Source organism: Neovison vison, chromosome 8 (genome assembly GCF_020171115.1).
Source record: "Neovison vison isolate M4711 chromosome 8, ASM_NN_V1, whole genome shotgun sequence".
In the NCBI taxonomy this organism is placed as follows: Eukaryota; Metazoa; Chordata; class Mammalia; order Carnivora; family Mustelidae; genus Neogale; species Neogale vison.
Window position 1 is genome coordinate 123,083,657 of NC_058098.1, and position 210,455 is coordinate 123,294,111.

A 210,455-nucleotide genomic window follows, 5' to 3' on the forward strand; every position below is an offset into this window, starting at 1 on the left:
GTCTGTCAAATAAATAAAATCTTTAAAAAAAAAAAAAAGTGACAGCACGGATGCTGCTGATGCTAATGGTATCTCAGATCAACAACCTCAACTACCTCTGAGCTAAAGGTTGCCCATCTCAAACCCAGAATTGTGCAACAGCATCCAGCTGTCCCACGAAATTGCCCTGCCTGGCTAGCACTCCCCAAGCACCCAGTTCAGATGTCTGAAACCGTAGATGACATGGAGGACACAGAGAACTTTTAATAATTATTCCACCCTAAGAAGCAAGAAATGGTCTTCCGCCCACCCCAAAGTCTGTGGGAGGGTTTCTGTGATTCTTTGGTGAGAAGCTGAGAAAGATCCATGAGACATTACGAGGCCAGGAGATGTTCTAACAAAATAGTTTTGTTTATATGGGTAGGAGGTTGGGTCTATGAACCACAGCCACCTCACACCCACTGACTGAGATTCAAGATACTTACAGCTGAATCACTGAAGGTGCTTCCAACAGCATAAACAGAGCGCCCAACTAAAAGGCTCCAACAGGGAGGATATTCATTATTTCACATAACAAAAAGGGTGGTGAAGAGAATTCCAGAGCTGCCTCATTCAAAAGTTCAACAATGGCAGAGTTCTGGCTCAGTCTCTCTTGACTTCCTGATGACTTTTCTTTCATGGTGGGAAAATGACTGTTGCTGTTCCCACCACACATCTTCATGAGAGATAAGGACTTCCACACTGCTTGCTCTTGTGCTTTCTCTCACTTGCTCGAGTTTTTAAACAGAGAGGAAAATCTTGCCCAGAAACTTCCAGAAGATTTCTCCACCTCTCCCAGTTGGTTGGAAGTATGTGATAGGCCCACCTTTGAACCAGTCTTTAGCAAGGGGTAATGAGATGGCCACGCTTGTCTTGAGCAATCACAGTTCATCCCTGGAGGAGGGTTGGGGTGGGGATGGGGAGGAACTTGTTTGTCTGAAATTCAGTTTTCACTGGGTGTCCTACATTTTTATTTGAGACTGTGGCAACGCTGCTGGGTGACACCCTTGTCTTTCCTGAGTCTGTTGCCATACTGTACTTAACAAAATCAGTGTTGCATTGGCAAGAATAAGATAGTAGTGCCTAAAAGTAGCAATCAACCGTCTGCCTCTTTGCTTTAGAAGATTTCCTTCAACTTCTGTTCAAGAAAATCCTGGCTCCCTTTGACTCTCTGTCCCCTCCCTATTTGACAACAGCTGTATCCCCGAGACATGATGGCGAAGGCCCAAAGAAATGGCTTTGGCTATGTTGGGTGCCTGCCTGGTCACCAAGGCTACTTTTAATTAACTCTGGCAAAGTGAATACTGTCTCCATCAATAACACCTTCACTGACCTCAATATACAGTCTACATGGCCCAGTATGAGTCCACCCATGACAAGTTCAAGGGCACAGTCCAGGTAGAGAACGGGAATTTTGTCATTAATGGAAAGCCCATCTCCAACTTCCTGGAGGGAGATCTCACTAACATCAACTGGGGTGTGGTTGGTGCTGAATTTATTGTGAAATCCACTGGTATCTTCACTATCCTGAAGAAGGTTGGTGCTTGCTTGAAGGATAGAGCCAAAAGGGTCATCATCTTTGCCTCTTCTGCTTGTGTTGGGTATGAACCATGAAAAAGAAGGATGACAACTTTCTCAAGATTGTCAGCAATGCCTTTTGGACCACCAACTGCTTGGCCCCCTGGCCAAGGTTGTCCATAACAATTTTGGCATCATAGAGGGACTCATGACCACAATCCACATTCCATCACTGCCTCCCAGAGAACTGTAGAAGGGCCTTCTGAGAAGGTAAGTGGTGATGGCTGGGGATCTGTCCAGAACATTGTCCCTGCTTCTACTAGTATGGTCAAGGTTGTGGGCAAGTCATCCCTGAACTCAAATGGGAAGCTCACTGGCATGGCCTTCCATGTCCTCACCCACAACGTGTTGGTCATGGACTTGACCTGCCATTTAGAGAAAGCTGCCCAAAGGACAACATCAAGAAGGTGGTGAAGTGGGCATCACAGGGCCCCTCAGGGGCATCCTGGGCTATGCTGGGGACCAGGTTGTCTCCTGAAGCTTTAACAGAGATACATACTCTCCCTCCTTTGATGCTAGGGCTGACTCTGGCTTCCATGACCACTTTGTCAAGCTCGTTTCCTGTGATGAAAATAAATTGGTCAGGGGCCCCTGGGTTGTTAGTTGTTAAGCATCTGCCTTCCTCATAGGTCATGATCTCAGGGTCCTGGGATCGAGCCCTGCATCCAGCTCCCTGCTCATCAGGGAGCCTGCTTCTCCCTCTCCCACTCCCCCTGCTTGTGTTCCTCTTCGCTGTCTTTCTGTCAAATAAATAAATAAAATCTTAAAAAAAAAAAAGTAAGTTGTGTATAGAGCATGTTATAACCTGCAATTTATATTTGTGTGAGCCAACATTTTTAAAGCCATTACCTAGTGCTCTTTAGTTTTGCTGTGCGGCCTCTGAACAAGAGGGAAACAACCGCCCAGCTGCTTCCTGAGACCTCGGATTTTTCCTGATGTGGAAGATTTTGAGTAATCCTGCCTGTTCAAAGATCACTTGGGATTGAAGATCACAGTGCCATAGAAATGATGAGAGAGAACAGGAATGTTTCCTATGGGAGTCAGTGCTATTTCAACACTATTTTTATGCATTTATGTAAGGAGATAATTATGATGTAAGTGATGAGGAGACATTTCTGGGTCCTGATTATAAGTGGGACGGCTGGGGCATTACTCATAGACGTACACAAACCTGTCAATCCTTTGCTGAGTCACCCGCTTACCACTGTTAGGGGCCACCCCAGTTCCCAGCCCAAGGAAAACCATCAGTTTGTCAGACTCTCATGAACTCTGGCCCATTGCCTAGGCAGCTGCTGGAAATTCTCCCTCTCAGACTAGGCAACTCTTTTAAGTGTGTCCCCTCTGGGAGACAAAAATCAGAAGGCTTGTGGGGATATACTTACTGGGATCATGTCGGACAAACACCTATATTTTCCAAGTCTGGCCAGCGATAAACTTTCTATATATTCATGAGAAAATAGTATCCATTTCCTAAACTATATTAATGTTGTAGACTTGATTAAAGAAGAGCTGTGTCAGTTTATGTGAAAGATTGAACAGATATTTATCTCTTCCCGCCCAAATCCCCACTATAATAACAGTAAATAAATAAATAAATAAGATGATAAACCCATAGGGTTAAAGAGAAGAGAGAAGATGACAGGAGCTAAATGTCAACACAGGGCGCCTGGGTGGCTCAGTTGGTTAAGTGTCTGCTTCTGCTCAGGTCATGATCCCGGGGTTGACTCAGCTTCTCCCTCTCTTTCTCTGGCTGCCACTCCTCCTGCTTGTGATCTCTCTCTCTCTCCCTCTGTCAAATAATAAACAAAATCTTTAAAAAAAAAAAAAGGTCAACACAATTCTGGAAAATGACAGCAATGGGAGGAGTAATAAAACTGAATCAGCAGAACGGAGAAGCTTAAGCCTAAAGGCACTTGTGGTAGGGGTGCGGCAGATAGAGGTGGGGAGTGGAGGGCATGCCAATAAAGAAAAAGTTGATCGGCCCAGCAGAAACACAGCAAAGGGTCAGAAGCAGGAGGCACAGTGTAGCTCTGGCAACCACTGATTGGTTCTTTGTCCCCGCACTTTTGCCTTTCTGGGATGTTACATAAATGCAATCGTGGGTCTGTAAGTCTTTACATTCTGGCTTCTTTCATTGGCGTAATGCGTTTGAGTCGTCCGTGCTACTACTTTGTAGTAGTAATACTTCTTTTTCCCCTTTAAATGGCCAACTAGCCATCGGTTTTATAGATGTGCAACAGTTTTTTGGATTGTTTCCAGGTTTTGGTGATTACAAACAACGCTAATGTAAACATTTGTGTAGTGGTGTCTCGGTTATTCTGTAAACAGGTTTTTGTTGCACTTGGGCAAATGACATGGGGTGAGGTTCCAGTATGTGTATGTTTAAGTTTGTCCAAACTGTTTTCCAGAGTGGCTGCTCTGTTTTGCACCCTCAACTGCAACACACGAGACTTCTGGTTACTCTACATTCTTGGCAGAATTCCATAGGGCATTTGTGTGTGTAATTTTTTTTTTTTAGCCATTCTAACAGATATGTGGTGGTGTCTTGCTGTATGTGTGTGTGTATGTTTTAGGTATACAATTCAGTCGTTTTTTTTTTTTAAATACTGTTCATTTGACGGAGAGAAAGAGAGACCACAAGTAGCAGAGTGGCAGGCTCCCTACTGAGCTGGGAGCCCACCTTGGGCCTCGATCCCAGGAACCTGGGATCATGACCTGAGCTGAAGGTAGACGCTTAACTGACTAAGCCACCCAGGTGCCCCTAATTCAGTGGTTTTCTGTATATTCACAAAGTTATACAACCACGACCACTATCTCATTCCAGAACATTTCCATCAGTCTCCACTTGCACTGAATTGCCCCCCCAAATTCATGTTGAAGTCCTACCCCCCAATTTGAAGGTGTTTGGAGATGGGGTCTTTGGGAGGCAATTTGAGATAGATGACGTGATGAGAGTGGGGGATTAGTGATGGGTTTTGTGCACTTATTAGAAGAGGAGGAGGGGTGCCTGGGTGGCTCAGTGGGTTCAAGCCTCTGCCTTCAGCTTAGGTCATGATCTCAGGATCCTGGGATCCAGCCCCGCATCAGACTCTCTGCTCAGCGGGGAGCCTGCTTCCCCTCCTCTCTCTGCCTACTTGTGATCTCTGTGAAATAAATACATAAAATCTTAAAAACAACAAAAAAAAAAAGAAGAGGAGGAGAGCTCTCTCTCTGCACACACACGTGCACACACACACCAAGAAAAGGTCATGTGAGCACATGCCACGAGAAAAGCCTCAAAATAAAACCTACTTTGCCAGCACCTTGACCTCAGACTCCTCGGCCTCCAGAAGTGTGAAAAATACATTTCTGTAGTTTATTTTATTTTTTTAAAGATTTTATTGATTTATTTGTCAGCGAGAGAGATCATAAGCAGGAGGAAGAACAGGCCGAAGGAGAAGCAGACTCCCCGCTGAGCAGGAAGCCCGACATGGGACTCAGTCCCAGGACCCCAGGATCCTGACCTGAGCTGAAGGCAGATGCTTAACGGACTGGGCCACCCAGGCGTCCCTGTACCACATCTTCTTAATCCATTCATCTACGGAGGGACACTTGGGCTGCTTCCATAATATGGCTGTTATAAATAATGCAGTAAACATAGGGGTGCATGTATTCTTTCAAATTAATGTTTTTGGGGGCGCCTGGGTGGCTCAGTGGGTTAAAGCCTCTGCCTTCGGCTCAGGTCATGATCCCAGGGTCCTGGGATCGAGCCCCACATCAGGCTTTCTGCTCCACAGGGAGCCTGCATCCTCCTCTCTCTCTCTGCCTGCCTCTCTGCCTACTTGTGATCTCTGTCAGATAAATAAATAAAATCTTTTAAAAAAAATTAATGTTTTTGTATTCTACAGGTAAATACTCAGTCATAGAATTACTGGATCATATATAATTCTATTTTTAATTTTTTGAGGAACCTCCATACTGTTTTCGGCAGTGGCCGCACCAATTCTCATTACCACCAGCAGTGCACAAGGGTTCCTTTTTCTCCACATCTTCACCAACGCCTGTTTCCTGTGGTTTTTATGTTAGTCATTCTGATCAGTGTGAGGTGATATCATTGCGGTTTTGATTTGCATTTCCCTGATGATAAGCGATGTTGAGCATCTTTTTATATGTCTATTGGCAATCTGTATGTCTTTTTTTTTTTTGAGATTTTATTTATTTATTTGATAGAGGGAGGGAGACAGCGAGAGAGGGAGCACAAGGAGAGGGCGTGGGAGAGGAAGAAGCAGGCTTCCCAGCAGAGCAGGGACCCCGATACACAACTCAATCCCAGGACCCCGGGATCATGACCTGAGCTGAAGGCAGAAGCTTAACAACTGAGCCACACAGGCACCCCCATTAGTATGTCTTCTTTGGAGAAATGTCTATCTATGACTTCTGCCTTTTTTTTTTTTGTTTTTAAAGTAGGCTCCAGACTCATTGTGGAGTCCAATGAAGGGCTTGAACTCACAACCCTGAGATCAAGTCCTGAGCAGAGATCAAGAGTCAGATGTTTGACTGCTGAGTCACCCAGGTTCTGCCCATTTTTAATTGGATTATTTGGGTTTTGGGTTTGGTTTTTTTTTTTCATGTTGAGTTGTGTAAGTTCTTTCTGTATTTTGGATACTAACCCTTTATTGGATATGTCATTTGCAAATGTATTTTCCTATTCGTAGGTTGTCTTTTAGTTTTGTTGATGGTTTCCTTTGCTCTGCAGAAGCTTTTTATCTTGATGTAGTCCCAGTTGTTTATTTTTGCTTTTGTTTTCCTTGTCTCGGGAGACGTATCTAGAAAAATGTGGTTACAGCCAATGTCAGAGAATTTACTGACCATGCTCTCTTCTAGCATTTTTAGATGCACAAATCTTTGGGCATTTAAAAAAAATTGGTTTCCTTTCATTTCATTCTAAGAGTTCTTCGTGTATCTTGAACACAAGTCCTTTGTCTGATACGTGATTTGTAAATTTTTCTTCCCATCTATGAATATCTTTTGATTCTCTTAAGAGTATTCTTCATGGGGCGCCTGGGTGGCTCAGTGGTTTAAGCCGCTGCCTTCGGTTCAGGTCATGATCTCAGGGTGCTGGGATCGAGTCCTACATCGGGCTCTCTGCTCTGCAGGGAGCCTGCTTCCCTCTCACTCTCTCTGCCTGCCTCTCTGCCTACCTGTGATCTCTGTCAAATAAATAAATAAAATCTTAAAAAAAAAAAAAGAGTATTCTTCAGGGGAGCCTGGGTGGCTCAGTGGGTTAAGTCTCTGCCTTTGGCTCCAGTCATGATCCCAGGGTCCTGGGATCGAGTCTTACATCGGGCTCTCTGCTCCGTGGGGAACCTGCTTCCTCCTCTCTCTCTGCCTTGCCTCTCTGCCTACTTGTGATCTCTGTCAGATAAATAAATAAAATCTTTAAAAAAAAAGAAAAAGTATTCTTCAGAGTCAGTTTTAAGTCTTGATGAAATCCCATTTGTCAAGATTTTATTTCTCTTTTTAAGAATTATTTATTTATTTATTTGACAGAGAGATGGCAAGAGAAGGAGCATAAGCAGAGGGAGTAAGAGAGGGAGAAGCAGGCTTCCTGCAGAGCAGGGAACCCAGTTCGGGGCTCGATTCCAGGACCCTGGGATCATGATCTGAGCTGAAGGCAGACACTTAACAACTGAGCCACCCAGGCACCCCAAGTTTTTCTTTTATGGGTCGTACTTTTGGTGTCATTTCTTAGAATCTCTGCCTTACTCCAGGTTACAAAGATTCTGTCCTGTGCTTTCTTCTTAAAGTTTTTATACTTTTAGACTTTATATTTAAATTCACGATCCATTTTAAGTTAAATTTGTATACAATGTGAAGTATTGGGTTGTGGCTCATTTTGCTTTGCAGAGGGATTTCAAGTTATCCACCACCATTTGTTCAAAAGACAATCACTTTTCCATTGAATTGCCATTGCACTTTTGTGAAAAATCAATTGTGTAGGGGTGCCTGGGTGGTTTGGTCCATTAAGCATATGACTCGATGTCAGCTCAGGTCTTGATCTCAGGGTTCTTGAGTTCAAGCCCCTTGTTAAGCTCCACACTGGGCATGAAGCCTACTTAAAAAAAAAAAAATCAATTGTGTGGGTCTATTTTTGGACTCTGTGTTCTGTTCCATCTGTGCCTATCTTTTAACCTAATGTCACACTGGTTCTAGTTTCGATATTAAGATAACTGCACTTAGTTTTTGTTCATTGCACTTGGAGTTTGTTTCCCTCCAAATTCATATGTTGAAATATTAACCCCCAATGTGGTGGTATTAGGAAGTAGTTTCTTTTGGAGGTAACTAATCATGAAGGTGATTGATATTAGGGCCCTTATGAAAGGGATCCCAAAGAGCTCTCTTGCACTGTGTCTACCATATGAGGGTACAATGAGAAGACAGCAGCCTGTAACCCAGAAGAGGGCCTTCACCAGAATTCTAACCATGCTGGTACCCTAATCTTGGACTTCCAGCCTCAGTAACTGTGAGAAATAAATTTCTCTTGTTTATAAGCCACACAGTTTATTGCTGCTTCATGATAGCAGCCTGACCTAAGATAGAAATGTTGGTCTCATAAATGACTTGGGATGTGTTTCCTTCTCTTTTATTTTCTGGAGGAGATTAGGTCAAATTGGTATTATTTCTTACTTCACTATTTAGTAGAATGTGCTGTTTAAACCTTCTGAGCCTGGAGTTTTCTTTGTTGAAAGGCTTTTCACAATGAATTCAATTTCTTTGATAGGTATGGGACTGTTCAGCTTATCTATTTCTTCTTGAATGGGTTTTGGTAATTTGTATTTTTTTTTTAAAGATCTTATTTATTTATTTGACAGAGATCACAAATAGGCAGAGAGGCAGGCAGAGAGAGAGGAGGAAGCAGACTCCCTGCTGAGCAGAGAGCCCAATGCAGGTCTGCATCCCAGGACCCTGAGATCATGACCTGAACTGAAGGCAGAGGCTTAACCCACTGAGCCACCCAGGTGCGCTTTTTTTTTTTTTTTTTTAAAGATTTTATTCATTTATTTGTCAGAGAGATAGAGAGCACAAGCAGTGCCAGGCAGCGGCAGAGGGGGAAGCAGGCTCCCAGGGAGCCTGACAGGGCACTTGATGCCAGGATTCTGGGATTGTGACCAGAGTGGAAGGCAGATACTTAACCTACTGAGCCACCCAGGTGTCCCTCTGTTACTGTTTTTAATCTAATTCTTTTGCAGTTATAGAATATACCTTATGTGATTTTAATTCTTTTTTTCTTTTTAAGATTATTTATTTATTTATTTGACAGAAAGATCGCAAGAGAGGAAACACAAGCAGGGGGAGTGGCAGAGGGAAAAATCAGGCTCCCTGTGGAGGAGGGAGCCAGATGTGGCGCTGGATCCCAGGGCTCTGGGATCATGCCTTGAATTGAAGACAGACACTTAATGACTGAGCCATCCAGGCACCCCAATGTGGTTTTAATTCTTAATAAATTGTTAAGGTTTATTTTATGGCCCAGAATATGGCCCATACCATCCACCTTGTTGGATGTGAATTGTGCACTTGAAAAGAAAGACTTCCTGCTGTTACTGTCCCATAAATGTTAATTCCATCAAACCGGTTGATGGCATTGTTCAGAGCTTCTTTGAGCTGATTTTCTGTCTCCTTGTTCTATCAGCTGCTCAGAGAGAAGTGTGGACATCTCCAGCTGGAACTGTGGATTTGTCAGTTTCTCCTTTTGTATCTCAGTTTTTAAATCATGTGTTTTAAAACTTCTTATTATGGGGCACCTGGGTGGCTCAGTGGGTTAAAGCCTCTGCCTTCGGCGCAGGTCATGGTCCCAGGCTCCTGGGTTCGAGCCCCACATCGGGCTCTCTGCTCAGCAGGAAGCCTCCTTCCCTTCCTCTCTCTGCCTGCCTCTCTGCCTACTTGTAATCTCTGTCTGTCAAATAAATAAATAAAATCTTTAAAAAAATAAAAAAATAAAACTTCTTATTAGGTGAATACACATTTAAGATTATTATTTCTTCCTTGTCAGTTGGCCCTTTTATCATTATAAAATGTTCCTCTTTATCTCCAGTAGTTTTACTGTTGTGAAGTCTACTTTGTCTGATATTAATAAAGCCACACTAGCATTCTTTGTTTCTAATTTTTTTTTATTGTGGTAAAATGCATGTAACTTAAAATTTACCATCTTAACCGTTTTTTAAAAAGAGATGATTTATTTATTTGACAGACAGAGATCACAAGTAGGCAGAGAGGGAAGCGGGGGGTGGGGGGGAGCGGAAGCAGGCTCCCCGCCAAGCAGTGAGCCCGATGCGGGCTCGATGTGGGATTTGATCCCAGGATCCCGGAATCACAACCCGAGTAGAAGGCAGATGCTTAACCAACTGAGCCACCCAGGCACCCCCATCTTAACCATTTTTCAGTGTAGGTTTAGTAGTATTAAATACCTTCATATGTTGTGCAACCATCACCCCCCCACACCAGAATGCTATTCATCTTGTAAAACTGAAACTCTATACCCTTAGTCAATAACTCCCCAGCCCTCCTCCATTTAACCGCTGGAAATCACCATTCTATTTTCTGTCTCTATGGTTTTGACTGCTCTAATTATCTCATGTAAGTGGAATCATACAGTATTTGTCTTTTTTTTTTTTTTTAAGATTTTGTTTATTTATTTGACAGACAGTTCACAAGTAGGCAGAGGCAGGCAGAGAGAGAGGAATGGAAGCAGGCTCCCCGCTGAGCAGAGAGCCTGATGTAGGGCTCGATCGCAGGACCCTGGGACTGTGACCTGAGCCAAAGGCAGAGGCTTTAACCCACTGAGCCACCCAGGTACCCCCTTATTTTTAAGATTTTACTTATATATTTGACAGAGATAGAGGAGAGATCACAAGTAGGCAGAGAGGCAAACAGAGAGTCGGGGGTGGGGGGAAGCAGGGTCCCCGCTGAGCAGAGAGCCCGATATGGGGCTTGATCCCAGGACCCTGCGATCATGACCCGAGCCGAAGGCAGAGGCTTGACCCACTGGGTCACCCAGGCGCCCCAGTATTGCTCTTTTTAAATCTGCTGATTGTGTGGCTTCTCTCACCCAATCAGAACATATTTTGAAAGATGGAAAGGATGCCAGATTCTAATGCTGTAAATGTTCAGTGACAGTATTTCACTTGACTGCCCATTTCCTGCTCTGCCTCTCACATTATGCATAACTCCCATATTGACACATTTCATATGAAATAATATCATTGTCATTCTGTGTTGCCAGGAGGATTCCTATTAACAGAATGTTTGGGAAATGTGTTGTAACATCCTGTTCCAGAGCTGCCAAGAAGCCATTGCACCACATTATTTTTTCTGGCATTTTAGATACCCTTTAATCACCTTTTTGATGTAAAAAAATTTTAAAAAGTTCTCTGTCAATTAGTTTTCTCTGAAATAAGCAGACATGCCATGATCCAGACACACACAGAAAATATTTTTGCAATTGTACATATAGGAGTCATAGCTATAAGCGTACATTTCAGGACTTTTTTTTTTTTTATACTTTTTTTTTTAAACAGTATTCTGTTTTTTATCACATATGATGATTTGCCTTTTAGGAAATTCTTTGGACTATCATTCTTTGTTTCTATTGTTAAAAGGTGTATACTTAAGGGGTGCCTGGGTGACTCAATAGTTAGGCATCTGCCTTCAGCTCAGGTCATGATCCCAGAGTCCTGGGATCAAGCCCTGCATTGGGCTCCCTGCTCAGCAGGAGGCCTGCTTCTCTCTCTCCCACTCCCCCTTCTTGTGTTTCCTCTCTTGCTGTCTCTCACTCTGTCAAATAAATAAATAAAATCTTAAAAAAAAAAAAAGGTGCACACTTAAAAGACTCAGTTTCACATTTCCCTCCATCCACTACTGTTCCCACTACAATTAACCGCTTTTCACTGTTCTGTGTATGTGTGTCCTTATGCAAATAAAACTGGAAATCATATATGTTTTGGGAACATAATGTACAGGCTTTTTTGTCCTTTTCCTTTTATCCATTTAAACATCTGTCTCAGAGATCTTTTCATTTTAATTTCACAGCAATATATGAGACCTGTTTTCCCATAGACCATGCTGTCAAACTTTTGGATTTTTGTCAGTATGATAATTGAAAATTATATTTTGATATGACTTTCATCCTTATTTCTCTTTATTAATAATGAGTTTGTCTATATCTTTGTATTTTTACTTTTTTTTAAGATTTTATTTATTTATTTGACAGAGGGAGAGAAATCACAAGTAGGCAGTAAGGCAGGCAGAAGGGGAGGGGGAGGCAGGCTCCCTGCTGAGCAGAGACCCGAGGCAGGCTCCATCGGCGCTCCCAGGACCCTGGGATCATGACCTGAGCCCAAGGCAGAGGCTTTAACCCACTGAGCCACCTAGGCGCCCCTATATCTATGTATTTTAAAGGGTATTTGTATCCCTTTCCTGAGATCTATCTGAAATATATATTCTTTCTCCATTTTTTCTGTTGGGAGATTTGTCTCTTTTCTATTGATTCCTACGATAAAGAGAATTCTATTGATGTATTAGGGATATTATCACTATGTCCATGACCTGAACTATAAATACTGTTATGAGATAATAGAAAAAATACATACGTTGGCCTCTGCCCCCAGTTCCTGGCACAGAGCTCCTAAAACCCTTGTAATTTTCTAAATGGTAAGAGCACCAGGAGCATCTCTGACACTGGGCTCTTAAAACCCTCATAAGCTTCTTTTTTCGTTTCTTTTAAAGATTTTATTTATTTATTTGACACAGAGAGAGAGAGATCACAAGTAGGCAGAGTTGGGGGAAGCTAGCGGAAAAAACTAGTTTTTTTCCATTACAGTTGTCCATTTTGTCATCTGCCTTTTTTTTTTTTTTTTTTTTTTGTCATCTGCCTTTTGACTTTGTTTATAGTGATTTTTATCTTGCTAATTTTCTCCATGGTATTTTGACATTTAGAAATAGAACAGAGAAGGAGGGGCCGGGAAGAAGGAATAGTGGGTTAGGGAACCTAAAGAAGAAAAGTGTTTCAAAAAGGGACAGAGTGGGGCGCCTGGATGGCTCAGTGGGTTAAGGGTCCTGCTCTTGATTTTGGCCCAGGGCATGATCTCAGGGTCCTGGGATCCAGCCCCATGTTAGGCTCTGTGCTCAGTGGGGAGTCTGCTTTAGGATTCCTCCTCCTCTCCCTCTGCTACTCCCCTAACTTGTGCATATGTACTCTTTTGCTTTCTAATAAATCAGTCTTTTTTTTTAAGATTTTTTTTTTTTTTTGATAGAGAGAGATCACAAGTAGGCAGAGAGGCAGGCAGAGAGAGAGGGGGAAGCAGGCTCCCCACTGAGCAGAGAGCCCGATGTGGGGCTCAATCCCAGGACCCTCAGATCATGACCTGAGCCGAAGGCAGAGGCTTGAACCACTGAGCCACTAGGCACCCCTAAGTCAGTCTTTAAAAAAAGATTATTTATTTGACATAGAGAGAGATCACAAGTAGGCAGAGAGGCAGGCAGAGAGAGAGGGGGAAGCAGGCTCCCTGCCAAGTAGAGAACCCGATTCGGGGCTCGATCCCAGGACCCTGAGAACAGGACCTGAGTGGAAGGCAGAGGCTTAACCCACTGAGCCACCCAGGCGCCCCTAAATAAATCAGTCTTAGAAGAATAAGGAGGGGGGTGGAGAAGAAGGGACAGAATTGGGTACCTGCCTGGCTCAGCCAGTAGAACGAGCAACTCCTGATCTTGGGGTCATGAGTTCAGACCCCACATTGTATGTAGCCCGCTTAAAAAGAAAATAAAAAGGAAGGGGTGCCTGGGTGACTCAATTGGTTGGTTAAGGGTCTGCCTTTGACTCAGATCATTGTCCCAGGGTCCTGGGATTGAGCCCTATGTCAGGCTCCCTGCTCGGTGGGGACTCTGCTTCTCTCTCTCCCTCTCCCTCTGCCCTTCTCCCTCCACTTGTGTTCTCGCTCTGTCTCAAATAAATAAATAAATAAAATCCTTTTTAAGAAGTAGGGGAAAAAAAAGACAGGATTTTCAGAAGGGTCAAATGATGCTCAAAACAAAACACTAAGACGAGGCCCTTGAAATAAACACTGGATTTAGCAAAAGGGCGGCCGTCAGTGAATGACGTTACCAGCACAGTTTAAGAGGTAAGATGGAGACAGACAGACGCCTGGTTGGAGTGAGTGAATGAGGAAAGACAACAGAGAGTATTTTTTTTTTTTTAAGTTTTGCTATGCAGGGGTGCCTGGGTAGCCCAGTCAGTTAAGCATCCGACTCTTGATTTTGTCTCAAGTCATGATCGCAAGGTTGAGGGATCAAGCCACGTATTGGGCTCTGCGCTGAGCATGGAGTCTGCTTGGGTTTCTCTCTCCCTCCTCGTCTGCTCCTCCCCCGTCCTCTCTTTCTCTCTCTTAAATAAATAAATGACTCTTTAAAAAAGTTTTGCTATGCAGTGGGACAGAGAAGTGTGGTGAGGGGCACCTGGTGGCTCAGTCGTTAAGCGTCTGCCTTCAGCTCAGGTCACGATCCCAAGATCCTGGGATGGAGCCCGGCACTGGGTTCCCTGCTCTGTGGGAAGCCTGCTTCTCCCTCTGCCACTCCCCCTGCTTGTGTTCCCTCTCTTTGCTGTGTCTCTCTCCATCAAATAAATAAACTCTTTAAAAAAAAAAGAACAACTAGAACAGTAGAACAAATAAAAATATAGAACAAATAGAAAAACAATAGAAACAATAGAACAAATGGAAAAAAATAGAACAAATAGAACAGAGTTCTATTTAAAAAAAAAAGAAGTATGGTGGTATTGAGATGGGACTATGGGATCAAGGAAGTTTTTATTTATTTATTTTTTTAAGATTTTATTTATTTATTCAACAGAGAGAGATCACAAGTAGGCAGAGAAGCAGGCGGCGGGATGGGGGCGCGGGAAGCAGGCTCCCTGCTGAGCAGAGAGCCCAAAGCGGGGCTCGATCCCAGGACCCTAAGATCGTGATCTGAGCCAAAGGTAGAGGCTTCACCTACTGAGCCGCACCGACGACGCCCCTCCAGGAAGTTTTTAAAATGGGAGATATTGTACTAGGGAGTGTCTATATGCTGATATAAATGACCCAAGGGTGGAAAAAACTAAGGATACAGAAGGAGGCAGAGGGCATATTTCTAGAAGGGAGGCCCTTCTAAAGGGAAAGAGAAGGGGGGATCTTGCTTCACAGAGAAGGCAGGCTTTGTCCATTTTGAGCGTGGGCGCACAGCTGGGAAACTGGTAGGTGTGGCTGTTGGTATGATGACGGAGGGGTTCCTGCCTGATGGCTCTTGTTTTCTCCATGAAGCATGTGGTGAAGCAAATTGGGAGGTCTGAGTGGAGAAAAGGAATGGGAAATAAATGTGTTAGAATGTAGTAGGGAAATGCACCAGGGAAAGTTGCTAGAGTTCTGAGTGCCCATTTGAGATTCGCGGTGAGTCACTGAGCAAGTCGTGTGTTCATCTCCAGCCGAGTTCAGGCAAGGCCTGCAGTGGAAAATACTACAGGGTCGGGATGTTGCCAAGCAGAAACAGTGGTGAGGAGGCAAGGGATAGGGGTATTTGCAAGGCAGCAATTGTAATAATGAACGTGGAATCTGACATGAATGAAGAGGAAATGAGGCCATGAGGCAAGATGGTTAGTGTGAGTCACAGGTTTCAGTTTGAGTGAAGAAATACTGGAAGGCATGCATAGCCTACGGGAGATGGAGGACAGGAGATAAGGAACAAGTCCGACTTCTTGAAATAGAGATTTTGGAGGCAGTGCAGTTATTGGTGATAATAAGGTAAAGGTCGTGACCATAAGAGTGGGTTGCTGAAGTGAAGCAATAGGAAATTGCATTTGAGGGGGAGAGGAGGTGAGATTCTAAGGGTTATGGCTCTGGACAGAACCAACACATTGCACAACCTAGAATTTATACCTTAGGAAAATCTTTTTTTTTTTAAACGATTTTTAAAAAGATTTTATTTATTTATTTGATAGACAGAGATCACAAGTAGGCAGAGAGGCAGGCAGAGAGAGAGGAAGAAGCAGGCTTCCTGCTGAGCAGAGAGCCCGATGCGGGACTCGATCCCAGGACTCTGAGATTATGACCTGAGCTGAAGGCAGAGGCTTAACCCACTGAGCCACCCAGGTGCCCCACCTTAGGAAAATCTTATGAGAATATTCTGGCTTAACATGTCAATAAAAAATTAAAAAAAAATAATGGCTTGTATTCTGCCTTATTTAGACACACATTTAAATGGTGGGAACTATGGAGGGATGTACCTGAGTTAGGAAAATTATATACCATGAGGGATTTGGGGGAGTAGGGAGGGTGGTCTGGGTTTATAATGATTCCTAGCGGTCGGTACAGCCTCCTGAGGGAAGAACACTGAAAAATCATGGCCCATCAAGGTCTTAGCTCACGTTGTTTTGCTTACAAATTGCATAACCTTCTTGTTCTTTTTCTGGGCAACCTCTGCACACATGTTTACAATCTGGTTAAAGAATCAGCCCTTACAATGACGTCATTAAACACATACGTACACAATGGTGGTCATAGCAACAGCAGAGGTAGATGTTAGACTTTCTCAAATTCAGTTTCCTCAACAACCTGTTGAGGAGGGACACGCAGACTTTGGGGAAGATGCCATTTTCCCGTGCACATTCACAGAAGGAAAAGAAGGTCCTGCCAGGGAGTGTTCATAAGGATCGGTGTGAGCCTGTGTGTCCTCCTGGCCAGCAGTCACCGCAGTAGACACCCAGGATGCTCTGCTGTCTTGGGCTCTGGTTGGTTTCTGTAACCAGGTCAAGATGCCATCATCCACAATCAACCCAGGGAGGCCTTGAGGGTCTGTGAAACTTGTCACAGCCCTCAGGTTCCCTATTTAAAAGGGGAGTGTTTGATGTTCTGTGCATTCCTGGTCGGGAGGCAGGCCAGATGCCAAAAGACTCAAACCTTGCCTGTCCTGTCACGCAGGGACCAGTCAGGTACACAGACCAGTTAATTTAACAGAGGAAATTTATTATAAAGACACCAAAAGCCAAAGGGAAATGCCAAGGAAACACAGAGGTGGCAACAGAAGGAAGCCCCTGGAGAGGCAGCCGTTACCAAAGGGAAAAGGTCCAAGTTTACTGGAACCCAGAAGCTTCAAGTTGGTGCTGGTACCTTTAAAGGGGACCATTAAGGCTGGTTCCAAGAAGAGGGAAAGGTGGAAACTCGAACGTAGTGCAGCCCCTGAGGCAGCGGGAGGGGCGGGGCGGGGTGGGTGGTTAAGGGTGAGGGCGGAGGTTGGCTGCGGGGAGCTCTTGGCACCGCTGCTCTCCGATGCGGGAGGCAAGTCCCCTCCTTCTCCTCCCACTTTGCAGCCTTCCTCTAGCACCCCCTATTGGCGGAGTGTAGCAAGGGGCCAAGCAGGCCAAGAGAACGGTAGTTTGAAGAAGGCCAGCCCCAGCCGCCCAATGAATACGAGGTTTCCGGCTGTTACAGAGAACGCTACTCTGAGCATTCTTGTACACATCTTGCTATGCACTTGTGCACTCATATTTTGGGCGTAGACACCTAGGAGTGTACTTGCTAGATTTAATAGATGCAGACGATAACCGTTCTGGTGAATGTGAATTGTGATTTTAATAGGCATATTTCTAATCACTGTTGAAGTTGGCCATCTTGACCACTGGGATATCCTCCTTGAAAAAGTTTCCTCATACAGACGCCTGGCTGGCTCAGGTGGTGGAACATGGAACTCTTGATCTTGGGGTTGTGAGTTCAGGTCCCACATTTTGTGTAGAGATTACTTAAAAAAAAAAAAAAAGGTGCCTCCTTAAGTCTCTAGCCCATTTACAGTTGAATGGTGAGCCTTTTTCTTATCGCTCTGTAGGGATTTTTTTTTAAAGGATTTATTTGACAGAGAGAGAGAGAGATCACAAGTAGGCAGAGAGGCAGGCGGGGGTGGGGGGGCAGGCTCCCTGCTGAGCAGAGAGCCTGAGGCAGGGCTCCAGTCCAGGACCCTGAGATCATGACTTGAGCCAAAGGCAGTGGCTTAACCAACTGAGCCACACAGACACCCCATGCTGTATCTTCCTTAAGCAGTATTTCCTTATTCTGGATTCATGAACATATTCTCCTGTATTCTTCTTTTCCTATTTTTCCCTCTCTTTTCCTTGTCCACAGGTATTGAATTCTGAGTCATTTCTTCAGATCTGTTTTCCAATTTACTCGTTCTGTTTTTAGCAGTTTCTAATCTTCCTCTGGGTTCCTAATTAAAATATTACATATATATATATTTAAAGATTTTATTTATTTATTTATTTGGCAGACAGAGATCACAAGCAGGCAGAGAGGCAGGCAGAGAGAGAGAGAGAGAGAGAGAGAGAGCAGGAAGCAGGCTCCCTGCTGAGTAGAGAGCCTGATGCGGGGCTCCATCTAGGGCCCTGGGATCATGACCTGAGCCCAAGGCAGACACTTAACCCACTGAGCCACCAAAGCACCCCCAAATATTATATTTTCAGTTTCTATAAGTTATTGTTTTTTCCCTCAATTTTGCCTGGTCATTTTTAGCCTCTTGGTCCTGCATTATCTTTTCAAAATCCTCGTTATTTCTTTAAACATATGAAACATGTTTAATGCATATCATGTATGTAAACATTACTCTATCTGTAGTCAGTGCCAATGGGATTCTACAGTTCAGTGTTTCTGCTATCGTTTGCTTATGGTGGCTTACATTTCCTTGAGATTTTTATCAGTTTGCTCTGAGCTCAAGTTTGTTAGAATTTTATCTTTCAAAGCCTAGGTTTAAAGTATATTGTCCCAGAGAGGAATTGTACTTGCTTGTGCTTAGAAACACTACTAAATTGAGACTGGTCGAAATTTTTAGCTTTTTTGGCCTCCAAAGGTTTGAGGACTTAGAAATCTCTGGGAAACTCCCCCCACATCCTTCTAGCCAAGGTCTGTTTGGGCAAGGGTTGCCAACTCTCTTTCACACACTGAGGGTATCGCTTTTTGGTGACCCCAGCTTTAGGATATGGTCGCTGACTCAATTTCCCTTTTTTGGATGGGTCCCAGGCTTTGTCTCTTGTACCCAAATTTGGTCTGTTAAAACCCTGGCCTGGGGCACGAGCAATCCATAGATATTGCCAAGGTAGTACTGGCTTATCATTTTGGTTTTATGGTTTCTTATCTCTTCTCTTATTCCTTTCCCCTGCTTTTCTACCGGCCCAACAATGCATCTGAAAATATGTTTTTTGGGGGGTGCCCAGGTGGCTCATTCGGCTAAGCATCTGCCTGTGGCTCGGGTCATGATCCCAGGATCCTGGGATCCAACCCCCATCGGGCTCCTTGCTCAGCAGGGAGCCTGCTTCTCCCTCTCTCTCTGCCTGCCACTCCCCCTGCTTGTTCTCTCTCTGTCAAATAAATAAATAAAATATTTTTAAAAAATGTGTTTAGGGACGCCTGGGTGGCTCAGTCTGTTAAGCGTCTGCCTTCAGTTCAGTTCGTGATCCCAGGGTCCTGGGACCGACTCTCACACGGGGCTCCTAGCTTGGCAGGGAACCTGCTTCTCCCTCTGACTGCTGCTCTCCACTACTTGTACTCTCGCTCTCTGACAAATAAATAAATAAAATCTAAAAAAAATAAAAAAAAAAGTTTAAAGATTTTTTAAAAAAGATTTTATTTATTTATTTGATAGAGAACACAAGTAGGCAAAGAGGCAGGGAGAGAGTGAGAGGGAAGCAGGCTCCCTGCTGAGCAGAGAGCCTGACGTAGGACTTGATCCCAGGGCCCTGGAATCATGACCTGAACTGAAGGCATCGACTTAACCCGCTGAGCCACCCAGGCACCCTGTTTAAAGATTTTTAAAGATTTTATTAATTTATAGCGGGGGACAAGAGCAGAGGGGAAGGGAAAAAAATCTCAAGGAGACTCCTGCCGAGCACAGAGCTTGATACCACCACCCCAAGATTACAACCTGAGCCAAAACCTAGAGTCAAATGCTTAACCTATGGAGCCACCCAGGTGCCCCTAAAAATATGTTTTTAACATTTATCCATCATTTTGAGTGTTTTGTACCAAGAGGATTTCTCTGAACATCTAGTCCACCATACTGTCAGAATTAGAAATCCAGTGGTTTTTCTTAGAAAACATGCCACTCACTCAGGAGTCCTACAAGCAGGTAATTTCTACTTCAGAGTCAAGTATGTCTTACAAATCCAAGATTTCTCTTTCCTCTGTTTCTTCATGTTTGTTTACAGTGTCTCTGGAGAAACAGAGTTGCACCGTTGCCATAACCGAGCACCAACTGAATGAAAGCCCTGTGAGAGCAGCTATTACTGTACTAGCTAATGAGATGATCATCCAGGATCACATCAAGTTGGGGCAAAATAAAGATTATGGGAGAACGGATCAGTTTCTTTAGATACCCTGCTGTCAAGATCAGAGTCACTTTCCTCCACAATTTTGCAATTCGGGAGGAGGTATTTCAAAATAACTGTTTGTCCCTGGCTTGGGATGTAAATTTAAGAGAAGGTTCTGGCAAAGCCAGAGGACATAATTTCAACCTAGATGCTTTGTCACTTTAGGGCTTTGTGGGAGGCAACTTGACAGACGTCTTCTAACCTTGTACAAAGTCATCCTTGTAATATGGTAATGGAAAAAAAAAAAAAAAAAAAACAACCCTCCAGTATAGGGAGCGAGGCATAAAGTCCCACCAACCTCTGCATCATCTTGAGCCAGAAGAACACTTTTCTTCTTAAAAAGGCTTTAGGAGGACGGACATGGAACAATTGGCTTAGGATTTGTACGTTTTGGGGAGGCTGCTGGCTTCTTTTAAGACGCATGAGACCAGCCCCTTCCCGTTCTAGGTCTTAAATAAGCCCGGCATTAATAACACACCCACCACTTCAATGACATTGCTAACAACTGGTTTCTTGGAGCAATTTGCAACATCACGAAGTGACACTGCCTTTCAAGAAGGGCTATCCAGTTCTCCTTCCTCCACTGCCTCCATAGCTTGCACAGAACAAGAACCCCAGGAAAATCTATTAACCCTGCACGCTGTCCTCAGCCTGGGATTTCAAAAACAGCCTAGGATTTCATAATTTATTTATTTAATTTTATTTATTTATTTATTTTTAAATGGTCATCTCTTTCTTTCTTTTTTTTTTTTTTTAAGATTTTTAATTTATTTATTTGACAGATAGGGATCACATGTAGGCAGAGGGAGAGGAAGGGAAGCAGGCTCCCTGCTGAGCAGAGAGAGCCCAATTCGGGGCTTGATCCCAGGACCCTGGGATCATGACCTGAGCCGAAGGTGGGGGTTTTAACCCACTGAGCCACCCAGGCGCCCCTCATAATTGTTTTAGTAACACCATTTTTCCCTATGTAGAGTTCCATCTTTCTTTTCTAAAAGATTTTATTTATTTATGTATGTTTGTATGTATTTATTTCAGAAAGAGAGAGAGAGAGAAGCGCAAGCTTGAGCAGGGGTGAGGGGCAGAGGGAGAAGCAGACTCCCCACTGAGCAGGAAGCCGGATGCAGATGCCTGGGCTCAATTCAGGGGCTCCCGGATCATGACCTAAGCTGGAGGCAGATAGTTAACTAGCTGAGCCACCCAGGCGTCCTCAGTGGCATATGTTTATTACAAGGCTTCCAAAAGAAAAAAAAAAAAAAGGAAAAAAGTCTGTCCTGGTCTGGTCTGCCTTCATGTCCAGGGGAATAACGGTGATGGCACGTTTGCTACTGTGGTTGGTGAGACTGGTGTGGAAAGGACTCTCGTGTCCTTGGCCAGTTGGTGGAGTAGTCTAACTGTGTTAGTGAGGCTCATTCAACCAGCCTGGCCTGTGAGGGAGGAGTTTTGCTGATGGGCATCCCGTATCGGGCCATCCTCCCGGCACCAGGGCCCATGGCTTCTTTCGATGATGCGCTGGAGCCCTGCCCAGCAGGCTTGGCACTGGCCCCCACTTCCGTGGTTATAGCCGAGCTTTGCTTCAACTTCTGGTTTATGCTACTGCACTTCTCAGAGCAATCAGACCTTGAAAGTTTTCTGTTCACTGGACAGTGATGGCTGGCTTCCTCCCCATGCCCTATTTAAAATTTGCATCTTGGGGGAACCTGCGTGGCTCAGTCATTAAGCATCTGCTTTTGGCTCAGGTCATGATCTCAGGGTCCTGGGATCAAGCCCCGCATCTGGCTCCCGGCTCAACGGGAAGCCTCCTCCTCCCTCTCCCCTGCTTGTATTCCCCCTCTTACTCTCTCTCTCTGTCAAATAAATAAATAAAATCTTAAAAAAATTTTTTTTGCACCTTTATGGAGATTGTACCTGTGTTTGCACCAGGAGATCCAAGGGCTCTGCTGCCCAGCGTGTGGTTAGCTGGGGTTTCTGAGATGTGGGACAGGGAATCTGCTTTCATCCAACTTGGCCCCGTCCAGCCGTTCCAGCCTACTGGAGCAGGAGGTAACTGATGGGATTTCGGCCTGATTTACTGAGCATGTTTTTCTCCTTCCAGCACCCTTACTGCGGAGGGCTATTCTTATGATCTCTGGATCATAACTTTTTGTAAGTTTTTTCAGGTTTAAAAAAAAACCGTTTTCGCCTGGTCATTACTTCTTGGTTTATTTAGTGCACAATCGGCTTCTTCAGCTACCTTCTGTAGGTGATACACAGGAGGCAGCTCCCTCCCTAGGCAGCTGAGGTGGTCCCTTGTTCTTTGTGTTGCTCCTCAACAGCTGACACCTTACTGTCATTTAAAAATTACATAAATAGGGGCACCTGGGTGACTCAGTGGGTTAAGCCTCTGCTTTTGGCTGGGGTCCTGGTCTCAGGGTCCTGGGATCGAGTCCCGCATCAGGCTCCTTGCTCGGCAGGGAGCCTGCTTCTCTCTCCATCTCTGCCTGCTTGTGTGCTCTCTTTCTCTCTTCTTCTCTCTGACAAATAAATAAAATCTTAAAAAATAAAATTACATAAATAGGGCCACCTGGGTGGCTCAGTCTTCTGGACTTCGCGGTCGGAGGGAGTCTGCTTTTCTCCCTCTTCCTTCCTCTGTCCCCCCTCCATGTATATGCATGCTCCCTCTCCCTCAAATAAATAAAGAAAAGGCTTTTAAGAAATTACATTCGTTGGGGCGCCTGGGTGGTTCGGTTGTTAGGTGTCTGCCTTCGGCTCGGGTTGTGATCTCAGGGTCTTGGGATTGAGCCCCGAATTGGGCTCCCTCCTTGGCGGAAAGTCCGCTCCTCCCTCTCTCACTCCCCATCCCACACTGACTTGTGTTCCTGCTCTTGCTGTCTCTTTCTCCGTCAAATACATAAATAAAATCTTTTAAAAATCACATGAGTTAGCCCACTGTATGTGAATATATAACATTTTTATGAAAAATAATTATTTTCCATATTGGAAAATGTTTGGTGAGAAGAATGGCCTTGCTTTATATTTTTTGCAGATATCTTTAAAGATTTTATTTATTTACTTATTTGACAGAGAGAGAGATATTTCACAAGTAGGTGGAGAGGCAGGCAGAGAGAGAGAGAAAGAAGGAAGCAGGCTCCCCACTAAGCAGAGAGCCTGATGCGGGGCTCGATCCCAGCACCCTGGGATCACAACCGGAGCCGAAGTCAGAGGCTTTAACCCACTGAGCCACCCAGGCACCCTTTGCAGATATCTTTAATGTCTGTCACAGTAGACAGCTGGAGTCTCCTGTCTGCTGTTGCATCCCATCTATTGCGATATCACATGTTGTATGGCTTCTGGAAAATTCCACGATGCATGAGAGACGTGTTAAGAAAAGGCAAATAGCATCTTGTATTATGAAAATGGTTTGGGCCACTTAGAAAGGGCCTCAGGGACACTCCCCACCCAACAGAGTCCCCAGACCACATTCTGAATGCCAGTGATCTAGATGAGAGTCAGGATACTTTTTCTTAAAGGCCATATTGTAAATATTTTAGGCTTAATCTGTTGCAGCTATTCAGCTCTGCTTTGGTATCAGGAAAGCAGCTATAGGTAACATTGTAAACAAATGGGTGTGGCCATATCTCCCCCCACCCCCAACCAATGCAAAAACTTACTTATCAAAACCTGCCGGGGTGGGAGGAGGTGGGCTGGATTTGGTACACTGTGGCCAATGAGCCAGCTCCTGGTCTGCAACAGGGTGCCTGCAGGGGCCCGGAGTTTAGGGCTTGTGCCACAAAAGTGGGACAGTGCCATCGGATTCATTCTAGTCAGGCCTTTTCCAGAGGAGGAGAAAAGGAATTTCTCAGAGAAGACTAGATCTTGTATTTTAATTACCCTTTCCTGTTGGTAAAATCCACAGTCTCCACCTTCTACTTAGACATCCCTCGGCCGGCTCTGCTTCTCCCATGGCCTTTGTCCTGCAGCTCTGTGGCTCATCGGGAAGCAGACACACATCCCACTCTGGGGAACTGTGCTGGCCATCACTGCCGCTCCCGCCACCTCGGGTCACGGGCACCTGGGCAGGCAGTGCAAGCTGGCCAAGTGGGCCCCCCATCCCCCTGACTCTTGAGTTAGGCCACCTTAGTGACATTTGTCAGCTAGGCTTCTGTTTCCTTTTGGAGCTTCTTGCCCACAGTCCCCTGTTCCCAAGGGGACCAAAGCTGTCTTTGGACTTGAGTCTTAACCTGCCTCTGACCACTGTTGCCTGCCCCTTGCCCCTAGACCCAGTGGGAATAAAAGTCTTCAGCGAGCAGGTGTTTTTCTTCCTCTGCTGCAGAGGCAAAGAACTCCTGCTTCCCATTCCTTGGTGGATGTAAGTGTCTGACCTGACCTTTTCTCTGGTTGTTCCCATCTGTCCCCTGGTCCTTCCTTTGACTCCACCTGCCTCTCGCAGCCCTTTGGCAGCCTGGCCTGTGCTGGGTGCTCTCTGGCTGGAGGACACAGCCTCTGGACCCCAGACTGGCCTGAGCCCGCAGGAAAACAGCTTTGCCTGGACAGAGCCTGGGGCAGCCTAAGCAACTTGTATTGAATGCACTTGCCCTTCCCCAGCCTTCCACCAGCTTCATCTTCCTCTGCTGTCCTTGTCTTCTCTACTAGGGTAATGCCGTCCCCCCAGGGGGGTCCAATACCGCTGGGCAAAGGCGGGAGTCTGTGCAGGGTAGGGTGGGGCCGGCTCCAAACTAGTCTCCTTAGCTATCAGAAGGGGACCCCCACTGGATGCCCCAAACCAGCTTGCCCACTTTCATTCCCCAGAAAAAGGTGATGTGCTGTGCCGCCAGCCTGGGAGGCAGTCATCTGTTCCTCTGCCCACCACTTCCAAACTCAACCAGGAACTTCCTGCTCTTTGGCTTTAAAAATAGAACATTCAGGCTGGACTTTTATGGTCTTGGGAAGAACACTGTGCTCGGGCCCACCCACACCTGGTCTCTGCCCCTGCCTGGCCTCGTCCAGCTGCTCAGGAGCCGTCCCCACTGGGCCCCTCAGGGGAGACTTGGTAGATTTACGAGGGCAGCCTTGGCCGAGACCTTCTTCCCATGGCTCCCAGCCACCGTTCAGCCGCTCTCCCACATCCCATGCAGCCCGCGGCTGGGACGTTCTGTGTCTTTTTCTGCCTCCACCCCAGCTTGCTGAGTCAGCCCTTGTCCAGCCCTGTGCAGGAGCAGGGACTCCTCATGCCAGAGCCGCCTTTGGTCTCGCAGTGGCGGTGGTGGCTCTAGGGCTGCCCGTGCTGGGACTCGAGTCAGCCTGGTCCATCCCCTCATGCTGAGTTACAGAAGTTTAACAAAAAGCTGGTTCCTTCTCAGTCTGGACTTCAGGTGGGGTTTCATGCTATTCCTGATTTGGATGGTTACTTTTAGCATGTATAGACAAACGATTTCTTCAGAGCCAGAAATGCCACTAAGTACTTGGAGGTCTCTGGCACCCCGTGGCAAGCCTTAAGGAGTGGCTGGGTGGGCAGTGCCTGTGGGCAGGAGCTGCCCCTGGAGAGATCATCTGTAGATGGATTGTAGAAATAACTCCAGAGCTAGTGAGGCCTTAGGCCAAAATCATACAAAGAACCCAGTGAGCGCAGACCTATCTTGTTTTTCCTGAAGGTTCGGTTTCTAACAGAATGGAAAGAGAAGACTAATGATCGTCCCCTGGAAAAGATAAGGGCTCTCCTTCTAAGGTCCTTCACGGATGTAATCAGGACCATTGGTATCCTTCTGATGCAAGGCCTTCAGGTACTGTCTGTTTCAGTTCCGGTGGGCCTGCCTCTGGGATAAGACATGTCAAACTAGGCAGCTGGGATCATCAAAAGGTTTCTCCGGAAACTGGAGGGCAAGCAATGCAAGCTCTCTGGCTTAATCCGTAAATATAAGTCATATCGAGAAAAGAGTCGAAGGGTGTAGGGCCCGGAGAGGGAGGACGTGTAGCGATGAGAAGCGGCTGGAGAGACCACAAGGCAGACAAGGCTCCTGAATCCTCCCCTGCCTCTTGGACACCGGGTAAGGTCTTACGAAGCCATAACAAACTTCAGTTTCCATCTGGCTACGCGACCCTGGCCCACTGCTGTTCCCACTTGCAGCTGCCCAGAGCCTGTCTGGCCCTCGGCTTTCCCATCAGCACCCGTAGCTGCTGTTGTCCTAGGCCTCTTCCTCTGTACCTGCACATCTGGAGGGTTTGTGGGAAGCTTAGGGGAGAAAGCAGAGGGCGGTGCCCTAACTCAGCTTCCCACCCAGCCAAACCCCTTCCTCTCCCACTTCCCTGCAGCTGTCACAGCACCCACCTCCCCTGCGGCTCCCGTGTACCCTCCCGGTGCTGAAGGGCCCATTGCTTCGCCTGGTCTGTGTGCTAGATGGAACCAGGGAACCGAACCTGAGTCCATCCAGTCCGAGGGCTGAGAGTCAGAGGGAAGACGGGCAGGGCCGGTAGAGAATCCAGGTCCCTAAGCTTGAGTGGTAGCCTGGGAGAAAAAGGCAAGTGTGATGCTCATTTGTCACCGAGAGCTGGTGAGCATGGCCTTGTGGGAAAGAGAGCATCTGCCTCTTCAGAAACTTGGGGCCTGGCCTCTGTTTCCTTTGTTCTTCGGCTGCAGGTGGTGGCCGTGGCAGAGTCAAGGCTAGAGCTCCCCAGGCCGCCAGCATAGAGACGAGATCGCATGGGCCACTTCTGCAAGACATGGGGATAGGAACTGAGTAATAATATTGCAGCCCCTGTCGTCCTTGGCACCCCAGACTTGGCCTTCCCTAGGCCCCCTCGCTGAGGCCCTCCCCCGCCATGACTGCTCTGATAATAGTCATCTAGGGCTCACCATCACTTACGTCCCCGTGCCTTCTCCCCACCTCCTGAGCCTGGCCCAGAGGCTCATGAGAAGCTGTGTGAAGAAAGCAAGGACCCTGAAAGGAGCCCCCCCAGCCCCCAAGAGTGGGGAGGGAGATGGATGGCAGAGCTGGCAGCGGCCAGGAACTGGACGGCATGGAGGACAGCAGGGCTGGAGCAAGGAAGGGCCCCTCTTGATACTGAACAGTCCTGACCTCTTCTCTCGCCCAGCCCCCAACTCAAGTACCCCCCGCCCCTGCCACCCCGCGTCTCAGCGCTGCCCTGTCCATCTAAGCTGGGGAACTCCTTGCACATCCTTCCAGCAGGAGCGTGGACAGCCCCAGAAACACCAGTTGACTGCTCTGAGGGCTGCCTTCCTCTTGGCAGCCCCTTTGTAGGATGGGGGGTGCCTAAGGTGCACTGCCCCCCGCTGACTGACCTGCCCCACCACGCTGCCCGAGTTCCAGACAGAGCCGGCTCTCATCTCTTCACTCCCCGTACTTGCCCATCACCGCCTACATGCAAGGGCCTGACTTGGGTCGTCACTTCCCAGCTAAGGAAACGACTCTGCTGCTGTCAGCATTTCAGAGTTGCCCCCATTTAGTCTCACATTCTTGCAGTTTAGCTATATTTGCATGAAAGAAGAGAAATCGCAAGTTTCAAGACATTTCAGAACTGTGAAGTTTAGGGGAGGGCTCCTCCATAGAAACAAGGCTGACCTAGCATTCCAGTGCTGTCTAGCCTCAGAGGGCAGAGAGGACCCGTCCTTCATGACAGGAAGCTCTGCCACCAGCAGCTTACAGCACCTTTGGCCTGCGCGGTGGCTCGAGCCTGGGCCTTGAGGTCAGACACCCTCGGGTTCAAACTGCTCTGAGCCACTTAATCTCCCCGAGATTCGATTTCCTCATCCGTAAAGTAATCCTCGGTGGGTTCCCGTGTGGACGAGAAGATGGAAGGGACGGGAGTGCTAAGCCCAGCTCCCCGCACAACTTCAGCACCCCAATATTATCGCTGTTACTGCAACGGTGAATATTGTTAATTACACTTTTCATTCCTGATCCCGGTTCCTACCCTTGAGGGGAAGTAAGGCTCGTGTTATCTTCCCCTTCACATAGGACAAAGCGGAGGCTCAGGAAAAGTAGGTGCCGGTCTAGGGGGTAGCACATGCAGGAAGCAAGCCCCAACACACATTCACCACCACCCCCACCCCCCGCCACTGCCGGTCTCTCCCCCACCCCAGCTTGATGGCTTCTCCAGTGAGGCTTTCTAAGACCTTGTTCTCCCAGAGGGACATCTCTCCTGTGGCAGAAGTTCAGAGGACACTGAGGCATTATACGATGATGGGGTGATGTACCCTGGAATCTGGGACTCTCCCCGGGCGGTTTCCTTTCCCACGCCCCAGCCGTGGAAACTGCTCCTTTTTCTCCTCTGCCATGAGGCACCCCAGAGTCTTGGGGCCTCTGTGAAGTTCCCTCCTCTTGGAGGAACTGCATTTTCATGACGTCATTTCCAATCACCACCCCCACTGCACCCAGGGTCAGGCGATTCCCAAGAGCCAGCCTTGGCTCCTCTCCCTCTGAGAGAGCAGGAAGCAGCTGGTCCCCAGTCCCCATGTCAGCTCTGCTTGGGGCAGGGGGCCTAAGTCCAGTCCATTCCAAACCCCAATCCTCAAGGCCCGGGGCTCGTGGCCTACCTTGAGAGGGTGTAGATAGCGGAGTCCACGCAGGAAGGGTGGCCAGGCGGGGCCAGGCAACTCGTGGCCCAGCATGCGGGTGAGGTGGGCTATGTAGCTGGTGGCCAGCACCAGCACATCCAACTTGGAGAGTTTGGTGTCGGGTGGTACAGCGGGCAGAGCAGCCTGCAGGGCCAGGAAGGCCTGGCGCAGTGTCCTCACCCGGCTCCGCTCCCGTGCAGCATTCTTGGGACTGGCCTCACTCTGCGCAGAGGACCCCAGATGAGTGGGTCTGACTGGACCCCCCCACCTGCCCCTGTTTCTAAGAGCATTCTAACGTGACGTCTCCCTCCAGAACAGTAGAGTGGAGGGCCTCATGCCCTCTTTGTCTGCTCTCGGTCTTCCCCCACCTTACGGCTGAGGGAATGGAAAGAAGGTGTCCCCTCGGGTCAGAGGGCAGCAGGGTGGCAAGGCTAGGCTCAGAAGTCTAGCGTCCTTTGCTATTTTTTTTTTTTAAGATTTTATTTAGTCCTTTCCTCTCTCTAATACTACTCTATCTCTGCTCCACCCACACCCTCGTTGGAATCCTGCTTATGAGGGTGCCCGGGCACTGCAGGAAGCACAGAGTCGCCCCCGCCCTGTAGGGCTGACCCTTGCCCAGCCAGATCTTGAGATGAAGACGCAGCTGCAGTGAGGAAGAAAGGACCCCCAGCCGGGGGCCACAGTGACCCACAGCTCCATTCTGGCCCCACCACTCGCTCCTTTTCTGGAGCTGTGGGGAATTCACCCCACTCCTCTAGGCCTCAGTTTCTCCCAGAGCCGTGAGTGGGGCCAGCTCTCTGAGCCGCGCTCTGGTTGAGACCAGCGTGGGGCCTTGGAGTCAAAATGCTGGTGTCCCCCTCTTGGGCAGGGGTGGTGACGCCCAGTGAGGCTTTGTGGTCAGAGGTGACACCTCAGCCCCTCCTCCCTGGCCTCCCCCCTTTGCCCCCCACAGGTCCAGCGTTTCCTTACCTGGCCAAGAGCCAGGCTCCGGGCCCTGACCCCTCGTGGGCGTGGGCTGGGGGCAGCTCTGCTCCACCTTTGGTCACTCCAGCCCCGCTCGTCCCACGGGTCCTGCCTGGTCCTGCTCAGGCGGCTCCTCTTCCTGCCCGAGCCTGCTGCCAGCGACAACCTGGCTTTAGCGGGCTTCTGCCCCACTCTCGGTGCGGTGGGTGCCCTTCTGGCCTCCTTCTGGGACATGCCACACGCCTGGGGGGACAGCTGCAGCCCCTAGACGGGAGCACGGCGCCTGTGGGAGCTCGTGGGCTCAGGCTTGTGGGGCAGGCTGGTCGCCCGGCCTGGAGTGTATCTGAGGGAGCTGGCGCCCAGTCAGGCCTGCTTGGCTCCTTGTTCTGGGAAAACCGCCCACCCAGCACAGCCCCCGCAAGCAGCCTCCTGCCCGCCTCCCAACTGGCTCAGGGGTGGGGGTACTGATGCCGGGAGTGGCCGAGCCCAGGGGTGGAGGGGGGAGGCCCCTGCTGGAGCAGGCACGGGGCGGTGGGAAGGGAGCTCCCCTCCCGGAGCCTTGCCTGCCTCTGACAGCAGTCTTGGGAGCTCATGACCCTCTAGCTTTGAGGCTCAAGTCCCCCAAAAGGGCCCCGAGCCCCCTCCCCTGCCAGAAGCCCACCTGCGTACATCCCTGAAAGGACCTTTCCTCCCCTTGTCAATGAACTCGACCTTCCAGCCACAGGGCACTATTCCCCATTCCCCCCAGCAGGCCGCCTATCTCCAACCTAGTGCTTCTCCATCCCCCGGAATATCTTCCTCTGGGTGGAAAGGCTGCCTTCATCTGTTGGGTTATGCCCTTCGTTTGTGAGGACTTCCTCCTCACAGAGCCTAGAGCCCAGGTCTCCCTGTTGGACGGGCACCCTAATTTACGCACGACCACAGCCTGGCGAGTTCCCTCACAGTTCAGTGCTCCTACATCACTATGTGCCAGGCATGGTGAGAAGCACTTGTATGTATTCTCTTACTTATTTCTCCGAACAACTTTAAAAAAAATTTTTTTTAAATCTTTTTTATTAACATATAATGTATTATTAGCCCCAGAGGTACAGGTCTTTGAATCGCCAGGTTTACGCCCTTCACAACACTGACCATAGCACATACCTTCCCCAATGTCCATAACGCAGCCACCTTCTCCCTCCCCCCTCCTCCCTCTCAGAACAACCTTATAAGAAAAGAAACTCCTGTATCTTCGTGTTTCAGATGGGAAAACAGGGGAGGTGACGCAGCTGGTAAGTGATGGGGGTGCCATGAGAGCCCAGGCGGTCAGTTGGACTCGGAAGGTTGGCCCTCAGCCTACACTGTTCTGTCTTGGTGGGTCCATTCACATGTCTGTCCCTAAGCTAGATGCGAGGTCTTCGAAGGTAAGGACCAGTCACGCCATCTGCCCTATATAGCGCATTGGGAGGAGTCAGTCTGAAGGGATAGCAAATCTGCCACAGTAGTCCCTGCCTGTCCCTGAGTCCCAATCTCTGCTTGCAGCACAGTCCATCTGAGATGTCCCTTGTCTGCCCATCTTGAACTCCAGGGGAGACAAAATATGTAAAGAAAAAGGAGAGAAAGAACAGAGGAGTAAAGGCAGATGCACATAGAGAGAGAACCACAGCCAACCAGAGGGAAAGGAAACAGGAAGACAAGGAAAATCCCCCGGAATATTTGTCAGTAAGGAAGTGATCATGTACATTTTGGTGTTTCCATACTATGGAACGATGCGCAGTAATAAAAACAAGACAGACCTCTGTGGAGTGACGTGAACATAACTCTTCAAGAAATCATGGTTAAGGGCGAAAATCCTAGCTGTAGATCAGTTGCACGATAAAATCCCAGCCGGGATCAAAAACACCAAAAACCAGACGCTGTAAGCATGAAGGGTTATGTGTTTATATGAATGTATAGAAACTAGGCCGAAAAGATGCACACCACAGGGTGCCTGGGTGGCTCAGTGGGTTAAGCCGCTGCCTTCGGCTCAGGTCATGATCTCAGGGTCCTGGGATCGAGTCCCGCATCGGGCTCTCTGCTCGGCAGGGGGCCTGCTTCCCTTCCTCTCTCTCTGCCTGCCTCTCTGCCTACTTGTGATCTCTCTCTGTCAAATAAATAAATAAAATCTTTAAAAAAAAAAGATGCACACCACATTTTTGTTTGTTGCTTTGGTTTGGTTTTGCTCTAGATGCAGAGGATTCAACATACTCTGGATCTGTGGCACACCATGGCCTTCCGCACCCCAGGGCCTCCTGCTGGCCTCCCTCCCTCCCATCTATCCCCTTTCATCCCGTTCCCATTCTTCTTTCCTGTCACCATTTCAAAGTATTTAATGTATACTCTTCTGCTAGTCTGTGTGGTGGTTTTATTTTTTTTTTAAGATTTTTTTTATTTATTAGAAAGAGATCACAAGTAGGCAGAGAGGCAGGCAGAGAGAGAAGGGAAGCAGGCTCCCCCCCCCGGACCCTGGGATCATGACCTGAGCTGAAAGCAGAGGCTTAACTCACTGAGCCACCCAGGTGCCCCTATCTACATGCTTCTTATAAGTACAGAGACTTAGTTTTTTTTCCAGCAGGGAGCCTCATTCGGGGCTTGATCTCAGGACTCTGGGACTATGATCTGAGCAGAAGGCAGAGGCTTTAACCCACTAAGCCACCCGGGCGCCCCTGTGTGGTGGTTTTAAAATATGTGCACAAGGGGCGCCTGGGTGGCTCAGTGGGTTAAAGTCTCTGCCTTCGGCTCAGGTCATGGTCCCAGGGTCCTGGGATTGGGCCCGTGTTGGGCTCTCTGCTCAGCGGGGAGCCTGCTTCCTCGCCTCTCTGCCTGCCTCTCTGCCTGCTTGTGATCTCTGTCAAATAAATAAATAAAATCTTCAAAAAAAAAAAAATATGTACACAAATTCTTTGATCCTTCTCTCTTCAAAAGGTGGAGCCTAATTGCCCCTCCCCGTGACCGTGGGCCAGACTTAGCAACCTGCTCCTCGCAAACAAAACATGGCAGGGGTGCCAGGGTGGCTTGGTCAGTTAAATGTCTGCCTTCCGCTCAGGTCCTGATCCCGGGGTCTCTGGTTGGGCTCTGCGCTCAGCGGGGAGCCTGCTTCTTCTCCCTCTGCCACTCATGCTCTCCCACTTTCTCCCTCTCAAATAAATAAAATCTTTGAAAATTCAAAACAAATAAAATGTGGCAGCAGCGTCAGCATGAAGCTTCTGGAGCTAGGTTTTAAAGACACGGTAGCTTCCTCCTGGGATCACTCGGTCCCCCGGCTCTAGGGGAAGCCAGCTGCTGTGTGGTGAAGGTACTCCTGTCGCCCTGAGGAGAGGCCCAGGTGGTGAGGAGGGGAACCTGCGGCCGTGTGAGTGCACCAGCTCCGAAAGGACCCCACTTCCTGCCCCGCCCCGTTCAGCCTTCAGATGAGTGCCACCCGGGTCAACACTTTGAGTGGGACCCCTGAGTGTCCTTGATCCAGAGTCACCCAGCTAAGCTGCTCTTACCCACGGACTTTCAGACCCACAGAAGCCATGGCAGGTGATAAATGTTTACTGTTGTTTAAGTTTCGGGGTAATTGGGTTAGCAGCAGTAGAGAACTCACGCAACATGTGTTATTCAACCCTGTGCATCGTTGTATGAATAGATGTTAAATTCATTAAAAGGATAACGTGTTTTACATTATGCGTGTATAGTACCGTGTCAGCGACGCGGTAGGTATGACGTGATAAGCTTCACTGTTACTGCTGCTGTTCCATCCTGTGGGGTTTTTTTGTTTGTTTGTTTCATAATATTCTGAAGAGTTTATGATAAAGTAGTTTCACAGGCCACAAGAAAGTAGAAAGACTCTGAACATCATTTTAGGAAACAGGCAGGGATCTGATAAGGGCCCACATGGGTCTAGGGCCTTCATGGGCACATTCCCCGGTGGTGGGGGGGGGCTTCACTTCAGGGATGAGGGGAGGTGCCTGCATCTCTGGAGGGGGCAATCCCATTGGAGTTGCTCCTCTAAGGGGATCCCCAATGGGAGACCCATGGGAGGCACTGGGACAGGGGGCGAGCCTACCATGCCTGGAGGGGGTGTCCTTTGGCCCATAGGTAGGGGAGGACTCCCGTGGTCAGGGGGGTATTGGGTTGGGCCCCCTGCAGTCTTGGCTGTGGCAGCCGCTGCAGAGGCTGCAATGATGCCTCTTCCTTGTGGGGTCATCACCTGTTGGGATGGCCCACCCTTCACCCTCTTGGCCTGGGCAGCAAGTCCTGAAGGAGCCTGGGGCCAGTGGAAGCCCAGCAGGGACTCCTGGGCCCACAGCTCTGGCAATCCCTGGGCCTCCCACAGCTCCACAAGTGGCACTCGGACCCTGCCAGTCAGTATCTTTGGGAGGAGGTCCCTGTACTCTTATTGAGACCAGGATTCCCCCTGAGTTAATCGACTGAGTATTGCCAGAGAGCCATCCGTCCAAGAGCCTGCATGGGGCGCTGAAGCCCCACATGCCCGACATCACCGGGTATTAACCAGATTCCCAGTTTTACGGTTTTATGGTTGGATAGCTATAAAGAGTTGTTCGAATTTGCCTTTATCTGATAACTGACAAGCTCAGGCATCCTTTGTGTGTGGTGCTTGGTGGGAGAATGCATTTCATTTTTCTCCATATAGGGAGACTGTTTTCCCATCTTCATCTGCTGAACAGTCCATTCTCTCTCCCTGCTCAGTTGCAGCCTCCACGTTATCATATAATAAGTTCCCATCTTTACACGTAGATCAATGTCTGAGTTCTCTATTCTGTCCTGCTAATCTTTTCTTTTCTTTCTTACTTTTTTTTTTTTTTTTTTAGGTTTTATTTGACAGAGAGAGAGAGACTACGAAAAAGGGAACACAAGTAGGGGGAGTGGGAAGAAACAGGCTTCCCACTGAGCAGGGAGCCCAATGCAGGGCTTGATCCAAGGACCCTGGGATGAGAATCTGAGCCAAAGGCAGACACTTAACGACTAAGCCACCCAGGCAGCCCATGACCTTTTTGTCTGTGTTTGAGTGAGTAACACACTGCTTTTATGGCTATGACTTTGTAACATGTTTTTTAATTTGGTAAGATAAAACTCCCCCTCTTTACTCTTATTTTTCAAGGTTCACTTAGTTATTTCTGGACACTTACTTTTTCATTTAGATTTTAGAGAAAATTCGCTAGGTTCTTAAAAAATTCAATTGGAATTTTGATTAGGGTTTTATTGAATGCATGGATTGATTTGGGGGAGAGTTGTCATCTTTATAGTTTTGAGTCAAACATTTCAAGAACATGAAATGTCTCATTTTATTTTAAACATCTTTTATTTCCTTTATTAATTGTATAGTTTATCCCACGAATGTCTGTGTATTCTTGCATCTGTGAAATGATTCACAGTTTTGTTGAACTAAATAATTCATAGTTTTTATAATGCTCTTACTCATTCTGTGTTCTAATTGATGATGGCTGCTATACAGAAATGCTAGCAAATTTTTAATTTGTCTTGAATCCAGTAAACTTGCTGAACTTTCTTTCTTTCTTTTTTAAAAGATTTTATTTATTTATTTGGCAGACAGGGATCACAAGTAGGCAGAGAAGCAGGCAGAGAGAGAGGAATGGAAGCAGGCTCCCCGCTAAGCAGAGAGCCAGATGCGGGCTCCATCCCAGGACCCTGGGATCATGACCCGATCTGAAGGCAGAGGCTTTAACCCACTGAGCCACCCAGGCGCCCCAAACTTTCTTATTAGTCTTAAAACTGTTGCTGCCATTGATTTTTCTAAGTAGATAAAAGAAATCACCATTTTATTTCTTCCTTTTCAATCTTTATATTTGTTTCTTTTTCTTTCCTTAGGGTGTTGATTTGTGTTTTTGTTACTCTGTTAATCAGAAGTAGTGATAATAGGCACCTTTTTTCCTCTAACCCTATGTAGAATGTATCTAGAATTTCACCATTAAGCATAATATTTATTGTAGGTTTTTGATATATAAGCTTTACCGAGTTAAGGATGTATCCATCTAGTCCTTGTTTGCTAAGAGGTTTTTGGTATTTTTTCAAATTGTAAGTGGGTGTAGAACTTTATCAAATGCTTTTTCTGCATCAACTGAAATACAATCATGATTTTTCTCCCTCAGTCTATTAGTATGTTAAATTATTTTGTTGTATTTTCTGATGATAAGTGTCATTGCTTGTGATTAACATTTAAAATATACACTCTCTGATTCATATAGTTAATATGTTGTTTAGGATTTTATAACCATCTCAAAAGTGAAATGAGATTCTAATTTTCTTTTCTTTTTAAAAAATTTTATTTGTTTATTTGACACAGAGAAAGAGATCACAAGTAGGCAGAGGGGCAGGCAGAGAGAGCAGGCTGCCTGCTGAGCAGAGAGGACCCTGAAATCATGACCTGAGCCAAAGGCGGGGGCTTAACCCACTGAGCCACCCAGGCGCCCTCTAATTTTCTTCCCTCTAACTGTCATTATTTGGTTTTGGGATCAAGGTTACACTAGCCTCATAAAAAGAGCTCTCACTCTTCTACTTTCGGAAAGAACTTTTTACATAAGATAGAAATCAACCCTTTTTTGAAATCTGGTGAGACTTAATTATAAAGCCCCCAGGTCTAGTTTTCCTTTGGTGAAGAGGGGAAGACATGTTAAAGAAAGGGAATAAATTTCACCTCAATTTCTTTGGCTTCTTATTGATGTATTGGAATGCCTTCTTTCTTCTTATCAATACTTAGTATTTTATATTTTCCATGAATTAAGCAATTTCATTCAGGAATTCCAATACTTTAGTGTACAAAATGCTCTTAGAAGTATGTTTCTGGGGCAACTGGGTGGCTCAGTGGGTTAAGGCCTCTGCCTTCAGCTCAGGTTGTGATCCCAGGGTTCTTGGATTGAGCCCCATGTCGGGCTCTCTGCTCAGCGGGAGCCTGCTTTTCCCTCTCTCTCTCTGCCTGCCTCTCTGCCTACTTGTGATCTCTGCCTGTCAAAATAAATAAAAATCTTTAAAAAAAATTTAAAAAATAAACATTTATTGTCATTTGAAAAAAAAAATAAGATATATGTTTCCAGGGATGCCTGGGTGGCTCAGTCGGTTAAGCTGCTGCCTTAGGCTCAGAACATGATCCCAGGGTCCTAGGATTGAGTCCCACATCAGGCTCCTTGCTCAGTGGGAAACCTGCTTCTCTCTCTGCCTCTGCCTGCCACTCTGCCTGCTTGTGCTCACGCTCTCTCTCTCTGACAAATAAATAAATATGATCTTTAAAATAAAAAAAAGTCTTAAAAAAAAAAAAAAGAAATAAGTTTCCAGGGATGCCTGGGTGGCTCAGTGGGTTAAGCCTCTGCCTTCGGCTCAGGTCACGATTTCAGGGTCCTGGGATCGAGCCCTGCATGGGCTCTCTGCTCAGTGGGGAGCCTGCTTCTTCCTCTCTCTCTGCCTGCCTCTCTACCCAGCTGTGATCTCTGTCTGTCAAATAAATAAAATCTTTTTTAAAAAAAGTAGTACGTCTCCAAAGAAATGAGAAAAAGCAAAAGTCCTATTTGGCAGAAATTTTCTTTCAAAAACCTAGGCTTTTCTCAGCCTTGAGAAAAACAGTGTAGAACTCAGAATGGCCAGGTGGTTTGCCCAGGAACAACACTTGGCCCACAAAAGGGGTACGGCCTTGGATCTCTGGTAAAAGCCCAAAGTTCCAGTAATTCTAATAGGCCAGCAGTTCTGTGGCTGGACTGGCAAGATGAAGACTGATTTGGGGGCACCTGAGTGGCTCAGTTAACTTCTGACGTTTTTTTTTTTTAAAGATTTTATTTATTTATTTGACAGACAGAGATCACAAGTAGGCAGAGAGGCAGACAGAGAAAGAGAGGGGGAAGCAGGCTCCCCGCTGAGCAGAAAGCCCCATGCCTGCTAGATCCCAGGACCCCAGGATCATGACCTAAACCGAAGGCAGAGGCTTTAACCCACTGAGCCACCCAGGCGCCCCTAGTGTCCAACTCTTGATTTTGGCTCAGTTCATGATTTCAGAGTCATGAGATCAAACCCCAAGCTGGGCTTCCTGACGAGCATGGAACCAGTTAAGATTCTCCTTCTCTCTCTCTCTCTGCCCAATCCCCGCCCCTGCTCATGTGCGCGCTCTCTCTCTCTCAAAAGAAGAAGAAGGAGAAGGAGGAGAAACATGGTTATGGGAAACACAGCCTGTTTGGGGGCAGACATCATTCTAATCTTGAGAGAACTTCCCATCAGGACCTTAGGACAGAAGAATGGCATTTTGAAGGGTAGAGCAAAAATGTGTTTTTCAGACATAACAGGACTGTCTTTTGTCCTCCCATATAAGAGTATATAGCTACCCTGATAGTATTAGATGCCAACCTTTCAGTGATGAGCTAAAAGTCAGCTGGGGCTCCCATCCCAAGATCCTCAGACTAGGTTCTAAGGGTCACCCACAGAAAACTCTAGGGAGCTCATGGGTCAGTCCAGAGTTTCTTGCATTCTGACCATCTGTGAGATGAAGGGTGGCCCGTGGAATAAATGGTGGGTATTCTCAGGCTTTCAGTTCAATATTCTTTCTCAGAATACATTAGGTTGTTGCTAAGGCAGACCTCTCCCAGAAGCTTCCATCTGAAACTTCATCAAGTCAGAGCCAAAGTCGGACTTCAAGGGGGAATCCAAGGAAACCCTTGCCAGATGATAAATGGGCATTCTCACTTTCCTTCCAGAGTCACTTACCTATCAGAGAAAGAGGGAGATCTGACTCCAGCTTTTCTGAGCCTTGGCAGGACACAGAGTAGGAAGGAAGAAAGTATTAAATCCACACTCACAGCCCTGTGGAAAGGGATCTCTTTTACCAAGTGCCTTTTCAGAGTTAGGTGACTGGGCCACACTCAGGGAGCTCCTCCACCTGAAGGCTCAGTCCTCAGACAAACTGCAAGGTCATGGTCAGATGAATCGGGGACTCTCAGGCTATCACCTTGGTGTTGCGTCCGCAGCAGGGATGTGGTCTACAAAGGAAAACTTACACAGTGAAAAACAGTGTCCACAAAGCCCCAAGAGGTGAACCAAGTGAGACTGATGTACAAGGTCGGGGGACGCTTCCCAGGCCAGAAGGCGCAGAGGCCATTTCTAGCATTCTGTCATCTTCAAGCTGAACTTCAGGGCAGTGGGGTTCTGCACGGCGAAGCTCGTCTCCATGGCTCAGGTCCATGCCGTGCCTGGCTATCTCTGTGTCATGGTACTACCTAGACGCAGGTGTGTGGGCGGCTCTGTGACTTTCTAGAACTTTCTAGAACTTTGTCGATGCTGTATGCTTCATCTCCAGCGGCCAGGCTGGATATAGGCATGGATACAGCAGGGTGGGTCCCAGCACACTCGTCTGAGTGGGCTTCATGGAGCACGCGGGCAGCACATGGGTGAAGGTCCAGTTTCTCTATCGTGTATTGGTTTTTGAAGTTGGTCTGGGACCTCTAGTTCTCGGGCTGAACACAGGCACAGTCCCGGGAACTAGCCTAACTCATAGAAGCTGGGCCTCATGAGTTCTCCCTTGGCCTCTAGTGCTGATGACGGGTTCTCCTCTTCCTGGGATTTGTTTCAGCACAGTGGCATCAGCCCCCTCTATCGCAGGTTGTGCGGAAGCTCAGACACAGTCTCGTTTGGGTGGGATTGGCTCTCAGGAAGGTATAGAGAGGAAGTGGCTGTAGAGGAGGATCACCTTCCCCTCAGAACTTGAGCCCCATCTCACTACTATTTACACTAGGAACAACGACCTTTTGGATACCAAATAGAGTCCCTTTGAAAAAGATCCTTCTGCTCAAGATCCTTCTGCCAGGCAGTGAGGCGAGTGGGAGGGAGCAAAAGCAGCCTTCTTCCTATCCTTCTAGAAGAGTCACTCACACCTCTCCTAGTCCCTCGAGTATTACAGAAGCGCCCTAGAAGTTTCACTACTGCTATGGGATCCCTCTTTTCTTATTTTTAATTCTCCATTATGTCTTTAAATACTTTCTCTTTTTTATTTTTGTTCTGCATTTTATTTGCACCCAATTATTTGTTCTTTTTTTTTTTAAAGATTTTATTTGTTTATTTGACAGACAAAGATCACAAGTAGGCAGAGAGGCAGGCAGAGAGAGAGAGAGGAGGAAGCAGGCTCCCTGCTGAGCAGAGAGCCCAATGTGGGGCTCGATCCCAGGACCCTGAGATCATGACTTGAGCCGAAGGCAGAGGTTTTAACCCACTGAGCCACCCAGGCACCCCCAGTCTTGGTTTTAGTACTAAAAGTCTCATGTCCCATGAAACCCCTCAGTCCCTATGGCTGGATCTCAACTTACCTATTTCCTCCTCCCTAAAGCTGATGTGCCAGAGATTTTGCTTGGTTTTCCTTTCCTACCCCCTACATTTTCATAAGTATCCTTCTCTCACTTTATACAAGCCATGACTCTTACTCATTCCTAAATTTATTACGACTTGCCCTTGAGTGAAAAAACCTCCAGGGCACCTGAAGAAAAAAAAAGATAATAAGAAATATATATTTTTAAGAATTCATTTATTTGAGAGAGAGAGCACAAGGAGGTAATGGGAGGAGAGGCAGAGGGACAAGCAGACTCCCATTGAGTAGAGAGCCCAATGTGGGGCTCAATCCCTGGACCCTGAGGTCACGACCTGAGCCAAAGGCAGACACTTAACTGACTGAGCCACCGAGGTGCCCTGACAGTTAGAAATATCGATAATGGGCACCGTCTCCTTTAATATAGGAATCCTAGCTCCTCGGAAGGGCATCTCATCTTTCAGTCACATATTGTGATGGTTAATTTTAAGTGTTAACTTGACGGGCCTCGGGGGGCCGTATATTGAGTTAAACATTATTTTGGGTGTGTCTGTGAGGGTGTTTCTGGATGAGGTTAATATCTGACTTGGTAAACTGAGTGAAGCAACTTGCCTCCCTAACGTGGGCAAGCCTCATCTAGTCACGGAAGGCCTGCATAGAACCAAAAAGGCAGAGTAAGGGAGACTTCACTCTCGTTGCCTAATTATCTTCAAGCTGGGGCATTGGTTTTCTCTTGCCTTTGGACTCAGATTTGCACTGGAACGGACACCATTGGCTCTCTTCATTCTCAGGCCTTTGGACTTGGGCTGGAATGATGCCGTTAGCTCTCCAGGTATCTAGTGTGCTAACTGCAGACCTTCGGACTGGTCACCCTCCATACACGCAGGATCCAATTCCTTTGTTTTTTATTTAATTTTTAAAAATTTTTGTTTAAGGATTTTATTTATTTATTTGACACACAGAGAGAGAGATCACAAGTAGGCAGAGAGCAGGCAGAGGGGGAGGGAGAAGCCCAGCTGAGCAGAGAGCCTGATGCGGGGCTCAATCCCAGGACCCTGAGATCATAACCCGAGGCAAAGGCAGAGGCTTAACCCACTGAACCACCCAGGCGCCCCAGGATCCAATTTCTTGTAATCAATCTCTGTCTATTTATCGATCACTATACATAAGTATGTCACTAAGAATAGACAACTTAAATGAAACGGATACTTTTTCGGAAAGGAAGGTACCAAAAGGTACCTTTATACCAATAAGATATAGCTCTATCATTTCTCTCTCTAGATATAGATGCCATCATAAAGAAGAGCATGCTTCGATATAAATAATAGTTGCCCTTAACTTGTGAGTAAACTGGAAAACAGTGAATTGACACTTTAAATGGGTGGATGGTATGTGAATTATACTCCCTAAAGCTGTTGAGAAAATAGTTATTAAAACCTAGAAGTGTAGCCCAAGTGTGGAAATGGTATAGAACGTGAGCCACTGCTCAGAGAGCAAAAGGAAACAGGACCTTGAAGACAAAGGCCAGCTGAGAGAGGCCTTGTGGTTGGCCGGAACCCCGGATGTAGGAGGCGATAGGAACTGTGAACTATACGGGCCGGGAGGAGGGGAAGGTCAGGTCCTGACGGGGAGGCTGAGTGCCCCAAGGAATTAGGTCTGCTTTAGTTTTGTCAAGGGCCAGCCTTTGGGTGATCTCTGAAAGAAGGTCCTAGAGCCTTGAGGCGGAGAGTGTGTTATGTCAGCACCTGACCTTTATGACATCGGCACTCAGTGCAGGGAGAGCTGCCCCCAGGGAACGGGGCTCATAGTTCCCAAGGGGGGCGGCAACGCCGCCCCTTAGACAAAGTTTAGTCTCCCAGAAGTTGTCACCAGCCAGCCCCAGGGCTGCTGCTGCTGCTCCTGCTTCTGCTGCTGGGCGTGCTGAGGGCCCGGCAGAGGCAGAGGACATCAGCATCAGGGGCGACAAGGAGTCAGGGAGACCGGAGGGGCAGGAAATGAGGATGCTGGCCGAATCCCTGACTCAGATTGAGGGGAGCAAAAATTGGTAACGGAAGACCTCCTCCTGGCTGAAGGACCACCGAGGGCAAGATTCAGACCGAAATCTGGGTCAAAGTGAGTTTAGGGTGACAGATGCTGTAGACAGAGGGCGTGTAGCCACCATTTTGTGACGCTTCCTCTCTCTCCCAGGTTCCTCATTGCTGAAGTGCCTCGTGAAACCCAGCCCAGAGGAACCCTCCCTGGTAAGAGCTCGCAGCACCAGAACACCCCAACTTCTAGTCCTATCTCCGCGGCCATCCTCAAGCCCCCTCCTCTGATGCCAATTGACCTCCCCACCCCCATCCTTTTCCTCCTCATCTCTCGCCTTCCCCGGAGCATTTTGCCAGCTCTTCTGACCCCAAAGGTGACATGGATTTAGGGTCTTGGTAAATCATTTTTTTCAGAGCCAGAAGTGGACCAATTCTCCCAATATCTTAGATTCTGTTTCTTTCTCTACAGGCCCGATGGGCTGTGTCTTCGTCCCCAGCGCAACCAGATTACGGCTGCGGATCCTCAGCTAACAAGAGGCTGCTCTGGTTCTCTATCCCTACACATCCCTCACCGATGGCTGACGGCCAAGTGAGAGGCCAAGTTTAGACCCAAGCTCCGGCCCATACACTTAAGAGAGCCTAGTGCTGCGGGGTGGGGTGTCTCCTTGTCTTGCCACCGACAGCTGCACCAGTGCCAGGCTGGAGCCACCCACGCTTGCACACAGAAGGCCCTGATTTCTCAGCCAGCTCTGGCCTCAGAGACACTGGCCCTGACTCTGCCAGGTCTCTCCTCTCCGGTCTTGAGGCACTACCACCACCACCAGCCCCGTCCCCCGGGCCCCGTCCCGCATCCTTTCTGAACTCAAGGCAATGGAGCCTCAAAATAAGGACCAGGTGCTGCTCCAGAACGCGGAGGACCCTGGGTGCCCCCCTCTGGGCCCCTCCCAACTTGAGGACTCCCCATCCAGCCACCCCCAGCCTCTGTCTCCCCAGCGAAGCCCCCCCCTCTCCTACTCTCCTTGCTCCCCGGGCACCCCACGGTCCCACTCTCCTGGCTCCCATTTCTACTCTTCTGACTCAAATTCTGACTTTATCCTACACCCTCACTCTTCCTCTCTCCCAAGTTCCCCCAGCTTCTTTCATCAGAATTACACCTCTCTCTCCCTCCCACCCTCTTCCTCTCCCTCCCCTGGGCTGTGCCCCTCCCCGGCTCACACCCATTCCTCCTCTCCCTCTCAGCCCCAGAACACCCCTCTCCCCCACACTCAGTGTCAGCCTCCCTCCCCCCCAGGAGACTGCCCTAACTCCACTGTCACTTCCCCATCCCCCAGCCTACCTTCTGGTGGTGTCCACTCAAATAGGCAGGCGTGGCCCCAGGATCAGTACGGGGACACCAGGTCCCCTGGGCTGGTGGGGGAATGCGTGGCAAGCGAGAAGGACCCTGCGGAGTTCAGGGACCCAGGAGCCCTGGCCCAGGCCCTGGTGGCCCATCTGGGGCACCGCCGCATTGCTCGCGACCTGCAGCTACTCCTTTTGCAGCGTATGTGGCTGGGCAGACCTGGCCCGGCCCCCGTTGTAGAATATCCCGTATGCCTGGTGTGCCTCAAGCCCCGCAGCCCCTCTTGCCCCATCCCCAGGTACAGGACTGGTCCCCGGCTGCTTGCCTTCCCCCAGCTACTGCCCTGTGCACAAGGCCAGGAATCCGGACCACTCCGCATAGGCATTGGTTTTGGCCTCCGCCTGCCTCGGGGCCAGGCCAGGGCCTTGCACCTGTTGCCCGAAAGAAGGCCAGAGGCAGCAGGGCCTCAGGGCAAGGCTGCTCAGGCCCATGGACATCAAATCCAGGCGTCCCCGGCTCCGGCAGCTCAAGCACCAGTGGCTCAGGAGCAGGCAGGTCCAGCCCAGGGCACAGCCTCCCAGACCGCCAGCCTCAGATCTGCAGGCCTCCAATCACCAAACTCTACGTGCTTTTCGGAGCCTCAGCCTCAGGCACCCAAACAGGCCACCGTCTGCCTGAAACCCACGCCTTCCTCTGCACCCAAGAGGCCAGTCTCTCCAGAACCCATTCTCCAAAAGTCACCAGCCTAGTTCCAGATCCGAAGAGGCTCTCTGGAGTATCTCCTCTGAACCCTGCTGTCCCCACCAGGCCCCAGATGTTGGGGAGCCCCCGAGACACCCTGAAGGGCTGGCTGGCAGGAGGTCAGGTGTGTTCTCCACCCTTGAACCCTGGGAGCCCTCTATGGAATCTGCTCTCTCCTGGCTGAAGAGGATGAAGGGCACCTTAGACCCCATTCAGCCTCTAGCGTGTCAATAAAAGCCTGACCCTGCAAACGTGTGTTAGTGTCTGATGTGGAAATGTCGGGGTTTGGAGAGAACAGTCAAGAAAGAATTTTCTTTTTTTTTTTTTTATAGATTTCATTTATGTACTTGACAGACAGAGGTCACAAGTAAGCAGAGAGGCAGGCAGAGAGAGAGAGGGGAAGCAGGCTCCCCACCGAGCAGGGAGCCCGATGTGGGGCTCGATCCCAGGACCCTGGGATTGTGACCCGAGCCGAAGGCAGAGGCTTTAACCCACTGAGCCACCCAGGCGCCCACGAAAGAATTTTTGAGACGTCTTTGGCACAAAAAGGTGTTTTTTTTTTTTTTAAAGAAATGATTTAAAAATTTTTTTTTATTTAACAGAGAGAGTGTTCCAAAAGGTGGTTTTATTAAAGCATGGGGACAGAGGGCTGCCTGGGTGGCTCAGTCAGTTAGGCGGCTGCCTTGGGCTCAGGTCATTATCCCTGGGTCCTGGGATCCAGCCCCGCTCAGGATCCCTTCTTGGTGGGAAGCCTGCTTCTCCCTCTCCCACACCCCTGCTAGTGTTCCCATTCTCTCTGTCAGATAAATAAAATCTGTTAAAAAGTGTGGGGGGAACGGGACCCATGGGCAGAAAGAGCTGCACTAGAGTTGTGAGGAGTGGCTGGTTATACTTTCAAGTTGGGAGGAGGTTAGATAAAGTGTGAGTCTCTAAGGAATTTTGGAAGCAAGGTTTCCAGGACCTTGAAGGGGGTAGCTATTGTTGGGAAAAGGTTGTTTCTTACTGTCTAATACGTTTGTCATGAGACCCTTCAGATGTTATTAGTGGGCCAAATGCTTGGGGGATGATTGCTAACATGTATCTTGGGGGTAGAGATGAAAGAAGTTTCCAAAGGAATTTTTATATGTTAAAGGAGACTTACAGGATCCTAGAGGTTGAGATAATGTTAAGCTAATGTTGCCTTTTGCCTCTAGCTAAGTATTAACATTGAGGCAGTTGAGTGTCTAAAGGAAGGTCACCGCCTGTCTCAAGGACTTGTCAATGGGCTGGCTGTTAAGTTCTAAAGAAATATAATTTTTTCTCTCGCCTTTGTTTCCCACATTGATGGAGGATAATCAGAAGAAAGGCAGGCAGGGGTAAGAGCCCCCTTACTCTCTGTCCGTCCTAAAAGAAAACTACCCTTAAAAGGAAAAAGACCCCATCCTGTTGTTCTAGGCTTTACGAAGTGGCCCAGCTTTAAGTCTTCCTACTAGGAGGATTTACAACTTATGACAGAAAGTAAAGGAATGGCCTTGGGTGTCATGACCCAGGCCTATGGTGGGCTGGGGAGGAGCAGTTCAACAGTCAGTGGGATTTTTTTTTTTTTTTTAAGATTTATTTATTTGACAGAGAGAAATCACAAGTAGACAGAGAGGCAGGCAGAGAGAGAGAGGGAAGCAGGCTCCCTGCTGAGCAGAGAGCCCGATGCGGGACTCGATCCCAGGACTCTGAGATCATGACCTGAGCCGAAGGCAGCGGCTTAACCCACTGAGCCACCCAGACGCCCAGTCAGTGGGATATTTAAGCTAAGAGCTCAATCCAGTGGCCTGTGGCTGGACAGCATGCCTTAAAGCAATGGCAGCACCGCCTCTTGATCCCTGAGGCTACTATGAAATACCACCCTGGAAGGAGCCCTCCACCCTTTCCCGCGTGAACAATTACCTGATAGGTAGAGGAGCGTGTGGACAAAAACTTCATTGGGTGACAGGTACATGGAGGGTTAATCAGATTAAAAGAGCCCACACCAAAGCGCCCATAAAAACCCCTAGATTTAACCGCCAAATCGGCAACCCTCCGGGTCCCCTCAGGGATCTCTCGGGATCCCTCGGGATCTCTATAATATCAGTCAATAAACTTTGCTTTGCTGCCCACCACTCTTCGTCTGGCCTACCTCTGACCTACCTCTTCATTCTTTGAAGACACGGTGTGACCAAGAACTGTGGGCACTAAAGGAAAAATCCTGCCACAATCTTAGTGTTCTGCTGAGCAGACACAGGGGGTTGCTAAACCTCTTGGAGACCACAATTAAGCAAAGAGAGAGGGACAGTCAAAGGAAACAGGGTGGCTAGGAGAGTAGGTGTCATGTACCTGAGGAGGGCATGGGATCCATAAGGCCTGAGCACCTGAGATGTGCAGAGGACTCTGTGAGGCCCTTCACACATTTAATTTAATTTGTTGAAACGGATAATGGCATTCCCAAAGATGAAGCCACTGGGCTCCTTCCTCTGAGTGCACCTTAGGTTAACAAGGTTGTTTACTTAGGCAGCCAGGGGAGCAGCAGGAGGTGTCTCCTTGAAGGGACAGACATTCCTAAGATTCACTTGCAGAGAAATATTAAGAATCTAATGTTGAGGGGCACCTGGGTGGCTCAGTGGATTAAGCCGCTGCCTTCAGCTCAGGTCATGATCTCAGTGTCCTGGGATCGAGCCTCGCATTGGGCTCTCTGCTCAGCAGGGAGCCTGCTTCTCTTTCTCTCTCTCTCTGCCTGACTCTGCCTACTTGTGATCTCTCTGTCAAATAAATAAATAAAATCTTTAAAAAAAAAAACAAAAAAACAATCTAATGTTGAAGATCAGAAACCCAAAGGGGCCCCTCAAGAAGATGGAAATGCCAGGCAGAAAAGAGACCTGCCCTGCCTGGGTGCTAAGTTGCCTCCCTCTGAGGGTGTCAACTGGGTGCAGCCCCTCCCAAACCCTTGAATGAAGGACTAGCCTGCAGTGCTGCAAGAATGACCAATTCTCAAACGTGAGCGATTTCTTCAAACCAGAAAGTGGTGGATTGAGGATTTAAAGCCAGTTTTATTTTAAAGTCCACGCTGCCTTCATCAGAAGGCAAAAGACACCATTCATCTTCCCAAATGTTGAATTTCCAAGGTGTGTGACCTGGAACAAATCACTTCCACTCTGGGATAAAAGGTAAGGGCTGGGCTTGTGTATCACTCGTGAAATGGGACAGCCCTAACCAAGGATTTTTTTTTAAATAAAAACTTCACTTAATTATTTTAAAAGATTTTATCTATTTAACACAGAGACAGCAAAAGAGGAAGCACAAGCCAGGGGAGAGGGAGAAGAAGGCTTCCTGCTGAGCGGGAAGCCCGATTTAGGGCTGGATCCTACGACCCCGAGATCATGACCTGAGCCAAAGGTACATGCTTACCCACTGAACCATCCAGGGACCCCAAAATCTCTTAGCTTTTATTAGCTCCCCACCTCCGGAAACAACAACCAAGACCCTGGACGCCGAGCCTGCCTTCCCACCCTGCACAAACATGGTGGAGGCTGACGTCACACGGTGGACGGAATCCTGGGGCGGGTATCGGGTCACCAGCCGGCTAATGCTGACGCGTATTGGCGGTCTTGCGCCTGCGCAAGGAAAGCCGCGGGCTAGGTGCGCGTGCGCACTGCGCGACAACCCGACCGGGTTAGGACGGGGTGTGGGGCGGAGATCCGAATCCCTGAGTGTCGTTTTGGCGAATCTGTGGGTTAGAGTTTTGGCAGCTCGGAGGGTGTGAGAGAGGAGTCGGGAAGTCTCCTGACGGCCACGGGACCAAGTTAAATAGCGGCCGGGACGGGAGTCGAAAGCGGGCGCGGCATGTCCCGGGTACTGCGGTACTTACTGTGAAGCGCGCCGGGAGCAGGATGGGCCGGCGTCGGGCGCCGGAGCTGTACCGGGCCCCGTTCCCGTTGTACGCGCTTCAGGTCGACCCCAGCACCGGGCTCCTCATCGCTGCAGGCGGAGGAGGCGCTGCCAAGACGGGCATAAAGAATGGCGTGGTGAGAGCTCAGGGCCACTGGGGCAGGGTCACGCCAGGGGTGATGGTGGTAGGGGGTCTGGGGGATGGCCGCACCTCAGGCTTCAGACCTTGCCTCTCCCCGGTGGGAAGCTGGGCTTTTCCGCGCCCGGGCGCGAGTTTCAGCTAAGAACTTACTCACCAGGAACTCCTAAGGTAGAGTAAAACCAATATACAGCACCTTTTAGGCAGGAACTTAAGCTTCAACTCGACCTCAAGGGCAGCTCCAGGGGTCTTACCGTGGTCTTCTCTGGGGAGGCCACAAAGACTTTTCCCACTGCTCTCCAGCAGTGGCAGGGGTGGTGCGTTTGGCCTTTAGGCTAGGTTTCTTCACTCCTCTGAGAGTCACCCTATTATTTTGTAAACTGGAGGTATTAATCCCAGCCCTGCTTGCTCTACAGATTCCTGTGGTTTGAAAGAAACCAAGAAAGGGAGAGAAGCAAGCAGGCTGGAAAAAACCTTTTAAAGTAGAAAGTGCAGTAACCAAAGGGGTCGGGCTTTAGACTATAGGATGTAAGTCTGCCCTTGGGGTGCTCTCTGGGCACCCCTAAGCCTTGTTCATCCTGGTTCTCTCTTCCACAGCACTTTCTACAGCTAGAGCAGATTAATGGGCGCCTGGGTGCCTCTTTGCTACACTCGCATGACACAGAGACGCGGGCTACCATGAACTTGGCGCTGGCTGGTAACATCCTTGCCGCAGGGCAGGATGCCCACTGTCATCTCCTGCGCTTCCAGACCCATCAGCAGAAGGGCAAAACCAAAGCAGAGAAGGCAGGTGAGAAGCTCCCTCTTTAGCTTTGGGAAAAGGGTTAAATGATTAAGGTCACTTATGTTGGGGGGGCACCTGGGTGTCTCAGTGGGTTAGGCCTCTGCCTTTGGCTCAGATCATGATCTCAGAGTCCTGGGATCGAGCCTCATATCGGGCTCTCTGCTGGGTTGGGGAGCCTGCTTCCCCCCACCCCCTCTGCCTACTCATGATCTCTGTCTGTCAAATAAATAAATAAAACCTTAAAAAAAAAAAATCACTTAATGTTGGTTTCTAAAAAAAAAGTGGGGCTGGAAGTGTGGGTTATGGTAGCCGGCAAGAAGCCAGATGTTTACTACTAGGGAGGAGACCAGTACTACTTACTATAGAAGCCCGGAATCTGGCAGGCTCTCTGTGTTGCAGGTTCCAAGGAGCAGGGGCCTCGACAGAGGAAGGGGGCAGTTCCAGTAGAGAAGAAGTCTGGAGCTGAAACATACCAGGAGGGGATAGAACTCACTGTAGAGAATTTGCAAGCGGTGCAGACAGACTTCAGCCCTGATCCGTTTCAGAAAGTTGTATGCTTCAACCATGACAACACCCTGCTTGCCACTGGAGGGACGGATGGCTACGTTCGTATCTGGAAGGTGTGGTTTTGGGGGTTAGGGGATCCATGTCTGTAGCAGCAAGGCCAGAATTGTGAGAAACCAAACATGGGTTCTGGGAAACTTGTGAGTGAAGCCTGCGCTGGGTGGCAGAAAAGAAGATGGGTGGGGATCATGGCTGGTCAGGTACTTGGGGGTAACCATGCTGGTGGTTTGGCTGCAGGTACCCAGCCTAGAGAAAGTTCTGGAGTTCAGAGCCCACGAAGGAGAGATTGAGGACCTGGCTTTGGGGCCTGATGGCAAGGTGAGGAAGTGAGAGGGTGGAGAAAGGAGGTGATTATGCTGCTTGTCCAGTAAGTGGATCCCCTAACTGTCCATCCTTGGAATCTTGATTCCTGACTAGTTGGTAACTGTGGGCTGGGACCTTAAGGCCTCCGTGTGGCAGAAGGATCAGCTGGTGACACAGCTGCACTGGCAAGAAAACGGACCCACCTTTTCTAACACGCCTTACCGATACCAGGCCTGCAGGTGTGAGACCCCAGAGGGTAGCTAAAAGGCACAGCCTAGATGTGGGGGAGTGGGAAGAGACTGGGGGGAAGCTGGGGAGGATTGCCGTCTTGGTGGGCTTTACCCCAGGCCTGACCAGGGTACAGGAGGGCACAGACCTCTGAGAAGGGCCGAGCAGAGCCCAGGAGCTGAATGGCCTCTCGCCTGGCCCCCCAGGTTTGGGCAGGTTCCAGACCAACCCACCAGGCTGCGACTCTTCACAGTGCAGATACCCCACAAGCGTCTGCGCCAGCCCCCACCGTGCTACCTCACAGCCTGGGATGGCTCCACCTTCCTGCCCCTTCGGACCAAGCCCTGTGGCCATGAAGTCATCTCCTGCCTTAGTGTCAGGTGTGAGGCAGTGGTGGCTTGACTGGTTGCGGGATGTGTGGGGGAGCTCGGGAAGGTGTCGGGTCTGAGCCTCTGAAGACCACTGTTAGTGAGTGTTGCTGCACAGGCCTCCAGAACAGTGACCACTTTATTGTTTGTTGCAGTGAATCGGGTACCTTCCTAGGCCTGGGCACAGTTACTGGCTCTGTTGCCATCTACATAGCTTTCTCTCTCCAGGTAAGGAGTAGAGCCCGGAGCGCTCTTCAGCAGGTGGGGGGTGGGGAGGAGTGGCTATCTAGGCCTGCTTCAGTCTAAGGGTTCGGGAAGGAGTCTGGCCCAGGCCATAGTGGGAAGGCCATCTGGGGACAGGGAGCATGTTTTCCAGAGGGAATATCTCCAACTGGGCCTTCCCTCACTGGTTCTTTTGTCTCCAGCGCCTCTACTATGTGAGGGAGGCTCATGGCATTGTCGTGACGGATGTGGCCTTTCTACCTGAGAAGGGTCGTGGCCCAGAGCTCCTTGGGTTCCATGAAACTGCCCTGTTCTCTGTGGCTGTGGACAGTCGTTGCCAGCTGCATCTGCTGCCGTCGCGGAGTGAGTCCTGGGGGTGGGCGGTACCACCCTTCCACCAGCTGTAGCAGAAACTTGCCCCCGGCAGAACGGGCTGCTTGTTTGTAGCCATCTGCCCCCTTCTTGAAGTCTTCTGTTCTTAGGGCTGTGACGTCCCTTTGCCTTCTGACTTCTTTTCCTTTCCCTCGTGCAGGGAGTGTTCCTGTGTGGCTGCTGCTCGTGCTGTGTGTCGGGCTTATTGTTACGACCATCGTGCTGCTCCAGACTGTCTTTCCAGGTTTTCTTTAGCCCTCCTGCTCCTGGGGAGTCAGGGGCCTGGACACTGCCATCTTCTACACCAGAGTGGAGGCCTGGACCCCGTTGCTCACCCCACCTGCATCGACGGTTGGGGTTGCTTCTCAGGAGGCTGATGCGCACTGCCTGCCCCGCCCAGCAAAAGTTTGGCTGCGGCCCTGGGTGACTCTGAGGCCTGGGAGCCCTTCATTCTTCATCCGTGAAGCCGTCCAGGAGAGTGGTATCTGCAGCCCGGGCCAGGCCACCTGCATCCTTTTGTCTGCCTAACAGAGGCGCCAGAGTTGAGCTTGTCCTCTCTCCAGAAACATGTGAGGATGCCCAAGACCCCAGAAGTACTGCTGTCCATCAGCTGCTCTTCACGTGAGCCCATGGTGTTTGCTGGGGCAAGCACTGGCCTGGGACTTGGAGTGAGGGAAGGAAGGGGCAAAAGGAAGACCCAGGCTGTCGTCTCTGGGTCCAGCTGGTAGCTCCAAGCCAGCTCGGCTACGTATACAGTAAGTTCCTGGATGGTCCACCCTAACCTTGAGGAAAGGGAAAATGAACCTCTACCCATTTTTTCAGGAAAAGTTGGTATTTAATAAATAAGCGAAAAGGGAATTAAGACCCTGGTGGTACTTCTGTCAGCTCTTGCCTCTGTTGGAAGGTAAGAGGTCCCCGAGGTTGGGCAGGTCCGATGGGTGCTGGAAGACGGCTCTGGCGTACTGACGTAAGAGGCGGGTCACGTAGCAGTGCGACGTGGGAGAGCGTTGGGCAGCCTGTATGGGAACAGCTTGGGGGGGGATTGGAAAGGAGGTCAGGAACCTGGGCCTTTCCTGAGAGTCCAGGCTCTTTCTGCTTGGACCTCATGGCCCATTTTCCCCTAGGGCCTCTAAAGCATCCAGATTCCAGGTGCTCACCGCAGATGGTGGAGAAGGGGTCGTCAGCTCTGTTGAGGCAGAGCACAAGGTCTGGATGGCATCTACCTTGGTTCTTGGGCTAGCTGCTTGGTCGTAGGTTAACACAGTCTTGATAGCCAAAGGCCACAGTGGTGTAGCATTCATCAAACTGGCGGATTGTGCAGGCCTGCCTGTGCTAGGGGGTGGGGTGGGGGGTGGGGTAGGCCAGGATGAGGCTAGGGAATAAGAAAATACCGAACAACTTTGGGCGGGGGGTGCTGGTTGCACGAAGTCTACATTCACCGCCTTTTCCATCACCTTTCTGTTTCTGCAAAAGAGTTCATAGAGGTTTGCCTCTGCTGGATCTGACCCTGTCTGTTTCATGAGTGAGCAAACTCAGAGAACTGACCTGAGCACAGGGAGAACCTGGTCTGTCTGCCACCCCACCCTGTCTGCTGCCTCCTCCCACTTCCCAAGACCCTACCAGTTCACAGTGTGGCAGAGCTGAGCAGTGAGGCACTGTTGGAAGAGCAGCGAGTTGAGTGGAGTCTCCAGGGAGCATGTGGTCTCAGAGGAATCCCAGCATGCAGACAGAGTTAGTGCCACCACCAGCCCTGAAGCCTGCCCTGTTCGGGCTAGGTGGTTCAGCACTAATACCCTGAAGGATATTAGCGAGGGCATAGGAGAGAGGAAGAGAACACGGAGGAGGAAACGAAGACTGGGCCTTTGGGGCAAGTCCAGACAATCTTTACCCTCCAAGAGAGCTGCCCACAGCCAGCAGTGGAGCTCGGGAGTAGCGGTGCTTTATGTGGTTCACAACTGTCTCCAGACCTTCAGTGTTGCTGGCAGAAAAGACCCTGCGGGTCTGAGGCATTGGGTAGGGAGGGAGGCCCTGGCCAGCAGGCAGAAGGATGGCAGGGACATGGAAGGAGGAAGGTAGGTAGAACCCCAGGCCCAAGGATCTGTTAAGGGAGAAGGGCTACAAGGAGCGAGGCGGGCACTCACCAGCAGTTCTTCCCTACGGCAGCCCTGGTTACTAAATACAACAGCTCTGTGGCACACACAGGTACATCTCAGCTAGAGCCTCCCCTTCTGGTAGCCTTCAGAAAGACCCCAGTCAGAAGGTGCCCTTCATATAATATAGTGCCTTCTCCCCAGAGGTGTCAGGGTCTTCACTGCCTTCCCTATTACAAGTTCTCAGCCACCACCCACTTCCTCTGGACTTGACCCATCCTTACCTGTAACCATCCCTCAGAGCTTGGCTAGTGGGAGATAGAGCAGTCCTGGCTACTGCCCGGGATGCTGGGAAGTAATAACACAACGGGCTGGGTAGTATCCGGGTGCTGACTGCTGCCGCGCAGGCCAACCCAGTCTATCAGGACCTGGCCTCTATCTGGGGTTTGGAGGACTTCACTGTGGTTTTAAAGAAAACGGCACACAAAGAAACTATTAGGATCTAGGATCTCCATATACTTCGGAAGGTTTACCTCTCTTCCCCAATAAACAACTCCCAAACCTTCCCATTAGCATCATTTCAGGGTATACATTATGCAAGATATTAGTGTCCTAACAAAGTGTGCAGCGCCCGGGTGGCTCAGTCAGTTAAGCATCTGCCTTTGGCTCAGGTCATGATCCCAGGGTCCTGGGATCAAGCCCAACGTCAGGCTCCCTGCTCAGCGGGGAGCCTGCTGCTCTCTCTGCCCCGCCACCTTGCTTGTATTCTCTCTTTCTGTCTCTTTTTTCATAATGCGCTCTTAAAGTAATATCTTAAGTAATATCTTAAATAAATAAATAAATAAAAAGCTGTAATGGGACATATAAGATTAAATATTACCTCATGGTTGAGCAATTAAATATCCCTTCCATATAACCACTCTGATTGTTATCCCCGCACACCGGGGTAGATGGGGCAAAGATTACCTTCAGGTTCAAGAAGGCAGGCAGGGGATTCCCCTGTAGTTGCAGCCTCTTATTTACCCCCTCTGTCCCTTCTTACCTCCAGTAAGGGACTGGAGGCTGGGACCGCAGTAGGACTCGGAAGATGGTTTGTAGCCGCCCCTCAAAACACCATAGCGTAGGGTAGAAAGTCTCCAGAGTGACTGGACAGTGTTGCTCCAGGAAGGCCAGAAACCCAGTCACCAGCAGGCCCCTGCAACCACGACACAGTCTGCCTCACCCCCCAGCTGGTTTGTAAGGCCAGTGAGGTGCCGGACACCAGCGTGACCCCTCTCCAGGGGCCGGCCTCTGGCAATGAGAAATTGAGCACACCTTGGCCCAGAATGGCCAAGTCACTACTGTGAATAGAGTCCAGCGAGCTCCCACAAGGAACCTAGTCCCCAGCCTGACTCTGAACCGACTCCTTGCCAGGGCTGGGAGCTGCGGCGGCTGACCAAGTGCTAACTCTCTCACTCAGCCTATCCACGCCCCAGCCCTATTTTGGAGAGAGCAGGTAAGATACGTGGCCCAGCTGATTCCTTGTGGAAAGTTCGGTTAGCATCCTGGTCAGAGGCTGAAGTACAGCACCATTCAGTCTGTGACTTTTGCCCTGCAGTTGAATTATCCACACTGGCATCTTCCTAAAACCAGCCCTGGCCATTCCACTTCCTGGTTTTGCACCACATTGCCACATATGTTCCCTATGGCATGTGCTCACGTTCAAAGACTTTGACCACAGCGCCTCATTGTCTTACTCATGGGGCCTGCTGTTAGAACATACTCCCAAGGAGAAACAGATTTTTCCTCTTCTTTCAAGCCAGCCAAAGCAAAGGTAACAGAGGTAGTATGACAGGGATAGATCAGTGGGGAGTTGGCCCTGGCTTTTCAACGCCTCTGCTGGTTCTTCTGGACACAAATCAAGTGAATGAGGGGACCTAGCCACATAGAAGGCTTATGAAAAAGGTATGCTATAGAAAGTCGAAAGGCCTCAGGCTCAAGAAATAGAAATTACATTTCTGTTGTGAGCCCTAAGGAACCCTATGATCAGATTTCTAGTAGGTCTTCTGCAGGAGCAGTACTCAAAAAAGGCTAGGTATATTATGAACTGGAGAGGCCATCTCAAGATGTGACTTGTACCCAGCTCCTGAAGCCCTGGAATAATGGTGCTTGTGATTCGTTGTGTGCTATGTGCAGGTACTAGGCTAAGCCCAACCTCATGGGCTAGGATATTTATAAAAGAGGATGAAGTCATTTGCCCAAAGTCACACAGCTAGCAAGAGGCAAAGTGGATGGAATTCGCAATTACAGTATTAACCACCAGTACCAGTAAGTAAAAATTGTTGAGTGTGTATGTTTCAAGCATTGTGCTAGGCACTTACATGATTATATCCTGTGATTTTCACAGCAGTTCTTTGGCATAATCCTGTGATTCCCCCATGGGAACAGGTTTGAATGTTGAGTAAGTTAGCTTGCCAAAGACGGCTGGTGGCAAAGCTGGGATTCAACCCAGGTCTGACTCTAGAGCTCATGCTCTTAGTCATTGTGCTCGATTACCTCTCATTGCCAGGATTTTGAGTTGTTACCAATTTATGGAATCCCTGATCAAACAGCTCAGCAGTAGAGATCAAATTGGGTCACAGGTTAATTTCATTTTAGCTCTAGTGGAGAGTTTCTTGACTCATTTTTGAGAGGCCATTGGTCTCTGTGGATGAATCGATACTAGTCCATTACCAAGCTGGACAATCCAAATTCCTTAGGACTTCCAGGATGCACTTTTCCTGCTGTTTAACCAGTATATGAAAGTCAAGGAAGGATCTGGAATATAAAGAGGCAGAGGTCTCTGACTTCTCTGTGGCTGGCTGAAAACGAAAATGGTTAGTTAAGGAGAGTTCTGGTCTGAAATGACTTTTTTTTTTTTTTTAAAAGATATTTATTTATTTATTTGACAGACCGAGATCACAAGTAGGCAGAAAATCAGGCAGAGAGAGAGAGGGGGAAGCAGCAGGGCATACGGGACTCAATCCCAGGACCCTGGTATCATGCATGACCTGAACCAAAGGCAGAGGCTTTAACCCATTGAGCCACCCAGGTGTCCCTGAAATGACTGACTTTGAAATTAGGCATAGAAGGTAAGATTTATAGGGTACTGTGGTGTTTGGTTCTTTAAGGCAGACAATACATGGCAAATGTAAAAAGCTCTGAAAAGCTAGGTAACATTTAAATTCCCTGTAGATCTTTTTTAAGGGCTTGAATCAGTGGGTTTTGTATTAGACTCAGTTACCTAGAACAGTTTAATGAAGATTAAAAAGATATAGATTTTTCTAGATATGTAAATTTTGTATCTTATCTAAATTTCAGTGAGAAAAATCTCTTCAGAATTTCCCATTGCACCGTATATACATGGAGAGCCTAGAAGTTAAAACAGGGCAGAATGAACGACAGGGTTATCCATTAGTCCTGAGCCAGGCGGGGAACCTCCACCAGCCTTTAGGAGAGGCAAGGCCTTACTAAGCTGGTGGGGCGGTTGGAATCAGCCAGAGCCACACAGGCCTCCAGTTCCTTTATTCGGTGAGGCTAGTGAGAAACAGCTGCACTGCCTTTTTTAGAAGACGAAAGCATCTCCCTGACACCTCAGGATGACTTCTACCCCGCCCTTCCCCAAACGTTTGCCCGCATCCTCGGGGAGCAGCACCCCTCCGCTGCCTGCAAGGCCAAGCTGGTATGGGGAGCATATGGGATGCAGAGAATCTAGGCGGGCAAGGAACGGACATCCTCTGTTAGATGATCCAGCAAAGCAGGGCGCTGCTGTAGCACTCTGCAGGGCTGCTGGTGGCGTGGGGGCATCAAATTTCACCTGTTGGGGGAGGCCCGATCGTGCCCCCTCCCACAAAGGGCTCGAGCCTCTGGCAGGAAGTGGCCCCTTAGGCCCTAGGATCCTAAATCCGGTGGGCAGAGTCTGGGCCTGCACCCACCTGGGGCACGGATCAAGTAGCCCAGGCAGAGGGTGGCGCCAAGGCCTAAAAGCAGGGAGAAGGGCTCTGGCCAGGGGCCATTCTGCCGGCCCTGGGAGGAGCTCGGCATCTTGGGTGGTTGGGCTCCGATCCCCAAGTCCCTGACAGGGGGTCCAGCACCCGGCCCCGCCGGTTACACGCCGTAGCCTGGCAAGTGCAGGCTCGGCCTCCATGGCTGGCTGGTGCGGGGGTCTGGAGCCTGCCCCCACCGCTGGGCCCCGTGGCAGGCGTGGTGAGGGCAGGTGCCGGGCTGAGCCGAGTCACCTGCAAATGGCCTTCCCAGGGGGAGCACTCCTGGACGCCTCCTGCTTCCACCTCGCGGTCACCAGCGGTGCTGCCCCTTGCGAGGACCAGCGGCCTCCCCACAGCTGCGGTGAGGGGTGAGAGCTTCCTCCCGCGCCTGCTCCAGAGCCTGCCTGGGCCTCGCGAGGTAGGCAGCCTGGGCGTGGTCCCCAGTCACTGGCACCCAGGACACGGCCACTCCTGCGGTGACATCCTGTGACCTTCACACTCAGGGCATGGCCACTCACCTTGTGACAACACTGCCGTCCCACTGTGTTCGGCCATTCACAGTGGCCTTCCCATACTGGACACAGCCATTACCGCTGTGACATCCCCCACTGTCACTTAGGTCTCAGCTATTGAGTGCGTGGCATTCTACATAGAGTCACACACACACAGAGGTTACAGTCACACAATGTCACTCTGAGCTGTCTCATCTAATCCCCATCAAGGAAGGGCAATGGATATGTCCTCAATGGATTTGTACTTTGTATCAGGCACTTGGGAAACCCCAGGATGCGGTTCCCTGTCATTACTGGAGTGTGGAAACAAGTATGTGATCTAACAGCAGTGGTTCTCAACCTTGGCTGAAGATCAGAATCATCTGGGAGTTTCAAAAACTACCAGTGCCCATGCCTCTCCCCCTGCTATGTAGTTGGTCTGGAGAGGAGCCTCGGTGTTGATATAACTTCATTCTCTGGAAGATTCAAATGTATAGTCAGGGTTGAACCCCTGCCATAGGGCACGGGGCTGGGTAAGGGAAGTAGAGCTGCGTGAGAGCACTGAGGAGGTGCCCAAACTCCATGGGTCCGAGGAAGTGTACCCAGATGTTAAATGATGATACATTTAAGGTGAAACCAAAAAACAAGTAGGAGTTTCCCAGGCAAAGGAGAGCTGGGCAGAGAACAGTTCCAGGAGCGGAAACAGCGTAAGCGAAAGCCTGGATGTGAGAGACTTCTTAAAGGAACCAAAAGAAATCCGGCGTGTCTGGGGCATAGGAGATGGTCAAGAATCAGAAAGTGAGCAGCTCCACAAAGGACGTTAGAGTTTAAACTAGGCGTGGAGGAAAGCCATCGAAGAGTTTTACTAGGGGTGGGCGACATGACTAGAACTGTGTTTTAGAAGAATTCATTCAGGCAGCTTGGAGGATGGATTAGAGGAGGCTGAGAAAGGAAACAGGCCAGTTAGGCTGTTAAGAGAACTTGGGAATGGCAGGTGGCTGCCTGGCCTGGAGGACGCTCCGAAGAGGAGTGAAGATCTTTAAGACAGGAGGCAGAATTGGTAGGACCTGGTGGTACACGGGAGGCTGGGGGAGAAGGAGAAATCATGAAGGACTCCCAGGTTTCTGACCGTATGACTCAGGGGTGCAAGGCTGTGCCAGTCCCTGTGACAGGGGACTGCGACAGGCCAAGAGGAAGGAGGTTTGAGGAGAAAGGATTCGTTCTGACTAGACACATAGAGGTTAGTGTGCTGGTAGATGTTCTAGTTGTGTTTTCTTAAATTCTGTATTTGTCTACTTGGCATCCGTGAATCACAGGGCCAAACAGCCCAAGTTGGCATCTCACCTGCAATCCAGAGCCCATACTCTGACATGCTTCTTTAATCTAATTCTCACTCAATAAACTAATATTTCCCCTGTCCTAAATCAACCCAGGGTCAGGTATCTGATAACTAGGAATAGTTCCTATGTCCCAAAGCCTGCCTGACTGACTCCAACTAGCCAATCCTAAACTGTCTGTCTTGCCTTGCCTTTCCCATTTAGCAAAGGCCATGGCCTAGGCCTTCCCCCTTGCTCCTTTCTGCCCTCTACACTGGTGCCTTTCCCTGCCATCCTGTGTGGTGAGCTGTGCCTCTAGTTTCTAGGGGAACTGTAACATTAAATGTTTCAGTGGCATTGACTTCTCCGTCACCTTTATAAATTAAAATCTAGGCACAAATTAGAGGATGTTCAATTCCCAAAGTGGTCTGGGGCTTGGAGATTGGAATTTGAGATTCGATAGTCATCAGCATTTAAATGATATATTAGTTTGCAGAGTTGCCATAACAAAGTACTATACACTGGCTGTCTTAGACAAATGAAGTTTATTGTCTTACAGTTCTGGAGACTATAAGTCCAAGGTTCAGAAAGATTGGTTCCTCCTGAGAGCTGGGAGGAAGCATCTGTTCCATGCCTCTTCTCTAGCTTCCGGGGTTTGTTGGCAATCTCTGGCCTTCTTTGGCATGTAGAAGCTTCATTCTAATCTCTGTCTGTGTCTTCACATGTTGGTCTCCCTGTCTGAGTCTATGGACCCCAGTTATATTGGAGTAGCATGAGCCAACACGAGCTCATTTTCACTATTTCCACATAAACTCACATTCTGAGGTTTTGGGGATTAGGATGATAACATAGGACTTTTTTTTTTAAGATTGTATTTATTTATTTGACAGAGAGACAGATCACAAGTATGCAGAGAGGTAGGCAGGGGTGGGGGGTGGGTAGGAAGCAGGCTCCCTGCTGAGCAGAGAGCCCAATCTGGGGCTCGATCCCAGAACCCTGGGATCATGACCTGAGCCGAAGGCAGAGGCTTTAACCCACTGAGCCACCCAGGCGCCCCGACAACGTAGGACTTTTTGAGGGACTCTGTTCCACCCATAACAGATAGTGATGGAAGCTACATGAACAGATGAACATATGAGCAGAGAGGGAGCGAAGAGATCGCCCAGAGGAACTCGGGCACATAAAGAAAACGAAGAAGAAAATGCCGAGAGAAAGAATGGTGTTGCTGAAGGCAGCGGATACCATCATTCCAGGAGGTAGTACCAGCAGTGTCCACTACAGGAAGGAGGACAGGGTGACCTTGATGAGGGTCTGTGGTGACAGATGCTGATGGGAAGAAGCTGATGGAGAAGTGGAAGATTCTGGAGAGATAAGAAGTGATTCTTTTAAAGAACTAAGACCTTGGGCCAGTGGGTGAGGGTGTAGTCTGAAGTGTAGTGGAACTGGTCACTGTGACAAAAGTAGGTGACACCATTTTGAACGCAGAGCTACACTCTGTCCTGGCAAATGACTGCCACCAACGCCCTTAAGATGTTCCTCTTAAGCCCCTCCCCAATCGAGTTTCACATGCAACCACTTCGTCAGTGATGCACAGGGTCACAGCCACATGAGGACACCTTCTCTGGAAATCAGCAGTCACAGCTGTCACTTGAGCATCACAGACAACTCAGGAAGGATTCCACCAGATACCCTGACCCGTGTCCTAGGAATATCCTCTCCTGTCACACACCGGTCCTTCACACACTGGCCATACCCTCTCAAGGCCATCTTGTCTCTCTGGATACAGCGTCCCATAGGCCTACTGTCACAGGCACCTCATACACAAGGCCACAGCCAGGAGTCAAGGTCGCACCAACAGCTATACTTTGTCTTGTCCTGCACATCTGGGGGCCAGCACGGGCGGCACCCCCACAGTTAGACCTGCTTCTCATGAACACCAGCGTCACCATCTGCCTCTTCCTCTGTGTGTCTCTAAATGTCCGTCTCTGTCTCTCAGATCACGGAGACGCAGACACAGACAGACAGACAGACAGACACACACACACACACACACACACACACACGCTCGCACACGCGCGGGAACCTCAGGGAGGAAGCTCGGCGGGGTCCGCGGGGGGCTGCAGAGGGCGGCGGCCCTGCCCCCGGCCGCGGGCGGCAGCGGACTCTGCCCGGGCCAGGGCGGCGGCCGGCCGGAGGGCGACGTGGAGCGGCCACGTGGAGCGGCCCGGGGGAGGGCCCGGCGGGGAGCCGAGGAGCGGCCGCCGCACAGCCTCTAGCCGCCGCGAAGCCGGAGCCCAGCCCTCGCCGCGCTCGCCGCAGGTGGGTCCGCGCTCCGCTCCCCCTGGCTGCGGGACACCGGGCTGGGCGGGCTGGGGGCGCCGCCGCCACCAAAGCCGGCGGGGGACGCGCGGGTCGCGGGGCGGGACCGCGGGGCCGGGGCGCCCTCCCGGCCTCTGGGTCCCCAGGCTGCAGGCGCAGCCCCTCTGCGTCCCCCCTGCGGCGCGGACGGGGTTGGAGCGGCGGATCCCGCCTCGGGGCACTTCCCGGGAGGAGGTCCGGAGAGTAGGTAGAGGAAGATTCGCTGGAAAGCGAATCCCGAGCTCCCTAGGTGTGATGGTGGGGTTCCGCGGTTCCCTCCGGTGTCTCCTTTGTCGCTCTGACATCCTGGGAGGGGGGTTGGGGGCTGGCAGGAGTTTCATCGTCATTTGGCAGATGAAGAAATGGCGGGGGGCTGGAGAGGGACCCCAGGTTATCACCCAGCTGGAAGTGGCAAGGTGAAGGCCCGCTCTCAGGTGTGGGGCCTTTTTGGCTGTAGAACCGCTCTGTGTTCTTTTGGTGGGGGGCGTGTCCTGGGAGGGACAGGGGCACCGGAGGGACAAGTCAAGTGTTAGGATTCAGTTCAAAATAACTTTTGGACAGTTAGACTCAGCCAGAAAACGGAAAGGATGCCCTGTGAGGGGCTGGACTCCTGACCTGGAAGTCAGGCGAGGGCTGATGGCCATTGACAGGGATGCTGTGGAAGAAAGTTTTGCCCTGGATGGAAGCTATCCACGATCAAAGGCTCCTGCCACATCCTAGAGTCTCTGGAAATACTCAGGTGCCGGTCATTGACCCTGCATTGTCCCGTTGCTTCTTCCCCAAGCTGTTACAAGGCAGGTACCGTTATCCTAGGTTCAGAGAGGTTAAGTCACTGGCCTGCATCACACTGTCAGGACCCAGGGACAGGATTTGATCTCAGGTCTGACTCCAAGGCTGGGCTCTCCTCACCTGTGCTGGTGCAAAGGCCTGAAAAAATGTGAAGGCTGAGAGTCATTGTGAATGTGAGTGTGTGCATGTGCGTGTGTGTGAAGGACGTGAATAACTACGGAGCTACATCACGACCGTTAACTAAGAGCTGTGGCTTTCAGGTGGTCGTGAAGGTAAATCACATTTATGTGCTCTATAGTTGTAGGGAATGATTACGAACACCTTTGACAGGCGGTGGTTCAAGAAAGGCTTTTTTTCTGTTGCTTATAGAAGTTTTTATAAATGCTGAGAAATGTCTTCAGCGTGAACAAATCACATTACACCAACCTCATGACATATTTCTTGAGGTACCTTAGCTTGACTTCCTTTAAACAACAGAGGTGGGCCATGCAGTTATTTAAGCTTGTGACATGAGCTATAACCAGGTTGTCAGGAGGGCCCAGAGCGTTCCAGGTAGAGGGTGGAACAGCTTGGGCAAAAGCACTGGAAAGTGAAATCGAGAAGCACTTGTGTGTTGGGGGGCAGGGGGGCTCCAGTAGCCCTTCTGTTTGAAGCTGAGTGTTGGTGTAATGGAGCACTGGAAGATGAATATAAAATGCTGACTTGACAGCTGATTGCAGAAGGCCTTGAACGCCAAGGTGAGGACTGTGGACTGTAACAGAAATAGGGAGCCTTTGAAGATTTTGGAGCAGGGGCGTTCTAGCTAAGGAAGATTAATGTGATGTGGATGTGGAGGGTTCTTTTTTTTTTTTAAGATTTTATTTATTTATTTATTTGACAGAGAGAAATCACAAGTAGGCGGAGAGGCAGGCAGAGGGAGGGAGGGAAGCAGACTCCCGGTGAGCAAAGAGCCCGAGGCGGGGCTCGATCCCAGGACCCTGAGATCATGACCTGAGCCGAAAGCAGGGGCTTTAACCTACTGAGCCACCCAGGCGCCCCCCACTTTTTTTTTTAGATTTATGTATTTGAGAGTGAGAGAGAGAGAGAGAGTGTGTGTGTGTGTGTGTGTACAGGGGGAGGATCAGAGGAAGAGTGAAAAAGAGAATCTCAACCAGGCTCCTTGCTCAGGACATGGGGCTTGGTCTCCCCACCCCGAGATCACGACCTGAGCCAAAATCAAGAGTCAGATGCTTAACTCACTGAGCTACCCTCCCTGTAAGGTTCCTTAAATGGAGAAGATACTTGAGGCAAGGGCAAGAGAGAGTCTACTACATTAATTTGTGCAAGTAATTTGTTACACACTCCCTATCCATTGTAACTGGGAGAGGTGAGTACTGTTATCATCTCTTTGTGCAGATAAGGTAACTGAAGTTCAGTGAGGATAATTAATTCACCCAAGGTCGCAGGGACAGCCTGTGGTGGGGGCTGGTCCCAAAGTTCTGTTCTCAGTCCACTACACAACCCCCCCCTTTTTTTTAAGATGTTACTTATTTATTTGACAGAGAGAGAGAGAGAGATCACAAGTAGGCAGAGAGGCAGGCAGAGAGAGAGTGGGGGGGTTGTTCCAGGCTCCCTGCTGAGCAGAGAGGCGGATGTGGGGCTTGATCCCAGGACCCTGAGATCATGACCTGGGCTGAAGGCAGAGGCTTAACCCACTGAGCCACCCAGGTGCCCCCTGAATGGTTACATACATGAAATGGATGCATAGGACCAAGAGGAGGAGGATAATAGTAATTCATGAGGGCAGTGTTCAGGACCAGATACATACTTTCAGGGCCCAGGGCAAAAACAAGAGTAAGAATTTCAGGATGGTGGGCACCTCCTGGCTGGTGACTCCTGATATCAAGGTCATGAGTTCAACCCCCACACTGTGGTTTGCCCTCTCACCGGGATGGGCTCGGGCTGGGGAGACGAGAGCAGCCGAAGGCCGGATCGGCTGCAGCTCCTCAGGCCTCTGCGTTTTCCCCACACAGTCTTTCCAGCGCGGAGGCTTCGGGAACGCCAGACTTCTTCCGTGGCGGCTCAGGGCTCCACAGGGGCCTATGTGCGTGTAAGGACACAGAGGGAGAGTGAAGCAGAACCAGGTACAAGCTATGGCACCTTTTATGACCCACACCTTTATTTCAGCTGTTCGTTCGAAGTGAGTGTCTAAGTCCAGATCGTATGCAAGGAAAGGCAAATTAGACTTGGTCCTTTGTGGGAAGGCGGGTCAAGGAATTTGCAGACCTGTTTTGCAAACCAGAACATTTGACCTAAGGAGGGAGTAGATTAGTGGAATCTGAGGGGTGCTTCCCCTTTATGCCTGAATTGCTTCCACCGGACGGTCCTCTTTTAAAAGGCAATGCTAGTGCCTGAGAAGCCCGGATAATAGGTTTTGACAGCTCTGAGGGATTTAAATGACTTCAACGCCTCCTGTAGGCCCAGGTCCTGGCAGTAAACAGATGGGGTGGGGGTGCAGGAAACAATCTGAGGGCATCCAGGTGGGGAGACCAGGAGGGTGTGTGTGTGTGAAGCCACTGCAGAGCTGGCCAGGGAAACTTCTGGAGGGAAACGGGCGTTTGTGTACAAGCAGGCACTGTGCAAAATGTGTAGGATGTGTACAACCAGGTGTCACTGAACCTTACCGCACCCCATGAGGGGTGCTCTTGTCTGCCTCACGTAGATGAACAGCCTAAAACACAGAAGCCTTGTGGTTCCAGAGCCAGGCCTGGGGTTCAGGCCGCCTGAGGTTGGGGCCCATACCCTTCCCCTCTAGACTGTGTGACCTCTTCCTCAGTAACCCTGTTTGCGTGTCTTTCCCTCAATCACCGTCTAACATCTGTATCTTTTCTTTCTTATATATTTGCAAGCTTTAAGGAAAAAAAAAGGAGAAGTAATTCTACTTTATCATCTCACTTGTAAGATAGTGCCTCACACACAGTGGGTGCTTAATAAACAGTAAAGCAGCAAATAAACTTTATCTTCGTTCTACCAACTTATATTTCTATTTGCCTTCCCTGGAGATGCTCACCCTCTTGGTCTTCGGCCACAAAGGTCTTTGACATCTGTTGCGACCCAGGCTGTCTTCTGCGGTATCTAGTCCCAGGGCCTCTATTTGCCAGCATTCTCCTGGCCAGCTCCTGGCCAGCTGGCCTTCTCAGCCATTACATGCTTCTTCTTCTATCTTAGATACTAGAACCCTCAGCTGAGTCCAGCCTCCACTGCCCCGCCTCCCAAGAAACCCAGCAGCACTCTGCACATAAAGAACCAGGACCCTCTGCCCCACTGGCCTGTACCCTCCTGCAGCCACTGCTTCCAGAATGCTCGGGCGCTCCGTGGGCTGGACCTTCTCCCTGATCCTCCTGGCTCAGGTGCAGGCGTCTCAGTCTTGCATCTCCTCTCAGTCCCCAGGGGCTTTCTCTTGAGACTTCTGTCTTTCACCTCCGTGAGGCAGGCTGTGGTGAGCTCCCCCTCCCAAGAACCGAGGTAGTTTTGAACCCTACTTACACTCCCCTAGTCCTCTCTTACTTGTCCTGTTGTACTTGACTTACGGTGTCTTTCGCGATATAGAAGTTTAAGCCTTTGATATTTTCACATCTATTTTTTCCTTTAAAAATTACAAGTTTGCAATATCATTTTTTTTAAAGATTTTATTTATTTATTTGACAGACAGAGACGACAGGTAGGCAGAGAGAGGCAGGCAGGGAGAGAGGAAGGGAAGCAGGCCCCCTGCCAAACAGAGAGCCTGATGTGGAGCTCGATCCCGGGACCCTGGGATCACAACCTGAGCTGAAGGCAGAGGCTTTAACCCATTGAGCCACCAAGGTGCCCCTGAAATATCATTTTTAAAAAAATTATTTGAGAGAGAGAGAGAGAGAGCAGAGAGAGAAGCAGACTCTCCACGGAGCTCAGAGCCCAATGCAGGGGGGTGGGGCAGGCCCTCCTCCCAATTCCAGGCCCTGAGACCCTGACCTGAGCTGAAACCAAGAGTCAGGTGCACAACCTACTGAGACACCCAGGGGCTCTGCAATATTTATCATTTTTAATTGCTCCATCCTTTAATATGCCTTGCTTAGCCATTGCCTAAATCTTAGCCATTCAGGTTGATTATGTTTCTTTCACTAATATGAATGGTATGGTTATAAATATCTTTATAATTCTTTTTCCATTTGAGTTCCTCCCTCTGTAATCCTCAGGATGGTATCACTGGGTCAGTTTCATGGCAATTACCACACATTTCCAGGTTGCTCTCTAGAAAGTGTCAGGTTTGTAGTCCCTCAAACAACAGAGGCTAATCCTCACTGATTCATTTTTTTTTTTAAAGATTTTATTTATTTATTTGACAGATGGAGATCACAAGTAGGCAGAAAATCACGCAGAGAGAGAGGACAAAGCAGGCTCCCTGCTGAGCAGAGAGCCTGATGTGGGGCTCGATCCTAGGACCCTGGGATCATGACCTGAGCCGAAGGCAGAGGCTTTAACCCACTGAGCCACCCAGGTGCCCCTGATTCAATTTCTTTAATGGTTATAGGACTATTAAAATTTGCTATTTCTTCCTCCATCAGTTTTGCTATCAAGCTTTTCTAGGAAATTAGCTCTGACCTCTAAGTTTTCAAGTTTCTGCTATTTCCGTAGTTATGTCCCCATGTTCGTTGCCAATGTTCTTTCTTTGTGCCTTTTCTCTTTGTTCTTAATGTGTCAGAGGTTTGTCTATTTTATTAGTCCTTTTAAAGAAACACTAGTGCCTGGCTTTTCTCGCTCTTCTCTGTCACATTCCTAATCTCTACCATCTTTTGTTTTTTCATTGCTTTATTTTTTTTTAAAAAGATTTTATTTATTTATTTGACAGACAGAGATCTCAAGTAGGCAGGAAGAGAGAGAGGTGGAAGCAGGCTCCCTGTCGAGCAGAGAGCCTGATGTGGGGCTCGATCCCAGGACTCTGGGATCATGACCTGAGCTGAAGGCAGAGGCTTTAACTGAGCCACCCAGGTGCTCCTCATTTCTTTAAGTTTATTCTGTCTTATTAGCTTATTGAGCTGGAAGCTTAATTCACAAACTTTTAGCTCTTTCTTCTATTAGATGCTTTAAAGTCAATCCACTTTCCCTCTGATACTGCTCTGTCCACCCATCTTGTTTTCACGCATATTTTCCCAGTATTATCCAACTCTAAGTATTTAATAGTTTCCATTATGATTTTCTTCTCTGATCCACATGTAAGTATGCCTTTTAAATTTCCATATATGTGAGATTTTTTGCATCATTTTTGTTGTTGGTTTCTATGTAATTACATGTTAGTCATATAATATAGCGTGAGACAGATTCTTTGTTATTCAGTGAGCCATGTGCTCTGGCCCATTACTTGTCAGTTTTTATAAATATTCCACATTTATTGAGAAGAATATGTACTTGCTAGGGGATTGGTCTCTCATTTGTTCATTAGCTCAGGCATATTAAGTTTTTTATTCAACCTTCTACATTCTTACTCATTTTTAGTCTGGTTAATGTTTCAAATACTGGATGATGTCTATTAAATTCTCCCACCACGATGGCAGATTCGACTTTTCTCCTTGTAGTTCTGCTAGTTATTTTTTTTTTAAGATTTTATTTTTTAGAGCAGTTTTAGGTTCACAGCAAAGTTGAGGGGGAGGTACAGAGATTTCCTGTACACCTCTGTGCTCCCCTCTACATGCACTGCTCCCCCACGATCAACATCCCAGGCCAGACTGTGCATTCCAGACAACTGGAGGAACCCACACTGACACATCATCACTCAAAGTCCATAGTTTACATCAGGGTTCATTCTAGAACATTCTGTGGGTTTGGACAATTGTATAATGACATGTCTTGTCATTGTAGTATCATAGAGAGTAGTTTCACTGCCCTAAAATCTTCTGTGCTCCACCTCTTCATCCTTCCACCCTAACCCATAGCAACCACTATTTTGACTGTCTCCACAGTTTTGCCTTTTCCAGAATGTCTTACCATCAAAATCATACAGTGCATAGCCTTTTCAGATTGGCTTCTTTCACTTAGTGGTATTGATTTAAATTCCTCTAGGGCTTTTCATGTCTTGCTAGTTCATTTTTTTTTTAAGAGTTTATTTATTTGAGAGAGAGGGAGCATGAGTAGGCAGGAGGGGCAAGGTAGAGGGAGAAGCAGACTCCCCACTGATCAGGAAGCCTGATGTGGGGCTCGATCCCAGGACCTGGAGATCATAATCTGAGCCAAAGGCAGGCGCTTTAACCAACTGAGCCACCCAGCGCCCCAATAGCTCATTTCTTTTAAGCACTAACTAATATTCCATTGTCTGGGTATACCACATTTCCTTCCTTCCTTCCTTCCTTCCTTCCTTCCTTCCTTCCTTCCTTCTTTCCTCTCTCTCTCTCTCTTTCTTAAGATTTTATTTATTTATTTATTTGACAGAGAGAGAGATAGCAAGAGAGGGAACACAAACAGGGGGAGTGAGAGAGGGAGAAACAGTCTTCCTGCTGAGCAGGGAGCCCAGTGCGGAGCTCAATCCCAGGACCCCGGGGACCATGACATGAGCTGAAGGCAGGTGGTTAATGACTGAGCCCCCCAGGCAACCTACCACAGTTTATCTCTCCAGCCACTATTGAAGGACATCGTGGTTGCTTTCCAGTTTTGGCAATTATGAATAAGGCTGCTATAAACATCTATGTGTAAGTTTTTGTGTGGACATGATTTTTTAGCTCGTTTCAATAAACATGAAGGAGTGCAATTGCTGAATTTGCTGGGTTGTATGGTAAGAATGCATTTAACTTCATACAAAACTGCTTAAGTGTCTTCCAAAGTGGCCGCGCCATTTTGCATTCCTACCAGCAATGAGAGTTCTTGCTGCTTTCCATCCTCTCCAGGGTTTGGCGTTGTCAGTGTCCTGGATTTTGGCCATTCTAATAGGTGTGTAGTGTTATAGCAGTTTTTAAAAAATATTTTATTTATTTATTTGACAGAGAGAGAGCACAAGCAGGGGAAGAAGCAGAGGAAGAGGCAGAAGCAGGCTCCTGCAGAGCAGGGAAAGCCTGTTATGGGGCTCGATCCCAGGACTCTGGGATCACGACCTTAGCCGAAGGCAGTGGCCTAACCAACTGAGCCACTCAGGCATCCATGGCAGTTTTTATTTTAGATGTTTTGAGGCTATGTTATTAGACATATACAAGTTCAGAACTATGGTATCTTCGTAGGGAATTAAATTTTTATGAATTTTGTAATGACATTCTTTTATCTATGATAATGCCTTTCATCTTAAAGTCTAATCTATTGTCTATAAAGCTGCACTAGCTTTCTTTGGTCTATTATTGCCTTTTTATTGTTTTCTATATCCTCCCATCCTTTTGCTTGCAACCTGTGTGTCTACTTTTTAGGTTCATCTCCTGTAAATTACATATAACTATATCTTGTTTTGTATGCATTTTGGTAATTTCTGTTTCTTTTTAAAAAATATTTTATTTATTTATTTGACAGAGAGATTACAATAGGCAGAGGCAGGCAGAGAGAGAGGAAAAAGCAGGCTCCCTGTTGAGCAGAGAGCCCGATGTGGGGCTCGATCCCAGGACCCTGGGATCATGACCTGAGCCGAAGGCAAGGCTTTAACCCACTGAGCCACCCAGGCGCCCTGGTAATTTCTATTTCTTAACTGATGAATTTAAAGAATTTATAGTTATGACCACCGATAAACTTAGATATATTTTTACCATCTTAACTTATATATTTTTTGTCTTACTTTTTCATTTTTAAAGTTTCTCTATTCTCTTTTACTGCCTTCCTTTGAAATGATTTTTTTAAAAAATTCCTTTCATGGGCCGCCTGGATTTGTCTTTTCCTTCTGACTGCCTTTAAGACCTTCTCTTTTTCTTGGTATCATATAGTTTCAGAATAGCCCTGGGTGTGTATCCTGTTTATTTAGCTTTCCTTGGATTGTTGGACTTCCTGGATTCGAGTATTGTGTTTTTGCAATAGATTGGGGAAAATCTCAGCTGATATATCTTAGAACACTGCTTCGATCCCATTTCTCCTTCATTTTCCATGCCACTTAACCTGTGTTTTATATTTTTTGTCTTTGGCTCAATGACTACCTCCTGGATAATTTGTTCATTAATTCTCACATCGTCTAACTTACTCATTGCATTTTAAAATTAATCTTTTCATTATATTTGTGGAAGTTATATTTGGTTCTTCTTCAAATCTTCTTGGTCATTTTTATGCTCATACTCTTTTCCAGTAGTTTCAAGCTTCTCTTTAATTTCTTGAAAGAAATTAAATATACTTCATGTTCTTGGTATGATAATTCCAGTGTCGTCCTTTTGCAAGTCTGGGTTCACCCTCTATTGGTTAGCTGGCTCTCACTCACAGTGTCTTATTTCCTTGTGTGTTTATGACTTTCTGGCTGTGAGGTCATGCTCCATGACCCTTTACCAATGGAATTTCTTTGGGGCCTGAATTGGAATTGTGTTTCTCAGACAAGATGTGTATTTTCCTTTACTAGTTGCCTGGAGGTACTTTCAACCAGGTACCACTTAAAATGCAAGCGATGTGCTTTGGCTTTTGAACCACAGCAGTAGCTTAGTTCAGGCCTTGGACCCACATTAGAGCAGGCTTGTTACAAATGCTCAGGGAAGACTTTATCCCTTCTACCCAGCACCAAGGTCAAGACAGACAAGATTTATGCTGCCCTCCCTTCTTTGTGGCACATTTACTTTTAGTCCACAAAAAACTATGGATTGAGTAGGACTGTTTGAATCCCAGCTCTAGGTTGGGAATCTCCTATTAGTCTCCTCCCACTGGGTGGGTCCAACCTTTATCTCTGGGCTCTTCTACTGCACCAGCCACTCCAACTGATAGTGCAAATTGACCAGGGTTTGGTTCGACAGCCAAAGCCTACTTCAAGCCCATTCCCCCCCAGGATTATCATTGCCCTGTGCTTTCTGTTTCACTGTACTCAGAATTTCTTACTTTCTTGCCAACTCAATGCATTTGTAAAGATACTTTCTATTTTTAGCCAGCTTTGGGATGACTTTCATTGGGACAGTTCCTATCATACTCCCAGACATGGTGGTTTGAATATTTTCTAGACTACCCTTTCAGTGAGATATGTCCATGGCAGTTGGGGTTAGGGTTAACCTAACCCTAGTCTAACCCTAACCTAACCTGCAGGCTCCCTGCAGAGCAGGGGAAGCCTGTTATGGGACTTGATTCCAGGATTCACGGATCACGACCCAAGCCGAAGGCAGAAACCTAACCAACTAAGCCACTTAGGCACCATGGTAGTTTTTATTTTAGAAAATCTAAAGCTGGGACGCCTGGGTGGCTCAGTTGGTTAAGCAGCTGCCTTCAGCTCAGTCATGATCCCAGCGTCCTGGGATCGAGTCCCGCATCGGGCTCCTTGCTCGGCAGGAAGCCTGCTTCTCCCTCTGCCTCTGCCTGCCATTCTGTCTGCCTGTGCTCACTCTCTGTCCCTCTCTCTCTCTGACAAATAAATAAATAAAATCTTAAAAAAAAAAAATCTAAAGCTGAGGTTTGGATTAACCTAACCCTAACCCTAACCCTAACCCTGAGGGTCCCCAGCTGATGATACGGAGATCTCAGTTCCAGCTCCCTCCCTCAGATTGGCCCATGACTTGTTTTCTCTCTTGGTTGCAACAACTGGAGCTCAAGGATCTGTTTTGCAGCCAATGTTCATGAACACCTTTAGGGAACTGTGGTTTCAGCACCCATTTGGCCGCTGTGGAATATGGACACTAATCAACTATATAGACTCATGATATCTGTTGGGTCTACGTATATGCAGAGAAAACTGAAGACAGTTTCTGTGCCTCTTGGTAGCTTCACCTTCTTGTAGACTTCCATATTTGGTTGTTTCTTCCTAAAGGTGGTTCTGTATAGCTATAGGCAGCCTCCCACATGCATCTTCCCATGGGCAAGGCCATGTCCCTGCCCTTCCCGACCTCTCTGAGGCATTGGAATCCAGCCTTGCCATGCTTCTGCACCTTGTTAGAGCTACAGAGCTCTTTGAGAATCTGATGAAACCGACAGACTTTCCCCGGGAGAATTCTGTGCCAGCTGGAATGTCAGGGACCCTGACAGTGGTTCCTGATCCTCTGCACCTGAGGATTTGTCTTCCTAGAGATGGGGGTGTGGTCTCAGGCCTCAGCTATGGCGGGTGTGTGCTTCCTTGGGAATTAGTAGGATCCGTACACCTACCTGGGACTAGTCAGTAAGCTTCATGCTCTGTGCTTCTGACTGATCCTTTCTCTCTTTGACTCTTTTCATATAACCAAGAGCTTGTGTTGCCAGTGGGCCTGCACAGTGAAGGTCTAAGGGGGAGCTTTTGTTTTTTCTTTTCTACTGGGATTTTCTAAGAGAAAAGAATAGGTCCTGAGGCCACTGTTGGCTTGACTCTGGTTTGTTTCAACCCTTACCTGAGTTTACATCTGTTTCAAGGAGTCTGAGCCTTTACTGATTTATTCTTGGGTGAGTTTTAATAAATACAGGCTAATAATCTGCCTCTGCATAAGTCTTGGTCTTTTTGTGACCCTCTGCATTTCTGATCTAGCCTTTTTCTTAAGGTCTCTGAGCTAGTTTCCATTTGCAAAGTGAGGAACTGGACTGGGGTAGATGTACTTGAATTGTACTTCTCTGGCACCTCCGGCTGGGGGTGGGGTGGGAGGATGGGGTTGGGGGATGGGCGGGGCACCACAGAGTGGGGGATGGGTGTGGGGAGGGACTCCTGTCCCCAGAGCTGCTTCTGCCACAGCGGATCTGCTTTCCATGCTTTACACACTGGGTCCGGAGTAAGATTTGTTTCCGGCAGATTCCACAGGGGATGGCTGATGTCTGTGTGGGTCTCCTCCCTGAGCAGGAAGGAGTCCTGTCACCTGGCTGCGGGTGGAGGCAGGGAGAGAAGCAGCTCCTGTCTAACCCTCCTGTCCCCTCACTCTGTGGCAGACATCCCTTCCCCTTGACTCCCTAACTCTGTTCCTAGTTCCAGTTCCTGCAAGGATGTTGTTACCTTTGGCAACGAGAATGTTAGTGCTGCTGCTGCCCCTTTGTCAGGCGGCTCCCAAGGACGGAACCGTGAGGTAATGGGCTCCAGAAGGCAGGGCCATAGGCTGGGATACAGGGAGTCTGGAGAGTCTGAGGGTGCGGTGGGCCCCTCTGGGAGGCAGGAGCCTGGGGTGTGTGCTCCTGGAGCTCTGTATCCCTCCCTTCCCCTGACCTCTGCCTATAGGAATGCCCTTCGCAGAGCGGGCAACGGGACACCTTTGCTGGGATCAGTTCCTCTGGGATCCCGGGTCTCCGTTCTGAGGGGGTGTGAGGCTTGGGGAAGGAGCTGTGGGTCGTCTGGGATCCGGGGCTTCAGTTCCGACAGGGTATGAAGCTTGGGGAAGCAGCTGTGGCCTGGGAAGGGGCTGCGTTCCTCTTCTCCAGACCTTCTGTGAGAATACCAGAGCCTTTGAGATCATTAGCAGATCTGTTCTGTTCTGTGTGCTCATCTGCCTCAAGGCTCCGGTGTGAAGACCACACTGGGTATGTGGGGTGCGAGGGGAGGGACAGAGACAGAGCAGCAAGGCTGGCAGCAGGGACAGAGGCTGCCGCAGCGGCTCCTGCAATCTAGCCTCGCAGGTCTGGACCGATTTGGGTCAAACAGGCAGCCCCGTCCAGAACTGGGAGCAAACCTTGGGCTTTACGGACTGAGAAAGAGAGCCTGAGCAGATGGAAACTCCAGAACCATCATGTATGCCCTCAGCATGTGTCGTGGAGCAGATCTGGTCTGTGGAAACCAGGGCAGAGCCTCCGGGCCGAGTCAGAGGCCTGCCCCTTGGCCTGGGCCCCAGAGCTGAAGGGTGGCCATGATCCCCGCTATCCGGACACCCACTCACTGTTTTCTTGGGTCTCCAACTTGTGTCTCCTAGGTGTGTCCTCATCTGGCCTCTAACCAGACACTTTATTTGGGTTTTCCCTTAATGTCTAAGTTAGGAATCTGTAAAAACAGTCGGAGGGAGTGAGGTTCTGCTTCTGAGACCAGAAGGGCCTCCGCCCCACAAGGTTTTTGCAGAATTTGAGAGAACAACGCCCTTTGGGTCTGGGGAGAGAACTCTGCCAGGAGCTTGAGGGTGGGCGGCTGGTAGGCTGGATCCTCAGGGAGGTTCTTTGCAGGCCTGGCCCTTCTCTCTCTCCTCCAGGCTGGACCCTGAGGTGCAGCAGCAGCCCCTGTCCAACCCCTTCCAGCCAGGCCAGGAGCAGCTTCGGTGAGTGGGCTGGGCCGGGGGTGGGGGTAGGCCTGGGTCTGCACACTGGCCTCTGGGGCTGACTTTCCCCGTTTCTGGCAGGCTTCTGCAGAACTACCTACAGGGACTGGAGAGGATGGAAAAGGAGCCCGAACACATGACCCGGGAGCAGGGTGAGGGGCTGGACACTGGGGCCAGTGGGCAGGGGCTCCGGGGCAGCACACCCAAGACTGACCCTGGGCCATCAGTCACCCCCTGCCTGTTCCTGATGTTTCTTCTCAACCGGCTTTCTCTCCTTAGTTCTCCTCTACCTCTTTGCCCTCCACGACTATGACCAGAGTGGACAGCTGGATGGCCTGGAGCTGTTATCCATGTTGACCGCAGCACTGGCACCTGGAGCTGCTGATTTTCCCATCGCCAACCCGGTAAGCCCTGCTGGCTGGTGGAGGGGGAGGGCTTCTCTCACGAAGGAGACTCAGCTGCTTGGGGCTTCAGTCTTTTTCATCATGACTGTTTTGGGGAATCCACTAGGAAAGAAGTGCTCTGAGCCTACCTGGCAGGGAGGTGGGGAGGTGTGGGGAGGGTCAGGGCTCCCAGGAACATGTCTGTTCAGTGTAGCCTGTACGGCAACTGTGTGCTTCCACAGGTGATCCTGGTAGTGGACAAGGTGCTCGAGACCCAGGACCTGAACGGGGATGGGCTCATGTCTCCTGCAGAGCTCATCAACTTCCCAGGAGAGGCCCCAGGGCACACACAGCCCGAAGAGCCCCCGGAGCCACAAGACGTTGGGAGGCAGCCCCCATTAGCTAACAGCCTGCCAGGACAAGAGCTGCAGGGAGCCCTGGGTCCCAGAGAAGATGGGGGACAGGTAGAGGCCAGAAGGGAGTCCTCAGAGCCTGTGCAAGAGGCTGGGGAACAGGCAGAGGCTGAGAGAGAAGTCCCAGGCCCTGCGGCAGAGGCTACAGGACAGGCAGAGGCCAGGGACACTGTAAAGGATGCAGAGGAGCTTCCAGGGGAAACACTGGAGTCTAAGAACACCCCAAATGAGTTTGAAGTTCATGTTATTCAACTGGAGAATGATGAGATATGAACCTTGACGATAGAGATCTGCACCCGCAGAAGTCTCAGTACCAGAACATGAGCCCCGAAGAGTGGGGTGTGTAGACTGGGCCCAGGACCGCCTCTTTGTCCGCTTCCTGGCCCCCAGAGGGGCAGCTCAGGGAGACCTGAAGTTGAGGGCGGCAGCTTGAGGGCCCAGACAACCAATAAAGAACTGATGAACGTATCTGCTTGGGCCATCTACTTCCTGGTGTGGCTGGCCTGGCCTCAGGGACACAGGGGATTGGGGACTGGACAGGCCTCTGCGAGGGGCTTCGGCTTCCCCAGTGGTCCCAGAGGCTGCTGAGACACAGCAGGAGGGCCCAGCCAGCTGTGGACAAGCGGGGGGGGGGGGGGGGGAGGGCACCGCCTCTCCCTGGGGCCCAAAGGCTCCTCTTCCCCTTCCTCTGTGGTTCAGACACCCCGGACCCTCCTGCAGCCCCACGCCGGTCCTCCCTACCACCCTGTAGGAGCCCTCCCCAGTGTATCAACAAGATCTACCATTTACTGAGAGCCCAGTACACTCCAGGCCTCATGCCGGGCATTTTCTACATGAGGAAATGATGAGGAAAATTGAAGAAGACTGAGTCAGTAACGTACCCAAGGAGACAGCACGAATTAAGTGGTGGATTTGAATTCAGGTGTGTCAGACTGCAAAGCCCATGGTCTTTAGCACATTCTGGGGCCCCAACTTCCTTACGAAACTTGGCTCATTTACAATATGCCCTCGGGCCTGGTCTGGGTCCCAGGGGCACATCTGTGGACGAGGCACTGCCTTCAGGACAAGGGTGGGGCTTCAGGCTCCGGGACTGTCACAAAGGAGATATTTTTGGACCATGAAGCCGCCACCAAACCACAGAGTAGGCTCCCTGCCCACTGGCCTGTCAGGTTGGCTCAGCCATGGGGACAGTCTCGGAGCCGCAGCCCAGGGATCCAGAGGAGGTTTTCTCATGGCTTGTTAATTTGGAACGGTCCCTGGGTACAAGGAGACAAGTGTCCTCCCCAGCCAGGAAGGCCCAGGGTCTCTACCCATCCCCTGTGGCTCCTCTTCCCCAGAACCGGCTGGGTCTCCACCGAGGGCGTGGCTGGTGGCAAGTAGGGGGTGCTTCCCGCTGCTCTTGAGCGGGCCGCCCCCCTCTGGGCCTCCGCAGGGAGGTTCATTGGAGGAACAGAGAAGAAGAGGGTGAAGGGCTGTAGCATCAAAGCATCTGGCATCCCCAGCCAAGCAGTTTGGACATCAAGGACAGACAGACTGGCGGAAGGAAGCGGGCCCTGGGGTGGAAGGTTTATTTGCTCTGTGGCTCAGCAGAGACACCAGGACACAGGCGGAGCACCGCACCCCCAGCCTGCATCTGCCCAGGGGGCGTGCAGCGCAGATGCCGGGCTGCATGGAGTGGGGAAGAAGGCAGTGGTGGCTGGGAAGGCGCCAGCCTCCAGGGAGGGGGTGCTCTGAGCCGGGGCCCCCCCGCCCCAGGGCGGTCACACGATGCCGTCAAAGCCCTGCAGGCCGCACTTCTTACCGGCCACCTGGCAGCCGAACCTCAGCGCCTCCTGCATACTGTGCCCTGCGGGGACAGAGGGCTGGCTCAGCCTGGTCCTCTGGGCAGGGGCGGGCCTCACCCGGCGGCCTCCCTCGCGTACTCACCCTGGGACAGGCTGAAAATGACTGAGGCGTTGAAGGTGTCTCCGGCCCCCAGAGTATCCACCACTCGGGGCGGAGGGAAGGCGTCGGAGTGCAGCAGCCGTCCATCGGGGCCCAGGGCATCGGCGCCCTGCTCAGCCCAGGCGCAGACAAGCACCGCCCTGCAAGACCCTCCACTCAGCTGGGTGGGCGGCCCAGCCCTGGGGCCCAGCCTCAGGGAGGTGCTGCCCCCGACCCGGGACCAGACTCCCTCACTCTGCACACCTAGGGCCCCTTCCCGGCTTCCCCCTACTCACCCTTTCCTCACACGCCCGTACAAGCCCCTCAGGGCCTCCCTCGCTGACAGGAACCCCAGATGCTTGGCCACATCTTTGCTGACAAACACCTGCAAGCGGTGGCGAGAGGCTGAAGGTCACCCTAACCTAGCCCGGCTCAGTCTCTCACCACCAGCGGCCCAGCGTTGCCCCCGTATTATATGCCGCTCCTCCAACACGGCCGCCTAAACGTAGGAGCTGCCTGACCCACAGGAATGCGTATTCATACTCGCTCAAGATGTACTGGAACACAGCCCGGCACAAAAGCCCCCGGTTTATTTGGTCTAAGACCAATGAATTTCCCTGCAGCTGGATACCCAAAGCGAGCCTTGAGCGCCATCTTGCGGTGAAAGCCAGCACTGCTGAGTTACACGTCCGGCTCTCAGGAGGGGTTTGCTTTGTTTTGTTTTCCTGATAAAACTGTTCCCCGGGCGGGCGTCTGGGTGGCTCGGTGGGTTAAGCCTCTGCCTTCGGCTCGGGTCATGGTCTCAGTCATGGTTTCAGGGTCCTGGAATCAAGCCCCACGTTGGGCTCTCTGCTCAGCAGGGAGCCTGCTTCTCCCTTTCTCTGCCTGCCTCTTTGCCTCTCTCTGTCAAATCAATCAATCAATCTTTAAAAACAAACAAACAAACAAACAAAAAACTATTCCCTCCCGGTCTAAAATAAAGGGGCAGGAGCTGTAGAGCTCCCTCCACACCAGCTACACATTAGAATTTCCAGAGTGAGTTTTGCTGAAAGATACTTCAGCCGAGCTTCACCCCTACCACTCAGCTAAAAACCCTGGGTATGGCTCAGGCATCCAAGCCACTGGGGAGGCCCAACCAGCTTGGGCAACGATGCGAGGATTGTCCCGCAGAATTCACTTCCATCCCAGCATTACCCAAATTTACCTTATGCAAGTCCCCTCCCCATCCTCCCTCAACCCTGAGTGGCTCCCACTGCCTGCCACCCACCCCAGAGTTGGCGGACACCCCGGAGAACTGTCCTAGTCCCTCATTTGACAGAGGAAAGGGCTGAAGAGGCCGGGAGAGGAGACGCTCCCATGCAGGGTACTCCGTGGCTAGCTAGTAGCCCTCTGGCTACTCTCACACCCACTGGGATGCAGAAATTTTGCTCCCTGGCCACCACTGAGGCCTGCAAAGGAGTCCAAAGCTGGGGGCCTGCCTCTTTGACCTCCACCTGCTAATGACACCAAGCCATCCCAGATGTGGTGGGCATTCCCAGTAACCAAAGGAACGGCTGGTTCCTTTAAGACCTAAATGAGAGGCACCTGGGTGGCTCAGGAGGTTGAGCGTCTGCCTTCAGCTCAGGTCATGATCCCAGGGTCTTGGGGTCAAGCCCTAGGCCAGACTCGCTGCTCAGCGGGGAGTCGGCTTCTCTCTCTCCCTCTGTGCTCTCTCTCTCATGTAAACACTTTTTTTTTTTTAATCTTAAAAAAAAATATAAAAAACCACCCATATGAGCTGGATGTGGCAAGGAGAAGCTGCGTGGGCCACTCACCACATCTCCATAACCAAACAGTTGGAACAGCTCCTCCCGGGGCTTCTCCACCTCCACAGACACGCGGATCTTCTGGGCCGGAGGCTGCGAGGCGTTGTGCTGTTCTATCCGCTGCAGCATCTTCACCTGCTCCGACGCGTTCCGGCCCTGGGGTGGGGCGGGGCGGGGCGGGTTGGCTCAGGACAAGCAGGGCAGGGCCAGGCCTCTGACTCCTCCCTCCCTCCCTGCTTGGACTCTGGGTCAGGCTGGATAGGGGCGCCCGGAAGCTGGGCAGGAGCTGCATCCTAAGTTTCAAAATTCTAGAGCAGTCATTGACCTTGGAGACCTTATGACCCGTCCCCTGATTTCACCGAGGAGGAGATAAAGGAATAAAAGACCTTTCTAAAGACACATGGTGAATTAAATGACAAGGCTAGAACTCGAACTCAGGATTTCTCTCAGTGTGGAGGAGGGGGGCAGCCCCTAAGGCAGAAAAGCACGGATCTTGGCCTAGAGCCCGTTTCCTGCTTCTGGTGCCTACATTCTGCTGTGTGAACCTGAGTACGGTGTTTTCTGGGCCTTAAAACACAGAGCAAGATGGAGAGGGGATGAGGGGGCTCAGAGTCATTGATCTTGAGGGTACTTCATGGGTCAAAAAAACTAAGAAGAAGGTGGAAAACATGGAGGGCTGGCGGGTTGAGTCCCTCAAAACACAAGGTAGGGCAGGACTTGCCTCAATGTGGATCCACTTGAACCGGGTCAGGTCAACCTTTTCAAAGTCTGTAGCAGACACATCTGGCAGGTTCCTAAGTCACAGGAGAGGAAGGAGAGAGAAAAAGCATGGTGAGGTCGGCCAAGGCCGGAATCTCCAACTGGCCGCTGGGGCCCCCATGCCTGGTGCCGCCTGCAGCATGGCCAGAAGCCGGATCTCCCACAAAGGCATCTGAGGCTCAACTCCGGGACAGGCCCTTTCCAGGCTAACCTCCTGACCACTCCTTGCCCTACTGCCTCCATCCAGGTGGGGGGCTGGAGGCAGTTTGCTGGGGTGCCCTTTGAGTATTAACTAAGTTGTGAACGCAAATGCAGCCTGGGTCAAGATTCAATTGAGTGAGCTTTGGAGACCACATCTCCCAGAATACTATAAGAGCACCAGGGACTACAATTCCCAGAATTCCCCCTTGCCAGCGGCACAGTTTAGCTCCCAGCAGTGGCCCCACCAGGGTTCTAGGTTTGGCAGCTCCATGTTGCAACCCTGAGGTCAAGGCTGGTGCTTGAGGACTAGTCTAGGTTTGGCTGACTTAGATTTGGAGATCTGGGAAGGGTCAGCCTTGACCAGAGACCTACCCCAAACTATGCCCTCCCCTCTACATTCTGCAGCTGAATCCATCTAATTAACTAGGTATGTACCTGGGCCTTTCAAAGGCTGCTTGCCCATTGGTAAGTGGTCCAAACCCTCCAGCCTGCTGCAGCTGGAGGTAATGTGTGTGGATATCCCTGCACTGAGGCCAGTGGGCAACAAATGTTTCCCCTCTGAGCTCCTCTCCTCTTCCTGTGAATACCCACGTGGTGTCCTTGATCAAAATTGCAGATTGTTGCTTAATGGGCAGATAACTAGGGCTGCCTAGGAGAAGGTCATTGCCAGCACATATGCCCACTCACTTATACACTGGGACACAGGGAGCCCAGAGACCACTGGCCATAAAGCTTGTTCTAATATAATTACCCCTTCTCCCCCAGATCCAGGAGTCATGTTAGGCATGTAGGGACACCCTGAACCCCAGGACTGCTGGGTGTGGACCATCTTAGTCCTAAAATAGTATCTGGCACACACTAGGTTCTTAGGAAACTAAACGTGTGGGATTCTTCAGGAGAGAATCTGGGACAGATGAAAAGGATCTGGGTCCAAAGGGCCTCTCCCTGATAGCTTGGGACTTTAAAGGAGATCCTTGCCTCCTAGTTAACATAGCATCTGATGGCCCTGGTCTACCAACCCAACGATGCCCTTCCCTCTGCTTCAGTGAGGCATGAATTGTGTGTGGCTTTTGGCCTGGCGTAATATGCAGGGAACTTTGTAGTGGGCTCATCTCTTCTGAACACCCAAACCCATCTCCTTAGTGCCATGCTGCAGGCTGGCAACTCTGGGGGCTGAGCTCAGAAATTCCAGTGGGTCCCCATCAGGGCTTAAGATGGGTGGACTCCCATCTCCCACCATCCCTCTCTCCTCAGAACAATTTCCCCCACACCCACTCCCGGGCTGCTGATTGACCAATTATGGCGGAATCACACCATGAATTATGTTTTGCACAGGCTTGCCTGCCCATCCTTGGTGTTGACCAAGGCCAAGTCATCGGAGCAAAGCACATCTCTTCCCACCTCACTTCTCCCCTAATTGAAAACAATTGAGAAATCACTGAACAGGTTGGCATGGGGATGATTTCTGGTACAAAGAGAGAGGCAGCTTGCCGGGATGCCCCGGTGGCAAGTGAGGGAACTGATTGGTGGGCCGTGCCAGGGCGAGGCCAGGGGGCCTTACGTGTCGTAGAGCACAATGGTGCGGGAGCCATTGGAGTTGTTGACGATGCAGCAAGAGCACGGGGTTTCCCCTCTGCCCTGCCAGGCCACCTGGGACACATCCACGCCCCGCTGCCTGAAGTCAGCCACCAGGAAGCTTGGGGTGGAGCCCGAGTCAGGGGAAGGGCAAGGAGACACCGATTAGAGCCTATGAGTGGCCTGGACCTCCTGCAGGGATGGGGAGGGGGTGCTGGAGCACGTGGGCCTCTGAGAGAAGAAGGGTCCTGTTCTGAGAGTTAGTGACGGTGACAGCGGCAGCTGGCAAGGCGCAGACCGGCATACAAACCTGTAGGCATGCAGGATGGTGCGGCTACCAGTGGCCTCGCTGATGATGACCGTGGAGATGGGGACAGAGCCCGTGGTCTGAGAGACTGTGTAGCGGAGGTCCACAGAATAGCGGCGGAGGTCATCCAGGACAAAACTGCCGGGATGGAGCAACCCGGGGTGGGGGGGGAGGTGCGGCTCGACAAAGGTTTGGGGACTGGAGGGTCGGTGGCAGGACCGCAGGGGACCCTGGAGGCAAGCGGAGGGGGCCAGGAGGGAACTGGAAACCACCATGCCGCCCCAGGCTGTGCAAGGGGGCAGGAAAGGCAGGGGCGCATAGCCTGGAACTCAGTGAGAAAAACACCTAGGACGTTCTTCTAGAGCCTGATTAAAGTAAACTCCAGGACTGCACCTGTCCCTTTGGTCTGGCTCAAGCCAGAAAGGATGTGCTGAAGTCCGTGGAACTGGATGGGGTAGATCTGGGGCCTAGAGCATGTGCGCCCTGTTTGAACAAAGCAGGCGAGGGCACCGTGGCCAGTTTCATGCAAAGCCTAGGCAGAATTAATAATTACCAAGGTGGTACTTTGCCCCCTAGCTGCCCTCTACACACTCATCCTCTCCATGCTCTTCTCTGAAGGCCCCTGCCATGCTGTGATTCCACACCCGCCTCCGTGATGCCCAGCCAGAAAGCGGTGCTGCCTTGGGGAGCCCACCCACAGCCCTCTCCCCTCGCTGCGTGGTGAGCCCTCCAGGCAGAGAGCTGGCTCCCACGGCCTAATGCTCCACACAGTGGAGCCCCTGGTGCGGGACTCTTACCCCAGGATCTCCTCCGATCAGCGGGAGCAGGAGGTGGCCCCTCGGGGAGACTGCACCCACAGAACAAGGGGGCCAGGCCCACGTTTCCTGGCCCTCTCTGGACACAGTATCCTGGGACCTCTAGTCCAGCCACCATCCTGACCTTTCTCACTACGGCCGGACCCCGCTTCGGCAACACCGAAGCTGGATAATACAGACCAAATTGGGACCAGCTCGGGGCGTCCCTCCTCATCTCACCCCTCAAGGATCCTTTAAATAGGAATTTCCCCAAAGCACACCAACTACGGTTTGGTTTTCCAAATGCCTTTTTGCACACACAGTGCCTGGCATGTGGTAGGGGCTCATTCAATGTTTCAATGTTTTGAGAATCCGGAGGGGCCCACCTCCCAGCATTATGGTTCCATAACGGAGAGTCCACGACCCTGAGTGAGAGCCATGCAAAACTCAGGTTTTGCCTCTTGCTGGGAAGGAAGACAGCCACTGAAGAAAGTTAACAAGTGACCAGCCCTTGATTCCAGGTCCTTCTGCCCAACTCACAGGAAAGGCCCTTGTCTCCCGATCTCTTTCGTGCCCATTCACCAAGAAAGGGAATCTGGCTGCAGCTCAGGGGGCTAGGCGTGGGCAGCAGCCCCCCTGAAACCAGGGTTCAAAGGGCTAAGCTTCACAGGCCCGCAAGCTGGCAGCCTGCTCTAGTGCCCACAGTGGGCAAAGTGTGGGCCTCACCTCCTGATAAGCATTTGCTGAATTGGCAGTGCCAGGGGTCAAAGGGCTCTTGGGTCCCGGCAGCAGCCAACACAGAGAAAGTGTGGGGGCCTCACAGCTAGTGAGCCGAGGCCTGGGTCTGGGCCCAGCGTTAGCATGTGGCTTCAGGGTGTCCTCGGGCAGGGTGCTCTTGTGGCTTCAGTGAACAACAAGGACACGAACACTGGCTCTGCCCTCTCAATGGGGAAAGGAACTGTGGGCCTGAACCCTAGGACGACGGAGGTTGGACATCCCTGGGGGAGGATGGGTACGGCACGTCCCTGACTGCCTTCTGCCGCAAGCATAGCCAGGACCACGGGGGATGGAGAAGGGCAAAGTCATATCCAGCGCAGAGTCTGTTGGAAGCAAGGAAGGAAGAGGTGGGAAGCTGAGCAGGCTCTGGAGAGGGGCGGAGGCAACAGGCTGTGGAAAGCTTTAACAGAGAGCATTAACACCTGAGCCGCAGATAAGCCACGCCGGTCTAGGATGCTGGTACTCTACTCCGCCCCTCCCACTCTGGATCCAGAGTTAGCCCACACCCTACTTCTTCCAGCCTGCCCTCCACCCCAACCCCCCCCCTCCCGTGGGTCAAGACTTCCTTCTTTGCCCCCCACCCTGCGGGCAGGCCTTCCTGCTCCCTCCTCCACTCACTCAGCAACGTGGCCCGGGGCCAGCGAGCCCATGAAGGCACAGGGGGCTCCGAGGAGGGACAGGACAGTGCAGGAATTGGATGCGTTCCCTCCGCGCTGCCATCTTTGGGACAAGCACCTGCAAAACATGCGGAGGGTCCCTGCAGCTCTGGCAGGCTGGGGCCTGGTGAAGCAAGGCCGGCCACGGTGCCCTGGCTAGGACCCATGACACGCCTGAGCTGGGAGCTCTCCCTCAGAAAGCACCTCGCCCGGCCTTCTCATTTTCACGCACTCGGGTCCATCGCAAAGGAGGGCTCCAGGAGGGTGACTCCGTTCTCCCTTACGATGACCGGCCTCTCCCAGAGGCACAGAGCTGCCATACCTTCAGCCCTGACTGCTGGAGAGCTCCAAGTTCCTCCTCTCACAGCTGTCAGATCGGCCCCCTGCTCCCGTCTCCGGGGAGCCCGCTTCAAAAACTCAGGTTAAAATAAGTAAGACCGGGAGCAAAACCGGATATTGAGATCATTTAAGTGGGGGGTGGGGAGGGAAGGGGGAAGCTGACTTATGTAAGAATGTCAAAAGTTAAAGAGCTTATTGGATGAAGACCAGTTTTTCTCCATTTTTTGGTTTCCTCCTTTCAGCTTTATTGAACTATACTTGTCATATAACATTCTATAAATTGAAGATACACAGCATGATTGGAAACGGGGATATTGCAAAAATGATCACCACAGTAGGGTTCGTTAACACGCCATCCCGTCACATGGTTACCTTCTTTCCTTTAGTCTTTCTCTGTCTTGACTGAAAATCTAACTCAAGGTGTACGCGGACACTGCTTGGAGGCTGCCAACAACAAAACTATGACTTTGGCGCATCGAAGCACTATCATGGTGTCTCCCTGTGCACCCACAATCCTGTGGGGTCAACAGCGCCCGGCTGCTGGTTCTGTTCTTCCAAAGAGAACACTGTGGCCAGTTCCCATAAGAACCACTTATCAAGGGGCACCTGAGTGGCTCAGTTGATTAAGCCACTGCCTTTGGCTCAGGTCATGATCTCAGTGTCCTAGGATCAAGCCCCGCATTGGGCTCTTTGCTCAACAGGGAGCCTGCTTCTCTCTCTCTCTCTCTCTCTCTCTGCCTGACTCTCTGCCTACTTGTGATCTCTCTCTCTGTCAAATAAATAAATAAAATCTTAAAAAAAAAAAAAAAGAACCACTTATCAAGAGAAATTCACGAAGCAGAATTTTTGGGCTAAGTTATTCTGACACAAAGACTTAATCCCGAAGTTCCCTTTGGTCTTGGGAAAAGGGGTCCATGACCTCACTGGGAAGGATACTAATTTGTAAAGGGACAAACATTTCATGAGCTAGGAGCTTTAGAGAAATTTCATGCAGATTAGAACAGGGGAGCTTCGCGGGACGTGAGTGACTCTCGGGATCACATCCATAGTCAGGGACGGAGCGGCCATCCAAATCCAGTGGCCTGACTCCACAACCACAGCCATGCACTGTGTTGTGTAGTTGTGAATAGAACGTCCTTAGCCCCCAGCTTGGATGAGGTTTCGAAGAAAGGGGCTGCAATTTTACTTTGTGGAAAGCCTTCAGCGTCACACTGATACCCAACTTCCTGTGCAGAAATGCCCTGCTGAGCATGAGGACACTTTCTGGAAAGCTCTTCTTAGCCTGGACTCTGGGAGGAAGGGTCATAACTCAGGGGTCTGGCTGAGTTCCAGGTGGTGGCTCCCGAGAGTCCCCAGATCCTGGGGAGCCCAGGACCTTGGGACAGGTGGGGCTGAAATGCCTGGGCAGGTCTGGGTCCTCACTTGGGCTTGCTCTTCTGGGAGGCACAGGAGTCCAGGAGGTGGGCCAGGTGGGCTGGGCATGAGAGAGAGAGAGAGAGAGAGAGAAAGAAAGAGAAGGAGGTGCCCTAAGGACAACCACACCATTCTGCAGAGGAGAAGAGCCATGGGTCTGGGGGAGGGGGAGGTACACCCTGAGAGCAGGGGGCATGGAGAATATGGTGGGAGGTCTCTTTAGAGATGTTGCAGTGGCCACCTTCAGAATGAGCCCATCCTGGTGGGAGCTAGCAGGATCTCCTTATCCTAGCCTCTCCAGGTAAGTAAGCTCAAAGGGAATGGGACTGCAACTGTCATTGAAAGTGACACTCCATGCTGGGTCTTCCCGGGGCCCAACAGTCCTTGGGAGTTGCGGCCTTGGAACCCACACTGTTCTCTTGAGAGGAGGCCGAACTCCTCACTGTGTCTGCATCCTGCGGCCGGCTGGCTTGACCTACCTAGGTCTGCAAAGCAGCCGACCCCTGTACCCCTCCCCCACTGTCCCTGCCCACCCTGGCAAGGGCTCTAAACTCTGGCAAACAGAGCAGCCCAAAGCAAAGGGTCAATTCCATGAGATGGGCAGCAGCGAAGGGAGAGGGAGCTCAGGAGATGACAGACGGCTGGAGCACTAGATCCCTATGAACTGTAATTACTGCTCTGCCACTCATTAACTAAGTGGCCTTACAATAATTATTTAATTTATCCACAGAGGTAGCTGGCTGTTTCCTCATCTGTAAGAAGACGATTTGACTGATCCTTACACATTTCCCATGGGCTGCTGTACAGAAAGTATGTGACCGTGCTGGGTGGACTCAGAGCTTGCAGACTACCGGGGTCTCTCTCCTCATTAAAAGAGGGAGAACTGGATATTCACGGCTATGAGTGCTTAGAGTGTCCTGAGTTCAACCTTGAACTAGCCTTTTATCCAATTCTTGACAGAGAAAGCTGAGTGCCAAGCAGCAATTGTCGGGATTCTAAGCACTAGACAGCACCAAGGGAAAGATCTGGATTCCACCCCAGAGAAATGCTCTTCTGGGATTACAGTGTAATGGTGAGGTTCTTATTAAGAGTAAATACAAGGGTCGGGGTGCCTGGGTGGCTCAGGGGTTGGGCCGCTGCCTTCGGCTCAGGTCATGATCTCAGGATCCTGGGATCGAGTCCCGCATCGGGCTCTCTGCTCAGCAGGGAGTCTGCTTCCTCCTCTCTCTCTCTCTGCCTGCCTCTCTGCCTACTTGTGATCTCTCTCTGTCAAATAAATAAATAAAATCTTAAAAAAAAAAAAGAGTAAATACAAGGGTCAATGAGTGACTCTTTGACTTCTACAGGACAACCAAAAAAGATGTTGTTCATTGATTTTGTAAAAAGGACTTCTGGTAAACTCTTGGAATTTAGCACCAGGGAAACGTTGGTCATGGCACAGGAACCGGCTCTATCCATAACCCACAGAAGTTCTAAATTTGGCTCTAGTGCCAGCAAGCCCTGAAGCTAGAGTGAAGTTCAACACCATGGTTTGAGGTGTCCCTGCACTCTATCTGTGCATACTTAACATGGTAAGCTACCTCAAAATTTATTTAAGAAACAGATGAGATATACGTAGTAGATAAATTAGAAGTGACCACTGGTGAGAGACAAGTGTGTCGGTCTTTTGGTCCTGCCCCTTATTAGTTACATGCCCTTGGATAAATCACTTCATCTCAAAGGAGCTTCTAAACTCGGATAATGATTCCTGAGACGGAAACTGCCAGCACAGTGCTATCCAAAGCCTGGGTCTTACTATGAAGGGCCTCAATTCTTTCCCCAGGTCCTCTGAGGCGGAGGGCACGGGATACCAGCTCCCGAGGCTGGCCTCGGCCCCGCAGACCTGGGGTTGGGGTCTTGGCTACAGGGCTCAAACGCGGGGCTGCAGCGGCCCCAGGAGTCTCCGAGGGGCCCGGGCGCCCCTACCTGCTGTCCGTGTCCTCCTCCGGGTACTTGTCCACTACATTGATGATGTCCAGCACCACCAGCCCCACGCACAGGATCTGCTTGTCTTCCATGAGGCTGCGCCCGGAGCTTTCTGCCCGCCTGGCTGACGGGGTTCCTCCTGGGCTCTGCCTCTTATCCCAGAGGTTTGCGTCCCCGCTCCTGGGGTTGCCTTGGCTCCTCCTCTGCGTCCCGAGCTCCTCCCCCAGGGAGCCTGCTGCAGCCTCCCGCAGGGAAATAAAGGAGCAGGGCCCTTCTCCTCACGCCCAGGGATTCAAGCGGGCCTGGGAGCGCAGACCCCGAGGTCTTGGTCCCCGGCTTCCCCTCAGCAGGTGGCGTGGCCCAGCAGATGGCAAAGCCTCCCACTTCTCGGCCTCAGTGTCCTCACTTGTCAGACAGGCTCGGAGCTAATGCAAACCTCTCTCAAGCGCAGCTAGGCCATCTTCTGAATGCAAAAAAAGGGCAGTACTAAGGCACCCCCTGCCCCTCCCTCTCCTGCACGGGTGCCTCGCACTGCAGGCCCTAGACCCGCAGACACCTGAGCCGGGCCTGGCAGCCGCGGCCCGACCCTTTCAGCCCCAGCCGTCGCTCGCGCCGTCTGCGCCCCGCCCCCGAGGTCCAGCCAATTCCAGCTCGAGGCCCCGCCTCCGTCGCGGAGGCAGCGGGGGCCGCTAGGCTAGAGGCGGCGGTCACGTGACGGGCGTCGGCTCCGAGGTCCCCCTGGCGGACGCCGGCGGAACTGGCATTCGGCAGAGGAGGACCGCGCGCCGCGCCTCTGTGCGCCGGAGGGTGTACAGCAAGTGCTCCGGGAGCCACCGAGCGGGGAGATGGGGCGACCACGACAGGGAACCCAGGGCTCCCCCCTTCTCTCTACCTTTGTACTTTGTACTTCTCTCTACCCTTGAACACATACTGCAGCAGACAGGTTGTTTTGTTTTGTTTTTTAGAAAAACCAAGAGTCTTTATTCCTGAATAGTTTAGTATGGCGGTGGGGCCGGAGCCCTTCGGGAGAGCCCTGCATCGGCCCAGAGACCAGTTGGAGGAGCTCCGAGGGTGCGAGGATTGATTGGCTCCTCCGCAGTCTGGGCCCTGCCGCGGACGGTGAGCAGACAAAAGTCTGGACGAGAGGACCCCCGAGTCCCCGACCCGGCGCGCTCAGGCCCCGGAGAGGAGTGCTCTGGGCGCCTGTGCCACAGACGGTGCGGGGACGGCGGCTCGCCTAGGGCTGGGGCCAGAACGGAGCCCCATCTCGGACGGGGAGCCCGGGGAGCGCCTCACCCCCGCTGGCTCTTTGGCCCGCGTAGACACTTCAGCCCTCTGTCTACACGTGTTCTAGCTCCAGGTCCCCGTAGAGCAGGGCTCCGCTGAAGATGGTGAGCGGCTCCTCTGAGTGCGCCAGCTGCCCCATGACCAGGTCGATGCAGACTGTGTCTCCAGCCTGCAGAGGCAGGATGAGGCTGAAGACGCCCAGGGCGCCAGGGCTGGGCTGGCTTTCAGCTACTGGCTTATTCTCCAGCCCCTCAGGCTCATAGCCACCAGAGTCTATACGGGCCACGCCCAGGTTGGAGCGCGACAGCACAGCCTCCACTTTCTCGTGTCGGTGCCCGGTCAGTACCGCACTCAGCAAGTAGCGCCCGGCCAGTGGTGCTGTGAACACGCCTGGGGACAAGGATGGTAGTCAGGTGGTGAGACAGGTGGCAGGGGCCAAGGAGGTGTTGGGGAGCCCACCCGGAACTCCTGGACTAGGGAGACACCTGCTGGGTCTTGTCATGCGACTCGCACTAGAATGTAAGTTCCACAGGCCAGGGAATTTGGTGTTTTGTTCATTACAGCAGCCCCAGCACACCACCCCCCACCCCCGGCAAAATAAGCGCTCCTTCCTCCGACCCTTCAACCAAGCTGTGGTGAGAATGAATAAATGAAGTAAATAGAGGTCTCCCCAAACCAGAGCATGAAAATATCCCCCTTGCCCAAGGAGGCAAGGATGAGAACGTATCACTGCACCGCCTCCCCGGCCTGCCCCCTTGCCCAGCCTGCCTGCCTGCAGGCTTACCAGTCTCTGGATCGTAGTAGCCCCCATCGTTGAGCAGGACTCTGTCGAAGGGCACCGTGCCTGGTTCAGACCGTGGCAAACTCAGGGCAGCTGAAAAGGCCACCCGGGGGACAGGGGCTGCCGGTGCCCCCTCCACTCCTGGGTAGGGGTAAGGTGGGGGTCAGAGTGGATGCTCAGTGCAGACCTTCCTGGTTCCCTTCCCCTCCTGGGTCTCTCCCTCCACGGCTGCCTGAGGCCTTGCATCCTCCAACCCCCAGGTCTGTTCCCGTCCCTCCAGCACCAGATGAGAGGAACTTACCCTGTTCTCCCTGGGGACCTGTGGGAAGAGGAGAGGGAGCAGTGAGAAGCGGGGGCGCTCTCACTAAGTCACTCAGCAAACATCTGCTGAGTCTCTCTCACTGTGGTAGGTGTCAGACTCCACAGCAGGAATGGGGGGTATCAAGACAAGGAGAAATAGTCCATTCAGTTCAACCAGGCCCCAGCCTCTCTCACCCTCCATAGCCCTGTCTTCATAGCTCAGTCTTAGTCTTCAACCCCGCGCTCAGCCGACCATATCCAACTAATCCACACAGTGAGTGTCCCAGCTCCTAGTCACTGCCAGCCATGTAAGACCACCGCCCCCCCCCCAACTCCTTGCCCCTTTCCTCCTTTCTCTGTCAAGTTCAGAGTAGAATGAATGTCAAGCCTAGGCTGCTAGAAGTGTGAGGAAGCCTAGCTGCGGTAGGGATCTCAGCTCACATACCTGGTGGCCCGATGGGCCCTGTTTGTCCATCCTTGCCTGGAGGTCCTGGTGGTCCAGCAGGGCCTGGTGGTCCCTGAATCCCAGGAGGCCCAGGGGGCCCCGCCTCACCCGCAGGCCCTATGGCGACAAAATTAAATTGAAGGAAAGCCATAAAAGGAGTTTCCAAAGGACAAGGAAGGTCATGGCTCCACGGGCAGGTTGGTGAGGCCCCCTGCCACTCATGCTGGCTACCTGGTGGGCAGAGCTGTGCCCTGCCCTGACCCACCGGCCTGTCTGAGCTGCCCGGGGAGAGGGGGAGCTTATCTCTTGTGGACAAACCAACCCCCAGGACAGAGGTGGCTCTGTAATTATGCTGGGCAGAGCAGGGAGAAAGTATATGAGGTTAAGAGGGGCTGCTGTGGAGGAAGGAGGGAGAAAGAAAGGACTTAAAAGGAGCTCCCTCCCACCTCCCACCACATGCTTCCTTTTGCCCCCTCACCAGTGAGGTCCTTCAGACTGAGCTGGTGAAGCTGGTCCTCCAGGAGCAGCACAGAGCTGTTAAGGGCTCCAAGCCGCCTGCCCAGGCTCGCCTGTCCCCCCAGCAGCTTCTCTAGCAAGGCTGCCTGTGTCTGGCTGGTGCTGTTGGTTTCCCGTAGCCCAGCCCAGAGCCCAGCCACATGTCTGGAAAGGCCCTCGCGCAGGCCCTGCAGTCCCCCGGCCACTGTGTCCAACCGCTCACAGACTCCCTCAAGGCGGCCCAATCGCCCCTCTAGGCTGGGGCACTGGCCAGCCTGCGCCTGTCCCTCTTCCAGGCCTCGGAAGCGCTCCTCACTCTCCGTAGCATGTTCCGTGGCCTCCTGCTGCAGCCTGTTAATCTCTGAGATGATGCGGTCCTTGGTGGCTCCTAGGTCAGCCAGATCAGCACCCTGGCCCTCCACGGTGGTCTGGAGCTCGTGCAGTGAGTCGTTGAGAGAGCTGAAGGTGAGAATGACCTCGGAGAGCTCTCCTTGCAGGGCCTGGAGTGCTGAGCCTGAGCTCCCCCCAAACACACTGAAGCCATCTAGAGGCCCTCGGCTAGGTCCCCCAACACCTGGGCCAGCCCCAGGGCCCCGTGGGGGCAACAGGGGACACGAGCAGCGTTCCACACCATCCCGAAGGCGGCCCAGCTCCTCTTGGACGCCGCCGCAGGCCCCACAGCCCTCATCCCCGCGGGCCTGCAGCAGTCCCTCCAGCTGGCCCAGCCGTGCGGCCGTGAGATTCAGCTGCAGCGCCAGCTCTGCGATCGTCTCATCCTGTGCGTCCACGCGCCCCTGAAGCTGGCTCACGACCCCTTGGAGTTCCTCCAGGGCAGCCTGTTGGGCCTCCCCGGCCACTCCCACCTTGTGCAGGTCGGAGCCCAGCAGACGCAGCTGCCCCTCGCTGTCTAGCACCCTGCGCTCCAAGGCACTGAGGATCTCGCTGACCTGGGAGTCCTGCTCCCCAGGGGCCCCGGGGCAGAGCTGGCCGCATGCCTGCACTGCCCCTGCCACCTGCTCTTCCAGCAGATCCAACCGCCCACCCAGCACCCCGCTCACGTTGGCCAACTGTCCCTCCAGCTTTTCTAGTCGGCCCCGGGCGGCAGGCAGCCAGTGGCTCAGGCCCCCGGGACGCCCAGGCCAGCCCGCCTCCTGGTCCTCTGAGGGACCCAAAGTGGAGTTGAATTGGTCCTCCAGGCGAGAAAGGCGGGACGCTAAGCTGGTGTAGCCTGGGGGATGGCCCCCCTGCCCGGCTGCTCCTCCCAGCTCGGTGCCTCGCCGCCCACTCAGCACCGTCACCGAGCCGGCCACTACATCCAGCCTCCGCTCCAGCTCCGCCAGCCGCCGGCCCAGCTCAGGAGGGCAGCACTCCTGAAGGGGCCTGCGGATCCCGTGCCCGGGGAACTGCCGCTGCCGCTCTTCCACAGAGGCCAGTAGCTTCTCCAGGGCCCGCAGCCGCTCCCTGTCCTCCTGCTGCTGCCGACGGAAGCCATCGAGCCCCGCCAGGCACACGGAGCAGGACTCCTGCAGCCGTCGCTCCAGCTCCCGCAGCGGCTCCTCGCTGTGGCCAGGAGGGGCCGGGGTGGGGTCCAGGGCCCTGCCGCCGCCTCCTCCTCCTCCAGCATGATGGTTGTTGAGATGGCCCAGCTCCTGGTCATGCGTGGAGACGCGGTTGTCCAGGAGCTGCAGCTGCTGCTGGATCTCACTGAGGGTCTCGTGCACGCCAGGGCGGGCCGCCGCATCCGCAGGCTGCTGCCTCCCATTGAAGGCCGTCTCCACGGCCCTCTGGACGTCTTCTGCCAGGCGCCCGCTCAGTCCCTGCAGGACGCCTCGAAGGCCCTGCAGCTCCTTTGTCAGGCTCTGCACCTGCTCCTCCAGCTGCTGCACCTTCTCTGAGTCCCCAGGACCTGGCAGAGAGGGGATGGCATCAGGCAGGGGGGCCGGGCCTCAGAGCTCAGAGCCTCTAACCTCCTGGACCCTGGTCTCCCCAGCTCCAGCGAGAGGGCCTCGCTGATCCGGCTGGGGACTCTGGTCAAGAAAAGGCGGAAGGAAACTCCATTTACTCCATTTACTGAGTAAACTCCATTTACTCCATTTTGGCCTGTGGGCCAAAATTGTACCGTGGCTTTGCCCCCTTCCAACAGACTCCCCTGGACAGACACCGCAGCTTCTCCCACTTTGTATACCGTGAGAAAGAGAACCAGAGGAGATGACGGCGCTGGGCCACGGATTACAAGTTTAATAAGTGGCAGAGCCTAGTTTCAAACCCAGCTCACCCATCTACCACCAAGTCTATAGTTCAGAGGGTGTCTGAGAAATTGCTTCTTGGTCTGTGAAATGGGAGCGTGGGGAGACACTGTGGGCCCCACCATAGTGGCTATTCTGAGCAACGTCTCTCCACAACAGCACAGGGACAGATGAGGTCCCACGGGAAGCCTGCGGGGGCTCCAGCTGGAAGGTGGGACCGTCAGCCAGAAGTTCCTGTTTCCATCCTTACAGCAGGACTATCTCCCGGGCAGGCGAGCACAGCACATCCGCAGCGCAGGGCGCGCACACGCGGGAAGGCCAGCCGGGACTGCTGCATTCTGGGACCTGCAGTCTCCAGAGGCCACCGAGGGGCCTGGGACCTGTAGTCGGGTGCAGTGCATTCTAGGACTTGTAGTCTGAATGGTCTATCCCCTTGGTGCCCAAGCTTCTCGAAGGAATTCCCCTTTCCTCCCACTGCCGTTCCCAACTAGGCCACACGTGGGTGTGCGTGAGCACGTTCTCTTTCTCTGCCTTCTTTTTCTCTTGATCTCTCTCATTCTCAGTTTCTCTGTGACTAACACACACACACACACACACACACACACACACGTGCGCGTACTACACACAGAGTGCACACACAGGCAGAGAATCTCAGGGACCTCACTTACTCCGTGGCCCTCAGCAGCCTGGCCCCACATTTTCCAGCCAGCACCAGCCCCCACTTCTCTCCCCAGTGGCTCCCATACTCACCTTCCCCACCTAGTCCACTCAGGTGGCTTCCTGCACTGGAGCCAGAGAGGTTGGGGCGGGCGGGCCGGGGCCGGGGGCGTGGTGTGGCGAGTGCAGGACCCAGCGCCGGGGCGGGACCCTCAGCGCAGTCATCGCCCCCATACCCCTGACAGCATCTCCACTCCATATCCGTCACGGTCTTGTAGGCCACTCGGTAGCGAGGGCGGAGGAAGCTGCGGTACCTGGGAGAGGCAGAGGGAGGCCTCTTTACTCCTCCCTGTACTGTCAGTGACCCTGGGTCCTGTCCCCAGAGATGGGCAGCTGCTGGTGGTGGATAAGGCCTGTCCCTCAGGCCTAGTCCCCTTACTTTCCAGCATGTGGCTGCACTCAGTTGACAGCTGTCAGCTTGCTGGCCAATGGCCAAATCCTGCTCGTCCTCCCCCTGTCCTATGCTGGAACCTCAAACTCCTCATCTTGAGCCTGACTCAGCCCAGAGAGACGTCTGGGGCCTGGCAGGGTGGTCCGGGTGACTTTGCCCTCTGTATCCGCCCCAAACTGTTGCCTCTGGGTCTTCTCAAAATGGCTCTGACCGAAGCCCCCGGTCCTGCCTCTGGCTACCTGCTTTGTACAAATTCCCCGAGCCGGCTGCCCTCCTTCTGCCCTAGCTCAGTCCCCACCAAGTACCCAGCCCCCAGCGCTGGAGCTCACATGATACTGCGGGGACACTGGGGCTGGCCCCAGCCACAAGGCTGGTAGTCTGGCTTGACGAAGGTCTCCACTCCATCTTCCAGGACACAGCTCACTGTCCGGGTCACCACATAGGCACACCAGTTCCTGTAGGCACAACCCCACCTGGGCCCAAGGGCCAGAGACACGAGCCCCAGAGGAGGACCCAGGGGCTACCAGAGGGGCTGAGGGAGGGTCAAAAGACGAAGGGCCCCTGGGGTCCAGGGGGAGCCAGGACTTTGGCAACAGCAGCTGCCCCCACGCTTTCCTGAGCAGTAGGCGTTGGTGAAAACTTTTCAAGACAGCACGAGGAGTCACAGAATGGAAAACCACAGCTACATGAAGTTGATCCTCATGGCTGGGGGTCGTGGGGAGCCTCTGAATTCACACATTCATTCACGTCCCTTTCTGTGTCAATCCCTAGCTCGGAGTGGCTCAGAGCCAGCTGGCTGGGTCCCTCTGGTGATCCCCTGGATGCTGGCTTCCACCCACCCCTCAGGGGAGAGGACAGGGCAGGCAAGGGTCCAGCTCAGGGTTAAACAGAGAATAAGCCATTGATGAGCCGTGCCCCCCTTGGGGCTTGCGTTCTACACTCTCCGCCCCATTCAAGCTGGCCTTTGATCTGTGTCTGGCTGGAGAGCCCAAAGGAACAGAGCAGAGTGGTGTCCGAAAGAGTCACAGATGGACTGGATGGGCCCATGGAGCCCGAGGAAGGAATAAAGGTCTGTTGGAGGATAGCAGGCTGGTACTGAGCTGGCAGCATGCAGGGAGGCCTGGCCCAGGCCCCTCCTGGTGGTTTTCCTGGGCACCTAACTGCAGGGCCCCGAGGTGAGAGGGGGACCTATCTATGTAGGGGGTCCTAGAAATTCTCTGCGGGAAGGTGGGCTTGTGCAGAGCTGCCTGATGGCTGGGCTTCCTCTCCCGCTCTTCCCCGCATTAGCCCTGGGGAGGGTGGCCAAGGGTGGGGGCGGGGACACCCACCTTCTGACCCATCCTCCCACCCGCGTCCAGCCTGGGTCTGGGACCCAGACTCTTACCTGTGGCGGCTGGCAGGCCGGGGGGCGCTCTGGGCCTGGGGTTCCCCAGGACTGAGGGCTCCTCCGCCCCCTGTGTAGAGGCTGTAACCGCGAGGGGAGTAGCTGGCGGCCCCCGCGACTGTGGTCAGCAGGCAGCAGAGGTAGCAGTTCCAGAGAGTGCTGGGGGCCATGGTGGGGGGGCTCCGCGGTGGCCCTCAGAGGCACATCCCAGCCCGACCGCTGGCGCCTCTGTCTGGAGCAGGGGATGCCGCTGCTCCGCGGGACAGCGCTGGCCGGGTCCTGTCCCCGGCTTCCTGTGGCAGCCCCCAGCCACACGCCTCCTTCTTGGCCGCCTGGCCTGACCCCTCTCCCCCTCCTCTTTCCTCCTCAGGCTCCTGTCCGTCCCTCCCTCGGTTCCTTCCGCTCTCTTCTTCTCCACTTCTGAGGGGAGTGTGTTCTCTGCGCCTCCTGGCCTCCTGTGCCTGGTCCCTGCCCCTCTCAGATGCTGCTTCCTGGGCCTCCACCCCCTCGCCCTAGCTGGCCCTCCTCTGGTCTCCCTATCTGTTTTCCCCAGTGACCGGATCCTGGAGGTGACAGGGCTTTGCCCCTGTGGCTGTTCAGAGGCGCAAGAGTGGCTGTGGGGCGGGCCCTGGCCTCCTGCCTCCCTCTCTTGCTCACTCCCTTCCCCCCTGTCTGGCTGGCGGTCCAGCCTCCCCCCTCCGCCCCCCCCACCTCTCCAACCATCGTGCGCCACATCTGCTTCTTGTTAACTCCGGGAAAGAGAGGGTAAAAAAAAAGGAAAAACAGAGAAATGTGGAGTTGCCGCCAGGCTTGGGGCCAGCCTCTCAGACGGGCCACATGGAGTGGAGCCGGGGCCAGGCCTGGGGAGGAGGCCCAGGGCTGGTCGCTTAGACAGAGAACAGGAGCCACAGCTCCCCTGGGGCTAGGGCAAGCCTCCCCTGAGAGAGAAAACTGAGAAGAGGAGGGGAGGACTGGGAAAGGGAGAATGGGCTCGGAAGGCTCAGCAGGACACCACTCACCGTCTAGTCCAGCTGCGTCCTTTTACAGGTGTGAACAACGAGGCCCAGAGCTGGAAGGTAACCTGTCCAGGCAAGCCAGGGGCAGGCCCCTGATCAGAATCGACACACCTAGGTCGGCAACTTGGGACAAGAAGAAGAGAGGAGAGAGGACTACTGGGCTGGGGAGGAGGAGGAAGAAGTCTCCACGGAGGCAGGCAGGAAACTCAGAGAAGCTAGAAGAGGAAAAAAGGAATCTGGAAATTACATGAGCATGTAACCTTCTGTCAGGCATGGAGAGGACATGGGCGAGAGGAGGAAGACTCATTCTCAAAAAACCAAAGGAGTATGGATCTCAGGCTTGTCTCGCTGAAGGTCAGGCCTAAGTGGGGGAGGGGAAGGAGCGAGGCCGACTGGGGATGCCTAGATCCATGGAGCCCAGAGGAAGTCCTTACCCAGCCTGGAGGCAAGCCCGAGACCCTGTGTAGCAGGCAAGGGACTCAGTCACACTCAACCATCAGCCGGACCCAAAAGCTCCTCTCAGAGCAGTCTGAATCGGTCAGCTGCCCCCGCCCTCTCCGTCACCATCTGGCCTCAGCTCCACGCTCAGGCCCAGGTGTCCCTGTGCGGTGGGGAGCTTGCTTACAAGCTCCAAGCAGAAGTACCAGACAGAAGGGAGGTGAGCGTGCTGTGTGAACGCCCCAGGGAGCAAAGGCCTGGGGAACACTCCGGAAGGAGCACCTGGGACCATGGGGATGGGACACAGGCACCAAAACAAGCAACACAAAGCAGGACAGACATCTTGCCAAGCTGCATAGGGGGAGGGGAAAGACAGCTGGATGCTCCGGGGAGTCAGAGCAGAGCCGCTGGAAGAGAGAGAGAGGCTAAGCAGTGTTGGGGTAAAAAAGTGAAGCACGGAGATGGGGGAGGGGAGAGAGTGCAGGCTGGGGGAACGATGCCCGCCTCAGTTTTCTCATTCCTCAACATGGGAATCCTAACAGCGCCCTCCTTTCTAAGTTTGTGAGGCTAGAGTTAATACAGGTAAAGCATTTAGAATAGTGCCTGGTACAAGGAAAATGCTTAGTAAGAGCTCTTATTTGTGTCAGGAAGAAATGGGACAGAAAGTCAGAGAAGTCAGTTGTGGAAAAATTGGGGAGAGGCCCAGATGACTGGTTAAGAGCTTGGATTACAAGTGTTTGAGTAGGAGCCTGACAGGCCTTCAGAAAGAAAACATGGCAGACAAGAGCAATGGGCAGGGTTTTGGGCAGAAGGACCCCGGTTCCAGCTCCTCCTTTGAGAAGTGTTATCCCTGAGAACCAAGGCCATGACTCCGCCGGAGGTCTGCCGGCTACTGTCTGAAGTGCCTTCGCCATTCTGCAACGGCAGAGTGAAGCAGCCTGGAAACAGAAGGCTGTGGTTGCTTGGGGACTGCGTGGGTAATGAGGGGCCAGAGGAAGGGAGACATCGCCGAGGATTCAGGGTTTTGAGCCAGGATGGGGAAGTTGAGACGATGAGCAGCTTTGGAAAAAAGGTGACCTTAGTCTGGACATACTGAGTTTTAAGATGAGAATAACATAGTCGGTGGCAGTAAGTGTCCAGGAGATGGTCAGAGATGTGGATCTTGCTTCTGGGAACCATCTGCAGGGCAATAGTTGGAAGCCATGAGAAAGGAGGCCACTGAATCTTCAATGTGACTCTCTGTGAGCTGTCTCAGGTCCGATGGTCCTGTATGTGATCTTGGTGACTGGGAGACATGTTGGCAAAAAGAAAGGATGGTGAAAGTGAATGCTGGAATCCACGGAAATGGAAATTTGTGGCTGCCCCTTAGGAGTGGAGGGATTGGCACACAGGGAGGCTTGAAAGAAACAGACCCAGATCCTGATTCAAAAGCTGCTGTCAGTGGAAGGTTGCACTGTAGCCCTGGTCTCTGCATTGGCTCTAGGCCCTGGCCCTGGCCCTGATACTGAGAGGAAGGCGACCTGCTTCAGGTTGCCCTCGATGCTGCTGTTGAGTTTTCTTTCTCAGTTCTTGCCGCCCCCTCCCTTCAGGGGGCCTCTGACAACCTGAAAATTCATCCCAGCCATCTTGCTACTGCCTGGTTGTCACTCATTCCTGAAGTTTAAACGAGTGCCTCCCTTCAGTTTAAAAATCTGTTGTATTTTAAGTGTGTCAAGCCAAAAATGTTGACTTTGAAATACCACTGCTGTAGGTTAAAATTTCATTCAGGCCTGTAATTAGGAGCCAAGACCTAGGGGCTAACATGAATGTTTGTGATACCTCAAATAAATCAGTGGCTCTGGGTTCACTGGGGAGGCCTGAGGTGTTGGGCAAGCAGTCCCCAACTGGAGACGAAGGTTAGAGAAAATGTACTGGCGGTGGCGGCCGCGGCGGTGGTGGTATTGGCGGACAGCTACAGATTTCCGAAGCAATTGGCAAGAGAATTCCTGAGATCAAAAATGACCACGTTTGGGGTGCCTGGGTGGCTCAGTGGGTTAAGCCTCTGTCTTCAGCTCAGGACATGATCTCAGGGTCCTGGGATCGAGCCCCACATCGGGCTCTCTGCTCATCAAGGAGCCCGCTTCCTCCTCTCTGTCTCTGCCTGCCTCTCTGCCTACTTGTGATCCCTCTCTCTGTCAAATAAATAAATAAAATCTTAAAAAAAAAATGGCCAAGTCCTTAGGGGCACTAGGACAAGATGTATTTTATAACCTTTCCAAGATAAGGGATTTTCAAGGATCCAGTGCCAGTGGGAAATCTTGGCTATACGGGGCAACTGACACCTTCAGCCGGCCAGCAGTAGCTGAGCAACAAGCTCATGCTTGGAGGCTGGGAGAGCCAGGGGTGCCGACGGCAAGGAGCATTTCATGTCTAACATTTCATGTCTAACGCCTTCTGTCAGAGGACTGAATATTGGGAGGGAAAAAGGAGAGCAATGGGAATCGGGCCTTGGTTTATGCAAATGTAGATGTAAATGGGAATTCAAGCTTGTGGGGACTCCGGAGCAAAGTCCACTCCTGCTCAACCTTGAATTTTCCTTTTCCTTCCAACGCTTCCCACAGGTATAATATTTTCAGAGCCACCCTCTGAAAGACCCCTTTCCCGGGTCTTGTTGCTTTTTCATTCCCCAGCCTAATCCTAAACTCATGTCTTCTCCTTTTAAAATGTCATACTAATTGCAGGGATTAAGCTCCACATGTGCCCCTCCCCCAAATTCTCTCCCTCCTCCAATTCTACCAAGGGTGAGGCTTCGCTGGTCTCACTTCCCACACATAATTTTCCACCCAAGCTCTTTTCAAGCTTTGTTAATTCTTAGCTGAGTCTAGTTTAGTCCTGGGGACCATTTTTAATTTCAGTTCCTCCAGGCAGTAGGCCAAATGACCTATTCAAGGCTGATAAAGAGTCGCTGACCTAGGCACAGCGCTTTCTGGGAGGTAAAGGATATTTCTGGATGGTTCTAAAACAAATCCTTTTCCTCCTGTCCCTGACCCTAGGATAACCAACCCACTGAATCCATAGGGGGATATAGAGTGTGGAATAGAGGAAAGTGGATCAAGGTGACAGTTTCCAACCATTTGTAGAATCCTGGGCCTCAGTTTCCTTCTTTGTAACATGTTCTTGAAGGTCCCCCTCAGCTCTGAAAGTCTATGGTCAGTTGTTTCAGGATAGCCTTGGAAATCTGAAGCACTTCCAAGGCCTTTCCTCATGCCATTTGCAGTCTAGAAAGTTGACTTTCCAGGGTCTAGTTCTGTCTTAACAGTAGATCTAAGTGTCTGGTTGGACTTGGATCTGCTTCAAATTTCCAGGAGCCACAAAGCATAATGTGTGTAATCCTTTAAGATCTAGACCCTCATTCTCCCAGAGCAGAGCTGGGAACAGACCACTCTCTGAGGGACGTATGAGGAAAGTACACCCCTGGGGTTTCACTATTATGTGGAGGGGACATGGGCTTGGGATTTTAAATAGGAAACTTCTGGGAAATACTGGCTGGAGGCTCGGGGGTGAAATGGGGGAGGCCAGGGGAATTACAGACTGCTAAAGGCAGAGACTGAGCTTAGGAGTCATTGGGCTGGAGCACGGAGGACGAACTGATGGTCCCAGGCCAGGGAAGCCAGCTCTGAGCTAGCACACCCCTGGCTCATGGTGCACACAGGCAGCAAGACGGTCCCCTGCCCCAGCTGTTCCAGTCCCATAGCAGCTCCTGTAGTTTTCCTTGGCTCAGAGAAGCAGAGGCGTCCCTTGAGCCCTGGCCCCCCTCTACCGCAAAGCAACTGGCTTCCATTACCCCTGACAGCTCCAGAGAAACAGCCCAGCCCCCGGCCCCAGCCTGGCTCCGTGCCGTTCCCTTTTATGGTGAAGCTGAGGGAAAGCAAGCAGTGAGGGGGGAACAGGATCTCCCTGGGGCAGAGGACTGTAGAGCTCCAGGGCCTCTCCCCTCACCAGAGACCCTCAGACATCTACCCACAGTCATTTTCTCCTCAGTGATCCACTGTGCTCAGAACCCACAACCTCTCTTGCTCGTCCCAGCCCCTCCGCCCACCCCCTCCCTCACATCCGGGGGGTGATTTCCCACTTGGCTCAAGTCCCACCGTTTGGGTTTTGATTCCGGGAGGGTCCGCCCTATTTCCGACGCCCACCTCCGGGGGTGGGGTGGGGGGAGTGAGCCCGAATTAGGGAGGCACTGTTCAGATCACAGGCAGGATCATTCCACTTGGCGGCCGTGGGCAAAAAGGCGGGCGCTGAGAAGAGGGGCACCCGGCCGCCCCAGTTCTCTCCCCATTCTGAGCCGCCGCTCACCAACCCCTCCGCTGCCGGGGCCAGGGAGGGCACCCAGAGGGCAGGGCCTAAAGGAAGCACCTGGCTGGGCCGAGCCGGGAAGCGGAGGATGGGCAGCTGCGCGGGGGGCCAGGCAGGAAAGGGAGTCGGAGTCTGGAGGTCAGGCCGAGCCTCTCACCCAGCCATGCCGCCGCACCCTCGCCTTAGCCCACCGCCGAGCTCCGGGTGGGTGGCCACGGCTCTGCGCGGGCCCCTGCCGCGCCAGCGGCTGGCAGCTGCAGCCAGCTGCGCCCCGCCGGCCCCGGGCGCGCGTCTGCGGGTCGCCCGCCCCGCCCCCTACGGGGCCGCCCCTCCGTAGCCCCGCCCAGTGCTCCGCCCCTTGCGATGCGAGGCGGGGAGCAAGCGAGACGGCCGGGCTAGAAAGCCGGTTCCGGCCCAGCTGCCAGGCCGGAAGTGCCCGGTTTGGGCTTGCGCTTGCGCTACCGACTTCCGCGCCGGGACTCCTACCTCCAGCTCGTACGCAGACCGCATCGCGGGGAACTCAGGTGATTAGGTGAGAGGCACGCAGGCGCGCTCCACGGCGCTTCGGCGGTGGCTGGTCCTGGGGGCGAGGACGGGTCCTGGCCTGGGCGAGGAGTGCGCGGGCCTCAGGCTCAGTCCCTCCTCTTCTCCGCAGGATGATCACAGACGTGCAGCTCGCCATCTTCGCCAACATGCTGGGCGTGTCGCTCTTCCTGCTTGTCGTTCTCTATCACTACGTGGCCGTCAACAATCCCAAGAAGCAGGAATGAAAGTGGCGCTTTCTCCGCCCCAGGTAACGGTCCGGGGCTTAGCGCCCAGCCCCCGGAGAGTGGAGTGGCGAGGCCGCGCCAGGGCCTGCAGGTTCGAAACTTCAAATCAGAAAGTGTCGGGCCAAGCATAATACAGTCCAGAATTGAGCCCCTTTATTCGCACACAGTGGGGAGAGCCTTACAATGCCCTGCCCTCTCCCCCTTAAACTGCTCCCTGCTAGAATCGGGGTGAGTTTTCTAATCCTCAGCCCCCGTCTTCATGGTACCCCTATGCCCAAGTTGGGGGTTTGGCTACAAGGAGGCACGGACACCGGTAGGAATAAAGGTACTGAGGATGCCATCCGAGGATGAGCATTTGGGCTCTTCTCTTAAGTAGTCCTCACTTCTCTAAGGTTGTTTAGGCTTTTATTAAGACAGAATTGGTGCGTGTGTGTGCGCGCGTGTGTGTGTGGGTGCGTGTGGGTGCGTGTGTGTGGTTGTAAAGATGTAGAATTCTATTTCCGTGTTCTGGGGTAAGGGGCCCTGAGTGAGCAGTTGGTTACTATAGACTCAAGTCCTAGGGAAAAGTGGGGGTGGGGGGAACCTTAAGTGTGGGTCAGAAATGTAAAGGGGGGACAGGCTGGATGAAAGCTGATGCCTGAAGGATTTCCCCAGCGGAAAGCTGCAGCATTTTCCTTACCTCAGGTCTTTCCCCCTCTTTTCTAGGGTTCCAGGACATAGTCTGAGGCAAGATGGAGGGTATGAGGGGCCTTCACACTTCACTTCACCCTTCTACCCATCACAACATACAAAGCAACTACACCTGGATTTTTTCAAACAACTTTTATTTCCTCAAAGTCTTCCTTAACCCTATGGAACAAGAAGCTGCCACTGTGTAGGGCCCAGTATAGGGGTTTCTTTTCTACTCCCTCCCCCCAATATAAAAATATAGATATATTTTTTTGTGGTCCCAAAATCTTGTGCTATGGAGGGAGGGATGGGGTAGCAGGTTCCTGCTTTGTCCTATCTCAAGGTGATGCTCTGCGATGCCTCAGAAGAGGGTGGCTGGCATTCCAAGGAGTTATGGTTGTCACATGGAATCAACAGCTGAGGGAGGGGACTAGCACATTTCTCACTGTGTTCCCATTTTGGGGCTATATACTGGGCATGAAGATTGAGGCATCAGACCCGGGGAGAAACAGTGAGTTGGGGAGATTTAGGGACAAAACAAACCTCAGGTTGGCCCAAGGGCCCCCCGCTGTAACAAATCCGGGACTGGGAGTCAGATAGACTACAGGAAATAGGAGAAAAGGCAGGGGCAGAGCGGGGCCGTGGGGGCCCGGCCTGAGGCAGCCTGCAACAGAGAAGAGAGAGGAATCAGGGTTGTGAAAACTCTGCCCCTCTTCTGCTCTGTTCGCTAGGGGCTGAGAGATGGGAAAGGTGAGATGGGTAAGGATAGAGGGGTTGAGCATTGTATAGTGGGCCAATGCTGGAATGGACCAGCTCCGAGGCCTTAGGCCCTAACAAGAAGTAGTTTTCTTGTCTGTTTGGAGGAAAGACTGAGGCCATGATGGAAAAAAATCAGGGACAAGATTCTTAATGAAAGTACCTTTAGTCTTTTGGGGGCCAGAGGGAGTAGAGAGGGAAGAAAATGATCCTGAATGGCAGAGATGGGAATGAAGGAATAGATGTGAGGTGGGGTGAGGGATTGGACCCGGGTGCTCACCCTGGTGCAGAGTGGGGTCCCGGCTCCGGCTCACTGCTCTCTCTGGTGCGGGGTATAGGGGATGTGGGGCCGGAAGAGCCGCTCATCCCTCTGCGAGTCGGCGGTGAGCCCCGGCCCAACCTGGGCCTAGCCTGTATGGATAGGGGGTGGGCTAAGAGGCTGGGTTCTTCCATGAACTGTTTTGCTTCTGGGTTTGCTTTTAGAGTTTCCATGTGTAAGAATGTAGTATAGGAGTCAACATAGGTATTGGGACCTTGAATTTCTGGGTATTGTCCCTGGCTGAGAAGGTAAGGCAGGGTCACAGCTAGAGAATTCTTGGGTTCAGTCTATGATTCCTAGTCTTACTTAACTAGGAGAGGCAAAAGGATCCAGCATTTAACCTCCATGGTTGTATCATGGCTAACATCTGGCAAAATAGAGAAACAGTGTATGGAAAGCAGCTGGAGAATCGGTACATCTCCCTCGGAGCCTTCTGTGCCTCAGCCCCTGCCAGAGCAGCTTAGGTTTCACCCATCCAGTCTCTGCCTGTACCCAGCTTTAGCCAACTTAGCATGGGGATCTGGACTGAATTGGAGTTGGTGGCACAGCTGTTCTTAGGAGCAGCAACCAGATGTGTTACCTGGGGAATCCGGGACCCCTTCTGGCGGGAACTCTCCTCGGGCAGGTCTGGGCAGAAAGAGAGGAGAAGCTAAGGGCAGGGGCAGGCAAAGCCAAAGCTAGCAGGCTGAGGTTGAGGTGTATCTGGCAGGGACATGGGTTGGAAGCAAGCAAGAAACCTGGCTGAAGGGACTGGGGGCAATGGACAGACAGAGGCACTCAGGCACGAGAGCAGCTTTCTGATACAGTCGAGGGGAGAGGCTTAGAGCAGTGCTGAGCATTTTCCCTCCCACTGCCCAGATGTATAGTGCCTTGCTGGGCTCTGCCAGAATTGGGCTGGGGAAGACCCAGAAATGTTACCTGCAATCGTGTCCTGATACAGGGGATCCGAGGTCCTAGCAGCCCTTTCCCAATCACCATGACAGCCTCTGGCTTGTCCCCTGAGGACAGGAGTGAGCAGCTGCTCCCTAGGGAACAAAGGAAACATATCAGGGTAGGGGACCATGGAGGAGAAGAGGCAAATTTCTTTAGGGTTTTCTCAGTATTGGCAATACTGACATTTTGGGCTGGGTAATTCTTTGTTGTGGGGGGCTGTCTTGTGCATTATAGAATGTCAAGCAGCATTCCTGGCCTCTACCCACTAGATAGCCCTTCTTCTTCCCCTGCCCCATCTCCACTGTAACCACCAGAAATGTCTTTAGACATTGCCACATGTTCCCTAGTAGGCAAAATGGCCCCTGCTTAAGAAGCATGGCATGTTCTAGTCTGGTCCAAGGACTGCAGTAGCAACTTGGATCTTGAATTGGAGCCCATCAAGCTGAACCATTCTGAATGTCTAGAGCTTAGAGCCTATCCCATCCAGATGGGTAAGTGTTTAAGGATCAAGTCAGTAGCCAAGATGGTGGATTGAGGGCTACCATTGAAGAGAACTGACAGGTTGGGAGTTACGGGCACTGAGGGAGTTACAAGATGTTGGGCTGGAGTCTTAGGACTCATTCCCATCCAGTCCTCTACACAGCTGGGGTGTAACTTACAGGAGAGCAGGTGGCCTGGGTTTTATGTGGATGATGTGGTTACACAGCATTTGCCATGCTGACAAGTGAAAGGCCCATGCCTATTTCATTCAGTTTTGTCTAATGTTGCCCAGCTCCTGGAGTGAGGCAGCTCAAAGTAGCAGGCACTCGGGATGTTCAGCTATGAAAATGAGAATTAGAGCAGTGCCTGCCACATTGTAGACACTCAAGGAATGGTAACTTACTTTATTCTACAAAGACAGTTTCCAGCTTCCTGTACAAGGGCATAGGTGCTTAGGGGTCTAGGATAATCCAGGAGGGTAACCGATGTTCCTGGTGTGCGGAGGGCTGCATTACATCAAGTCAAGAAAGAAGTCCAGCTCAGGGGGTAAGGGAGCCGAAGGGGCTGGTTTAAGCCTAGTAGGGAGCCTGGTCTATACCCTCTGTGGCAAGATCCAAGGCTAGCCCACCTGGATTTCGGTGGCAGTGGGTACAGACCTGATATGCTGAGTGAACTGGGCAGCAGACAGGAGCCCATGCTGGGTGAAGAGGCCAGGCTAGAACCGGGGGCAGGATTTAGGGATGGGGCCAGGCTGCTTGAAGTAGGGCGATGGGTCAGTGGCTGCTGCCGCCGTCTCCTGTCCTGGCTTCGGGGCTCTGAGTGGAAGGGACACAGGAGAGAAAAGGGCAAATAAGCGAGGCCCTGGCACCCCACCGCTCTGCTGTTGCCCCCTGCTCAGAAGATGCCGGCTGTCAAGCTTGTCCTCACACCAGCAGCCCCCTTCAGAGGTAAATCTCAGATGGGTAGGAAGACTTGGGACATTTATTCCGGTTACCCAGGCCATAGCCAGCCCTCCTCCACCTCTCTGGGGCTAAACAACCTCATTCACCTGTCCATTTCTGAACAGTTCAGTTCTCTCCCAGCAGAGAATACTGAGCTGGGCTTCTGAAACACGGCTCCTCTAGGTTCTCCCACCTCTTAACTGTCCCTCTTTGTTTAGTCTTCCTGACCCCAAATACCAGTGCCCACAACCCCCTTCCAATTCTGCCCTTTGTCCATTAGCATCTCTCCTGACCCCGGCAAAACTCACTTTCTCCCATCCTTCCTTTTGTTTTTCTGATCTTGATGAAAAATGGGCTCTAAGCCCTGTTTCATCTTTTGACTCCTTGCTTACATTTTGATTTGTGTTTAACCAAATGTGGAAAACACTGCCTCTGCCTTTGCTTGGATTCCTCCTTCAAAGGAGAACCTTGCCGTGGCCTGTGTCCAGATACAAGTCTCTCTCTGATTAGGCTTTTGGAAAAAATGCCCTGCTGGTTGTCCTAGCTTGAATCTGTAACCTTTTACAATCCATCTTTCATGCTCGTGTCAGAAATTATTCCAAAACCTAGACCTGATGAAAAATCATTTGGTTCAGGCCAGGAAGAGATACTAAAGGCCTCTTAAAGGATAAAGTCTCAACCTTTTAACATGGCCTTCAGAGCTGCCCCGGCTGTGACTCCAGTCTACCCATCCTTGGTAGGATGCTGACTTGATCCTTCATACCCTCTGCTGTTGCCCCTGGGGCAGTGAGCCCTCTGGTTCCTCTACAAGGACTATTTCCTCTTCTGGTTAAACTTTACATGTCCCATCTCAAATGTCACCTCGGTGTAGCCTCCCTGACCATCACAGCTCAAATTAACTGTTCCCCTCCCTTCATTGTCCTTTGTTCACTTGGCTTATAATTGTTTATGGTTTTTGTCCCCTTAATGAAGTAAGTTAGTCACCTAAAGTACTTAAGAATCGTGTTTGGCACATAGTACTCAGTTAATCTTAACTAGTATTCTGCTGAAACCTGCCTCTCTTGAGTATAGAGACTTTGTCTTTTCCAGTCTATATATCCCAGTGCCTACAAAATTCTGCCTAGAAAACCAAAGACTTTAGTAAAGGTTTCATTTTCCTGGGTAGCAGACACCCTATAGACCACAGGCCGCTTCAGTAATCTCTGAGCTTAAGGACACAGGTTTACAACCCTGTGTGGCAGCTCTCTGGCCCAGTCCTTGTGGCCAAAGCCTCACTGCTACGAGCTCTGAGAGCAGATGGTGGCTGGGGTGGGTGGGGAAGCTTCTGGGTTTGGCAGGTCCTTCCTCATCACGGAGGGACAGTAGGTGCCAACATACTCTCCGACCAAATGGACTATTAACCTCCACGGAGCTGAAGTCAGTGGAGATCCCAGGATGCCAGTTGGGCCCTAACAGAGCAACATGTATTAGATGGAAGACACCTCTAATTCAGGACGTAGGTGACAATAACTTGTCCAGCTATACTGAGCAGTAGCTAGCAGGGACAAGTCTAATTTTGGAAGTCCCAACCCAGATTTTAAAAAATTGATACTTAGATGAATAAGCAATAGGAAAAAGGGAGAGATTTCAGGACAGAAGTTATTAGCTTTGAGAAGTTTGTTGAGAGGCTGGGTACCAGCTGCAGCCAAGAGTCAAAAAGAACCAGACCTGTCAACTCTACATCAATAAACAATAACAACAGACAGACCGTGGAGTGCTAGTAAGAGGCGACACAGCAGTGAAAGACAACAGAAGTCAGAGACTTGACCACAGCCAACCTGAAGTGTTACCCACCACCAATGACTTAGTAATACTGTAGAACCCAGGCCTCGGTAAATCCTCAGTAAAACAGTCATATCAGGATGATGTCCAGATGACAGTGTGTAATAGGCAGAAATGAACTGAACTTGATCAAGGATGGAAACAGTGAGTTTCTAGAGGCTCCGAGGAATACCTACCTATACATAGGGGGATGCTGAAACCATGTTAAAGGATGAAGCCTCACCTATCCTACCTTACCTATCCCAGGAAAGGTAGGAAAGCGAATGAAAGCCTTTGGGACATTTGTAGGTTGCAGCAAAAACAGAAATATTCAGGAACGTATGAAGCAAAATAGGCATATGACGTAAAAACTGTGTGAATGTAGGTATTCTGGGAAAGATATAACAGATACGACTCGAGAATCCTGCCCCTAATGAGAGTTTAAGGAAGGGAGACCACTACGGTTTAGGAGAGAGGCCTAATATGGAAAGGATAAGGCATTTAAAGATAGCATTTTAACTCACTTAGACGGTCTGAAAACCTGGCCAGGCCTGCCTATAAACTGGCAGTGTGAACACACAGCCCAGTTTCTTGTGTTTTGACTTCTGGCTCCTGGTATAATCCAGGCTTACTCGTCCCCACTGAGAGGATTTAAGGGAGGAGCCCCAGCTCCCTTATTTCTTGGTTCTGAGCTGTAGTCAGTGGCTTAAGGCTGAGTGCAGAGGGATACGTGAATCAGCTTTGCTTCCAGAGGTTGTGAGACTGTATTTTTATGGTAATCAGCCAGAGATTTCTTTCTGGGAGCGTTTGGTTAATCCTGGGGTGAGGGTCTGAGATAAAGGGGGACTGCCCTTTCCAGGGCAGGAGTTATAATGGATAGTCTAAAGGTCTCACAGCTTCGAGGAGCAGTTCTCTGACTTGGGCCTGGGTCTAGCATCATCCCCATCGAGACCTCTTTGGAACTGTCCCTCTGTGTAGCACCCTTAGTGAGTCACTGGTATGATCACAGACCTCACTGATGCCCTCTGAAGGGCGGGAAGGTGAGACCAACATTTATTCGGCTCCCCACTTCTTGCCTTTTATTCATTCAACAAGTATTTGCTGCTCATTTAATAAGTGCTAGGTGCTAAAGGAATAAATAGATGTGTTAGGAGACATGTCCTGCCCTCAAGTAAGCTGTAATCCGGACGCAGCAGAAAAAGTACAAGCGGGATGGCGCTGGAAGCGTTCTTCCTCCGTCCATCTCACTTACCATGGGGCTTGAGCTGCTCGGCCAAGAGCGGCCCGTCAGCTGAACCACGCCATGGCAGAGGCCAGGAGAGAGGTCTAGGAGTCACAGGTGGAAGGGCCAGAGCTAGGAGGGAGGACAGGACAGTGGAAGGATGCCAGCTGACAGCTTCCACTTTTGACCTTGCCCCTCGTCTTTTACTCTAGGGGCCTGCCCAATGGACCAGGTTGTTACTGAGAGATCCTTGCCTGAATCCATGGCCAGTACTTGGGGGAAGCACCTAGGGTGCATGATGCGAGAAGGCCTCGGCCTGACTCTGAGCCCTGGGTGCCCCATTGGCCTCCCCTTAGTCCTATGCCCCCAGGACAGGAGAACCCGGTGATTTATCCACTGTCCCCACGCAGGCCTGCCTTCAAGCTCCGTGGGCACCAACTTTTTTTTATCAGTATCTTGCAGGCTTTGGGCTTCCCTGCCTCAGTCATGGACTAGCTACTCCTGTGACCTTGCCCTCCTCGGCTGCAAGAGCTGCTGCTGGTGCCGTGAGCGCTTCTGCAGCCGCTGGTTTGGAGCCTGACCGCAGAGACGGGAAGGTGCGGCTCAGGACCTGCTTTGCAGCTGCGGGAACTGCAGTAAAGCAGCTCCTGGCCCTGCAGTCGGAGGGTGCGGGGGTCAGGGCTTCCTCAGAGGCTCTCTCGGTTCCTCCCAGGAACATTCCCATTTTCCCCCAGTCTGCCTTAGAGGTTGGCCTTCTAAAATGTCACCCTCCAGCCTTGAGTATAGAACCTGCCAGACTAGCTCCCTGAACCTCTGCTTTATGTTTCTGGCTGGCTGCTTAGATCTTTTCTGAAGTTTTCTGGATAGCACAATCTCATGCTCTGTTTTGGCCAAGAAAGGATAGTCATGAATTAGTTCTATAGTTAAGTGTGATTTGTTCTTTATACATTAGTGGAAAATTTCTCATAAATTTACAAGCCAGAAAAAACCCATTTGTCAAATCACAATCTCAGTTTTTGGTTTGGAAGGCTCAGCTGCTTTGTAGTGAGGTCTCGGAGATATGGGAGTTGTGTTCTTCCTACCTTGGAGGACAGAGGATGCCTGGACGTGCCAGGGGCCAAAGAGCCAACGTGTGGAGCCAGGACACAGCGCAAAGCTACAGGGCAGGTCAGCTGGACAAAGCTGTTCTTCTGAGGGTCGGTTGAGGAAGCCCAGCGTAGGCACCGCAGTCTGCACTGCAGGTCCCTGTCTCAAGCCAGGCCCACTCTCCTACCCTGCAGTCCTCTCAGGGATTTTAGGAGATGAAGCAGCAAAAACTGTAGCACTTGGAGTTGAGATTCCAGCGCTCTGACCTTTCACCTCCTTAAAGCATTCCTGCTTGGTCTCATTAGTAACCCTTTTCTCAACCTTCTATGACTTTAGAGACCTAGTTTCTCAGGTCTTACAGATACGGATGCAAGTCCCCAGGTGTCTCTTACTAGAGACAGCTCTTTTTGTTCTGCTTCTTCGTTCCCCTGGGGAGAACTTCGCTTCTCACTTGTTTTATCTGTGTGGGTGACACCTAGATCCAACCTTGATGTCCCCTTTTTTACAGGCTGGCTCTTTTTTCTGCCCTCAGGACATCTCCATATAGATAGACCATGACATCCAAGCATCTCTAGAATAAACTCAACATTTTTTCTTCCAGACAATGTCTTAACATCACCGTGACTCTTTCCTTTAGCTGATAGCCTTGAAGTTCTTAGTCTGGCCTTCCACGATCACTGAACCCTGCCACCTCTATTTCTGATAAATATATTCATCTCTCCTTCCCGGACGCTGGTACAGCCATTAGTCATCTCCCGTATAAACTAGAGCAAGGATTCCCCTCCCCCGCCTGCCCAGTACACACAGGCTGCTCTCCCCTTAATCTTTCGTTTCATCATTCTCTGGAGCACACAATTGTTGCCATATGTCTCAGTTAACTCCTAATCTTTGTTTTCGAGACATTTGAACTTATTCCTCCTACCTCTCTTCTCCTAACTTCTGTGCCTGGCCCTTTGAGCCAGCTAGGAACGTTTGCTTCCTGTCCTCTCTACAGAGCAGTGCTGGTCCTGGCTCCCATTCTCATCTCAGGCATCTCTGTGTCGGGCCGTATGCTACCGTGCATTCTTCAAAACCATTTCTCAACAGAACATTCTTTGGCTAATTACTCTTGAGTTTATCTACGACAGTGGCTCCCCAAGTCCCCTGTGTTTATTTTAACGAGTGTTTGCTTTTATGTGCTGTTGACTGTCTGTTTTTAGGTCTGTTTCCTGTAAGGAAATCCTTAGTACTGAATATGTACCTTTTCTCTGTTATCTGGGGGAAGTAACGGAGACACAGAATATGTGTTCCTCACTGAAGGAGCTTCACACAGCACTCTGCACTGGGGTGGGCTGGGGTGATAATAATAAAATAATAATAATAATAAAATATTGATTAGAAACTGCCTAGAATCTTCCAGGGAAGACCTGGACCTAGAGAGGAATCTTTCCTCTTTCTCTTTTGTAGTCAGGAAAGGGGAATCTAGGATGCTGACATTCCTTCCTAGGAGCTATGCGTGAAAAGGTATGAGAGGCTGACAAAAAAGAAAAAAAGAAAAGAAATTACAGGAAGTTTGAATAGTAAGAAGCTTGACTAACGCTGCCACTAACAGCTGTGGCTTCCTGGACAAATCCCCCTTCCACGGCCTCTGTTTTCTCACCAGAAAAAGAGAGATACCATCAACCCCACAGGGCCTCGTGAGGATCAGATGAAATATATATGTGATACTATTTTGTTCACTGTTTAATGCTATTTAAATACACGGTTAGTATTACTTTAATCTGTCCTTCAAACACAGTGTACAAAAGCATGCTGTCCCAGTGATGGGAGGATCTCAGAGAATGGGGCTTGGAACATAAGCAGGGGTATCGGCGTTGCTTGTCAGGGATAATGTCTCACTGGTCAAAGCTGCTCCCTCCCTGGGCTGCCCACCTAGTGCAGTCAGACTGCCACAGCCACTGGCCCAGTGCGCGCTTCTGGTCTGTACCTGGGAAGCGCTAACGAGGACGAGAGCAGCTTGAAGACCCGAGAACTCTTAGCTCCAGCTGACAAGCCTCCACGCTCTGGCAGGATTTCTCCAGCCCAGAGGCCACGGACAGTACTGATTTGGCGGTTAGTGTATTTCTAGAAGAGGCAGCACAAGTCACTCCCCACCAACGTCTGAATCACTCCCAAGGAATGGCTCCACTGGCCTTCCTCTTTTTTCCTGAAGGCCCACAGTTCCTGTTAGACATCTGAACCCATACTCTTATCAGGCAGGGTCTCCTCCAGCCCAGCCTAGGGCTACCGATGCACTGTTGAGCAGCCGTGGCCACCGCTGGAAGGGGCCAGACTGTTGTTCAGTAAGTCTCAAACGGAAGCTGTCTGTAGTTCTTCCATTTCTCATTGGAAGAGTTAGAATCCTTCTGATACCACTTTCGGGGCAGGCTCTGAAGCCAGGAACAGGTTCATCCTACAGAGACCTTGGCTAGGGATCTCTGGCCCTACAGCGCTGTGGCTTGCGGCATGAGGACACACGCTGCTCCCAGCAGGACAGACTGACGCCTGGAGCCTCCACACTTCAGCATGGCCCTGCTTCAGCTAGTGTTTTAGCCTGGAAAGCCCCCTGCTCCCCAGCATGGAACACAGCCCAGGTGCCCAGGCCTCCCGCCTGGGCCAGACACTCTACTGCTCTGGGGCTCATGGCGCAGGGAACACCAAGGTCGCAGGAAAGGCTGCAGATGCTGCTATAAACTAATTTTATTGATTGACCCCTTGGTCCCAGCCAAGTGTGTCTCTTCAAGCTCTCACTTCCCCCAGCAGTGCCCCAAACAACTGAACACCTGTTGCAGGGGCTCCCAGACTGGCTTACCTCTGACAGGGCCCAGCACCCGGTGGCTGACCTTTTGAGTGCTGGAGCCCAGGCCTGGCAGCCCTGTGGGCCGGCTGCCATGAAAAGGGAAGCTGGGGGAGTTCTTCATCTGCGGAGAGTTTTGCTGGCTGCTGCTGCTGCCCCCAGCACTCGTGCCGGTGCTAAAACTGCGTGCCCGGCTCAAGGGATTTTCAGAGCAGGACACAGGCAAGCCACTGCAAAGAAGGAGAGGCTGGTTAATCCCGGGCCGGGAAGCCTATGGCCCAAGGCTTCCCCCTGGGTCTGTGCTCAGGAAAGCACCTCTGGGGGGATGGGCACAGGGACTTGTTACAAGGGAGAAGGGAGGAATCTGCATCCGCGGATAAGGTGTCTGACCCGGGGCACGGCAGCTGATCTTGGAGTGCCTACAAGCCCTTGTTTGCACATAGCTGCTCTCACAGAGAGCATGCTAAGAGCTATCAAGGGTGTCTCTCGGCAGCTTGAACTCTTGGTGAATTCCCCTCTTATCCCAGTAGTGATGTCGGCAGCTTGAACTCTTGGTGAATTCCCCTCTTATCCCAGTAGTGATGGCCCTTGGACCCTGAGGTGTTCCCCATCACTGGAAGCTGAGACCTTGCTCCCACCTCCACTAGTTATATTTAGTTTTGGGCACGGCTCTGAGCAGGGAAGCCTCTGGCCTGGTTTTCAGATGCCCAGGAAGTATGTAGCCCCAGGTAAAAGGGAAGAGGATCCCATTTTCAAAAAAAAAAAAAAAATGCATTAATCTTACCAATTTTAATTTACTCTGAAATTATTTATGATGTGGTTCTTTTGGATGGGGAAGGGAACACAAATCCCTTGGAACTTCTAGCTCTAAAGCCCTGTTCCACTTGCACACCCTCTCCTCCTTCACCCTGTGGGTCTTACCTGTTACTTTTGGGTGGAGTTCGGGAGCCTCTCTTCTTGCTGACACTCACGCTCACAGTGCTGCTCAAGCCTCGGCTGCTGCGCACGTGTTTCAGCATCCAGGCACGGAGGTTCGTGAGGCTGCTGTGCTCTGACAGCACAATCCGCGGCCACGGGTTGCATTCTGCCATGTCCAGAGCGGCAATGGCCATGGCTCGTCCCACCTGCAGGGTAGTGCAGTCTGGTTCAGCATCTGGGACTTCCGGCCCAGGCTGCTGGGTTGGGGTGGGCTGCACAGCACAGTGGAAGGGAAGGAGAGACCAGGCCTCAAGTTTTCTCAGTGGGTGCCCCAAATTTTGTGTCAGGTGTTCCCTAAACAACTGCTCATTGGGGGGCCCTCCTCCTTTACAGGCATGAGCTGGTGTGCTTTCTGGCTGGCACAGGAAGGAATTCTCCTAGCAGAAGGTACCTCGATCTCGTCAATAACCTGCAGCTCTTTGGACTTCGGTGTGCCCTGGGACCTAGAAGTCATCAAGACCAGCATAGATGCGATGCCTGTAAGCCCAGGAGTGAACAAACACAGTAGAAAGAGGAAGACGGGCTCAGAGGCAAAGACTCTGAATCAGCCGTGCTGGGGATTCTCTTGGTGTGGGGGCAGAAATAGTGCCTACTCAGCCTCTTGATACCATGACCATCAAGGCCTGGCCTTTAGACGAGCTGAGGGAAATAATCCTGGGGGTGAGATGGTGACAGTGGTAAGCCTTTCTTCAGGGGACCCGAGTCAGGCCACAGGAGCGAAGGCCCTTCCTGACTTGGAGGTTCCCCCTTTCCCCACATACCCCATGTAGCCATACCTGCTCGAACAGCTCCACAGTGTATCTGGAGGGGAAGGCCGGAGGCGGCGGGGGGCTGGCGCGACCGTTGTCATGGCAGGCGGCAGGGATGCTGTTCACCGAGCGCCCAGTGTTGTAGTTGCATTCAAGTGTGTAGCTAGGACACAGAGACCTTTGTTAGGGTCCTGCCTGAACAGAGTCGGGACAGAACCATGGGGGACAGCCTCGGTGCTCTAAGAAGCAATCACTTGGAAAAAAGTGGATACGATCGAAATGCTAAGGCCCGGCCTCGGCACAGCCTGGCATAGCCCGGAAGTCCCCACAAGACAGAGTCCCAGACGAAAGACAGTAATACACACGAGGAGCCTGTCTTTTGAGAAGGTTTGGGCTGTCCTCTGCTGCCCAGACAGCCTAGACCGGGTGGTGTTTTCTCTAGGGAAGGTACTTTGTCTGCTACACCCCAGCTTCCAGCCAACCTGTGGATTATCCCTGAGGCTTTGTAGATTGCGACCCGGCCGCTTCCCTCCTTCGACTGGCCATCTCTGCGGTCTCGGGCGTACATGTTCTTCTCTGAGAAGTTGCAGCCTTGGAAGTCGAAGTGTGCTGAGTTCAAGGAGATCAGCTTTGGATACAGCATATTTTCCACCTGTTTGGGGGAGGAAAAAGGCAACTCAGGAGAGGCGGAAGGGAGGAATGGGCAAGGAAGAGATGGCAAGCAGGGGGCTGTGTGACTAATCCCATGGCAGATACCATTACAACCATCAGCAGTAGGCAGTGTGCTGGAATTCTCACCGGATGCCTGACGTTACTTCCAGGTGTTGGAAAGGTACAAATCCGCCTCTTTTTAAGCTCTTAGCTTCTTTTCTCCAATAATGCAAACCTTACCTTTCACCCTGGTTTCCCAAAGTCTAGAATAAAGACCACAGTGCTGACAGCTTGACCTTCGTTCAAAGGTCATGATGTAATGACTGAGACACAAAGCCCCACTGGCATCGCTTCTCGGCCCTTGGAAGCTTGTCGGGAGGTACATTACCTCTTACAACAGCAGGCCTTCCCGCCAAAAGGCCACCTCCCCTCAGTCCCTAGCCTAAGCTTTCTCTCCTGACCTGCCACAACCCCCACACTCTCAGGACACTCAGGGATCCCTACCTGGGTGCTCTCGTCACTAAAGCTGTTGCCATACATGAAGCAGCCCCTTTTGGAAGCATGTCCATGCAGGTCCACATAGTAAGCGACACCACTCTCTTTCGGGGGGATGGTGTCGGGGGCCGGCTGCTCAGCCTCGGCGGACTGTTGGGGCATAATCCACACACCACTGGCCTTCTGTTCTGCTGGCTTGGTCTGCGGCCAGGCTTCAGGGTTGTCCCCATCAGATGCGTGCCCGAGGTGAGCTTCATTTTGGAGATTGTTGGCTTTCTCGAGGTCGGAAAGGGGCGCATCCACGGGGAGCTGGGGACTGTGCTGGTGCTCAGAGGGACTCTGGGAGTTCAGACGGGAGTGCACGTGGTGGTAGAGGAGCACAGCTTTGGCCCCGTAGATGGCTGGGTGCAGGGCCGCGTCGGGCTTCAGGTACTGACGGTTCAGATTCACCCCACGCGAGTCTGTGCTGTAAGACGACAGGGACTGAAGCGGGCTTGAGAGGCTGGGCCAGTGGGGGAGACGTGAGCGTGGATGGAAGGGAGACCATGGGAGACGGACTTATAAAATGAGAGGCTCAGGCTGCATGAGGAAGGCAAGCGTTGAGGACCGGCCCTCTCCCTGATCTGCCATCACCCCTACCACTGAGACCCAGCTAAGCGCAGCTTCCTGCCCCCAGCGCAACCTGCAGCCATTCTAACTACTGCTTCCAGAGAGTGCCACGAGATAACCACCTTCCTTCTCTGGCCTCTGGATAAGGAGATGGACTTGCCCTTGTTGGGGTGCAAGAGAACTGTTACACAGAAGTTCAAGAAGAGGCTGAGAGTGTTTTACTGAGATCAAGGACACAAGGGGGACCAGAAACAATCCTGATGGGCTGGGGAGGCTTCTTACCGGTAGTGGCCCCGGACCACACCATCGGGGTTCAACATGGGAATCAGCTTAAAGACAAAGAGGCGACGCAGGGTTTGGGCCCGGGGGTCATCAGGTCGAAGGATGAAGTCCAGAAAGCCATTGAAGACAAAGCTAGATGGAGTCTCCCCAGGGTGTACCCTACTGCTTAAGAAGAATATCTGAGATGGAGAGGAGAGTGGTCATTAGGCCAGTCACTTTGAGGCTCCCTGCTAGCAGGATATGGGGGGTGGGGGCAGAAGAGCCACTGGATTTCCAGCTGGCTGAGTCTGCGAGTGGAGTGGGAGTGGCCACGCTTGCCTCCCAGTGCAGGCTAAGGCTGTGGCTCGGAGGCCCAGTGATAATGTGGCCTTAAGCTGTCGGCAGGGTCTGGGGCTAAGGAAAGGCCAAGGCACTATCTTTAGGTGATTCCCACTCACCCTCTTGCCTGTGAAACAGAATGGTCGGGGGGTGCCGGTATCAGGAAATAGCTGCTCTAGACGGGGCTCTCGATCTTCTCGAAGCCCATGGCAGGAAGTGATGGTTAGCAGATCCACACGAAGTCCATCCAGAGAATAGCAAAGGATCTCCCGGTGATAGTAGATGGTATCCAGGGGACTGTGGGGACAAAAGTCATTAAGGCAGGAGAAGCCCCTACCATCCTAACGAGAGGGGAGCTCATCGCCAGCCTAGGATTCGTAGGATCTGGTCTTTTACCTTAACCTTCGGGACCTTACAGTCCCTCATGATGTTAAATGAGGCTGAGGATCTGGGTGGTCTGCGCTGCCAGAATGCAGAGTACGGGACAGCATGAACCTGTTTTCCCCCCAGTCTATGGCTCCCTACAATAGATGACTTTGTGTACATGGTTGCCCTCTGTTGGGACAGAAAAAAGGGTGTGCTGGGCAATGGCAGTACCAAGTTCTGGATAACTGACGGCAGCTGAATTGGGCAGGTGGATGAGCAAAATGTAGGTGGTGGTGTGGCCACACACTTATTTGTCAAAAGCACCCAAGGTCCCATATTCTGTACAGAAAAAAGAACTGGTGATGTTTATGGTTCAGGGCTCCTGGGGCAAGTTCCAGAAATGGCAGAGATGCTCTCTGGTCCGGGACTGTGTGGCAAGAGTAAGGACGGGGTCGGCACCTGCTGTGGGTAGCGTGGTTCTCCAGAAAGCGCTGGTCTAGCTGGTTTAGCAAATCCTGGCAGTCACTGTAGGAGAAGGGGTAGCAGAAGGCGAAGAAGGTGGTGGCCCCACGGCCCTCCACGAAACGGTGAACAAAGGATAACACAAACTGCGTCTCTGTCATCTGAGGAGCAGAGGAGGAAGAGGGAGGGGCTGTTGGTGTGAGAACTAAGATCCTACGGGGATCACCAGGAACTGACCTTAAGCCGACCTTACACCCTCAGCACACTGACCAGCTTCCCTCCCTCTGGGACTCTCCATAGGACAGTCGGCTCCTTCTAGGCTTCCTGAGGCAGGGGCTTATCTTGGACTCCAGCTAGCACTGGAGGGAAAGTAGATACCAAAACCTGGTGTGCCGTCTGCCTGGGACTCCGTATCGAGGCTAACCCCTCTTTCCTGCCCCTCCTCTACTTTTAGCACCCCAGTCTGTCTCCTCCTCACGGAGAACTTACCTCAAACGTGGGCCGGTCTCTAATTCGTTCCCAGCGTGGCCGGGTGGGCAGTGTGCGCACAAAGGGGGCCATGCCCTGGGAATACAGCTTGCTTTGCTTGTTCATGTTCATAATGTTGATCTTGATGAGTTTCCCTGGAGTTCCTCCCCGGACACTGAAGTAGAACCATGACCTGCAGGTTCCAGAGGAGGAGAAACAGGTCCCTGGATACTGAGGGTTGGAGACAGGGCATGTGGGACAGCTGGAGCAACTGAAACTGGGAAAGGCCTATTCACTGAGGAGGAGCCAAGGAGAGAGGGAGAAGGGTAGAGAGAGGAAGGACAGAGATGGGGCGAGAGAGCTGACGGAGCACAGATCTGGGGACACGGACATCTCTTCTTCTTCCACCCTCCTCTACTTTCCTCTTACCTGTTCCCATTCTCGAATTCTGTTTCAGCACAGTCTGGTCGGGTCCACACGTTGAACTCGTAGTCAGGGGAAGAGGCAATGCTGCTGATGGGAGCTGGTGCCCCACTTGCTCCTCCTTCTCCATCGCTAGACACAGATTCCACCTTCTCCACGTGGGCTAGGTTCCCTGAATCAAAGCGAGAACTGAACAGCAAGCCCCCACAGCGCAGCTCCATGGTGAGGCCGGGAAAGCATCCTCCTGCCCACTCTGGCCCTGAGAGCTGGGGAAAAGTTGGAGGGGGAAGGTGTAGGAAGGAGAGGAAGAAAAATGAAAACACTGATAAGTGAAAGCTCTTCTAAGGGAGTGCCCTAAGAAGCAATAGGCTCTTTCAACCTCAGAAAAGGTAGAAGGAGACTTCGGCAAAGGGTAAGATAAAGCAGTATTCTGTCCCCACACTAAGGGTTTATAACTGACCTAAAGGGACCCCATTTTACAACAATTTGGCTATTCCAAAATGAAATACTCAATGGCTTAACCATGTTGAGAAATGCTAGATTCTAAACTTTTTTGCAGCCCAAAGGTTAGAGAACAACATTTGAGAGGTCAGATTTCCCACACCCGGCCCAGATACACCCACCACAACACATGGCCATCTTGACAGATGGGCCTTTCTAGATCTCTGGTTCCTAGCCTGGCTCCCCACTCTCCAGCGCAGCAGAGAGAACCAAGTTCCGAGTTTCTAAGTTTAAGTGGGCAGCTGCTTCTCTCCACTCCTCTGTCCTCACAAGTACCGACCAGGCACTGGGTCTGTTGCTCCCCTGAGCCCTCGAAGGGCTGGTTCTTCCTTTTTTTTTTTTTTGTTACTATCTTATTCCTATTATGAAAGCAAGCTAGAGAACAGAGGCCTTTGCCAAGAAGACAAAAGAAACTGGGCAGAAGCCACCTGCTCACCTGTAGCTCAATTCCAGTTAGGGCATGGGTCTGTTTCCGGCCCCCTCCCGCCCTGCCAAGCACTGGAGTCCCTGAAAAAGCTACGCTGGCAGTAGTTGTGGGTCAGTGATGGGTATTCTGAGCATCCCTAAAAAAGTGGCTGGTAGACACCCACTTGAGGGCAAGGAGTGGCTTCTCGACCCTCGACTCCGACAGACCCTCGTCTCACACTGACCGACCTCGCCCAAGGCAGGGTGGGGTTCGGAGGCATGGAGGGGCGAGACAGACACACACTCTAGGCAGGGACTAGGGGTCAGAGGTGCGGCCACGGGCGTGGGGGTGGGGCTGGGGAGGCCCGGGCCGGGGGGGGCGGGGTGGCATTCCAGAGGGGCTCCGGGCTGAAAGGGGCTGACAAGGGGGCGGGGCCGGGGCCGGCGGGGCCCGCGCTCCACGCAGCGCCCCTCACCTCTCTCGGGGCCGGCGATCCCGCTCCCTCTCCCGCTAGCGAGGCGCCACCTCGGGCCCCGGCACCCGGGCCCTCCACCCGGGACCCAAACAAAACCCGAGCGCCGCGGTGCCGGGACCCCGCTCTGCCAGGAAACAAGAAGTCTCTCGCCTATTGGCCGCGGGTACAGCTGGCTAACCGCCCAGTAAGGCTCGCTGCCATTGGTCAGCACGCAGGGGTTCCCTCGCACGTTAGCGGGTACCTGAGCCTGTGGCGTTTGGGGGCTCGGCCTGCAAATCGCGCCCGAGGGTTCCACCGCATCTTCTCAGAAGACGGTTAACGGCCTGCCTGCCAGTAGGAGATAAACACAAAGTGACCAGGAACTAAACTGGAAAAGACTCACCTGCAAAATAAAAGGACAATGTGCGAAGCTAGCCGGCGCTCACCGCGCTCCTCTCTATTTGGAAACACCTTCCTGGGTCAGCGGATCTCCTGCTATTAAGGGATCCTCTGATGCGCGGGGCAAAAACCTGAGTGGAGGATGCGGGCATCGATCCCGCTACCTCTCGCATGCTAAGCGAGCGCTCTACCATTTGAGCTAATCCCCCGCCTGCTGCCGGCTCTCTTCCCTTTGCCTTACAGGATGTTCTCGGCCGATCGCTGACCCGCGGACCGTCCGTAGTTGAAGACGTTTATATAGCAGAGTACGGTGGGGTCATGGGCAAGATTTTTTCCAGCAGGCGTATAACAATCACACGTAAGCAAGAGTAAAGCAAATTTCGCATCTAACCCACGAGAACTGGGTCGGATACGGACTACGTACCGCACATGTGTTTTGGCGAACAGCTGCCTTGCTTCTGCAAATGCACAGGCGGGCCTCCGAGTGAAACTTTCTCCCTACGGGGTAATTGAATTAAACGGAAGCTAAAAAGGTTGTACGAAGTCCTTCGAGCCGGAATCGAACCAGCGACCTAAGGATTGCCGCAACTCACACCACTACAGTCCTCCGCTCTACCAACTGAGCTATCGAAGGCTCCGCTGCTTTCGACACCTGCCAGTTCCTCCCTAATGCTTACCAAAGCCGCACGACGGTGACAAGATCAGAGGGACTCTGCGGAAAGCTGCCCCCCCACCGTCCCCGCCCCAACTCTCTTCCCGCCGAGCTCCTCCACGTCGCACAGAACAAAGGAAGTTGGAAAGAGAAGTGCGAGCAAAGGACCCGCTTCCCAACTCCGGACGAAGGAAATGGGCAATCCGCTTCCCTTCCATTTCCCTGCTTTTTAGAAAACGAACAACAACCCCCCACACCTCCTCACCCGCCCTCCCCCACCCCCACCCCCGTGGCTTTTATGGGATTGCGGACACTTTGAGATCCTGCCGGCAACCTCCGGCCGCTGGGCAGCATTTTCCCCTGCGACGGGGACGCAGCGTGCTCCGCAGCTGCCAGGCGCAGACCCGGTTTGCAAAGCCGGGGGTTTACTTTCGTTATTTGCCCTCATTTCCCCTTCGGTGTCTCGGGGGCTCCAGTAAAATCCTACTGCTCTCCCGACGTGAAAGCCATTCATTCGGTCAGTTAACCACCGTTTTGTGAGGATCTGCTCGTTCTGACTGGAGCCTGAGACCGCCGAACCACCGAGCTGCCGGCGGCGTGCAGGCGGCGCACCGGCGGGCAGCGCACAAACCCGGCGGTTCGCAACCGGAGCCGGGCTCCGAGCGAGGCCGAGCCCACCCCGTCGCCCCTGCCCCTACCCCGTCACACCTTCGCGCCTCTTTCAGGGGCCCGGAATCCCAGCCCCCACGCCTCTGCCAACCAGAAGTTCCTGGGGCTTTGAGACAAACCTAATACCCGAGGCCCCCGTGAAGCCTTGCTTCGTGGTCTGGCGGAGCGGGTGTGCGGGGACACCTGGCCCATTCCCCCTCTCTGCGGCCTGCGCCACCTGGAGTCACGGTGGCCCGGCGCAAATCCAGGTCGGGGGATGGTTTCGAGCCCATTCGCAGCTCGGACACTTTCTGGGTGCTCTCAGGCTGATCTTTAAATCCGACGTCTCTGATGTCACTGAGCACAACACGGCTTTCACCCTGGAGCATCCCCCACAGTGCAAGAGGTTGACGTCTTCCCACCAATTTCGTTTAACTTCATTCTGTTGCTGCAAATGCTACCATTGTGTTCGAGAGCGTTAACTTGGGCAGTTTTCTTGGCTAGGTGTTTAGCGTGCTGGCTGTCTTTCTTGAGGGGAGGGGAGGCTGAGACACAGAAAATATTCAATTACGTTGAGTTTTTTGTTTTTAAGGAGAGATTCACATAACGTACAATTAGCCATTTTAAAGTATGAACAATTCAGTGGCGCTTAGTGCATTTACAGTATGGTGCAAATGATCACTTCTTTCTAGTTCCCCTCACTTTTTTAAACCACTCTAGAACAACACCCTGTACGCTTTAAGTATTCATTCCCCACCACCACTTCCCCCATACCCAGGCAACCACTAATCTGCTTTTGCTCTATTGGTTTGCCTATTCTGGAGATCCCATATAAAAGAAATAATAAAATATCTGACTCTTTGCTTCTGGTTTCTTTCACTTGCCATAGTGTTTTTGAAACATCCACATTGTGTCATGTTCAGCACTTCCTCTCTTTTAATGGCTGAATAATATTCCATTGTAGCAATATACCATTTTGTTTATCCATGGGCATTTCGGCTATTTCCACATTTTGGCTTCCATGAATAAAAGTGCTATAAACATTTGTGTAGGAGTTTCTGTGTGGATATATGTATTTATCTTGGGTGTACTCCCGGGAGTGGAGTTGTTGGATTTTATGGTAATTATATGTTTAGCTCATTTGGCTCTGAGGAACTGCCAGACTGTTTTGCACAATGGCTGAATCATTTTCCATCCCCACCAGCAATGTAGGAGGGTTCCATTGTCTCCATATCCTTGCCGACATTCTTCTGTGTTTTTTATTATAGCCAATATTTCAACAAATTGAGCTCAATTATGAGAATTTCCTATGTCATTAAAAATTCTTTGAAAGCATCTTTAGTCATTTCTCATTTCGGTATTGCCCCAGTTTATATCCAAATTTTACATTTACATTTACATCCAAATTTTAAACACTACTACCACTACTACTACTACTACTACTACTACTACAATAAATGTTCTTGTACATACATTCTTGTCTACATTTCTCTTCTCTAGTCTCTAGAATATATTTTCAGGAGTTTGGAATTACTTGGTAAAGTGGAATTACTTGGTAAAATAGTATAAAACTTTTAAACGTTTTGATAAATATTACCAAATTATTTCCCAGAAACACTACAGTGATTTGTAGTACAGCATTCACTGAGTATATTATTACTTAAAAATTTCTGGCAAGGGGCACTGGGTGGCTCAGTGGGTTAAAGCCTCTGCCTTCAGCTCAGGTCATGATCTCAGGATCCTGGGATTGAGCCCTGCATCAGGCTCTATGCTCAGCAGGGAGCCTGCTTCCTGCCCCCACCACTCTGCCTACTTGTGATCTCTGTCTAACAAATAAAATCTTAAAAAAAAAACCCAAAAAACAAAAATCCAGCAACAGCAGTGACAACTTAATGTAAAAAAAATCTCTGGCAAAAGTAAGTGGTAACTTACTTGAAATTTGCATTTTGCCAATGAAATGGACTTTCAGTCTGTTGTTGATTTGCATTCTTAAATGAATTGTCTTCTATCCCTATTTTCATTGTTGTGTTTAGGCTTTTCCTGATTTGTTATAATTCTTTAACATTAAGAATGTATATGTGATAAGCTCAGTAAGGAAACAGAGGCCTTGATCAACACACCAACTAGACCTAAAAGACATGCATGGAATCTTCCACCCAACAATAGCAGAATACACATTCTTTTCCTGCACACATGGAACATTCTCCTGGATGGCCCACATGTTGGGCTACAAAATAAATCTCAATAAACTTAAAAAGACTAAAATCATACAAAGTACGTTTCATGTACACTACAGACTTGGGGTGCTAGCACTCTGTCATTGTAGGTTTACTGATGTTGAAGGTGGCAGGCTGTGTGAGTATAGGGGGCAAGGTGTCTGTACTTGTTGCTTAATTTTGATATGAACCTAAAATTCTAAATAAGTCTATTAAAATTATAATCAGTGTGCTAACATAATAAAAAAATAATTATATACCAAGGTACATCCAACAATGTTTCTGAATTCAATGTTTTTATTAATAGGAAGATTATTCAATATTCAACCAGTATTCAATCATACCCTGAATGGTGGAAGCTCCCCCAACCCTGCCCCCAGATTCCTTCTTATACTTCAAGTTTGGGGCACTGAAACTGCCTAGAAAAGTGGAATACCACATAGGGAAAAGTGAGCCTTTGTCCCCTCAAGCCCTTTAGGAAGAAGAGCTTGTAGAAAAGGACAGATCAGTCTAAGTGTTCACTTAAACAAAATATCCTTTAGGAGAGAGAAGATGAAAATGCTCAGAGGCCAGACTACCATTGCAATTTCTGTGTAATTGTCAGCTGGGTCCTTCTGGAATAGAGCAGGGCAGGCATGCCTGTCTCCATGGGAAACCCTCCACCGCAAGGGTGATGGCATTTGAGAATGGACAGACAATGCTGCAGCGGAGTCTAGCCATGTTATCTGTTCCTAGTGAGCAGACCACCCACCCATCAGGCTGGAGCTGTAGACTCGGTTCAAACCCAGAAACATGGTTTAAGGCTTTTGGAAAGAAGCGTTTCAAATGAGTCATGTGCTAGAACTTGGAGGCCCATACAAGAGTTGGTCATAACGCAAGTTGGTAAGAGATAACCATATTCAAACTGCCCCTTTCCCTGGCATGTTATCTGTGGAACTCCAGCTGTGTGAAAAGTAAGGTTAGTGTCGAGATGTGACCCTCCAAGGTGTCAGGTTGCTTCTGTTCCTCCAAGAACACCCATCATCATGGTGTGAGAGCCCACTTGTCAGCACGGGCTTACTCTCTAGTCCACACTGGCTTTACTCTAGTTCCTGTGCTTTGACGGGTCTGCAAAATGTGAAACGTCTGGGTGTCTGGTTTAGCTATAATGGGCAGCAGGTGCAAGGCTGGAACTACTTCTCTGACCCAGAATTCTGGACAATTCCAGTATCAGGTCCAACAACTGTGTTTATCAAATAAAGTCAACTAAGGTGTTGGGTGTCCCCACGAGAGGCTGTGGAGACCCAGGCTAACCTACGTTGATTAACAGTAGCCTCCCAGGATTCTAGGTCAGAAGCTGAATGAACCCACCCAAATCAACCCAGCATGCACACCAGAAGCCAGTGCACATTGTAGGCAATGTTCTTGGAACTTGCTGGCTCGTAGCAGTCCGGCGGCCTTGGTGATTCAATGACATCAGGACAGGGTCATCATTTTACCCGTCCTGTGCTGTTGTCAACCCAGGTTCACACCAGCCCCTTCTTCAGTTTGTCTTGAATACAGGCCAGCTACAAGGATTCACTGTTTTTAAGAACTGACTCAGTTTGCTTCTGATCGGGGAGGAAGAGGTGAGGTCTTGGGACCCTTGGACAGTCCTGCCTAGCGGTCCTAGACCTCAGTTGCTAGGTGGGATTTTTCTTTTTCTTCTGGGAAAAGCGGTCATGATTACCTGCCACTAGGGGAGCAGGGCTCTTGCCCAATGTGGGCTGCTTAACTCTCAAGAAGTAACATCATTCTGTCCTAACAAGGAAAGGGAACACAGATGTGAGACTCTATTGTACTCATGACCTCACTTTGTGTCAGGATTTTTCTACACTTACTACTTTATCATCTTGCCTTTTGGAAGTCAAGGCAGAGTCTCAGTGACAAGTGAACGGGAAAGCGAGAGCTGGCCAACACTGCGCTGTCCTCGAAGTCTCCTGGTGGACTCATGAACCAGCCCGTGGGAGCTGGAGTGGGCAGTGCGCTCTAGTACGGTTTAGATCTGAAACATTGAAGGAAGGAAACTTGAGGTGAGAGCTGACAGACTCTTTAGCTCTCTAACTTGAGTCTCAAGTCAAACACAAAAAGGGATTTTGGTGAGAGACCCTTGATTCATTGTCTCTTGGGAGTCCTAAATCCTTCACTCATTGCCTTATAAAAACCAGTAAGTTAAGGTCCTGGCAAGGAAGAGGACACCACTGATCATAGTCCGAGAATTCTCCGGGAGATTCCCCCTGCTTTTCGCAGCTTACAACACTCCAGCTATCAGGGCAAATCTGGGGACATCAATCACAGTGACAAGTGAGACAAGATGATTAGAGGAGCAAAAGGGGTGTCTGGAATCCTCAACAGGCCAAAGTTTAGAGTGCTGGGTGAGAGCTTTCCGCGTCAGAAGGCTGACTGCAGCCACTGGCGACAAGCCCCAGAAGGCGGGCGGCCACGGGAGACGAGTGCGAGCCCAGTATATTGTTGTCCTGTTCACAACTATGGGAATTCCTATATGAGGGTGCAGAGAGGAAAGCTGGAAGTCAAATCTGTGTCCTTTATTCCACCTAGGAGCGTACTGAGGAGCCGTATGCTGAACCCTGTCTCGACAGGCTGCTGGAAGGTTCACTGGGCCCGAGGCACACAACTACTTGGGCTTTGCTCTCCGGACAGATGGTAGGGGTGGGCAATGGGCAAGAGCTGAACCCTGAGGCAGAGTCCCCTAACCCTGAAGGAGAGTGGAGAGAAAAGAAGCAGGACCATGACGGAGGGGGCAGTGAGAGGCCTTTCCACCCAGCCCTCATATCCAGTGACAGGCATGCCCGAGCTGTGGGCCGAGGTGAAGCTGCTGTTGCCCACTGTGGTGTGACATTCTTCCAGAGGCCTCTTTCCTTGTCCCACGGTGGCTAAAGTCTGGGAGCAGGAATCCTTCCTCAGAAGAATGCGGCTGTCACTCAGTGGAATCCCACCGTTCTGGAGAGGAGCTGTCTGGGGCTTTGGGAATATGATGGAAGGAAGTGGAGAGCAGGAGAAGAGAGGGGGCGACAGAAGAGAGGGGGCAACTGAGGACGGAGGCCGGGAGCTACATGCAAGAGGGCCAGACAAGTGTTCAGTGGGATCAGGGGGGAAGAGTCTGGGAGATCTCTGGGCTCAGTCACCACCGAAGACAGAGGAACTGGGGCAGAGGCCACCAGCCACTCCTTAGGAGACAGAACTCAGGCACCAAGTGAAAAAGACTCCTATGCAGAACTGCCACCCTCTCCTCTCCCCGCCAGCAGTCTCACACGGCCTGTCCCAGACAGCGCCAGGGGTCAAGGAGGCAGGGCCTATTGCTGGGAGATCATGGCAAGTGCCCAGTCCACGAAAGCCACGGTGATGTCCTGTAGGCGGAGCCAGACCCAGAGAACAGCCTCGCTGAGCTGTGTCTTCACACAATTCCAGGTCACTTCACCTCTGAGAGGAAAGCAGAATATGTGTGGGAGTGGGGAAGCAGGGCTGTGTCGAATCACAGGGCTGCACCTGTGTCCCAGAGTGGCCAAGGTATGTGCAAGGGGCAGGGCAGGGCAAGGTGAGAGATGGAGCAGAGAGCCTGATCCCTGGGGAGACGGCGTGGGCTCTGGATGATGGTCTCACCTGCACGCCTCATGGCAGTACTCCTGGGCCCGGGCCAGGGCCTCTAACAGTAAAAGCCACAATGGCAGCAGCACATTCTGGTAAAGAAGCAGGAGCAGCTCCCTCAGAGACTGGAGCAGCTGGATAAGGGGATCAGGGAGCTGGATCTGTAGTTGGGAGCACAGTGGAGGGGTCAGAGCACCGGGAGAATGCATCCTGGCCCCGAGGACCCACTCCACGGGAGGGAGGCAGGCCTGGGGCACTGAGCCCATTTCTCCTGCTGGGCCTGGTGGGGACGCACCTTCCAGACCCTGGGAAGACCATCATTTCCCTGACCTCCCTGTCTCTGGCTTACCCTCTGGGAGAGGCTGGTGAGGCTGTCACCAAACCAGGCAAGGCAGGAGGCACAGTGGGCAGAAAGAAAGCTGACTGTGGCATTGGTGTGGGTCCAGGCCAGCTGCAAACCGGGCCTCACCACGGTCAGAAGGTGGGAGCCCCAAGCCGGCAATGTCTCCTCTAGCCAGCTGTAGAAGATGTGGGGGGAGAAAGCAAGGCTGAGTTTGCTCAGATGACTCGGCTCCCCAAGAAGAGCTGCGAGGGGGAGGGAGGCCTTGGGAAGGGAAAACCATAATTCATTCCCACTGATGTCGTCACCACCCTAAACACCAGGCCCTGTCCCTCCCACCCTTCTCCCCTCCCCAGGAGCTCACCTGTAGCCCTGCAGGCTGTAGGAGTAGACCCTGGCACACACTTGCTGGCCAGCAGGCAAGAAGCCCGATGATCGAAGCAACCGACCAGAAAGGGAGGCTGAGTAAAGGGGGCTTCTGGTGAGCTGGGGGTGAGGGGGGCAGGGCGAGGGGAGACAGACCCTGCAAGGCCCCAGCGCAGGCCCAGTGAGGGGTGGAGCAGAACTCATGCGCTCCCAGGGCTGCAGAGCTGGCTCGGGGCTGCTCAGGAGGGAGGCAGGCCTGGGGCGCTGAGCCCATTTCTCCTGCTGGGCCTGGTGAACAGCAGGGAAGCAGCCAGGGAGTGGCAGGAGGCCTTGGGTCGTCTACTTAACAGCCGTGATCTTAAGCTAATTGCTAAATCTGACCCTCAATTTCCTCAGGGGTTAAAACGGAGACAGCACTTACTCAAACGAGAACATGAAGACACAGACATTTCTACCCAGCAAAGCAACAACACAAGCTGAAGGTGTGGACAGAAAAGCCTGTCTTCTGTACTATCAGGGCAAAGCTACGTGCTAGGGCCAGTGGGTGCCATGCCTGGCGCTGGGCCTCACCCTCATGCTCTCTCCCTTGCCTGCCAATTCTTGCTTACCCTGGAAAGAGCTGTGTGACCGGAAGTCATGGCACAGGAAACCTATGACAAAGATCAGCACCAATAGGAGGAGCCGTGTCCAGGGCAGCCGGTAGCCCCGTGCCTGCTGCAAGAGGCCCTATGAGAGAAGGGGTGGGGAGCAGTGGTCAGAGGGCAGGGATCTGGCCCTCACATGATCCCGGAGGCAGGGCGGGCTCCTGGGGGGCGTCTGGGGCGCTGAGACAGAGGCATCGGCCAGTGCGAGGCTGGGGAGGGCTGGGGGCCAGCACCTTGCAGGCCGCGTCACAGGTGGCGGCCTCCTGACTGTTGCCACTGCCCTTCCTTAGCAGCTCCTGGTTGGTAAGCTTGAAGGACTCAATGGTTTCCTGCAAAGACCTCTGCGTCTGTAGGATAAGAAAGTCTGGGTTGAGAGGGTAACATTTGGTCTGTAAGGGGACTCTGAGCGTCCACCCTGGACCTCTGTCCTTGCCAAATGCCCAAATACAGTGTCTTCTCAGCAAAGGGAGGGCAGTGGTCGAGGGGTACAAACCCAGAACCCAGACGAGGCTCAGCCTGCCATGTCCTCCCAGCTCCTCACCTTCTTGGGAATCCGCTCCCACGACCTGAGCAGGTGCTCCAACAGCAGGCTACAGGGAAAGCACAACCCCTTCCAGTCAGGGGCCCACTCGGCCCCTCCCATCCTCCGGTCCCCCAACAGGCCCTGGCTCCGTCACTTCCCTCCCACGGTGAGCAGCTTCCTAGAGGCCACCCCAGCCACATTCCCAAATTGAGAGGCACAAACCCGAGGGACAGCGACCAATGTTCCCCTTGTGCTTCTAGGCCAGGGACAGGCTGGGAAGCACACATTAAGGCTTCTCTATGGATCAGAGGTGGGCAGCCCCCCACCCCCACCTGCCTGGACTGTGACAAGTGCTTGGGGTACAGCTGCCTCCAGACACTGGCGCTGAGGGGGTCCACCGTCAGGCACTCAGTCAGGCTGCTCAGGAGCTGCACAGGGGACAGGAGAGACTGCTGGGGCCGGGGGCCGCCAGAGGAGGACAGCACCACCCATGCAACACGCCCATCCTAAGGGATGGGGAAATCCTGCCCAGACCCCAGAAATCTCTGAGAGGCCGCAGCTCCCAAGCTGGAGCCTGAGCTCGAAGGTCACCCGTTGAACAAGAGGCAGGACATCACAGACCAGCCACACCTGAACGTTGAGTCCTTTCAGTTCGGACCTTGTGAGGGTGGCGCGTGAGGGAGAGGGGCGGGTGGCTGTCGGGACTGAACTAAGGGGAGGCCCAGGAAAGAGGCAAGGCCCCTGTCAGCCCGTACGGACCTCTGCAGCGGCCTCCTGTCATTTCCTTACCTCTTTCTTCATCTCAGGAGGGCAGCTAGGGGTGGCTCTGGACAGGAAGGAGGGGAAGTACGTATGCAGGGTGGATTCCGGCTTCGCCCCAAATGCCAGCACCTTCAGTCGGGGGTAGAGCTGACAGAGCTGCTCCTGCAGGCTGGGGTGGGGGTGGGGAGGAGAGCCAGGCACAGGCTCTAAATGGAGCTACGCGATGTGTCCCGCTGCCTGCCCGAATCTCTGCCCTGCCTGTGGGAGGGGAGTCGCTAAGGGCCTTATAATGGCTCAGTCTTTTTAGACTCAGCGACTCCTTGGAACATCTTTTGGAAGTCATGGATCTTCTCCCCAGGAAAATGCCCTTATGCCAATCACACCTGAGGGTCCATATAATTTTAGGGGGTTCACCGATCCCTCAAACTTGCAGGTTGAGAATCTCCAATTGAGGGTAATTGGAGAAGAAGGGACGGGAGATATCCTGCCTGCTCCCGACCTGCTGCTGGAGCCTTCACAGCAGGTATGCCCCAGGGCAGTCCTACCTGGGTGTCAGGGAGTTGTTGGGCATGTAGGCAAAGTCCAGAAGTGGGAAGAAGTCCTTGGGGCCAATCATGCCGAAGCCCTTGGTGAGGTTGGGGTGCATCCTATCGGAGAAAGGAAGAAACAGACTTGCTGGAGATGACCGGGCAGGCTGTGACCCCAGCTGAGACCAGCATCTAGGAAAATGGGCATGAAATCAGCCCTACCCCCAGCCCTTAGTGGTTTCCTCCCTTTTCTTCCACAACATCATGTTCCAATTGGGAGGCGCTGGTCCTGGCTTTCCTCACATCTATGGACACCAGGATCGCAGCACCCCACTTTGCTCCAATGGTTACTCTGGACACCATGGGCCTTCCTGGCGGACGTCAACCCCCTTCTCCCCAACCTGCCAATTACTCACAGGAGCAGCCGATCCAGGTAAGCGATGGCGAAGGGAGACAGAGACTTGATGCCCAGCACAGGCAGCATGATCCCCAGCCACACTGAGGAAACAAAGGTCAGTGAGGAAGCCTCATGCCTGGGCCCACTGGGGATGTTAAAGAGGACCTTCCTGCCTCCAAGACCATCCCCCTTTCTTCCCCACTTCTTTGTTACCTTTCAGTCCTTCCGAGAGGTTGGTAAAACCTGCCTGACCCATGGCCCACATGATGGTCAGACACTTCGCAGGTCGGCTCTGGTGAGACCTTAGCAGTTCCAGGAACTGAGGAGACCAGTGGGAAAGGCAGGCTGCAATAGGGCAAAGCAACAGGAGCACCCCCAAAGCCAGGCAGGAAGAGATGTCGAAAGGGAGACAAGAGACAGGCGAAGGGGCATCGCCCCACTAGAGTAGCACAGGGTGGCGATTCTGAGCGTGCACTTTGGCACCAGGCTGTGGCCTTTACCCATGCTTGCCACTTACTGGTTTGCTAACTAAGGAAGTCACGGAACCCCACTGTGGCTCAATTTTCTCACCTATAATATAGGAGCCAACAGTGGTACCTATGTCATATGAATATAAAGCTGCCCCAGACCACGTACTAGCAGAGTTAGCCACCATTACCGGTCTCACAGCATCTTCCACGATCCCTTTGTTAACCCAACAGTGTAGATTCACCCAACCACCCCAGTCCTAGCCCCTTTGGTGTCCCCACCCTCCCCACCCCCCGCCCGAGCTCACCTTGCCCAGGTTCATGGTGGCAATCTTGGGCCTGTCTTGCAGAACGGCCTGGATACATATGCGGTAACCATGTAGTGACTCCCCTGGAGAGACAGCTGTTCTCAGACCTACGTACATTACTTGGGATCTCAAACCCAAGATCTCCCTTCGAGCAGCTGTGAGCCCAGGACTCAGGACCAGCAACTCCTAACTTCTTTCTCTCTTTCCAAAAGAGTACTGAGATGAGCACATTTCTTGCTGGAAATAGAACCACCCAGCCAATCTGGAAGTGGGAAAAAGGGAGTTGTAGGTTCCCCATATGGGACAGGGCTATCCCTCAAGGGGGCTCCCCTCTCACCTGGTGTCTTATCCAGCTCCTGCAGCATCGTGAACAGACAGTGGTCAAAAAAGAGCTCCAGAGACCCTGCTGCCTTGGCCAGTAGCCCTCGGATGATTCCACGCAGCTCCCGGCTTACCAGGCTGTAGGGGTAATCTGGGGCCGAAAGGCCTCCACATGAGTGCTAGGACCAGAAGCCTCTGCCCGCTCTGAGGGTTCTGCTGCACTCCCTGAGAACAGTGAGTGCGCACAGAGGTCCCTGCACTAGGCTGGCATCCTCCCTATTCCCATGAGGCCCACTTTTAGAGCCATGATGACCTGTGAACAGCTTGAATCATGCACATAAATGAGGACCAAGTGAGGGGCGCTGGGCTCTGTTACACAGAGCCCTTTAGGGATTTACACACACAGCCCTTTCAGGATTGTCTTGAACTTGTCTCATTTTAGGGAGTTGGAAGAACTAACCGTGAGTGTGCTGGCTTAGTGTGGGTTCACTTAGAGGTGCTTGGAGCTTGTAGTTGAGATAGCTGGCCAGGTCCTTCAACCACACGGATGGGTTCCCACAGAACACGCTCTGGCTCTTGTCCAGTTCCTTCTGCAGAGCTGCTATGTCCAGCTGCCAGGGATACAGGCCCCCACCCCCACCCCGTGGTAAGTTAGAATAGAGGGAAACAGGGCAGAGGTGGGAAAATGGTTGAACTAGGTGAAGGTAGAAGAACAAGGGATTTCTACTTTTAAATGTTAAGTATATGGAATGCCAAAGTATCGCTGCATCCAGATACTGAGAAAACATAGCACAGCTGGAATTGCTGATCTCAAGGCCCAATTCTCTTAAGCCCTTCCCATGTTCGAGGGGACCAGGTGGAAAATGAAAGATCGCCGCTTCCACCGGGAAAGGAACCACAGCTGTTTCTCGACCCCCTTCCCGGTATCCCTGAGTCTTCAAGGCTCTTCTGGCACTAACCTAGGTTTCCCTATAAACTTATTTCCTTATCTATCTTAAATGCAAACATTCTATCTCTTGGGGTTTCTGCCCATTCCTGAACGCCTCCTCCCAATCAATAGCTCCCCAAATTCCATAGGTCCCTCAGCGGCCTTCCTCCCCATCCTGGTCCTTTCATCTTTTCTATACCTCATGTCCCTGTCGTCGCCCCACTTCAAGTCTAGGTACACTCACAGCTTTCAGTGCCTCTTCCAGGCTGCGGAAGCGACTCTGCTTCTGGTTTTGGTTGGTGAGGGTTGCCACCTTCTTCGTCTGCTTCTTGTTCCCTGGTTTCTTAGGCTCTACAGCAGGGGGTGGAACTTGCTCCTTATTCTGCCGCTTCAGGATTCTCTCAAAGCCCCGCTCGTAAAGGGTGCTTGTCGTCTGGATTGGAGCTGGGGTAATGACAGGCAGACAAAAGGTCATGAGGGCCTCACGGAAACAGCAGTTCCTTCCCGCACATTGTCACCCAATTCATCTTCAGCGAGGAACCTGCCTCAACCTCCCCCCACTTTTTTTTTTTACAGATTTTACTTATTTGACAGAAACAGAGAGAGAGAGAGAGAGAGAGAGGGAGGACACAAGAAGGGGGAGTGGGAGAGGGAGAAGCAGGCTTCCCGCTGAGCAGGGAGCCCAGTGGGGCTCTATCTCAGGACTCTGGGATCATGACCTGAGCTGAAGGCAGATGCTTAATGACTGAGCCACCCAGATGCCCATCAAAACCCCTTCTTGCTGTCATGCTTAAGGAGCAGGCTGAGGAGCCCTCTTGCTTCTTTCAGTCATGGCAGCTCTTGAGTTTACAGGCTCTTTCACAGAAGTGAGGCATTTCTTTATTAGATAAACCAGAGTACGTGGGAACTAGTGGAGGAGTTGGATACAGACGCTGGCTTCCTCCGTTAGTGGCTACCAGTCCGGGAGGTCAGGCTTTTCCATCTGGGTTCCAATGTGACAACTGTCTAAGCAACAAGTGGCAAACTTGCGCCACTCCTCCAGGAGACTTGGGGAAACAGGCACCATTGACAATGCTCGGTGGCTGTCCAGAATGAGGCCGCCCGACGGGACGCTCAGCCTCCACCCCGCGACACTGCTGGTTACTCAAGGAGGCGGCACGGCACCGTGTACAACGAAGATGCCTGTCCCCAGCTCTCAGCCGCCTGCCCAGGGAGCCAAGGCTAGGGCCGGGAGCAGCTGGCAGAGCGTGTGTGCAGACCGCAGTCCTGGTCCCCTCTGACATGTGATCCCGGGGACGGCATCTAACTCCACTGGGCCTCAGTTTACTCATCTGCGAGGCGAAGACAGCTCCCTCTCAGCGCTGTCTACCTCCTGTGAGGCTCAACAGGCAACGCGCGGTAGCTGACCGGGGGGGGGTCCGGATCGGTAGGAGAGCCCAGGGGCTCGGGTGGCCGCTCGCTACCTCGCCAAAGGGACAGGCCCAGGGCCGGGTGGCGGCGCGGGCGGGCGGCCGGCCGGGTGGGTACTCACGGGTCAGGTCGTATTTCCACACACCGTTCGCCTCCCCGAGAGCCCGGCGGTCCCCTCCGCCGCTTCTACCACTGCCGCCGGCCCTGGGCCGCCGCCCCTTTTTCACCACCTCCCAGCGCCCCCCACCAGCCGCCTTGGCTGCCATGGCTCCGACCCTCCCGCCACTGCCACCTCCCTGGGCTTTCCCGTCCGGCGCGGAGGCGCCGCGCTCTGCCACGTCTCCTCGTAGGCCCTCGCGGCGCGCGGCGCCGACCGCAAGGCAGTCTGGGACTTGTAGTCTTGCGTTTTCGGCAGGTTATCCCTAGCAAGGGATTGGGCAGGGGGTCGGGTCTCCTTCCTAGCAAAAGACATCCAGGCAAAGATGTTGAGATGAGAGGCTATAGCATTCAGAAACTCTTTCTTGAGCACCTACTGTGTGAAGGCCACTGCACTGGGTGACTCGAAAATTTAATCGTTTTGGGTTTTCTTTCCTTTCTAGTGGTGTTCAAAAGATGGAATGGAAAGTTCCCTTTCCCTCTGGGGAGAGTTTGAAGATTAAATGCTTTCGTCTTTCTAGGAAAGCGCTAGCTTCTTTGTTGCTAGTGGTTAAACTTCGAGTTATTGGGCTATAAAAATCTAGTGTGGAAGAACAAGGAAGAGGACGGAACTTGAGAGAGGGGGCAGTGTTTGGAGGGCAGGAAATGAGGAGAGTGGAGACCATTTCTGGTAGGAGAAAAAAAATCTGGGGGTCTGGGACACAGAGGGCTGTTTCCCCTTCCAAGTAATGGGAAAGACTGGCTCCGATTTCCACCGCAAGAGGCAATCCCAAGTCCCAAATGTGCCCAAATGTGGCAGGGAATAATCAAGGGCCCTTGACCTGACGAACTAGTCTAGCAGGTTAGTGCTGACATCCACTATCCCTGGAGGGCCTTCCGCCATGCTTGTAGTACCCAGTGGGACCTCAACATTTAGAGCATTCCCGCAGAGGAGGATGAGGGGAGGAGAAATGAAAGTAGTTTATTACAATTAAGGAAATGTGTTGGGGTGCCTGGGTGGCGCAGTGGGTTAAAGCCTCTGCCTTCAGCTCTGCTCAAGGTCCAGGGATCCTGGGATCGAGCCCCCGCATCTGGCTCTCTGCTCTGCGGGGAGCCTGTCTCCCGCCCCCCGCCCCCCCCCCGCGGGGCCCCCTCCGCCTATTTGTGATCTGTCTGTCAAATGGATAAACTCTTTAAAAAAAAAAAAAAAAGGAAATGTGTTATTTCACATACGCTCCTACATCTGAGAATGAGATTCCTATCTACCATACTGAGATGCAAGCCAGGCAAGCCCTTATAGTTAGAATAGAGTCAGGCAAGCCCTTATAGTTAGAATAGAGTCCAAATTCCTGTGGTCGAACCGCTTGAGGACTGAGGAGCTCCTTAGGAAAGAGATTAGAGAAAACTTCCTAAAAGAGGTGGACTTTGAAATGCGAAATGGGAGAATTTTTTCCGGTTGGGGGATCAGGACAAGTGAAGAGAATTGGCCAGTTGTATGGATTTGTTGATTTAAGCGAAGGCCTAGAGGTAGGACAAGAAAGGGTAAACCTGGGAAACGGGAAGTAGTTCTGCCTGGTGATGCTTGATGGTATTTGGGAGGTGCAGAAGGTTGGAAAGGGTGTGGTCTGTGATAAGCTGTGGTCTGCAGAATGTGGGCTGGGGGACCAGTGAGAAAAATGGCATGAGCCAGTGTTTCGGAAAGGTGAATGGAGATATGTGAAGGATGGGGTATGGGTGGGCGGGGGAAAGTCAGGAGATGGGAGGTGACCGGCTCTGGCTGCCTCCTGCCTGTGCTCCAGCCCCTTCTGGTCTGACTGTGGCTGACTTTGCCTCCGGATGCTCTGAGATAGAGTGCTTTTGCCAAGGACCATAACTGAACAGATCATGATTCAGTTCACTTTTCAGATCATTGGTTTAGCTCTTCTCGGAGTCTAGCACCAATATCCCCTTTGCTCGACCCTTCTGTGTCACGTGTATGGTCACAGAGGAGACGCTGTTTTCTGAAAAGAAAGAGAAAGAGCTTTCCATGGAGGTAAAAACAGGGTCTGCTCCATGGTGGGGATATATAAAAGGGTGGGAGGGACTTTCTTTGCTGGTTTTCCTTGGACTGGTCTGGCCGGTAATTGGTTGTACCTTGAAGTCTAGGGGTTAGGAGTCACTCATTATTTTTTCTGTAGCATTTCCTAAGAACCTTCTCTACCTAGACACCTGGCACTGTACTGGGTAGAGCTGGAGGATTTGTCTCACTTGCTCAGGAGCAACTTGAAGCCTGTGTGAGAGACAAATGTGTAAACAGAAAATTGTAGTTCGTCATCTTCAGTATTCTGCAAGAAAGACACACTTAGTATGAGGGTACTGGGAAGAGGTGGAGGTGGCAGTGGCTTTGTATCCCTGAACTTTGAATGTTTAAGAGCAGCCTCAGATGCCAGCCATAGACATGGGTTGGAGCAGGTACCCACCCACATGGGGTTTGAGGGAAGAATCAAAAGATGTGGGGTCAAGGAGGACAGGTGGGTGTTTAGTGTGGGGGCGAGAAGAAGGGTGAGCCTGCTGAAGCTGAGTTTGACCTACTGCGTTAGCTTTCTACTGCTGCTGTAACAAATTGCCATAAGCTTAGTGGATTAAAACAACACACATTTATTAGCTTATAGTTCTATATATCTTACAGTTCTAGAAGAGTCTGCCAGGGTCTCACTGTGCTACAATACCATGTCTGCAGGGTCCTTTCTGGGGACTCCACGGGAGTATCTGTTTTCTTGCTTTTCCCAGTCTCTAGAAGCTGCCTGCATTTCTTTGCTCAGGCCTCTTCTGTCTTCAAAGCCAGGGACAGCAGACTGAGTTCTGTTCACATGGCATCACTCCAACCTCCTCTTCTGTCCCCCTTCCACTTCTATGGACCCTGTGATTTCACTGAGGCCATCTGGATAACCCACTATCCTCTCCTTATTTTAAGGTCAACTGATTAGCGATTTAATTCCACTTGGAATCTTAATTCCCCTTTGCTATGTAACCTAACACATTCCCAGCTCAGGGAGTTATGACATGGGATACCTCTGGGGGGAGGCATTATTCCATACCCACTTAGATAGCAGCGTGAGGTCTTGGCCTGAAGATGAACTTTGGGTAACATAGAACAACTACTTTATTTTCTTACAGTATCTACATGGAATAATGGAGGAAAGCCCTTTAAAATTAGGCAAGGGAGGAGCTTAGGTGGCTCATTTGGTGAAGCGTCTGACTGTTGGTTTCGGCTCAGGGCATGAGCTCAGGGTCTTGGGATGGACCCCTGCATCAGGCTCTGCACTCAGTGAGGAGTCTGCTTGGGATTCTCTGCCCCTCCTCTCTCTCTCTCTTAAATAAATGGATAAATCTTAAAAAAAAAAAAAAAAAGATTAGGCAAGGGAGTTAAAAGCAGGCAAGGAATTACTTGGGGGAGAAAGCTGGAATAGGGCCAGAAGAATCTATGTTGGAGTAGGAGCCAAAAGGAGGTGAAGTGAGTGAGGGATGAACAGTATGAATTACTTCTTTAAGACTTCTGTCTGGAGTTATCAGAGAAATGGCAGTGGTCTGGAGGAGGCTCATGGAGCAGGGGCACGGCAGAAACATGGCCCCAATTTGATCATGTTCAGGATGGTGAAGAGACACCTACCAGGACTACCAGCCCATTGCTAGAGAACATTCTGGAGGTCCCACCTCTGTGGTCTTTGGGGATGAGTGCCGAATCATGAGTCAGGAGGTCTGAATTCTAACCCAGATTTTTACCACCTTGAGCAAGTAATGTCACATGCAGGGCTTGGTCCCTTCATCAATAAGTGCATGGGACGCCTGGGTGGCTCAGTTGGTTGGACGACTGCCTTCGGCTCAGGGCGTGATCCTGGAGTCCCGGGATCGAGTCCCGCATCAGGCTCCCAGCTCCATGGGGAGTCTGCTTCGCTCTCTGACCTTCTCCTCGCTCGTGCTCTCTCTCACTGCCTCTCTCTCTCAAATAAATAAATAAAATCTTTAAAAAAAATAAAATAAAATAAGTGCAGAGTCTGATAGGATGGCTTTGTTTGAGCGGGTCTGGCTCACACATTGGTTACAGTACCCTTGGTCCCTGTTGGGCTTCCAGGACATTCTTAACTATGGGCCTTTGCCGGGGCATGCACCAGGAGGGTAGGGCTGTGCAGATGATGTGAAAGCGTTGCTGACTCCAGGTTCCCATTAGGGCCTGTTCTACAGAAGGGACAGCTCAGGCTTTGCAGTCCTTCGGGGCTTCAGCACTCACAGCTGCTTGCTCTTTGTAACTCACTCCACTCTCTCCTTGTCCCCAGCTGGAGAGAGGGATGTGAACTTTGACAGCGGGTGGGGGACATCATGTGGCCTGACTGGCCAGAAGGAGACTGAAACAAAGCACCTCTTGGCCAGGCCACCCTGTTCCTCCCCCCACCCCCAGCCACCTGACTGGGCTGCCGCCCATTGTCACAGCCACGGCCCCACACTTTGTTCCTCCACGGTGACTGGGGGTCGTGGACTCCATGTCTTCCTCCCCTTACAGCCTCTGGACCAGAGTTGAGAGATGGGGACGGGGTTCGAGCTGGGCTTTGAGGCCACGTGCCCATGGCAGTTTCTAGGCCTGGCGGAGGGTGGCAGCCGCGCTGTGCTCCAACCACCTCTGGAGAGGGGAGTGCTTGGGAAGACACAAGCATTGAGACCCAGGCCGTGGCCCCGGTGAGGGAGATAGGGCATGGACTTTTACCACACAAGTTTATTTAAATAAAAGTGAACACATATGCAGGCTGGGTGGCCCGAGGGGATTGGGGTTGGGGAGGAGGGCAGATGGGAGGCGGACGTACAGGAGGGTCCAAGCAGAGTCTGTGTGGTATGAACCAAGCTGCGGGAGGAGTGGCTGGGGGCCTCGGGGCAGTGCTGGGCTTCAGTGCTGGGGGCCGGGGGCCAAGGGTGGGGGAGCCTGGTGCCAGGAGGTCATTTTCATCCCTCACATGCTCCCCTCCCTCTCCCTGACGACCGAGGCCTAAGGCACCCCCCCTTAGTCCCCCTTATCCCTCTCCTGACATCAGCCTTCCCCTCAACTACTGGGAAGTCAAAAGACAAAATAAATAAGAATGGGGGAGTCCTGCCATGGCTCCCAGCACCAGGGAAGGGAAGCCAAGCCAGGCACACTGCCCCGGAGCCCCGTGCTGTCAGCCCTGGGAAAAGAGCAGGTAAAGTGCAAGGAAAATCCAGTAAGTAAAAATATACCAATGACTTTGTCAAATATACAGCTGCTGGCTGTCAGGGGAGCAAGTGGCTGGCTGGGGCGGGGGGCAGCGGTAGCCTCCCCACCCCGGGAAGTGTTGGCCGACACAGCGTAGAGACAACGGAAATAAATAGGGATATGGAGGAGTGGACAGAGGCACCGCTGGGCTGGTGCCGGCAGGACGGGGCCTCTGCCTGCTCACCTGCCCCTTCCCCGAGAGCCCCCGCTCCTTGCCTGACTCCCCAGTGCTGCCGCACTGACACAAAGCACCCGGGGGCCGACAGGCTGTAAGGAAAGGATTATAATGTGGGGGGGACCGGGAGGGGAGGCACGGGAAGCTGTGCAGTCAGCTAGGGCTGGAGCTGCCCTCAGTACTCGTCCTGGTCTTCCTGTTGGTGTTCCTCAATCTCATCGTCCTCAGGGGGTGCAAATCCTTCCTGGAGGGTGGGAGAGGAGAGGGAAGTGGTGAACCAGCCAGGCCAGGCAGAGGGGAGACGGCCGCCGGACGCTCGGGAGCAAGGGTCGAGTTCTAGTCCCCGTTCCTGGCTGATCGTCATGTGGCCTTAGGCTCTGACTTCAGCTGGCTCTCCTCACGGTGTTCCCTCAGGCCCCTCGGGTGCCACCCCTTGTGGTTGTCACGGGGCAGGATGCGGCCAGGCCCAGAGCTCACCTCAGTGGCATAGAGAATGCCAATGATGCCCGAGATAACAGGGCTGTTCTCACTTTCATGCTCCTGGCAGATGAGCTCGATGTCTCGAAGTTTGCTGAAGTAGAAGTCACGCTCCTTCTCCAGCCCATCGACGGTCAGCTTCAAGTCCAATAGCTGCTCAGGGACAAGGGGGTGTTCAGGCCAGAGATCCCTGCCTCAGACCCCCCTTCCTGTCATGATGCCCGAGGGCCTGGCTTTTTGTTGAGGGCTCGCTCAGCCGCCCCTGCCCACCCTCCTCACCTGCTGGTTGAGTTCAAGAATCTGGGCATCGGTCTCATGGCCGCCGTTCCGGGCTGATGGGGGATTCTTCCGGAGGATGCAGGGTGGGGCCACATTGCTCAGCCGACCAGAGGTCTGCATATTTTTGGGGCCTGTGGGGGACGTCCTCTGGGGAACTGCCCAGGGGAGAGAAGTCGGATGGGGTCACGTGAGCCCACAGCTCACGTGGCACGAGACGGCCTGGTGTGAAGGCTGCAGGGCAGGCCCATGCGAAAGGCAGGCACTCTTGCCCTCCCCTCTTCTCCCACTCAGGAGGGCCATCTACAGCTAGGCCTCAAGCCATGGCCACACGGACACCACAGCAGCTGGGCAGCTCTTTGGCAAGCCTGGGAGAGCAGGGGCTTCAGGGGAGTAAAGAAGGTATGAGGTGTGGGGAGGGAGGAGAGCTGGCCTGAGGGAGAGCTGAGGGGAACTGGGAAGGCGAATCTGGGAAGTGGGGCCGGGGGGGTTGGGCCTCTTGTCCTGTCAGCCAGAGTCTGAGGAAGAGCCGCTAGGGCAGGGTCTCAGATCTGGCACTTGCTGGGTTTTCCTACCAGAAGCCCTGCCCTCCCTGTGGGTGATGCTGGAGTCTCAGGGCCCCAGGCCCTCCCAGGCTCCCTGCCTCAGGATGGGCTCTGTGCTCTGTGCTCGGCCTGATTCAGGGCCCCCAGGTCCTCCCCCGCAGGCCGGGCATGCTGTGGCCACTTGTCTTCTAGCTATGGCCGCTCCCTAGTCAGAGCTGGCTGCTTCTAACGCAAAGCAAGCAGGTGAACGGGGGCAGGCCCAGGCGGGGCAGCAGCGCAAACGGAGGAGCGGCTCTGCTATGACGGGTTCAGATGCTGGGGCTGCTCCTGTCTCTTCCTCTCCCCAGCCCTCTTGTCCCCCAAAGGCCCTATCACTTCTCTCCCTTCTCTTCTAGAACCCAGACAAAGCTTCCTTTCAAGACTCCTCTTTTGAGGACTTCAGGCCATGGACCTTCAGAGTCAGGGAAGACGTGATCCCAGTGGGGGAAGCTCGGCAAACTCCTGTCCCTGGGCGTCCAGTGGGCAGGGGGCAAGAAAGGTGTGTGCTGCTGGCACCAGGCCCTTGGCCTGGAAGGACCTGGACAGACGAACCGTGCCACATGCCGCCCCGTCATCTCGAGGCCAACAGCTTAGCTCACGCTACCAGAGCAAGTGCCCTGGGCCTCCCACTGCCACTGCTCCCGTGGCTGGTGCCGGTGGAGTCTGTAGCCATCTTTGCGGCCCTGTCCTCCCTACTGTGACTCCCCCTGGTCTAGGCGGGCAGCAGGCGGCGTCATCTGAACTCCGTGATAACAGTCTCCTCTAGGCTGGCAGGGCCGGGCCGGTGGCCCAGGGGGCGCTCCTGGCTGTGGAGCCCCGCCGGCCCGGCCCCCCACACTCCCTCCCCCAGCTCGGGCACGTTACCTGCTGTGCCAATGAGTTTCTTGGATTTGTTGAAGATCTGATCACCTGGGTTAGGAGGTGGCGCTACGTCCTGGCCCTGCCGCGCCAGCAGAGGGTTGTAATCCTTTCCATCATAGTTTGCGTCAAAGAATTTCTTAAACCACTGAATAAACTCAAAATTATCTTGGAATTTTCCTTTCACTAATTTCTCTACGGGAATTATCTGAAATAGACCACACAAGCAGAGAACTTTAGCCACCTGCTGCCGTCGGGCTGCCTTCCTCGGTGAGAGGGCCACTGCTCTCAGGAAAGCTTCCCCTGGGCTGCAGCGTCCTCCTTCTCCACAGGGGGGCCCCCTCCCGTGGCACGGAGCAGCCAGGCAGGCTGTGGCCCTGGCCAGGGATCCAGAGCCAGCCCTCTCCTCCAGGCCCTGGGCGTCACCGTGTGAGGAGGTGTCCCTCGGTGCTGCTGCCGCGTGCATGGGGGGAGGGGGGGTGAGGGCTGTTGGAACCCGGGGCTGCGGGCCACTGAGGCAGGAGAGTGAGCCCAGAGACTTGACTTAGGCCCTACAGAGAAGGAACTTCATAGAAGCCGTTAGACTGAGCCTCAGTTGCTGAGGTGGATGGGATCCAGAGAGAAGGAAGGGGCAGGCATGTTGTCAGGGTGGGGTGTCAAGTGTGGGGTTTCCCACCATGCCTTGAGCTGGGGGAACATTCCCTCTGGAAAGGAGGGGCGTGGAGAGAGGCGTGAGAGCTGGAATGACCCCAGCAGCCCCCGCCGCCCCGGCTGGCAGGCCGTCTTCTTCCCCAGGGTCACACAGCTCCTCAGGGCCCCCCGGAGCGCAGGCACCTACTTTGTCAACACCCATCTTCTTGAACGCTGCTTGCAGCACCTTGAAGTTGTGGATGTATTCATGCTCTAGTTTGGCCTGGAACTTCACCTTCCTCAAGTGCACACAGCCGGGGAAGAGCATGTCCATGAACTGGCAGTAGGCTGCCCCTGCGGAGACGCACAGCTGCCTGAGGGCGTCTGGCCACCCCCCTGCCGGGGCTCCTCGCTTCCCCTTGCCCAGGCCCTGTGCTGGCCCTCAGCTCCAAATGACCCAGTGTCTTCTCTCTCCTTGTCCTGGCCAGAGTCCCCCCAGCTTTCCAGGAACGAGAGCAATTACTCTGGACTGACACGGTCACGTACAAGCATCGCACCAAACACTGTACGTACGGAACTCCATCCCGCCAGCGGCCCTAGTTTGACAGGGCATGTGATCTCCATTTTACAGATGGGAAAACTGAGACCCAGTGATTTTCCTGGGCTTGCACTGCAAGAAGAGCTGAGATTTGGGGCCCGAGTGGCTAGTCTGCACCTCATGCTATTACCCTCTGGCTTCACTGCCTGTCCTAGCTCTTGATACCCCACTGGCCCGCCTGTCCTGCAGCCCTTCCCTGAGCCTCTCCTGCTCTTTACTTCTGATATTCCTCATTTCCTTCACCTCCAAACACTCTGACTACTTCAGGGCTCTGCAGCTCTCCTCCATCCTGATTACAAACTGTGTTGTCTGCCGTCGCCCTTCTGCCGCCCACCTTCCCTCCCCTTCCCACTCCCAGGCTCCTACCTGAACAGAGCTGTTCTATCTTGGTATAATTGAGGTGCAGGGAGTCATTGACCCATGCAAGCATATCATGGCGACTCAGATTTTCACTGGTCACGGATGTGGAGTACACATTGACGGCCATACCCCAGCTGCAAAGAAAGAAGACAGGCAAGGTCAGCACCGGGGCCCTCAAGCTGTTCTTTAACTGTAAGGAGAGAAAGAGCCAGGTAATCCCCGGGGAAGTGAAAAGCATCTTCCGCTAGCCCAGCCTTGCAGTTTTCCCTCCTGGAAAACTCTTCAGGCATCTCACTCTTCAGCCATTTCTCGAGTGTCTACTACGTGCCAGACGTGTGCTAAGGAATGGGTGATGCGGTAAGAAGTGATCTCTGCCTTCAAGCAGTTTACAGACAGGCACATCCTTCCAGCAGGGAGTGACGGGGCAGAAAAAGCAGCGCGCACAAAGTTTAGAGGCGGCACAAAGGTTGGAGTGATCTCTTCTGCCTGACAAGGTCAGCAAAGGCTTCAGGGCAGAGACGCTGGAGTCTGAGAGAACTAGGAATTTTCCAAACATATGAGGGACGGGGTAGAAGGTACCGTGGGCCCAAGAGCTAGCAAGAACAAAGGCATGGCCTATTCTGGGACTCCGAGTTGTCCAGCAGGCCTGGGGAGCAGGTGTTTGTGCCGGGGTGTGGTACAGTGGGGCTGGCAGGGACAGACTGCAAATGGCTTTGTTTTCCACCAGGAGCCTGGACTTTCTGTTCAGACAACCGGAAGCCATTAGAGAACTTTAAACAAGCAGTAACCTGACCGGATTTGTGTTTTAGAAAGCTGACTAACCCTCTGGCTCTCCTTTGACTTCAAACCCCATACTTCTGTGGCAGATAGCTTGCTGGCTGACCCACACGCACCTACGTTCTACACCACAGGCACCTACAATCTAGAACCTCCCTTCAGTACAGGCTTCTGCTCGTCTTCATTATCCCAGCGAATGTCACCACCAGTCACTCCGTCACTCAGTCACGCACGTTAGAAACCTGGCGGTTGTCCTCCACAGCCCTCCTCCCTCTCACCCATATCCAGTCATTCATCAGGTCGGGCAGCTCTGCGGCCTCAGGGTGCCCCCCGCTTTTCCCACCTCTCCTGCTGCCTTGGGGGTGATGCACGCGTGCTCTCTGGCCAAGGCCAGCAGTAGCCTCCTCCAGGCCACTCGGCCTCCAGCCTCTCTCCCAGCACGTCCCCGATGCTCCTGCAATCAGAATCTGTGTAAAAGCAGCCTGGAACCGCACCACTATCCACCGCACTCAGGAACGAGACACCCATGGGCTGAATTTGCCTTGCAGACTTGAGCCGCTCAGTACTCGCAGTGTGGCAAACATTTCTGAATCAGTGCCCAATAGCTTAATGTTGGGACATCTCACATAAACGACCTGCAGAGAAGCCAGGTTTCTGGCTGCTTTTGGGCAACCCTGGTATTTGTTCCTGCACAGCCACCAATGGTTGGAGCTGGGCAGAGGCGCCCCCTTCTGGCCAACGGCGGTGAGCTCCTCCTTGCCCTCCCCTGCCCCCGCAAGTCACACTGGCAGCAGCAGCGGCAGAGGGAGGCCAGGGTCAGCTGCTGTTTATCTCTGACTCGCACTGTTAAGAGGGAAATGTATCTTGTAACTAGGTCTTTATCAGAAGTGGAGAAACAGAAAACAGACGAAAGCACGGCGTATTCTGAGAACTGTGAGTGCTTATTTCCGGAGTGAAGAATATTTCTCTAGATTTAACAAACTGTCTCTGTGAAGGAAAACTATGTCCAGACCACTCCCCGGTCCCCTGGAGGCACTTGCCCTTATCGTGGGACTCTCCCCACCACTAATCAGACTCCTAAATGGGCCCCACCTCTCCAGCCTCTCTCTCACTCTGCTCCCCGAGTTGGGGGCCACCAGCAGCTGCCCACTTACCCTATCTGGAATGCTGCCCTCACTCCAAAGTCCACTCATTCTCTACTCCCATGGTTCTCAAACTGTGGTCCGGGGAGCAGCTTGCTAGAAATTCCAATTCTTAAGTCCCACCCCAGACCTACTGAGTCAGAATCTGTACCTGACCAAGAGGCCCGGAGAGTCTGGGGGAGCAAACTGGAGAAGCTGCTGTAGAGAGGACCCTCCAGTGGCACGCACTAGGCTGCGATCCCTTGTGGCCCCTGACCCACAGGTACACCACAGAGCCTTGTTAGATGCACACTTAACTTCAGGGACGTTATGGAGAAAAATTAGGAGAAAAGCCCTCTACTCTGTCCTTCATTGCCCCAGGGAAGGGAAGCCAGGCAGGCCAAAAAGCCAACAGAAACACAAATTATTGCCTTGGGAGCTTCCAAGGGCTCAGAAGCCAGGAATTCCAGAGGTTTCCGAGGGTTTTCGGAGGGTACTTGAGTCTCCTATTACACAGGGTTTTGAGCCCAGTGCCCTGTATTCTGACCCTTGTTCTAACCACAGGACTTGTTTAAATGCCTGCCCCCTTGTCCGTAAGAGCCTTGAAACCAGGACTGGGGTTTCCAGGCCCGTCACAGGCAAGGTATTCAGGAAATGTGTTGAATGATTGAGTGATGCCTCCTCATGGCCTCTCTTCTTTCTGATCATCTTTTCATTGTTTCTGGCCTGGCCCCCCTTCCCCCACCCATCTTGAGGCGTCATGTCCTCCAGGACACTATCTCTGAACCTTGTGCATGGCGACATGCCCTGCCCCTCTCTGTTCCTACAGGACCCCTGAGTATGCTGTCACAGCATGTCAGTTCTCTTGAAATCACTTGTATGTCTGTCCCTTCCACCTGAATGTAAGCTCTTCAGTGGCCAGGCCATGTTCCATTCACCTGTGGGTTCCAGACCAATTCCCCATGGACAGTAACTACAGAGACTGGATTTAGGAGAGTGCTTCTGCTTTTCTAGGAAACTTACCTAGAGTGACATCAGAAAGCTAACTGGCATGGATGGACACCAAACTTGACTGGGTAGGGTTGAGGGAAGGGCATTTTATTTTGATGAGTATTTATGCCCCCTAAGTGTGGTGAAGCAGTATGTGTGACAGGAGTCAGAAAGGAAAGTATGTAGAGTGCAAGAGAAATGGGCTTGAATGGCCCCCACAGGAGTGGTCAGCCCCGTCAGGTCTCCAGGAAACTTGCAGAGCCCTGCCAAGCTGAGGGCAGAGGGCACAAACTATTCTGGATACTAGCCTTCCATGAGCTAGGGGCAGGGTGATTCAGGGGACGGGGGTGGGGGTAAGTGGGAGCTACGGTTCTGCACTCTGCTAGGCCTCCCAGGGAATGGGCTGGGCAGGACTGGTCCTGGGATGTAAAGGGGAGGGGGGTCTTAGGTTGGCCCTGGGAGTTCCTGAGCCACTTTAGGGATTTTTTTTTCTGTTTAGCATATATGAGTTTCAAGGGCTGATTACTCAATAAAAGCAGAGGCATTGGTCTAGGTCAAAATTAGTTCTCCAGATTTTGACTGAAATTGTTTGAGCTTCAAGGGTCTTCTAGCCTGAGGGCAGCCTTCTTGGGGTTCGATGGGACAGGATAGGGGATGGTCCACACTGTTTACTAGAAGAGCATATCAGATTTTCTTGGAGAGATTTCCTAGTAGGTCAGAGTAAAGCCCCAGTGCATATGTGTGTGTATAACTATATACGTATTATATACAACTATATTGTATATGTTATGGATATAACTATATATAATGTATTGCATATCCAATTTTTCAGTATGTATTTATATATAATACATAACATATGCAGTGTATTACACACAGTTGACCCTTGAACAATACAGGGGTTGAGGGAACTGATGCCCCGCACAGCTGCAAATGTGTGTATAAGTTTTGACTCCCTCAAAAATTTAATTACCAGTCTACCGTTGACCAAAAACCTTATTGATGACATAAACAGTTGACCAACATATATGTTATATGGATTATATACTGTATTCTAAGTGAGCTAGACAAAAGAAAATGTTATTAAGAAAGTCACAAGGAAGAGAAAATATATTTATAGTCCCGTACAATATTTTTGGAAAAATATAAGTGGACCTGTGCAGTTCAAACTGTGTTGTTCAAGAGTCAACTATAGGGACGCCTGGGTGGCGCAGTTGGTTAAACAACTGCCTCCGGCTCAGGGCGTGATCCTAGAGTCCCGGGATCGAGTCCCACATCAGGCTCCCAGCTCCATGGGGAGTCTGCTTCGCTCTCTGACCTTCTCCTCGCTCATTCTCTCTCTCACTGTCTCTCTCTCTCAAATAAAAAAAAAAAAAAAAAAAAAGAGTCAACTATATATAGTGTCACACACACACACACACACCCGCACACACAATGCAGGTGATTCTGGTCCTCAGCCAGGTGCTAGGACACTGCCCTCATTGGACACAGGGGCATACCTTGGACTGACCGGCCTGCACTGCAGAGGCAAAGGCTGGGATGTGGCCATGTACTGCTACCTCCCGGTGGGGAAGGTGTTAGCCATCTTCCTCCTTGGTACATAGGAAACATTCCCCGTTTTCCTTCCAGAATAGAAGTAAAGACCTTGCTATCAGAGCTCCTAGAGTCACTAAGAGCTACACAGGAACTTGAAAAATGCCAAAGTCTTCTGGGCCAGAAATTCCCAATTCTGTCTGTGCCTCATGATGGGAGGGCATTTTCCACACCTTCGATCAGTCTGAATCTAGTGTCCCCAAGGTAGCAACAGGGCGTGTAAGAAGGAAGTTGGGGGAAAAAAATGTCTGCTTTCAGGGCCAACAATCCTGTTGTTGCTTCCTCTGGGGCTTTTGGGAAAGTGGTTAGGGGTGGGGTGGGAGGCTGATACTAGGATCAGAGCCATTACCTCTACTCAGGACTGGCTATTCTCTACCCTGGTCAGGGTAGAGGACTCACCTGAGGCATCCAGGGGTCTCTGCAAAGATTTTCTGTCACACTTGCTAGAGGGTCACAAAGAAGCAGCCTCCTAGTTCCCTTACCTCTCATCCTGATAGGGAGGACAGGATTTCATTTTCCTTTCCTAGATTTGACCCTGTAAATACAACTAAATTATGGCCAGCAGGTGGCACCCAGGTCCTGAGTAAAGCTGCCGCTAAACATTCCCCCATCCCCAAATCCTCTGCCTAGCTGGATTTAGAAAAAGAGCGCCCCTAACTTTGATCTGGTCCCCCAAAGAGGAAAGCCTGGTTCTGTCAAAGGCTCGTAGTATCAGGGCATGGGGGTGGTCGAATGGAGTGCTTAGCTCTGACCTGGATGTCCTCTAAGAACTGGACCAGCTGGAGTGGACTGGAACATTGCGTCTAAGATTCTGGACTGAACTACACCAACCTCCCCATGCCTCAAAGCCACACGTTAAACTCATCAATTGGTCCCACTTCTGATGACTTTTTGTATTGGGTGTTAACTCAGACCTAGACTCAAACCAGACCAGCTTCTGGGGGCAAAGATATATAAGGCATTTACCCAAGTGTCTGGCTCTGTGCGGTCTAATTGCCTCCACTTATAGTAGAGAAATGGTCTGAGAAAACTCTTTAAGTTAACACAACTGTTACCAATTTGCTTTCCCTCTTCTGAAAGAATGGTAGTCAACAATATCAGGTGTCAAACTCTGTTCCAAAAGCTACCATAGTGGGGTCTTCCTTGTCCCTTTGTTTCTACCATCATCTCTGGCACATGGTGACTCTCAAGGGAAATAGCCCGATTGGGTTGTGGCATGTCACCCGCCGAGGTAGCTGGAAACCCCATTCCAGGATCGGACTGAGAACGTGGCCTTGGGAAAAGCCTGCTCTTCAGGACCTTGACTCTGGCTACCAGGGCTGCAGTCATGGGAAAGACAAGTTGAGGAGGTTTAATCTGGTCATTTTGCTAAATCATTTCCTATGCTAGGACCATAAGGTTCAGGGTGCATTTACTGGTGCTGGGAAAGGTGGTTACAGCTCTCACCGGGAGACGTGACGCTACTGACCATTCTGTGGCCCAAGGCCTTGGAAACGGCCAAGTCTAAATCTCATTCTCCCAAGGTCAGAGGAGTTTCTAGAAACCATCCAATTCTTTTCCAGATACCTAGGATGACATGAGCTCTAGGTACTTATATTCCTAAATCATCAATAAGCTTGTAGAACTCCTAAAGCAAACATTCCAATATTTAATAATGATATCACAAGCCTAAATCTGATTCTGGTTTTTTGTTTTCAAGTACTTCAGTGGGAATCCATCTTCCACAAATGCATCTTAAGATAATTCAGGGGTCCCCAGTTCTTTGGTCCCTAGGAGAGCCCACTGCAATTCCCCAAGACTTTACCCTCTGTCTAGCACGGCTGTGGAAGACCAGGCCTTTCAGTTCTGCAGTGGGTACTGGGAAGGCCTTCAGCAGCCTCCAAAATGTGCTACTTTGGGGCGCCTGGGTGGCTTAGTGGGTTAAGCCGCTGCCTTGGACTCATCATGATCTCATGGTCCTGGGATCGAGCCCCACATTGGGCTCTCTGCTCAGCAGGGAGCCTGCTTCCTCCTCTCTCTCTGCCTGCCTCTCTGCCTGCTTGTCATCTCTCTGTCAGATAAATAAATAAAATCTTAAAAAAAAAAAAGTGCTACTTTAAGAATACTGATCTCCAGGCAGAACACTTGGATTCAAATCCTGGCTCTAACATTTCCTAGCAGTTTGGCTTTGGGCCTCAGTTTCCTCATGTATAAAATGGGGACAGTTCCCACTTCTCAGAGGCTTACCAAGCCTTGAGCAGAGCCCTGCACACAGTACACTTCAGTGAGTGTCACCAGCGTCACTGGGACAGACAGTGAGAATCCAAGGGCTCTTGTCTGAGAAGGCAGCTGCCCGGCACATAACCAGCTTCAGGTCGCCAAGCCCAAGGAAGGGCATTCCAAGAGGAAGACACTACAGAACTCTGCCCTTTCTGCCTGGGGACAGCCATCTGGGCTTCCCGAAGCTGGGCCTCTGATCTTAGTCCCTCCCCAACTCCAGATTTCCCAACTGTTTGGCTTTGTAGATGCCATCCTACCGGCCAGGAGAACTGGAACAGGCGCTGTGGGATCAGAGGACGACTGAGGAGTCTGCCAAAATGTTTCCCGCTCCTGACGTAGGGCTATGCCCATTGTCACTGGGCCAACCCTTCCTGCCCAGGCCCAGGGGGGCTGAAGTCACTGTTTGGAAAGTCTGCAGAATTGCTACCCCTGGTGCCCTTGGGTCACACATCCAGGTTATTCTGGGGTTGAATGGAGGCAGTATGCACAGGCAGGCATGAAGGGTTCTGAGGGGCTAGAGGGATCCTGCCGGCGGGTCACAAAGCCCTGGCAGGCCCAGCCAATCACCTTCTTCTCACGGCAGGGCAAGGACCTGACTCACAGGGAGGCTCAGCCTCTCGAAGCTGAATTAGTCCAAGGTGGCAGGTGCGGGGTGGGCAGGTGGGATAGTTCCAGGTCCGGTGGGGAAGCAGCACAAGCCCACTCCAGCAGATCCAGGCCAGGGATCTGGATGGTGTCGGTTCAGGTAGGGACTGGAGCTTCTCCAGGGTTCTGTTCTCACAACACTCTTAGTTCACATAGCTGTCCTCTAAGGTCCTGAATCCCGCTGAGGTCCCAGCTACCAGGGTCCTGGACCTGCCCTGCTGAACAGTGATCTCAACTCAAGAGGCATCCCTGGGCCAGGCTGGGCAATGCTGCCATATGGCCTGTAGCAGCTGGTGAGCCCCTTTCTGCCTGGTCTGCTCCGGGAGGGGTGGGCGGCTGGCCCCTGGGCGTTTAGCCTGAGGACAGACCGGGAGCAGGGCTGCAGTGGCTGCTGGGACATGCCGAGGAGAGAACGTTTGTTTCTGCGGCCCCAGTGTGTCTGTGTTTCCTTCATGATCCTTCACGCTTCAAGAGCGGGTCTGTGTCTCCGGAGGCACATAAAAGCCATGTCACTTTCTCTTCCTTTAGGACGATGTTTCTTTAGACTGTTGTGGCTTGCCGTTGTCACTGGGGCCCGTGACATGTTCTCCCTCCCTCCGGAACAAGTGGATCTGACCAGTTGTTAAGCGAACGGTGCCTTGATCCCAAGTCAGCCCTCCTCCGCTCTCACTGCTCCTCCTGTCCCACAGCCAGTCCCTCTCAGAATCCCCCAGCTTTATTTCCTTGCCTTTTTGACAGACTGTTTATTTAATTCTCTAGCCTTGCCACCAGAAGGAATACCCTGGTGATGTCTAGAACAAACTCGACACGTTTCAGTGGTTGCGTTTCTGTCTTCTCATGCACACTGGCATTCTTCAGGTCCCCGAGACTCTAGCTGCCTGCCCAGAAGGAGACAGTGGGCCTCCCTCAGCGGGGGATATGCGCTGGAGCGGTATAGGAAGGCTTGCCTACTTTCCAATAGCTTCTCCCCTGGTCTACCATGATTCCTGAAATTCCCACCACAAATGACACTCTTATGGTTTATAGACTTCATCTCCAAAAGGCCTTAGTAATTATCTCAATTTTGAATATGAGGAAACGAAGGCTCCGGGGTCAAGTGACTTGCTCAAGCTCAAGATCAACCACTGGCAAGGCTAGAGCATGAACCCACCAGAACCCTATGCTCTCACTACACCCCTGCACTGTGGCCAGAAAAGTGATTTGATTTTGCACAGCTCCAGTGTGTGATGACTTGCTCTGATTTAGGGCCCTGAGCAACAGAAGAAGGAAAAAGAAATTTCAAAGGCTTTCTTCATTGGGTTTCTTTTTCCAAGCCACTGCGGCATTGTCTTGATCTCAATCACCAAGTATATACTGACCACTAATATAAGGTGCTAACTCTTTTTGAGGCACCATGAAGACATGGGATCATTTTAAGACATGGATCTTGTCCTTTAGAAGCCTTTGTTTGACTGAAAAAGTAAGAGTAACTCATAAAACGGTAAAGGGATCCCACAAACCAGAACATATGAAGTGCTCAATAGTGGAAGTATATTTGGCATTTTAAGTGCTCCAAGACAGTGCAAAGGATGGGTGTGGGCTCAGTTAGATGATTTCTGGGAGAAGGTGGCCCCTAACTTGGCCCTTTAAAGATGACAGAGTATCAGAAAGCAGCGAAGAGAAAATGGGCAATTAGAGACAAGGGGAAGAAGTTTGTTGTGACTTTTATTTTTTAAAATGAGCCAAAGGCCAGTGCTTGAATCTTAGAGGAATTTAGGGGATGTGATCAAGAAAGGAGATAGGAGAGGTAGGGGAGCGTCAGGAGGCAAGGGAGGGACGGGTTTCAAGCAGGAGGTTATCTGCCCTGTTTAATGAAGTTACCAGACCTCTGATGGAGAAATGGCCATTAGATTGTGCAAGAAGGGATGATGAAAGTCTGAGTCATCTTGCTGGAGGCTGGAGACAGAAGCTAGACCTGAAGACAGTTACGGGTCCCAGATCATTGGCCCAGGCGGATGCTGAGCAGGGCGATCAGGGGTTTGTCATCCAGGGCCTTTCTGTCTGCAGCCATGGTAGGTGGAGTAGCAAGCCACTTGCCTGCAAGGTGGGGACACCACGCTGCTCTTAGTAAAAGCTGGAAGCAGTATACAAGATTTAACGTAGGCCTGTGCTCTTTGTCTTGGACATCCCACACTTCCTCCTCTAGAACCTGTGTCCTGTTCCTAAGTTCTAGATCTTATCTGTCCAAGGAGACTCACAAATGCAGCCTCGTGGTCTTCCTAAAGCTTCTTACAACACTGTGTCATGAATGAAGAAAAGAATGGGAAATTTTTAAAATATAATAAAGTCTTAACTAAGCCGGACATTTGAAAAATATTTTAAGAATTCATTTGCCGGGGCGCCTGGGTGGCTCAGTGGGTTAAGCCGCTGCCTTCGGTTCGGGTCATGATCTCGGGGTCCTGGGATGGAGCCCTGCATCGGGCTCTCTGCTCGGCGGGGAGCCTGCTTCCTCCTCTCTCTCTGCCTGTATCTCTGCCTGCTTGTCATCTCTCTCTGTCAAATGAATAAATAAAATCTTTAAAAAAAAAAAAAGAATTCATTTGCCACTGTGTTTCACTGTCCCCTTTTGATCTCCAGTTTCGTTGCACATCTTGTTGAAAAGTACTCTATTAAGGCAGGGTGGAGTGCACAAAATTTATTATTATTATTATTTCAAAGATTTTATTTACTTATTTGAAAGACAGATCACAAATAGGCAGAGAGGCAGTTGGGGGGAAGGGGGAAGCAGGCTCCCTGCCGAGCAGAGAGACTGATGCGGGGCTCCATCCCAGGATGCTGGGATCATGACCTGAGTCGAAGGCAGAGGCTTAACCCACTGAGGCACCCAGGTGCCCCAGACAAAATTTATTATTAAGGACTTTCCAGGGCCTCCGATTCAGTCCCTTGCATGTCGCCATTTAGGGAGCATGGGTTCTAGGCACTGAGCCAGGTTCAGGGCCTATAGGAAGGAATGGGACCCAGTTGGGGCCCTCAAGGTGTTCACCAACCAGGGTCGGAGCTCGGCCAGTGAACAAATAACCAAATGCTCCACATTATGCTACAACCCCATAGGCAAGAAGGCGTGCTGTTGGAGCAACCCTGCTTCCTGGGCCAGGCACGGCTTTGTAGAGGAAGCATAGTTTGATGTGGGTCTTGAAGGAGAAGGTCATCAAACAGAGTGTTAAGAGGAGAGAAGAATGGGCTGGAAAGAGGGGGAGGATTACAAATAGTTCACCCCAGAATGCATGCTGGGAGCAGGAGATGAGGTTAAAAAGGTAGACAGAAGCCACACACCAGGGGCTCTGTAAAGAGGTTTTTAGGTATTTTCAGGTATTTCATCCTGGGGGAAACTCATCAAGGTTTTTTTTTCCCCTCCTGGATATATTATATTTACAACAATACAAAAATATTTGTAAGAGTTAAAAAACAGCATTGTTTCCAAATCAAAATTACAGCAAATGAAGTTACAGTGACTAGAAGCTGCATTAAATTTATAATTCTTGAGGCTTTATTTTATATTATCTTTTCTAGTAAACACTGAAGAGATTCCCAAGTGCTGCTTTGCAGAAATCAGTGCCCTCCAAATTTTTGGAAACTCTTTATTTTGAAATAATTTTAGATGCAGAATTGCAAAATAGGACAAAGAATTCCCATGTATCCTCATCCATCTTCCTCAATAACGTCTTACATAACAGTTGTGAAGGCCAGGAAGTTGACATTGGTACATTATTAACTAAGATACAGACATTATTTGGATTCAATCAGTTTTTACATGCACTTCTTTTTTTGGTGTACAATCTGTAAAATTTTTCTTAAAGATTTATTTATTTGACAGAGAGAGAGAGAGAGAGAGAGATCACAAGTAGGCAGAGAGCGGGGGAAGCAGGCTCCCCATGGAGCAGAGAGCCCGACATGGGACTCGATCCCAGGACCCTGAGATCATGACCTGAGCTGAAGGCAGAGGCTTTAACCCACTGAGCCACCCAGGCGCCCCAGTCTATGAAATTCTATCACATGTGTAGATTCATATAATTACCACCCTACTAGGATGCAGAATTGTTCTATAATCTCAAGGAAACTCCCCTGTGTGGCCCCTCTATAGCCATGCTTTGTCCCCAACTCTAACCTGCATAATTTTATAATTTTAAGAATGCCATAGAAATGGAATTATATCGTAACCCTTTGAGATGAGATTTTCTCCCCCTCAGCATAACGCCTTTGGGTTCTATCCAAGTTGTTGCACAGACAATCCTCTTTTGCTGCTGAGTAGTATTCCCCAAACAATGGTACACATATGGATATCCCAGGGCTTGCCCATTCACCCACTAAAGGATGTCTGGATGTTAACGGTTTTTGGTGATTACAAAAAATCCTGTGAGAACTTTCCTCAGTCTTCCTCTTGCTTTGTCCATGAAGGTCTGGCTCTGGGACAGATCTCTCCATGTTTTTCTGTCCTCTGGAACTCCAGAGCTGGTTGGGGTTTGCAGTTGGGAGGCCGGGGCATTAGATTTGAGGGAGAGGCTGAGACAGGCCCATAAACAACTCTTGGGGGACTGACTGTTCCCCAAGCTATGCGGCGGTTCAATCCAACCCTAAGACTGCTCCCATAGGCTGGATTCTTGCTTCTTACATGACTCACTTTATAACCCAAATTTGTGAACTTATCTTCTTATGGCACAATTTTATCAAGGATAATTTAGAATTAAAGTGGTCAATTTGGGGAGCATTCAATATGATCAAAATTGAGAAGGATAAAAAGGGGACCAAGTTTCAAACATTCAATTGTTTGCAGGATTATTGGGGTTGAATCCGTTAAGGTTCAGAATGGCCTGTCTAAATTCTACTCAAACTTGCACAGTATTGGAGCGCCTGGGTGGCTCAGTTGTTGGGTATCTGCCTTCGGCTCAGGTTGTGATCCCAGGGTCCAGGGACTGAGCCCTGCGTTGGGCTCGCTGCTCAGCAGGGGACCTGCTTCTCCCTCTCCCACTCCCTTGCTTGTATTCCCTCTCTCGCTGTGTCTTTCTCTGTAAAACAAATGAATAAAATCTTAAAAAAAAAAAAAAAGGCTTGCGCAATACCCTCTTAAAACTAAAGAAGTACTGAAATAGTCAAAAGGATAATAGAGAAAGGACTCGTAATACCTTGAACAGTCCTTGTAACACCTCTACCCTTCAGTCAAGAAACCCAGTGGGTAGGGATCTGGACTTACTCAGGACCTTGGGGGCCATAAACAGAATAGTCATTCCCTGACCAAAACTAAATACTCTTTTAAAAGTTTTTTTTTTCTTATTTTTAAAAAAGATTTTATTTATTTGGGGCACCTGGGTGGCTCAGTTGTTAACTGTCTGCCTTCAGCTCAGGTCATGATCTCAGGGTCCTGGGATTGAGCCGCATCGGGCTCCCTGCTCAGTGGGAAGCCTGCTTTTTCCTCTCACATTCCCCCTGCTTGTATTTCCTCTCTCACTCTTTTTCTGTCAAATAAGTAAAATCTTGGGGCGCCTGGGTGGCTCAGTGGGTTAAGCCGCTGCCTTCGGCTCAGGTCATGATCTCAGGGTCCTGGGATCGAGTCCCACATCAGGCTCTCTGCTCGGCGGGGAGCCTGCTTCCTCCTCTCTCTCTGCCTGCCTCTCTGCCTACTTGTAATCTCTCTCTGTCGAATAAATAAATAAAATCTTAAAAAAAAATAAGTAAAATCTTTCAAATAAATAAATACATAAAATCTTTTAAAAAAAGATTTTATGTATTTATTTTAGAGAGAGAGAGACAGCACAGGAAGGAGGGGCAGAGAGACAGAATCTCAAGCAGGCTCCATGCTGAATGCAGAGCCTGATGTGGGGCTCAATCCCAGTACCCTGAGATCATGACTTGCGCTGAAACCAAGAGTTGGATGCTTAACTGACTATGCCATCCTGGCACCCCTCTATTTTATTTTTTTTAAGATTTCATTTATTTATTTGAGAGAGAGAGAGAGAGAGGTGTTGATGGGGAACAGGGGGAAGAGGGACAAGCAGTCTCCATGCTGAGTGCAGAGCCTGATGCAGGTCTTAATCCCAGGACACTGAGATCATGACCTGAGCCGAAATCAAGAGTGGGATGCTTACCGACTGAGCCACCCAGGTGTCCCCAGAACCAAATACTCTTTTATCTCAAGTGCCTTCCAAGGTTGCATATTTTACAGTTACAGGTATATGTTCTGCTTTTTTTTTTTTAAGTGTTCCTTTAGGTCTAAAGAGTCAACATTTGTTTGCCTTCTTCTGAGAAAATCAACAATATGCCTGGACTGTTATGCCCTAAAGGTTTCATGAGGCCTCACCTACTTTTCACAAGACCTCAACCACAACCTCAAGGACTCACTCCTGGTGCCTTATGCCTTGTGCCTTATGCCTCACTCTTCTTGTGGATAACCTTGTGTTGTGCTCTAAAGACAGGTAAACTTTAAGACTAATTCCAGTGATCTACAGTTTTCTTCCAGAAATGGCACAATATTTCCAAAGAGAAGTTAGAATGTGGTCAAAGTAAAGTTCATTGCTCAGGATGTGATTTATCCCAAGGAGGTAAATCCTATCCTTTGGACAGACTGTAGGCCATTCACAACTTTCCAACATTTCTAAATCATCACACTTATAAGTTAAACTAAGTCCTTAGTAGGCAGAACTCTTCCTCAGGACTCTAACCATGAAGAGGCCTTTTGTGAATTAGCCCTTCAACATCTTCCCACTCTGAGCTTACCTAATTACCTAATTACCCATCATAAACCTCTCTACCTATCTGTACATGTGAGGTCTGGACAAACCTTTGGTGTTATGACTCAACCTCATGGGAATCATCAGACATCAACAGTCTACGGCAGTGTGTCTCCTCCTGCTGCAAAGCCTACTCACCTAGCTAGGCTAGTGGAGGCTTCTGCACACTCGGTTCTAGGGTCTCCTTTCCATCTGACGGTCCGTCATATGGTATACAGTATTTGTAGCTCACTGAAAAACACACCATTTCTCAGTACTTAGGCTTAGCACCAGTGAAATCCTATTACTTTCTCCCTCACATACTTTTCTATTCCTTGCACTAATACTTTGAATCCTGCTATCCTACCTCTAGATATGTTTTCAATGAGGTGATTTTGGCCCAATGGTTTCTGTTCTAGGAAAAAAAGATTGTTAGATAATTCAAGAAGGAGAAAAACTGGGCCTTGATTTCAGAACCAAAACCCTAGCCACTCAAGGGCACTTAGGGTTGCTTCCTTTTCTCCTCAAGCCTTTTTAGTTCGTGCTTTACAAGAGGCCTGGAAAGTAGGGCAAATCGTACTGAAGGCGGAACGGACGAACTGCTGCCAGCCAGCTGTAGGAAACGAGAGAGGGAGGCCAAGGACGACCCTCCCAGTTTCTTGCCACAGCACGGGAAGGATGGAGAAAAGCACAGGAGAAGCAGGTCTGAGGATGTGGGTGAAGACCAGGGGCTCACTTATATCATACGTAGATACTGCAAAGAATATGAAGAACATGTAAGGGTATTAGGAAACGTCATATTTAATGGGGCGTAATAGTCCATGTTTAAGTCAATCAATCTTCCGTAGTTGGACATTTTTGATAGTGAGAGAGTGCTAGAATTAATATCTTTAAACATTCAGATTTTGTCTAAATGTAGTATTACCCTGTGGGGAGGGAATTACTATGTCAAAGGGCATGGCATATTTTAAAGCCTAACAGCTTTCTAAAAACTTCTTCCAGAAGTTTAAGAGCTCATTTCAACACACTCTCACCAACATGGAATGTTAGTATGTTAAAAAATGTGTTGATTCAATAAAAAACATTTTTGGGGGCGCCTGTGTGGCTCAGTCCTTAAGTGTCTGCCTTCGGCTCAGGTCATGATCCCAGGGTCCCGGGGTCAAGCCCCGCATCAGGCTCCTTGCTCACTGGGAAGCCTGCTTCTCTCTCTCCCGCTCCCCCTGCTTGTGTTCCCTCTCTTGCTGTGCCTCTCTCTGTCAAATAAATAAAATCTTTAAAAAAAAAAGTCTTAAAATAAAAATAAAATCTTAAAAAATATGGGTGGCTCAGTGGGTTGGGCCGCTGCCTTCGGCTCGGGTCATGATCTCAGGGTCCTGGGATCGAGTCCCACATCGGGCTCTCTGCTCAGCAGGGGGCCTGCTTCCCTTCCTCTCTATCTGCCTGCTTCTCTGCCTACTTGTGATCTCTGTCTGTCAAATAAATAAATAAAATCTTTAAAAAAATATATATATATATATATATTAAAAAAACCTTTTTCTTCTTTTAAAAAACATTGCTTTGATTACTGGTGAAGGAGAACATTATTTCTACATTTATTGCCCATATATATGTATTTGTCTGTGAACTGTTTGGGCTGTAGAGTTTGAAGAACCCACAAGTTGTTCATGTGGTCTAACAAATGTCTAGAAATTCTGGTTGTAAATTCTCACTATTGACACGTTTACTGAAGATCTAGGGTCCTGGGATGGAGTTGTACTGGCTCCAGACATAGCTACTTTTTTAGTAAATGCCTGATATTCCATGTAATTTATTCTGAACATGGGATGCTAGAAAATGTCTTTATATGAAGGTTTTGAAGATTCACTTAAGGAAATCATAAAACAAAAAAAATACTGTTGCTATATTGCACTTACACTAAAGTGTATCTTGATTTGGAAAAAGTGGAAGTTTGGTAACAATGGAGAAAACGCACATCACCAAGGAACCAAGAGAAGGTTAGACATGAGTCAAGATATGTAACCCTCATATTTTTGCCTAGTGTTTTGGGGAAAGAGGTTAAGAAAGGGAAAATGACTTAGGGTTACCCATGATTCTGCTGAAAGCAGGAGAAATAGAGAATTAAGTACACATTTTCACTGTACCTCCAAAGCACATAGCCTTATGGTGTATTTCCTAAGAAATACATTGGCATGTTTGGCCATGTGGTCAGACAGCATGGCACACACACAAAGACTCCAAAGAACCCAGCTCCAGTCCTCCCTCTCATGATCTTCCGGGCTCTGGGCAAAGAAAGTGTCTCTAGGCCTTGGTTTCTTCTTGTGAAACAGAAATGCCTCTTGGACATCACTCACTATATGTATGGCTCATGGGCACCCAAAACACAGAGGTTTTGAACAGACAATTCATGGAAAAAGTACAAATGGCTACCAAGTATAAAATGGGAAAAAAAGTTCAACTTCATGAATGCCTTAAGTAGTTATGCTGCTGAACTGTCATGAAGGTTAAAGCTAGCCTCACTGGGGCACTCACACAGAACGTTTGTAGTGACAGCCATTGGTGAGAGTTTGGCAATGCAGTTCTGATAGGATTTTTCAGTCTTTGAAATCGAGCCAGTGACAATGTAATTCGGTAGGGAGAGGAGATTGGAGACTATTATACCATTAAATATGGTGAGCTGTGAGTGGGATCTATGTTGCGGGCATTAATGAGGCAGCATTCCAGAGCTGGGAAAAGTGAGGGGCCTGGGTAGAGGGCCTGAGCCAGGCCTTTGGCAGCAGTGAGTGGCCAGGGTATCATAATCCTGGCTTTAGCTGGGTTTGTAATAGGCGCCTCATTAAATTTTAGTTTCTCTTCTGTTCTTTTCCCTCGAGGTGGTGATAATTGACAGCAGCTCCAAACTGTGCCCTATAAGCAAAGCTCAGAGAGAACTCAGTTTCCTTCAGCTAGAGCTGCTCACATTTTAGGTGTCACCTCTCAGGAGGTTAGGGTGAGGTCCTCACGGGACTAGCAAAATAGAATCCTTATCATTTCCTTCCTGGAACCAGAATTCTGGAATTTTCTTTTTCTTATTTTAGAGGGGTGATGAGGTGGTGCTGAGAGTTGGCCTATGTTCCTGCACTAAGCACAAGGCTTGCTTGGATTCATCACTCATTTGTCCACACGTGAATATATGCCTACAGACATGAATACTGAAATACCTACTCTGTTCAGAGAGGTGACTGGGCCAGAGGAATTCTTCTCTCATCCGTGGATGGCTCCTTGTTAGTGAGTAGGACTGTACATAGTGGCCAACTGTTCACTAGTTAATCACCATTTCAAAGGGTAGTGATGTCTAGGGATAATTTACTCCTCTGACCACCATCCCCCACCCCCACCCCCACCAGGAAACTGTAGCATGTCCCAAAAGCAGCTTATTATGATGAAAACAGCCCCTGAATCTACAGATACTGTTTTCTAGGCCTTCGCTCTGTTACAGATTATGAGGCTACCCTACTTGAGGTGCATCAGGTAAAAGTGATGTGTGAGGAGATGGGAGGGCTGTTTCAAAAGAGGCCAGATACCAGGTGTACCTCAATTCCAAATAAGCCAGGATGGTGTTGAATCACGACTAAGATGGGAACAGAGGATGACTTCCTGGTGGCAGAGTGAGGTACATGCTCTCGTGTACGAGTCCACGCAACGCTTGTTAAGATGAGGACCCGTACTGGCTGCCTGGGCACCAACCCACACGTCCAGGCAGCAATGGAGAAGGGTGGAGGGCTGGCTCAAACTCTCGGGGTCCCCGCTTGGGGTCCCCAAGGACTGCTGGGTGCTTCAGATGCTGGTCAGGGCTAGCTCTGGTCAGTTAAATTCACGGTTAAGTGGTCATAGGATAAAAGCTTATTGATGAACAAACGAACAAAAACCGGTTGTTGAGAGTCCAGGGAAATGCACGCCGTTACACATGGGTCGTGAAAGCGTCATTTAGCAGTCTTCCTGGAGGGCGATATACACTTTGTATATTCTTTGACCTTATTTCTATTTCTAGGAATTTTGTACTAAAGCAGTAATTAGGAGTATGTGTAAAACTTTAGTATAAGCATATTTATAATAATGAAAAACTGGGAACAACTGAAATGATCAGCAATAAGGAGCATTTCGATAAATCACAGGACAACTAAACTACGCCACTGCTCAAGAGACCGCCACTGCGGAGGACTACGTAATGACGTAATGACGCCGGCTCCGCGGGCCCACTCAGCTCCCAGGACCCTCACCCTTCTCCCTTGCCCGTCTCCACCAGAGGGGTCAGAAAAATGAAGTACTTGCTTCCTGCTTCCCTTACAGCTCAGGGCCACCTTGAGACATGAGGTAACACCCCACTGGCTAAAGGGCTGGAGTGTCCTTGATGACATCCTTGAGCTCTTCTACCAGCCTGTACCTCCTCCTTTCAGACTCCCCTCCTGTGAGAAAAATACCCCTATTATAGGTTTAAACCACTGTGTTTGGATTGGGGTTTGCTGTTGACTAACACTGCTAGTTGTCCTTCAACTAGGTAGTTGTGTTTTGATTTTATCATAAAGACACCGAAAGACATTTGTAACAGAGTAAGTGAAGGGAAGGTACTACGGAGCAGAGATACACCAGTAGGCACAGAAGAATAATGTGAGGATATATGTTCTAAAGTAATAATTGTGGTTCTACCTAACGGTAGGGCCAGAGGGGATCTTTATCTTCTTCAGGTTTGTCTGGAGTTTACAATGAACATGTATAACTTCTGTGACAAGAAAAAACTCTATTTTTAAAAACCAGGGGAGAGAAGTCTGGAAGAAAGCTGTGGTCAGGCAGCAAGAAGCTCTTGACAACAGTCACCAAAAGAACCATTTAAAGGCTTCTGTGGCTCTTTGTCTGGGTGGTTCAGACTTCTTTGAAGTGGTTCAAGCCCTTCTTGCTGGTTGGACTGGTTTTAAAAGGTCCTCTCTGGTTCCTAACCAGGACAGCTGAGGTCTGGCCCCAGCAGGGGGGCACAGGCTCCAGGATGGCCAGGAGGCCACAAGGGGCTCCAAGCTCTCCCCAGCTCCTCTCTCTTCTGCACTGTGGGCCTTGCTTCCCATCTCTTCCCCTCCTTCGCTCATTCTGTGCTTTCTCTAAGCTTCTTGGTGATATCAGATGAGATAACCAATCTGAAAACTTCACCCAGCACAAACTGTAACGAAGGATTAAGTATTTCCTTTGTACTTCCCATTTATACTTTGCTTTTTCTCTCTTTTCCCTCCTATTTAAAATCTTTCACTCTTCTCTTTCCTCTTCTTCCCTCCTTCCTCCTTCCTCCTCCTGCCTCCTTTGGCCATGGCATACCAGGGGCATGACAGGCCCCTGGAACTGTGCTTCGGTCACATTCCACATGCCTCTGTCCTGCACTTGTCTGTTCATGGGCCTCGCCCTTGACCAGCAGTGAGCTCCCTGAGCAGCCACCGTGCCTTTTGACCTTCAAGAACCTTTCATAACACCTGACGCACAGTACACTCCTGGTGAATGTTTGCCCGACACTGCGAAGTACATGTTTTGATTGTTTCTTTATTTGGATAAAGCACAATACTGACAGAGACATACACACTGATGTGTAAAATCAGCCATCCATGTAAATGAGTGGAAATGAGTTATTTGCATCCTAAAAATTAAGATCTTGTGGCACCATTATTTTTATGAATTAATAACTGAGAATTAGCAGAAAGATTAGTAAGTTGGAAGAACATTGTTTTTTTTTCAGAGAGGGAGAGAGATGTGGAGAGAGGCAAAGGGCGAGAGAGAGACTCTTGAGCAGGCTCCATGCCCAGTGCAGAGCCTGATGCAGGGCTGGATTTCATGACCCTGAGATCATGACCTGAGCCATAATCAAGTCAGATGCTTAACTGACTGAGCCACCCAGGCACCCCTGAAAAATGATTTTTTTCTTCCAAACTGCAGTTTAAAAATATTGGGGAATGGGAGCATTAATAATGATAATGTAGAAACAAATGTTTTAATAGTAAAATATTAGAACTAAATTATATTTTAAATATGTATTATCCACAAAGATGCTTTTTTAAAAAAGTCTGCAAGGATCTGTGAAATGCTGCATTGAAAGTGCATGATGTTGGAATCTAATCCTGTCTCTCCTGCTTTGGCCAAGGTGTCAAATCATTGCTTTCTCTCATCCATCTCGTTCCCTTCCATTCTCACTGACCTCATCCTGGTCCAGATTGTTGTCTTTCTGTGACCAAACAGTATTCCTCCTCTTAGTCTCCTTTCAACTTTGTTACCTCTCACTGTAAGACAAACTTTCCAAAAACACTGCTTTAATCCAACCCCCTGCCCCCCCTGCCCCTGCCAAAGTTCCAGTGGCCCTTTATGTCTATGTAGATCCTAGAGGATAAAGACCAAATGTCTTGGCCTGGTATTCACAACTTCACTCCATACCATCCCCATTCTTTTCTTCAACTTCCCCATCCTTTAAGCCCTCAGCTTCGGATTGTTGTTCTCCTTCTTCCTGTCTTCCTAATATTGACTCCCTCCCTGCCCTGACTTGTTCCTGAATGCCCTCCTCCTTATAAGGTGGAACTCCTACCCCACCATTTCCAGGAGGACTGGCTGATGGAGTCAGGATCCCAAACTGCCGTGGCAGGCCATGGCAAGAGGCTAAACCACTCAGGAGAAATACATATGAGGTTCTGCACCTGGATCTTAAAAGCCAAATGGAAGGAAGAGATGTGGCAGAAGACATAAGGGTTTGCAATGGAGTATGCAAAGTATAGAAGGCTTTTAGACATATAAGAGCTTGCTAGGAGTTATCTTTGTGATGGGGCTGACAGAGGCTGGAGAAGGGGCTATCACTGACTGAGCCGCTAGCATGCACCTGTCCCTCCTGTACATTTTATTGATCTCATCTGCTCTTCACAATTTGGGGAGGTCTCATTAGCCCCATTTTACTGGCTTTATGTCTACTTCTTTGCAGATTACCATTAAAGCAACTCCTGATTCAATGTCTTCCCACTGCCCCTCATTAAACTTCCTGTGACTGGCATCTGCCTGTCTTTCCATCACCTCTCCCCCTTCCCACCCCATGTTCCAGCTATAAGACATGGTACCAGCAAAGTCAAATTTGGGAGCTTTTTGTTCATCCTTTTCTTTTTTGGAAATGGCTGCACTTCCTTGCCACTGATCTTCACCTGGAAAATGCCCACCTAAACTCAAGATTCATCCCAAGTGTCACCTCACCTGGAAAGTTTTCCCTGATTCCTACCTCCTCCTACTAGTCTGGATTAGGTTGGCCTTCTAGTTATTTCTGTAGTACTGTGTGGGCATTCATCTAATGCAGACAGTACTTACCATATTTATTTCTTCTACTTCTCTACGAGCTTCTTGAGGGCTGGCATTAAGTCTTTGCATCCTTAACATCCAGTATGGTGCCCAGCACATACTACGTTCTTGGATATTAGAACAGAACTAGGGCTCAAAGGGTTTAAGTAACTTGCCCAAAGTCATATAGCCCAGTTAGAACTGGTTTAAATCCAGGTAACTGATTATATAGTCCCTCTAAGATAAGGAAGGTGATACTATTTCCCCTTGGAGTACTGAGTTCAGTTCATGGGTAGAATATCTTTAGAATAACAAAGTGACCATGACCATGATGGTGAATGTAGCAAATATACTCCTACTAGGTCCTGTGAGGTCTGCGGGAGAAACTGGGGTTTAGCTTAGAGATGGAAGAAAAACTCAGTGTGACCTGAGAACTATCTTTAATTACATGAAGGGCTATGAATGGAAGGGTAAGGATTAGACTTCTCTGTGGTCACAATGGATAAAACTTTGATACAAATGTTGAAGGTATAGAAAGATTTTGATCCACTGAAGAAAAACTTTCCCAGCAGGGCTAAAGGCAACAAGCCTAACCCAGGAAGAGGTGAGGTCCCATCATAGCAAGTTTTTAAGCTGGGTGACACCCCCTGGAGATGTTCTAGTAGCGTCAAGAACTAGCCTAAAGGCTGAACTAGGTCAGCTTTTATTTTCAGGTGACCTCTTCAGGTCTTTTCCAATAGATGCGGATTCTATTACTCTGTTTTCTTTGCCCTCCCTTGCCCTTGGCAATCCCTTATTCCTCTATATTTAGTGAATTTTAGGAGTTTACATAGTTCATTTGGTGATTGTGTATGTTGCCTGCTGCACAATACTTAAATTACAAATCATTTATATTGTCATTTAATCCCCCACCCACCAGCATATTCTCAAACAGATACATGCCTTGAAGTCAGGGATCACATATCATGTGTTACAGATCTTTGGTCCCACATATCTAAACTTGTTCAAAATATAATAAAAACGTTTTAAATGCTCACTTTGCAACTTGACTTTAATTTGTCTCTTAATAGGCTTATCTTTTACCTCCTGAAAATTACCTGGAAAGTAAGAATTAATTCTTCATTAGATACTTTGCCTCCCAGTATTTTCCTATCTCTTTTAAGAGCTTAAAAAGGAAACACTGGAGGGGGCATTCTCTGCTAGTTAAGGAAACTCCTGTCTTTTAATATCTCATCTGTTTCCTGTGGCTGCCCAAGGACCCCAGAGGCAGGAGCTCCTCCTTTTGGACCCACCAGGTTCCAAGAGGACCAAACACAGAAGGAATAGAGGTGAGAAGCAGGCATGATTGGGTCAAGCAAGCTCAAGATCCAACATCTGTCACATATCAGTGGTCCCCAAACAGGGAAGGCCCAGCAGTGTCTCCAGGGGTGCCTTTGTAAAACACACACACCTCTAAAAAAAGATACAGGTATGTGGGAAAACTCCCCAAGTGGTTTTGATTGCTCTCCAATCTGTTTGAGAAACACCTTTTTTTCTCGTAACCCTATCATTAAGGAAGAGCTTTCCCTTCCTACCCCATTAATTTTTTCATTTATCTTTTTAGATCAGTATAAACTCAGATTTAGTGGGTTATAATACATGACTATCATTTTTTTGATGTTCACGTTGTCCTGGTATTGGCCACTGGAAGTCCCTTCCCATGTCTCTTTGACACATTCTCATCATTCTTAAAGTTCCTTACTTTCTGGTGGAATAAGATGTTCCAGACTCAACTTGAACTTTCCCTGCCTCCATCCGAAAGAAGCCAATTTCTCTAAGGATTCCTGGTCCTTTTAGGGAAGAGTGAAAACCGCTGAAGACTTAAGCATCATATTAATATTTATGATAAAGGAAGACCAAAACAAGTCAGGAAAGGACAAAAAAAAGCCCCCTCTGTGACTATGACTAATAATAGTCAGGGGTCAGCAATTATGAGTCAGAGCCCCTTTTTCTTTGTAAGGAAAGTTTCACTGGAACATAGCCAGTGCATTCACCTATTATTATCTATGGCTGTTTTCATATTACAACAGCAGAGTTGAGTAATTCTGACTGAGACATATGACTTGTGAAATATAAAATATTTGCTATTTCACCCTTACAGAAAATGTCTGCTGATCCTTGCTAACAAGTATTTACCAGAGGAATAGTGTGACTTGGAGATATTGTGTAAAAAGATTAATATCTCTCCCCATGTCTTTCTAGATGTCACTAGTTAGTACATTTATCAATGCAAAAATAAAATACAAAGTTGGAAAAACTGTCATTTGGTATGCCGTAGAATCTGGAATGCAATTATAAAACATCAGGGTTGGCTATCATGGGATCTAGAAAATAATGATGGCTGGAAAGTGGAGCTGTGTTAGTGCAATATTAACACTGTCCAGTGAAGTAGCACTCTGTTTACATGGCATTGGTATTCTGGTCACTAGGACAGCGTGCCTTCTAGTGGGGAGGGGAGAATTAATCAAGCTTGACAATAGTGTGGATGATACATCATTTCTTAACATTTTCCAATTCTACTTGTTCTGATTTCGTGTTCACAAAGCAAGCTCTGATTACCTTTCTGATTGTCATGTCACCATGACAGGAAACAAGTATATCCCTTCCTATATTAAATTTACTTTCTGGTACGAATGTGCCTGAGCAAGTAAGTTTTTTTAAATTTAATTTTATTTATTTTATTTTTTTTCAGGGCTCAGTGATCTTAAGGAGAACTGATCACTAAAGATCTAAAGACCTGAGAGGGGTGCCTGGCTGGCTCAGTTGGTGGAGAGTGTGACTCTTGATGTTGGGGTTGTAAGTTTGAGCCCCATGGTGGGTGTAGAGATAACTTAAAAATAAAATCTTTTTAAAAATACCTGAAAGGCTAGATCCTGAACTGTGTCAATTCCCTTAGAACATGACACACAATAAAACAGTCAAACAGCCAGATCATTATTGTATTTCTTTGAAAGTGGGCAGATGCAAAAGTATGCTGAAATGTTGGACAGCTCCCACCCACAAAGTTTAGTGCTCTAGCCAAATTCTGGGGGTATCTTGGGAGTGTTCTAGAGTTAATGTTCCCAATAAGTCTCTGTCTTTTGGGAGAGGCCCACCTCCTACTCGGAAGAGCATGGTTCTCAAGATGTCCATTATAGTCCTGGCCTTCCTGCAGATATGAACTTTTAAACCTGACCAGTGGCCAGGACCAAGCTGGACCTAGAGTAGTCGGATAAAGGGCAGGAATTGCCCTGTCTCCTAAATCCAGCAGAGTTGGTAAGGTGGAGAAGAAAACAGAGGGTTCACCAGCTGGTCCTCAGCTTGGCCATCTCACTAGCCAGGGACTCATCCCCGCACGGACTGGGCGATTACAGCAGAATGTATTAACAGGAACTCGGGGGCAGAGGCAGTGTCTCATGTTTGTATTTTTAATTTAAAAGCAGGGGCCACAGACCTGTACCCCTGGGGATAAAAATATATGTTTATAAAAAAATAAAAAATAAAAAATTTTAAAAAATAAAAAATAAAAGCAGGGGCCAAAATAGCTGCTTAATGTTTGTTGAATGACCTGTCTTCTCTTCTCCTCAACCCATCCCCAACTCATAGAATTGGTAGTATTTTTTAAAAAATTATCTGAGAACATTACTCAATGAGAATGAGTACAACATGACTCTTAAATAACATTTTTTAATAAAAAAGGAGTTGCTATAGCGTTTAGATATAAATATAGTAAATACAAACACATCTCATTTATTCTTCTCCCTTAATTATAGGAGGAATAAGTTTCTGATTTCCCAAACTATTGAGATTAGACCATTACTTATATCCACTTTCTCAAAGGAAGTTGGCACAAAGAACGGATGTGTGTGGGATGGGGGTGGTTGTGAAGGACAGGGAATCAATTCTCACAAGTGTGGCCTAAGAAGGTAAAGGTTAAAGTCCAGCATGATTTGGGAGAGTGAGTTGTTTCAATGAGGGAAGGAGGGGAAGAATGCCCACTAATTTTAGTGGAATGGAGAAAATGCAGACACTTGTTACCCGTTTACATTTGGCCTAATTTAGAGTTTGAGAGTCTGATCTAGAAATGTAAGTCAACCTAGAAGTTGTTAGGGCCTCCCAGAGAGATGGTTTAGGCAATCTCATGATTGCAGGATTTTGGAGGGACAGAGGTATAAAGGAGATACTAAGGACAATGTGTAAAAAATAACCCGTTTCTTTTACTTCTGTAGGTTTTACAGAGAGAATGGGGAGTTTTATTCTGATTTGAAAAACAGTAGGTTCACTTTCAAACAAGCAGACATGGATCATAACTATGGAGTAGTGACTTTTAATAAACTGAATTACAGTGACCCACAGACCTTTTATAGCCAATTACTACCTCCAAAGTCCTCTTCTCCCTACCACTACCATCAAGCTCTTTATATTTATAATGATCAAGGCTAAAAGCAGTATGCTCAACCACTACTACCACTTCCTTTTTGCTATTGTCCTTCTACTAGGACTAGACATGCCAACTGATGAATAGGCTGAGCCAGCTTGATCAACTAAGCCTCCCCAGACTCTGTTTTAGATCTCTTAAGTTCAGTGAGCATGCACTGAATGCCCACTGAGTGCCAGGAAGGGTGCTGGGCACTGGTGATACGCAGATGAACAAGATGAGTCCCCTGCTATCAGGGAGTTCACAGCTGAAACGTGGAGAGACACACACAAAATGATAACCTCATATGCAAGAGCTATGACATCAAGCAATTCTTCCCTGTTAATTATTTGAGCAATTACTCTCTTAGTAATTACTTCAGTTGTTATTGAATTGAAAAATTACAGAAGTGGTATTCAAATTCCAGTAACACATGGATGGGTATAAAATTAAAAAGCAGAGTCTCCTAGTATCAAGTATGTGCACTCTTCAGACCTTTTAATATACATAGTCAAACTATATACACACATTTATTCCATTATCTAAAGAAAAATACTATAAAAATATTGAGATTTTTTTTTGTTCTAAAAATATCATGGTTAACTTATTTTTTTTTAAGATTTTATTTATTTACTTGACAGAGATCACATGTAGGCAGAGAGACAGGTAGAGAGAGCAGGGCAGGGGAAGCAGGCTCCCCACTGAGCAGAGAGCCAGACATGGGGCTTGATCCCAGGACCCTGAGATCATGACCTTACCTGAAGGCAGAGGCTTAACCCACTGAGCCACCCAGGTGCCCCACTGGTTATCTTTCTGTGACATGTATAGTGATTCACCTCATTCTCCTTGATGGTTGCATATTCTTTGGTATTCAGGAACAGTTAATTTCTTTGAAAAAGTTAGGAAAAGTTCTGGACAAAAAGTGATTTGTATTCTGGGCCTTGATGGAGGAGTTGGAGTTCATTTAGTAGTAAGCAAAGCCCAGAAATAATGCCTGTAACAGATGAAAGGTGGTTCAGGGAGTGTGGACAGCCTGAGCACGTGAGAGAGGTGTGGAAATACACAGTCTCTTTGGGGACCGCCAGTGGCCTGGTAGGAACCTGCTGTCTCTCAGACTTTGGTGTGTATCAGAATAACCTTGGGAATTTCTTAGAACTACTGCCCCATCCCCTACCTTGAGATTCTGATTCAGCAGGTTGAGTTTTTGCTCTTACTTACTACACTCGACGGCCTCTCCTTCTATGAGTGTGTATTCATCTCATCTTTCATAAGGCAAGGAAGGCAACTGGAGGCCCAGAAAGTCCCCAGGGTAGCAGAGTAGAAGATCCTGACATCCCTACATTGTTCTCTCATTTAGCCAACTCATTCTTAGTCTTGTGGCATCCTCTCTTACACCAACTCTTTACTTTGTAGTTTTATATCCTCTTTCATTTGAGGAGTTCAAAGTATCCCCAATGCTAACCTCATGGTCGGACAATGGGAATTGGTAATAACCTCATTTTATAGAAGGATAAACAGAGACACTGGGGGGGCTCCTACCATGTTGAGTCAAAACTGAAGCTGGGAACAGAATTCAAGCCTGCCTCTCATTCTGTTCATGGTATTATTGTTCTTTCCCTTGAATTATACAGACTCTGGATCACTTTTCTCATTAATTGAGGCAAAGTATGAAAAGCAGCCTGCACAGCGTCCAGCTCACAGCAGAGAAAAGTCCTTTCTCTCCTTGACCACAACTGAGCAGGGGCTGCCCAGGGGCTCTGGAGCTTAGTGGATGTTCCTTGATGTGCTGCAAAACAGTCATCAGAAATTCCACATGGGCTTTTCTTCTAAGGGTGTCAAGAAACGCTTTAGAATGCCATCAGACAACGAAAAAGACAAAGAGAGTTGCATCTCAAGGCTTCACTTCTGTGTCAATTTGGGAGACAAGGATGCTGTAATTACAGAGCTGTTTATAAAAAAAAAAGAAAAGAAAAGATACGGAGGTGAAGCTGTCTGCTTGGCACACAGCAAGAATGAATAATAAACCTGGGACTTCACAGCAGGTGGTGGTGGTGAGCTAGGACACAACTCTTCCCTAGGCCCAAGGAGACAGAAAAAGAAGAGCAGGGTAGCAGGGTTATTCTTCTGCTAAGGAGTGACAGGGTCACTTTGGCTTTGAACGAAGCCCTGAAAACCAAGTTCGGCCCCACCCTCCCCTCAAGAAGGAAAACTCCCTAGAGCAGAGGTTCTCAAATTTTACGGTGCATGAGAATCATCTGACTGCTCTATTACTGATGCAGATTCCCAAGCCCATCTCCTGAGAGAGACAGACGGGGGCTGGGACTCAGAAGTCTGCATTTTTCACAGGCTTTCCTTATGAGTCAGTGGCAGGACGACACTAGAGACCACTGGGCTCTAGAGAGCACATGCAAGATTTTTCCACTTACCAGCCCTGCTTCTGTCACTGTGAACCATCAGTGGCCTGACCAGCATTAAGCTGAGTCATGGGAAAGCATGAATTTTTACACTGCATTTTCCCCTCATCCCCAAAAGCTTCAGTCTTCTTTCTGGTTGGATTCTAGAATGTTGTGATGGAGTAAAGCAACTTTGGAAACAAATACAAAGAAATGTGCTGACTTCCTATATGGATGCTGAAAAAAATTTCAGTGAAGGGTCACAGCTCTTACTGTCCACTTAGCTAATTGGTCTCTTCTGCCAACATTTAAAAAGAAGCTAAGTGCACACAGTGTTCTTTCTTGAAGATCACATATGCAAATTTAAATAAAAGAGCTAGAGACTGCGACAGATATTACCTCATAGCATCCCAGAACGCTATGTCCTTGTATTAAAGAACCGTCCAGAAGGAACCTCCCTTTCCATCAAGTCAGGATGCTGGTCCCGTGAAACACACTGGTGCCCCATCGCTGTGGCTGCTCAGACCAGTGGGCCAAGAGACACACCATGTAACAGTGGCCTTGGTCATTAGAACCCAGACTCCAGGGGCACCTGGGTGGCTCAGTCGGTTGAGTGTCTGCCTTTGGCTCAGGTCATGATCCTGGAATCCCAGGATTGAGCCCCGCATCTGGCTCCCTGCTGAGCAGGGAGTCTGCTTCTCCCTCTCCCCTGTCCTTCCCTCTCTCTCTCTCTCTCAAATAATTAAATAAAATCTTTAAACAAAACAAAAAAATAGAACCCAGCCTCCAGCTGCCCACAAGATGGGAGTAGGACTGACTACAGAGAGATGCCCCAGGATGATGGATTCTGTTTGTCCCCTACCTCGAGCTTTATATTCTAAACTGGAGCAAGCATCCAACAGGCTGCTGCTTTTTAAAGTGAAATTCGTTAATTGGAGTCTCAGACCTCTGTGTTATAAAAAGAGGAGCTGAAGCAGACTTAAGCCGTTAATTATCTGGCAAGGTTCCGAGGCATTCACCATAACTTCTCATTGTGTTTTGCAAGCATGCAGGTCTACTGTCTTGTCCTAGAAATGAGTTTGAGTGATTACGAACACACACATTTCTGTCTTAATAGAGTCTTCCCTGGTCTCTTTATTGGTTGTCAAATTTCTTTTAAAAATTCTCCAACTTTATATTCAATCATGAAAAACTTTCAAAACCGTCACAAGTGTTTTCTAGTAGATAATTTTAATGCTGAGAATTAATTCTCTTCCCCAGTCCCGACTATTTCTTTGAAGTTGGCATTCCTTTCATCTGTAAATATGAAAATAAACATTAATAATTAATGTCTTCTCACCCTTTCCAAGTAGGAAGTTTTATTTACTTCTGAGGAAGAAAGTATTCTTTCTCAGAGCTGGAGAGACAGGCAGAAGCAGAATGAAACTCTGCTTTTGATGGTCTTGATGTAGATTCAAATCGCCTCAAGTCATTCCATCTGCCTTTGAGAGTAACTATTATGGATGGCTTTCTACCAAATTCTTGCCTCTAGATGGAAACGTGTTCCAAACGGTGGGTCTTCAGCTTCTCACTCTCCCTTCTGACCAGCAAGCACCCGGCATGAAAGGCTTCCATTATTTACAATGGACCCATATATTTCTCTCATGCCCTGTAACTCCCATTACAACAACCTTGCCCCGTTACTTCTAATCCCGGTACTATGTACACTTCTTGTGATTCAACTTTTGGCTCATCTGCAGGGTGGTGTGTCTCCACAGGCACGAGTTTTATGTCTGATGGCTGCATGCAATGCCCTACAGACTCATTCAGCTCAGTCCACCTAAGAAGTCCCAAAGGTGAGTGTGTAGGAGCCCACCCCCAAGGCACTCATCATCACCTTGAAAGCTTAGAGGGAGAACTTCACATTGCCTGGCTCACGTCCTTGCCCCTTCTTTTTACCACACCCGACCTCAGCCCTTCTACAATTTCTACCTAGAAGAACCTGTGGGGATAAAGCATTCCCTGTTGTCTACTTCTGCCCAAAGAAGTTTTCCTTTGATACTTTCTCATCTGAAAGATGTCTATGTCCTAATTCCTGGAACCTGGGAAGAGGTTACCTTAAATGGCAAAAGGGCTTTGCAGATGTAATTAAGTTAAGGGTTTTGTGTCGGGAAGATTATTTTGGATTATAGGTGGGCCTAATATAATCACAAGGGTCTTTGTAAGAGGTGAGTACAGAAGGGTAGAGAGAAGATGTGATGATGGCAGCGGAGGTCAGAGGGATGCAGGGCCACAAGCTGAGGAATGCAGGCAGCTTCTAGAAGCTGGAAAAGACATGGAAATGAATTTTCTCCTAGAGCCTTGCCAGCACCTTGATTTTAGCCCACTACAGTAGTTTCCTGTGGCTGCTGTAACAAGTTACCACAAACTGAGTGGCCTAACACAACAGAAATATATTCTCTCACTGTTCTGGAGACCGGAAGTCCAAAAGCAAGGTGTCAGCAAGGCTGTACTCCTTCCGAAGGCTCTTGGGGGAAATCTGTTCTTGCCTCCTATAGTTTCTCCAGGCACTCCTTGGCTTGTGACCACATCACTGCCACCTCTGCCTCTGGTCCCACCATCCCCTCCTCGTCTCTCTCAAAACTTCTCCTGCCTCCCTCTTAGAAGGATACATGTGATGCATTTAGGGCCCACCCAGATAACCCAGGATAAGATCCTCCTCTCCAGATCTTTAATCACACCTTTTGTCATAGAAGGTAATATCCATTCTTTCATCATATACGGTGACATTCACAGTTTTGGGGGAGTGGGACTTTTGGGGAGCTACCATTCAGCCCACTCTGCACTGACATTGATTCTGGACTCTGACCTCCAGAACTGTACAAAAGATCGGAGTTTTTCTAAGACACTAAGTGGTGGACATTTGTTGCAGCTGCCCTAGGAACCTGCCCCACAGGCCGATCCTCCCTGCCCTCACCCGCACACTCAGCTGTGAGTCCCTCTTTGCTCTCACTCATGGAGGTTGCTCTGGATTATGTTGATCGCTCGGTGGTCTTGGCACTGATAAGGGCCAAGCTTGAAGTAGTGGAGTGGGTCTCCAGAGCCTACTTCTGCCAGTTCCCTCTCTGAGAATGGCTTCACCCGCTCAGATCCACACTGTCAGAACTCTCCCTAGCTGTGATTGCACACAGAGAAGTGAGATGTGTGGAAGAGAATTGAGAACGAGAATACTGTGAAACAGGTCAAGAACTGGGGGGATGGCCTAGGTGAGATTCCGACTGACTGGGGAAAGGCCAGGGTCCTTCCCCAAAGGGAGGAAAAGAGTTTCCACGGCACATGTCTTACCAACCTGTCTCAGGGCTGAAGCACAGCTATCTAGATGGTACCGAGCAGCTGATGTCCAGGCTAGGAAAGGAAGAATTCAGGACCTAGGAATGTCCCTTCTACTTCTGTCCAGAAGTTTCAGCAAATGTAGGCAATTCAGCCAGTGATACTGGGCATTTAGACACCTATAAGTAAGTGGAACTAAGCCAGAGTTTTATTTTGCTCTAAAACAGGTCATTGGCCCTACGTTTCTGTTTCTCCACTAGTGAGAGTGTCTTCCAGGGGGGAGGTCAAAACATAGTCCCCCAACATGTTATTATGTGAGGGTCTTGGAAATTGTGCTATGGGGGACAAAAGCAAACGCACGGCTATCTGTAGCAATGGGAAGTGCTTTGTATGTGTGTCCTGCACTGGGACTTTAAAACGACTGCTAGAAAAACTGTAAACGGATAGGATTCTAATTTTGTTAAAAATTGGGAGAAAAGGCAATGATATGGTCACTGTAGTAAACAGCCAATGACAGCACCAGGTTTTCTGCAGGGGCGGGGCTGAGGGCTGGTGGGCTGGTGGGAAGGGGCAATAGAAGAGGGTCTGGCCTTAAAGCTGCCTTCGCAGTAGAGTAGCACACCTCTGCAGGGGTTGTAGGTTCTCCTGGGGTGGCTGTGGGAGAGGGGAAGTGCCTTAGCTACCCTGTGATAGCGCTACCATCTGAGTGGTAGAATTATAAATGGCTTTCATGTTTCAACTACTCATTTCTATCTTTTCCGATTTTCTGTATATGAAAAATAGTAAGATCTCATATTTTTTAAAAGAAATAATATGTGTGTAGAAAAAAGTGAGAATATTCAACAAAACAGCAGCAGTAATTCTTTTTGAGGGACAAGGTCATGGAAGACGTCTACTTCCTGCTTAATGTGTTTCTGTGGTGCTTTAATTTTTTTTTTTTTTTTTAAGTAGGCTCCACTCTCAGCATACAGCCCAGTGTGGGGCTGAACTCATGACCCTGAGATCAAGACCTGAGCTGAGATCAAGAGTTGGACATGCAACCAACTGAGCCACCCAGGCACCCCATAATGCTTTAATTTTAAAATACTTTTTTTTTTTAAGATTTTATTTATCAGAGAGAGAGAGGAAGAGTGAGCGAACACAGGCAGACAGAATGGCAGGCAGAGGCAGAGGGAGAAGCAGGCTCCCTGCCGAGCAAGGAGCCCGATATGGGACTCGATCCCAGGACGCTGGGATCATGACCTGAGCCAAAGGCAGCTGCTTAACCAACTGAGCCACCCAGGCATCCCAAATTTTAAAATATTTTAAAGGCAATTTTGATTAAACTTGCTATCCATAAAAGGGGATTTTGATGACTACTGTACACTCAAGTTATTAGTTAAACACACATTACTCTTAGAAGTTTCTCTGAAATACGGGCAAGTTAATAGTGATTTTCAAGAATACTTTTTAATTCACGGGAAAGCTAACGCACGGTTACACGTGAGGATGCCCAGATTACTAAGGTGAGAATGGGACGACAGATCCAAAATTCCCACATGTCCTTCAGAGAAATCGCTGGCGAGTGGGCAGTCGGCAGGCGGGCAGGCAGTGGTGCAGTACCGCCTGTCGGATCCCCGGCGCCCTGTGGGGAAGGGATGGGGGGTTGGGGGGGAGGTTTCTCAGTTGTTTCTCTCAGCTGACTTCCTGCCTTCAGCAACCCAGCCGTGGCTCAGGTACCTGGGAAAGCTTTTGAGAGAAGCTGATAGGCGGCCTCTTTGGAGAGGCAGTTAGAGGAACTGCCAATTCCAGAAAACCAAGCTGAATGCAAGGTACACATTAAGACGTTTCAGCTAACAGTTCTGGGCGCTCTAAAATAATTGGTTATTCCCTGCCCCCCCCCCCAAAGAGGTCATCTGCTCCAGGCAGCAAACAACAAAATTTCCACTGAAGAGCTAGCTGCAGGCAGGACCACCCGAGTTCAAAGAATAAGCTTTAAAGCTAAAGGGGCGAATTAGACCTTCTTAAATACTCCTCACAAGGCCTGTGTTATCACGGGGCTCCCAGTGCCCTCAAGAGTCACAAGTCCTGGGGCGCTTGGGTGGCTCAGTGGGTTAAGCCTCTGCCTTCGGCTCAGGGTCCTGGGATTGAGCCCCGAATCGGGCTCTCTGCTCAGCAGGGAGCCTGCTCCCCCCACCCCACCTCCTGCTCTGCCTACTTGTGATCTCTCTCTCTCTGTCAAATAAATAAATCTTAAAAAAAAAAAAGTCACAAGTCCTCTTGAGTTATGACCTTTAGCACATCCCAGAACAGCTCCGGGGAGAGCAGTGCCTGGCTGGGTCTTGCTAATGGAGGCTTCCTGGCCGTAGGAAGTTTTCTGGGCTGTGATGAGAGGCTTGCTGCATCAGGGAAGGCACAGTCTATCTGCTGTTAGCCTGCCAGCTTCAGAAAGATGCCCTGCTAAGTAGATCAGTTCTCCGGAAGTGCTGGCGGACAGGGTGGAAGTGCTGCAGGGAGAAAAAGCTTTCTGAAGTTTACCTTTGGAACTTGGTGGGCTCCTAGGTCAGGATCTGGTCACCCAAACCCCGGAGAGCCAGAAATGTGCCCTTGGGAGAGGCAGCGCTAGAGCAGTCAACTTTGATTTTTAGGGAAGCATGTGGTGGGCTTTGCTCCCTGAATGTCTCTGTCTCTATCTTACTGGAAAGCTGACTCTGAACAAGTGAGGCCTTGCGGAATAGAGCGGTGGCAGTGGTATCTGCGTCCTCGTTCCCTCTGACAGGAGCTGGTCTGAGCCCTCTGGGTTCCAGGGCTCTCCCACCCCAGAGAGGAACAGAGATCGGCTCTTCTGGGCCCTCTTGTCCATTAGGAATGAAGGCAAGGTCACTCCTAAGAGCTACCTAGAACTGAGGGCAACAAAACACACCTCAGAAAGCCACTCATTCAGCCATTATTTGTTGAGTCTCAACTCCTTGTGGGTCTGATGTAGATGAGTCAGTCCGTCTTGGTCCTTGACTCATGGAGCTTGTTGTCTGGTGAGAGGGACGATAGTTACAGAATAACCATACGAGTAACTATACTTACATTAAGTGCTACACAGGAAAAATGCAGAACTAGAGTGTTTTGAAAGCAATGGCTTTCAACCATTTAGTAAAAAATGTATTTTACATTATAATTCAAGCAATATATGTATACATATAGACATGTTTGATAAAACAAAAATTTCCTTAAACAATTCTTATTCTTATTAGGAACTCTGCACTAGGACATTTTCTGGTCAATTCATTTACAAAATGCTGGTTACAACCGAATAAACTGATCTCGCAACCAATTAAAGTTTGTGATCCACAATTTGAAAAGTCCTGTGAGGGGGCCCCAGCCTGTACTGGAGCTGGGAGTCATGAAACACTTCTCTGAGGGGACGACACTTAGACCCAGACAGGCGACGCTAAGGAGAGTTAGCCCAAAAAGTCCAGGAAAGAATGGTCTGGGGTTGGGGGAGGGAACAGAATATGCAAAGACCCCTCATTTTACACAAAAGGAAATGGAATCAGGGAGAGATGTGATTCCTTCGTGGTCGCATAACTCCGAGCCCAGGTCTCCCAACTCCAGGTTCAAGGGCCTCTCACATACTACAGCCTATCAGTTGTCCTCTTCCTCCATTTAGTAGTTATGGGCCAAGGACTAATTATTCTCACCTAGACTGCCCAGGAGAAAAGAGAAAAGAGCAACGGCAGGAGGCTGTGTTTACACAGATTCTATTAAATTCTGCATGCAAAACAAAACAATGCACGTTAGCTCTACCCCACCTGCCTTGAGGCCTGCACCGCAAGCTGTTTGTTCCTTCCTGGTAGGGACTGGCAGGGAGCCATACTCCTGCTTAGTCCTGGCTTTAGCGAAACAGCATTTACAAAATGGCCAGGCAGAGTTTAGTCTTAGCCGAACACCCTGGAAAGAGTGCAGAGCACTGGCCCCCACTTTTCCATCTCCCCATGTTGATGCTGGCACCTGACTTTCCACACGTTTCCACCTTGCTCAGCTCCCTGCTATCGGCCCCTGTGACTGCTGGGAACGGTGAGCTCCGTAAATGGCTCGGTTGAGCAGCCTGGAGGTAAAGTGAATCCGGCAAGTGAAATGCAGGCCAAGGCCATGGGTGTCTGTCAGGGTCAGAGTCAAAGTGGGTGACCCAGGAGCCCATGAGAAAAAGAGGGGTCAGGAGGGAAGGGCCTCTTTCAAAATAGGCCAGAAGAGAAACAGGGCTGCTGTTTACAGATGTGGCATTTGTAACCTGCGCGAAGCACCCCGGGAGGGGATTTGTGAGGCTGACATGGAAGCCACACTCCGTGGTGGGGTGGGGTGGGGTGGGGACAACATACACACGGAGGACAGCCTCCATGGCTCTGGAGGGCACCTTGTCAGAGGGTCATAAACAGCCAGAACCACAAAACATCACATTGAAAATGCTGCCAAGCCTGGGGAAGGTTGACGTCCTCAGGTATGAAGCACTACTGGTGTGTGGGCGTTTACAGGCTGATGTGTGGGTGCTGCTCGGCAGTGCTGAGCTGCGGCCACAGGAGCTCTTGGCTGACAAGCAGAGATACCTCGCAGTTTGAACACTTAGCAAGCCGTCGAGCCAGATGCTGGATTCCGCCCGCATCTTCACTTCTCCTTCAGCAATCTCAGAGCCGTCCAGCCACACTCCGGAGGCACAGCTCTACTCCTGAGATTTTAAATTCGTTTAAAAAAATATGTTACTGATGGGGCGCCGGGGCGGCTCAGTCAGCTAAATATCTGCCCCTTGGTTTCAGCTCAGGTCGTGATCTTAGGGTCCTGGGATGGAGTCCTGCATTGGGCTCCCCGCTCAGTGTGGATTCTGCTTAAGATTCTCTCTCTCCCTCTGCCCCAACCCCTGCTCACTCTCTCGCTCTCTCTCAAATAAATAAATATATTTTTTAAAATGGTACTGGTAATACATGCCCATGTAAAAACACTACAAACATTACATAAAGCTAAATAATTAAAAGGAAAAGCAGCCTCTTCCAAATTTTAACATTAAAATCTTCTTCTGTCAATACCCTCCTTACTACTCATCCCTCATATTCCAAATCTGCTTTCTGTTCTCACTCTCACTTGTAGTTCCTCTGCGCCCTCCTTCTGCTGACATCCAGCACCTCTCTTAGATTTGTAGCGCCTCCCTCCACCTCTGACCTTAGGGCCAGCTGCTTCAATGCCATCTTAAATCTGCCTCCTCAGGGGTGCCTGGATGGCTCAGTGGGTTAAGCCTCTGCCTTCGGCTCAAGTCATGATCTCGGGTCCTGGGATCGAGCCCTGCATTGGGCTCTCTGCTTGGCAGGGGGAGCCTGCCTCCCCCGCCCCCTGCCTGCTTCTTTGTCTACTTGTGATCTCTCTCTCCTTGTCAAATAAATAAATAAAATCTTTTAAAAAAAATCTGCCTCCTCAGAAACCTTGGCCCGAACATGCCCCCACCCTTGGCTAGAGGACTTCAGAGAATTAGCCCGTTAGGAGTCCCTGGGTCCAAGTCAGCCCTCGGCTCCGAACAAGACTTTTATTCATTTCTCATTCGCCCAGGCTCATTTCTTACAGCAGTTAATTCAGACCTCCAAGACCTCACCCCCTACCTCAGCAAGTGGCCTTGGCTCCATTTCACTGAGGAAAAGGTCTTTTCTTGGCAGGAACGCCAGTCATTTTCCCTGGGCTTCGCCCTGCAAGTCATGGGTAGAAAGGGTCATACCCTCTCCTCCTACCAGTCTCAGTGGAAGGGAGCCCTTCCCTCCTCTGCAAAGTTACCCCTTCCTTGGTGTCCCCACGATCTTTCCCATTTGCTCCCTTTCTCTCTTGCATCCAAATTATTGTCCTCAAATAACTCTTTCTCTCTTCTGCCATTACACACATTCAGATCTCCTTACTATCAGAAAGCATTCAAGTTGATCCTAAACTCTTACTCTAACTGTAAGTTGCCTGGATCACCATGGAGAACAATGCACAATGAGCCTATATAAAAACAAGAATAACATGGAAGCAACCTAAATATCCACTGACGGATGAATGTATAAAGAAAATGTGGTGGGACGCCTGGGTGGCTCACTTGCTTAAGCTGCTGCCTTCGGCTCGGGTCGTGATCCCAGGGTCCTGGGATCAAGTCCCACATCGGGCTCCTTGCTCAATGGGGAGCCCGCTTCTCTCTGCCTCTGCCTGCCACTCTGCCTGCTTGTGTTCTCCCTCTCTCTCTCTGACAAATAAATAAATAAAATCTTAAAAAAAAAAAGAAAAAGAAAATGTGGTAATATACAGAATGGACTATCACTCCTTCATAAAAAAAGAAGGAAATCCTGCCGTTTGCAAAACATGGATGGACCTCGAGGGCATGGTGCCAAGTGAAATAAGTCAGACAGAGAAAGACAAAAATTTATATGTGGAATCTACAAACAACAAATCCATGGGTGCCAGAGATGAGGCACTGGGGCGGAGGTAGGAGAAATGAGTGAAGGTCAAAAAGTACAAAGAAAGGCAGTCCTGGGGATATAATGTAGAGCATGGTCACGGTAGTTATTTCCTGTGTGGTATATTTGGAAGTTGCTAAGAAAGCAAATCTTAAAAAGTTCTCATCACGGGCGCCTGGGTGGCTCAGTGGGTTAAGCTGCTGCCTTCGGCTCAGGTCATGATCTCAGGGTCCTGGGATCGAGTCCCGCATCGGGCTCTCTGCTCGGCAGGGAGCCTGCTTCCTCCTCTCTCTCTCTGCCTGCCTCTCTGCCTACTTGTGATCTCTCTCTGTCAAATAAATAAATAAAATTGCCTCTGTTTTCTCCCTTCACAGTACTCAACCTGGCTTCCATCTTCAGTGTTTTACTGGACTCACACCCTCAGCAATCATCATGATTTTCTTCTGGATAGATCCTTGAGTCTAGTTAAGCCAGCAGCACTGAAGCTCTCTTCTTGACATCTTTCTCTTCCCTTGCTGCTGAACCACCCTAACTTGCCCACACCGCTTTGCTTTTTTCCTAGTTGTGCATGATTCTTGAAGCCTATTACTTGGAGCACTGGTCTCCGGGCTCTACACGCCAGCCCTCTGGACAGAGCGCCTTGCAGGGAAGCCATCGCTCCTGTGCCGCTCATTCTCACGTCTGTGGCTCCATCCCAGCCTCACCCTCGGCTTCTGGTTCTGTGTGACCGCTCCACTTGGAGGCTTCCTGCTGTCACCTCTAGTTCTCCATGTCTGAAATGAAACTTCTCTCCAAACTGCCTCTCCAACTTCCTAACTCCTGGCTAACGTCACCAGTGTTGTCCCAAACTGTCACAACCTCAGTTTGGTAAGGGTGGCCTGCTTATGGTCCTCATCACACTCACTCCCAGACATTCCTCAGCAGACTCCATGCTTCTTGGAAAGTGCCCCCTGCTGTCCTGTCTCCCGAAGGCCTACTCACTCCCAGGACAAGCTCAGGCTCTGCTTCCTTTGTGAAGTCTTTTCCAATTACCTCTGTTCACAGTGATTATTTTCCTCTCACAATCCTAGTTGAAGTTAGACTCTCTAGTACTAGTGACACACAATGCACTGTCCTTTTCATTTCTTTTACCTAAACTCTCTCCCTCCTCTGTCATCTGGTGGACAGGATCCCACACCATCCTGCTAGGCCGGCCCCAGGACATCTCCCTCTCTGAAGCCCTCCCAGTTCTCACTGGCTCAGGGTCACTCCTCCTTCTGGGCTGCCAACGCGCCCCTTCCCGTCGCTGCTGGAGTTCCCAAACCCTTGGAGTACCATTTTTGTCCAACTCTCAGCAGAATGTTAGCTAAGTTCCTTAAGTGCCAAGAACACATCTTACACAACAAAGCACTGAGATGTGTTGCTGACATCTGATGTTGTCAGTACCCTGGTCATTCCGCACACGCATCTTATCTTCCAAACCAGACGACGATCTCCTCATTGACAGGGGCTAAATCTCATTTCTTTTAAATCCCATGGTGAGTAAGAATACAAAACAGAAAGGACCCGAGGAGTACCTGTTGAGGGTATATTTAGAATAAAGCCCTGAGGAGAAAATATGTAAATACATATGACTAACCTATAAGCCTGGAAACTGTACTTTCTGGGGAATACGAGTCTTATCAAGCCTCAGAACACTGCACCTTGCTATTCTGGGGCCGGCATAACACATTTCTGTACTTAGCAGTGGTCCTGTCACTTAAAGGTGTTAATAGGATGCCCAAACTGGAAACTTTCAACTGTGAACTCTACCCATCTAAAATCAGAACGAATCAGAGACTAAATCAGAGTCCCTGAGAAGTGGCAATAATCCACAGGGAAGGAGCTGGGGGTGGCGGCTGCCAGCCAAGAGTCTGGTGCTGCAGAAAAGTCTGGCTATGCAGTGACTATGACACCAGGGGAGAGAAGGCTTCAGGGAAACACTCCTCACATGGGAGGAGATATTGAATTTCATCCAGTGGTCCAAGGCCTGCCCCTTTCACATGGCACAACACACGTTAGTCCAACTATGATCTTGCTGACTCAGAAAAGCTAAGATTTCATTTCCTACCAATCAGGAAATCCCATTTAAATGACAAGGTGACCAGGACAACCACACCCTCAATGCCTCTCTGGCAACCACTCTCGCCAAGTGGGGAGCGTCTCCAGCTAGCCATCCCCAAAGACTTGTTCACTAATAATCCCAGGAGGCTAGGAAGGCCTCCACCCCATCCAGGACAAATGTTTGGGTAGTCAGAACCATCTGGAAGAGGAGGTAGATTCTGTTCAACGAACATTTACGTCAGCACTGTGTGACAGGCCGAGCTCTGTGACGGGCCATATGTCCCTCAATGCTAAAACCTGGATCCCTAGTGCTCCGAGGTGAGCAGACACCCCTGCTAGTAGAAGACAGGACTCAGTCCTCTGGCCTAGGTCACAGAGGCAGCGTACAGTGCATGTGTGGACGGGAAAGATGAGGTGAGGGGATGGCTACTGGGCCACCTGGCCACCTGTCCTTTCACAGCCCCAAACTCCAGGGACCTGGTGTAGCGAAGAGGGAACTGCCCAGTCTGTCCCTGCAGAGGGCTTCTACCCATCAGGTGGCTACCGGCGGGCACCCTACCTTCTCTATCCTTGGAGGAAGAAGGACCTCTGAGCTGATCGCTGAACAGAATATGGACAAAGGCAAGGGGAGGAAGGAGCCTGCAGCAGGCTTGGGCACAGTCCTTCAAAAAGAGTTCAGGGAGGTATTCACACACAAGACTAATAAGACATGAGGGTACTGCTCCTCCTAGGAAGTAGGTTTGGACACGTGCCTTTATCTGGGCAAACCTGACCAATCCCTAATTGTTGACCCTTTAGTTGTTTTAACTGTTAGATATTATTAATAATGTTACATTAATGAAAATCCTTGTACAGTATTTTCTTAAAAAAAAAAAGATTTTATTTATTTATTTATTTGACAGAGATCACAAGTAGGTAGAGAGGCAGGCAGAGAGAGAGAGAGGGGGAAGCAGGCTGCCCACTGAGCAGAGAGCCCTATGTGGGGCTCGATCCCAGGACCCTGGGATCATGACCTGAGCCGAAGGCAGAGGTTTTAATCCACTGAGTCACGCAGGCACCCCTTGTACAGTATTTTCATAAACACACTTGATTTTATAAATATTCTTAGAACTGTAATTTCTGATTTAAGGATATATATCCTTTTTTTAAAAGATTTTATTTATTTATTTGATAGAAGAGAGAGAGATCACGAGTACGCAGAGAGAGAGAGGATATATGTATTTTTAAGGCTTTTGATATACATGGTCAAAATTACTGGTTAGATTTGAAGCAATGCTTCTTGCTCGGTTATTTTAAACATATCACACAATGATATGTATCTCCTATATACATGAAATAGTTTTGGGAAAATAATAATTTTACTTGGAATCAAAACATTTTAATAGGTCAAGGCCTATTTGCTTCAGGCAAATGAAGCATCCAGAGCTCAAAACATTAATGTTACGTCATCCCTGTTCAGCAAAGTTGGTAGGACACGATGCTTGTGGGAAAGATAAAGGGCTTAGGCTAGTTGGCTGATCAACTCAACACTGAGGAAAAGCCATCCTTGGCAACTGAATGCCTCACCAACCTTGGCCAACTGTCACAAGTTTGTACTCTTGGCCAAAGGGAAGATTAGGAGACAGAATGTGGATTACTCCGCATAATCCATCCTCACTCCTGGTTAGCAAGCCAAAGCACGTGTCCAAATGATAGGTGTGTCTTTTTTCTATAATAGGACATCTGGCTAGGAAACACAACTGACCAACTTATGGGAAGATTAAAGTTCAGTAATACGTAATTATTTTGTCACAGATTATTTACTTCCTAGGAGGAGCAGTTAGTAAATGAGCTGTGTGAAAGATGTGCTCTACCGGTCAGGTCTGATCAAAAACACAGCTAATGCCACAGAGTGTGTCCAGCACTTAGGCTGGAGGTTCTTTAAACTTCAAGCCTTTTTTTTTTTTTAATATTTATTTATTTATTTGAGCGAGAGAGAGAGAGAGCGAGAGAGCACACAAGCAGGGGGAGCAGCAGGCAGAGGGAGAGGGAGAAGCAGGGTTCTCGCTGAGCAGGGAGCCTGACATGGTGCTCGATCCCAGGACCCTGGGATCATGACTCGAGTAGAAGACAGATGCTTACCCAACTGAGCCACCCAGATGCCCGTAAACTTCAAGCCCTCTTGATGTAAAGTAAGGGGTGTGGGTTTTTCATAAAGATCATCTGATCAGGTGGCATTTCCTGAACAGTTGAAAACTGGATTAGCATTTTGGAATAGTAATGTCTTCAACTGGGCAAGAGGAGGGACTGTTCTTAAGAAGGGAAGGAAAACAGGAGGAAGAGGTGGGGAGGTAGCAGGTCAATGAAGCATCCTGGGCTGCCAGGGAAGCAGCCACTTTGGAGTTTCCTGCCCTCACTTACGACTGGCTTGGTGTAAACCGGCTTGGCCTGCTGGAGGGAAGCAGTCTAACCCTATCTGCCCCATGTACTGAAGGCTCCAAGTAAAGGCAAAGACTTTTTTGTATCAAAATGTACTCACTGAAAAACAGCCACTGCTAACTCTATTGGTCTGCATGAAATGACAAAAACACACATGTTGCTTATAACAATTCACACACAGAAGCCCATGAAGTAAAAATTCTCCTTTGAATCTCCCTTTCCCTCCTCTATACCCAAATTCTACTTCTAAGAGGTAAAACCTACTATTTTTATCTTTCCAGTCTTTAGATGCCGATACCTGGGTATTTTCTCCCCAGATGAAATTTATACAAATTTAAGTTCATTTGTGTTCTAACTGCACGGGTCGCCCTGGCTCCGTAGATACTGGGTGGTCTCTGCCTTGACCCCTCTGGAAATGTTGCCATCCAAAATGACCTCCCTTTACCTCTCTTTACTAGAAAGGAGGTTTCCCTGCTAAGATGGGAAGTTCCTTTGCCTGGCCCTCTGGATCTTCTGGACAGATGCAGAAGCTGACCTGAGCAAAGTCACGGAGGAGAGCTACACCTCTAACAGAAGAGAAAGTGAAGGAAGGCCATGGGAGCTTTCGTCACAAGGGAGAGCTCAGCAGCTTTTTCATTTCCAATGAGGTTCGATCCCCAGACTGGCCTCCCCAACTGGAGGACTAACCGCCCACACGACACACACAAACACACAAAGTCCATGCTCTCTTAGGCAAGTGCTCCTGCCCTGCTAGTCTTTCAGATAACCAGGTCAGCTGAATATGTGGATACAAAGGGGCATTTCATATACTCCTATTTTGGCAGTTGGAATAACACTGCAAGTGCCAGGTCTTCATGGGACAAATCTCTCTGTGCGTGTCAAACATGGTGAGAGCGCTACTGGGAGATGGAGACTATTGAAATGAGGGTCCAAGACAGACTTAAGACATGATAAAAATGTGTATTTTTAAAAAGATTTTATTTATTTATTTGACAGAGATCACAAGTAGGCAGAGAGGCAGGGAGGAAGGAGGATCCCTGCTGAGCAGAGAGCCTGATGTGGGGCTGGATTACAGGACCCTGGGATCATGACCTGAGCTGAAAGCAGAGGCTTCAACCCACTGAGCCACCCAGGTGTCCCCAAAATGTATATTTTAAAAAATCTTATACCGTAGCAATAGGAAATAGTGATTGTTATGTCTTAGTAAGCAGACAAGTTACATATTTTCTTTCATTTAAACCCTCATGACCAGCCTACAAAAACATGGTTATCATCCCAGGCCTACAGGGGAGCCAATGGCCCGCAGACATTCCACAGCCCCCCAAGGCCACGTGGTAAGGATGGGATAGGACCAACATTTGAACTCAGGTCTGTCTGCTTCCAGAGGCCAGACTGCCTCACTTTCTCCAGGATAAGGGTTAGAAATCTCACTGGGGCTTCCCGGAACTACAGAAGGTTCCAGTCTGGGAGCTGGAAGATAATCCAGTTTACTGCTCCTCTTGGCCCCTCTCAGCCCCCTGCACCCTGCCTCCTGGGATGCAACGGTCTCACGGATGCCAAGTTGAGAGGACGGCAAGCCCCCACCTTCACGTTTGCTTTATATTAGATGATGCAAAGTTTTGAAAGGAAAACCTTCCTAGTGTCAGCATATGTGAGGCAAAATTATTATTTTTAAGGTGGCAAGAATAAATATTTAATTAGACCGTGTGACACTAGATTTTACATAGCTCTGCACCATCTCGGATAATAAAACAAGCCCTTGTCTACAGGACTAATTACAGACTGCTAAATTATTTTTATTAAAACCCTGGAATATTAAACATGAGGGATGAGACAATGTAGTATTGTAGACTAGCTCTAGAAATCTGGGTTCTAATTCTGACTCAGACACTAGTAACCACCAACATTCATTTGTATGGTGCACACAGTTTACAACGGGTTATTCATACACTTTCTACACTAGCTGGGTGACTTTAGGCAAGTCACTTAACTCTTGGTGTCTCACGCTAAAATCTGGCAACAAGAACACTGAGCTATGTCATCTGAAGTCCCCTCTACATCTAACACCGTACAGGGCCTGGACTTACTTTAGGGTCTTTACAAATGTATCTGTAAACAAATCAGGGCAGATGCGTTCTGCTTGAGAAAAACAATAGTTTCTGTTCAGCTTCTGAAAGATGTTACTCAGCCAAATTCATGTATAGCTCATAAAACATTTGCTGCCAGCTAGTTGGCTCAGCTTCTGGAAGGTACCATAATAAGGCCTTGGGTTGGATTCTGACCTGGGAACTTCCCTCTGTTCAGTAGCCAAAGCCTAACGGCAGTCAATCATCTCACACACATAACCCCATAAAGTGGGCTAGCTTGGAGGAAGGACTTGGGGAGAAAATCCATCTTCACAATGCAAGCATTCTCAGGATGGTAGGTCACTAATAGCAACATCACATACCCAGAGATATTATAAATATCACCCTTTCTCAGTTTTAAAACACACAAATCTCACCTTCAAGTCTTGCCACTTCCTGGCTATTTTATTGTTCCTGAAATTAGGATGTGACTTAGAATCAACATATATATTTTGATCTGGTGGTAGCAAATTGTTTTACTCAAAACTTTTGGTAAATTGCTGGTGTGTCTGAGAATCAAAGGAACATAATGCTATAAAACCACAACAAAAATTACATAGATTTAGGTCTAACTTCATTCAAATTGTTTCCCTCTCCCTGATCTTAACAATTACATTCGGTAACAACTGGGTAGGCAACATGCGAGACACAGGTCTGTTTCCCAATAGTAACCATTTAGAAAGCATTCCATCATTATCTCATAAAACACTGGTACGGGTTTCAAAGGCAAATTAACCCATATAAAAACCACTGTGATGCTCTGAAAATGTTCATCCCAGAGCAAACTGGAAAGGGAACATTTTACTCACACCCTCCTCATCTATCTAGCCTTGACACATTTTCTTGCTTCTTAATTCACAACCCTCCACCCCAGTAATATTGCTGATTCCCAAAATACACTCGACCCAGGAGGAGCAGCTCTCCAGCACAGCTGTCTGCTCCTGCCCTGCCCGGGTATTTCGGTGAGCTATGCAACACAGAGGACCACACAGAAGGAATGTAACTGTCAGGCCCCACAGCTCCCATTGCCCCACAGGCAGGTGCATCCCGCCAAACCCCAGACTGGCATTCGAAACAGAAGAAACTGCCTTCCTGCATGGGGGCTGTACGTTTCCCGAACTTCATCTCTATGTTTAAAACTAGGGCGACAGCCGTCTTTGCTACTGTAAACTAATCTGATGGGCATGGGGGTGGGGAGTGGCTCTGAGGAGGCTGCCAATAGGCCATGATTGAGCAAAGTCAAGGAGCAAAATCATTATTTCTCACTGTTTGCAATCCCCAAAACTGCAAAATTAGTGGGTCCTTCACCATGATTTTTAGAAGTAAACTATCTACTCTTTTGGCAGCCTGGAGTAAAAAAATACAAAGCCTCTTGTAGGCTTTAACTGCCTGATATTTACACATATTTGCTAACAGTACACTGGAATCTGGAAGGCAGAAAAAAAAAAAAAGAATCAAAGGAAGTTGGCAGTTAGATACATGCATAGTAGTTAGGAGTCCTCGAGTTGAGGCACGTTTATTAAGAGGGCCTCTGGCTGTGGGCACCAACTCTGACTTCAGCTCTATTTCTGCTGGAAAAAGAAAACAGTTTGGGATCCTCCAAGATCGGAATGCAGGGTGGGCAGGTGGATTGGTAGCAAACATAACCCAGCAAATTGCCCAGATATGCTGGAGTCCTATGGGGTGACAGCCCCCAGACCCACAGCAGCAGGAGGTGGGGGGGTACAGGCCACAGACCTAGATGTAGAGAAATTCTCCTTCTTCTCCACTCTGCACCTTATGCTAAAACTCACTGTCACCCAATTGGTTACTACATGGTATTTACAGGTATCCGAGATTAATTCCTGCCACAACCCCTCAACATACAAACAGTAAGCCCTTGCTACGGATGATAGCAGACCTCATATTTTACCAGGGTTGTACAGCAAAAACTAAAAAAATTAAAAATGAAAAACGCATACTAAAGAGTACTGCAAGGTGCTTATTCACAACAACACACCGGAAGCGCAGGAACTTCAGCTTCCCAGCGCAGGCTTCCCCCTCCCCTCCCGCTACTACCTCTAGTCCCTCTCCGTAGCGCCCGCCAAGGCAATGGCCCAGCCCACTAGAAGGCCACCATGCACTAGCGGGTGTTCACTAAACAGTAGCTAATCATCATGGGGCTCAGTCCTTCTCGGCAAAATCTATTCCAAAAGCCCCACAAGCTCTTAACAGTCAGAACTGTCCAGACCTGCTTCCCCACACCAGCCAGGGCAGGAGCTTGTGGGTAAGAAACCTGAGGCCCCAAGGTTTGGGCAGGCAGAATGTCCCCCCCCTCCCCCAAGTCTCCCCTCGCCCTCTCCCTTGTCACTCTTTTTCTGGCATATCACTGGGGAAAACCAGAGAGGCCGGAGGTGTCAGGCCCAAGAAGAGTAAGGAGAAGCGACAAGGCCGGACCGGAGGCAGTTCGGGGCGATGCCGGGGGGGGGGGGTGGATCAGTCCGGGGTGGCGGCACCTCTAGTGGGAAGGAGCCCCCGAGGTGGGTCCGGAGGGAGGGCAGGGAGGGGGAGTGGCTCGAAGGCCTGACGGCCGCCACGGGAACCCCGGGAGAGAGGGATGGAGGGAGAGAGGCGGCGGCGGTGAGGTGCGGTTGGGGGGGCGGGGGCGCGGGTGGGGAGGCGAGGGGGGCAGCCCGGTTCCCCTCCCCCCGCCCGGGCCCGGGCCTCCCGCTGACTCAGCCCCCACAGCGTCGGCCGCCTCGGCCCGGACTCACAGTGCGCGAGGCTGCTCCGGCGGAGGCGGCGGGGCGGGGGGACAGGCGGCGGGGGCGCTGCGGCTGAGGCTGCGGCTCCGGCCCGCGGCTCCGGGGCGAAGGGTCCTAGCAGAGGCCGCCGCGGTCTCCGGCTTCAACGCACAGGGACTGCGGGGGAAGAGAGCACTGCGCAGGCGCGATGCGGCCACCGCTGTCAGTCCGAGCGGGGCGGGGCCAGGGCACCCGCCGTCTCCAAGGCAACTGGGCGGCGAGGGAAGGACAGCTCCAACCTCCACCTTGTGTTAGCGACGGCGGCGGGGGGACAGAGGAGGGGGGCAACGAGAACAGTCCCTTTACATTGCCATAGCAACAAGGAGAAGAAACCGCCTCATAAATTTATGGTGGTACCGAGGGAACGCTCTTACCTCGTCACCATGGCAACTGGGAACAGCCCCTTCCTTTTTCCTTAGCAACAGGGTAACAATTCCTCCACCCTGCCGAACTAATCACAGAAGGAACAACCATTTACACCTGACTCCGTAGTAGCCAGAAGACGGATTCCTGTCTGCCTCAGGGCTGCTGCAAAGGAAAAACTGGAGCACATTTCTTCTCTTCCAGCAACACGAGAGCTAAGGCTGAGTATCTCCTCGCGGTTTATGGTTTTTAATCACAGCCCATTACTCTAACCTCCAAATTCCATTTTTTCCTACCTGTGCTAAACATACCTTTTCATCTGCTACCAGGTCTATACCTTTACCCTTAAAATGAGCTAACCAAATCGTCTATATACATATCACTTGAGTTTTTATCAAGCTTATTGTCTCTCATCCAATGCATTTCTTGTTTCTTCATCTTGCCCATTAGCTGGTTGAGATTCTACCTTCTCTTAACTAGTTCCCTCCTCGATATGTTGTTCACTGGTATTCCCAAATTCCCTATTTTATGGATCTCCCCAGATATTCTAGATCCCTCTTCTCTCTATCCACACCTACTGTCCTTATCCTTCAGTGCCCTACCTTTTTACCTTTTCAGGGGTAAAGAGGTAAATAGAAAAAAATTCTTTGAGGGGTAAAAGGTAAATAGAAAAAAATTGTCATTCTTTCTCACTTTCTCTGACTGAGCTGCCTCCGAGTCCCAGTCAGGATTTTCTCTATGATCTTTACACATATTTAATCTTTAATACTACTGCTACTATTATAACTCTCTCACTCCCTTAGCTCTCCATCTAAATGTCAAAATTCTAGCCATCTATTATCTGAAACTCTGGAATTCTGTATTTCCCGAATCCTCGCCTATAGCTAGTCTCCCTTCTACCGTATTCCAAATGCACCCATAGAGGAAATTTCCTCACTGGATACTGACCTCCTCCATGGCTCCTGTCACCCTCTGTAATCAGTGTAAGCTCATCACACCTTACCATTCTGTCATCTGCTGACCCAGCTTGGACTAAGCCCTCTAGGTGAACATCACTGGATTCTGCTGGGCTTGTCGGCATACTGGAGATGCTGCATTCTCTTCGAATGACTCAGAAGTAAGAATTCATTCTTTTCCTTGTCTCCCTGTTTAGCTCCCAGATATTCCATCCCAGGATTATTGGTGTCAAAGGACTCCAACTGAATCCATTTTCTTGGGGGAGAGGGAGAAGGCAGCCCATCACAAATGCAGTAAGAAAAGAGAGTGCTGAGTCAAGACCCTCTCCTCCTATCCAAGGTAGCTCTCAGAAAGGAGAGAGTTCCTTATAGCAGATAATTCCCAGGACAAAGGGGTAGGAGAGTGAAAATCCAGGCTATACTTTTTCCTAGCCACAGAGTTGGAGAACGAAAGCTGTTCCTAACTGTTCCCACAGGGCGTCTGGATGCTATAAAGACAACGGAAAAATTCAGATTCAGTTTATTTTGCTTCCCCATTCTGAAGTTCCAGCTCAGGTCCATGGTTATAGGTATAGACCTGGGTGGTGTAGAATGCCCTGAGTAATCCTTAGAAGAGATTATGTCCTTCGCTACACATGGGATAGAGGACCACTTTACAAAGAGTCCCAGCATACCCTTCACCCGGATTCTCCACGTTAACATTTTGCCATGTGCTGGTTATCTATTGCTACAAAGCAAATCACTGCAACTTAGTGGTTTAAAACCATAACCATTTCGTCCTCTCCATTTCTGTGGGATGGGGATTCAAAGAGAGCTCAGCTGGGTGATTCTGGCTGAGGGTTTCTCTGCGAGTCCAATCAGACGGGTGGCAGCAGCTTAAACAGCAGGGGGCCAGCTAGACATCCGGCTCTCCTCTCCTGCTGTCTCAGAGCTAGCTTTCTCGCCACATGGTGGCTTCAGGGCCGTCGGACTACTTACTTGGCTGTTGAAGTTTTCAAGGATGAGTATAATAGCGAAGAAGTGAAATGATGCATTGCTCTTTAAAAAAGATTTTATTTATTTGATAGAGAAAGACACCGTGAGAGAGGGAATACAAGCAGAGGGAGTGGGAGAGAAGGAGGCTTCTGGTGGAGCAGGGAGCCCAATGCAGGGCTGGATCCCAGAGCCCTGGGATCATGATCCAAGCCGAAGGCGGCCGCTTAACGACTGAACCACCCAGGAGCGCCGATGCATCGCTTTTTATAATCTGGCTGCAGATATCGCTTTTGACATAACCTTTTGTTTGGGAAAAAAATCACAAAAGGCTATTTAAGATCAAGGAGAGAGAGCAGAGACCCCACCTCTCAATGGGAAGAATGTCCAAGTCCTATAGTAAGAGCACATGGGTGGTAGAGACTGTTGAGGTCATCTTTGGAAAAGACAATCTGCCACACCCTACACTCTGAGGACAACAATCCACATCCCATTCAATGCAGAATATATTCATCCCCTCCCCCAAGACCCCAAGTCTTATTCCATGACAGCACCAGCTTGCCGTCCAGGATCCCATCACCTAAATGAGGTCCCTGTGTGGGTATCACTCCTCAGGTCCAGTTCCTTGGGCATAGCTCCTAGAGTACCAATCGTCTTGATCTGAAAACTTGCAAAGTAAGGAAACACACATGTGCCTCATGTACAGCTAGCATACACTCGTGGCCTGGGCCTGGGATTATTTCTATGGGTGTTATCATCTCAAAAAGGAGAAAAGCAGAAGGCAAACACGTCAGTTACAGTTCATGGCAATTCTGAAATTCAGCCAGGCAAATGTTGCCAGTTCCTGGTTTAGGGCTCAGACCCACTCCCATTTACTTCCATTAGCATCGACACGGATCTTTTTCTCCCAGTGCGTTATAATCGTGTCCTATGATGATTTGTTTTTTTTTTTTTTTTAAAGATTTTATTTATTTATTTGATAGACAGAGATTACAAGTAGGCAGAGAGGCAGGCAGGGAGAGAGAGGAGGAAGCAGGATCTCTGCGGAGCAGAAAGCCCGATGTGGGGCTCAATCCCAGGACCCTGGGATCATGACCTGAGCTGGAGGCAGAGGCTTTAACCCACTGAGCCACCCAGGCGCCCCTGATGATTTGTTTTGATGTGCAATTTGTCACAGATTTGGCCAGTGGAAGAAATTCCAAGTTGGCTCTTGTGCCCTTTGGATTTGTTCTCATCATTCTTTGAACATTTCCTTGCTTTCTGACACAAGATGTTCTAGGCTCATCTTGTACCTTTCCTACCCCACCCCTGGAATTGGCCATTCCCCAGGGAACCATGGGTCCTCCTGACTTTTTTATGTTCCTTTTTCCATTCTCCCTTGCTCCCTAAATCTGCCCTTAGACACTGGGCAGTGATTCCCTGGAATCCCATCTTGTTTTTCTCTCTCCTTCCTTTATACATACCCCCTGAGTGGCCTAATTTATTTTTGTGACTTCTGGGGCTGTATCTCCAACCCGGGCAGCTCTCCCAGCTATCAGACCTGTAAATCTAATTGCCTTCTAGATCTCTCCATCCCTAGGATCCATAGGCACCTCAAATTCAGTGGGCTTAAATTAAACTTTTTTATCCTTCCCCCACCAAACCCACCCTTCCGATATTTCCTATTATTGTTAATGGCCTCACTAAGAAAAGCCCAAGGATGATTTTATCCCACATCTTTTCCCCAACTCCTTATACCAGAATAGTTTCCCAATACTATCAATTGCACTTCTGAATGTCTTTCAGCTATGACCCTTCTTTATCCGCATCACCTTTACCATCTCTTGCCTGGGTGATTGCAGAGTCTCCCCCCTAGTATCTCTCTTTCCAATTTCTCCTACCTCTGATCCATCCTCAACACCACTGCTGAAGGCTCTTTCTAGAAGAGCAATCTTACCACATACTTCTGCCTAAATCCCCATGGCTGCCCTTCTCAAACTATAGAATGGCTTACATCTTCCCAGAGTTTAATTTTTATTTGGAGATTCAGTAAAAAAAAAAAAAAAATTTAAAAATGTGAAGCCCAATAGACATATGATGGATGAGAATACAAGAATCACATGATCTTATTTTATTTTTAAAAGATTTTATTTATTTGTTTGCTAGAGAGCACGCGTGCAGGAGTGTGCAAGACAGGGGGGTGAGGGCAGAGGGAGAGGGAGAAGCAGAAAGCAGACTCCCCACTGAGCAGGGAGGCGCGCTGTTGCGCTCCATCCCAGGACCCTGGCATCATGACCTAAGATGCACAAGTTCCATCCCACACCCCTGGGATCATGACCTGGGCGGAAGGCAGATGCTTAACTGACTGAGCCACCCAGGTGCCCCCAAGTATTTGAACTCAAGACACCTCCACCAGTGGCCAATTTAAGAAACGCTGACTAGGATAAAAGGATAAAGTTCATTCTCCTCTACAGGGTGGACAAGCTGTATTAGAATCTGGTCTTTACCAGCCTCTTCTACTTCACCTGCCTCTCCTTTTATGCCTGCCAGCCTCATCATCTCTTGCCATATATGTCAGCCGCAAAGAGCCAAGACTTGCAGTAAACCGAGCAAGGAGCTGTTCTTTGTGGCCAAGCCTGTGTGATGAGGTTCACCCTGCTTGGAGCCCCTCCTTTCTCTTTATTAGGCAAAGTCTTATTCTCCCAGACCAGCTTCAGCATCATCCCCTCTGGGACACTGGGACCTCCCCCAGAGAGCTGACCTGTTCTCCTTGGTACCAGCCACATTCTTCATCACGGCCCTGCCTCTCACCTTATATTACCACGTTCTTCACTCCTTGCCCCACTGACGGTCCTCACGCTCAAGAACCGTGTTTTATTTACCTTTGTGTTCTTAGCAACTAACACAAAACTAAAAACAGCCAAGCAAGCTAAAAACAATCTGACCCTTCTGCCCTTCTTCCAGGGTGACTGGGAAGCCAAGTGGTGGCGAGAATCTAAGGAGATGGGTTAACTGGGGCTGGTGGGGGTCTAGATGTCGGGGGGAACATGCAGGGCTTCTCTGCCAGGTGGTGAGGTGGGGGCAGGGAGTTGTGATGCTGGTAAATGTCACGAACAATATTCGTGATTCATTTGAAACTGGCTAGAAGTGGAACAGGCTCTCAAATGGGACTGATTCCCACATATAGGAAACCCTTGACATGCTTTTGAGATTTACAACTGTGTAAAGCAGTATGTAAGTTTGCTGAGGGACGAATTCTAATCACATGCCGTGAAGCAGTTGAGTCCTTATCTAGAGAGTGACTAAGCCCTCAACCCTGGGGGCGTTGCATAAGCGCTGGGGCTGATCTCCCTGGCTGCCTGACGCTGGGCCTTGGTTTTTCTCATCTGCTGCTATGATGGTTCAAGGAGATAATGTACGAAAAGTGGCTAACAGTGCGACACACACAGTAAATACCCAAATAAATGGTAACTATGGGTAATAACCAAACTTCCACAAGGGTCACGAGGTCACCTAATCACCCCTTCAGTTACAGCCTATTAAGTCATATAGAAGCCAGTATGCAAATGTAGAATTTGCAAAGGTCTTAAGACAGACCTCCTGCAAACATTAGTGATGTCTTGTAGCCAGAATGAACAGGAACTCTAGACCAGTGTCTTTGATTGCAAGATGTTATCCTGCTTTTTGTGGAAAATGTCCACCATGATTAGGTTGGGATTCAAGGCTGGGATTCATTGGATTAACTTCCTAGAACCTCCCTGATCGCCTCCTGAGGTTGGTATCATTCTCATGTTCACAATAACAGCTGAGGCCCAGAGAGGTTAATAAACTTGCGTCTGATCACACAGCTAGTGAACATCAGAAGCGTGGTTTGAACCTAAAGCCAACACCCAAACCCATACTTCTTTCATTACCCCATTGCTTCTTACACTTTCTGTACTATAATTATTTGTACTATAATTATATATCTTTTCCCCAAACTAATCTATAAATGCAAGAGCCACACTTGCTTCCTTTTGGTATCTAACACATGCCTGGCACGTTTTCCATAAGCATGCATGACATGGAAGGTGGAAAATGGTAAATAAACCTAGAGTTGTCAGATGAATAAATGCAAGATGCCTAGTTAAATTTGAATTTTAGCTAAACAACAAATACTTTTTCTAGTATAAGTATGCCACAAACACTCCTTGAGACACATCCACATGAAGGAAAACCCCAAAACTATTTGTTATCTGAAATTCAAATTTAATTGAGCATCCTGTATTTTTATTTGCTAAATTTGGCAACCTTAACCTAAACCCTGAGATTGGCCCCAGGGGTCCTCCTGGCAGAGGGGCCGCTATGGCCTCTCATACTCAAGACTGACCTGATCCCCAGCTGCTCTGGGGACTGGGATTGAGGCCATGGTAACCTGCAGGGGTCTGCCACTCCCAGGCCTTACCTGTTCCCCTAGGTTTGGTCAGCTTGGCGCCTTTAAGAGGAAAAAACAGCCACTGATGAGCTTAACGCGCCACCTGGAGGCCATTCGGGGTACTACTACCGTGGTCAGGGGTATTCCCGTGGACCCAGGATTTTAGGGAGCTGGTAAAGGCCAAACAAGGCAGAGACAGGGTAGAAGGAGGCCAGTCTAGCGATGCAGAGGGACAGGTGAAGATACACCTTCCTGGCATTTTCAGTTTACAGCTGCTGCTCTGGCTGCCTAGGAACTGAAGGCACTTGCCCTCCGAAGGAGGTCATTGCTTGGAGATTCACTTTTCCACCACTCTCTGCCTTTCCAGCTGTTCTTTGCTCCTCCCCAGACTGCAAGTCATTGGGTTATGAGAAGAATCATAACCTCATTTTCGAGGCTTGGTGCCACGTTTTAAGAAGAGGGTAAGCAGCATGGAGAAACTTCCATAGGAGGACAGTCGAGGGAAGGGAGCTGTTTGCTTAGCCGTGATTCTCAGCACACCTGAAAACTTTTTTTTTTTTTAAGAGTTTGTAATTTTATTTTATTTATTTCTTTATATTTTTGAAGATTTTATTTATTTATTTGACAGAGAGAGGGAAGAGGAGCAGGGGGAGTGGGAGAGGGAGAAGCTGACTCCTCGCTGAGCAGGGAGCCTGATGTGGGGCTCAATCCGACGACTCTGGGATCATGACCTGAGCCGAAAGCAGACGCTTAATGACTGAGCCAGCTGGGTGCCACCCAGGCACCCCAGCACACCTGAAAACTTGTTATAAATGCACATTCTCAGGCCCCACACCAAACCTACTGAGTAAGAAACTCTGGGGGGAAGCCTGGCAAGTTGTGTTTAAATAAAGCCTCCAGATGATTCTGGCACAGGCTGATGTTTGAGAATAGAGGAAAGATGTGTGGGGAGACAGGGGAGAAACCCACAAAAATGTGCAAATATGAATGAGATGGCTATTTGTTCTGTATGTCCCCAGAGAGAAAAGCTAGGGGAGAGGAGTACAAGTAGCAGAGAGAGAGAACTCATTTCTTTCTTTCTTTCTTTCTTTTTTTTTTTTTTTTAAGATTTTACTTATTTATTTGACACACACAGAGAGAGAGAGGGAATACAAGTAGGGATAGTGGGAGAGGGAGAAGCAGGCTCCCACTGAGCAGGGAATCCTAACATGGGACTCGATCCCAGAACCGTAGAATCATGACCTGAGCTGAAGGCAGATGCTTAACCCACTTTGCCACCCATGCGCCCCAGAACTTGGTTTTACCTAAAGAGGTACTACTGAACAAATAGAGCTTCTGGGGTGTGTGATGTGTGCCTGGTAAAGGCACTGCTCTATCACTGGGCTTGATGGTCAATCAGGAATGTGGTAGAAATCTCTGCAGACTGTAACTTAGATGTGGGGAATCTCCAAACCGTGAGAATCCACCATGAATTATTGCATATCCTCTCTTTTATCAAGAGTGAGAGCAAGGCTTTCTGATTATTCTGCCATTTCTGACAAAGGCTTCCAGCTAAGTCTTTACAGCACTCAGTTACAAAAGAGCAAATGTGGGGGCAAACGGCTTTTCTTGTTTCCTATTTGGGATTTTCTCAGGATGGTTCTGTCCGGACCTATTGTTCTCTAGGCTGCGGCACATCCGTTTTCTGGAGGTTTCCCTCTACCACCATTCCTTACCCTCTTACCTATGCAGAATCTGCTATTTCCTCCATCCCATATTTTTCTATTTTTTGTTACTAGTTTAATATGTTGATGCACACCATCAGGGACATTCCCAAGACATATTACAAGTAAAGTCAATCTTTTCAATCTGAAAAGTGACTTTTCATTGACACTTGGTTGACAGATTGTTTGGGTATAGAAGTCCAGGATGGAAATATTTTTCCCTCAGAATGTGGAAAGCATGTGCCATGATCTTCCATCTCCTAATAGTTTCCTTGTTAAGTCATGTGACATTCAGTTTCCAATTCGTTGTATGCAACTAGTATTCCCTTCTCTTGCTAGCTCTCCAGGCATTATTTTTATTGTTTAGAAGTGTCACGATGATGTCTCTTCAGTCTGGAAACTCATATCTTTCAGAAAACCTGGAAATTTTCTTCTATTATTTCTTCGATAAACTCCCTTTCTTTGATTTTTCTGTACTCCTATTTGTGGAACTAGTGTTAGACTGATTGATTGTCTAATCTTCTTGCCTTTCCAGATTTTTTTTCCCCCGGTCTCTTTTTATAAGTCTATACTCTCTGGGAGATTCATAGAATTGGATTTTTTTCCAATTCTAAAGAATTCCAAAAATTCTTGGAATTTTTCATTTACCCTTTGATTCATCTCATTTTCTTCTGAGATCTTTCCCCTTCCTGGGTTTTAAGAAGCCACCTTCCTTTACTGGCCATAAGGCAATTCCTGGAGAGGGTCTTAGTTTATTCCCAGTGGATCAGAGAAAGCCTATACTTTTCATTGTTAAGGAATTGGGATATGAGCATCACCAAGCCATCACCTGGTGAGGGCTTAACCTCCTTCCTTCCCGCCTGCAGAGTCTCAGTAAATGACAAAACCTAATTTTCAATTCTGTCTTTTATTTCCTGCAACATTTTAATATCAGTCATGGTGGGATCTGAAACAACATGGCCCTGGATAGTGGTAGCAGGTGGTTGCCGGATGAGGCCCTGGCGTACACGTGGTAAGACCCATTGATGGCTTACTCTGTGGGCTTCTTTCTTACCTCCCTCTGCTGCCTGGGGCCACTGTGCTTCAGCTCCAGTCCTGGGGTGTTTTTAGTTAAAAAACTTTGCCATACAAGGTAAACATCATAAGTGAAGTTACTTCTCCCCTTTTCTTAAAATTTTCTCACATGATTTTTAAAAAATGATTGAATATCCTCTTTTCACCCTTAGGCTAGACCAGGATTTCTTCAGTTTGGTGCCAGTGACATTTTGGGTTGGACAATTCTTTATTGTGGGGGTCTGTTCTGTGCACTGTAGGATATTTAGCAATATCCCTGACCTCTACCCACTGGAATCTCTCACCTGCCCCGTTTTGACAAACCCAAATTGGTGTCCAGACATGGCCAGATGTCTCCTGGGGGACAAAATCGCCCCTGGTTGATAACCACTGAGCTGGACTGACTTAATGGGTTACTTCAGCCAAGCTTGGAAGGGAGACCGACCCGCCCCTGCTCAGATCATGTTAAACCATTATACACCCCAACCTACCCAATCTGTTTAACAGCAGAGATGCCCCAAAGTTTATTTTGTCTTGATAGTTCCTGCGATCATGATGCCTGGTGAAGGTGTGATGGCTGTGAAAAGGGGAGTTTCAAAAAGAAGGGCGAAATCCTTTCATAGCTCTCCACCCAGCTACCCGGGAGAAATTATAAAACCATATTATGGACATCAAGTAAAAACTATAAAGTGCTCCCAAGGTATAAGCTTAAGCCTTCACAACCTAGATAAGGGACAGGCCCTGACTGTCCAATAGTCCACAGTGGGAAAAATATAACTCTAAAAGTTTGGCCATTGGAAAAGTGAGTGAATAGCCTTTAGCAACCTCATGTGTGGTGCTTTGTCCTAAAACGCTCTTGATAGAGCTTCCAGAACTCTCTTTCTGTGGGGATCTGGAATTCTGCTGTTATACAGCTGAGTCTCTAGGGGTCCGGCCACTGACATCTCCTTTCCTTCGGGGCTCGAAGGGCCAGTGGTCCTCCTGGAAAACATTGTTCCCCAGCACCTTCTGTTCCCACAGCAGTAAAGGCATCAAAGACTAACAGCGGAAGTCCAGTTCACTGGAAGGGGCTGCCCCACTACCTTGAAACTTGGTGTCTTTTGGAACTGATCAAAAGGAAACAGCTCCCCTCAAGGTAAGGGGACTGAAAAGCTTTAGAGGACAGTTTAAAACCAAGAATTCTAGTAAAGCAAGAGGCACTGAGTAGCCGACAAAATTTAAACATGCATCAAGGCAAGCAATTGTTTTCCATTTTGAGGCGATCTTTAATTTACAGGTGGAGAATCTGTTTCCTCCCAAAAGGGCTTGGAGGGTTGTAATTCACATAACATGTTGTCAGAAAGAAAAATTGTGTTCAGAAATCTCAGGGTCTCAAGAACCATCATTTACTTCTAATAGTAAAAATGTGAAGAATTTGCATTTCCAGGAAAATATTCAATGCATTTGTATGATTCGAGCCAGAAAGGCAATAGTACAGCGTGCCCGTAATTGAATAAAGCTAAAAACTATGAAAATTAAGATGTTTTTAAACCAAATTTTTAGCATAATCTTAAACTCAAAAAGAAAAATTCCTCAGAAGAACAGGTCATAGGGCAAAGAAGAAAAGGCAAAGACTTTTCTAGAAAGTTGGTAGCTGACCCAGTGATTTCCACTCCCTTCGTTGGTAAGAGGATGATTTATAGCTCTTACTGCTGTTTTAAAATGCAATTTCAAGGGGCGCCTGGATGGCTCAGTCGTTAAGCGTCTGCCTTCAGCTCAGGTCATGATCCCAGGGTCCTGGGATCGAGCCCTGCTGCTCAGCAGGAAGCCTGCTTCTCCCTCTCCTGCTCCCTCTGCTTGTGCTCCCTCTCTCAAAACGCAGTTTCAAATTTGGGAATTCAGGATTAACTGCCTCTCAGATTTAAAAGGCGTTTAAAACATACTGTATAATGTTTCAGCTGGGAAATTCAATGAGTTCATTTTTTTTAAATGTAATTTTGCTTCTCCACCCTTTGAGGTGATAATCTACAATGCGAAATCAGGGATTTTGAATGTGGCATAACTGATTTCAACATGAATTTGAATTTTTTCTCTAAAATGAAATAGCTAAAGCATTTTTGTAAATATGATGTGAGACACCCAGTTTTGATAGTAATGAAAGATATTAAGACTGAAATGTGCTACAAGTGGAAAAACATCTTTTACCAATTCATTTGCTAAAACTCAGAGAATCCAGGGGTGCCTGGGTGGCTCAGTGTTAAGCCTCTGCCTTCAGCTCGGGTCATGATCCTAGGGTCCTGGGATGGAGCCCTACATTGGACTCTCTGCTCAGCGGGGAGCCTGCTTCCTCCTCTCTCTCTGCCTGCCTCTCTGCCTCCTTGTGATCTCTGTCAAATAAATAAATAAAATCTTAAAAAAAAATGTGTGTGTGTGTGTGTGTGCGTGCGCGCGTGCATGCAATTGTGTATGTGTAAATGTCTACATTTTGGCACAGGAGTCAAGAGTTCAGATAAAACCTCAAGACCTCAAGAGCTTGTGTTTAAGGTGAATATTTCTTGCTAATTGTGTGCCGTTCTAAGACACCAGTGTCTTCTGGATCTCCCAGAGTCAAATTAAAGACTGCAACTGATACTGAATAAAAAAGAAGTCACAGCTAGGAGAGTCATTTAGCAAACGCCTACAAAATTTAGTACAATACATAGTGCGACATATGTATTTAGTTGCATAAGAAAGTTGCATTTTTTTTTAAAGATTTACTTATTTATGTGTGACAGAGAGAGTGTGTGTGCACAATCATGGGGAGTGGCAGGGAGAGGCAGAGGGAGAAGCAGGCTCTCTGCTGAGCAGGAAGCTGGATTCAGGACTCAATCCCAGGGCTCTGGGATCATGACCTGAGCCAAAGCCAGATGCTTACCTGGCTGAGCCACCCAGGCACCCCCGAAAGATGCATTTTATAAAAAGGGGAGCTTGAAGGTCTTAAAAGGGAATGGTGTACATTTAAAAGGCGAAGCCAAACTTTATGCTGGTGATTGAGGTCAACACCAATAGTAATACATCATGCTGACAGTACTGTCTTCAATAGGATGTGGTAAAAAAACAACACAATTTATTTCTGTGGTCTTTCTCCTAAAAACCCTTAGTACCAGACTAACCCTTTATTTGAGAAAAACAGCAGACCAATTTTAATGGAGGAGCATTCTACAAAACACCTCGACCAATACTCCACAAAACTATCAAGATCATCAAAAACAAGGAAAGCCTGAGAAAGTGTCACAGCCAAAAGGAGCCCAAGGAGGCGGGACAGCTAAATGTATTGTGGTGTCCTGGATGGGGTTTTGAAACAGAATAAGGACAATAGATAAAAACTAAGGAAATCTGAATAAAATATGGGTTGGTTTTTTAAAGATTTTATTTATTTATTTATTTGAGAGAGAGTGTGCACAATGGGGGCGGAGGGGCAGAAGGAGAGAGAAGCAGACTCCCCGCTAAGCAGGAAGCCACCTTGGGGTCCAATACTAGGACTCCAGGATCATGACAGAAGTCGATGGCAGATGCCTAGCCAACTGAACCACCCAGACGCCCCAGAATTTATGGGTTTTAGTGAATGAGAATGCATCAATATTGGTTCATTAATTATAACAAAAGTGCCACGTGATTGTGAAATGTTGGTAGGGAAAGCTGCGTGGAGGGTATGCAGGATCTCTCTGTACTATCTTTTCAATTTTTCTGCAAATCAAAAACCGTTCTAAAAAAATGAAGTCTATTTTTAAAAGATAGCTCTACAAGGCCAGAATTTGTTAAGTTAAAACGTAAGGAAATCTTAAAATACAAAGGATCTAATGTATTCCAAAAAATGTGAAAGGAGGCAGAATGCATTTGGCTGGAACCTACATGGAAATCTCACACTAATAACTCTGTGGTCGGTGTAGATGGACCGGAGAGAGGTAAAGTGAAAATCTGGAACATCACTTTGGAAATCTGAGCCACGTGAGTGGGGCGAGGAAGTAGGCCCCCCTCCCATCCTCTTAGGAGCCAGGACTTCCAGCCAAAGCCCAGTGAGAACTTAGATTTGGCACAAGGATACAATTGAGAAAAGGAAGATTTAATGAACCCAAACCATAGTATTGACAATTTCGTGTTGAGAGAATCTGTACATATAAGGTATTTTGCATACTTATAAAAAAAAATGGGGGCCTGTTAAGAGTGAGTACCTCATAACTAAAATGTATACCTTAAGATTTAGGACTTTGCGAGATGAAATCTGTTTATGTTTGGCAGTGAAACATCTAATGAACCTCTAAGCTCACATATTTATGGGATTCATTGATTAGATTGGCAATAATCATTTAGCACTTAGATTCTTTTTTTTTTTTAAGATTTTATTTATTTATTTGACAGACAGAGATCACAAGTAGGCAGAGAGGCAGGCAGAGAGAGAGAGAGAGAGAGGGAGGAAGGGAAGCAGTCTCCCTGCTGAGCAGGGAGTCCAACGTGGGGCTCGATCCCAGGACCCTGGGATCATGACCCAAGCTGAAGGCAGAGCTTTAACTCACTGAGCCACCCAGGTACCCCTAGCACTTAGATTCTTAAAAGGAAGTAGAATTTCAAAGGTAGTTAGAAATGTTGTAAAGTGTTCAATTAAGGGGATCAATGGGATCAAAGTCCCTTTTAAAATAAATGGTAGGGGTGCCTGGGTGGTTCAGTCATTAAGCGTCTACCTTCAGCTCAGGTCATGATCCTGGGGTCCCGGGTTGGAGTGCCATATTGGGCTGCCTGCTCAATGGGAAGTCTGCTTCCCCCTCTCCCACTCTCCCTGCTGTGTTCCCTCTCGCTGTCTCTGTCATATAAATAAATAAAGATTTTTAAAAAATGGTAAAAGTTGATAGTCTGGCCATTTTTAATGGAACAGAAAATTTATAAGCTAAAGAGTTTAGGGAAGTGCCCCTGACCTTCACCACTGAGATGTATCCACAGCCACTGAGACACCTCCTGAAACCTCCCAGAGCTGTGAAGACTCAGGGCTTGTCACAAGATACCCTTGTCCCCACTCGCTGCAGAAGAACCCATTTTCCCCACCTCCCATGATGCCCTGCCCCTCATCCTTTAGCCGTGGGAAACTTTTTACCTCCGGGACAAGCATATGAATGGCCAGGCGAATACACAGGCCTATATGAGGTGGCCGTACGATTTACTGCCCAAAGCACGACATATGTGAAAGGCGGGGGGCATGATTCATAATTATTCTGAAGCAATGGATTTAACCCAGAACTGTCCTAGGACAACCAGGACAAGATCCCTGCAGGTATAAATGTGTGGTTCATAAATAATCCAGGGGAGGAAATGAAGAAATGAGCTTTCATTGTAAGACGGTTATCAAGTCTCAACAGAATGTTAGATCCTTTCATGTTTTAGTGGGGAAGGACTAAAAACCTCTCAAACGTGTTATCAGCAACACTATCAAATCATCTTTTATTAATCTAGTAATATAACGTCTTCCCTCCCTGTGTATCATGAGCTTTGTTCTTTATACCTGGGGTGTCATGAGATCCTCCTGTCTCGACCAACTGCAAGGCAACTCTTAGTGTTAGGTTATACTTTTGCAAAAACGTGCTCCTGGGGGCACCTGGGTGGCTCAGTCTGTTAAATGGTTGCCTTTGGCGCAGGTCATGATCCTGGGGTCCAGGAAGGAGCCCCGCATCAGGCTCCCTGCTCAGCAGGGAGTTTGCTTCTCCCTTTTCCTCTGCCCCTCCCCTGCTTGTGCTTGACTCTCTCTTTCCCTCTCTTTCTCCAATAAATCTTAAAAAAAAAAAAAAAAAAAAGTCCTCCCGTAATTCTGAATAGAGACTTGAAAGTGAAATTTGCCTAGTGGCTGGCTGGTGAGGTTTCCCTGAATGCAGGTAGTCCTATAGGTTGCCTTATTTTAAAGTCTGTGGTCTTTTATTTTCTCACAACTACATACACACAAAGGCCTGCTGTGTCTTTCTGGGTAGCTTTTATTTTTTTTTTCTCTGTCAACCACCCCATACGGTACACATGGCCTGGCAAACATATGGCCACGTTATTTCTCATCCAAAGGCTTGAAGCCGTGGATTTTTGGCAGTTGATCAAATTCTGGTGTGTTCTCACATTATGGGAAATCAGGGTAACAGACACTTTGGCCCAGTCCCATCCCAGGGACTCGGCATCCTTCGCAAGCCAGGTAGTAGCTGGCTCAGAGAGAGCTCTCAGAGCTCTCCTAGCTCAGAGAGCCCCTGGCCCCCTACCCTGCCCTGGAACTAGCACATACAGCTCATTTCATGAAAACCAAGTGCTTTGCCCCAAATGCAGCACCCCAGGTGTTACTTTCAGTCATGGCCTTATTTGCAGGGTTGTTTATTTGGTGAAAGCTGGGAAAATTCCCTTGCCGCCAACAATTTTATACATTTGCCTAAAATTCCCTCATTAGGGTTTTGATCTTTAGGGGCTAAGAAATAAGTACAAATGACCCTGTAGTACTTGGAAACAACAATTTCACTCTTTGGTGTGGGAGAGTTTGACCCAGTAATCCCTTCCAACGTCGGGCTGAGATCTAGAGAGAAGGCAGTCTTGGTGCAAGTGGAAGGGGTTGGAGGGTCCAGTAGACCAATCCAAAATGGGGGGGGGTAGTGGTTCTGGAGAGCCAGAGAGCAGCCTGAAGGTCCTGCAAAGACACATTGGCCTTGCGACAGCCCTCCATCCTGCGATCTTGTGAGGCCACAGCTCCATCCGCCAAGAGTTCCATTGTGTGAAGAGGGGTCTATGGGTTTCCAAAATGGTAGCCAATAACAGAGAACAAAGGGTAGGTGGGGAAAGCCCCGTTCCCCTCACCTTTTGTAAGTAATGCTTTCCCCCAGTTACCCCTGTTTCTGCTAACTCAGCAACCTTGTCCTGGTTATCTTACCCTAAAAGTCTTGGTTTTGCTCCCACGAGGACGAGGACAAAGCCCTGAGGGCTGGGCATGGAGGCTCCCACCTCTCAGCTGTTTTTCTCTGCAGACTCCGCTCTGACCTCCCCGTGAGAGGCTACCTGCCACCCAGCACGAGTGAAGAACTAAAGTGGAGTTTTCTTAGCAACCAAAGCCTCGCCCCTGGGATGGGGGAGGAGGGTCCCCTGCCAGACTCCCTCTTCTTTGAAGAAACACAACCGAGACCAAGTGAGAAGTAGCTACAGTTTAATACAAACCTGCACCAGAACACAATGTGTCGGGCTGTTTTGTCTTTGCCTCAAATAGGTGGCCAAAGCACAGGACCATGTGTCGTCTTGGGGTTGACACGGTCGTAGCACCATGACATTTACAGAGTGAGAAGTCACTTGGGTGCTGGAGGCTCCGACCCGACCCCAGGCCATGCCTGCCGCCCGGGCAGCTGGAGGGGTTTGGGTTTTCGCGTGCTTCTGTGGTTTCTGGGTGAGTACTGGAAAAGCCCTCCTCACGGCATCGGCTTGACAGAGACCTACTGTGGACTCCTAGCTCTACACACACGCACACACACGCACACACGGGAGCACAATTTTCTGGTAACTTAATCCCACAAACCTAGAGAGCAGCTAAGGCAAGAACAACAGTATTTATTCAGCAAGTACAAGACCAGTTTGAGAGCTGCATTCAGTGCAACCGAAGACCCTTGGCATTCCAACCAGGAGCAGTGGGGCCGCGGATGGAGCTCGCTGGAGCTCTGCATGGGGGCAAGGAATGGGGCTGCGGAGGGGAGGTGGCTGACCGTTCCTTTGGTCCCTTGAACTCCCTTGAACCTCCTTCTGATTTTCATCTAGAAGCTCCTGGGCAAGGGCGGGGTCTGTGGAAGGATCGGTGTGTGTGTGTGTGTGTGTGTGTGTGTTTTGTGTGTGTGTGTGTGTGTGTGTGTGTGTGTCGGGGGGGGGGTAAGATGAACTGGAAGGCTTATGGGGGACCGCTCCAAGATGCGGTCTCCCAGAGCCATCCCATGGACCATGCATCACTCGGGCGGAGGCACTCAGAGAAGGTAAAGCTTTCTTAGCCCAAGCAAGGATGCTGTGCCCGCTGGCTGCCACCACTGCTCAGCTCTTTGGCATCTGCCCAAGGCCCATGACCCAGCAAAGGGCTGGGATGAAGATGATGATGTACATTGTACCGAGAGGTCAGTGTCACGGCTTCTGAGGCCCAGATTCCTACCTACTGTCCCTGTGGTTGCCACCCGCCCCATGAGTGCCTTTGTTGCCTCCGCTCCCTGGAGTACCGTCTCTGTCCTTTCAGCTCCTAAGTGAGAAAGACGAGCAAGAAGGGAGGATGTGGTGGCAGCTCAAGCCACGTGGCAAGCCCCCAACATTTAACAGGTTCTGGGTCCGACTGAACAGGTGTTATCGGGTTTATAAGAAAGGTCGATCTACCTGTGCAAAACAGAATTCTGCAAAGCAGAATGCCTACCAAGGGAGTAAGTCTTCTGGATGGTTCCATTCCCAGGTGGGATCTACAAGAGACGCCACCCCACTCTTCCTTTCCACAGCTGGGGTAGACAGCCAAGCTCTTAAGGGTCGGCATGGACACTCACGGGGTCAGAAGGCCTGAACTTTCTGGGCCTCATCTGTTTAATGGGGAGAACAACACATGTTCTGCAGTCGTGCGGGGCACTGGAGAACTCGTATACGGAAGTGCTTTGAAAGCACGTGAAGCAGTGAAGACATGGGCAGGGCAGACCACTAGCGCGAGGCTCCAGCGCAAGCCCGGGGTGCGCAAAGCGAATGTGCAACATGAAATCACCTCCCTGACCGGAGGGCGAGGCTTAAGAAGGGCCGGTGGCTGGGATGCCCCCGGCTCACTCGGGGTGGATGGAGATCACCCAGCCTCTAGTTTCCTTGGAAACCTCCCCACGCTTCCGAGGCATGGAGAGCCCAACCAGACGTGGGAGGAGACGGAGGCCACGAGCAGGGGACAGGGAGGTGCGGACCCCAGGAGGCCACAGCACCCGTGCAGCAATGTGGGTTTTTGGCCTGGCCTCCTTCCCTGGCATCTAGCCCGCTCACTCCGGAGTCCCGCTCTCCCTCTCTTAGCAGGCATGAGGCCTCTTGCCAATCACACGGGAGGAGCGGCTGGGCCTCGGTCAGGCGGGGGGCGTTTACGGGAAACAGGGTGTTTGGGGGTGTGAATGCTGGGAGTGGCTGGAGCCAGAGATGGGAAGACTGACTCTTGCTCCCGGAGATCCCCAGGCCTGGCGTACCAGGCGCCGCCTCAGAATGTAGGAAACTACCCCAGGAGAGGAGGGGACAGGAGGAGAGCCCGGGACAGGACTGCGGCAGCCTGGAAGATTCCAGGCGGGGGAGAAGAAGGGCCCGTGAGTCCAGCACCCCACCCCGCTCCTGGTCTGTGCCCTAGGCTGTCTGGTCGGCGTCGAGTGCAGCGTCTCTTAGGTCCACATCTACTCCTGTTTCTATGCTATGCTAGTGACACGAAGCACCGTTATTGTTCACAGGGTGCACAAACAAGTCAAACCAA

General features: G+C 50.1%; 11 protein-coding genes, 2 non-coding genes and 1 pseudogene across 22 annotated transcripts; 4 read left to right on the top strand and 10 right to left on the bottom strand.

The window, feature by feature from the left end:
• Positions 1-26,512: 26,512 nt before the first annotated feature.
• On the bottom strand, positions 26,513-29,753 carry TCF23 (transcription factor 23). Its single transcript, XM_044262535.1, has 3 exons — positions 29,526-29,753; positions 28,536-28,778; positions 26,513-26,692 (listed from the first exon to the last, which is right to left on the bottom strand). Exons 1-3 carry the CDS (start codon positions 29,751-29,753, stop codon positions 26,513-26,515), a joined length of 651 nt encoding a protein of 216 aa, XP_044118470.1.
• Positions 29,754-33,382: 3,629 nt separating this feature from the next.
• On the bottom strand, positions 33,383-34,021 carry LOC122915484 (annotated as a pseudogene).
• Positions 34,022-42,731: 8,710 nt separating this feature from the next.
• Positions 42,732-43,949, top strand: PRR30 (proline rich 30). The gene has a single exon (XM_044262536.1). The coding sequence runs from the start codon at positions 42,732-42,734 to the stop codon at positions 43,947-43,949; it is 1,218 nt and encodes a 405-aa protein (XP_044118471.1).
• A 3,649-nt stretch (positions 43,950-47,598) lies between these two features.
• On the top strand, positions 47,599-51,673 carry PREB (prolactin regulatory element binding). The gene is made up of 9 exons (XM_044261904.1): positions 47,599-47,972; positions 48,572-48,764; positions 49,158-49,378; positions 49,560-49,640; positions 49,740-49,864; positions 50,060-50,233; positions 50,377-50,449; positions 50,647-50,806; positions 50,976-51,673. Exons 1-9 carry the CDS (start codon positions 47,838-47,840, stop codon positions 51,068-51,070), a joined length of 1,257 nt encoding a protein of 418 aa, XP_044117839.1. The 5' UTR covers positions 47,599-47,837; the 3' UTR covers positions 51,071-51,673.
• Positions 51,674-51,696: 23 nt separating this feature from the next.
• Positions 51,697-56,967, bottom strand: ABHD1 (abhydrolase domain containing 1). The gene is given in 13 exon segments (XM_044262249.1): positions 51,697-51,845; positions 51,973-52,020; positions 52,023-52,071; positions 52,073-52,147; positions 52,240-52,279; positions 52,436-52,609; positions 52,704-52,816; positions 52,957-53,002; positions 53,190-53,216; positions 53,218-53,364; positions 53,948-54,100; positions 56,517-56,589; positions 56,859-56,967. Coding segments are annotated over 13 exon segments (1,203 nt in total).
• Positions 56,968-60,986: 4,019 nt separating this feature from the next.
• CGREF1 (cell growth regulator with EF-hand domain 1) lies at positions 60,987-75,411 on the top strand. 2 transcript variants are annotated; one of them, XM_044261909.1, is made up of 7 exons: positions 60,987-61,035; positions 63,876-63,986; positions 72,881-72,977; positions 74,082-74,147; positions 74,229-74,299; positions 74,427-74,551; positions 74,773-75,411. In XM_044261909.1, exons 3-7 carry the CDS (start codon positions 72,898-72,900, stop codon positions 75,214-75,216), a joined length of 786 nt encoding a protein of 261 aa, XP_044117844.1. In that variant the 5' UTR covers positions 60,987-61,035; positions 63,876-63,986; positions 72,881-72,897; the 3' UTR covers positions 75,217-75,411. The 2 variants fall into 2 exon arrangements, with proteins under 2 accessions (XP_044117844.1, XP_044117845.1); XM_044261910.1 differs by lacking the exons at positions 60,987-61,035; positions 63,876-63,986 and adding an exon at positions 63,988-64,042.
• A 1,083-nt stretch (positions 75,412-76,494) lies between these two features.
• Positions 76,495-88,064, bottom strand: KHK (ketohexokinase). 4 transcript variants are annotated; one of them, XM_044261905.1, is made up of 9 exons: positions 87,458-88,064; positions 83,703-83,819; positions 81,517-81,651; positions 81,193-81,327; positions 79,393-79,465; positions 78,681-78,827; positions 77,163-77,251; positions 76,870-77,027; positions 76,495-76,789 (listed from the first exon to the last, which is right to left on the bottom strand). In XM_044261905.1, the coding sequence occupies exons 1-9, from the start codon at positions 87,547-87,549 to the stop codon at positions 76,704-76,706; spliced, it is 1,032 nt and encodes a 343-aa protein (XP_044117840.1). In that variant the 5' UTR covers positions 87,550-88,064; the 3' UTR covers positions 76,495-76,703. The 4 variants fall into 4 exon arrangements, with proteins under 4 accessions (XP_044117840.1, XP_044117841.1, XP_044117842.1 ...); XM_044261906.1 differs by lacking the exon at positions 81,517-81,651; XM_044261907.1 differs by lacking the exon at positions 81,193-81,327.
• Positions 88,065-88,416: 352 nt separating this feature from the next.
• Positions 88,417-96,184, bottom strand: EMILIN1 (elastin microfibril interfacer 1). The gene is made up of 8 exons (XM_044261911.1): positions 95,504-96,184; positions 94,449-94,574; positions 93,762-93,982; positions 90,749-92,671; positions 90,271-90,387; positions 89,827-89,844; positions 89,529-89,666; positions 88,417-89,134 (listed from the first exon to the last, which is right to left on the bottom strand). Exons 1-8 carry the CDS (start codon positions 95,671-95,673, stop codon positions 88,797-88,799), a joined length of 3,051 nt encoding a protein of 1,016 aa, XP_044117846.1. The 5' UTR covers positions 95,674-96,184; the 3' UTR covers positions 88,417-88,796.
• A 5,534-nt stretch (positions 96,185-101,718) lies between these two features.
• On the top strand, positions 101,719-102,998 carry OST4 (oligosaccharyltransferase complex subunit 4, non-catalytic). Of its 2 annotated transcripts, none has more exons than XM_044261916.1 (3): positions 101,719-101,824; positions 101,948-102,085; positions 102,768-102,998. In XM_044261916.1, the coding sequence occupies exon 2, from the start codon at positions 101,949-101,951 to the stop codon at positions 102,060-102,062; it is 114 nt and encodes a 37-aa protein (XP_044117851.1). In that variant the 5' UTR covers positions 101,719-101,824; position 101,948; the 3' UTR covers positions 102,063-102,085; positions 102,768-102,998. The 2 variants fall into 2 exon arrangements, with proteins under 2 accessions (XP_044117851.1, XP_044117852.1); XM_044261917.1 differs by having other exon boundaries at positions 101,725-101,816.
• A 7-nt stretch (positions 102,999-103,005) lies between these two features.
• AGBL5 (AGBL carboxypeptidase 5) lies at positions 103,006-120,349 on the bottom strand. Of its 3 annotated transcripts, none has more exons than XM_044261914.1 (15): positions 120,267-120,349; positions 118,891-119,150; positions 118,483-118,654; positions 117,991-118,154; positions 117,285-117,462; positions 116,848-117,026; positions 115,966-116,422; positions 115,293-115,462; positions 114,838-114,973; positions 114,005-114,207; positions 113,099-113,313; positions 105,876-106,034; positions 104,725-104,831; positions 103,768-103,898; positions 103,006-103,395 (listed from the first exon to the last, which is right to left on the bottom strand). In XM_044261914.1, exons 2-15 carry the CDS (start codon positions 119,103-119,105, stop codon positions 103,224-103,226), a joined length of 2,658 nt encoding a protein of 885 aa, XP_044117849.1. In that variant the 5' UTR covers positions 119,106-119,150; positions 120,267-120,349; the 3' UTR covers positions 103,006-103,223. The 3 variants fall into 3 exon arrangements, with proteins under 3 accessions (XP_044117849.1, XP_044117848.1, XP_044117850.1); XM_044261913.1 differs by lacking the exon at positions 120,267-120,349 and adding an exon at positions 119,822-120,112; XM_044261915.1 differs by lacking the exons at positions 103,006-103,395; positions 120,267-120,349 and adding exons at positions 104,387-104,433; positions 119,822-120,111 and having other exon boundaries at positions 103,776-103,898.
• A 431-nt stretch (positions 120,350-120,780) lies between these two features.
• TRNAA-AGC lies at positions 120,781-120,853 on the bottom strand. Its single transcript has one exon. It is a non-coding gene; the product is annotated as a tRNA-Ala (tRNA).
• A 335-nt stretch (positions 120,854-121,188) lies between these two features.
• TRNAY-GUA lies at positions 121,189-121,278 on the bottom strand. Its single transcript is given in 2 exon segments — positions 121,189-121,224; positions 121,242-121,278. It is a non-coding gene; the product is annotated as a tRNA-Tyr (tRNA).
• A 5,431-nt stretch (positions 121,279-126,709) lies between these two features.
• On the bottom strand, positions 126,710-135,079 carry TMEM214 (transmembrane protein 214). 2 transcript variants are annotated; one of them, XM_044261918.1, is made up of 17 exons: positions 134,899-135,079; positions 133,612-133,811; positions 132,900-133,050; positions 132,456-132,590; positions 132,119-132,201; positions 131,557-131,662; positions 131,363-131,444; positions 130,965-131,066; positions 130,447-130,588; positions 129,994-130,085; positions 129,676-129,724; positions 129,368-129,481; positions 129,099-129,216; positions 128,489-128,585; positions 128,134-128,302; positions 127,800-127,945; positions 126,710-127,619 (listed from the first exon to the last, which is right to left on the bottom strand). In XM_044261918.1, the coding sequence occupies exons 1-17, from the start codon at positions 135,041-135,043 to the stop codon at positions 127,493-127,495; spliced, it is 2,058 nt and encodes a 685-aa protein (XP_044117853.1). In that variant the 5' UTR covers positions 135,044-135,079; the 3' UTR covers positions 126,710-127,492. The 2 variants fall into 2 exon arrangements, with proteins under 2 accessions (XP_044117853.1, XP_044117854.1); XM_044261919.1 differs by lacking the exons at positions 126,710-127,619; positions 127,800-127,945; positions 128,134-128,302 and adding an exon at positions 128,313-128,388.
• Positions 135,080-139,641: 4,562 nt separating this feature from the next.
• MAPRE3 (microtubule associated protein RP/EB family member 3) lies at positions 139,642-191,600 on the bottom strand. 2 transcript variants are annotated; one of them, XM_044261922.1, is made up of 7 exons: positions 191,523-191,600; positions 144,134-144,261; positions 143,378-143,523; positions 142,546-142,747; positions 141,101-141,255; positions 140,822-140,974; positions 139,642-140,588 (listed from the first exon to the last, which is right to left on the bottom strand). In XM_044261922.1, exons 2-7 carry the CDS (start codon positions 144,252-144,254, stop codon positions 140,520-140,522), a joined length of 846 nt encoding a protein of 281 aa, XP_044117857.1. In that variant the 5' UTR covers positions 144,255-144,261; positions 191,523-191,600; the 3' UTR covers positions 139,642-140,519. The 2 variants fall into 2 exon arrangements, with proteins under 2 accessions (XP_044117857.1, XP_044117855.1); XM_044261920.1 differs by having other exon boundaries at positions 142,591-142,747; positions 191,523-191,578.
• Positions 191,601-210,455: the final 18,855 nt, after the last annotated feature.

Excerpts from the sequence above, each read along its gene's own strand:
- KHK (XM_044261905.1), bottom strand. The coding sequence starts at position 87,549 with ATGGAAGACAAGCAGATCCTGTGCGTGGGGCTGGTGGTGCTGGACATC. Across the intron at positions 81,652-83,702 it reads GCCCCGGGCCACGTTGCTGA|TTTTGTCCTGGATGACCTCC; the intron begins GTGAGTGGAGGA and ends CCATCCCGGCAG. Across the intron at positions 81,328-81,516 it reads ACCATCCTGCATGCCTACAG|CTTCCTGGTGGCTGACTTCA; the intron begins GTTTGTATGCCG and ends CTCCACCCCAAG.
- TMEM214 (XM_044261918.1), bottom strand. The coding sequence starts at position 135,043 with ATGGCAGCCAAGGCGGCTGGTGGGGGGCGCTGGGAGGTGGTGAAAAAG. Across the intron at positions 133,812-134,898 it reads GTGGAAATACGACCTGACCC|CTCCAATCCAGACGACAAGC; the intron begins GTGAGTACCCAC and ends TCATTACCCCAG. Across the intron at positions 128,586-129,098 it reads GTCACACAGCTCTTTCCAGG|CCTCCCTTTCTGGTCGGTTG; the intron begins GTAAGCAAGAAT and ends CCCTTTACTCAG.
- PREB (XM_044261904.1), top strand. The coding sequence starts at position 47,838 with ATGGGCCGGCGTCGGGCGCCGGAGCTGTACCGGGCCCCGTTCCCGTTG. Across the intron at positions 47,973-48,571 it reads CGGGCATAAAGAATGGCGTG|CACTTTCTACAGCTAGAGCA; the intron begins GTGAGAGCTCAG and ends TCTCTTCCACAG. Across the intron at positions 50,234-50,376 it reads ATCTCCTGCCTTAGTGTCAG|TGAATCGGGTACCTTCCTAG; the intron begins GTGTGAGGCAGT and ends TGTTTGTTGCAG.
- PRR30 (XM_044262536.1), top strand. The coding sequence starts at position 42,732 with ATGGAGCCTCAAAATAAGGACCAGGTGCTGCTCCAGAACGCGGAGGAC.
- EMILIN1 (XM_044261911.1), bottom strand. The coding sequence starts at position 95,673 with ATGGCCCCCAGCACTCTCTGGAACTGCTACCTCTGCTGCCTGCTGACC. Across the intron at positions 94,575-95,503 it reads CGGCCTGCCAGCCGCCACAG|GAACTGGTGTGCCTATGTGG; the intron begins GTAAGAGTCTGG and ends TTGTGCCTACAG. Across the intron at positions 92,672-93,761 it reads GAGTGGACTAGGTGGGGAAG|GTCCTGGGGACTCAGAGAAG; the intron begins GTGAGTATGGGA and ends CCTCTCTGCCAG.
- OST4 (XM_044261916.1), top strand. The coding sequence starts at position 101,949 with ATGATCACAGACGTGCAGCTCGCCATCTTCGCCAACATGCTGGGCGTG.
- TCF23 (XM_044262535.1), bottom strand. The coding sequence starts at position 29,753 with ATGTCCCAGAAGGAGGCCAGAAGGGCACCCACCGCACCGAGAGTGGGG. Across the intron at positions 28,779-29,525 it reads GGAGCCTGGCTCTTGGCCAG|AGTGAGGCCAGTCCCAAGAA; the intron begins GTAAGGAAACGC and ends TCCTCTGCGCAG. Across the intron at positions 26,693-28,535 it reads GCTATCTACACCCTCTCAAG|AAGTGGCCCATGCGATCTCG; the intron begins GTAGGCCACGAG and ends CATGTCTTGCAG.
- MAPRE3 (XM_044261922.1), bottom strand. The coding sequence starts at position 144,254 with ATGGCCGTCAATGTGTACTCCACATCCGTGACCAGTGAAAATCTGAGT. Across the intron at positions 142,748-143,377 it reads AGAAGATGGGTGTTGACAAA|ATAATTCCCGTAGAGAAATT; the intron begins GTAGGTGCCTGC and ends GGTCTATTTCAG. Across the intron at positions 140,589-140,821 it reads GCATTCTCTATGCCACTGAG|GAAGGATTTGCACCCCCTGA; the intron begins GTGAGCTCTGGG and ends CCCACCCTCCAG.
- AGBL5 (XM_044261914.1), bottom strand. The coding sequence starts at position 119,105 with ATGGAGCTGCGCTGTGGGGGCTTGCTGTTCAGTTCTCGCTTTGATTCA. Across the intron at positions 117,463-117,990 it reads AACCACGCTACCCACAGCAG|TCCCCTGGATACCATCTACT; the intron begins GTGCCGACCCCG and ends TTGTCCCCACAG. Across the intron at positions 103,396-103,767 it reads GGACCCCACTCTGCACCAGG|GCTGCCTCAGGCCGGGCCCC; the intron begins GTGAGCACCCGG and ends TCTCTGTTGCAG.
- CGREF1 (XM_044261909.1), top strand. The coding sequence starts at position 72,898 with ATGTTGTTACCTTTGGCAACGAGAATGTTAGTGCTGCTGCTGCCCCTT. Across the intron at positions 74,148-74,228 it reads CCAGGCCAGGAGCAGCTTCG|GCTTCTGCAGAACTACCTAC; the intron begins GTGAGTGGGCTG and ends CGTTTCTGGCAG. Across the intron at positions 74,300-74,426 it reads ACACATGACCCGGGAGCAGG|TTCTCCTCTACCTCTTTGCC; the intron begins GTGAGGGGCTGG and ends TTCTCTCCTTAG.